The 288,358-nt window shown below is 42.7% G+C and overlaps 1 protein-coding gene and 1 long non-coding RNA gene across 8 annotated transcripts; one reads left to right on the top strand and one right to left on the bottom strand.

Moving 5' to 3' along the window:
• The first annotated feature begins 47,626 nt into the window (after positions 1 to 47,626).
• Positions 47,627 to 234,138, top strand: MAPRE2 (microtubule associated protein RP/EB family member 2). Of its 7 annotated transcripts, none has more exons than XM_012103351.5 (9): positions 47,627 to 47,674; positions 79,744 to 79,805; positions 137,633 to 137,697; positions 153,788 to 153,915; positions 188,411 to 188,556; positions 191,267 to 191,480; positions 216,553 to 216,692; positions 224,735 to 224,893; positions 231,132 to 234,138. In XM_012103351.5, exons 3-9 carry the CDS (start codon positions 137,690 to 137,692, stop codon positions 231,204 to 231,206), a joined length of 870 nt encoding a protein of 289 aa, XP_011958741.1. In that variant the 5' UTR covers positions 47,627 to 47,674; positions 79,744 to 79,805; positions 137,633 to 137,689; the 3' UTR covers positions 231,207 to 234,138. The 7 variants fall into 7 exon arrangements, with proteins under 7 accessions (XP_011958741.1, XP_042095332.1, XP_060261324.1 ...); XM_042239398.2 differs by lacking the exon at positions 137,633 to 137,697 and adding an exon at positions 87,988 to 88,059; XM_060405341.1 differs by having other exon boundaries at positions 47,627 to 49,193.
• Positions 234,139 to 272,140: 38,002 nt separating this feature from the next.
• LOC132658494 (uncharacterized) lies at positions 272,141 to 281,769 on the bottom strand. Its single transcript, XR_009598195.1, has 2 exons — positions 280,678 to 281,769; positions 272,141 to 277,623 (listed from the first exon to the last, which is right to left on the bottom strand). It is a non-coding gene; the product is annotated as an uncharacterized LOC132658494 (long non-coding RNA).
• Positions 281,770 to 288,358: the final 6,589 nt, after the last annotated feature.

Here is a 288,358-nt window from a genome sequence, read left to right as displayed (position 1 = left end):
CAGTTCAAAAGTATCAATTCTTCGGCACTCAGCCTTCTTTATGGTCCAACTCTCACATTCATACATGACTACTGGAAAAACCATAGCTTTTACTATATGGGCCTTTATCAGCAAAGTGATGTCTCTGCTTTTTAATACGTGTCTAGGTTTGTCATAGCTTTTCTTCCAAGGAGAAAGCATTTTTTTAAATTTCATGGCTGCAGTCACCATCTTTTCTTTTAATACTTATTTATTCATTTATGGGGCTTCATAGCTGAACACATTTTCTCTAGTTGCAGTGTCCAGGCTTCTCATTGTGGTAACTTCTCGTGTTGCAAAGTACAGGCTCTAGGGTGAATGGGCTTCAGTTGTTGTGGCTCATGGGAGTAGTTGCTGCAAGGCATGTAGAATCTTCCCAGACAAGGGATCAAACCAGTGTTTCCAGCATTGGCAGTCAGATTCTTAACCTCTGGACCATCAGGAAATCCCATAGCTTGTTTCAATGGAATATATTGATATTTGTCCTTCTCATATTAATCTAAACTCAAAAATATTTCACTAGTTCTAAAGAGGCTAAACGCACTTTAAAGAAGGCATTCTTTATAATTCTACCACTTCTTTCAGCATTTGTGGTAGAATCATAATAATTCATTTCACAAATGCAAAGAATGCTAGGCATCAAAATTACATTGAAATACTTGTTTAAAAAAACAGCATCTTGCCTAATTAAAACTCAGCTCACTAGATCCTTAAATGAAGGGTTTCATTAGGGAGATCACTTACTGTTAGAAATTCTTTATATCCATATATTAAGCTCATGAAGATAAAAAGAGAAATTAAAAGCTACTGTTATTAAAATATGTACATCCTCTGCCTACACATTCTATACTTTCTGTGTGCAAACCAAAACTAAACTCTGGATCTGATGGAATTAAAGGAAAGCTGTAGTTTCTACATGCATCTAATGAACTGTGGACCAGAGCTTCACTGAAAACCAAATTGCTCTTCTTTGTATAGTTTACAAATACTCTGTTAATTATTTCTCAGACAGTATTTTCTGAACAAAAGAAAGCCCAAGTCCCAAACCATAGCCATGAGCTAGGATTCCTCAGTTTTCATTGTCTTCAAAGGTCTGAGCAGGAAAAAATGATTACTTGTAGATAAAACTCTAGTTTTCTAAACAAAATGTCAGGAGAGGATGAGAAAACAAAATCTGAATATTTGCTATACTTGTCATCATTGGTAATACAAGTTTAATATGTATTTGGGCCTAGAAAACTTTAATAAGTAAACAAAATTTTCCTTCTGCATGGCCTATAATTAACAGGGTAGGGTAACAACTCAAAACTCCAGTCCTGACATCAACAGTCTAAAGAAGGAAAAAATTGATGAAATCTAAATTTTCTTTTGATTCGAATTCTTTGTTTTCTAAACACTTTCTTTTAGACTCAGCCTATATGACTTTTGCACTTACTAAAGAAAATATAACAGTGCAAACAGAGAATAGAGGATATTTTGAGGAGAAGAGCATTCATTTAGGAATGCAAGAAATATCACTGATGTATCATTTTGAGGTGAAAAAATACCCTCAAAAGTCAACATGTATTTCTTCCAAAATTGTTCCCACAGATCTAATGTGTAAATTCAGTTTGTGTTGTTTGTATGAACAGTGTTCATGCAAAAAGGGAAAATCAGAGCCCTATACAACTAACCTCTTTTTTGTCCCCACAATAACCTAATTTCTGATTAAATTCAACTTGATTTTAAATAGTTTCAAAAATCAAGGGAGAGGAATGTTGGTGATGAACACAAACTTCCCAAGTTCCCTGCTGGGCACTTGTATTTGATTCTGTGCTTCCAGCAGTTTCCCATAATCTTTCTTCTTTCTCTTCTTAGAAATTATCTTTTGAAATCCCTACAGGTTCCATCCTCTTCACACCCCCTTTGTCTATGAACCCAACCCATGGGTACCATCCTTACCATCATCCTTGAAGTGAGCCTTTGCTTTTGCTCTGGGTTGCTCTGTCAGGTACTATTGAATATTTTTTTACCGAAAAACCTGGGAGAAACAGATAGAGAGTTTGATTTTTTTTTTTCCTTTAGTTGAATAAGACAAAATGTTTCTCTCTGGTAGTCATATAAGAGAGTTAAAATGATTAAGACTATGATCTTTTAATTACATTTCCTTCCCTCAATACCACCCCCAGCAAAGCAATCTCAAATTTTAATCTCAAAATCTCTTGTCTTCCCTAACCTTGCGCTTTGTAGTCTTCTTCCTGGGGGGGTAGGTACTTGTCTCATTGCAGAAAGAATTCAGAGACAAGATGAGGAGGTCAAGAGAGTAAAGCCAGGATTCATTTAATCACTAAGACACTCTCAAGGGAGTTTCCCTAGTGGATCAGACAGTAGAGAATCTGCCTGCAATGCAGGAGACTGGGGCTCGAGCTCTGGGTCAGGAAGATCCTTTGGAGAAGGGAATGGCAACCCATTCTAATATTCTTGCTTGGAGAATTCCATGGACAGAGGAACCTAGCGTGCTATGGTCCACGGGGTCGCAAAGAGTCAGACATGACTGAGCAACTAGCACTCTCACACTCTCAAGGGAAGAGCTGGTGTCTCAGGTGAGTAGCTGCACTGGTTTCTTTGGCAAGCCAGTTATGTGGGGTGCAGAAAGGAAGGGGCAGAAAATTCACTGGAAAGGGAAGGTTTAGGGGTCATATTCCCTGATTTTCATATCAGCTCCAACTTCCATAGGGGAAGAGGGGCTTTCGTCGTTATTTAGTCTTTATTGGCAGTTCATGGCACAGCTGTATGATGGGAACTTATCTGCTAGGCTAATTTTACTGTGATATGAGCATAATGAGCAAAAGGTTGCATTCAGATGCCGGAGATTCCTGCCTTTCTCTTCCTTTCTTTGTCTGTCCCCAGGACACTTATCATCACAAAATGTGTGATTTCCTGTCTGCCTTAAGGTTCCTGATTTTCTTTGTCTGCTCAAGGACCCCTGCTGCTTACAAGCTGCATGGTCTCCCATGCCCACCTTTCTCTGCTCATATCTAGCTGTTTTTGTGTATGTGTGTGCTCAGCCATGTTTGACTTTATGCAACCTCATGGACTGTAGCCCACCCAGGCTCCCAAATCCATAGGATTTCCCAGGCAAGAACACTGTAATCTGTTGTCATTTCCTCCTCTAGGAGATCCTCCCATCCCAGGGGTCTAACCCACATCTACTATCTCTTGCATTGGCAGGCGGCTGTTTACCACCAAGCCACCAGGAAAGCCCCTTATCTAGCTACCTGCCTTCTTTAACCATCTCTCTGTTGCAGAGAGATTCCTCCACCTGTTTCCTAGGGCTTCCTCCCCTGCAGAAAGCATTCCTTTGATCAAAATTTGGGTTCAGCTACCAGCTGGATCCACATCCCCAAATCCCTGGTGTTTTGCTTTACAGCTTCCTAAGCTGGTCCCACTGCCTAGAGTAGAAAGAAAGGATGTTAGAGCAAATTCTGGCCCTGTTTGTGGCAAGGAGAGTGTTTTCTGGCATCTCACACTGGAATCCTGAAAGTGTCCCCCATCCACACACACAATAAACTAAGACTAGAAATGAACTCTGTTTGTTTTTTGTTTTGTTTTGTTTTGTTTTGTTTTTAAGAAATTCTGTTCCCTAAAATAGACACAGTTAAATTTGGGAATCAATCAATGGCTTAGACAATAGTTTACATCTTTTTTTTTTTTTTCGGCTATGCCAGGTCTTAGTTGGGGTACGTGGGATCTTCGATCTTCATCGCAGCATGCAGAATCTATAGTTGCAGCAGGGGGAACCTAGTTCCCTGACCAGGGATTGCACTCAGGCCCCCTGCATAGGGAGCACAAAGTCTTGGCCCCTGGACCACCAGAGACGTCCAATGGTCTAAATCTTGATCTCACTCTTTTTTCTGCATCTTCCTCTGAGCATTTGCTTTGTACTGTTAACTTCAATGCCCAGCTTTGATCTTAGCTTCATTCGAAGCTTTCTTGGATTCTCTGAGTTGACTTGTCCTTTCAGTCCTAACAAACTCTCCTGCACTGCATACTTTCATTTCTAACCTCACAGACATGGACACATGTCAGGATCCAATACAATCTGCCTTGGCCTCCCTCCATCCCCTGGGAGCTGTCATAATATTGCCCATCACTCAGAATCTTTCTGGACACAAGAAGACCTCACCTCATATAACAAAGAGAAGGTGAGTTTTGCACTTAAAAGAACCTATAACCACAGAGGAGTCAGTAGTACAGGAGGAACGGCAAGCATGTCCCTGGATGGGACTTATAAACTTAAAAAATATTCACAACCTAAAAGTTGAGAGTAATATTTTATTCGTTGGGAATTTTTAGCACTTATGTCTGGGAGGCAGCATCTCAAATAACCCTGAGAAAACTGCTTTGAGGATACAAGGGGGCAGCCAGGTTATATAGAAGTTTTGCAACAAAGGGCAAGTAGTCAGAACCTCAGGCGATTATTGTAAATTAAAGAAAACCAGATATCCCAAGTTAAAGAATTTAGTGCTTTTCTCTGTATAGGAAGACGCAAGAGTCTGGGCTCACTGAAATCATCCCTTTGATATGCACCTCCACTGTCTGGGGCCAGAACCCTGTGTTTTCACATCCTGAATTTCCTCAGGACTCACCATAGGGAGTGGCTGCAGTCTGATGGCTGCTAGGTGGCAGGTGTTTTTTTCTTTCCTGAGTTCCCTCTGAGTTCACCAGCTCACCATCTGTGGTGGCTGCAACTGCTGTTGACTGTGACATTCTTTGCTTACTAATATGGCAGGAAATATTCCATTTCTCAGACTGAGCAAGAGCATTTCTGGAAGCTGCCCCAGGCACTGCATTGCCTCACCCCATGCACCCACCCATGCTCTGTGCTACTAAGAACACTCCAAGTTACCACATCTACCCTGAAAAACTGCTGAGAGGTTTTTTTCAAGTTAAAAGGAAAAACTCCAACTTCATTTCCTGGGATTGGATTCAAGATAGGCATGGTTTTGTGCTGTGCACCAGAGAGCTGCAAACTGCCGATACAGACAGAGGACAGTCAACAGGAAAAGTATTTTAAAAAATGACAAGCCCCTTGTGGAAGTTTTGGCATCATTTCCTCCAATGACTGGTAATATTTAGAAGAAAATACTAGAAATAGTACTAACTGAAAGCCTGATAACAATAAATTCTTGATTATTATCCATGAATGGAATCATCAGCCCCTGGATAACAAAATCTCATACTTTTGTTAGAACAGGAATTTTTTACAGTGCTAATCACACTTTAGTCTAGAATGATTCTAGCCTTACAGTGCAGCTCTCGTCTTAGAGAAAAACACATGAATGTATTGTTACGGAAGGAGAACTTCGACCTGGAGAGGGTATTTAGGCATTCTCCCAGACAAGCTGTTGATTTCCACATAAAAATTGGCAAAAGAGAGAGCCATCTGGGACGAAATGTTATCCACATTGTTGGTGTCTCACTGTTAGAAGCGTATTTTAGATTTCTACCACAAAAAAAAATATATGATATTATGCAGCTAATAGAAACTATTTCTCGCTAAATCACAGATATGTAAGGAACACAGGATGGATATATTAGCTTTACCTATTTCAGAAATCTAAAATATTATTTTTTAAATGAGCATGTGGTGCAAATATCTACTTAGCAGCTATTCATCCTCCATGGTGCCTTTGCAATGGAGACCTTCAGAAAACATAACAAGGAGTTAAGAGGTCTGGATTCTAGGGATTTCCCTGGTGGTCCAGTGGCTAAGACCCCAAATTCCCAGTGCAGAGGGCCCGGGTTCAACCCTTGAATGGGGAACTAGATGCCACATGCCACATGCCACAAGTGAGTTTGCAAGCTGCAACTAAAAACCTCAAATGCCACAGTGAAGATCGAAGATCCCAAGTGATGCAAATAAGACCCAGCATAGCTAAATAAACAAATAAACAATAAGTTTTTAAAATAAAGCGAGAAATCAGGGTTCTAGTCATCACTCTACCATTACCTTATTATGGGATAGTGTGCAAGACAGTTACTATTCCCCAATATATTAGTACGATAACACTAGCTGTGTAACAAACACCAAAATGTCATTGCTGATAACAGATTGTCTCTTGCCTCAAGGACAGTTCTGTGCAGATATTCCTGGTCAGCAGGCAACTTTCCTTCCCATGATGATTCAGGGATCCAGAGTCTTCTTATTTTTTTGCTGTCCTCACTCACGAGGACAGCAAGAGCCTCTGCTTCATGCTAGTCAAAAGGGAATAAGGATATGGAGAAGTCCCACCCTCTTTGTAATAGTCTGGCTTACCAGTGATACATCTCACCTCCCTCAGTTTCCAACAGTAAGAACTCATTATTGGCCCACATCTGTCTGCAAGGACAGGAGCTAGACTGAGAAATATGGTGCAGCCAGGGAGAGCATGAATTTCACATCCATAGCTATAAACATTTCTGCTACACCAAACCTCTATTTATTCATCTGTGAAATGATAATAATAATAACTGAACTGCTACCCTCACAGGAATATGGTAAAGAATACAGTAGCAAATGTTAACATGCTTTGAAAATGGCTCAAGAGAAGGAGAACCCCACAAGATATTTTCCCTCCTTTCTACCAACTTACTTGTGCTTCCTATATTGGAATCCATCTTCAATCGATAGAGTTGTAAGAGCACATATCTCTGACTCATTGTGTCCACCATTCTCACCCTCTAGCAGCTTTTGACAAAGCCTTACCCCTGAGCCCATGAAATGATCTTTTTTCTTGGCTTCCACATCGTGGCATTCTCTGGACTTCCCACTTTCTCACTGCCCCTTCTCAGTTCTCTTTGCTGAGTATTCAACCTCTACCCAAACGTTTTTTACTGCAGCACCTTAGGACTATGTCCTAAACCTTATCTCTCATCATACTCACTCTCTAGACAATTTTATCCTTTCCTGTGGCTGTAGGCTGAGGATCCTAAAACCATATCTGGAGTCCAAGCTGCTCTTCTGAGCTTTATACTCCCACATACCACAAACCTCCTCGACAGTTCCATCTGAAAACTCCATACATAGCTCAGACTTCACATGGTCAAAACAGAACTCCTGATTTTCCCTCCCTACACCTGTTCCTTTGTGAATCTTCCTTTATATAACTTTGTCATCTAAGCAAATGGTATCACTTGCTCAAATTCAAAACTTTAGAATAATTGCTACTCCTTCCTTCCCCTCACTTCATATTGATAAATACTACTGACTTTACCACAGGCTCCCCAGAAAAAGTCTTCTTTCTGTCCACTTCTATCTACTTGCTGTTTCTCTAATGTCAACCACTATCTAGCTCACCTGGATTGCTATAGAAATTTCTTAACTAGGTTAGCTAATTTCACACTTGCCCCTTACAACCCATTTTCCCTGGAAAGGCAAGACTCATCTTTTTAAGATGTACTATACTTGACCATGGATAGAGGAGCCTGCTGCTAAGTCTCTTAAGTCATGTCCGACTCTGTGCAACCCCATAGACGGCAGCCCACCAAGCTCCCCTCTCCCTGGGATTCTCCAGGCAAGAACACTGGAGTGGGTTGCCATTTCCTTCTCCAATGCATGAAAGTGAAGAGTGAGAGTGAAGTCACTCAGTCATATCCAACTCTTAGCGACCCCATGGACTGCAGCCCACCAGGCTCCTCCGTCCATGGGATTTTCCAGGCAAGAGTGCTGGAGTGGGGTGCCTTCTCCAATAGAGGAGCCTAGTAGGTTGCAATCCATGGGGTTGCAAACAGTTGGACATGACTGAGCAACTAAGCACACCTCAGCATATTTTATCAAATGTCTGAAGCCCTCACTTTTTACATACAACTTACATATACAGGGAAAAAAACATACTGCTTGGACTATGACACAATCGTTTTTTATTACATCTGTTGTAAATATAGCTTTATATCAGAGATGTTAACATTTGAAAAAATAATAATAGCAACTGGCTGATTTTTTAATCTACTCACTCACCCTCCACCCTCTGATAAAACATAAAACATAAAACCAACAAAGGAAGCCAATAAAATTATAAATAATTCACTACTTTAGTAATACCATGTGGCAGAGAATATCATGGTACTAAAGTTATCTGGTAAGAAATAAACCAAATTCCACCTGAACTCTGCGTACCCAGGGTGCAGGGAATGGGGGAGGGGAGTTTAGTAGACTCCATGAAGACACTGAAGGGGTGCACTAGACTTATAGTATAGATGAAATTATCCCCAGGGAAAGAAAATTCAACAGTAAACACTGACCACAGATTAGAACTTGGTAGTTTATAGCACCAGCTACAGGGCTTATAGGTGGCTGGACTAGAAGCAGAAGTCTCTGAGAAATGTTGCTCATGGTAAGAAGGTGATATCCTCGGATATCCTTCTATCTATTTGCAATATCCTTCTATTTACTTGTGATATCCTTCCAAGGATTATATCCTTGGAAATGTAGCAGTGAAGGAAAAGAAGGAAGTGAAAAAGGAAGACTAAATACTTTATATTAAATCAAATAAAATAACCAAGGAAACAACAGAGAAACAATACACAACCATGCTCTTGCCTTTCTGACACTATCAACAGCACTCTAAGAGCAACACTCTTGTAAGAAGAACACTTAATATAACACTTCTTATAAGAAGAGGAGGGTAGAACTATCAGAATAGAGAATTATCAAGCTAGGAGCATGGACCACAAAATGCACAGAAATAGAAAAAGCAGACCACATCCAGGCAAAACTATTATAAAAATTCAGAAAATGTGAACTAAGTCATTCCAGTTGATAAAAATTCCCCCCCAAAATCAACCATAATGCCAAAGAAATTTTAAACAACACTCCAAACTGAGTTAAATATTTTCACATAAATATTTATGTGAAAAAATATCTTGAATCAGAAATACAAAAACTAAGAACAGAAACGAAAGGAGTGAGGGAATAGTGAATGAGTTGATTGAACTCAAGGGGAAAAAAAAAGAAGAAAAAAGATGAAAATCATATCAGAAATGAATATTAAATCACTAGGTACTTAAGAGAAGATTCAAATGCAAATTTAAGAAAAGAAAGAACACCATCAAGAGAAAAAACTGAGATTAAGAAAGAATTAAAAATAAGATCTAAACAAGATAAACACAAAGACATTGACAGTATAACACACCTTTGTTAAAAGAAAAATACAGAGAGAAAACATTGAAAGCAGAAGAGAAAAATGACTTGTCACATTCAAGGGACCCCAATAAGATTAACAGAAAACTTCTCATTAGAAAAGTAGAAACCAGAAGCAGTAGGATAATCAAAATACTGGAAGAAACTGTCAGTCAAGAGTCTTATATCTAGCAAAACTATCTTTCAAAAATAAAGATGAAATAAGGATGATCCCAGATAAGCAGAAACTGAGAATTCATTTATCTTTACAAAAGAAATAGAAATAGAATGGCATCAAACATCTCAAAAACAAAAGAAGACAATATACTAGCATTTTCAGAATGAAATGATGCCATTTGCAGCAACATGGATGGACCTAGAGATTATACTAAGCAAAGTAATTCAAAAAGAAAAAGACAAATACCACATGATATAATTTACATGTGGAATCTAAAATATGACACAAGGGAACATATCTACAAAAAAGAAACAGACTCACAGACATAAAGACCAGATCTGTGGTTACCAAGGGGTGAGGACAGAGGGATGGATTGGGAGCTTGGGGTTAACAGATGCAAGCTATTACACACAGAGAATGGATAAACAATAAGGTCCTACTGTGATAAACCATAATGGGGAGGAATACAAAAAAGAATGTGTAATTGAATCATTCTGCTGTACAGCAGAAATTAACACAATATTTTAAAATGACTATACTCCAATAAAATTACTTTTTTACAAAAAAAGAGAGAGAGACATGAAAACTAGACGCAATATCTGATCTTTACTGTGTCCTGGGGGAGAAATCTATAAAGGACATTATTAGGTCAATTGAAAAAGTTGAAATACAGATGTTAGATGAGGCGTATATTGATATCAAATGTACCTAAGTTGCCAACTGTACTGTTTTTTATGAGAATATTTTTAAGAAATACACATGAATGTTTTTAGAGGTAAAGCACCCCAATATGTGCAACTTGCTCTAAAACAGCTCAGAAATATTATATATACCATATGTTATATATGTAGATATGTGTGTGTGTTGTCTAAGTGGCTGAGGGGGAGGAGAGACAGACCCATATAGGAGGCCAAAAAAAAAAAAAAAAAAAGCATACCATACCAAATGTTAACATAGTTGAATCTGCAAAGTGGACCCATGGGTCTCCTATGTACTTACTCTTTTTTTCTCTTTATTTTCACAGTTTTATACAGCATAAAAAAATAAAATAATTGATACAGTTTGTGCTATTTTTATTCTTGCAACGTTTTTATAAATTGAAATTATTTTTAATCTAAAAGTGACTTATATACGAAGAAATAGCTTAGAAATTGTGAAATAAGATAAATTATACCACTTCCATTTCAAAACCATGAACAGCTTTCCCAGCTCTCTGAGAACGCAAGTCAAGCTGTTCTCCCTAACACCTGGGCGACGCATCCTTAGCTACCACCCCCGCCCAGTCCTGGTTTCTCCCACTGCCACCCGGCGTCGGCCACTCTCATCTTCTCTCTTTTCAGGATTCAAGGCTTTTCATGTTTATGCGTCCGCTGTTCATACTAACCCAGAATGCCTTTCCCCTCGGGTAAACCTCCCGCCGCCATCAGTCCACTGGGTTCAGAGGGATGAGCGCTGCTCCAGGCGGGCTGTGAGCGCCCGAGGAGGCGACTGAGAATGACGTCACACACGGAAAGCAAAGGTGCCAGGTGCAAGCAGGACCAAATCTTGAAGGCATCATTTAAGGCTTTGACTCCAGGGTGCCCTGAAATGAGATCTACTCCTGGACTTCCTGCTCATAGCCAAAAACTCCCTTCTGCTTGCACTAGGTTATGTTTGAGTTCTTGTATGTACTGTTCCCTTCGCCTAGAATGTGTTTCCCCTTTCTCTCCATAAGACTGGCTCCTGTCCCCCTTTTAGATCTCAGTTTAGATGCCACCTCCTCCGAGATGCTGTTCCTGAACATCCTACTTGAAGGTAATCACATTCAGATGTGTTTTTCCATTTCTTAGCCCTCTGGGTTTTTTGTTTCCTCATCACAGGTAACACAACGTGCACCATTTATTTGTATGTTTACTTCCTTTCAAATGATTTCTCCCATTTGAAGTGAACTCCGGGAGTTGGTCACGGACAGGGAGGCCTGGCATGCTGCGATTCATGGGGTCACAAAGAGTCGGACACAACTGAGCAACTGAGCTGAACTGAACTGAACTGCGGATCAGTAAGGTCGTCTCAGGCTGCATTGCATCCATGGGGCCTGGGATGTCACCTGATCATAATAGCCACCCACTGTTTATTAAATAAATGAATGTCTTTTTTTCCCTAGTTACACCGAGTCTTGAATACTGAAATATCTATATTAACTGCTAATGCTGTCACTTCAGTCGTGTCCAACTCTGTGCAACCCCTTAGATGGCAACCCTCCAGGCTCCCCTGTCCCTGGAGAGGAAAAACCATGAGCTTACACATGATTTTTAGGCCTAGAAACTGTTTTACTAGATTAAAAACTCCTTGAGGGGTGTTTTATTGCATTTTCTGCTCACCCCAAATATCTCACATAGGCCCTTACCTATAGCTTGTGTACAAGTATGTGATCTTTTTTGCTCCCAATTATAATGCCGATTAAGTCAGCAAAGAAGCCAGCAGTGCTGAACTCCTCCTTTCAAGAAGTGACTGTGAGACTCCAATGGGGCCGGGCAGACATCAGGGAGGAAAATTTTCTGGGGAAGTGGATGAGAGCACTGTAAATATTTACTGAATGAATCATATGTTTCTGTAGATAAACAAATTCCCAAAAGGAAGAGACAGAGAGAGACAAAGACAGAAAGAGAGAGAGAAATCTGAAACTCAGTCATTAGGCCAGATGAATAGAGCTTATCGACAACCACACCATAAGCTCTGATGTCAGTTCTGTTTCTGACACGTGAAGTTTCTAGGTCCCATGAGTAAACTTTAAATAATCTATGAGAACGTTTCTTAGCCCCCATCTCCACTTCCTCCTACTCTCCTCCAGATCCTAATGAGGCTGGTCGTGAAGCTGGATCAGTGGGAGAAGGAGGATCAAGTACTGTTAAGCTGGGACCATGAGATCTAAGTCAGAACATAAAATGTGAGTCATCTGTGTCTTGGCCGAGTTACGTAATCTACCAAGAGTCTGTTTCCTCTCATCTGTAAAATAAGAATTAATAATAAGAACACCCACTCAATGTACTTCAGGAACTGTTTCTATACACTGAATAAGTACTTTACACTAATAAAATTACTTTGTAGATTATATAAATATTATCAAAATTCAGTTACAAAACATAATCTACTATTTTTATGAGTATTGGTACAAATCAATTGGTACTCAGAGTTTCAGAGTTTCCTAATTACTTACATTTACCACAAAGATGAAATCTCTATAATGATATAGTTCTTTATGGACTCCTAAGAGCTGTTGAAAAAATATACCTATGACCCACCCACTTGTAGTGAAACACTCTCAGAAGTGAGTTCCAGATATTCCCTAAATCTAAAGAAAACCTTTAGCCACATTATTTGTTTCTTTTGGTAGTAATAATAAGATATATGGAATCTAGAAAAAATGGTATTGATGAACCTATTTGCAGGACAGGAATAGAAGGACACAGAGAATGGACTTGTGGGCACAGAGGGTGGGGACCAATTGAGAGAGTTGCATTGACATCTATACACTACCATGTGTGAAACAGATAACTAGTGAGGACCTGCTGTATAGCACGGGGAGCTCAGCCTGGTGCTCTGTGATGACCTAGAGGGTGCAATGGTGTTGGTGGGAGGGAGGCTCACACGGGAAGGGATATATGTATGCACATTGCTGATTCTCATTGTTAGACAGCAGAAACTAACACAACATTGTAAAACAATTATATTCCAATAAAAAAAAAACACTGTATAATAACAATGGAAACTAGTGATCCTAGAGAAGCACCAAGGAGTACTTTTGTTCTGCTGCTAGGTATTAAGTTTCTACATCCTTGCTTTCAAGTTACTTAAGAGATCCAACATCTCCTTCTTATGAAAAATTAGGTCCTTAGACCCTTGCTGAGAGCCATAGGTCATTTTATATCCATGTTCCAAGGGTCTGAAATAGCCCTTTCTAAGCATAAAAGAGAATTCTTCTTAAAAATAAATCTTTCAAAATGCTCATGTCATTCCCCTTTGGGTCACATCTCAGTAGCCAGGCCAAGGAAGACATATGATTAAAGTTGCATTGAAGGCAAAGCCCAGAATTATTTTAATAAAATTTTAGGGTTATCCTAAAGCTGTAAGGTCCGTCTCATCAAGGCTATGGTTTTTCCAGTGGTCATATATAGATGTGAGAGTTGGGCTGTGAAGAAGGCTGAGTGCCGAAGAATTGATGCTTTTGAACTGTGGTGTTGGAGAAGACTCTTGAGAGTCCCTTGGATTGCAAGGAGAGCCAACCAGTCCATTCTGAAGGAGATCAACCCTGGGATTTCTTTGGAAGAAGTGATGCTAAAGCTGAAACTCCAGTACTTTGGCCACCTCATGCGAAGAGTTGACTCATTGGAAAAGACTCTGATGCTGGGAGGGATTGGGGGCAGGAGGAGAAGGGGACGACAGAGGCTGAGATGGCTGGATGGCATCACGGACTCGATGGACGTGAGTCTGAGAGAACTCCGGGAGATGGTGATGGACAGGGAGGCCTGGCGCGCTGCAATTCATGGGGTCGCAAAGAGTCAGACATGACTGAGCGACTGAACTGAATTGAACTGAAAGCTGTAAAAAAAGTTTTATGTTTTAACTGTAAAACAAATTCTCTAGTCTCTTAATTAGCTATTTTCTCTTGATCATAAGAAACAAAAGCCTCATAAAATCCCATTCTGTTACTCATTCATTTGTTCATTTATTTATTCAACCATTCATCATACATTTATTGATGTCACAGACAATGTTTAAGCTTCAGGAACACAAAACTGAACAAGAAACTTCCTTTGTGAAGGATGTTTTGACCCAGACACAACAACAAATAATCATAATATAATGTTATCAGAGCTTTAATAAAGATATATGTAAAGAAGTAAGGAAACTCAGAAGAAAGAGTGACAATTTTTTTCTGCAGAAGCTGGGAGAGAGTTCACAAAGTGGTAAAATGAGATTGGTATTCACAGCAATTAGGGATAGGGAAAAAATCATTCCTTATAAATTAAATAACTAAATAATGTAATATATAGAAAGGATTTAGAGCACCGATTGGTACAGAGTGCCTTTGAGATATTAGCTGATGTTAGCATTACCTTCACCATCATTATCTAGAGAATAGGGGTTGTCAGCTCCAGTTTCTCTTGCATGCATGCTCAGTTGCCTCAGACATGTCTGGCCTTCCAGGCTCCTCTGTCCATGGGATTCTCCAGGCAAGAATACTGGAGTGGGTTGCCATGCCATCCTCCAGAGGATCCTCCCAACCCAGGGATCAAACCCAGTTCTGCCATGTCTCCTGCCTTGCAGGCAGATTCTTTACCAACTGAGCCACATGGGAAGCCCCCAGTTTGTTTTAGGTGTGATTATCTGTGCTGACATCACTGTCATCATCAATAGGTTCAAGGCTCTATTTAATAAAAATCTAGCAACACCAAAATAGAGCATGAATAATAATCACCTAGCTTACTCCAGTCGCACATGAAGTAGCTTTCTTTATACAGCTAAAAGCACTGGGTCATAAATACAAACTTTGTAATAAAGGAAGGGAAGAGATAGACGAGATTGTGGTCAAAGCTCTGTATTTAATTTACAAACAATTGGCATTGAAGAATAGAAGGTATAGGTTAGGGGACTCACATTCCTTTAGAACAAAGTCAATGGGCTTAAGAGTTTTATCCCAGGACATTGACTAGCACCAGCAATGGAATATGAGATATTGGCTATTGATTAGTCAGTATAGAGTAAGCTCTGCTGAAAAACCAACAAGGATGATCTCTCAGTGGGTTAACACCCAGCAAGTCTGCCATGAGTCTAGAGGCTCTTCAGGACAGCTCCCTTCAAGTGGTGATTTGGGAACCAGTCTAATTCCCCCGTATAGCTCTGCCATTTGGAACACATAGCTCCCAGGTCACCACGATAAGAAACAAAGAACCAAAGATTCACACCCCTGTTAATAAATGCTTTGATCTAGAAGTGACTCCCATCAATTCTGCTTCTACTCATAACTCATTCACCAAAACTAGTCACATGACTGTATTTAACAATCTGCAGTCTAATTCCCCCTTATAGCTCTGCCATTTGGAACACATAGCTCCCAGGTCACCACGATAAGAAACAAAGAACCAAAGATTCACACCCCTGTTAATAAATGCTTTGATCTAGAAGTGACTCCCATCAATTCTGCTTCTACTCATAACTCATTCACCATAACTAGTCACATGACTGTATTTAACAATCTGCTGCTGCTAAGTCGCTTCAGTCATGTCCGACTCTTAGCGACCCCATGGACTGCAGCCTACCAGGCTCCTCCATCCATGGGATTTTCCAGGCAAGAGTACTGGAGTGGGTTGCCATTGCCTTCTCCATTAAAAATCTGAGTGTTAGAGAATTTGAAGAAGTACATGGGTATTTGGAGAGTGATGTTTCTGTACAGTTGATCACAATGGCTCAGCTATCAATTCAGTTCAGTTCATTTCAGTCACTCAGTCACGTCCCCATGAACCGCAGCACGCCCTGCCTCCTTGTCCATCACCAACTCCTGGAGTTCACCCAAACCAATGTCCACTGAGTCGGTGATGCCATCCAGCTATCTCATCCTCTGTCTTCCCCTTCTCCTCCTGCCCTCAATCTTTCCCAGCATCAGGGTCTTTTCAAATGAGTCAGCTCTTCATATCAGGTGGCCAAAGTACTGGAGTTTCAGCTTCAACATGAGTCCTTCCAATGAACACCCAGGACTGATCTCCTTTAGGATGGAGTGGTTGGATCTTCTTCCAGTCCAAGGGACTCTCAAGAGTCTTCTCCAGCACCATAGTTCAAAAGCATCAATTCTTCGGTGCTCAGCTTTCTTTATAGTCCAACTCTCATATCCATACATGACCACTGGAAAAACCACAGCCTTGACTAGACAGACCTTTGTTGACAAAGTAATGTCTCTGCTTTTTAATATGCTGTCTAGGTTGGTCATAACTTTCCTTCCAAGGAGTAAGCATCTTTTAATTTCATGGCTGCAATCACCATCTGCAGTGATTTTGGAGCCCCAAAAAATAAAGTCAGCCACTGTTTCCCCATCTATTTCCTATGAAGTGATGGGACCAGATGCCATAATCTTAGACTCAACTATACTATAATGTAATTTTTATTTTTTGCAGAGGTAGTGATTGGGAAGAATGCTGTTGCTATTTTTCCCTGTATGAATAGTTTTCCACTATTTAAATTCACTCTTCTCAGTAAACTGGAAAAAAAAATAGATTAAAAAAAATTGTGCTCCCTAAGACTTACTATTGCTGACAATAGTAATAAGTATTGAATACATAGATAAATACATAAAAGACTCTTTAGATAAAGCCACTATAGATTATCCATGTTGCCGGAACTGCATCCAAAAGTAAGCTGCCAGAGCTTTATTCTGGTGATTAAGTTGATTTCATTATTAGAAACATAGAAAGTCATTTTATTGTTTGAGGAAATACCTGAGCGAACAGTTCAGTTCAGCCCCTCAGTCATGTCCGACTCTTTGTGACCCCATGGACTGCAGCACACCAGGCTTCCCTGTCCATCACCAACTCCTGGAGCTTACTCAAACTCATGTCCATCAAGTTGGTGATGCCATCCAACCATCTCATCCTCTATCATCCCCTTCTCCTCCTACCTTGGGGTATTTTCAAAAGAGTCAGTTCTTCCCATCAGGTGGCCAAAGTATTGGAATTTCAGCTTCAGCATCAGTCCTTCCAATGAATATTCAGGGCTGATTTCCTGACTGGTTGGATCTCCTTGCAGTCCAAGGGATTCTCAAGAGTCTTCTCCAACAACACAGTTCAAAAGCATCAATTCTTCGGCACTCAGCTTTCTTTATAGTCCAACTCTTACATCCATACGTGACTACTGGAAAAACCATAGCTTTGACTAGATGGACTTTTGTTGACAAAGTAATGTCTCTGCTTTTTAATATGCTATGTAGGTTGGTCATAGCTTTTCCTCCAAGGAGCAAGCATCTTTTAATTTCATGGATGCAGTCACCATCTGCAGTGACTTTGAAGCCCCTCAAAATAAAGTCTGTCTGTTTCCATTGTTTCCCCATCTATTTGCCATGAAGTAATGGGACCAGAAGCCATGATCTTAGTTTTTTGAATGCTGAGTTTTAAGCCAACTTTTTCACTCTCCTCTTTCATTTTCATCAAGATGCTCTCCAGTTCCTCTTCACTTTCTTCCATAAGGGTGGTGTCATCTGCACATCTGAGGTTTGATATTTCTCCCAGCAATCTTGATTCCAGCTTGTGCTTCATCCAGTCTGGCATTTCGAATGATGTACTCTGCATATAAGTTAAATAAGCAGGGTGACAATATACAGCCTTGACGTACTCCTTTCCCAATTTGGAACCAGTCTGTTTTTCCATGTCCAGTTCTAACTGTTGGTTCTTGACCTGAGGTAACAGTAGACAAAGTGACTCAAGTCTTGCACTGTTTACAAAATAAGCCAGCACTACATGTGTCTAAAGTACACATTTACCTAACCCATCCCTTGCCATTTTATCTACAGAAAGGCTTTTGTTTCTCTTTCTTAGGATCTCATTAAAGTCTTCTTGCTGCCCTCAAGATGTTTCATAAGGGGAAAAAAAGTGAAGCTTACATTATTTTTTCTATATATTACTCTGCTTGTGTAAAATTTTAATTCATATTAAAGGAAAATATTTAATTCAGCTGTTCTTAAGATAAAAACAGCATTCTTCCACTTCAAATATTTTCTTTGTCAAAATATTCTTTGTATATTTTGTTGTCATATAATTTCTTATCTCTCCACTGGAGAAAACCTTGAGAGCCCCTCTTCTCCATGTCTTCACCTTCTCTGTGTTTCAGACCCTGTAAATGATCTCACTGCCTGTACTTGTGCCTTTACAACCTTTAAACAGCATGTCACAGAAAAGCAACCTGGTTAATTTTAACAAAAACACATACAACCTGGCCAAGAACAACCCCAGGCATATAATATTTATTCAAATATGTCCAAGTTTTAATGCTCCAAATGAGACGGGCTGGGACCTGGGACCCTTTGCTGCAGTGCCGCAATGCCTGCACCTGGAATGAACCCCTCCTCAAGCAACAAAATGTAAAGAAACTATATGGGACTACACATAACTGCATGCATGCACAGTTAGGGCAAAATTATGGACAAAAGATATGAACAGAGCAACTGCCACTTTTGAGAAGCCTGGAGCAAAACTAGGGTGTTGAGAGGAGAAGCAGGGTACTGAACACACCCCCTGCACTCAACACCACCAGAGGGGTGGGCACACCCACCTAAGCCACCCCACCCGCCAACCCCTGGACACTTCCTACTCTCACCCCATTTAAGGAACACACTCACCCCACCTCAGGGACTGAGCAAGTAAGGGAATCTGTTATTTGTTCCCACTCTCCCCCGCTGCAGCAGGGGCCCCAGTAAAGCCTTGCCTGAATTTCTTGTCTGGCCTGTAGTCAATTTCTATTAATTGGAGAAGGCCAAGAACCCTGGTCAGTATCACAAGCCCTCCAGAAATGATACCCAGCCAGAGATTCTGAAAAATCATGATTGATGTAAATGAAGTGCATTCATTATTCTTATCCATAATTCATCAATTTTAATGCCCAGATGGGTCACCATCATCTCCATAAAAACAACAATTGATTTGAAGTCCTAATGGAAATACACATATGTATTGATTTCAAAATTCCATCAAAGCATTTCTCTTAGAAACATAATCAATACATACTGTTGGTGAACAGCTCCCTTCAATAAAATCAGTATGTCACAATTAATTCAGGTCTTGAAATCCTCTTTCCATCAGTAATAGTGAAATCTTGATAATTCATAATTCTCCATAGCCAGTGTCCTCTAGACGAGTAGTCACCAAACATGCTATCAAATAGACTTGTGTACAGTGTTCAAGCTTGAGGCATGCTGTAGTGTGCTTGCTGAAAACAATAAAGTATCAACATTTTAAATTATTTTCTTTTTTAAAATGTAATACAGGATGAACTCAAGCGTATCCTACGTCTTTCTCATTCATTTACTTTGAATATATGAGAACTGTGTATAACCACAACTTACCCTGACTGGCAGTCCACAGTTTACCACAATGTCAGTAAGTGTTAATAGATGTAGCAGTTATACACTATGATGTGTGAAAAAATACTGAGAATTCCTTCAACATCTGGATATTTCCAAGATCTATCACATATGTGAACGTCAAGGATATTTCAACAGAGAAAAGGTTGGGAATGATTGCTCCGGGTGAGCCTTGGTGAACATTCCTGAAACTCATTTTCTTACTACATGTGGTCTAAAGCAAATATAATTTTTCTTTTGGCTGTGATTCTGTGGTATAAACTTTCCATATTCAGACACTCAATTCACATCTAAAATCAAGTTGATAACTCAGTAATGTTTCTCTCTCCTCTACTGAAACCATTTTTTAAATAATTTATTTCACTAAAGAATATCCCACTCACCCCCCTTGAAACTAAGTAACTCTGCTCGCTACCAACAACTCAAACGTTTGCATCCACTTTAAAGAGCAAACAGGAATTGTGCACAAGCTGATCATGTATCCTGTGACCCGTCCCTCACCTGCCCTTTAAAAATGCTTTGCTGAAACCCTTCGGGGAGCTTGAGGCTTTTCAGGGCATGAGCCACCTCATCTCCTTGCGTGGCCCTGGAATAAACCTTTTTCTGCTCCAAAGACAAACAAAACAAACAGAGCAGAAAAAGAAACAGCATCTCAGTTCAGATATATCAGTTGAATGACTTTAAGAAATAGTATCCCAATGCTCATTTATCACTGTTACGTCATCCAACTGAAACCACAGAGACACTGTGAAAATGACTGACATAAATAACACATTTTTTTATGATTATGACATTCTTATGCAGAAGTTCTAGGCATTCAATGAGTTTGTCTTTTTAAAAAAATCTCACAATGAGCGCATCCTTAAACCAACAATAAACTCTCAAAGACAGCTAATATTATGTAAGATCCCTTAGCAAGCTCCTGTAACTGACAAATGTAGTTTGGGCATATACTTAAAATACTGTTCTCTATTTGTTCATAGCAGCGTACTTCCAGTCCACAGTCCAAGAAAATGGATAATTTAATATGAAATATATGACCTGCAACTGATGTACATTTCTCTAAAGAGCTCCAAACTGCTTCCAAACAATGAGTCTGTGTATATTTAGAAAGTTTTAAGCTATCCTCAAGCAAAAAAGGCTCTAGTTGTAAACAAGTATTTTATAGACAGTGTTTAAATAAGTCAGTTGAAGAATAAAAATAATTTCCATCACATCTGAAACTACTTATATCTCCTATTCAATAAACAAAAGACACATAAACCAATGTAAAATTTATTTCAGTTGAAATAAAGAACATTTCCAAGGAGGAGTATTCATCCAGAGTGAATATTTATAGAAAAGTTCTATTCCTCAAAAAATATATGTGTTTATAATGCCAAACTTGGCCAGAATACTTAAGTTGAAGGCTATTTTGTGAAAGTTTTCTAACAACTTTGCTTGGGACAAAAATATTGGCTTACAAAACAATGCCCAAGGATTATGAAAAATCGCTTTAGAAAAGTTACTAAAGACGTTAAATGAAAACTTTACCCCAAATCCTTTTCCTCTGACAAATTATATTCTTAAATCATCTTTGTGAGTTTTCAACATGTTTTCACAGTAGAAAAATGTCTCTGTTTTCCTGCCCAAAACATCCATAAGTTATAACAGCTTATTTATATTTTCAGTTCAGTTCAGTTCAGTCACTCAACCATTCAAAACTTAAATAGAATTTAATTGCAATCAAAAGGGAAACAGGTAATAATTTAGAAGGATGAATAACAAATGCAATTTATAGAAGTATAGACATTAAAATTTTTATTACAACTATGATGATTGTGCCATAAGGCTTCACACAGCCTTGACTGTAAGAGCAACCATACCAAGCACTGGTCTTGAAAATGCAAGACAACATAGGATAGAATAGATATTTTGACATTAATTGGCAAGCAATCTGGGCCTTTGCACCACCTAGAATACCCCTCCCAGTCTGCTCTTTCCAGGAATATTATGACAGTCAAGTTCTGTTATCCATGTAACCTCCAGAATTGGGTGTGAAACTCCTTATGTGAATCACTGCAGCCCTCATCACAATGAAATGTAATTTCCTCTTCGCTTGTCAGTATATCCCACTAGCTGAAAGGTTCTTGATGTCAATGACTGCATGTTATTGTGGTCAGTTATTATGTATTTAATGGTCCTGTCACCTAAAAAGTGCTCAATAAATAATTGTCAATTACTGCTAAATTGATGATTCCAAAAATACAATATAAGGCATGGTGCTTGAAAATCATATAAGCAATTTGTTTTAGTATCAGGAACCCACACTTTTTACCTGAAAATGATAGTTCTGCCACCACACATCCAATTTAGATGCTGGGCTAAGGGATTGGAGAAAACAATGTTACTTTGAGGCTATTCTCCCTTAAACAAGCTGTATAATAGTTCCCATGAAATATTCTTTTAAACCTCATTTTTCTATGTTGCCTTAGTTGAAAATGATCATAACCTAAAATTATGGTGCCTGTTCTTCCACTGTAAATTTGTTGTTGTTTAGTTGTTAAGTCATATCCTACACTTTTGCAACCCCATGGACTGTAGCCTGCCAGGCTTCTTTGTCTGTGGGATTTCCCAGGCAAGAATACTGGAGTGGGTTGCCATTTCCTTCTCCAGGATGTCTTCCCGTCCAGGGATCAAACCCACATCTCCTGCTTTGGTAGGCAGATTCTTTACTGCTGAGCCACCAGGTAAGCTCTACTCTTAACATGTGATCTAACAATTGCACTCCTTGGTATTAACTCAGGGAGTTGATAACTTTTGTCCACACACAAACCTGCACACAGTTGTTTACAGCAGCTTTATTCATAATTGCCAAAGCTTGGAAACAGCTAAGATGTCCTTCAGTAAGTAAACTGGTACATCCACACAATAGATATGATTCAGTGCTAAAAACAAATGAGCTATCAAGCCATGAAAAGACATAAAGGAAAAGTAAATGCATATTACTAAGTGAAGGAAGCCAATCTGGAAAAGGCTGCATACATATTACATGATTCCCACTATGTGACTGTAGTCCATGAAGTCGCAAAGAGTTGGACACAACTGAACAACTAACACTTTGACTCTCATTATATGACATTCTGGAAAAGGCAAACCTCTGGAGACAGTAAAAAGATCAGTGGTTTCCAAGGATTTTGTGGAGCAGGGAGGAGGAAGAGGGATAAATAGGTGAAGCACAGGGGATTTTTAGAGCAATGAAAATACTCTGTCTTTTGTGCAATACTCTGAATGATGCTATAATAAAGGATACTAGTCATTATATATTATCCAAACCCACAGAATGTATAACACCAAGGGTGAAGCCTAATGTAAAGTATGGATTTGGGGTGATTATGATGTGTAGATATAGGTTCATCAACTATAACACAGTACAAACCTCTAACTGCCCCTGCCCTCTGGTGAGGGATGTTGATAGTAGGGGGAGGCTACACATGCATGGGGGCCGAGGAAATCCCTGTGTGTTCTTAATTTTCTTGTGAGCCTAAAACTGTTCTTAAAAATTGTTTTTATTTTTTCAAATGAGAAAGGGAACTCATAAGGGTTTTTATTTATAAGCATGAAGACAAAAGGTAGCTTAAAGTTCATAAAGTCCAAACCCTTCATTCTAAAGCCAAGGAAGGGGAGATCCAGGAAGAGTAAGAGGCTTGTCCAAGGTGAGAAAAGATTCCAACATTAGAAAACTTTTCCGAGCAAAATATTGCTCTTATTTTTCCAAAGGAAAAATTAAAGCATTATCTGTAAAATTATGTGTTCAGGGACAGGCAAAGAAGCCCAGTTTGACATCATTTTGCATAGATATATACAGATTCAGTAACTTTCTGAATATTTTGTAGCAAAAATAAATTTACCCAGAACTATCTGGGTAACTGGAGACTTGTGATTTTTTTTTTTTTTGTCCTGAATCATCTAAATGATTGCCCTCTCTGTTTCACTTTAATACTTGGACACCACTACACAGTATGAATGAAAAATGCTACACCTTTTAGACAGACACCTCCATCTTTAGAACCTAGCTTCCTTGGTGGCTCAGATGGTAAAGAGTCTGCCTACAATGCGGGAGACCTGGGTTCGATCCCCGGGTCAGGAAGATCCCCTGGAGAAGGAAATAGCAACCCACTCCAATACTCTTGCCTGGAAAATCCCATGGACGGAAGAGCCTGGTAGGCTACAGACCATGGGGTCGCACAGAGTTGGACATGACTGAGCAACTTCACTTCAATGTTCAATATGAAGTCTCCAGAATCTAATCAGGTGGTTGATTAGGGCCAAAAAGGAACATATTCAAATGCAGCAGACCCATCAGCAAACTAAACCCAGAAAACCTATAAAACTTGCGACTTGTCTCTGAAGGGCAGTTCTGACCTGCTAAGCTAATAGCTTGCAGTCAGCTCACTTGCCTGTTCTTATTATCTTAACACATCAGGAAATTTCCCAAAATTGCCATACAGGTCATTTATTCATTCTGTCACATTTACCAAGAAATAGCAAGCCTATAAAGAGACCAAGAGAAAATCTCGTCCATTTCCCATCCATCATCTCCCCCAACATCCAGAATAGATTACACTCTCTTATTTTTCATGCCATTTAATAACAGTCCTGGCACATTTTAAATAGTAAAGAGCAGCATTCAGCCATCTGCAGGATGGTGGGAATGCTTTGCCTCTGACCTCTCGGTCAGTCCATTTTAATAATAAAAGTCATAGATGTTTAGTGTCTCTTAACCCAAAAGTAAATGCCTTGAGGGCTTTTATTCATTTTCATTTTAGTCCTCAAACATTTCAAGCCTGCAGGCCAGAATATCCCTACTACCAAGACTGAACACATCAGCTTTTATCATATTCACTTCAACTGGTACTCTTATTTTCTCTTCTTCTGCAGAAGCAGACACCATTGTAAATTCTATACAGGACTTCCCTGGTGATCCAGTGGTTAAGAATCTGCCTTCCCAATGCAGGGTACATGGGTTTTATCCCTGGTCTGGGAAGATTCCACATGTTATAGGGCAACTAAGCCCAAAAGTCGCAACTACTGAAACCCACACACCCTGGAACCCATGCTCTGCAACAAGAGAAGCCACCACAATGAGAAGCTTGTTCACCGCAACTAGAGAGAGCCCCACGTGCAGCAACAAATACCCAGAGCAGCCAAAACTAAATACATAATTTTAAAAAAACAATAAATAAAATCTATGCATATCATCCCCATGAATGAGGAGGAGAGAAATTAGAAGAGATGAAGCTGGAGAAGAAAAAAAAGGAGGACTAGGAAGAGATGGTAAGAAAAGAAGAAGTGTTTTAATTGTTTCCAGATGTATAATATTACAATGAACATATATTAATTTTGCAACAGGAAAATAATTTTGAAAGGAGAAATTGAAACTACAATATTGTCTTCTTATTTTCAAGAAATACAGATGAAAATATTCTGGAAAGATCATTTTCTACCACAGTTTGAAAAAGAATATGTGTGCTTTGGGACCTGGTTTCTTCTACCTGAGAGGGACATATACAGAGGCATGACTGCTCCCACCATCCCTGAACACATGTCACTCCTCCAACATTGTGGCTGGTAGACCAGCACTCCCTTCCATCCTCTCAATGACCAGGGGAGTGAATTCCTGGCTTCACTCTTATAAAGCATATCACCAACCAGTACTGCCTAGCTAAAATTTGTTACAGGCCACTGTTCCTTTGATTAGGAAAGTAAGAGGCCATTGGCAACAATGGTGAGGGCAGTTTTTAGAAATTAGTGGAGAGGAGAGATGGTCTTGTCAACAGATGGGGTTGGATCAATCAGACACTCATAAGCAAAAATAAGTAAGAAGGACCTTGGCCTCAATTCAAAATAGCTCATAGATCTAAACATGAAATGCAAAATCATAGAACTTTTAGATAAAAACATAAGAGGAAAACTTCATGACATGGAGTTAGGAGGAGAGTTCTTAGGCATGACACTAAGGACGTGATCCCTAAGAAAATAAAATCCACAAATTGAACTTCATCACAATTACAATTTTTGCTCTGATGAAAGCACAAGCCACAAACTGGGAGAGAATACTTGCAACTTACATACCTCACAGTGGACTTGTATTCAAAATGCATAAAGAAATCTCTAAACTCAACAGTAAATAAACAATCCAATTAGATAATTGACAAAAGATGAACGAATATTTTACCAGGCAGTATATGAATGGCAAGTAAGGATATGAAAAGAGCCTCAATATCTTTAGCCATCAGGGAAATGGAAATTAAAGCTACAGGGAGATACCTCTACGCACCTATTAGAATGACCGAAATAAAAAGTATTACTAAGACCAACAACTCTTGCACTATTTTTGCTACATTTTTATTTATTTCCTTATTTATTTTTGACTCTGCTGGGTCTTTGTTCCTGCGCACAGGCTTTCTCTAGTTGCCTCGAGCGGGGGCTACTCTGTAGCGGAGGTACTCAGGCTTCTCATTGCAGTGGGTTCTCTTGTTTCGGAGCATGGGCTCTAGGGCATGCTGGCTCAGCAGTTGTGGCGCACAGGGTCAGTTGCTATGCAGCACACGGAATCCTCCCAGACAAGGGATCGAACTTGTGTCCCTTGCATGGACTCTTAACCACTGGACTATGAGGGATGCTCCTGTTTTTGTTACTTCTTGTGAGTCTTAAACTCTTTCAAAATACAAAGTTGTTTTTATAAAAAGTGGTGAGACTGCTGAGTTGATCAGGGAAAGAAAGATGAGAAACTGAAGTCAATGAAGGAAGATCATTCTGGAAAATATCTAACCAGCTATCTCCTTGGAAAATAGCCCTGCAGAGTGGAATAACAGCAGGCAAACCCAGAGATAGGGGAGCAACAGCCCAAACAGCAAAGTGTTCAAAAACATGAACCCATCTTCTTCAGGCTGATACTGACTCAAAACCATAAAAGCTCTATGACCTTAAGAAACAAATACGTACCTCATCTGAAAAGAGGAAAAACCATAGCATTCATTCTGAGATCATTTTGCAAATAAAATGGGAAACATTGCACATATAACATGGTAAGTGTTCAATCCATTTTAACTTTTTGTGTCATTATAATTCACCCAAATTTTACCTAAAATGGGCAGTTCTCGAGGCTTCTCAATTCTTTTATCTTCTCCTACTCCTTATTGTCAAAAACGTTCTCACATTACCTTTCAAGCCCTGTTCCCAACTGCCTTCTCTGTATAGACTGCTCTTCTACATAATTTGCATGTTTTAATCATTTTTATGTTTATTTTTAATTTAAGTATTGTTAATTTTTTTCAAATGCAATGATCTAAAATGGATCTTTTAAAAATAAGTGCAGTTAGGTACTGATGAACCTACTTGCAGGGTAGGAATAGAGGTTCAGGCATAGGGAAATGACTTTAGACGCAGTAGGGTAAGGAGATGGGTGAATGGACTGAAAGAGTAGCATTGACATATATACCGCCCCCCCCCCCATGTGTAAAGCAGATAGCCAGCAGGAAGCTGCTGTTTAGCACAGGGAGCTCAGCTCAGTGCTCTGTGACGACCTAGAAGGGTGGGATCGGGGGCAGGGGGTGCAGGGGGGAGTGGGAGGGAAGCTCAGGAGGGAGAGGGTATAGCTGATTCATGGTGTTGTCCAGCAGAAACTAACACAACATCGTAAAGCAATTATATTCCAATTTAAAAAAATAAATGCACCTAAAAAATAATTTTAAACAAATATCACCTTATTATATATCTGTGGATGAGTCCACATAAAACTGTTATATTTAGAAATATCAAGCAATTATAAATGTAATAAAAGAAGAAATATTTACCTAAGATAATTATCCTATGAGGAAACAGATTTGATCATTGTGTGCTGACTTTTTCCATAGAAGGCGAAATTATTTTCTTGATCCTTCAAGGAATCACTCTTCTTAATAACAAAGAGCCTGCCCTTTTTTTCCCCACAGCCCCACATCCTTAGGAACCGATAAGCATGATATAAGTTGTCAGCAGATTAACTCAAATTTTTCACCAATAAATTATTCACATTTTTCCTCCACTAATGACTGATGGAATATGTAGGAAATGTGGACTGTATTCACATTTGATAGTCATTTTTATCAGAACACTGCAAGCACATGTTCTTAAACATTCATCACTGGACTGCATTAAATTGGTAGCAGACAAAGATACAAGAGGAGAACCATTATCTAAATTCCTGAAGTACAGAATGATGTGACTGTGACCTTTAACTAATATAATGCTTCACATCCAGGACAGTCTGACATATATGCCTTATGTTTTATAAATGTTTATTTTAAATCAACATTAAAAGCCGTGAGTATGTAAGACATTGAGTCACCCATACATAAACTGTTTGATCTTTCGAGTGGGGAAGACCACGTTCCAAATGCCAGATGCACTGAAATATGCATACACCGTGAACAAACAGCAGTGTGTTGTCACGCTGTACTTTTCCTCATACCTTGTAGACTTTTTCCATTGCCACTTTCTCTGAAGCAGACATAACAAGCTTTTCCAAAACATGGGCTGGTTTTATAAAATGACTCTCATCTCTTCAAAGAAGATTACCCATGATCTCAACTGACCTCAAAAAGGCTACCACAGAGCCACTCAAGCAGACCAGCTCTAGAGATTATTAAAAGGAGTTTGGATAAAGCCTTTTGTTTTCCGTAAGTGAATTCACTATCCTCCAAAGTTTGGAGCTCAGATAAGTAAGTCCAGGGGCTGATGCTAGTGCCTGGCAGGGAAACACAGTGTAGTAAACAATGTCTAATGTCTAACTACCAGGCTATCATGCAGATCAGATCACTTTCCAATATAATATGTAACAGTAACGTGTGCATGCCCAATCATGTGCGACTCTTTGCGACCCCATGGACTGTAGCCCACAAGGCTCCTCTGTCCATGGGATTTCCCAAGCAAGAATACTGGAGTGCATTGCCGTTTCCTCCTCCAGGGCATCTTCCCAACCCAGGGACTGAACCCACATCTCCTGTGGATCTTGCATTGGCAGGCAGATTCTTTACCACTGCACCGTCTGGGAAGCCTTTGCAATTTAAAAATGTGATATTGAACTTATAGAGCCTCATGTTTAAATAAAACGCTTTTTTCTTACCAAAAAGTTCACTTAAGACAAATTACTTTTAAAATATAAATAGTTAATGATTCTCTTTATCAGTGACTGTTGTCCTACATTCAGGCCTTTTTTTTTTTTTTTTCATTCCAACCAATTTATTCTGAATAAGAGACTCATCAGTTAAATAGTGGGTCTCTCCTGCCCTGACTGTGCTGATTGACCCATTTTATTCTAACTGTTAGTCAAGGCACAAATACACATGATGGTCTGGGTTTTGTTTTTGCCTTATAAAAATAAAAAATTACATACCCAGCTAGATAACCAAAAGAAATGTTAGCCTTTCCTTCAAATCAGCTTGAGCTTTGTGTATTGCTCTTTTTGAAGGCATATTCAACAGGACTCATTCGCTCCCTAATTTCTAAGCAGTTCTACTGGAGGTGACAACAAGGGTAAGCCTCAGACAGACTGAAGTGATTTAGCATGCACCCACGCATACATGTATATGTATGTGTATATATATACACATATATATGTGATAAAATAATAAAAATAAATTTTAAAAAGTAAAAATAAAACAGGTATATGAATGCCCAGTAGTGATAATTCCTCTCTAAACAAATCGCCGTCTGTCTCTGTACACATGACTCATATTCCTTCCTTCCTCTAGTGATCCAAGAAACATGTTTATTCTGTTCCTTCACATCTATATCTGAAAGCCTTATTAGCAGAAGTAAAAATAAATTAGCTTAACTAAATATTTCAATTTAGCAAATCTGTCTTCTCCTGCAAATCACACTTACTACCCAGCCCTCTGGAAATGCCTCATTGTTATTTGAAAAGCTTTGGCAATTCTGGAAATTTTAATTAGTTTTTAAAAAATCTTTAAATATTCTTATTTTATAAAAATGCTGCTGCTGCTGCTAAGTTGCTTCAGTCATGTCCGACTCTGTGCGACCCCATAGACAGCAGCCAACCAGGCTCCACCGTAAATACCTAATATCAGATTAGAGCAAAAATCTTAAGGAGTGGAAAACAGTGGTGTCAGGGATGTGGTGAGTGCCTTGTCAATACCACCTTGAGCTTACCACTTTGGTGCCTGTGGCCAGCACCTGTGTTCCTTTCCCCATGGGCTTTTTCTAGCCACTATGCAGCGGACTTCACTTTCACTTTTCACTTTCATGAATTGGAGAAGAAAATGGCAACCCACTCCAGTATTCTTGCCTAGAGAATCCCAGGGATGAGGAAGCCTGGTGGGCTGCCGTCTATGGGGTCGCAGAGTCGGACACGACTGAATCGACTTAGCAGCAGTAGCAGCAGCACGCAGCAGGTCAACAATACCAAGGAATTAGCAGCCCTCCGCAGGAGCTCTCCACTAATGTGAAAGGGAATTGGTAAACACCCCAAATCCCTTACCCTGGAGGGGAGCAGATAACACTGAAGTGTGAGTTAGAGCTCCCAAAGACCCCCTAGTGGGATTGCACCAGTAGCCCATAGTGGTATCTAGCCAGACAATGTACCTTTTTCTTCTCTCTTTGTCTTACTGCCCAGTTCTCCTACTGAGGTTTACTTCGTCTCCCAAATAAACTTTTTGCACTGCAGTCTTTTTCTAAGAATCTACTTCTGTGAAAGCTTTAATTAAGACAGTCAGTGAGAAAAGTGGGTCTAAGTAGCAGATCCTCAGGCTGGGATTCTAGAACTGAATGACTCACAGCAAACAGACAGTGAGGGCCTCATTACTGGTGGTGAGTAGAGTCAAAACAATCCCAGATATGCTGTGGCAACCCAATTAAGACACTCACCTAGGATAAACTGGGGCATGATACAGATGGAAGGGGATATATTGGTTAATGCAATTTTCTCCAGCATTTGGAAGATTCGAAGGTAACAGTAATTAAGAACGATGAAATTGGTTTATTGTTGTTAAAGTGCAATTGAAGCTCTGAAGGAAGAAGATGACAAGCAGACTCGTGCTCCCACCAACTCAGCTGCTATATTCTTTTGCCTGAGGGCACTCTTGACCGCTGAAGCCATTTTGCCCTTATGTGCAGTAGGCTGAAAGTGCTGGGAATTAATGACCCCCGGGAACAGCATTCAATCCATGAGCAACAGGAATCGGTGTACAAATACCCCAGCTCCCTCACCCTTGGAAGATGTGACTCTGAGATGCATGTTCTACACTGGCTCGCAGAGTTTCCTCATTGGCATTAAATTCCAGTGGCTAACAGTGATAACTGGATGAAAATACTCTCCTTGATAGTTAACTTCCTTCCCTGTCTCACTTCCTAGTTTGCTTTACATCCTACTTAAACTCCACTCCTGAGACTTTCCTAGTGGTCCAGTGGTTAAGAATCTGCCTTACAATGCAAGCAACTCAGGTTTGATCCCTGGTTGGGAAACGAAGATCCCACATGTTACCGGGCAGCTAAACACCACAACTGCAGAGGAGCCCACGTGCTACAACAAAAGATCCCGTGTATTGCAACGAAGACCCAAACAAGTTAATTAATTAATTAAAGAGAAAGCTCTGGTCCTGTCTCAGGCTCTGCTTTGGGGGACACACTCCCCTCAGCTCAGGGAAAACTTAGAGGAGAAAAGCGAAAAAGTAAATCAAATATGTAATATTCTTGTGTTTAATGTTAGAAAAAACATACACATAATTGGCATTGAATATAATAATGGAGAATAAAAGATCCATCAGATGAATCTTGTGATTCCTATTCTAAATATGCAATTAGGTAATTCATTTAGACTTGTGATTTTAAATGGAAATATATGAAAGAATTGTGGACTTAGTAACATTCAGAATAAGTGGTATATTTAGAATCCTCATGTTTCTAAATAAAATTTAATAGATTATAAAAGTAATTTAAATGCCTGGGAAGGTGTTTGTTCTGATAATATAATTGCTTTTTAAAAAATCAAATATGTCAAGTTTATATATCATCCTTAAAATTAATTTTTTAAATAGACTAGATTTACAAACAGAATAATTATAAGTTTAAATTTTCAAATGAAGGAAAGAACTAGAATTTGGATTTGTAACTTTCACAAATTGAATATTAATTTTTAAAAATCAAAAAAAAGTATAAATTGTCTTGCTTTCAAGGACAACCAAAAGACTCACCCTTTCAGGAGTGGGATGCAGTGAACTCTTGTTTATAACCACTAAGGACTTTGTATCTTTATGTTAGGACTTTGTATCTTAAAAGGGGTCAGTCTAAAAACCCCAAGTGTCCTTAATTACAAGTTCTTTCTCAATGATTTGCATTTTCAACCCTTTCACTGTCTTGTCTGAATTGCCTCTATCTACTGCCTGACTCTTTTTGGAATTATTTTCATAGTCTTTCTCTCAGGATCACAATCTCAGAGATAGTCAAAGGAACTTCAAGTGAAATCTGCAACTATGATCCACAGTTACAAATAGCCATGCTAATGACATTCTCTGCACCTCAGCCATCCATAGTTAAACCATACAGGATCTTTGTATTTTCTTTGCTGCTTTTCCTCCTCCTCAAAATAATCAGAATAATGATCTTGTCTATCTCTGTTGTCCCAATTAGCTGAATTTTCAGTACACAAATTGAAAGTATCAGTTCCTTTAAATATATAAAACTGCCTTATATTCAGGATTTGTGGTGTATGGGGGGATTTTTTGGTTTGTTTTCTTTATTTGCTTTAATGCCTACCTAAAACCTTTTCTTACCTTGTTAGATGGAATCTTCACTTCAATGAATTTCCTAGAAAGTTTACAGGCCTTCGTCCAAGTCAATAAAACAAGGTACTTCATTGCCCTGTTTTTCTAGGTACTTCTGAATAGTAATGTTTGTATTTGCTTTACATAATTGTCTTCTTTAAAAAAAAAAAAAAAGTAAAATGCTTAAACTTTTAAAAATATTGGATACTGTTCACTGCTATAAATCAATTAGAAATTGGTGCTGAACGACCCCAATATCCCATCTATCTATTTCACTACCACTCTTAGATAAAATAGAAGCAGCCGGCAGTCGAGAATTCCCCATCTGCCTCCCTGCAAATCCAAGCCCAAGTCCTGTGGCTGCCAACCTCATCTGGAATCTCTGTGTTGCTTGGAAATCATGTGCCTTAAACTGAGAAATTTTTCTTTCATGCTTTCCAGTTCCCAAATCTGATCCTACTCCTTAAGTCTCAGCACATGAGCCCACTTACTTCACCAAGAAAATAAAGGCCATCCCTAGTGGGCTGCCGTCTATGAGGTCGTGCAGAGTTGGACACGACTGAAGCGACTTAGCAGCAGCAGCAGCAGCAGCATGTTTGCTTACACAGGCATTCAGCTGACAGGTCTTGAAGTACTAGGCAAGTATGCTAGAAAGAATATACCTGGGAGAAAAGTTAAGATGCAGTATTCGCCTTCCAGAAATGCATTGCCTAGTGAAGAGGAGGATGTGAGAAAAAATAAATTTTAAAAAGATGGTAACTATAGCTGAATGAGATGAGACAGTAATTCACACGATCAGCAGTTTTGTAAAAAGCAACTGGAAGTAAAAAATTTAGTTACCAGGGGTTTTTCCCTGAATTCATTCTAACTACCTCCTAATTTCTAATTTAGGATCATTCTCCTATCTTCCTCCTAATCCCATTTAGAAAATGTAAATGTAAGACACATTCCAAATCATAATTCAAAATCAGTCTAATAAATTATAACAGTGCTTAGACCATAGTTCCTAGAATAGTTCATTATTGAATTATTTGCAACACAGTGTGAATTAGCACAAAATAAATAGGGCTTTTTAAAAAACTAGTGAATCACAATGGCCTTAGGTTACCAGTGACCATTTTTAGTGACAGGAATATATATGTGAACTGAAGATGGTCATGAATTGATAAACGTAACCTTGAGCCAGGGTTCAAAAACTCTAAAATTATGTTCTATCTTTGCTAATGACACAGACCATAACTTCATGCAATAAAACTTCATTTCCGTTCAGCCCTTTCTTTCTAGTTCAGTGGAAGTCCACTTCTACCACTAACTACCCTGTGACAGCGTGCAAGCCTCTTGAATACTAAAAGGATCACAACACCCTGCCTAACTCATGAAATATTATGGGAATCATATCACATAATAGATTCAAAAACATGTTTGAAAGTGTTTTTTAATTCTACATAGAGGAAATGTATTATATTATTATTATTAATACTCATGTGTGCAATAGCCTAGAATAGTTTAACTAGAGGGGACTGATTTTGAAACCATTTGAAACTAAAATATTTTTTTAAAAAAGATAGAGCACAAGAAAAAGAAAAATAGACATTGAAATGTCATCTGATTATTGCTAGGCCATTCCATGCAGTGATCTACAGACTCTTTGAAAGGAAAAGATTTGCTCTCATTTCCAAAATGGGGAACTAAGTGTTCTGTATCAGCCTGGTTTATATTCGTTTTAAGCAATACAACAAAATCAGGCTCTAGTTTTTAATTTCTTCTTGAACCATTCCAAAAATACAGAGACATCCAGGTCACCATATAGTAATATGAGTATAAGCCATACTCTTCCAACTATCCTAAGCATTTACATTCCATTTTTCTTAAAAATAACTTCCATCAAACATGAAACATCACATTTTTCATCAAGTCTAAATCATTATTGAGTATAAAATACACCATTTTTAATATATACTGCAAAAAATTTTTTTACTAAACTATGACCTGCCATAACACCTTCCAATTCCAGAGATTTTAAAATAAAAAAAAAGTTTGTCTTAGAATTAATGGATATAATCAACAGTCTTATTAAAAAAGAAATCCATATTTGTTGAAAAATTGCAAAAGGCTGTGTATTAGCAGACTGTAGTTGCAAGGAACAGAAAAACTAGATTAAATAAGAGTTTGCATGACAGAAAATCCAAAGAAAAGACAGAGGTTAGGGTTGGTTTAACTAGGGTCTGAAGTCTGTCTCAAGGGCAGTTTTTTTCCACCCCCAGATCCTCTGATCTGCCTTCCATAGTGTCATCCTTTCCGAAACAAGCTTCTTGGATGGTATGGGTTTCAGGTGGCTCATCTGCACCCCACTCTACACTGGAGGCAAGGCTTCTATTCTGGCACTCCAAGCAAGAATTCTAAAATTAACCTGGATTGCTGAGACCATCTCAGTCATCTCACCTCCCCTGAGCTGTAACTGTTGCTGGGAAAGTGCAAATATACATGAAAAGAACCCAGACAGCATGGGGAAGGGAGAAATACCCAACCAGAAAATCTGCCTATTACCAGGAAAAAAAAAAAGGAGAAGCAGGGGAATTTCTTGAAAGCTGTAATGGTTAGTTTTATGTGTCAGCTTGGCGCTGATGCCCAGTTGCTTGGCCAAACGCTAGTCTAGATGCTGTTGTGAGGGTATTTTTAAGATGTGACTAAAGTAGATTACCCTCCATAATATGAGTGAGCCTCAGAAATGACTGAGGTTTTCCAAAGGAAAGGAATTTCCAAACATCAACTTTACCTGTGTCTTCAGCCTCCTGGCTTCCCCTACACATTTTGGACTTGCCAGCTCCTACAATTATGCTACGATTATGGGAGCCAATTCCTTAATCTCTCTCTCTGCTCCACCCCACCCCGCCCACGCAGGAATACCATGTTAAAATATTTTCTCCAACTTTATTTTTTACTTTTCCTTGCATAGAAACATATGGAAACATTTTACTCAAACGACATCATACCGGATGTACAAAGTTCCGAGCTTTTGAATCTTGCTTTTGTCACTTTATTTGTCAAAATGGTCATTTTTCCATGGCCCTAAATATGTTAATGTGACTTTTCTTAGCAGTTACCAAATAATCCATCATGTAACTAAACTATAATCTGTTTAACTGTATGATTGTCTCTGGGATTTTGGATGATTTCATTTTATTCTTTAAATATACAGACTTCTCTCCTGATGTGCAATACCAGCTAGGAGCCACCTCTGGAATCTGAGGCCTTCAGAGGTCAGGAGCAAAAGCGTTACACTTGGCAGGTATACACCTCTCTCCTGACTCATTAAGTTTTGTAAATTAAATATATACAGTTTTTTGCATGTCAGTGAAAAGTGTTTCAACTGGGGCCAGCAAGAGCTTATTATGAATAAAGAGTGTGTTGCCAGTTCAGCCTTTAGCCAGAGTGATTGTGTGTGTGCAGTCACTTCAGTTGTGCCCGACTCCTTGCAACCCCATGGACTATAGCGCATCAGGCTCCTCTACCCATGGAATTCTCCAGGCAAGAATACTGGAGTGGGTTGCCATTCCCTCCAACAGGGGATCTTCCCAACCAAGGGATTGAACCAGGGATTGAAACCCACGTCTCTTTCTTCTGCTACATTGGCAGGTGGATTTTTTTACCACTAGCGCCACCTGGGAAGCCCAGAGTGATTCCGACCTGGCATCAAAAAATGCCACTTCCAGAGATTACCAGGAACGTCTGCACCCACCTTGAAGCTCTTAGAGGCAATGATGTGGTCCCCTGGTCCCTGCTTCTAAGTCATCATCATGGTTAAGGGCATGCATTTGTTTTCAAGTAACACAGTAATATTTGTGACTTGATTTGTTTCCTCTTGCAAGATCCTCATAAGAATGAAAAAGCAACAAAGAAAATAAGGGGAGGAAGAGGAGTTATGAATGGGCCGGTATGGAATCTCAGTAAGAACATATCCTGTATCATATAGTTACTCATTCACACTCCTAATTATGAGGGAAAACTGAAGGTGTGCTCATGAGCGGTGAACAGAATGGACGTTCTTGGAGAACAAAGGAACACATGGCCGCCTGGCAGACAGCGCCAGCATCTCTCCGAAGCACAATTGACTGGGGAGTTTCTGGGCCTGACTCCCCCTCCACCACACACTTCACTCTCCATCCATTACCCTCCTTGACAGAGGGCCTGGTCCAAGTCCCCAGGGCCAACATACAGCTCCCAGCAGCTGGATTCCTCTGAAACAGTTAAGTGGCATTTTTTTTCCAATTACTCTTCTCCGACTTTAGATGGAGGGGAAAAAACCATTTTGTGAAATGGTCAGAGTAATGACAACAATTAATTTGTGGCTGTGGTTAAGTGCAGTTTTAGCAAGGCTTTGAACTGTAGCGTATGCTGATAGAGTCTCTTTAAGAAACTGCTTTCTAGCTCTCCTGTTCTATTATTTTAATACATTTTATGAATTTCCTTCTAATTGATTCACTGATTTACTAGAGATAACTACTGTGTTTGTATGGTGGGTTTTACTTTTAAGACTATAATTAACCCTCCTACCTAAATATTGAGCCTGGAGACTCATGTAAAATGTGAGGTCTTTAGTATATCTGTCAGCTGACAGAAGATTCAAAAATACTCTCCTAGATGCTGAAAGATTAAGATTGTTGTATGTATGAAAAGTAATATAAGCTTAAGCTGAGTTTTTAAATATATAAATAGAGGGCTTCCCTGGTAGCCCAGTGATTAAGAGTCCACGTGCCAATACAGGTAACACCAGTTCGATTCCTGGTCCAGGAAGATCCCACATGCCACAGAGCAAAACCCAGCCCCACATCTACTGAAGCCCAAGAGCTTTAGAGCCTTCGGTCCACAAGAAAAGACACTGCAACAAGAAGCCCACGCACAGCAACAAAGACCCAGCACAGCCAAAAATAAATAAGTAAATATTTTTAAAATAAATAATAAGTGGAGTGGTTACATTACAAATAAGTAATACAGTATGATAAAGAAGATTTAGATTTTTTTAAGGAAGGGAAATAATTCAAATCAACAGATATCTATGAATCTATTCTGTTCCTTTATTTATATGTTCATTCATTCAAAAATATTTATTTATCATCCATCATATCCCAGACACAGTTCAATATGTTGGACATACATAGAACAGTAAACAGACAAAAATCCTCGCCCTCGTGGGGCCTCCATTCTAGTGAAGAGAGACATGTCCCTGGATTAAAATAAATTCCAATTTAATGAAGAAGAGAATACATAAGCACTTGAGATGTTGAATAATGAAAATGCTACAAAACCACAATATAAGAAATTTTGCATTTTAAATAAATGCTCATTTGCCATTATTTAATTACAGAATCTTATTTCTGAGGCTGAAAATATAATTGTATGACATTTGAAAATTAAAGTGGTCAATTATCCACAGATTCTTAGTAGGTATAAGGTAACAACTGGGGGAAATGTCATCGTATGGAAGGTATCCTCATAACCTAGCAAGAACACGCTTTGACAGTTTGATCAATGGCATGGAGATGACAGAGAACATGCCAAAGTTTCACAATGTTCAACATTCCTGAAGAAAGGACGTATACACTGTAGAATCGGATAACATTCACAATTTCTACAGTATAATAGAAGGAAAGAATCGCTGGCTTGAGCAACGAGGTTTTGGGTCTGAAAAGACAGAATCTGGTACAGACTAAAGGGAAATCAAGATGGTGGAGGAGGAAAGCTGGGGCTCACGTTCCGCCACAAAAATAAAATGAGTGTAAGAGAGAGTGCCTATCTTACAGTAAACTACAGCCTCGATAACACTTCAGAAGCAATAAAATAGTAAAACGAGTAAACACAGAAATTCAGCAAAGGAAGTATACTTTTAAAGAGATTAAGTCGAATGCAGAACTAGCCTAAATGTCAAACTTAAATTCTAAGACTGTCTGCTCAGTGATGACATCTTACCCGTATGCAATGGTATACAGATTCTTAGTCATTTTTATTTCATTATAAATAATTATGTGTTAAGCTGTTGTGTTACTTTGTCTCTAGGTGAAGGAATGTTTTTAAGACCAGCAGCAATAGCAAGGGCTATAGATTCAGAAATTGAAGGTACTCTAAAATCTATATAAGCTTTCCTGAGCTTCAGAACTATATTTAAAACCCCCACTGGTCATCTTCCAGGAATCCCTTGGGCACCTCTGACTTAATATGTCCTAAACTGAACTCTGTATCTTGTTCAATATCCCATTTCTTCATCTCAAGTAACAATTCCATCATCCACTCAGACTAGCAAGTTACAAACTCGGGAATGTCTCTCTCTGTCTCTCACACACACATACACACTTTTACCAAATAGCACATGCTCTGGTGATCTCTCCATCACCATCATCATCTTTCTTCTTGATCATCAGTGTTCCTCTGGATCACAATGCTAGCTTTCTGGTTGATCTTCTGAACACTGGTCCCTCATGCACCATTCCATGCTGTTGCCCAAGTCATTTTCCTAAGAACAAACATGAGCAGAGTCACCACTTTTTGTTTGTTTGTTTGTTTAGGTGTTTTTGGCTGTGCCACACATCATGTGGGATCTTAGTTCCCTGTCCAGGGATCGAACCTACACCCCCCAACCCTGAATTGAAAGTGCGGAGTCTTAACCACTGGGCCACCAGGGAAGTACCCATAGACACCTTTTGCTCTAAAACCTTAATTGTCTGCCCATTCCTACCAGTAAAACATTTCTTATCACACATTTATTTGTAAGTAATATAGATATACAACAATTCATTCGTATACGTGAAAGTGAAAGTCGTGTCCGACTCTTTGCGACCTCATGGACTATACAGTCCATGGAATTCTCCAAGCCAGAATACAGGAGTGGGTAGCCTTTCCCTCCTCCAGGGGATCTTCCCAACCCAGGGATCGAACTCAGGTCTCCCCCATTGCAGGAGGATTCTTTACCAGCTGAGCCACAAGGGAAACCCATTCAGGTACATATTCATTTGTAAATAATATAGATTTACATAAAAATAAGAAAATATTATATAAAAATTAGAATTTCAGAGGGCAAAAGATAAAATATACATTATTTTATATTCTATTTATTAATAGTAAATAAAATAATTTGCTATCACTAATGTTATTTAGTGAGAATAATGTGGTTGAATATGTTTCATAATTTCCATAATGTTTTATCACTTTATGGCTGTCAGAGCTGCCAAATATCTTTCACAAAGAACCCCATATATAAATGGAGGAAATGTATCATTGGGTGAGCTTCTGAGATTATGATACTCATTTTTCAAAATCATCCACCAATTTGCAAGGACTTCAGTGAGAATTCACTAATGCTTGTGTTACTCATGTTATCTTCAATCTTCTTAAGTCATTTATCCATTCCATGCAGGCAGATTCTTTACCAACTGAGCTACCAGGGAAGCTCACTAGATCAGTTAAGTTAGATAATATACATAAATCCATTTAACCAAGCACACATAAAATGCTAATCAATTGCAGCTGCTTTCAGAGTTAGGAAGAAGTGTAGGAACATCCATTTAAGATTGTGCATCTCAACCCTTCACTCAGTATTCTTTGCACCTCTGTCTGTATGACATTACAAACATGCAAGGACACCATGTTAACCCATATGTTACTAAGTCCTTTCTCATATTTTCAGATAGATACACAAGTTTTCATACTTCCTTCCCACACTTAGGTGTACCAGCTCACATAATCCTCATGTGTTCTCACCCCACTTTGGAGACAACTGTCCTAAGTATTGATCCAGATATCTCAGCTGGGCAACCCAGGCCTTTCCTAGTCTGCCCCACCAATGTCACCCTTTCACACATCCTGGCCTTCAGCCACATTGAACGACTGAAGCTATCATCATTCTCTGATCGCTCTCTGATCAGATCTTTGCTTTCGCATTCCATCTCTGCAATACTGTGTGCAGACAGTCTGCCTTAACCCCAAGCATCCTCACCTGGTGCTCTCTTCTTCATTCTTCAGGACACACCCCACATGTAAGCCCTTCTCTGATATTCCTCCTCACTGTCCAGTGTTCTCTTAGCATTCTATTCATACCTTTAACACTCCTCAACCCAGACTATGCACACTCCATGCTTCCCTAGGCAGCAAGTCCCTTGAGACTTACAGTAGACCATTTGGGTAACCACAGGCACCTAAATCAATGACTGCCCAGTAAAAGGCATCTCAAAACTGTTTGTTGGATAAATTACAACTTAGCGAGATTTAAGCAATTTTAAAATTAGAAAAGCCAAAGAAGAGCAAATCTCTTTCGAAGAATCGAAAACCATAGAAAGAAGATTCTGAGAAGACACAAGGAATCGGTTGCCTATTATTCTCACGCTGGTTGACCAACTCATAGACAGGACATGGGAGCATCAAAATGAAAATACAATCGGCAACATAGTCTTTAGTAAATCAACACTAAATTTCAAGTCAACAAAAACCAGCTGCATTGTCTTCCAAGGGATCCCGGAGTGATGATTCCACTGGCCCCCAGAAGTTCTACGGAGTAGTCATCAAAAATTAAGCAGATTTCATTTCTTGGCCTCAGACTTTATCCTTTAAGAGATCCTGTGTGTGTGTGCACAGTCACTGTGTCACGTCTGAGTCCGTGGCCCTATGGACCACAGCCCACCACGCTCTTCTGTCCATGGGATGCTCCACGCAAGAATTTTGGAGTGAATTGCCATTCACTAGGTGGTAAAGATCCCACCTAGGGGCTGAACCCACATCTCTTGCATCTCCTGCATTAGCAGGAGGATTCTTTACCTCTAGCACCACCTGGGAAGCCTTAAAAGATCATCAGTAATCAACAGACTAATTATATCTGCTGCTGTCAAACTGTGCTCTGATAAAGAACTAATTAGAGTTGATTCTTCTACAGTTGTTCTATATCTGCTCTAATTTGTTCTAAGCAGCATATAGAAATTTATACGTCCAGCTTATTGCTTTGCGTATGAGGTTTTTTTAGTGTGGTATAAAGAGACACCTCGTTATACCACAATGGCTTTGCATGAGCCAAGGTAACATTTTGTTCCTTTTGACGTACATTAAACATTAAACATTAAACATTACATTAAACGTACATTAAACACATCTTTATACTCCACAATGGCTTTGAATGAGCCAAGATAATGTTCCTTTTGACATACATTAGAAACGCTGAACTGGAAGAAACACAAGCTGGAATCAAGATTGCTGGGAGAAATATCAACCTCAGATATGCAGATGACACCACCCTTATGGCAGAAAGTGAAGAGGAACTAAAGAGCCTCTTGATGAAAGTGAAAGAGGAGAGTGAAAAAGTTGGCTTAAAGCTCAACATTCAGAAAACGAAGATCATGGCATCCGGTCCCATCACTTCATGGCAAATGGATGGGAAAACAATGGAAACAGTGACAGACTTTATTTTGTTGAGCTCCAAAATCACTGCAGATGGTGACTGCAGCCGTGAAATTATAAGACGCTTACTCCTTGGAAGAAAAGTTATGACCAACCTAGATAGTATATTCTGAAGCAGAGACATTACTTTGCTGACTAAGGTCTGTCTAGTCAAGGCTATGGTTTTTCCAGTGGTCATGTATGGATGTGAGAGTTGAACTGTGAAGAAAGCTGAACGCCGAAGAATTGATGCTTTTGAACTGTGGTGTTGGAGAAGACTCTTGAGAGTCCCTTGGACTGCAAGGAGATCCAACCAGTCCATTCTGCAGGAGATCAGTCCTAGGTGTTCTTTGGAAGGAATGATGCTAAAGCTGAAGCTCCAGTACTTTGGCCACCTCATGCGAAGAGTTGACTCATTGGAAAAGACTCTGATGCTGGAAGGGATTGGGGGCAGGAGGAGAAGGGGACAACCGAGGATGAGATGGCTGGATGGCATCACAGACTCGATGGACGTGAGTCTGAGTGAACTCCGGGAGATGGTGATGGACATGGAGGCCTGGCGTGCTGCGATTCATGGGTCGCAAAGAGTCAGACACGACTGAGCGACTGAACTGGACTGAGCGACTGAACTGAACTGAGGCATTAGTCTAGGGACCTCCCTGGTGGTTCAGGTGTTAAGACTCTGAGCTTCCACTGCAGCGGGCATGGGTTCAATCCCTGGTTGGGGACCTAAGACTCTACATGTTGCATGGTGAAGCCAAAACTAACTAAATAAATAAAAATTTAAGAAACAACATAGCTTATGATGTATACAACTATATGCATTATATAATAAGCATATTTTCTCCCTGCCATTCTCTATTGTCTTAAGGAGGCAGCAGGCTTTGCTAGCAGACATAGCTGGAAAATAGGACTTGGGTTGGTCATTCAAGTTCTTTACTTTCATATATAAATAATGACACCTTTTGGCTAACTCACAAATATTTACTCATAAGAGCTCAAACGATGCTTTGAAGGTAATATTGTTTTTTATTTCAACATTTACGCTGTATCTAGACACTAGAGTCTTCACAAGGCAGTGATCCCTGTGAGCTGCCGCCTTGTACCACCTTTACTGCTCATCTCGGTAAATGCTTTTATATCTTGGTAATGAACACGTCCATCTCCGTTTTACATGCCGTCGCTGAAACACGTATAACTAGTTTACTGCAGCATATCTCTTGAAGTTATGATATATACCTAAAGCAGTATACAGCTTAGCGAGGACTCAGCGCTAAAAATAAATAAGATAAAATGAAAAGAATTTGAGGAAACAATTTAAAATATTGATAAACTCTGTCCATTTTAATCTCCCACTTTAGATATTTGTGGAAATGTGTGACTGAAGCTTTCAGAATATAGCTCTAGAAAGATACCAGTGTTATATAAAAATATTTATTTGGGAACAGTTTTATGAGAGGTTTAAAAAGGGATATCACTGATGGATGTAGACAGAGATGATATAAAATTGCTGTGATTCAGTGCCCAACAACATATTACAATATCCTCCATCTGTATTGCATTTTAGATCCTACAGCATTCATCAGTGCTTTATCTTTTTTAAGCACATGACGTGTTGGGAGATGTAGGAGGTAGGTTTAGTTGACAGGATCTCTCCTCTGTAGAGAAAGCTTATCGAAAGCTTTGATTTTATTTTTTCACATTGATGAGTGATTTTTTTTCCCCCTGCATATGGACTGATTTTTACCATCAGGGCTACATTTCAACATTCCCTTGAAGATAAAAGCATTCTTTGTCAAGGTCTTAATTGAGTCACTCATAGGAGAAACAAGAGACAATTTGAAACTGCTAAAATATTTCCTTGAGATACATATTCATTGCTCAAGTAGAGAATAACCATTAAAGGCAACATAATTAGCAAATCTGCTTGTGTCAATGTAACCTTACTTTTAATGGCTGGTCTGTTCTCCCATGCATAATCAAGATGCGAGATATTTCCCAGCTCTTGCGTGACAGAACAGTTTGGATGATCAATGCGTGGAAAGACTGACCTTAACTAAATCATAAGGTGACCCTGGCCAGCAGAGAGAGAGAATTTCTCTACATAATATTACTGTATCGTAACAATAGTGATGTTTCTCCAAAGACTTCACATACAGCTGCCTCACACTGGCCATCTACGCTCACTCTCTACTATAACTAGACTGTTCAGTTTAATTTTATCCTTAACCCTCCTATGTAGAATGGACCCCTATGGTCGATGTCATTCATGCACACCAAAATTTCTACTTTCCCACTCCTCCTGAGTACATACTCCCTAGGGTTCTGCTCAGTGGCTTCAGTTGTGTCTGACTCTTTGTGACCCGAGGGACTGTAGCCCCACCCCACCCTCCAGGCTCCTCTGTCCATAGGATTCTCCGGACAAGAATACTGGAGTGGGTTGCCACGCCCTCCTCCAGGGGATCTTCCCGACCCAGGATTCGAATATGCATCTCCTGCATTGCAGGCAGATTCTTTACCCACTGAGCCACCTGGGAAGCCCACTCACTCCCTGAAAGTTGGGTAATGACCATGCCACTTCCTTTGACTGCACGAAATCACTTAAGGTTTGGTGCAGTTTTCCATATTCTCTTCCCGTGTCGTTGTGCTCATGAAGATGTCACAGGAATGAGGCACATGGATGATGAGTCATCATGAGAGCTGCCCTGGACACTTTGCATTGAGCAGGGAATTAATTTTTGTTGTAGGAAGCCACTGAGACTTTAGTGGTGTTTATTACAGCAGCATAATCTAGCCCACCCTAACAGATGGAGCCTCGGAGCCTCTCAAATCACCCTGATCACCATTTATGTAGCAGCTCACAGCTGCCTATGTGGCTGTCATACCAGTTATTGTTCAGTCACTCAGTCATGCCCGACTCTTTGTGATCCCATGGACTGCAGCATGCCAGGCTTCCTTGTCGTTCACCATCTCTCAGACCTTGCTCAGATTCATGTTCATTGAGTTGGTGATGCTATCTAACCATCTCATCCTCTGCTGCCCTCTTCTCCTTTTGCCTTCGATGTTTCCCAGCATCAGGGCCTTTTCCAATGAGTCAGCTCTTCACATCAGGTGGTCAAAGTATTGGAGCTTCTGCATCAGTCCTTCCAATGAATATTCAGGGTTGATTTCCTTTAAGGTTGACTGGTTTGACCTTCTTGCAGTAGTCCAAGGGACTCTCAAGCGTCTTAAGAGTCGTATCTGTAAATTGTGTTTATACATGAGCTGGTCCCAGTCCTTGTTGAAGGAAAGTCTCACAGAAACATCTGGGAGCAGCCAGAAGGGAGCTGGACAATCACGCTGTGTGAACCACACCCCAGCCACGTCCCTGAATTAGCACTGAGGGCTTTCCAACACAAATAATCATCTTGATTTATTACCAAGGAGGTATCGACTTTATGAGAGGAGAGAGGAGTTTAATTTAGAATACACTGAAACTTCTAGGTTAGCGGGAAATTTAGTGGAAATGCCTAGCAAATAATTGGTAATCCAGAAATGGAGCTTGGAAACTGGTCAAGAATGTGGGCATAGATTCAGAAGTAATCTCCACACATTTGGAAGTGGAACATAAGATAGGAATAAAATTTCCAAGGGAAATGGCAGAAAGTGAGAAAAATAAAAAGCCAAGAAGAGAGTCTCAGGAAACAATAATATTGGGAGGGGTGGCAGAGAGAGGAGAGAAGGGAAATATGAGAACTATGATGAAAATACCCATTCATTTTGAGAGCTAAGAATACATATCTTCATTAATAAATTCATTTCCATCTAAATTTCAAGGTTTTTAATGAGGATTAAAAATGTACTACTCTTTAACAATCCATTTACTCTCTTGGATATTAAAATAGATTATCCATCTGACAGGCAACTGGACATTATCTGTAATAAAAAGCAAAATGATTTTTTAATTCAATACCCCAGAACTCATTTATCAAGATTTAAAGTTCTACAGAAGAAACAGAACTTTTAAATGCATATAATTTGCTGTGCATTATAGTCGTTCATTTGTTTAACAACCTATTCTGCACCTCTGGGCCATGCTAGGTGCTCTGGCTACAGAGCACAGAATTTCAGGCAGGATGCCTTATCCTGAGCCCTCGGCACATGCTGCTCCCCTTGCCAGTTCGTTGGACTTTGTGCCAACTTTGCTCCTGCAAGGATCACCCCCAGAGCTAATTAGCTAACATTTGTCAAACCCTAGGTTTGTGTGTGGGGCTTCCCTGGTGGCTCAGCAGTAAAGAATCCACCTGCCTACGCAGGAGACGCAGGTTTGATCCCCGGGTCAGGAAGATCCCTGGGTCAGGAAGATCCCCTGGAGGAGGACATGGCCACCCACTCCAGTATTGCCTGGAGAATCCCATGGACAGAGGAGACTGGATGGCTACAGCCCATGGGGTCACAAATTGTCGGACATGACTAAGCATGCACGTACAGGTTTATGTGGCAGGACTATACTAGTACTTTAAATGGGTTTTCTCATTTAATCTCCAAGATTGATTTGTATCATGGCTCTTTTACAGTTGCGGAGGCTTAAATATATTGAGGAACGTGGCTGGAAATCAAAAATCAATGAATTGGTGCAGTTAGGACTGAAAATAGGCTGGTCAATGCCAAAAGGATGCTCTGAGCCTTGCTACTCAAAGTGTGGCCCTTACACCAGCAGCCCAGATGTTATCTGCCTACATGTGCTAAGTTGCTCAGTCATATATGACTCTTTGGGACCCTATGGGCTGTAGCCTGCCAGGCTCCTCTGTCCATGGGATTTCCTAGGCAAGAATACTGGAGTGGGTTGCCATGCCCTTCTCCAGGGGATCTTCCTGACCCAGGGATCAAACCCACATCTCTTATGTCTCCTGCACTGGCAGATGGGTTCTTTACCACTGGCACCACTTGGTAAGCCCCTGATGTTACCTAAGAGTTTGCAAAAATACAGGAACCCAGTTCCAACTTCAGACTCATGCAATCAGAATTTGGTTTTAACAAGGCCAGGTGGTGATCCCTCTGCGCATCACTTTGGGAAGCACAGCGCAAAGTCTTTGCAGACTTCACTTTAATGGATGCTGGGGATTTGGGGACAGGGTTTCCCAAGAGTTGCAATTTGGGGAGAACAAAGGTATATGTGTGTCCTCCAAGGGCAAAAGGAAGGATTCAGACAACAGGTTCCTGCAGTTTCAAGCACTGACCATCAGCAAGGGTGGGGACCACTTCCAAAAGCCGGAGAGACCCAGCTGGGTCTTGAGGCCAAAACATTTTCTCAATTCATTTCATTAAAACTTGGTGCTGTTCCAAATGGATGAGTGCCCACATCAATAATCTGGAGTTTGTGTCCGCTGCCTGGATTCCATTTTCCAAACAGAATCCAAATATTAAGCGGCACCAACAAGCAGCGGATTTGAAACCTCAGTAGAACTTGCTATTATTGATTATACTGTTTATCATGTGGTTCAGCTTAGAGTTGCCTAGTTTAATTAATAACGTCCAGGACAAACTAGTTTGCTCCGCAGTATCCATTGTTTGCCAGGTAGGAGTATAAACCTTTGGCGTAAGAAGTAGGTGCAAGGCGGCTGGCAGGCTCCCAGTTACAGGCACAGACTTCGGGGTGCGGCGTCGCCTCTTAAACCGCCCTTCGGAGCCGCGCCGGCCTCCGCCCTCTTGGGTGCGGCCCAAAGCTCTGCGCGTTTCACCCGCTGCCACTTTATTCCTTGTCACCAACTCACCCTGGCCCTAACCCGCGTGCCACCTTCCAACTGACAAGCCCGCGGGTGGTCTCCGACCTGCCCGGGGCCTCTCGGGGACGGTGGCCCCCAACTGCACTCCGGGAAGGGGTGGCCCAGGCGGGGTGCCCCGGGTGGCCCCGCAGGCGGCCGCAGTGGCAGACGGCGAGTCACGTGTGGCGGTGGGGGCGGAGCGCGGCCGCCGGGGTGGGTGGAGAAAACAAAGCCCCCAGCTGTCAGTAGAGGAAGGAGGCGACAGCGCCGGAGCAGGTGAGTCAAGTGCATTTAAAGCGGTACCGCCCTGGCGCACCCCGACACCCCCAGTCCTGGCTCAGTCCTTTCCAGGCCGGGTGCTGGCCGCGCATCCTTCCGCCTCCGGGGGGCTGCAGTCCGCCTGTCGCGCAGCCTGCGGGACCCGGGGTCTCTGAGCCCGGCAAGAAGTTGTGCCGGGGTCGGCGTCGCGCCCCCTAAGTGTGCACCCGCCGCTCTCCCGCGGGCCACATCCCTGCTTCGGGGCCCCAGAGCCGCGCACCCCGGGAAAGGGGGGTGAATCAGGGCTGCCACGCTGGCAGAGGCAAAGTGGACCGGCTCGAGGCTGAGGGCCGGGCTGGCTAGGACAGGGACACTTGGCGCTGGTGAAGGAGGGTGTCTTGGGACTGCGCGCCCGGAGCGCGCAGACCTCCAGGAGCCAGAGCTGGGGTGCAGGGACCGAGAACTAGGGGCGCTGGCGGGGACTGCGCGGTACGGGGCAGACCTGGAAGTGGAGCGCGCGGAGTCCCGCCCGCTGGGACCAAACACTGGACCCCCGGCCCAGCTGCCGCCGCCACCCCCACCCCGGGGCTTCTCCCGCGGAGACCAGCCCCATCTCTCTCCACTCCCGCTTCTGCTCCCGCTGGGGTTCCCGGGCCCCCAGGATGCGGGAACTGGATGGATGCGAAAGAGAGCGGGCTATTATGATCCCAAGAGGTTTTCTGCAAGGAGCACCCTGAGCGCAAGGCGGGGGGCTGCTCAGCGACTTCTCGCTCTGTTTGCTTAAGAAATTCTTCAGTTCACTCTTCGAAGGGCTTGGCCTTGACCAGAAATCCCACAAAGGGCGGGCAGGGTGGGATGGCACAGAAAGACCCTTCCCTCTGAAGCCGGAGCGCTCGGTCACGCAGACTTTCAGACCCCGAAAGGGCCAGTGGACTCGGTCACCCCCTTGAGTCACTTTGCCAGTCCTGTGCCCAAGAGCCGCCCAGTGCAGAGAGAAGGCAGAGCTGTAACCTCAGAGGCAGGGGAGCTGCAGCCGTTTGATCAGGAGGAGTCTTTGTCTTAACCCCCGGTCCCCTTCTGCTAGTCCTTGCCGGGTCAGCAGCGGGTAGAGTAATTAATATTCCGAGCATTAGCCGTCCCTTCACCCGGGCGCCAGCCAACGCTGCTGTCCCCTCCCTGCGGGCTTTCTCCATCACTTGCGCACGTCTTCTCCTTTTCCAAAAACATGGAACGTGGTCCAGACCCGCCAGGCAAGAGGCGGTCACTAAACGCACTATAGCGCAGTCACGTAAGACCAAGGGTTAAGTGTTCAAACCTGCACCCGCCCGCCCGCGAGGAGACGGAAGAACTTTCTTGATTAGCATAGTATCTGCCCTGCGGCCTCACTGAGAGGCGGCCGGTCCCAGCGAGGTGAAGCGTGCAGTCGCGTCTCTATTGAGGTTTGACTCAGCAGTACTAGCTTCTAATCCGAAGGACCCGAGCCTTCCAGCTTTGCCGAACAAGACACTGTGGAATGAAACAGAACAGAGATCAAAAGGTAACAGAAAGAACAACAGCGTTTGAGATACTTCAGGGAAGCGCCAAATGTAGCTTAAGTTTTTAGCAAGGAAAGGAGCGGGGAGGGGGTCGTCTAGCCAGCGTCCCTTCTGAAAATGCTCCTTGGTTTGCCAGCCTTCTTTGCTGCCAAATTGAGATACCGGTTAGGGGCTGTTAGTAGATCACCAAGATAGGAAGTTGGGGAGCACAGCCGGTGGTTGTTAGGTAAGCCTAACTGACAGGTTTCGCTTGCATAGGAAGAGCAAGGCTCCCAAAATTTGCACTTGAGGAGCTCTGAAAAATCCTCATGTAAGTATCTCATCCTAACCCACGTGAATTAGGCAAGTTTGGAGATGACAGAAAGGCATCGGTTTGGGGTTTGTTGATGTGGAGGGTGTGTGTGTCCGTGTCCACGTGTGTTTATCTCCAAGTGATTCCATTTTGCAGCCAAACCTGAGAACCAGTGAGGCAAGGGCAGAGTTCAGTGGCCGGCAGCTGGCAGCTGCCAGGCAAGATACCAGTTTAACCACCTGGGTGGGTGGGAGAAACCAAGCTGAAACTAGGGGGCTACTGACAAGGAGGAGGGCAGTCTGTCATTTGGCAGCTTGGCTAGCGTTGGTACCTGCCACATCAGTTTTCACCCTTTAGCCCAGAGTCTGGTTCTTACTGGAACGATTGAAGTTCACTGTCAGTGCCTGGTTTGTGCCTGGTTGTTAAGGATACGGTAGAAACTTCATTCCAGCGTGATTCACGTGTAGCAGGCAGTGGGAAAACCCAGCAGAAACCAACTCTGAGCAGCTTCGTGAGTCAGCAGGCTGTGCTCCAAGGCGGAGCCCAGAGTAGGAAATAGTTACATCCAGTAGCTTATTGACACGCACTATTCCACTCCTTTGAAATCTTATTTGAATGTCTGATCAGGATCTGTCTGCTTGTACCAGGCTCTCGCTTTTCCACCACCTTATTCCACCTGCTTCCTATAATGCTGTCTTTTGTTAGAAAAGGAAACATATAGCCAACTAGATAGACATCTTGTAATTTCCTTGGTTGGAGGCATAAAAAAAAATTGGCAAAGTGGTTTGGGTTATTTCAATTATGCAAAACAGAGAGGATGAATTTGCAGTACATACATTTTGAATACAAAAAAAATCAAATAACTGATGACACATTCAGGGATAAATTAAAGGGTCTGTTTAAATAGAAATGATTACATCTAACATATTATGTCATGTTAGATTATGTTAGCTTTTATGTTACTATCCAAAAGTTTGTTTTAAAAAAATCATCCTCAAGGCATGATCCTAGTAAGATAGCCTATTTAAAGGTGTACACAGTTTATGAAATACTTATTTTTATTACTATTAACTTCAATTTTTATACCTCTCTTTTCCTCATTATTCTTTATATCATATCATCATAACTCCCTTGCCTAAATGCTTTCTTCCCCATTCGCAGTTTCTTTATGGGGGAACAACCATGTCTAGTATGTAGCAGGCCTTCAATATCATCAGCTATTGAACTTTTTTTGACCCTTTGTACTCTGCTTGGTATTCTATTAACTGGAAGGGGCCTTTAATGTCTACAACTCCTATAGCACAGAACACAGACCTTTTGTAAATATTCATACTGAACATTATCAGAATCTGCAGAAGATATTTTTAAGCAAAGCATCCTGAGTACATTCATTTTTATTTTTCTAAGACATATTCTGGATATGTAGGAGCCAAAGTTCTGTTACAGTTCTTAAGAACCATAAGATGGTAGCGCTTGGTTCACTTACATCTTTACATAAAGCAACTTCACATCAGGACTTCACTAGTGGTCCAGTGGATAAGACTGTGCTTCCACTACAGCGGGCATGAGTTTGATCCCTGGTCAGGGAACTAAGATCCCTCATGCCCCATGGTGTGGCCAAAAACTGAAAAAAAAATTAGCGTCCTGAGTATAAGTAGTTGTCCTGTTACTTAACTATACTCTCATGGATCAAAGATTCACTTCACAAAAATTTCACTCTCTACCACTTATTATTAGAAACACACACAGACACACACACACACATACACACACACACACACACACACACACACACACACACACATATTTAACCATGTGGATGCCAAAAGGAACTAATTAAGTTAGGAGAGTTATTTCAGAGTAGGATAAATGGTAGGTTAATAGTTAGCTTTAACAAAACCTTCTAGGCTTCCACCTACATTAAAAATAGCACAAAAACATCTATATAGCCAGAATATTTCAAAGTGGAAATTTGGGTGTATTCCTTGCTGGATGCCAGCAAAATAAATGTTAATAAGAATTTCCAAAGGTCAGATGACATAAATGCACCCATTCTCATTCCAGTGTAGTGGAGAAAAGTCACTGAGAATACACTTCTGTTATTCCCCCAACTCCTTTGGGGGAAGCTGTAAGATACTGAAAGGCCGAAATACAATCTAGAAAAATGAAACTAATCCAGATTAATCAGAAACTGTTCATCAGAGGATGCTAAAAACCTAGCTCTGTGATAGTCACAATCAGGCCAAAGAGGGTGAGGTGCAAAGAAAGGGTGTCACTTCAGCTTTAGAAGCTCTAAAGTTTTTAAGAACAGATGAGAACCACCCAGTCTTATTATCTTCAATATACACACCCCATTGATCTTATTAACCTAAACACATTCGGGTAGATAGTTTTCCCATGTGCCATATAGCACAGGTTGTTAAATGATCTGGCAAAGTGGGGAGAAACCTGGAATCCTGACTTCTTTCCGAGGGTCTATTCTATCACCCTGCTGTTTCTTGACTAGGGATTTTTGTTTTGTTTTGTTTTAATATTTATTTATTTGGCTGTACCAGGTCTTAGTTGCAGCACACAGGATCTTTAGTTGTGGCTTGCAAACTCTTAATTGAGACCTGTGGGATCTAGTTCCCTGACCAGGGATTGAACTCGGACACCCCGCATTGGAAGCACAGAGTCTTCCACTGGACCACCGGGAAGTCCCTTGACTAGGTTTTGATGTAATCTTGCCTGGAGGTTCTGGGTAGGCAAGCTCAATTCTAATTATCTCCTTCCTCCTAGAAAAAGGAGAGACTCTCACATATATCATGCTCTCATTTATTCTCAAATTATCCACCTTTGGCCTAGGCCAACCTGAAACAGTTGGAGCCATCGTTAGCTTCTTATCCAGATAAGCAAAGTAAGGATTTTTAACTAGTATGGTGATGGTTGGGCTTCCCTGGTGGCTCAGATGGTAAAGCATCTGCCTGCAATGCAGGAGACCCAGGTTTGATTCCTGGGTTGGGAAGATCCCCTGAAGAAGGAAATGGCACCCCACTCAAGCACTCTTGCCTGGAAAATCCCATGGACGGAGGAGCCTGGTGGGCTGCAGTCCATAGGGTCACAAAGAGTCAGACACGACTTCACTTTCACTTTCACTTTCATGGTGATGGTGGTGGTTTAGCTGCTAAATTGTGTCCAGCTCTTTGCCACCCCATGGACTGTAGCCATCCAGGCTCTTCTGTCCATGGGATTTTCCAGGCAAGAATATGAGTGGGTTGCCATTTCCTTCTCTATTTAACGTGTATAAGGTCCCTTAAATGTTAGTCACATCAAGTGTTAAATGCACTGGGACTTCCCTGGTGGTCCAGTGGCTCCAAAATCACTGGTGGATGGTGATAACAGCCAGGAAACTAAAAGACACTTGCTCCTTGGAAGGAAAGCTATGACAAACCTAGAGAGCATATTGAAAAGCAGAGACATCACTTTGCTGACAAAGGTCCATGTGGTCAAAACTATGATTTTTCCAGTAGTCATGTACAGATGTGAGAGCTAGACCATAAAGAAGGCAGAGTGCCAAAGAACTGATGCTTTTGAATGGTGATGCTGGAGAAGACTCTTGAGAGTTTCTTGGGCTGCCAGGAGATCAAACCAGTCAATCCTAAAAGAAATCAACCCTGAATATTCTTTGGAAGGACTGTTGCTGAAGCTGAAGCTCCAGCTCCAATACTTTAACTACCTGACTTGAAAGCCTTCTCATTGGAAAAGCCCCTGATGCTGGAAAAGATTGAAGGCAAAAGGAGAAGAGGTGAAAAAAGATGAGATGATCAGATGGAATCACCAACTCAATGGACGTGAATTTAAGCAAACTCTGGGAGATAATGGAGGACAGAGGAGGCTAGAAGACAGAGGATCCCATCCATGGGGTCACAAAGAGTCAGACATGACTTACTGACTGACCAATGAACAGTTCCCCTATTGAGAGTATTTTCAGAAGCAGGAAACATTTTAAAAAAGGAATTTTAGTGACGTGGTAAACCGTAAAACTTCTGAACCTAAACCATCCAAATAGTGAAATGCTTAGACTGAGCTGTCACTGTTTCCGGAGGTCTAGAAAATGCAGACATACACCCTTGACAGCAAGTCCATGACCACACTTGCTTCAGCTCTCTTCAGCCGCAGAAACTTTGTTATGCCACCCTATGAGGGCATTTCCAGTCTTACTTGTTTTAGCATATGAATGCGTAATTTGAGGATCTATTCAGATTTTGACATTTTTCATTGGCTGTCACGTCACACGCTTAAAGCTTGATGTGGAAACTTGCTTCTTTGGGAAATTGTACTACTCTTCTAAAGTATACATTTAAGATATTGATAAATTGCTTGCTATTTACCAAGGCAGCGGTCATTAGATAATAAGCCAATATACATATAATCAGGCTTCCCCGGTGGCTCAGACAGTAAAGAATCTGCCAGCAATGCAGGAGATGCAGGTTCGATCCCTGGGTCAGGAAGACCCCCTAGAGAAGTGAATGGCTACTCCCTCCAGTACCCTTGCCTGGAGAATACCAGGGACAGAGAAGCCTGGTGGGCTACAATCCATGCGGTTGCAAAGGGTTGGACGTGACTGAGGGACTAACACTTTAGTTCCACTTCATACATATAATCACTTATATCACTTAAGACTGACAGTGTGCTGGGAACAATGTAGTTTGAAATTTCCAAATTGAAAAATAGGTCAGATTAGGATCCAGAAATTCAAATTATATGCCTTCTTCTCAAAGTTGAATAGATTACTCCTGAGTCCAGAAAAATTATTTGAGAGGACAGCTACATTGATAGGAACTTGTAATTTTTTACTGTAAATGTTGCCTCTTATAAAATTTCCTTCAGTTAAGAGAACTTCCTCTTTCTGATGACTTGTTCATCCCACAGACCATTTCCAAGTGAGTTTCACTTAGGTTACCGGAGCAACTTTAAAGGTTATATATAATAACTCGTGTCCTCTTCATCTCTTCCAGAATCAGTACACCTGAAAGTTAGAAATAAAAAGTCAAACACTGCACTATAAATAATGTGTACTTTGAAGTATCTGAAATCAGCTAAATCTTTTCTAAAAATGAAAACAAATTGTAAATGTATTTAATCCCATCCTAGGACTGGGTAGTAATGGCTTGTTGATAACTAACTTCCAAGATAACTTAACCCACTAGTGTTCCTGATGGAATAATTGGGAAAGAGGAGGAGGGGACAATGGAAGATATTAATAGATTGTATAACTCCTATGCTGACTGGATGAGAAACTAGTTCAAGTGAAATTAGCTTTCCTACCTTATCATAATTTAGCTTTCACTAATTTTTTTTTACTAAATACATTTTGTTTGATAAGTGTCTGCCATACACATATATATAAGGGCTTCCTAGGTGGCGCTAGCGGTGAAGAACCCACCTGCCAAAGCAGGAGACATTGGAGATTCGGATTCGATCCCTGGGTTGGGAAGATCCCCTGGAGGAGGGCACGGCGACCCACTCCAGTATTCTTGCTTGGAGAATCCCTTGGATAGAGGAGCCTGGCGGGCTGCAGTCCATGGGGTCACACAGAGTTGACTACGACTGAAGCGACTTAGCATGCATACATTTATCACTAGTAGTTCTCTCCAAAGTAATTCCTAAAATTAGGAATTAATTGGGTTTACTGTGTTTTTACCAGAATAGGGAATTCATAATTGTCAAATGCTTAAGCAGGGACAAAACTGATACCTTGCCAGGGCCCTGTGGGGCTCCTGAGCCCAAGGTCTTTCTGTGTCCCCCATCTCTTTGATTATAGGAAGCAACTTTCATTCAGCTTCCGTAACCTTCCCTGAGTTCAATGGGTAAATTCAAGTAGTTGTTAATTAGGGAAGGGAGGGGCTGTGATACCAGGGAGAAATAGTCAAGGGCAGCCTTAGGGCAAGATCTTGTTTCCCCATCAATGGATACACACAATATGTTTGAGCTGTTTTGCAGAGACTGAAACCCCTCCAGGTGGAGAAGTTAACAATTAACGATGGTATGCTGCTCACAGGCTGTAGACCCCAGACCAGTTGGACCTGAAGTTTGCCAACTTACCTCACCACCAACCCATTAGAAGAATGTCTACAAGCTGATCACACCCTCTTTGAGCAATTACTATAAAACCTCCCACTATCTTACCCAAGTTGGGACACATAGTTTTGAAGACATTAGCTCTCCATGGCCCCCTTTGCCTGACAAAGCAATAGAGCTATTCTTCTCTACTTCACTGAAACCTGTCTCCAAGATTCAGTTTGTCACCAGTGTACAGAGAAGCTGAGCTTTCAGCATCGAAACACTCAAAAATACTCTGGTGATGGGCAGACCTTGGTTCTGACTTAGAGTTGATTATAAACATCATGACAGGGATGACTGTTGGTATTTGAAGTCAGTAGAAGGGAAAATAAGCAAGAAAAGGCAACTGGAAAATGAGGCAATTCCTGGATTTTTTGCTAAAATTTTTGAGACTTTTTATTGGCTCGCATACATAAAAGTAAAATCAGAAGACTAAATTGCCCTCTTTAAAAGCTAGTCAAGTCAGCTTTCAGCAACCAATAAGCAAGAATGGTGAGAGTGCCTGCAACCACCTTACACCTCCTTCCTTCAAAGATAACCTTAAGTCCAATCAACCTGCCAAAATGTGGTGTATTAAGAATCACCTCTCATGAGTCTAAGGAACCACTATTTTCACTTTCCCACTGAACATCTCCAGAAGAAGAAAAGACAGGGAACTAGAAGAAAAACCTTCCTGCTTTGTGCCACCTCGTTCTTCTCCAGAAAGGAAGCTATTGATACGAGACTCCTGTTAGCTTTACTTCCAACTTACCCTATATCATAATTTTTTTTAAAGGGTGGTCTTCGGGGCACAAATCTCCCAAAAGAAGTTTCCATAAATCAAGGCAGTAATAGCCAAGTGCTCCATCTGGTACTGGCAAGTCCAGAAAGCAGTTTCCCTGTGCAGCTGGGATGTTTAAACAACACTGTCAGTGGGTCGGTTAATTCTCCACCCTAGCATCTGCTCTCCTAGCACTTACATGTAAGTTAGAATCTAGGGTATGTTTTCAGCAATGGTTGCCAGAGAAAATACAGGAACCCCAATTAGGTCTGATTTTCAGATTAACAAGGTTGTTTTTTGTTTTTAACCTAAGTATATATATTGCATGGGATATACTCATACTGAGAACATTAATCTTTTATGTAAAATTCAGATTTAACTGGGTATCCCATCTTTTTGATAGTGGTTGATCGAAGTTTTGTTTCTTTTCTTTTTTTTTTTTTTTGCTAAATCTTACAATCCTACTTTTATCCCATAATCTCAATATGATTAGCTTTCCTGGTCTGTAAAATATGTGATCTGCAACTATATTTCTGAGGATAATAAAATATCTGAGTTGCCTTCACCTACTAAAGGGAAAAATCAAGCCACTATCAGAAGTTTTGTGCACATTTTGCTTACTGAAGAAGGGAAATAAACAGTAAAGCCAGATCTAGAAAAGTAGAAACTTTTTAACAAGTTTATTCATTATTTTAATTTTTGGCTGCGCTGGATCTTCACTGCAGTCCCCGGGCTTCTCCTTGTGGCGGCTTGCCTTGCCGCAGTGCCCCAGCTCTCAGTGCTTGGGCTTTAGCGATTGCAGCATGCGGGGTAGAACGCAGGTTCGGTAGTTGCGGCTCCTGGGCTTCGTTGCTCCTTGGCTTGTGGGATCTTCCCAGACCAGGAATCCAACCAGTGTCCCCAGCGTTAGTAGGTGAACTCCTATTCACTTTGCCACCAGGAAAGTCAGCAACATTTTTTATCTGTAAAATATCTTACAGTACGTTCTATTCTTTCACAAACCTCTTAATAGGTACTTTAATACGTACATGGGGTAATGTGGAAAAAACCCATCAACCATGTCCACAGGACACTGCTGGTCAAAGTTCACCCTCAGGTGATTCCAATGATGCCTTGCTAAAGCGAAGGCCCAGGCCCTACTTCATCAGCATCACCTGGGATATCCTGAAAGGCAGAGTTTTGGGCTCCACCCCAGACCTTCTCAATCAGAATCTTCACTTTAACAAGAGCCATAGTGATTCATATACATAATAAGTTTGAGAAGTCCTGAACTAAAGGATCCACTCTTTCACCATAAATTGGTCTTTATGTTTAATATCATGTTGCAGTAATCCTTAACAAACTGTCTCTTTTAACACATTAGGAATAGTTTCCTTTGATCCAGTATCTTCAAGATAGGGAACTACTATATTTCTATTTTATTCATATGAAAATCCTAAATGACCATTTCTAATATTGTTTTATAATAAGCATATGTAACAAAATAAGATAAATGTAAGGCAATGGCAACCCACTCCAGTACTCTTGCCTGCCAAATCCCATGGACGGAGGAGCCTGGAAGGCTGCAATCCATGGGGTCACTAGGAGTCGGACACGACTGAGCGATTTCACTTTCATGCATTGGAGAAGGAAATGGCAACCCACTCCAGTGTTCTTGCCTAGAGAATCCCAGGGACGGCAGAGCCTGGTGGGCTGCCATCTATGGGGTCGCACAGAGTCGGACACAACTGAAGCGACTTAGCAGCAACAGCAAGTTTAAAAAAGTCTCTCACTAAAACTAATTCAACAACCTATTAAAACATTCTTGGTTGTCCTTAAGAACCTACAAATCACCAGCAAATCTTTTTGTGCCTTTTTACTTCATATACTACAACTTACATAAGAATATTTCAGTTCAGTTTGGTGCTCTGTGATGAACTAGGGGGGTGAAATGGGGATAAGATGGGAGGCAGGCTCGAGAGAGGGGGGGTATATGTATACATATTGCTGATTCACTTTCACTTTAGTGAAACTAACACAACAGTATAAAACAATTATACTGCAATTTAAAGAAAACTTAAGAACATTTATATGCCAACAGCATACATTCATCGTATTCCTTAGGTTCCTCTAAAACTGAACAAAGGACATGCAGTTTGGGCCTATGGCAAATTCCAAACTACTCTTATGAAAATCTAAGTTTTAAAAAGTAATTTAAAAGGTTTCATAGATCTTAATGCCTCTTGAGTTCAAAAACCTCCCTTTATAGTTGCCTGCTTGTTTTTTAGAAGTTACAGGGTTGTATGCTAGAAAGAATTCTGGAATTGGGGTGAGAACATCAGAAGGCCTGGTGTGCACAATCAGTTCTGCAGCTGACCCACTAGGTGATTCGGGAGACTTCGTCATCATCCCTGAAATTGAGTTTTCTCAGCTGTCAGATAGAGAGAGTGGAGTCTGAAATTGTCTCACAAGATTCTTATAAGAATCTTGAAAGGTATCTTATTTGTAAGATATCTTAATATACTTTCTATTCTTTCACAAACCTTTCAATAAAATAGATGCTTTAGCAGATAAATTGTTAGCTCAAGTATAGTAACAGGAGAAACCCATCATACATGTCCGCAGGACACTGATGGTTGAAGTTCAATCTCAGGTGGTTCCAGTGATGCCTTGTTGGTCAAGTGAGGGCCAAGACCTGTAGCATTAGCGTCACCTGGGATGTGTGTTTACCCCAGATAATATGTGGGGGGAGGGTCTCTGTGATGACTGTGTTGTGTACGGCGATGTGGTCTTAAGATTTGTTTTGCGTCCTGCTTCAGCAAGGGCTGGCAGTTGACTGAAGATCACATGATGTGGTTTCCCACAACATGCCTGGTTTGGAATAAAGTGAAAGTTGCTCAGTCTTGTCCGACTCTTTGTGACCCCATGGATTATGCAGTATGTGGACTTTTCCAGGCCAGCATACTGGAGTGGGTAGCCGTTCTCTTCTCCAGGGGATCTTCCCAACCTAGGGATCAAACCCAGGTCTCCCGCATTGCAGGCAGATTTACCCGCTGAGCCACAAGGGAAGCCCATTTGATTTGGAACAAAGATGATGGTAATTTTAACAGTCCTGTCTATGGAGCCATTGCACACGCACCTCATAGACATGCACCCTGAGGCTCTGTGACCTCGACAACCGTAACTCTGCCCTCTGCATCAGAAACTGAAAGTTTTCCTCCTGGCTGGGGTCAGCAATGTGTCCTGGGGGCACCAAACAATGAATTCCTCCTCAGGTTACCACTCAACGGCTCTGTGAAATCAAATGATCCAAGGCTTTTTCCTGCCTGAATTCTATACAATTTTCTTGCACTTTTTCCCAGGAAAAATTTATTAATGGGTTATAAAAGACATGCTTTAATATTTTAGTTTTTTAAATATTATTCCTTCAAAAACATGTTTTTATGTCACTATTAGTACATTCATTCTATATGTGGTCATCAGTTATTAAGTAGCTTTGTATCTGAAACAATCACATAATCCCAGATAGAAGGAAGCTTCACGGTCATTCTGTTAAGGCACCCCAGGGCAGAGTTCTCCCCTCTACCCAGCCCATGGAGGAGAAATTCAGTTGTTTTGCTATTTCAGTAAATTCATTACTGAGAGTCTGAAAAAGATGAGGGAGGGGCGTGAGGGGAAACACTCCTCACCTAACCACCTTCATGCAACTGTCACAAATCTATTTGTATGTTTGTGTGGAGCTCTTACTGTCTGTATTTGCATTCAACAATATTTCACATAAAAATTTCCCTTTGCATATTGAGTGCCACTTCCCACACTCAGCGGTGTTTCTAGCTTCAGTATCTTTGCACTGCCTTCTGACTAGGATGGCAGTTATTTATGCTTAGCCTTTGTCTTAGCTCAGCTGTTAATCCTTTTAGGGCCCCACCCCTGTGAGTGTGCTCCACAGACCAGTGAAACATCTTATAAGTGCCCAAGCTCAGGCTCCACCCCGGACGTTCTCCAGAATCTGTCCTTTAATGAGATCCACAGGTGTCGGTTGTTATGAGTGAGCATTGTTCAGGAAGGCCTTTCCTAATCTCCTAACCACCCCTTCCCACCGCCTCCCACTGGCCCACCCATCCAGGATAAGGTAGGATAGGTGGATCCTTGTGATTGCCTTTTTGTTCCCCACACCCCATCCCGTCTCTGGTTGGAGATGGTGGCGGACTTGTAGTCATCGCCAGTCCCTGGGTCCTCAAGCAGCTCTTGATACGTAGGAGCTTTCTATTTGGAATTTTCATCATTTTCCAGCCCCGCTACTTTCATAGATGAAGAAATGCAGAAGATAAGTTTTCTTCCTGCTGGGAAACGGGGTGCTCAGGTAGGACTCTCTCGTTCATTGGTTCAGGGGTTCCCGTTCTGTTCAGTTTTTTGTTTGTTTCTGTTGCAAATTTTTATGACAGAAAATTCATGGGGCAGGTGATGCTTCTCTGCAAGTACTTTCTAAAAGTCTACTGCTGGAACTTCATTTCTTTTGCCTAAGATATTGATATCTTTTAAACACCAACATCTCTGAGAGGAATCGTGCTTTACACTCGGTGTGAAGGTGGAGCAGCGAGCAGGTTTGGGTCAGTGTTTAGTGAGAGACAGGACTGGTGATTATCCGCTGGAAGGAGATACAAAACACGTGTAGGTGATGTGCTGTGTGTGTGTGTGAGCTAAGTCACTTCAGTCATGCTTGACTCTGTGTAAGCCTGTGGACCATAGCCCACCAGGCTCCTCTGTCCATGGGATTTTCTAGCAAGAATACTAGAGTGAGTTGCCATTTCCTTCTCCAGGGGACCTTCCCAACCCTGGGATCGAACCCGTATCTCTTATGTCTCCTGCATTGGCAAGCATGTTCTTTACCACTAGCGCCATCTGGGAAGCCTGCAGTAGGTGACAGAAAAGACAAATAGTGGAACGCTGCAAAGCTGCTTCTGGTTCTGACTGGTGTTACGATAGTTTTGTCTTGACTCATACCACGGTTCATTTTTCCATTTAGAAAACATTCACATTTTTTTTGGACCTGTAAGAATCTCAGGATGGGGCGTCCCTGGTGGCCCAGTGGTTAAGACTCTACGTTTCCACTGCAGGGGCGGGGGTTCTATCCCTGGTCAGGGAACTAGTTACGCATATTGCAAGGTGTGGCCAAAAAAAAAAAACTCAGGATGGACTTTTCTGCCCCATCCTGCATCTCATCTGTGACAAATTTCATCCACCTGCTATTGACTTTTCTTTCAAACATGTGTTTTTAAATTGTAGACAAAGTGCAGGTACATCAATACTGATGTTTTTAAACTCACCTTAAAACTAAGCAACATCTGAACCACGGGGAACTTTCACTGTATTCATGAACTACCAAGTCTTTTCACTGTGGAAGGAGTGTTTTGTGAATTTGGGGACAGACAATCTGCTGGAGGGAGGCTGAGCCCTGGAGGCTGCTGTTTTGAAGTCGTGGGAGACTGATTCAGGCTTTGGAATCAGATTGTACCCAGAAACAAGAAACATCTGTCCTGCAGGGCTATTGTTCCTCATATCTGAAAAGAACAAGAGGCTCCTGGTACTGCTTCCCAACAGCTCCTACAATTAGCTACACAGATCACAAGAGTATAATTATATTCAAGAGCGTGTGGCTCCCCGGCCCCGGGAGTCTACCACTATACTTCCCCGTCACCATGGACACCAACTCCAGAGGAATCCTAAGTCTAAGTCAGGTCTATCCCTTGGGGAAGCGTGTACAAGGCTGTCTGTCCTAAACTGCTTATCTGAGTGTCTGTGATACGATTCATGGTAGTTTGCCCAGACTTTGGACCTTGGGTGGAGTTTGCAAGACCTTTGACGCCTTCAGAGTGTACCCTGTTGAGCAACCTGACGCAGGTGAGCCGTGCAGGATGACAAGAACAATTGTGTGTTCTACATGCTGTGACATCAAGCTTAAGCCCATTTGAGTCATACTCTCCCTTGGGGTTGTGGCCCATCCCAGTGAAAAGAGATTTTTAACAATATATTCTTGGGAGGCTTAGGGGTGTTCTAAGAGTTGCTCTTAGAATCTGAAAGCATTTTTCTGGTTTGTTTTTCACATTTGGGGTGTTTGGTTTTTTTAAAAAAAAAAAAACCATGTTACTAGCCTTGGACATTTTTTTTTCTACCATATTAATAATTTTGTAGGAATTTGGTTGAGTTTTACGCCTTGATTTCTCCATCGGGAAGAACTACGCAGATGTTTGTTACTAATGCTCATGAGAAGAGGTTCTAGAGATGAAAATGTTAAAACAGCTAATTATTCCAGATGTGAAGAGTTGGAGAGATGATAAAGAGTCTGCAGCAACATCTCCCAAAACATTCAAAAGAAAAGTAAATGAGTTAAGACCAAAAAAAAAAAAAAAAAAAGTGAAAGTGTTAGTTGCTCAGTCATATCCAACTCTTTGCGACCCCATGGACTGTGCCCCACCAGGATCCTCTGTCCATGGGATTCTCCAGGCAAGAATACGGGAGTGGGTAACCATTCCTTTCTCTAGGGGACATTCCTGACTCAGGGATCAAAGCCGGGTCTTATGCATTGCAGGCAGATTCTTTACCATTACAGGCAAAAAATAATAATAATAACAAAAGGTTGTCTCTACTTAGCCTCCTATTCAAATAAGGATCTTCTCTTAAAACTTTGCAAGTTAGGCATAACTTCATCCTTATTGTTTTTATTAATAAAAAGTCATTTTATTTACTTTTAAATTTTCATTTATTTATCTACTTCTGGGCAAGCATTGGGTGTTCGTTGCTGCGTGCAGGCTCTCTAGTTTCAGTGAGCAGGAGTTGGAGTTACTCTCTAGTTGGGGCGCTCAGCCTTCTCTTGTTGTGGAGCACGGGCTCTGGGCACATGGGCTTGTTACTGTGGCTCCCGGGCTCAGTTGCCCTGTGGAATCCTCCCAAATCAGAAATCGAACCTGTGTCCCCTACATTAGCAGGCAAACACCCAACTAATGGACCACCCGAGAAGTCCCAATGGTCAGTCATCTGAAATATTATCCAGGGAGCCGGTTCTCATCCCAGTTCTGCTCAAAGAGCGATTGAAACGGTTCCACTCACCTGTGGCCCCTATTCATCAATAAAGAAGGGGTTTTTATTTTTAACTTCTCCTTTTCCCACAGGACATCCTAGTGCCCTGAAAAGTGATTGTTAATCCAGCTTTCTCAGAATAAAGCACAATGGCAAATGCACTGAGAACTGTATTTCTCCTCCTCTGGAGAATTCACACATTCTTTAAAACATGAGGAAAATATATAGTTTTGATAACCCGCTTGCACATCAAATTAATTGAGTTAGATTGTAACAGACAGAAGCAGCGGTAAGATTCACACTTCCATTTAATACGTGGAGAACGCCATTGCAGCTAGTCAAAATGGGAACGCAGAGGGATTCCTAGGAGAGCAGATGCATTTTATAAAGGGTGCACTCAGAAACCCTTCTCTGCTCACTGTCCCCTGTGCCTGAGGTTGGCGCTGAGTCATCTCGCCACCAATCAGCTTGGGCTGAGATGCAGAGATGTCATATACTGCGTCCTGTTAGACAGAAGTGAAGACACGGGAAAAGCAGAACCTCTGACCCAGTCCCCCAGTGAGCTGTACTGTGCTGCCCACACATACAGCACAGGCAAGACAAGAAAGCCTGCATCCCATGGTGCAAAGGGCATTCCCTTTTACAAGACTAGCTGAGTGCTAGAAAACGCGAAAAGGCCAAACATCAACACTTGTGACCAGGGCTAAGAATCATTGCCGTTTTTATCATGTGGCCCTGGTACCATCATTAATGCCAGATGGTGCTTCGGTAGGGGCCGTAGTGTCACTGCTTCTGAACTCTGGAGACACGCCCCTGGGATGCCTTCCCGCTCCTGGTGGGAGCAAACAGTTCAGTTCATTCGCTCAGTCGTGTCTGACTCTTTGCGACCCATGAATCGCAGCACGCCAGGCCTCCATGTCCATCACCATCTCCCGGAGTTCACTCAGACTCATGTCCATCAAGTCCGTGATGCCATCCAGCCATCTCATCCTCTGTCGTCCCCTTCTCCTCCTGCCCCCAATCCCTCCCAGCATCAGAGTCTTTTCCAATGAGTCAACTCTTCGCATGAGGTGGCCAAAGTACTGGAGCTTCAGCTTTAGCATCATTCTTTCCAAAGAAATCCTAGGGTTGATCTCCTGCAGAATGGACTGGTTGGATCTCCTTGCAGTCTAAGGGACTCTCAAGAGTCTTCTCCAACACAACACTTCAAAAGCATCAATTCTTTGGCCCTCAGCCTTCTTCACAGTCCAACTCTCACATCCATACATGACCACAGGAGAAACCATAGCCTTGACTAGATGGACCTTAGTCGGCAAAGTAATGTCTCTGCTTTTGAATATACTATCTAGGTTGGTAATAACTTTTCTTCCAAGGAGTAAGCATCTTTTAATTTCATGGCTACAGTCACCATCTGCAGTGATTTTGGAGCCCCAAAAAATAAAGTCTGACACTGTTTCTGCTGTTTCCCTGTTTATTTCCCTTGAAGTGATGGGACTGGATGCCATGATCTTCGTTTTCTGAATGTTGAGCTTTAAGCCAACTTTTTCACTCTCCTCTTTCACTTTCATCAAGAGGCTTTTTAGCTCCTCTTCACTTTCTACCATTAAGGGTGGTGTCATCTGCATATCTGAGGTTATTGATATTTCTCCCGGCAATCTTGATTCCAGCTTGTGTTTCTTCCAGTCCAGCATTTCTCATGATGTACTCTGCCTAGAAGTTAAATAAGCAGGGTGACAATATACACCCTTGACGTACTCCTTTTCCTATTTGGAACCAGTCTGTCGTTCCATGTCCAGTTCTAACTGTTGCTTCCTGACCTGCATACAGATTTCTCAAGAGGCAGGTCAGGTGGTCTGGTATTCCCATCTCTCTCAGAATTTTCCACAGTTTACTGTGATCCACACAGTCAAAGGCTTTGGCATAGTCAATAAAGCAGAAGTAGATGTTTTTCTGGAACTCTCTTTCTTTTTCAATGATCCAGCAGATGTTGGCAATTTGATCTCTGGTTCCTCTGCCTTTTCTAAAACCAGCTTGAACATCAGGGAGTTCACGGTTCACATATTACTGAAGCCTGGCTTGGAGAATTTTGAGCATTACTTTACTAGCATGTGAGATGAGTGCAATTGTGTGGTAGTTTGAGCATTCTTTGGCATTGCCTTTCTTTGGGATTGGAATGAAAACTGATCTTTTCCAGTCCTGTGGCCACTGCTGAGTTTTCCAAATTTGCTGGCATATTGAGTGCAGCACTTTCACAGCATCATCTTTCAGGATTTGAAACAGCTCAACTGGAATTCCATCACCTCCACTAGTTTTCTTTGTAGTGATGTTTCCTAAGGCCCACTTGACTTCATATTCCAAGATGTCTGGCTCTAGATTAGTGATCACATCATCATGATTATCTGGGTTGTGAAGATCTTTTTGTACAGTTCTTCCATGTATTCTTGCCAGCTCTTCTTAATATCTTCTGCTTCTGTTAGGTCCATACCATTTCTGTCCTTTATCGAGCCCATCTTTGCATGAAATGTTCCCTTAGTATCTCTAGTTTTCTTGAAGAGATCTCTAGTCTTTCCCATTCTGTTGTTTTCCTCTATTTCTTTGCATCGATCACTGAAGACGGCTTTCTTATCTCTTCTTGCTATTCTTTGGAACTCTGCATTCAGATGCTTATATCTTTCATTTTCTCCTTTGCTTTTCATCTCTCTTCTCTTCACAGCTATTTGTAAGGCCTCCTCAGACAGCCATTTTGCTTTTTTGCATTTCTTTTCCATGGGGATAGTCTTGATCCCTGTCTCCTGTACAATGTCACGAACCTCATTCCATAGTTCATTAGGCACTCTATCTATCAGATCTAGGCCCTTAAATCTATTTCTCAGGTCCACTGTATAATCATAAGGGATTTGATTTAGGTCATACCTGAATGGTCTAGTGGTTTTCCCTACTTTTTTCAATTTGTGTCTGAATTTGGTAATAAGGAGTTCATGATCTGAGCCACAGTCAGCTCCTGGTCTTGTTTTTGTTGACTGTATAGGGCTTCTCCATCTTTGGCTGCAAAGAATATAATCAATCTGATTTCAGTGTTGACCATCTGGTGATGTCCATGTGTACAGTCTTCTCTTGTGTTGTTGGAAGAGGGTGTTTGCTATGACCAGTGCATTTTCTTGGCAAAACTCTATTAGTCTTTGCCCTGGTTCATTCCGCATTCCAAGGCCAAATTTGCCTGTTACTCCAGGTGTTTCTTGACTTCCTGCTTTTGCATTCCAGTCCCCTATAATGAAAAAGGCATCTTTTTTGGGTGTTAGTTCTAAAAGGTGTGCTCTACACATCCTTCAGTCTGGCGTCATCAGTGTGTTCTAGCAAAGATCATCTCACAAAATCAGTGCCTGACTTACTGTATGCTTTTCTTTATGCCAAGTAGTATCATGGTGCCATTGATCCTCGATCAATGTAGGTTTGAACTATACAGGCCCACTTGCACTTGCAGATTTTTGCATAGTAAATACTACAGTACTGTATGGACCCTGGTTGGTTGAATCCTTGAATGCAGAAGAACCTTGGATGTGGAGGGCCAACTGTAAATTATACTTGGATTAACCCCCACCTTGTTCAAGGGTCAACTGTGTTTTTAAAGCAGCATGTAGCCTTAGAGGTCATCTCATTGAATCCCATTTTTTCTAGATGAAAAACTGAGGCCTGGAATCTTTTCCTACTAAAAACTTAGTAATTTTAGAGTCCTAAAGCGTTTTTTTTTTTCAGCTCATTGTTTGCATTTGGCAGTGCTTGTTGGGTCATCTAAGCAGCCTCCTGGTTTTCAAGCACACGGTGCTCCTCCTGTGTGCTCAGCTGACAGCTCAACCTTGGCTGTCCCCTCGAGGAGCAGAAAGGAAGGACTTTGTGGGATGGGGAAGAACAAGAAGGCAGAAAAGTAAGCGTCTCTAGGACTCAAACAACTTGAAAGACTTCAGACTGATAAACACTGCATTAAATGAAGCGATATCTACAAGCCTGAAATCCCTCCAGCAGTCCTATGACATGTGAGGGTTCTACTCTAGCTAGCAGGAAAAGTTCTACTTGTGGTCAGAAGATTAAGATTATCTTTTGCATTTTTCCCCTTGGCTGCCAACTTAAGGTGGTGGTCAAAATGTGGGGTTTCTTGAGATTACAGACTACAGCCCCTCCCCTAAAAGGCAGTGAAATAGTTTCAGAAGGGCCACCAAGTGTCCTGCTCAAAGAATTCCTTTGCATCCCTTTCATGGAGACCACGTCGACAAAATCCCTTTCATTCAGTCATGCTCCTCCATTCCATTTAAGCTATTGAGTTTCCCTAGAGTTGATTGTATTTTGATAATTCCTGGCTATCTAATTAATCCTCAGACCTAGTTGATGAGGGATATGTGTTCAAATTCAGTTATTTAATAATGATAATGATAAACATAAGTATTTTCCATTTACCTAGAAATTTACAGTTGGTAAAGAATTTTTACACATAGCAGCCACACTCCAAGTTGCTGCAGTTTACAGAAAACTGTAAAATTAGGGCCCAGAGTTTAAATGGCATGCCCAAAGCCACTCTACCAGGAAAACTTCAAGCTCAGAAGTGGAGAGAACACCTGCCTTGCAACTCAAAGCATGGTCCCCGGATTGGCAGCCTCAGCATCACCTAGTGTGTGTGTGTTTGTTTTGGCTGTGCTGGGTCTCCGTCGCTGCCCGTGGGATTGCTCTAGTTGCAGTGCGTGTGGGCTGTTCTTTGTTGCAGTGCATGGGCTTGTCGTTGCAAGTGGGTTCTCGTTGTGGAGCACGGGCGCTAGGGTGCAGGCTTCAGTAGTCGCAGCACGCCGGCTCAGAAGATGGGGCACACGGGCTTCATTGCTCCCCCGCCTGTGGACTCTTCCTGGACCTGGGATCGAATCCTGCATTGGCGGGAGGATTCGTATCCACTGAACCACCCGGGAAGACCATCTAGAAGTTTTAGAAAGATAGACTCTCAGACCTTACCCAAGATCTATCGAAGCATAGTCTGAATTTTAACAAGATTCCCAGGTGACTCTTGAAAAACTCTTTCAAACTCTACATAGTATCCAAGAGGACAGCAGTCATAAGATTTTCCCTTTTGCATTCACAGCTCTATGATATAATTAATTTGCATGTCTGTAAGCAGGGGGCTGTACTGTGTATTAGAGCCCCCTTGATGCCTGGGATTAAATAGATGTACAGTGGCACTCAAGAGGTCCAGCTTTGAAGTATAAACATCTGAATTTGAACTCCAGCCCTGCCCAAACCTCAGTTCATGTACCTATAAGATAGGAATAAAAATAGCCCTCCTCATTGGGTTATTGGGAGTAAATGACCTGATACATGTAATAAACGTGTCCCAGCACCTGATGCCTTAGCTGTGTGTAAGTGGTAGATGTTAGGTGCTCAATAAATGTTGAGCAAATGAATGAATAGAAACTTTAAAAAAAACCCTTTTACAAGTGTCAAAACTTGGTGCCCTATTGTTCCAAATATATGAAAATGAATTTTAAAATAATATGCAGAGGAAGCCTGACATAAGAGGAGAAAAAGGTAGAATGGATCATAATGGATCCACAGGAAAGCATACAACTCAGAATCAGGAGACTAGAGTTTGGATACCAGCTCTGTCCTTTGCTACCTGTGTGTTAGCACAGGGGCCTATAACATACAAGCTCCTAAGCCTCAGTTTCTTCACCTGGAGAATGGGATCAATGATCTTTTTTTTTTCCCCCTCAAGTTCTGAAAAAAAAAAAAAAAAAAGGTTTTGTAACTGACAGAGTATCCCTACCACTTAGCACAGCCCTGGCACCTAGGAGATACTCCATGATAGATGTTTCCTCAATTGAAGTAGAGTGTGCCATGTCAACAGGATGAAAACTGGATGTTAGAATGGTCTGTAGCCCTCCAAAACACAACCCCAACAAAATCCTGTTCCTTAGTATTTCATTTGACATCATTTTGCCGATGAAGGTCCGTATAGTCAAAGCTATGGTTTTTCCAGTAGTCATATACAGTTGTGAGAGCTGGACCATAAAGACGACTGGGCACCAAGGAATTGACGCTTTCGAATTGTGGTGCTATAGAAGACTCTTGAGAGTCCCTTGGACTTCAAGGAGATCAAACCAGTCAATCCTAAAGGAAATCAACCCTGAATATTCATTGGAAGGACTGATGCTAAAGCTGAAGCTCCAATCCTTTGGCCACCTGATGAGAAGAGCTGATTCATTAGAAAAGACCCTGATCCTGGGAAAGATTGAGGGCAGAGGGAGTAGAGGGTGACAGAGGATGAGATGGTTGGATGGCATCATTGACTCAATGGGCGTGAGTTTGAGCAAACTCTGGGAGACAGTGAAGGACATGGAAGCCTGGCGTGCTGCAGTCCATGGGGCTGCAAAGAGTCAGACACGACCTAGTGACTGAAGAACAAGTATTTAGTTTCTTGGGGGTAGGAAACATCTTTCAAAGCTCCCTGTGGGCAGGTGTTGAGGGAGGGAGGTGACCATGAAAAAACTGAATTAGAAGTTTGGCTCTGCAACTCAGCACCAGGTGGGAGTACCAGGGAAGGTATAAAGGAGAGAAAGGCAGCTAGCCAAAAGGCAAGCAGAGAGAACCTCTAGTTGTAACAGAACTATGTTCTAGGTGTGATGTCATATGTGAAAGAACATTACAAAATTAAGAGCTGTAGACACATATAATTATGGAAAGAAAAAACTCTAAGGAACAGTCCTCTAGATCAAATTCATTCCACAGATCATTGGATCCGTGGATGCCAAACTCTACGATACAGAAGGCTGATTGTGCCATTTTATATGAGGGACTTGAGCACATGTGGATTTTTTGGTACCCATGGATGGTCCTGGAACTATGTGGTAAATATTTTCAAGCTGGATATTTTACCTGGATTTATTTCCCATAATAGATTGATTAGGGGGAAAAAACAATTATGAAGAAAATTAGCTTCTTCTCTAGAATTTCGCTAGGTTATTTTCCAGGTGAGTGGAATTCAGCATGAATTTCACCATCAAGGAATCTCTTTACTAATACATCCCCAAAACTTTTTGTAAGTAGACTCCTTGGTAAATCAAACCCCATGAGCAGTGTTGGTTGGTGCCACATCACGTTCTAGAGGCCACATGACCCCAACAGAAAACTTACAGGCAGAGGCCATACAAACATACCTGCACTTCTTTTTTTTTTTTTTTCCCAGAAATCTAGTTTATTTTCCCCACCTCTTTCAGAAATATTCCTCTTACATCAAAAGCAGTGCAGTGATTTAAGAAGAAGTACTCATGGGGTTTGGAGTCAAAGAGAACTACATTCAAATCCTACCTCCCTTACTTATTAACCATGTGACTCAGAGTAACAGTGTTACTGAGTGTCTGTTTTCTCACTTGTAAAATGGAGGGGGTGGGGATCAGATAACAAAACTGGATCATTGTAAAACTGAAGATAATGCTTACAAGGTGCTTAATCTATTGGCTGGTTCAGTTCAGTTGCTCAGTCGTGTCCGACTCTTTGCAACCCCATGGACTGCAGCACGCCAGACCTCCCTGCCCATACCTTCACATTTTAAAAAGTTCTGTCCACTTACCAACACTTCTAACAGAGTCTGCTGGAAATGTCAGAGTTTGACAAGATTTCCACACAGGGCAAGTTGGACAATGGTTATTCATCTTTTGAGAGAGATCATAGCAACCCTCTTGCTATTGCCAAAGTCTTAGATTTCACATCATCTTTCTTACACTGTTAATATGTTAGTGGGTTCCTTCTTTGGGTGGTCGAAGGAATGACAAGCTATAGATAGGATACATGTAAAGCAGGGTTCTAGTTTTCACTATGATCTGAGCCATAAACGTGAACCCTGGACTGTAAGTGAACCTGACGCTGTTCTCTGTGCTTTTCTGCTTTGCAAACATTCTGCTACATTTCCTTATCAATCATACTTACGAGCAAAGAAGCTGTTCTATTCCAACCCCTCTATTTAAAGTGGATAAAAGGATGAGTGAAAAATAATTATTAAGAATATTTCACAGAAATACAGTGAATGTGCTATTTCTCATACTTAGTTTGTCTCATCATTTTTACAGATTTCTTGTATACACTAGTGGTTTAGTCGCTAAGTCATATCCAACTCTTGTGACCCCTTGGACTGTAGCCCACCAGGTTCCTCTGTCCATGGGATTTTTGGGGCAAGAATACTGGAGTGGGTAGCCTATCCCTCCTCCAGGGAATCTTCCCAACCCAGGAATTAAACCCAAGTCTCCTGCATTACAGGCAGATTCTTTACAGACTGAGCTACAAGGGAAGCCCCTTTTATATATTGGCACATGAATATTCTACAATAAAAAGGTCAATCTGTCTACTTCTAGGGCTAGTAGCAGATGGATAAAGGAGGATTCTAGAAGAGGGGATCAGCCTCAGTTTGTATAAAAGAACTGAATTTTTTATTTAATTATAAAATGGTCTCTTCAGATTATCTTTTATTTTTACAGCAACCCAGAGCACACGACCATAAGAAGTTTATAGCATCATTACCACACTTAATCCCTCCCACTCAAATCCCTTTATCAACCAGCTACAATTTTTCAAAAGCCTTCTAATATGCGATATGGGATATTTGCGGTCTGCTTTTCTTAAGGAGAAGAATGCATTGTACCATACTCAATACCAAAAATTCAGTGTAATTTGACTCTTTTTTGCCAGATAACCTCATTTGGGTTTGGTTTCCCTGGTGCGAGCTCAGCTCTCTGCTTCCCGGCAGTCATGCCTCTAGTCCCCTGAGAGAGCTGAATTGGGCAGTCTCTGGGCTTCTTTCTGGTGCCCTGGGAGGGCCCTGAGCCCAACTGGAGGCCACTAACTGAGGCAGTGGTCAGTGGAGGCACGGCGCTCAGGAAGGCTGACATCAAGGAGGCTCTGAGGATCTGTGACCTTTCGCTCATGCTTACAAACTGCATGATTCCTAGAAAGCCATGGGCCTCCCACACTAAAGAGTGTGATCTACAACCGCAGTATCTCCAAGCAGCTTCAGGGAATTTGGAATTCAGGATACAGCTCATTCTGAAGCTGCAGATAGCTGAGTCAAGTCCTGGGAAGAAAACCTAGGTTCAGGTCCCAGCAGTGTTTCCTTCTCGGAAAAGCTGGGAGCAGCTGGGGAGGCAGGAATAACTGCTTATTTGTAGGAGGAGGCTGCTTTAACTTTGCCTTGAGCAGAAGCCTCACCAGCTAGATATGTATTGTGTATGTAGTCACTTCAGTCATATCTGATTCTGCGACTCTGTGGACTGTAGCCCGCCAGACTCCTCTGTCCATGGGATTCTCCAGGCAAGAATACTGGAGTGGGTTGCCATGCCCTCCTCCAAGGAATCTTCCTGACCCAGGGTTTGAACCCAGTCACTTATGTCCCCTGCCTAACCCTAGGGGTTAGGTGGGCAGGTGGGTTCTTTACTGCTGAGCCACCAGGAAAGCCCCCACTGGTATGGGTAGCCATTCCCTTCTCCTGGGATCTTCCCGACTCAGAGATTGGGCACATACCTCTGTGTCTCCTGCATTGGTAGGCAGGTTCTTTACCACTAACACCACCTGAGAAGCCACAGGTATATTGGGTTAGCCAAAAAGTTCATTGGATTTTCCCATAACATCTTACGAAAAACTTGAAGTTTTTGGCCAACCCAATAGCACTGAAAAAAAAACCTCTTCCTTTCAATATGGCACAATTGGCAATATTTTTACAACCCTTTTTCATTCTGACACATCACTTATGTACCTGTGGTTTTATGGCTAAACAAGGAAGCAGTGTTTTGGACGGATTTGGAACAAGGATGGAAGTTGTGCTGTGCCCTACCCATGAGATGCCAGAATTCCTAGTTTGTTCAAAGAAAGATTTGAAATTTCCAGAGGTTGGGGGGAAACAAAACGTGCTTTGTTAAAAGACTTTGACCGTGTCATGACTCTCTTCCGAACAAAGACATTTGGTCTTTTCAAGTAAAACAAATCCAACAGTCAGACCAGGAGAAAGTAACTGGTTTACGGCCACTCGTTTCTGGGGTGGCGGACTAGTGCTCAAAACGAGAAGAGTCAACAGGGTCTCTCCTAAGGTGAAGAGAAAGCCCACCAGCTCCTCTCTGTGGGGTGATTACATGTGTGTGTGCTAAGTCACTTCAGTCATGTCCTACTGTTTGCGACCCTGTGGACTGTAGCCCTCCAGGCTCCTCTGCCCATGAGATTCTCCAGGCAAGAATACTGGAGTGGGTTGCCATGCCCTCCTCCAAGGGATCTTCCCAACCCAGGGATCGAACCCGCTTCTCTTATATCTCCTGCTTTAGCAGACATGCTGTTTACCACTAGTGCCATCTGGGAAGCCCAGGGTAATTACAGTTAGATCCTTATTTAGTGTGTGGCGCGGGTTAGAATACAGAACACCTGCCTTGTCATCAACAAACCACAAAGGATGAAATTCTATTCCTGTGCAAATAAGATGTGGGAAGTTTGGAACTAATGGAAATCATGAACTCGAAAGTATGAGAGATCATTTCTGAAATGCAGAGTGTATCACACTGCCATTTGGAAGTCATTGGTTTTATACATCAACTTCCCATTAGCTATCTATTTTACATATAGCAATGTATGATGTTTCAATGCTACTCTCTCAACTCCTCCCAACACAGAGGGGTGGGCTGGGGTGGAGGGTGGGAGGGAGGTCAAGAGGGAGGGGACATATGTAAACTTACGGTTGACTCACGTAGTTGTACGGCAGAAATCAGTACATCATAAAGCAATTATCCTCCAACTAAAAATACATTTTAAAAAAGTCATTTCTGGTTTGCGGTGTGTGTATTTGTGTCAGCATTTTGGCTGGGAAGGTAAATGTAAGAGAAAGAGGAGATAACAGCAGAGAAAATTCCAAGACAGGCAAGATTGGACAGCGAATGTTTGGCAGTGGGTTCTGAATGCTAAAACCGTGGGTGAAGATTATTTTTCTTGGATCTGTGCAACATGGAGCAAATTCCTGACCCCATCTGGCCCGCTGCCTCGGGGCTTTTGTTCTTCTCTGAAAAGGTGGGGGGTGGGGGGGGGAAGAGGTATCTTGCTCAATTCTAGTTGCTGTCCAAGCTCCTGATTTTTTTTAAGTTGAACTTTATTTTGAGACAATTGTACATTAACATGTAGTTGTAACAATATAGAGAAATCTGCTCAGTTTCCCCATCAGTGGTAACATCTTGCAGCTCTATGTACAAGGTTACAACCAGGTTATGGACATTGATACATGTTTAAGGTACATAATGTTTCTGTTCCCACAAAGGTACCCAATTTTGCCCTTTTATAATCATACCCTGTTCCCTCCAGCCCTCACTTTCTCCTCAACCCCTGGCAACTGCTAACCTGTGCTCTCTTTTTGTAGTCTTCTAATTTTAAAAATGTTAGATAAATGCAGTCATCCAGTATCTAACTTATGGATTGACTTCTTTCACTCAGCATAGTTCTCTGTAGATCCAACCAGGTTTTGCAGTCTTTTTTTTTTTTTCTTGATGTGTAGGAGAAGGCAATGGCACCCCACTCCAGTACTCTTGCCTGGAAAATCCCATGGGCAGAGGAGCCTGGTAGGCTGCCGTCCATGGGGTCGCAAAGAGTCGGACATGACTGAGCAATTTCACTTTCCCTTTTCACTTTCATGCATTAGAGAAGGAAATGGCAACCCACTCCAGTGTTCCTGCCTAGAGAATACTAGGGATGGGAAGCCTGGTGGGCTGCCGTCTATGGGGTCACACAGAGTTGGACCCGACTGAAGTGACTTAGCAGCAGAAGTATTCTATGGAATGAGTATATCAGTTTGTTTAACTGTTAACCTGTCAAAGGACATCTGGGTTGCCTTGATTCTGGCTACTATGAATAAATCCACTAATAAAAAGTTTTAACTTTCCTGGAAAAATGCCAGGAGTACCTTGGGTGGGTTGTGTGATAGCTACATGTTTCATTTTTGGTTTGGTTTTGTTCCTTATGACAGTCAAATATTTTCTAGAGTAGCGAGCCATTTTACATTCTCACGGGCAATATATGAATGATCTAGTTTCTTCTCATCTTCATCAGAATTTCAGTCATTTCAGTCACTCATTCGTGTCTCTCTGTGACTGCATGGACTGTACCATGCCAGGTTTCTCAGCTGCTAAGTCGCTTCAGTCGTGTCCGACTCTGTGTGACCCCAGAGATGGCAGCCCACCAGGCTCACCTGTCCTTGGGATTCTCCAGGCAAGAACGCTGGAGTGGGTTGCCATTTCCTTCTCCAACGCATGAAAGTGAAAAGTGAAAGTGAAGTCGCTCATTCGTATCCGACTCTTAGTGACCCCATGGACTGCAGCCTACCAGGCTCCTCCGTCCATGGGATTTTCCAGCAAGAGTACTGGAGTGGGTTGCCATTGCCTTCTCCGAAGGTTTCTGTATCTATCACCAATTCCTGCTCATGTCCATCGAGTTGGAGATGCCATCCAACCATCTCATCCTCTGTCGTACCCTTCTCCTCCTGCCTTCAATCTTTCCCAGCATCAGGGTCTTTTCCAGTGAGTCAGTTCTTCACGTCAGGTGGCCAAAGTATTGGAGCTTCAGCATCAATTCTTTCTAATGAATTTTCAGGACTGATTTCCTTTAGGATTGACTGGTTTGATCTCCTTGAAGTCCAAGGCAAGTTCAGTTCAGCTCAAGTCACTCAGTCATGTCCAACTCTTTGTGACCCCATGGACTGCAGCATACCAGGCTTCCCTGTCCATCACCAACTCCTGCTGCTGCTGCTAAGTCACTTCAGTCATGTTCAACTCTGTGCGACCCCAGAGACGGCAGCCCACCAGGCTCCCCCGTTCCTGGAATTCTCCAGGCAAGAGCACTGGAGTGACTTGCCATTTCCTTCTCCAATGCGTGAAAGTGAAAGTGAAGTCACTCAGTCTTCTCCGACTCCTAGTGACCCCATGGGCTGCAGCACACCAGGCTTCCCTGTCCATCACCAACTCCTGGAGCTTGCTAAAACTCATGTCTGTCAAATCAGTGATGCCATCCAACCATCTCATCCTCTGTTGTCCCCTTCTCCTTCTGCTTTCAATCTTTCCCTGGGAAATATTGAAGTCAAAGGCAAACCACTTTAGGATTCTTGCCTTGAGGACTCCATGAACAGTATCAGAATTTTAGATTGTTACTATTTCTTATTCTGATCATTCTGATAAGTGTCTAGTGATATCACATTACAGTTTTGTTTTGTTTTTTTTTTTTCACTAACCTAGTGGCTAATATGGAGAAGGCAATGGCACCCCACTCCAGTACTCTTGCCTAGAAAATCCCATGGACCGAGGAGCCTGGTAGGCTGCAGTCCGTGGGGTCGATAAGAGTTGGACACGTCTGAGCGACTTCACTTTCACTTTTCACTTTCATGCATTGGAGAAGGAAATGGCAACCCACTCCAGTGTTCTTGCCTGGAGAATCCCAAGAATGGGGGAGCCTGGTGGGCTGCCATCTCTGGGGTTGCACAGAGTTGGACACGACTGAAGCGACTTAGCAGCAGCAGCAGCAGTGGCTAACAATGTTGACTGTCATCTGTATATCCTCCTGAGTGAAATGTCTGTCAGTGCCTTTTGCCCTTTTCCCAGTTGTTTTCTGAGTCTTGAGAGTTCTTATTCTAGATACATGTCCTCTGTCAGATGTGTGGTCTGCAAATATTTTCTCCTGGTTTATACCTTATATTTGTATCTGCTTCACATGAGCAACAGTTCTTAATTTTGGTGAAGTCCGATTTGTCAGTTTTTCCCTTGTGAGGATCGTGTTTTCCGTTGTCAAGAACATAAAACTCTTTGTCAGGCCCTAGATCCCAAAGCTTTTATCTTATTTTAGAATTTGTCTGAAAGTTAGATAGTTCTGCATTTCACGTTTACACAGTGATCTATTTTGAGATCATCTTTTTTAAAATGTGAAATCTATAGACAATAACTTGTCTACATGTGCCAGACAGCCCAGAGGAAAACGTTCACCTGACCAGCCACGCCCACTTAGATCTCCACCCTCACAAGGCCATACCTCACTGAGCATCTTCTATATCCCAGGAGTATACCAGGCACTCTCCAGGAGTTTCAAATCAATGGCAAAGGCTGGCTTTTACAATGATGCCATGTGGACTTAACAGCAGAGTCTGTCAGACTCAATTAGGACTTGTTACTCTAGTTGCGTCATACTGAGAGACTGCTCCGCTGCTCCTAGCCTCAGTCTTTTCATTTTAATAAGATGGATTTGAGGTTTGAATTAGATAAAATATGTCAAATGACTTGTGCAGGGGTATTCAGTAAATGGTCTCATTCTTCCCCAAACTGATCCATTGCAGCTGTTGAAAAATTCGCAATAGGCTGTTGTAGTCAAAATAGAAAAAGGCCAATTGTGTACAGCTGACCTTGACTTTTCTAAGGGCTAATTATCTGGTTTATAGAAAATCTAGGAATCTTACACTCTTGCTTCCTAGCTTCATAGCCAGCATTTTGCCTAGTAACATAGCTACTGGTACTAGCTAAATAAAGACAGCAACTGAAAAATTTTTTCTGATTCAGTTAAAATATCTCAAAGATGGGAAGACTTAGGAAAAGGAACTGATGTGGATAGGAACAGATTTTTTTTTAAACCAGACTTTTTCAGTTTTATTAACTCTTGTTAAATTATGGGAAAGATATGAAACACTCATAATGAAGTATGTAAGGAATTTCTATTAAAGGGGAAAAAATTAGCTTACCTGATGTCAGTTCTTAAAACCATTCACGTTAAATTTTCTGATTTTTATACAAGCCAAATTATATAAATGACTTTTGAACTCTCTTACTGAATGGTATAACACTGACAATTCAGCTGTTGCCATTGCTTGTCATCTCAGCACCTACCATTTTGTTGTTTGCTTTATTTTTTTCCTTTTCACCATCTACTCTTTCCCTTATTAAAAAAAATTGCAAACTGCCAAATGCCTCTCTTTAAAAAAAATTTTTTTTGATTATTTATTTTTGGCTGTGCTGGGTCTCCATTGCTACAGATGGACTCTCTCTAGTTACAGTGAGTGTAGGCTACTCTCTAATTCCAGTGTGCGGGCTTCTCAGGATGGTGGCTTCTCTTGCTGTAGAGCTCAGGTTCGAAGGTGCACAGGCTTCAGTAGTTGTGGCTCATGGGCTCAGTAGCTGTGGTAGCATGCTCTGCGGCATGTGGAATCTTCCTGGACCAGAGATCAAACCCATGTCCCTTGCTTCTGCAGGCACATGCCCAACCACTGGCCATCAGGGAAGTCCCTCTTTTCTCTTGCTTAAAATCTTTCTCCCAGGAACATCTGCAGAACTATGTCTGGGATTAATCACACTGTGTTGGATCTGTCATAAATATTTTATTTTTGTACAGTTGATTTTAAACTAAACAAGCACCAAAGGCTTTTCCAAAATGGCCACATACAGAAAACATAGACAAGCAATGTGCGGGGCAAAGGCTTAGGTGGCAGGTGGAGAGGGATGATTTCTAATTGGGGGTGGTGGGAAGACCCCTGAGGCTCCCACGAATCTGCACCTCGGGTTCTTTTTAGTAGCATCTGCTTAAGCCACAAGCAGCCGCCCCAGGTCTCATTCAACCCCAACCTGGGACCCCCAAAACCCAGAGCTCACAAGCATTTCTCAGCCTCTGGAATCAGATCTATCCTTCATTAATTTACTTTTTCATTTAGTCAAAGCATGATTTGAATATAAATAGCAAATTCATATAAAAAAAAAAGTAATTCCTTGGTGGTGTGTATATACGTGTGTGTGGTGTATACATATATATATATACACACATAGAAGTTTGATCCTGGCGTTGTTTATAATGCTTATCCTGTTAAAATTAAACACATCTTTTAACTAGAAGAATAAGCCTATGTTGATACGAGATATAAAATCTGCAAATTAACCCAACTTTGGGAAAGTCAGTACTTTAATTGATGTTGGCATTTGATACCTCACTGAGGGCCCTGGTTCCCCAGATTATATACTAACACATAATTCCCATCACACCAGGCTATCAGGGTGGGGGAAGGTAAAAAAATTCCCTTTATAGGACTGTTATTATATAAATACTCAAACTATAATTGATCAACCCAAGGATTGATAGAATGTAGCTGAGAAACCTAGTGTTTGGCTGACTTTCTCTCATATGATACAATCAGTTGAATGTGGATAGTTTGTGCATTTTTTGATTTTTCTCTTTCATTGCTGGCCACCCCCAATGAACTAAATTATAACTCTCTGCTCCTATGTTTTCATCACATTAATTGCCTTTTTTTTTTTTTTCATTTGTTCTGTGCCAGTATCCCGTTTCTCAGAAGAACATTTCATCTCGACAGCCAGGGAGAGAGCCTGGATGCTCAAGGTAAGGTTTAAACATAAATTATGTTGCACGACTCCCTGTTTACAGATTAAACTGGAGTGCGTATTATTGATGCCTTTGTAACAAATTTATTTTCAAAATTCCATTATACAGTTAAAGCGAGTATTCCAGTAAACATGCTTCACTCGAACATTATTTTTCAAACAACATTCCATTTCCTATGTGTACCAAGAGCTGATTAGCTGTTATCAGCAATTCCTCTAAAAATGCTCAAGCCAGCTAAAGTTTAATTTTGGAGATTTTCCTGGTGAGAAGTGAAGTGAGGAAATACCAAGATACCTCAGGATATTTCTAATTATGAAGAAGGGATTATTTGTTAAAAATCCAGGCCACTGCTCCATTGACTTTAAAATAGAGATGGGTGTCTTAAAGGAGATGAAAGCTCAGAAAGCGTCATTTTTTTTTTTTTTCCCCAGTTTGGGATTTGTGTTTGAGACACAGTCATTTGACCTTCTGTTATTTCCCACTAGTGCTCTATCTAATATTCCAGGAGCTCACTAGAACAAAGGAACAATTAACTGAAATTCCACCAGATGGCAATATTTGGAAAGCCATTCTGAGAGATTTCAAAGCTGTTCACACAGGGAATAGTCTCACCAAGTGTAACATCCTGGGTTTCATTTGGGGTGCTCTAAAGATCTTTGGTTTTATTTATTTATTTATTTATTTTTGCCCATAGCATTGAAACTTTTACAGGGGTAGGGGACAGATGTGTGTGCTTGAGGGTGGGAGGGGTGGAGTATGTGCTGTTTTATTTTGTGTCATTCTGAAAGGACAAAATTAGTAACTTCATTCTTCAATAATTTTCCAAACAGTATTGGTGAGTATTAAAAGCTCAAATCAATGGGTAATATACCGTGTTTGTCTTGGGATCTCTTTGGGATAAAATGCTACAGTTGATGGTCATTTTAAAATAAATTATTTGATTAGAGAAACTGAAAATTCTTAGGAGTAGAATTTTAAGGAGTTGCCTAGATATTAAACCAAGTGATTACATGTACAAAATTCTTACTTGCAATGATTTGAAATGATTAAGATTTATTTAAATAGGATGAGTAAATTTGCCCCTTTTACTCTAATGAAAGTAGAGATGCTGTGTGTACCCTGAGTGGTGCCCAAACAGCTAGACTCTTCAAGAACCAGAGCTGAACCTAGGACAGAGCTGAGACACAGGGAAGGAAGTAGAAAGTCATCTGAGAGCAACTGAAATAGAAAAACCACTAAGAGGAGCTGCTTGAGCTTTCTGTATGCACGTAAAAGCAGCCCCTAACACAACCCTTCTCTACTGTTGGTGGGAATGTAAGTGGCTACACTATGGAAAACAGTAGGAAGGTTTCTCAGGAAACTAAAAATAGAATTACCATATGATCCAGCAATTCCATTTCTGGCATATATCCAGACAAAACTATAATTCAAAAAGATATATGCACCCCTTTGTTCGTAGCAGCACTGTTGACCAAAGCCAAGACATGGAAGCCACCTAAGTGACCATCAGCAGAGAAATGGATAAAGATGCTGGGGTAGTCAACGGAATAATACTCAGCCATGAAAAGAATGAAATAATGCCATTCGCAGTAACATGGATGCAACTAGAGATTACCAAACTAAGTGAAATAAGTCATAAGGACAAAGACAGATACCATGTGATATCACTTCTGTGTGGAATCTGAAATATGGCACAAATGAACATATCTGTGAGACGGAAACAGGCTCGTGGATATAGAGAGCAGACCCGTGGATGCCAAGGAGGAGGCGGGTGACGAGGACTGGGACGAGAGGCTGGGGTCAGCGGACGGAAGCTATTATACAGAGAATGGAGAAACAAGGTGCTGCTGGCTAGCACAAGGCACTACATCCAATACCCTATGACAAACCATAATCGAGAATAATACTTTTTAAAGAACATCTAGATAGGTGGAAAGCTGAATCACTTTGCTGTACAGCATTATAAATCAACTATCAGTTCAATTCAGGCACTCAGTTGTGCCCGACTCTTTGTGACCCCATGGTCTGTAGCATGCCAGGCTTCCCTGTCCATCATCAACTCCCAGAGCTTGCTCAAACTCATGTCCATCGAATCGGTGATGCCAACCATTTCATCCTCTGTCATCCCCTTCTGCACCTGCCTTCAATCTTTCCCAGCATCAGGGTCATTTCCAAAGAGTCAGTTCTTCCCATCAGGTGGCCAGAGTACTGGAGTTTCAGCTTCAGCATCAGTCCTTCCAGTGAATATTCAGGGCTGATTTCCTCTAGGATGGACTGGTTGGATCTCCTTGCAGTCCAAGGGACTCTCGAGTCTTCTCCAACTTTACAGTTCAAAAGCACTAGTTCTTCCGCACTCAGCTTTCTTTATGGTCCAACTCTCACATCCATACATGACTACTGGAAAAACCATAGCTTTGACTAGATGGACTTCTGTTGGCAAAGTAAATGTCTCTGCTTTTTAATATGCTGTCTAGGTGGGCCATAGCTTTCCTTCCAAGGAGCAAACGTCTTTTAATTTCATGGCTGCAGTCACCATCTGCAGTGATTTTGGAGCCCCCAAAATAAAGTCTCTCACTGTTGCCATTGTTTCCCCATCTATTTGCCATGAAGTGATGGGACCAGATGCCATGATCTTAGTTTTTTGAATGTTGAGTTTTAAGCCAGCTTTTTCACTCTCCTCTTTCACTTTCATCAAGAGGCTCTTCAGTTCCTCTTCACTTTCTACCATAAGGGTGGTATCATCTGCATATCTGAGGTTATTGATATTTCTCTCAGCAATCTTGATTCCAGCTTGTGCTTCATCCAGTCTGGCATTTCGCATGATGTACTCCAAATATAAGTTAAATAAGGGTGACAGTATACAGCCTTGACGTACTCCTTTCCCAGCTTGGAACCAGTCTGTTGTTCCACATCCAGTTCTAACTGTTGTTTCTTGACCTACATACAGATTTCTTAGGAGGCAGGTAAGGTGGTCTGGCTATACTTCATTCAAAAAAAGAAAAGTAGTCTCTGGACAGGCATTGAATACCCTTTGAAACCTGCTCCTGGCTCAGTGGATAAAGAATCCACCTGCAGTGCAGGAGGCATGGAGACTTGGGTTCAACCCCTGCATCAGGAAGATTCCCTGGAGAAAGAAAATGGCAATTCACTCCAGTACTTTGCTGGGAAAATCCCATGGACAGAGGAACCTGGCAGGCTATAGTCCAAAGTGTCACAAAAGAGTCGGATGACTAAGCACCTAAGCACACACATACACTTAGGCCCCGGGAGGGTGCCCATAGATCTGATGTCCAGGACTGTCCTACGTAACTTCTGTTGTCCTGGAATAGTATCTACTTAGCACTCCCTTTCACCCTCAAAATTCTGCTTGGTTAATAAGGTGATTGTGTAATTTATTTTCTATGCTGGCATGTTTGAAGAAAAAAAAAATAATAGAAAAAAATTGACCCTAAACTGGGCATCTGTGTATAAATCTCCTTATATAGCTTATATAACAAATTATTTTTCTGTAAAGAGCTACATTGTAAATACTTTCCTGCTTTGTGGGTTGATCATACAGTCTCTGTCACAAGTATCCAACTCGTCCTAGAATGAAAACATAATGAACGTAACTGAATGGACCTGGTTATTGCTGCTGCTGCTGCTGCTGCTGCTGCTACTGCTGCTAAATCGCTTCAGTTGTGTCCAACTTTTAGCAACCCCATGGACTGCAGCCCACCAGGCTCCTCCGTCCTTGGGATTCTCCAGGCAAGGACTCTGGAGTGGGTTGCCATTTCCTTCTTCAATGCATGAAAGTGAAAAGTGAAAGGGAAGTCGCTCAGTCATGTCTGACTCTTTGCAACCCCATGGACTGCAGCCCACCAGGTTCCTCCGTCCATGGGAGTTTCCAGGCAAGAGTACTGGAGTGGGTTGCCATTGCCTTCTCTGGGACCTAGTTGGGTTCCAATAGAATTTTGTTGGCAAATACAGGCAGCCAGTGGCATTAGGCTGGCAGGTTTACAGCTTTAATGTGAGATAATACATGGTCAGGGGACAGGAGATGGTAGTGATTCAAGCAGACAGCCATCCTTCACTCCTCTGCCTTCTCTTCATACTCCTGGCTGGGTGGCAGCCTCCTCATTTAACCCCATCAAAACCCAGTATGAATAGTTTCCTTCAGTGAGTGATCGCGTCCTCATTTGTGTGGTTCCTGAGATTCCCTTGCCGGATCTGATTTCTTGCTTCTCATCCAAACTTGTTTCTGTATCTGCACACCATGCCTGTGCTTTGTATTCATGACACAGAATAGCACCCTTAGTCAGTACCACTTGAGTGCTCAAGTTAAATATGGGAGTGACAGCTATTAGCAGACATTTTAATTTACGCTTGATGATGTCTGCTCATTCGCTCGGTCACGCTCTAGTCTTTGAGACCCCATGGACTGTAGCCTACCAGTCTCCACTGTGCATGAAATTCTCCCGGCAATAATACTGGAGTGGCTTGCCACTTTGACCCTCACTAAATAGCTGTCTATGGGAAATATAGCCACATTAGAGATGGGTTAATGTTGACTCTACCAAATTTTTTTTATTATAAAAACAATAAATTTAAGGGAAACTTTGAGGAAAAAATATATCTACTAACACTATTCTAAAATAATTATTTTTCTTTTTTGTGCATATTTGCTATTCCCATAAGTATTTCTGTTTTTCTAGAGTGGGTAGCAGTGGATGTGAACTCTGTGTTTTATTTAGCATTAGTCACAAGAATCTTTCATGAGTAATCGGAAAGATCATTGGGACAAAATAGTATTATATTGCATCAATGTCCCATAATAGGTGCTAATTTTTCACTAAAAAATGCTGTACTAACTTTTTTTTTGTACATTTTGTTATTGTTTTGGTTGGTTTGGTTTGTTTTTTTCCTTAGGACAATATCCCAGAAGTAATATTATCCAAGGATGTGACCAGTTTTATGACTTTTAGTCTAGTTTACCATATCTTTTCTTAAGAGGTTTGGAGTATTCTACAAGTGTTTGCAATTTGAGGATATTAGCCTTACCACAACTTTATAAGAAATAGTACTTAATTTAATAGTAATTAATGTCGTCTATATTTAAAGAACTGGGACAGTTACTTTGTGTGTGTGAATGTATGCTTGTATGTATATAGATGACATTCTACTTCCACAAGTATTTATTGAGTGCCTACTATGAACTATCACTGGGAAAGACTGAAGGCAGCTGGATGGCATCACTGATACAATGGACATGAAATTAGGCAAACTCCAGGAGATGGTGAGGGACAGGGAGGCCTGGCATGTGGCAGTCCATGGGGTCGCTAAGAGTCAGACATAACTAGGCAACTGCAAAACAGCAAGTACAAACTATGTATAATAGGGCTTTAATGGTGAGCAGAGGGTAGCTTCTGTGTGACTTTGCTCTTACTAGGGAGTTAAGATACATACATAAATAACTGTAATAAAATTTAGATGAGACACATCATGGAAAAAACACAGTAACAATATGATGGGCATTTGGGAGGGATGAGGGGAAATAGAGATGGTGTCTGAGCTGAACTTTGAACATAAGTTGCATTGGGATGCTTGGAGGTGGTAAGATTTGCCTTTCATTCCATAAGCATGTCTTGATTGCCAACTACATGCCAAGTCCCCTGCTACAAGCTAGGAATATAAAGGGGAAAAGACAGAGCTCTTAAAGTTTACTCTCTAGTGGGATAAACAGACTTAAAAAAAAAAAGTTGTATGCTCAGGGGGCATGGAGGGGTGGGATGAATTAGGAGATGGAATTGACATATATACACTATTGATGCTGTGTATAAAATACATATATATGCGTGTATATATATAAAATAGATACCTACGGAGAACCCACTGTGAGCACAGGGAACTCTACTCAGTGCTCTGTGGTGACCTAAATGAGAAGGAAATCCAAAAAGAGGGCATATATGAAAACATGTAGCCAACTTTGCTGTACAGCAGAAACTAACATAACATTGTAAAGCAAGAATATTTCAATAAAAATGAATAAAATTTTCTGTACCCCCCACCCCCAAAGGTATAAGTGTGATCAGTGGGATGGCTCAACTAGCAGAGGGTGCAAGCGGTAGGGATGAAACTAGGGCTTTTTTGAGCAGGTACTTTTCCCCGGCTCCTCTTCTGGCACCGTCTTCATCTGCAGTTATCATGTTAGAATCTGTGGGAGACATGCTTCTGGAAGTCTGAAGTTATTCTGCCTGTACTGACCAACATTCCAGTTGACACCGGCCTCCATTTACAGTTCATTGCCCCAGGGAGCACATTCACTGGTGCACAAAACCTAGGGCTGGGATCAGGAAGACCTCCATCCAACCCTTGCCAGCTGATGACTGAGGCAAAGCACTAAGAAGCACAGAGTTTCCTGTGTGTTTTGTTTTGTAACAGCTGGAAGAAACCTCAGTAATCATCCGGCTCGTTTGACAGGTGAACGTTGTTGGGTGCAGAGAGCTGGGTGACTAGCCTAGTGTCAGACATTTGGTGACAAAGCCAGGGCACCAGGTCCCTGGCTTCTGATCTCACGTGCTGCTTTTTCTGTATACACCGTTGTCACTTTCTCTGCCTCATCTATACCACGAAGGGGCGTGTATGTGTGTGCGCTCAGTCACAGCCAACTCTCTGCAACTGCATAAATGGTAGCCTGCCCGGCTCCTCTGTCCAGGGAATTTTCCAGGCAAGAATACTGGAGTAGCTTGCCATTTCCTCCTCCAGGGGATCTTCCTGACCCAGGAATCAAACCCGTGTCTCCTATGTCTCCTGTATGAGGGCAGATACTTTACCACTGAGCCACCTGGGAAGCCCACTATACCACAGGGCTAGAAAGAACTAAAAAGTTAGCCCAGGCATTCCTTGTGCCTGTAGAAGCAAGAATATGTGTTTTAGTCATCTTCAGTTCAGTTCAGTTCCATCACTCAGTCGTGTCCGACTCTTTGCGACCCCATGAATCACAGCACGCCAGGCCTCCCTCTCCATCACCAACTCCTGGAGTTCACTCAGAGTCACGTCCATCGAGTCAGTGATGCCATCCAGCCATCTCATCCTCTGTCGTCCCCTTCTCCTCCTGCCCCCAATCCCTCCCAGCATCAGAGTCTTTTCCAATGAATCAACTCTTCGCATGAGGTGGCCAAAGTACTGGAGTTTCAGCTTTAGCGTCAGTCCTTCCAAAGAAATCCCAGGGTTGATCTCCTTCAGAATGGACTGGTTGGATCTCCTTGCAGTCCAAGGGACTCTCAAGAGTCTTCTCCAACACCACAGTTCAAAAGCATCAATTTTTCAGCGCTCAGCCTTCTTCACAGTCCAACTCTCACATCCATACATGACCACTGGAAAAACCATAGCCTTGACTAGACGGACCTTAGTCGGCAAAGTAATGTCTCTGCTTTTCAATATGCTATCTAGGTTGATCATAACTTTTCTTCCAAGGAGTAAGCGTCTTTTAATTTCATGGCTGCAGTCACCATCTGCAGTGATTTTGGAGCCCAAAAAAATAAAGTCTGACACTGTTTCCACCGTTTCCCCATCTATTTCCCATGAAATGATGGGACCGGATGCCATAATCTTCGTTTTCTGAATGTTGAGCTTTAAGCCAACTTTTTCACTCTCCTCTTTCACTTTCATCAAGAGGCTTTTTAGTTCTTCACTTTCTGCCATAAGGGTGGTGTCATCTACATATCTGAGGTTATTGATATTTCTCCCAGCAATCTTGATTCCAGCTTGTGTTTCTTCCAGTCTAGCATTTCTCATGATATACTCTGCATAGAAGTTAAATAAGCAGGGTGACAATATACAGCCTTGACGTACTCCTTTTCCTATTTGGAATCAGTCTGTTGTTCCATGTCCAGTTCTAACTGTTGCTTCCTGGCCTGCATACAGATTTCTCAAGAGGCAGGTCAGGTGGTCTGGTATTCCCATCTCTCTCAGAATTTTCCACAGTTTATTGTGATCCACACAGTCAAAGACTTTGGCATAGTCAATAAAGCAGAAATAGATGTTTTCTGGAACTCTCTTGCTTTTTAGTCATCTTGGACCACAGCAAAAAAAAATTTATTTTCTATATTTTAAATTGTAATTTAGATAGTAATGAATAGTGGTGGAAAGAGAGGGAAACCTGGAACAAATTCCTACATCTGCCATTTTCCTCCCTTAGGTGCTGGGCCAATAACTTGACCTCACTGAGTTTTTACATCTTGAGTTTGTTGTGAGAGTAATTGGCAGTAACGTAAGTGTTGGATACATCATGGGCGCTCAGCAAATGTTTATTTTCTTTCTCCTTCCCTCCTAGAGCTACAGGTTCTTGACAAAGTTCCTTTTGTTTATTAATGAGTTGACCTTGTAAGGCTCATGAGAATTAAATGATGGAGTGAGACTACATTTATAAAAGTATCTGATGCACGGCTTAACATTCTCATTTCTGAATTACACTTAACTGCAGTTAGGTAGATATTTAAAGGTTTCTATTCCAATTTCTTTATCCTTTTCTTCAGTAGTTTATTTTCTATGGTCTGTGGACATGTTGGTAATACTGATGAATTCATTCATCTTCTCTATGATTTACTTTAAAATGATTTGTCAAATAGAGTAAGATGATTAGATGAAGAAAATATGGCTAAATGTTAACTACAGAATATAGCTTGTGAATACGGTGTATGTTATTGCTGTTATACAGTTTTTTTCTACTTTCCTGGATGTTTGAAATGTCCCAGGCTGAATTATTTTTGCAGGATTGCATGTTAAATATTAAACTTCTACCGTGGCCCCATCTCTGTGCAAGGTGCAGAGGGTATGTTTGTAAGAAAGAGTCTCAGCCCTGATGGAGCTATGGCTCACCATAGGGGACACTAATAAAACAGGCAGCTGCTTCTGTGGGGTGCTGAGTACTATGGTAGGGGCCCCCATGGCCTCCTGTGATCCCCCAGCAGTGACAGCAAAGCCACGACTGGGACAGGGAGGTTGGATGAGACTTCCAAGAGGCTGTGACATCTCATCTAAGACCTGAAGGAAAAGGAGGAGCTAGCAGCTGTTGATCAGAGGGGGACTGCAGAGAACGAGGGATTGTTTGGGCAGAAAGAGTAGCATCTTCAAAGACCTGGAAAGAAAATATGAGAAGCATATGGTGTATCAGTGAAATTGAAAGAAGCTCAGTAATGAGCTGCAGCATCAGAGTGATAGTGAGAAGGAGGGCTGGATGGACAAGCAGATCAGGAAGGGCCTTGGGAGGCCAGTGATGAACTTTGGGTTGTATCTTCAAAGGGATGGTTGAGGTGTTTAAGTAGAGAAGTAAAACTTCTATCATTTTTATCTGAGGATGGTCACTCTGTATGGAAAGTGATCAGGAGAGGATGAGATTAGAAGCAGAGGCACAAAGTGAAAGATGTTGACGAGCGTCTGGATTAGGTGATGGAGACAGTGGGTGGGGGGGGTTCCCAGGTGGCTCTAGCGGTAAAGAACCCACATGCCAATTCAGGAGACATAAGAGCCAAGGATTCGATCCCCAGGTCAGGAAGATGCCCTGGCAGAGGGCATAGAAGTCTGCTCCAGTATTCTTGCCTGGAGAATCCCCATGGAGAGAGGAGCCTGGGGGTTAGAGTCAGACACCACTGAAGCGACTTAGCACGCAGAGGGTAGAGAGAAGTTTGAGCACAGTTTAGAAAGCAAAATAGACAGGGTTGAGGTCTCATTCATTCATTCAGCACATCTATTGAGTGCTTTCCATGTAGTAACCCTATTTCAGTGTTGAGAAGAAAAGGTAAGGGCTATAGGGAATACATCTTATATAAGGTGTATCAAGAGGGGATTAATGGAGCAGCATTTTCTGCGGAAGCACAAATTGATCCTTGGGGACCCCTTCAGGGATGCCAAAGTAAAAAGCAGTCATCCAAGAGGATATATGTTCCTATATAGGGATCTGAATCCCAAAACAGAAAAACTGAACCACGGTATAGTTTTGGGAGTCACTAGCATGTAAACAATAAGCCATGAATATGGGTTAAACTGCCCAAGGAGGTTACAACCTTGAAGATCACCAATATTTAAGAGGTGGATTAAGGGGGAAAAAAAGAGTACACTCATGTTTATAATAGCATTATTCACAATACCCAAAGACAACCAAAGGGCCCATCAACAGGTGAATGGATAAACAAAATATGGTATATACATACAATGGAATGTTATTCAGCCTTATATAAGGAAGGTAATTCTATTGCATGCTCCAGTATAGATGAACCTTGAGGATGGTAAGTGAAATATCTGTCACAGAAAAGCTCCATTTACATGAGAATACAATTCCACTTACATGAGATACCTAGAGCGGCCGAATTCATACAGCGGAAGCAAGCATTGTGCTTGCCAAGGTCTGGGGAGGAGGAGACACTGAGAGTTACTGTTTTTTCGGTTTGTGAATGTTTATTGGAGTACAGTTGCCTTACAGTGTTGTGCTAGTTTCTGCTGTACCACAAAGTGAATCAGGTATGCGTATATACGGGCTTCCCTGGTGAAGACTCCGCCTGCCAGTGCGGGAGATGTGCGTTCAGTCCCTGGGTTGGGAAGATCCCCTGGAGGAGGGCATGGCAACCCACTCCATTGTTCTTGCCTGAGAATCCCATGGACAGAGGAGCCTGGCAGGCTACAGTTCGTGGGGTTGCAAAAGAGCTGAACGCAACTTAGCAACTAAACAACAGCAACTCGTATACATATATCCCTTCTCTTTTAGATTTCCTTCCTATTTAGGTCACCACAGAGCATTAAGTAGAGGTCCCTGTGCTATCCAGTAGGTTCTCATTAGTTACCTATTTTATGCATAATAGTGTATAAATGGCCCCCCACTCCAGTGCTCTTGCCTGGAAAATCCCATGGATGGAGGAGCCTGGTAGACTGTGGTCCATGGGGTCGCTAAGAATCAGACTCGACTGAGCAACCTCACTTTCACTTTTCACTTTCATCTATTGGAGAAGGAAATGGCAACCCACTCCAGTATTCTCGCCTGGAGAATCCCAGGGACAGCGGAGCCTGATGGGCTGCCGTCTGTGGGGTCACACAGAGTCGGACACGACTGACGTGACTTAGCAGCAGCAGTGTATATTTGTCAATCGCAATTTCCCAATTCATTCCACCCACTCTTTCCTCCTTGGTACCCATAAGTTTGTTCTCTACGTCTGTGTATCTATTTCTGCTTTGTAAATAAGTTCATCTGTATAATTTTTCCAGATTCTACATATAAGCAATATTACTATATTTGTTTTTTTGAAAGTTATTGTTTAATGGGCATAGCATTCTGGTTTTGTGAGATGAAAAGAGTTCTCGAGAAGGACGCTGATGATGGCTGCACAGCAGTGTGAATGTACTGCTGACTTATATGGTTAAAATGGTAAGTTCTCTGTGCGTTTCATTACAATGAGAGAGAGAGGTTGATAGTGATTAACCAGAAACATGGGAGAAAGACCAGCTGTGTATGCTCTCATGGAAGCCGGGGGAAAATAACATTTGAGACTGAGTAAGTCTACAGCCACCCCACCATGAATATGCGCGGTCTTGTCTGATCTCAGAAGCTAAGCAGGAGGCCTGGTTAGCCCTTGGATGGGAGACTAAGCAAAAAGCCAAGGATTGATAAACCCAAACGCCTCACAGAGGTTAAGGGAGATAATGCCTAAAAAGTGCCTACTGATTGAGCAGCGAAATGGTTGTTAGTAATCTTGATGATTTCAATCTCATGGTGGAAGTGGGATCCAGCATGGAAGTTGAGGAGAGAGGGGGACATGGAGAGGGCAGCTGTAGATAAGCCTTGAGATATTTGGCTCTAAGGATGAGGAGAGAAAGAGGGACCTATAGGGAAGAAGGGTTGATTGAGAGTGACTACATGAGACTTGACCACTTCAAATACCTCTGGGAAGGAGCCAGTAGAAAAGGCATATAAGGAAGGGTCTGGTAGAAGGTTACAGAGCAGGAGGCAGCTAGCCAGGACATGCCTCTTCATTGCAACAAGAAACAGGATAAGATGGCTGCCTTGCAGGTAAATGTGTAGGTTTGGGGGCAGGAAGTTAAATGCTGGTCTAGAGGCTTCAATTACCCTCTGAAGTCCCAGACAAGACCATCTGCTGAGGGAGGAAAGGTGGAAGGTCAGAGATCTAAAGAAACTGGCAAAGTATTGAGATGATTGGTTCACAAATAATGACAGACCGCCGACTAGGAAGCAGAGGGCGCTCTGGAAGCACTAACATCCACTGGGGTTTGGAGGCCATCAACTTACAGTTGTCTCATCTTCTAAGCAGAGCACCTTCCCCCCCCCCCCGCTCTCCACACCCCTAAAAGGGTTCAGAAGTTCAAATGAGGCGTATGTACATGGGTAGATGAAAACTTCATAAGGGCTCCTTTTGAGGGAAACATGAAATTGATCTCAAGGACAGTAGGGTTACGTTAAAGGGGGCAAATGCTGTATTCTTTTGAAAATGTGGCAGGCGCCTAGTGACTGGGTTAAGAGCTGCAGATACTGTTTGGTTTATGAGTTTGACGTTTGTACAGTGATTATAATTAACTCACGAGGGCCCCCTGTTGACAGAATAGGTTATTGGGGGCCACCCTTAATTAGCAATTGATTGATTCAGAATGAAACTTTGGACAGTGTACCAAGTCGGATGGTGTCTTATCTCCCATTCACAAACTTGTGTTGTCTGTCACAGGTACTTGTGGTGCTGGAGGCAAGTGTTGCCTTTGTGTGCCTTGAACAAATTGTATATCCCTATAGATTTCTGCCTTATGCACAGACTACCAGGATCTGGTTAAGAAGTGCTCATTTTTTTCTAGCACAAACGTCACTTAAATTACTGAAGTTGACATATCTTATCACAGATTTTTTGCAAGTGGCTTGTGGTATGTGGAGAGAATGCTATTGATGTCTCTCATGGGCTCGTGCCTAGAATGCTTGTGTATACTGAGTCCCTCTAATCAAGAAATGTGTTTTTCTTCTACCCTGCTTCACTATCTGAGTTTATCTTCTTGGGCTGAGCGTCGTGAAAAAACAAGGTGAAAAAACAACCAATGGGAGAAGATAGTAGCAAATGAAACAACTGACAAAGGATTCATTTCCAAAATATACAAGCCTATGACATTTCTTATTCCCATTGATACCCCCCAGAACCTAGAGTGGAGCTGTAATTGTTCTGCAGTGATCAAAATGTTCTGTCTATACCAGATAATTTGGTAGCCACTAGCCATATATGCCCATTGATTATTTGAGGTGTGTGATGGAGGAACATTTTTATGCATTTTTTTTTAGTTTTTTATTTTTTAAATTTTAATATCTTTAATTCTTACATGCGTTCCCAAACATGAACCCCCCTCCCACCTCCTTCCCCATAACATCTCTCTGGGTCAACTTTATTTCATTTTAATTCAGTGGAAGTAGCCACATGCAGCCAGTGGCTACTGTATTGGACAGCCAGTTCTAAAAGGCAGTTTAGGGACTTGCCTGCTGGCCCAGTGGTTAAGGCTGTGTGCTTCCAACACAGAGAACCCAACACAGAGGGTGTGGATTCTATCCCTGGCCAGGAAACTAAGATCCCACATACCTTGTGGCAAAACAAATAAATAAATAAAAGCCAGATTAGACAGGACCAAAGTTCTAAATACAGCTTACAAATAGAGCCAACCCAGGAAATTCACTCTGATCTTTAATGTCCAAACAAGTCTGGCCTGATCTCATCCTGCCATCAAGTCGGGATGCTAATGCATGGGAGAGGAAGCATGAGGGAGGGAGCAAGCTCAGCAAACAACCTACTGCTAAAGGGGAGTCACCTTCATTTCTGCCTGAATTTTGCCCCTGATACCTGAACACCAGAGTCCTGCGTACAAAGGAAAATAGGGGGGAGGGAACAAACTTAATGCCAAGTGGGTACAAATACTCTGCCAGCAGCTTCACACTCATTACCATCGTATTCATCTTTAGATGTCCGCTTTGAAACTTGCTTTTGCTTTTTTGGAAAGGAGGAAATGGAGTTTCAAACTGATGGCTCGCTTGTTCAAGGCACAGAGCTGGTCAGTGGTAGAGGCAAGATAAGAATCCTGACAGCTGTGAATCCAAAGTCACTTCCACAAGCAATACTCAGGGCTGGATGCCCATGCTTAGAACTACCCCAGCCGCAGAACACCTCAGAGTGGGATTGGAAGTAGAGTCGAGGCAATAGGAGGCAAATGACTTTAATTGTGTGTGTGCAATCCGATTATCTCAGAAGTTGTACCTGTGTTCCACCTCTCTTGCCCACCTTGCACCCTACCACTTCGGTTGTGTTGATTGTAGGTACCTCGCCATGGAAATACAACTATTAGTGTCATAGATGTGCGATCATTTGGATGAAAATGACAAGAAATAAAGACAGGTCCCAGCATCTTGGTCACCATCGTTGCAAAGTCTCAAACTTACTGATACTGGCATAACTTAAGATGTATCTTGGGCTTCCCTGGTGGCTCAGATGGTAAAGAAGCCACCTGCAATGTAGGAGACCTGGGTTCAATCCCTGGTTTGGGAACATCCCCTGGAGAAGGGAATGGCAACCCACTCCAGTATTCTGGCCTGAAGAATTCCATGGACAAGGAGCCTGGCAGGCTACAGTCCATGGTGTTGCGCAGAGTCAGACACAACTGAGGGACTTTCACTTTCTTTCATGATATGTTTTATGAGAGGTATGTTAGATCACTTGCTATCATCTAGTCAAATATTTCCTGGAGTTCAAATGCTGCCTGCCTGCTAACCTGTCTATTTGTATATTTTCTTCTATAGCATTTCTAAAATTTCCGCTATTGAAATAATAATAATAGTGGATATCATAAAAAGCAAACACCTGTAATCCTACCCATAGCCTACAAATGCCCTCCTTCGTGTAATCTGACATAGTTGTAAGCATACCTTGTGCAGTACTTTTGTTTGTTTCCGTTTAGTCACAAAATCATGTCTGACTCTTTTGAGATCCATGCACTGTAGCCCGCCAGGCTCCTCTGTCCATGGAATCCTCCAGGCAAGAATACTGGAGTAGGTTGCCATTTCCTCCTCCAGGGAATCTTCCTGATCCAGGGACTGAACCTGCGTCTCCTGCACTGGTCAGGTGGATTCTTGACAGCTGAGTCTCCAGGGAGCCCCTATGCATACTTTGGGATGCTGCCTTTTATTTCACTTTGTCATGAGCGGTTTCCATGCTGCCACACATCCTCATGATTGCAGTACTAATATCTGTGCAAGTCTTTAGAGTCAGCTTACCATTATTATTCCAACCCTCCTGTTTGATGTGTGGAGTCTGTTTCAAAACTAACTTTAGAAGGTTTTACACTTGGAGATCATAACTGGTTGGTTGATACCCCTAACTGGAAGTCTCATTCTTCTGTGTTTCCACATCCCTTGTGAATACTAGTTATAATACTATGAAATTTCTGATTGGATAGTATCTTGGATTTTAAATAAATGTTTCATATATGGGCTTCCCTTGTGGCTCAGCTGGTAAAGAATCTGCCTGCAGTGTGGGAGACCTGGGTTTGATCCCTGGTTTGGGAAGATCCCCTGGAGAAGGGCAAGGCTACCCACTCCAGTATTCTGGCCTGGAGAATTCCATGGACTGTATAGTCATTGGGGTCGCAGAGAGTCGGACATGACTGAGTGACTTTCACCTCACATATGTAATTTTTAACGTCCAAACATTATATTCTCAAGAGCAATAGACAATGCATTATATCTCAATATCTATCATCCCCTCCCCCAGACTTTGGGGGCTTCTCAGCTGGTGCAGTGGTAAAGAATCCGCCTGCCAATGCAGGTTTGATCCCTGGGTTGGGAAGATCCCCTGGAGTAGAAAGTGGCAACTTGCTCCAGTATTCTTGCCTGGAAAATTCCATGGATAGAGGAGCCTGGTGGATTAGAGTCCACAAGGTCACAAAGAGTCAAGACATGACTGAGCAGACTCCTAGACATTAGGTCCTTAATATATGCTTCTTGTGGAGAAGAGCACAGCAACCCACTCCAGTATTCTTGCCTGGAGAATCCCATGGACAGAGGAGCCTTGCGGGTTACAGTCCATAGGGTCACAAGGAGTTGGATATGACTGAAACGACTTAGCATGCATGCATATACTTCTTGAATTCTGTACATACTATAAAACTGGCTTGGGATCAGGTTGCCCAGTGACTTGCAGATTACAGATTTTCAGCATCTCTTACTTCAAATATCATTCTGCTTAAAATGCATGCACTGACGTGTTTGTCTCTGTTCTCAAGTTAGTCACGTTTGAGTCTTCAAGAAAGCCATTCAAATGAATCACAGATTATCAGGTTGATGTCAACCATATTAGGAAACATGAACAGCCAAGGTAGTAATAAGCCTCAGAGTGCCTGCCTAAAGGACTTAACCCTAGGACATGAGGATATTTTATTTTCCAATACTTCATACGGCTGCTTTGGGATATGGTGTCAAGCCTTAACTGGACCATGATGTTTCCAAATACTGACGTGTCATTCTGTTATTTCTCAAGGCAATGACTAGGCTATAGAATATCTGCCTGGTAGAGTTTCTCTCATGGGATCTGGTCGCTAATTTTATTTTCGCTCTTGGGGAGAGAGATCTTTCAGATCTGTGTGAGGTAATGCTACTCACGAAACATTACTTTGGCTTCTAAGTTGGACTGAACCATAAGCACATCTTTTTCCAGTGTCTGGCTTAGAAACTTTGCTTGGTCTGTCAAAAAATATGAATTGAGTACTTGGAACATTGTACAATGATACTGTTGCCTCCATCCAGGCATAACAATTCTACGCAGCTTTCTTGAAATAAGAATGTCTAACCACTCTTGCGTCCTGATCAAGAAAACAATCTATAATGAAAATCGCCTAACTCAGGCAGACTATTTTTTTAAGCTGCATCTCATCAACACTTTGATATGTTTACTGTTTAGTGGGGCTTCCCAGGTGGCACTAGTGGTAAAGAATCTACCTCCCAGTGCAGGAGACTTAAGAGATTACTCTGGTATTGTTGCTTAGAGAATCCCGTGGACAGAGGAGCCTGACAGGCTATGGTCCATAGGGTTGCAGAGGCGGACACAACTGAAGCTGCTTAGCATGCATTGTTTAGTAAGATATCAAAACATGAAACATCTGCCTTTAAAAGTTTATCCCACTTGAAAGTGAACATGAAAGTGAAAGTCACTCATTCATGTCCAACTCTTTGCAACCCCATGGAATTCTCCAGGCCAGAATACTTGGTGGGTAGCCTTTCCTTTCTCCAGGGGATCTTCCAAACCCAGGGATCAGACCCAGGTCTCCCACATTGTAGGCAGATTCTTTACCAGCTGAGCCACAAGGGAAGCCCAAGAATATTGGAGTGGGTAGCCTATCCTTTCTCCAGTGGATCTTCCTGACCCAGGAATTGAACTGGGATCTCCTGCATTGCAGGCGGATTCACTTAGGTAAAATTATTTTTGGTTTCAGAATAAATGTGGTAGATAAAATTTTGGTTGAAAAAAACTGACATTGTCAGCTCAAAAAACAATCATTTATACAGAACTCAAATGTTTTTAAGTAATGCAGATTTTTGACCATCTTAGGATGCTCATAAAGACTTCAGAAAGGTGACTTTGAGCCCAACCTACCTTTGTAAAATGTGAGTAGGTAAAAAAGAAGAAAAAGGACATTACAGGCATGAGTCAGAAGATGCAGGAAAACAGAGCATAACCCTGCTCAGTGGGATAGGGGGATGACTGATTCTTGAATATGATAAGGAGGATTAAGAAGAAAGACAAGCTGAGATCTAACTGCATCCAGTCCCAAATACCAGACTAAGTTATGTAAGCTTGACATTTTAGATAGTAGGAAATATTGAAGACAATGCAAATACTCTGTAGGAAAGTGAGTTTTTAAATTGTTTCTCCTCTCTCCACATCTTCAACTGAAATATTAAGTAGGCAAAAAAAGTTTGTTTGGGTTTTCCCATACCATCTTACAGAAAAACCCAAACAAATTTTTGGCTAACCAAATAAAATTTTAAAAGAATAAAGGCATGGCCATTCTGGAAACATGAATGAGGACCAGAAATTGATAAACATCTACAAGATGGAAAGAAATATGATTATATTGCTTACTAATTTTTTAATCTAAATAAAAATGAAAAAAGAATAGATGAAATGATTCACAGAATTATTGTAATCCAAATAAAATAATTCTGAGAATAGAAGAAGACAATGAAAAAATCTAATTACTCTTAGACAGTATGAAAAGTATTGCATCCATTAAACCACTACCCTCTTTTCAAAAGAAGAGCAGTTATGGACACAAAGCAGTTAGAAAACATGAGTTCCTACAAACTGAAAGTCAAGAGAAAGACTTCCTGAATGTAGCTAAAGACTATTCCAGAGTACAGAGCCGAACATGAGAAGATAGAAAAGGTAAAAAAAAGTATTGGTGATGTGGAAAGATGATCCTAAAGTTCCACCATTATTTAGAAAGAGTCCTTAAAGGAAAAATAAAGACATTGGAGAGGAGAAAAGACATAACAATTCAGATTAGGAGAGGCCACTGACTGTTGAGTACAATAAAAATCCCAAACCCACATTGGCGAAATTTCAGGATAAAAGAGACTTAGAGTGTCTGAGTTTAGACACTGAAGATGTCAGACCTTGAGAGGATTACCCACAGAAGAGTGATCGCCTGTATGGCACGAACTTTGGTACATGATACTACAGGCTGGGAGACAGTGGACCCATGCATTCAATGTTCAGAGGGGATTGAGTTGGGAACTATGGTTCTGTACTCAGCCCAACTACAAATAAAGTATGAAAACAAATAGACATTTTCTTACTTTAAAACTTCTCTTAGCCTCTCAACAAAACAACTTGAAGATGCAGTCTAGGAAAATAAAAGAGAATAAAATAAAGGATACATTAACAGCCAAAAAACTATGGAAGTAATATTGGAAGAGTCCAGTTACAAGAAATATCAAGATACCAGCAGTAATATCAAAGCAATTGGTGCAAATTAGATAGTAGATTCCGTGATGAATGTCTTGCAGAAAAAAAGGTCATTCTATTATATGTATTTAGGCTTAGAATCTGAGTATTTTTTTTATCATAAGATGATATATGTTTCTTCTGCCCCACCAAAATAGTTAAAATCTCTAGGAAAAAAAACTGTATAGGTATAGAAGTATAGAGATATAGAGAACATATCTACATATTTAACTTATCTGTTAAAAATTCAATTTCACTCTTAAAATGAGGTGTATTTTGGAATAATAGCCTGTAGGGAAAAAAAAGACTCATTTGATCTTGATATTATATTGTTATTGTGATTACAAGATATAATGACATATTTATTTCTGTATGAAAGGTAATACCACTTGAGTTTGGAGAGAATAAGAAATTGCATAATCATAAATGCCATTTCCTAGATTTCAAATTTAAAATCAATCTATAGTCAAAACAAGGAAGCCTTAACTACAGTCACAGAACATAATGCAAATATAAAGGAGGATAATGGTAAGATAAAGGAGGATAAAGGAGACATAATGGTAAAACTATGCAAATTAAAAAAGGAAAGTTGAGAAGAAACATAAAATGAAGAGTTAATAGGTGACATTCCTTAGAGAGAGTCAAGAAATTTTAAGACTAGGGCTTGAAGTTATAAAGGTAACCACTGGAATAACTAAGTATTAACAGTAATTGAGAGGAGAAAATTAATGGAAGTATGTTGAATTTCTTTTATAGTAGAAAATAAATACTATGTTGATATAATTGTGACCTTACAGGAATTAAGCATAGTTTAAAAAAAATTAACTGCATATTTAATATTATATATTCTGTAGTCCTCAGATTCTAAACATGTATATACTAATTTTATAAACTACAATTACCTACATATATATATATAAAGAGAGAGAGAGAATGGATTGGAAAGAAAGTGCTTAGCCAGGAAGACTCCCAGAAGCTATTACTTTTCTCTACCTCTCAGGTGATATGAATTTGGTGGAAACAAACCAAAAAAATCCCAAACAAACAAACAAAAAGTTGAGAAAATCTGAGAAGAATTGATAGGATCTGATGGTTGGGTAGTTATTTGAACAGGACAGGTTTTTAAAAAGGAGTGAAGCAAAGATATATAATATTTTCAGACTTCACAAGGTAATATTCACTGAAGCTACTGATAAAATGGTACCCAGGATAATATACTTATTTTAAACTTACTGTTACCTTGCTGTTTCTTACCCAGTTGTATGTCTCCAGGCTGGTTGAAAAGTGAAAATGTAGCATTTTATTTGGTGATATTTATAATATGGTGAAATATTTATCATAAGAATATAACTTAAATATTTTTATTTAATCATAAATGTCAAATATACTAAAGGGCCAATATAGGCTGCAGTAATGAATAAATAATAGCATCACTTTTTGGTCAGAACTTTTCTATGGACAACCACGAATCGATGCGTCAGGTGAACTGTGCGTACTGGCTCTATCACGTTTCTTTCAGTGATTTGATTTGTGGCAGAAAGAAAGTGCTCACATTTCGTTACATTAGAAGCTCTCAAAGTCCCAGGACTCAGAATATTTGTTCCGTTTTCAACAAGTTTCTAATCCTGCTCTGCTATCATGAACTGGGATTTTAGCATCTGCCTGGGCTTGGTCCTATTTACTAAAGGTTTTTAAATCCTTACTTAACATGAAGCTGGGAAGGACAGAGATCTTTTCAAACCGCTTTGTAAATTATGAACTCTCCAGGTCTCTCTCTCTTCATTCACATTCTGACCTCACCCCTCACTTGTGGAGTATCCACTGCAATTATTTACTGAAAGCTTTTGACTATAATTGCCACTTTTTTCAGACTGCAGTAGAACAAAGCATTTTATACAAATAGACATACTTCAGTTCTACTGATAACCATGTAACTTGCTTTTCTTTAGCAAATGGAAGCAAAAGTCTCGAGATTAATGAAATTTACTAAGTTAAGATCTGTGAGGCAGGATCCAAAAGTTCACTTAACCTCCATTTCCCAATTTGGAGAGAAAGAGTCTGATGCTGGGAGGGATTGGGGGCAGGAGGAGAAGGGGACGACAGAGGATGAGATGGCTGGATGGCATCACTGACTTGATGGATGTGAGTCTGAGTGAACTCCGGGAGTTGGTGATGGACAGGGAGGCCTGGCGTGCTGCGATTCATGGGGTCGCAAAGAGTCGGACACAACTGAGCGACTGAACTGAACTGATAATCATGTGCAAAGTCATGCAGAAAATCTGGCTCTTACATTTGCCTGATTGACACTCGAAAGGAATTAGGAAAAAGTCTCTTCAGTAAATTTCGTATCTTTATATTGTTGTTAGCCGCTAAGTCATATCTGACTCTTTTGCAACCCCATGGACTATAGCCTGTCAGGCTCCTCTGTCCATGGGTTTTCTCAGGCAAGAATACTGGAGTGGGTTGCCATTTCCTTCTCCAGGGAATCTTCCCAACCCAGGGAGCCAACCTGCATCTCTTGCATTGCAGGCAGACTCTTTACCACTGAGTCACCTGGGAAGGCCAAGGTGGCATATTGCTGTATAACACAGGCAATATTATGGACAACAGCATCACTTATCACTATCAGGTACTGTATTTTTCCAGATAAAATCAGTGTGAAGAAGATCTGAGTGTTTGGACAGCTTCTTTTTGTTCTGGGTTGCAGTTGGGTTTTTTTCTCTCCATCTTATAAATGGCTAAGGTGATGAATTTAAAGGATGGAAGGAAATGATTCTTTGGCTTGGAGGAGGGGAAATGGAGAAAATAAAAGTAATCCAGATTAATAATACATTTTAGAACCACATAATTAGGAGACATTGGAGGTTATTCTTAAAAGCCTTCTGAGTTGAAATCAAGCATCTTGCTTTAACACTAGCAAAGCCATATTTCTTCTCTTGATCTGAGTGTCCTTAATGTAGTATTTGTACAACGCATGACATAAGCATGGATTTGCAGCTGTTTCATAACCACTGTGAAGTTTACTGGCTCTGCTCCACAACTCTGTGTCCAAACTTCAGGAACTCTCCCCAAGTATTGCAAATGTGGGAGGAGGCCATTTGTGGAAGGACTGACTTCGCCCCGAGTTTAGTGTTTTGCGTGCAGAATATGAGACTGCTATTCAACAGGTTGTGTCCAAATGTAAGTGACCAGCCAGATAGACTTTTTTTGGACCTGTCATCTAGCCTCAGAATTTATCCTCCAAGGAACTGAAACTGTTCTCACCAGCGGTAGGAAACAGCAATGCTACGATTCTTTATTTCTTCTCAGCAATAATGGCCTCATGAATTTTTTAAGCTGATATTTTGATTTGCTGAAAGCCATGATTTGGATGTTAGTGATGTAATCTGAATAGTCAGAGCAGTTGTGAGGGTGAGATGGCGGTAGCTGAATGTTCCTGGCTCTCTCTCCTTGTCTTGGATGGATAGGGACTCTGCAGGGACAGCTCAGATATGGTTACACTGACATCATAATTCATCTGACCAAGCTTCTCTCCTCTTCTGAGCTCCGTGATGAAGCAAGCTGAATTGTTTTAAAGTGGTAGCTTAAAGGTCTCGCAGTCGCACTGAACCTAGTCCAATACGATAATCAGATGGAAAAATCTGTTTCTATAGGAACATTTGTAAAGGATTCACCATCAGAACATTTACATGCTTCTCTGCTAATTTCATGCAGAGGAAGTCTTATTTCTGCTGATACCAGAAGGCAGAACTGGCATTTCCAGTTAAAGTTAACCAGGTTAAATTCCACTCTCACCGTATGTGGTGGTGGACATATTTCCAAGGGTAACAGTCGGAGCCTTTATTACTTATAAAAGTGAAACGTGGAATTTTCATCCCGAAAGCGATAAGGAGCCACTGAAGGTTTTTGAAAAAGAAGGGCGGAAAGATAGATCTCATGGCGATTTGTCAGAAGCACTGAGAGGAGCATCAGGGAGCAAGACGACGCCTACAGAGCCTCTCGAGCCAGGCGTGATGTCTGCAGTAGGGTGTCAGGAGTGGGAGAGGAGAGGGAGGGGCGCATGCAGTATGTTGTGAAATGAACAGGTAAATGACTCCATCAGAGAGACGGGGCAAGAAGGTGGGCAGATGCTGAGGACTCAGAACTCAGTGTTAGATTTGGGTCCAGTTCCAGCAGAAGATGTGGAAAGAGAGGGAGCGCAGTAGGGGACAATCTTCCTGGTTAAACGCACTGTAAATTGTCCAAACCAATGGCACCAATCTAATTTCTGCTTCTGCCCTCTGGAGTAAGTGAGAGAATGCGGCGAGGACTGTAGACACCACACCACAGTTTTACGAGGTACTTCTGGAAACCTGAGGGGAGATTTGATGTTTTTTTGAGTTGCTCTCATGGCAGCTGTCCTCAGGAAAACTGGCTGGTCAGTACACAGGCCTGTTCTTTTCTGCTGATCTTTCCGTCCCTACCCGCATGGGGTCAGATATGTTCTCCCTCCTTCCCCAAAAATATTTGGCAGCCTTGCAGAAATATTGGTGCCACCCCAAACCCTTCAGCAGCATCTGTCCCCTCTTGTCCCTGTGTGGCAGTGAGTCAGGAACCTCTGTGTGGCTTTGTCATCCCTCAAGCCTCCAGGTGTGAAAAAGGACAGTTTGGGAACTTCCCTGGTGGTACAGTGGTTATAACTCCTCATGTCTGATGCAAGAGGCATGTGTCCAATCCCTGATCAGGGAAGTAAGATACCACATGCCTTCTTCAGTTCACTTCAGTTCAGTTGCTCAGTCATGTCTGACTCTTTCTCACCCCATGCACCGCAGCATGCCAGGCCTCCCTATCCATCACCAACTGCCAGAGTCTACCCAAACCCATGTCCATTGAGTTGGTGATGCCATCCAACCGTCTCATCCTCCGTTGTCCCCTTCTCCTCCTGCCTTCAATCTTTCCCAGCATCAGGGTCTTTTCAAATGAGTCAGCTCTTCGTATCAGGTGGCCAAAGTATTGGAGTTTCAGCTTTACCATCACTCCTTCCAATGAACACCCAGGACTGGTCTCCTTTAGGAGGGACTGGTTGGATCTCCTTGCGTCCAAGGGACTCTCAAGAGTCTTCTCCAACACCACAGTTCAAAAGCATCAATTCTTCGGTGCTCAGCTTTCTTTATAGTCCAACTTTCACATCCATACATGACCACTGGAAAAACCATAGCCTTGACTAGATGGACCTTTGAGGGCAAAGTAATGTCTCTGCTTTTTAATATGCTGTCTAGGTTGATCATAATTTTCCTTCCAAGGAGTAAGTGTCTTTTAATTTCATGGCTGCAGTCACCATCTGAAGTGATTTTTGAGCCCCAAAAAATAAAGTCAGCCACTGTTTCCACTGTTTCCTCATCTATTTGCCATGAAGTGATGGAACCAGATGCCATGATCTTAGTTTTCTGAATGTTGAGCTTTAAGCCAATTTTTTCGCTCTCCTCTTTCACTTTCATCAAGATGCTCTTTAGTGCTTCTTCACTTTCTACCATAAGGTTGGTGTCATCTGCATATCTGAGGTTATTTATATTTCTTCCAGCAATCTTGATTCCAGCTTGTGCTTCTTCCAGCCCAGTGTTTCTCATGATGTACTCTGCATATAAATTAAATAAGCAGGGTGACGATATGCAGCCTTGACGTACTCTTTTCCTATTTGGAACCAGTCTGTTGTTCCATGTCCAGTTCTAACTGTTGCTTCCTGACCTGCATACAGGTTTCTCAAGAGGCAGATGAGGTGGTCTGGTATTCCCATCTCTTTCAGAATTTTCCACAGTTTATTGTGATCCACACAGTCAAAGGCTTTGGCATAGTCAATAAAGCAGAAATAGATGTTTATCTGAAACTCTCATGCCTTGTGGTGTAGCCAAAAAAAAAAAATTTTTTTTTAAAGGAAAAGGACAATTTCTCTCTATTTGTAAATTCCCAACCTGGCTCGGGGTATGGCTAGGGAAAGGAGAGAGGACTGGATTTCTTTTAGGGATGCTCACCAGCCTCCACCTCGGATGTTTCCAACTAGTCACAGGGTCTGATGGCTGATGGCATGAACTTTAGGCTCTGAGTTATTCAAGGGTCTTGAAATTTTGATTGTTGAAAATCAGACTTTTGAGGTTCATGAACTTCTTCAGTTTGTGTTATCCTGTCTGCCATAGGATTAGAAGTCTATTTTGAAAGTGAATACTTGAGCCCTGATTCTTTTCTTCCATAGAATTTCTGCTGTAACAACCCCATGCTGAAGAAACAGGGGGTAAGAAAACGAAGCAGGGTCTGTGTGGCCGAATGCCTTTCCCAAAGCTGGCTGCCACACTATATCCACGTGTTTCCCTACATTTCTCCCGTTGAGTATATCAGTGAAGTCAACATCCCTTCCTCTGAATCTTGATTGACTTAACTGGTTGCCTTGACCAGAGAAGTATGACCAAGTTATGGTCTGTGACAAGACTAAAAGCTGCCATCACCTTCTGCCTTTCTGCCATGTTGTGAGGGAGCCCAGCCCACATGAAGAGTCTGTGTGGGTATTCAGCCAGAGCTCTAAAAGAAAGCTCCAGCTGAGGTCCCAACTGAAATATCAGCTTCCAATTTTGAGACCGAGAATGTACTGAGACGACTTCAGTAGTCAGCCACTTCTAATTACAACTGTGTGAGAGAGACTGAAAACCATCTAGCTGAGCCCAGTCCACCTCCAGAATAACAGGAGATAATAAAATGATTGCTGTTGTTTTAACCCACCGAGTTTTGGGGTGACTCCTTATGCAGAAATAGAGAATCAACAGGATGGTGTTTTCTGTTACTTTGTAACAGACTACCCACAAACTTCATTAACTTAACCATTCTTGTTACAGCTCATGGTTTTATGAATCAGGAATTAATGAAGGTCTTGGGTGGGCAACTTATCTCTGGTCCACATAGTGGATCGCGCTGAGCTGTGGTGGCTGGATCTGAAGGAGGCATGGGCCTCTGCAGATTCTCTGTCACTCCCCTCCCTCCTCCCTCCTCCCCGCCATGGTCTCCTCCTCTGGGGCCTCTCCACAGGGCTTGTCCTTCCCACAGCATGGTAGTCCCAGGGTGGCCAAACTTCCTGTCTGGCTTCCAAGAGACCAAGACAGCAGCTGCCTGTCATTATAAAGTCTAGACTATGAACTGGTTGGCATAATTTTTACCAAAATCTACTGCTCAAAGCCACCACAGGGTCTGTCCAGATTCAAGGGGAAAAGAAATAGAACCAACCTTTGGAAGGGAAGAGTGTCAAAACATATGGTCCCAGTGGACAAAGTGGGAACCTTCAGAGCTTTATATCTCAAAATATTGCTTTGTAAATCTTCATACCCCAATTTATAGATGAAGAAACTGAGGCTGGGAAAAGTGATTGTCCAAGGCTACTCGACTTGTAACTGGATCAACCTGATCTGATTTCAAATCCAAGTCTATATTAATCCAAACCATGACCACTTTTCACTTCTGTGCAAAATCTAGTAAATGTACAATTTATGCTACACTTTATTTTAAAATTGAGATATAGTTGACATAACATACTAGTTTCAAGTGTACAACATAGTGTTAGGGACCAAACGGCGGTCTCTAGGACCTGAGTCATGTTTACCAGAAAGAGACAGGATATGCGCTCATCCTGCCTGGCCAATCATGTAACGCCAGCTACTCCTGTAACTGAGACAAAGAACTGCCTGTACATAAGCCGCCATACTCCTTTGTTCGGGGCTCTTGTCAGATTCCCTTGTGTGGGATGAGACTTGGGCCCTAGCGCGCTAGGAATAAACAAACTCCCTTCTTGCGTTTGCAATACTGTGGTGGACTTGCTCTCTCGGTTGGTTCGGAGATACGGGCTCGGAGCATAACACATAGCAGTTCAATATTTGTACATATTATGACATGATTTAGTTAGCATTCATCACCACACAGTTGCAAATTTTTTTGTGTGATGAGAACTTTTAAGATCTACTCTCTTAGCAACTTTCAAATATACAATGCAGTATTATTACCTATGTGCATCATTATTACACATAAAATAAGTCCTATATTACATCCCCAGGACTTATTTATTTTGCAACTGAAAGTTTGTGCCTTTTGACACCCTACACCCATTTTACAGACCCCCTTACCCCCCACCTCTGGAAACCACTAATCTGTTCTTTGTGTCTATGAGTTTGGATTTGTGGTTATTACTTTTTGATTCCATAGATAATTGAGATTAAATGGCATTTGTCTTTCTCTGTCTGAGTTATTTCACTTAGCATAATGCCCACAAGGTCTATCCATGTTGTAGATGGCAAAGTTTCCTCCTCCTTTGTGGCTGATGTGTGTGTGTGCGTGTACCAGTTTTCTTTATCCATTCATCTGTTGATGAATACTTAGGTTACTTCCATATTTTGGCAACTGTAAATAATGCTGCAGTAAACATGGAGATGCACATATCTTTTGGGGTTAGTTTTTTTGTTTCCTTCAGATAAATACCCAGAGTGTAATTGCTAGATCACATGGTGGTTCTGGGGCTTTCCCAGTGGTTCAGCAGTAAAGAATCTGTCTGCGAGACAGGAGCGGAAAGAGATGTGGGTTCTATCCCTGCTTCAGGAAGATCCCCTGGAGGAGGGCATGGCAAACCACTCCAGTATTCTTACCTGGAGAGCCCCATGGACAGAGGATTTCAGTGGGCTATGGTTGAAGGGGTCACAAAGAGGAGGACACAACTGAAGCAACTTAGCATGCATGGAACGTGGTGGTTCTATTTTGAGTTTTTTGAGGAAACTCCATACTGTCTGTAATAGTGGCTGCACCAATTCTACTTTTCCCGCAATAGTGCACATGGGTTCCCGTTTCTCCAAACTCTCACCAACACTTTCTTATTTTTATGATAGCCATTCTAGCAAGAGTGAGGTGATATCTTATTGTGGTTTTGATTTGCACTCCCTAATGATTCGTGATGTTAAGCATTGTGTCGTGAACCTCTTGGTCATCTGTATGTCTTCTTTGGAAAAGTCTTTTCAGATTCTCTGCCCATGTTTTAAACCCATATTGCTTGTTTTTTCCCTGTTGAGTTGTGTGAGTTCTGTATACGTTTTGGATATTGATCTATAAGTATTTTCTCCCATTCGGTAGGTTGCCTTTCCATTTTGTTGATGATTTTGTCTCCTGTGCAGAAGTCTTTTAGGTTGATGCAGTCTCGCTTACTTGTACTTTTGTTGCCATTGTTTTTGGAGTCAAATTCGAAAAATCACCACCAAGAATAATGTCATGGAGCTTACTGCCTACGTTTTCTTCTAAGAGTTTTATAGTCTCAGGCCTTAGGTTCAAGTCTTTAATCCATTTTCAGTTAATTTTAATTTATAGCATAAGATAATGATGTAGTTCCGTTCTCTTGCATGTAGCTACTCAGTTTCCCCAAGACTGTTCACTGAAGAGAGTCTGTCTTTCCCTATTGTGTATTTTTGGCTCCTTTGTGTAAGTTAATTGACTGTATATGTATGTGTTTATTTCAGGGTTGTATGTTCTCTTCCACTGATCTGTGAATCTATTTTTATGCCAATAACTGCACTGTCTTGATTACTATTTGTGCTTGGTGTTCAGTCTCTAAGTCATGTCTGACTCTTGCAACCGCATGGACTGTAGCATGCCATGATTGCTATAGCTTTGGGATATTATTTGAAATTGGGAAGCATGCCTCAAGCTTTGTTCTTCTTTCTCAAGATTGCTTTGGTTATTTTGGATCTTTTGTGGTTTCATACAAATTTTAGGATTGTTTCTTTCTGTGAAAAATGTCACTGGAATTTTGACAGGGATTGCATTGCATCTGCAGATTGCTTTGGGTAGTATGGACATTTTAATAATATTCTTCCAATCCATGCCCCTGGAATATCTTTACATTTACTTGTGTATTCTTTAATTTTTTCCATTTCTTTTATCATACTTTTCGATGTACATATCTTTCACTTCCTTGACTAAATGTATTCCTTTATTTATTATTTTTGATGTAATCATAGTAGGCTTGTATTTTTAACCATTTGTTATTAATGTATAGAAATGCAACAGGCTTTTGTATATTGATTTTGCATCCTGCAACTTTACTGAATTTATTAGTTCTAACAGTTTTTTGGTGGAGTCAAGTATCATGCTATCATGCAGATAACAATATCATGCTATCTGCAAACAGTGACAATTTTACTTCTTTCCTTCTGATTTGGATGCCTGTTATTTTTATTGCCTAAAAATATACTGTATTAATTCTCAAGTGCTCTCTTCAGTAAGAAAGATACCATCTCTTAACTCCTCCTCAAACACATACACATTGCAGCTCTAATTTTTTTTAAATCCTAGAGATCTATTCAGTGACCTGGCTTGGGTCACAGACCTAACTCTGAACCAATCTTTAGGTCCAGGAGGATGGAATATTATAATTGGTAAGCTCTACTAGAATCACAAGGTTTGAAGGAGTAGTTCCCAGAAGAAGGAGGGGAAGACAGAAATAATAAAAATGCACTAGACGTGCTTTTTGCACGGCATACCATTATGTCTCATTCACATTGATTCCATTGCCGCCTCTTTGAAGGCTGATACTATCCTCACTGAAGAGACTGGAGGTTCAGCTTTGAGGGAGTGTGTGAAAAGTAGGCTATGTGAGCAATTAATCCCAAGAATCGATCTAGCTCTCTCAGCTGACTGTTAACTCATTGTGTCTCCCAGCATGTTAAGAGTAGGACCCATTTGGATTTGCTAAGCGTCTGGGTCCTTCACATAGAAATTAAATAGACTCTACTTGAAGGTGATCCTTTATGCTTTCATGTACTATCTTCTGTCGCTGGACCCCTCATGCTCGCATCCAATAGTGAGCGTGAATTGAGGATATGAAGATACTTGGCATTATGAGCTCTGGAGTAAGCAGAACATAAGTGCTAATTAAAACATTTCTGATGGAAACTTAAACCTTTTTTCATGATTTCCAGTTGCATTCTCTCTCTCTTTTAATGAAGCAAGCTTCTTTAATTTTCTTTTTAAAAATTTTACTTGGATGAGGTCAGAAATGGAATTTCTCTTCCATTACTCACACTGCTTCCCAGCTGTTGGCCTCATGTTCCCTTGACACACTGTTGAGGAGCCACCCGTAAGCCATGGTTCCGCCCCCATGTGCATCCGCCTTGACGGAGAAGCCCCAGACTCAGGAAGACCCTCCCTCCCCATGCCCCTGTCTTTGGTGGCCTGGGTCCCAAGTGGCTGTGAAACTCTGGAGGCCAAGAGTTTGAACTCCTGTCTTCCCATCCTTCCAGCTTGGCTTTGTATTTATATTAAGGAGTCTCTTTATTCTGTTGCTGCTTGTTAATATCAAAGTCAGAAATAAAGCCCTGTGGGTCCATTGACTTTTGAGAGCCCTAAGCAAATCATCTCTTGAAAGCTCGCAGAGCCTTCTGGAAGATAATTTACTTGCTAAATGATACTTAGCGCCTCTGCCTTTCCTTTGCCACTCAACTGAGCCCAAGAAGATCCTTTTTCAGTTGTGCTACCCAGTCAGTTCAACAAGATGTGTTTTGTTCAAACGTGGAAATAAAATAGGGGAAGGAAATAAAGGAATTGCAAGAACTTGAGCATGGACACATTTCAGTGAGAACATTCAAAGAGGCTTGTCTAGAGCTGGACCGTTGAATTATCACAGCCTTAGCCTAGTGAAAATGAAAACAGATTTTAGCTTTGGAAACAAAAGGAAAAAATGCCTACGGTCTCCTCTCCCATCCAAAGATATGAGAGAATTGTATATTGATAGCTGAGGCTTATTCAGATAAAAAAAGTTAGTTGCTATAAAAAAGGGGAAGAAAATTCATTTCCCCTATTAATCACACACACTGTTAACCCCTAATCTTCGGGTCTCTCTCCCTCCCCTTCCCTCTTCCTTTTCCTTAACCATAATTTACAACTCCTGTCCTTCCACGTGTCTCATCCCAAGAATACTGCTCTCCAGTCCTGTCTCTCATCCTGCCCCCACCGCCCGCGCTGATTTTTCTGCCTCTGCACTTTTCCACCATTACCTCCTTGCTCCCTAGACTGAACTGCCTTCAGCGCAGCTATCTGCCTTCTCTTGCTTCTACGTCCTTCTGCTGCCTCATCCCTAGAGTCTGCATTTTTGCACCCAGATTTTATCAAACCCTAGTGGAAGGCAAGATTTTATCAAACCCTAGTGGAAGGCAGCCTGAGTTCGTGAATAAGAATGCTGGCTTGGACACCTGGCAGGTGGGTCCACATCCAGCTTTGCCACTTCCTAGCTGATGATCTGGATAAGTTATTTAACTGGCTGCCTCCTCTGACAAACGAGATGTTAAATTACCCCTTCTTCATAAGTTTCTGTGAGGATTAAAACACCCACCCAATTAAAACATAGCACTTGGTCCTTAAAAAGTACCCGATAAACATTAGATATTGCTGTTTTTGTTGTGATTGTTGTTGGAGAGAATTCCAGATCTGTGTCAATAGACATTGTGAACCTTACTACTAAGTAATGGCTTCTAACTTTGGTTTTTAAGCCAAAGTCTTCACAATGGCTGTTCAAAGCTCTGTACATTCTGGTCCCTCTGTGATCTTTCTGACCTCATCTCCTACAGCTACCCTCCCACCCCACAAAATGCACTCAAGTATAAGATTCACGAGGGCAGAGAATTTTGCTAACTTTTGTTAATTTCTGTCTCTCAAGCACCTGTCGTTCCTAGCCCATAGTAGGTTCTCAGTAAATGTGTTAACTGATTGTTTGAGCCCCAATACCAATAGCACTACCTTGGTGAAGCTTGCCCTGTCTCTTTAGGCAAGGTTGCTTTCTTTTCTATATTCTGGTGATACTTAATACATTCTTCAATTATAACATTTCTCACATTGTATTTTTATAGAAAACATATTTAAAGCTCGTAAATTTAACCAGATGGTATAATTCAAAAGCACATTTTTATTTAATAGACTGAAACCTCACATTGCAGATTTGATTGATTGATTACAGAAATCATAATGTTCTGCAAGTTTGTAAATTGAATTCCCATCATGTTCTATGAGTTATTCCATAAAAATTAAGTCCAACCTTGAGAAAACCCAAGGAAAAGCAAATTAGAAAGCAATTCCAACACATAGAGAAATCTTCTCTTAAGCAGCAGCACTTTCTGTGTTTTGACATTACAGAAACCTCACTATTTTACTAGCAAAGAGGAAAGAGACTTGTAAAATTCTGCCTTGTGAGTATATCGGCATAGCTATCAGTGTGGCTGATAAATAATCTGCAAAGACACGTAACTTCCAAAGTCAGTCCTGGAGGAGCCCACCTGTTCAGGTTTGTTTTGAAGGAGAACTTTCTTCATCTGGGGGAAAAACAGTTACCAAATTTTCTTAAATAAAATGCTATGACTAAAAGTCAGAAGGCATAGGCATATTATAGCATTCTCATCAGATTTAAAGGAAGAATGAATAAAATCTTCCATGCTTCAAGGTTCAAGTAACAAGCAAGAACCACTCTCAAGTACACCTCTATGCCACCAGTGTAATTTCAGAGCCAGCACCACTGGCTAGCCAATCATGTATTTACTCACTGCTGTCATTTGGGTGTGGAATATATTTTAAGTTACCGATTGATAACCTGTCCTTACCATTCCCTACTGGAAAATCCCAAGACATACACACAGGAGAAATTACTTGTCCCAGGGCAGCAGTGGTGACTGCTAAGTGGAATCTTCTGTCTGTATTCAGGGGTGATAACAATCTAAGGAAGCCCCCCCATCGAAGGTGGTGTGACAGCTGTGAATGCCTTTGACAGCAGTGATTATCAGCTTCAGTGAACACGTTTTAACTTAGAAAAGGCATTTGTGATGAGTAGGTACTGTGGGGATGGAATTGGGATTCCTGGTTAATGATTTCATATCTTCTCTCCTGTTGGATTTCTCAAAACCAAGGCAATGCAAAGTCCCTGTTTTAGATGAATCTCACATGTTGGAGAAGTAGAGAGACAATGATTTCTGCCAAGATGCAATTATCGGGGCTTGCTGGCCTAACTCTCAAGAGAAATGGGGCTGTGCTATAACCCAGGAGCTCGGAAAATTAAAATCTGGGTCAGTGCCCAGCTCCATCTTCCTTGATTGGGCCTGTGGACTGGGACAGCGGCTGGTTTCCTTTTTTGCTCATTGCTCTGTGTCTGCTGGGTCTGCCTTAGTAATCCTGCTCTCCAAACATGCATCTGAAATATTTGTTTGCCTTTTGGAGGGGAGGGTGGGTCGGGGCAGGATCGGTTCATCTGGTGCCTAACAAGTGCTCATTAAGGAACACATCGGCCCCTCTAATATTTTTTTTTTGGCCCCTCTAATATTGATGAGAGCTTTTTAGTGCAAATACTTGCTGATGCTAGTTAGTTGCTGATATTATGATCCTTAATGCAACATCACCTCATTATCGATCTTGCTAACAATGAAGGTTTCTCTACTTGTTGAAGATTTCTTTATTTTCTTCACTCATCTTTGATGGGTCTGATTTGAAATTCAACCTCTTAAAAAAATTACCTTTGAGAACACCTTATCAGATGCAGTCAACACTTCTCTGCCCTCATCTGATTCAAACTTCCTGTGATGTTTGGCCCTAGAGTCACCTCCTTCCTCTCTGATACCCACTTCTCCCCTGGGCTCAGTGAAACCACTCCCTCTTAGGATTGGCTCCATCAGGCCAAACCCTTTCCCATCTCTTTGCAGGCTGCTTCTTCACCACTCAGCTTTTACAAAGTGCCATCCGAGGCCTTGTCTCTCTCCCTGAGTGAAGGGCATCCACATCTTCAGCTTCAGTGATCACCGATAAGATCATTTCCTGCAGGTCATCTGTATCTCCAAGTCGAACATATACATCAAAGGCCCACATGTTCCCTTATTCAAGAATATGTAGTGTACCCTGAGGAAACCAGGGTTGAAAAAGACACATGTATCCCATTGTTCATTGTAGCACTATTTACAATAGCTAGAACATGGAAGCAACCTAGATGGCCATCGACAGATGAATCGATAAAGAAGCTGTGGTACATATACACAATGGAATATTACTCAGCCATAAAAAGGAACACATTTGAGTCAGTTCTGATAGGTGGATGAACCTAGAACCTATTATACAGAGTGAAGTGAGTCAGAAAGAGGAAGATAAATATTGTATTATAATGCACATATATGGAATCTAGAAAAATGGTTCTGAAGAAATTATTTACAGGGCAGCAATGGAGAAACAGACATAGAGAATAGACTTATGGACATGGGGAAAGGGGAAGAGAGGGTAAGATGTATGGAAAGAGTAACATGGAAACTTCAATTACCATATGTAAAATAGAGAGCCAATGGGCATTTGCTGTATGGCTAAGGAAACTCAAACAGGGGCTCTGTATCAGCCTACAGGGGTGGGATGGGGAGGGAGATGAGAAGGAGGTTCAAAAGGGATGGGATATATGTATACCTATGGCTGATTCATGTTGAGGTGTGGCAGAAAACAACAAAATTCTGTAATGCAATTATCCTTCAATAAGAAAATAAATTTAAAAAAGAATACATAGTGAACACCTGCTGTGTGTGAAGCCAGGTGACTCCTCATTGTCACCACTCAGATGTCCTGTTGGCACTTCTCTAGGTCCAAAACACACTAGGAGACTCTTTCTTCCAGAGGACAGTTCAATCTGTTATTTCCCATCTTGGTGAATGGTAACCATTATCCACTTGGTCACCTAAGCCATAAGCGTAGGATTCACTTGAAAAATCTTTCTCCTTCACAGCCCACTCTTGATCCTCATCAACATCCATGCCCACAATCAGTTAGTCCGGCAAATCATGGCAGTTATTCCCTCTGAATATCTCAAATCTGGGCTTGCTTCTGCAGCCCCTTGGCTCCTAAGTTTAGGCCTTGGTCACTGTTTGATGCATTTTAATCTCCAACGTGTCTTCTGTGCTACTGTAATGTCAGACTTTGTTGATATGCAAATGTCACCATGAAGTTCCTTCCTCAAGCACTTCATGGTTCCAAAACATCTTCAAAGTGAAGGTCAAGCTTCTTAGCTTGGCCACAGCCCCTCCTGCATCCTACCCCAGCCCCTGCCACTGTGTACTCTGTTCTCCATTCCCACTAAACAACTTGCTGTCTCCCTGGGACGTCACACCCTTTCCTACCTGTGAATCTAAGCATATCTGCTTGAGGAGCCCTTAGTCCCCCCGTCTACACTGCCAGTCCTTTTTTAATTTTTAAAAATGAAAAAAGAAGGGTTTTTGTTGGCTGTGCTGGGTCTTCATTGCAGTGCATGGGCTGTTCTTGTGGCTCATGGGTTTAGTTGCCCTTAGGCATGTGGGATCTTAGTTCCTTGACCAGGGATTGAACCTGCATCCCCCGCATTGGAAGGTGGATTCTTAACCACTGGACCACCAGGGAAATCCTGCCATTCCTGTTTTAAATGACAGTACAGCCTAGTGGAGAAGCATGTCAACTTTGGGGCCAAGATATCCTGGATAAGTTGCATTTACTATTTGAGCCTCAACTTCATCTCTAGGGTTACTGTGAGAATCCAATCAGATGTTTGTTGAATAAATGAATTATGTATTCATGTAGTGGCTACTGCATGCTAGGCCTTATTCTAAGCACTGAAGATATAGTAGTGAACAAAACAGTTGAAGAACCCTCCCTAAGGGATCTTATATTCTGTTTTGGAGAAAGAAATGGCAACCCACTCCAGTATCCTTGCCTGGGAAATCCCATGGACAGAGGAGTCTGGCAGGCTACAGTCCTTGGGGTTGCAAAGAGTTGGACACAACTGAGTACATATACATATTCTGTCTAGCACAGAGAAAGTGAACAAAAAAGGTCATAATTATTACTCATCCAAGGCTTAGGCAATAGCTCCTCGGGGAAACTTTTCAGGCCTATTTCAGTTTCCATGCTGAATGGAATGGAATTCCATTCCCTCATCTTCTGTGGCCGTTTATCAGCCTGTCGGATACCATTATCAGGGCATCATGTTGTATCATAATTGCAAATATTTTTATCTTGCTCACCCACAACTCTGAGTTCCCTGAGTACAGAGCCTAGGACTTTTCTTTTTGTTTTACCAGCTTCCAGTATGCAAGAAATCCAGTTTTAAGTGTTAAGTGAATGAACATTTTAGAGTATGCTTAACTTATTGTTTAAAAATAGCATCTACCCCTAAAAAGCATTTGTTACAGGCCCCACACTGTGTCAGTTGCTTCAGATACAATGTATTATGTAATTTAACCTTCACAGCAACACTGTGAAACCAGTATTATTACACCTACTTCACAGATGAAGAAACTAAATCTTAGAGATGCAAAGTAACTTGCTAGTGTCAAATAACCAGGCTGGGGACCCAGGTCTGTCAGAGCCCCAACTTCAATCCACAGGGCTTGGTAAGAGGAGCCATTTCTCCATGGGGTAGCTGGAGATTTAGGTCAGCACATACTTTATTTTTGGTATACCTGTGTACCTAAGATAAAACCTCAACCACAGTCAGATGTACACAGACATTTTAGTTTAGTTTACTTTTTTCTATAATCTGTATGACTCTCTTTTCCCTGCTAAGGGAGACGGGAGATGAAAGGTTTTACTTAAAATTGCCAGTTCACTTTCCTGCAATGGAGAAGGAAATGGCAACCCACTGCAGTGTTCTTGCTTAGAGAATCCCAGGGACGGAGGAGCCTGGTGGGCTGCCGTCTATGGGGTCACACAGAGTCAGACACAACTGAAGCGACTTAGCAGCAGCAGCCAGTTCACAGTATAGCCTCTTCTGATTCAGGCCATCTTTGGAGCACTCCATCTCTTGGGTGGATATTCAGTCTTTTAGATGTCCTCCTCTTTCCTAGGTCCTACCTCACCAAACCAAACCACTGATTTTTCTAGTGTGATGAGACTGCAGCTTGATTGAGAAGGAAGGTGTTGGGGAGACACTCTTTAAAAGCCATCTTTTCCCAGAGTCCCAAATGGGACATTTCTCTCTTTAGGCGCAAGAAAGTCCCTTAGGCTGAGAACAAACCCGAAAGCACTCCAACGGCTCCCTTCAGGGAGCTGAAAATGGGAGATACTGCTTTTTCTCACTTTCACCTGCTTCTTTTCAGCCTTGGGGTGGGGGTACTCTCCCCTCCCTCTTCCTGCCGAGTCTGTGCTTCCCCTGTATCCTAGCATTCTCCCTCCCAAAGTGGAATGTGCCCTCCCCTTCTTCCCGGGGCTAAACAAGAGAATGGCTGCCAGGTAACCTGATTTATGGGGAGGGGAATGAAAACACATCTGTTCAATATTTTCAAATTATTACCCGTTACCCCTTCGTCTTGGAGGGTAATCACAAATCTCTGGGGCCGCTCTGGGGCCCTTTATAGTGCTGTGGTTCAGAGCTGCCCCGTGGAAGATTTACAAGGGTTCTTAGGTACCTCCTCCACCTGCCTCACTGCTCCTCCCCGTTCAGCCCACCCCCCCAAATTCCTGGTCATAGTCCTCTCCTTCAAAATCAGCCTCGGAACAGTGGGAGAGTTCTCTCCATGAAATTACCTGGTGGAATGAGTTATAATACATTCAAATTCTGACAAACATAGTCCCTATGATCATACCAGTTATGTGACCTGTTACTCAAACATGGGATCATAGAAAAGTAAGCTATCCTCTAGAGCCCCAAGTGAGAGGGCTGAAAACATTAAATATTTGATTTGTAGACTCTGCCTTTTAACTTCAGACTGTCCCCAAAGAAAGGGGAAGCTTTTGCAAGGGGGAATTAATTAGTAGGGAAATTGACAGCTGTGGGTCAAGTAACAGAAATAGGAGGAGGAAGTGTTTGTCTTTGTAGCAGTAACTACATTCTCATGCCCTTTTAGTTCATTGTGCAATGTGAGGCTTGCTGTGTATCTCTTGTACTTAGATATTTATCTGATGTACCTTGTTAAGACTTAGGTCAGAACTGGATCCTCATTATATATTAAAAAAATACTCATGTAAGCTGAGATATGGATGAAGGAATCAGCTTGTACACTGTGAATTCACTGGAAAAATTAGAAAATAAAATTATTAAAATATAGTTCAAAAGGAGACTATAAAATAGGAAAAAATGCCCCCCTTATTTGAGATTATCCTTACCATCTGTGTTGTGAACCATTTGATTCTAATTCTAGAAGCTTGATGCCAGAAATAACTTATTACCAGGGAAATATGCTAGAGAATTGTCAGGAATGACAGCGTTTTTACTTGTTTTAATATCTGTATCACAAAATAATAAAGCTGGTAAGCTGTACAATGATGTGAAGGCATGAGCCTGCTACTTTCTGCTACATATATTTATTTTGACTTTTACTCACCCCAGGAAATGTCAGAGACCACTTCTGATAAGCAGAGAACCACTTCTGATAAGAGTTGAAGGCAAACTCTTCTTTCTCTCTGAAGGAAAGCACTGGACACATCTGGAATCTGTTCAGAATTTATAATCTAATCCATAGGCTTTGCACCGTACTAGCAATTCTATTCACAGTTGTCCTTTCACTGTTTAGAGAGTATATAAGGTACTTGATTCTTACCTTGATCTATAACATTTATGAGTTCACATTAAACACACATCACCACTGTCCAATCACATTGAGAAAAAGCATGTCATCTTGAAGTTCCAGCTCACTGCTTCCTGACTGTGTGACCTTGAGCACCGCACCAGTTACCTCATCTCACTAGTATACTCATCTCTAAATTAGGGATGATAATAACAATAGGACCTGTCTCATAGTCAATGTATTTGAAAGATGCATAGCAATAATGCAGAGCAGCTTGATGTTGAGAGTTTCCATCCAAATACTAAATTGGATGTTCACTTGTTTAATTCAAAGAAAATACATGACAAGGATTTAATTATCTGTATCAGGAGGCACTGTAAGAATTTGAATTGAGAGGTCTTGGGTAACCATGATGTTCTAAAATGGTGGGTCTTTAAAAAAAAAAAAACTCCCTGTGGGGATTCTTTTGTGCAGAAAATCTTCATTTGCAATTCTTGATTTTCTCATTATTAATGTAGAGGTATATTGATTAGAAGGAAATGGAGCTTCCTATTCGTTTTTCAAGTTTGGGGTTGCTTTGGGGGAGGTGGTTGCTGCTGTTTGGAGAATGGGGGAGGAACCTGGAGATTTTAACCCCTTAGTTTGATAAATTTTCTTGAAGCAGGCTACCAGGTCGTCTTATGTATTTCTGAAACCAGACCGAGTTTAATCTTCATGGAACAAGAACTTGGTATGGAAGGAGTTAAAGGGTCTCCCACACCCCTCTGCCTGAATCGTTCTTTTGTGTACACAGCTGCAGTGGGAGCTCGGGCTGGAAAGGAAATGGTTAGAGGAAGAGCTGGTTTTCAGACCCAGGCGAGTCAGTGAGGGGGGCCAGGGGTGGCCTGGGGTTTTACATGCCAGATGTAGGCCGGCCCGGGTGCCTGCCTGGAGCCGCCGGCGTGGTCGCGCAGCGGCCCAGCGCGATTCCAGGCGAGGTGATGAGTTAGCGGGTTGCTATGGGGACAGGCCGGGCCACGTGACCAGGGTGCTGCTGCCGGCGCTTTGACGTCAGCAGCCGGGAGGGCGGGCCGCGAGAGGGCGGGGCGGGAGCCGAGCAGCGAGCGGCGAGCAGGCGGCAGGCGCGGTCTGCGCGAGGAGCGGGCGAGCGGGAAGGCGAGACACAGCCACCTTCCTACCCAGGCAGCCCACAGCGGTTTGTTCCCATCCTCGGGAGTGCGCCAATGCCTGGGCCGACCCAAACCCTGTCCCCAAATGGCGAGAACAACAACGACATCATCCAGGATAACGGGACCATCATTCCTTTCCGGAAGCACACAGTGCGCGGCGAGCGTTCCTACAGGTAATGGGGCTGGCCGGGGAGCGGCGGCGGACGGGCGGGCGCGCGGAAACCCGCCCGTTATATAATGGAGCAGACGCTGCCCCCGGCCCCGGCTGCAGACGGCCGTTTGTAAAGGCGGTTGTGGTTATTTGCTGTTTCCATGTGTCATGTTGGGTGTGCACGGAGGCTGCCCGATTGCAGATGGAAAGCATTTTGTGAATAGGTTTGCTGCCTGCAAGGGGTCTCCCTCCATCTCTTTGCTTCCACGTTGATTTCAAAATGCAAGCAAAATTTCCCCTCCTCTGCAAAGGGAGACAAGCCGGAGCACTTCCTTTTCTCCTTCCTTTTTAGATTTTAAAGGAACCATGAGGTAGGCTGTGCCTAAAGACCAGGAGGAGGGCGAGGAAAAGGTTTGCGCTTGCCCTGGTGTGTGTGTGTGTGCGTGTGTGTGTGTGCGCAGGAAAGATGGAATCCTCTAGATTAAGCTGCAGTCTGTGATGTTGAACCGCCAGATTGATGGAGCTTTGTAAGAATTCTGCTCGCTGATTGGTGCAAGGATTGACAGCAGAGGTCACGGTGTCAGACATTCACCAAAATTTTCTCCATAGAACCCAAGGTTTATTAGAAAGAGACTGGACTGCAATGGACCTGAAAGGAACTAGGTGTCCTTATGCATTTTCTTAGGAGTTTATGGCCTCCGCATGGGTGGGGGAGCCCGCCCTTCTTATTTACAGTAGGAAGGTAATTCCTGGTATTTTGCTGAGGTCTGATGTGGGGATGAGACTGATCTTGGTCATTGTATTGTGAGCTTTTTGATTAATGAGTCGGCCTGTACGGTTGGCATCCTTTTTATATTAGCATGTCTGGCAATATGTTCTAGGAGATAAGCTCATTAAAATTGTTTGCATTGTTTGATAAGGATAACAATGTAATGGAGAATGCAGCTCGAGTCTTAGGCAGCTCATGGGCAGACTTGAAGGGAGACTGATAGCTTCGCTCATATTTCCTCTGAAGTTCTTTTGTACTGGGGTAGTTATTTTTAAATGCTACCTTGATAACTGCTAACAATGCTTTTGCTCTGAGGCAGAGCACACATACCCCTAAAACGCATCCTTTCAGCTAGGGAGCAACAGGAAATAACTCTTTTTTTTTTTTTTATGCCTTCATCTAAACATTCAGATGGTGTTATGGGCAGAATGGTCTATGTATATAAATGTTGCATGTTTAAAAAACAGAGCCGAAAGTGCCCCCACTTCCTCTCTCTTTGACCAAAGAAACACTATTAGCTGGCTCAAAAAAAAAAAAATTATAAGCGATCTTTGCCCTGTCATCCCTGGCAGTTACATAAATACTGGGAGTTAATTTTGGCTGTGCCCATGAGGTCACTAAAATCTCATGCCTATGCTTCCAAGTAATATGTTGACATGACATCCTCAGAGATTCCAAGCGCTTGTTGTTCTCTTAATATAAACCAAAATTGGTCCACAACCTCTGGGACTCTGTTTTTGGAGACCCATGTGATTGGAACATTGGGTCTCTTCTCTCCCTTCCTCCTTCACCTTTCTCTGTGAACATTCCAAAGCTGAAAATAGAATTTAAAAACAAAAACCCGGACATGTTGCTTTGAAATCTTCACTATTTAAACTGCTCTTATAGGTAATACATTTGAAGCCCTTAGTTATTTTTTTCAGTGATTTCATCTCTGCGACGTAGGTAGCAGTTGCTTTTAAGCAGACTTCGAATTTTACCACATGGGCTGAAGGCAGTTGCCTGGTTAGGTTTTATTAGTCATGTGAACTAACTTGCAATGGCAATGGAAAGATCACTTGGGGGGAAAGGTTAAATGCTACCTTTTGTTGATGAATTATTGTTTTACAGTAAAAATTTATTCACCTTTTAAATTCAGTCCAGGTTGTTTTTTCCATTTCCTGAACTATTTCCAGTTTGCTGTCCGAGTCGCGGTATGGTACCCAAAATGATGTAAGAAACAAAATTGAATTTGAATAAAGATCTGATGGAGCAAAATCTTAAGTCACTAAGAGCATCGTGGCCTTTGTATTTTATATAATAGGATTATTGGTCCCTATAGTGAGAGATGCCATAGGTTAAATGAGGAAAGAAGACTCCAAAATTGCTTTTGAATCGTGTTATACAAAAGGTGCACAAGGAGACAGACACACTTGTTTTCCTTGGTCTGCTTTTGTTTCAAAGTGGATGACCAGTGTAGTATAACTGCCACTTATTTTGGGGGGAAAGGAAAGGAAGGAAAGGAAAAATGTGACACATTTTTCTATCCAGTAAGTGTTCCATAATTATTTTGGCATCCTGAGGCTGGAATAATATTGCCATTTAATTGCTGAGGAAACTTGGAAGGCAGTTTGAAAGCCAGAGTAGAGATTCAACCACATGAGTTTTACTTTGGCTGTAGGTTAAGTCTGGTCCCCATGAATGAGGTGTGTCAGAGAGTTCTGTTGGAGTGCCATGGAGGGGCCTGGGTAAGCCCAGAGCCCTGGGGTGATCTCTTTCTGGGAATTGCCAAGCGAATTCTCTTTCTGGTTCCTTTACTGACTTCTAGGTAGTCCCAGCAGGTCCTTCTGCTTTGGCTTTATTTTCTGCATTTGCCCATTGCATATAGACTCTTTTGTTGCTTTCTTATAAAAAATCTTTGTAAGGCTAACTGAAATATTTAAAACAAAAAGCACCTTCAAAGACGTATGTAAATATAAGAAGAATGCTATTGTGTAAGGGGCCTCTTCAGGCACTCCAGGATAAGAACACCCCTCACCTGGCTGGGAGCACAGGTGAGAAGAGAAGAACCCAGAGAACAAGGCCGTTCTTTCTAGCACCGTCAGGGGGCAAGTGGTCACTCTTCCCAGCAGGAGACATTACTGTCATAACGTTTGCACCAGATTGTTTATAAATAAGGATCAAATATGGTTCACGATCCAGATATCTTGATCCAGGTATCTCTTGGTATAAACAGAACCTGTTTTTACAGCCTGGACCAGAAGGAGTGGCAAATCATTATTGAAACAGAGTGCCCTTTGATTAGAAGAGCAAGTTTCCTTTAGAAAATTACCCTTCCATTAGCAGTTTCAGTTGAAAAGAGCAAGTGCAAAGATGGCTCAGCAGAGCCGTGTGGATGTGTTTCTGTGGCTCATGTCCACCACTCCTGTGTGATTGCCTTCTCAGCCCCAGCTTCCTCATTGCATTTATGAACACTAGAAATCCATATATTTTAACAGCGGCCTAAAAAATAAATGTGGTGTGGGCCATCTGAGGTGACACTGTTTAATTCACAGAGCGAATAGTCGTGCTCTGCCCTCCCTGGAGAGGCGACTCCCTATAGCGCTGTTTCATGCAGATGCTCATAGATGAGATTTATTAACTGGCCCTCTGCCCACCGCATCGTGTCTTTGTTTGCATACTCCAGGCTTTTAAGAATGAATGTATAAGTCCAGAGGACTAGTTCCACATGGGTATTTGAACATGCAACTACAGTAGCATATGTTTCTGAATTCTTAAAAAAGAAAAATCACTCGACTCGAGGCAATGGACTGTAAAGAAAAACAGCGAAAACTTAAACCTAAGACCTTGACTCTGACATCCAACTTTGCTAGTTTTGAAAAATGAGCTCGTGGCAGGGCACACAAAAAGAAATATATGTGTATGTGCCCACAAACACGTGTGCAAAAGATAGTTTCAAAAGCGTGTTCTGTTTAATAGAAGCTATTGTAACATGCCTCACTTTAATCAGAATGTAGATTTCAGATCACATTCCCCAAACAGCGACTGCAGAAGTCTCCTTCGTGTATCTCCATTAGGTATTTGTTAGCACCATCTGGGTTTACTTCTGTCTTAGGAGGTTTTTGAAAATACTGATTTTTGTCCCTAACGTTTTTCTTAGTATTTTTAAAGGGTTACTAGATACCTTGACTGTAGCCCACCAGGCTCCTCTGTCCATGGAATTTCCTAGGCAGGAATACTGGAGTGGTTTGCCATTTCCTTCTCCAGGGATCTTCCCAACCCAGGGACTGAACTCAGGTCTCTTGCTTTGCAGGCAGATTCTTTACTGACTGAGCCCCCAGGAAAACTGCCTTAATTGTTAGGTGCCCAGTGCACTTATTTGCTGTTTGGCTGTGTCGAGTCTTCGTTGCTGTGCACGTGCTTTCTCTAGTTGCAGCGAGTGAGGGGCTGTGGGGGGGCTACTCTCTAGTTGTAGCACATGGGCTCTCTTTGAGGTGCCTTGTCTTGTTGCGGAGCACGGGCTCTAGGGAACGAACACAGGCTTCAGTGGTTGTGGCACGCACAGACTCAGTTGCTTCGAGCCGTATAGGATCTTCCTGGACCAGGAATTGAACTGGTGTCCCTTGCATTTCAAGGGGGATTCTTAACCCCTGGGCCACCAGGGAAGCCCTAGGCGCCCAATTTTTGAACTTCTTTTCAGGGTCCTTTGTTGGAGAGTCTGTTAAAGGAGATGGTCCTCCAGGTGCCCTGGTCAGAGGCTCACCCCTGCTCAGCAGTGGTTGCCCATCTTAGTTGGGAGCATCGTCTTAACAGAACAATGGTTTGAGATGATCCTCTGAATTTCCATATTCAGTATCTTTCCTGTATATACAGAGACCTCTTGAAGCTGCAGTGAATAATCCCTCAGATTAGTGGAGGGGGAAATAGTGGGACTAATCTAAATATTCTGTGTGGTTTGGAGGATTAATTTGATAAATGCTTGAGAATCTCACTCTGGCCACACTCTGTGCCAGAGGCCCCTCGAAGGACCTTGAATTGTAGCAAAGTCAGATGTTTGAGCCGCTCATTCTGTAACAGGTTTACTTTGTTGTGAATATTTGGCTTGGTCTGATAGCAGAAGTGGTTTGCGCTTTCTGAGCCCACAGTGATTCAAAGTAGAAAAAGATACCCACAGGCCAGTATGTTGTAGGAAGCTAAAAGACCCTATTGGAGACCAGCTATTCGGGTGAAAGGAGTGGAGGCTGTAGAATCAGAATTTTCATTGGATAGAATTTTCCCGTGGGATAGGAGCATTGGAAGGCAGGCAGGGTGACCGGAACTTGAAAATTGAAAGCATGTTGATTGAAAGACAGCATAATAACGGAAGTGCATGCTGGAATCGAGCTCCTGTTTTGCAGTGAGAGTTGAAGGGAAAATGGAATCCTCCAGTGCCCCACCCTACAGTGTCCAGAATTCTTAGGGAACACTTCATTTGCTCTAATAGAGAGACCTCTCCGGCTCTGTTGTAGGGCTCAGGACAAGGGAGGTAGATGTTCCTGGCTCAAGGCATTTTCCCTCAGTAGAAGCAATCAGTGCAACTTCTTCCCATAACAGCGTTGGTACTTAGGTCAGATGGTGGCTTCTTGATATACAGATGCCAGCTTCACAGTTACCAGGCCAAAAGGGTAGCTACTGTATAGAATTTACACTCTTTCAATCCTCCCAAACTGAGAAGCAGAGTGTCTGGTATTTCACTGTGGAGGATCCTCAGGAGTCATTTAATGCCAGCTGATGACTGCTCAGAATGCCCCTCAGGGCTCCGGTGCCATTTTTCTTACAGCTGGAAAGTCATCCCTTCAATGGCAGGTTCTGGTGTGGACTGAGAGTTTAACCTAGATGGTGTGGATTGCTTTACTTTCAAACTTTGTCAATTTCACTTTAAAGGAATTGATTTACTCCTCTTCTGTGAACAGTGTCTTTTCCACAGTGAAATTTGTTAGGATATGTATGTTAGAATAATTCCATTCTTCTTGACTTCGGGCTATCTTTCAGATACCATGTGTCATACTCATCTAGTGTCCTTTTTTTATTGAAGTGTGTTTGCTGTACAATATTATATATGTTACAGGTAGATAACATAGTGATTCACAATTTTTTAAGGTTATACTCCATTTATAGTTATTATAAAACATGGGCTGTATTTCCTGTGTTGTACAATCTATCCTTGAGCATATTTTGTACCTAATAGATTGTGCCTCTCAGCCCCCTGCCCCTATATTGCCCCTCCTCCTCCCCTCTCCCCAGGGGTGACTACTGGTTTGTTTTTGGTATCTATTAATTTGCTTCTTTTTTATATTCACCGGCTTGTTTTTTTAGAGTGCACAGATACGTGATACCATACAGTATTTTGCACTTAGCATAATACTCTCCAAGGCCATCCATGTTGGTGCAGATGGCAAAATGTCATTGCTTTTCATGACTGAGTAGTGTTCCATTGTATGTGTGTACTTCATCTTCTCTATCCATTCCTCTGTCGGTGGACAAGCTGTTTCCAGGTCTTGGCAGTTGTGCATAATGCTGCTATGACACTAGGGTGCCTGTACCTTTTTGAATTAGTGTTCGCTTTTTCCTGATGTGTACCCAGGAGTGTTTATGTCTCTCATCTAGTATCTTAAGCACTCTTCCAGCAACTTTTTGTCTTGGAACACTCCACACCCCCACCCCCAATTGGTATCACAGGAACCTCATTTCATAGCACACTTTAAAATTCTGATTGTTCATCTCCTAGTGTTTGACCTTTGGAGTTTATATTATGTTGAGAGAATGCAGAATGGAAGCCTATAGTTCGCATAGGCAAAAACTGAATTTATGTGCTTTCGCCTTATAGCATGTATCAGAGACATGGCTCCTAAACATGTTTTTGTTACATGCATCCCCAAAGATAACTTATTTTAATGGAAATAACTCATTACTGAGGTAAAGATGAAACAGGGTTTTATAGGCCACCAAGAAATAATTTCTTAGTAGGTTACTGAGAAGAAAAAAAATACTTGTACATTTTCAGTGTCATATCTCCCCAGCCTAATTAGGCTCTTACTCATTTGAACCAGGACGCACTTATTTAAAGCATTATTTTTTTTTTTCTAAAGGATCCAAAGGTGGTAATAGGTGCATAGGATGGTCAACCTGATGACTGCTTTTCGTGATAGATGCTTTTGTGTAATTATCTCATAAAGGAAATGTAATGAGAGCTCAGTCTTTCTGAGACCTCATTTGCTTTGAGCAGGTAAATGTGCCAAAGAGCCAGGTTTGTGCCATGACTTGAAACAGAAGCGGAATAGGGTGAGAGGCTTGCAAATGAAGAGAACACGTTGTAAATATTTAGTGTACATTGGCAGAAGTCTGTGAAACGTAGGATCTCGGGCACAGAGTTGGTCCTGAGGTTTATGGCCAGTGCTTGGTGTTAAGTCATTCTTACACAGTGCTCTTCCTATGAGGCACACAGTGCTCTTCCTATGAGGCACACCTTAGGTTTCTGTGATCCGTTTTGTTTTTTCCTAGAAGTAGTGTTTGATTTTCTTTTTTAACATTAACTTTTCATTCTTAAGAGTTAGCCTGCCCTGGCAAAGCCCTGAGATAATTTGTCTAAAATCACAGTGGCAATGACATCTCAGGGAGGCGTTCTTAGTGTCACAGTTCTACTCTGGTTACAAATAGCAGTATCCCCTCATCCAGGAGCCCTCCCACGTGGTTCCCTGCAAGGTTCGAATTTGGTAGCTCTGCTGGTAAAGAATCTCCCTGCAATGCAAGAGACCTAGGGTCAGGAAGATCCTCTGGAGAAGGGAATGGCAACTCACTCCAGTATTCTTGCCTGGAGAAACCCATGGTCACAGGAGCCTGGTGGGCTACAGTCCATGGGGTCGCAGAGAATCACACACAACAGGACTTAGCGACTAACACTTTCACTTTCAAATCAGGAGAAAGTGCAGCCACTCACATGGGCTCCTCTCCCCCTCCGCAGGCTACTTCCTTTTTGTCAGTTTAGAAAGCCAGAGCATGTTTTCAGGTTGCTGATAATCTTTTAAATTTCCACTCTGTAAATATACAGTTGGAACTTTATTAAAATTTAAGCCAGAATTCCAGTCATCTAAGAATCTGTTCTTTCAGCAGACTCACCAGCTTCCTTCTATATGTCATACTCTGAGCTGAGCACTTGAATTCAAAAACAAGTCACACAGGGAACTTACCTGGTGGTCCAGTAGTCAAGACTCTGTGCTTCCAGTGAAGGGGGTGCAGGTTCAATTCCTGGTCAGGGAACTAAGATCCCACGTGGTGCGGCCAAAAATATATATATAAATAATGCATAGCCCTTTCTTGAAAAAAACCTCTATATCTTGGGACAGCAGGCAGGAAGGCAGTGTTTGACTGGAGGAATCTGAGGTGGAGCGGTACCGCCGACCCCAGGAAAGTAATTCTGTGACTCTTGTGCTGATAGCAAGGGCAAAATTACCCTTGTAGCTCATTTGGTTAAGAATCTGCCTGTAGTGCAGGAGACCTGGGTTTGATTTCTGGGTCAGGAAGATCCTCTGGAGAAGGAAATGGCAACCCACTCCAGTGTCCTTGCCTGGAGAATCCCATGGACAGAGGAGCCTGGGAGGCTACAGCCCATGGGGTCCCAAAGAGTCAGACACGACTTAGCAACTAAACCACTACCACAGCTTTCAGGAGCTTTCAGTAATGGCACCTGTAGATAAAAACCATGTTTGAGTGTGTGTTCCCTACTATGACCTCTGTGTATAAGTTTTAATACAGCCCCATGGCATAGGTTTGAGCATTGTTGAATGACATACGTGGTGGTAGTGGGGAGGTTACTTCTCTCTTACAGAAAGTCATTTGAGGAAAAATAAAATGCTTATCTCTTTTGATCCTCCAAATTTTGTGGTATTTTTATTGAGCATCACTATGTTAAAATTAGTGCAGTAGAAAGAAAATAAAGAAAATGTATATATTCATATTTCCTTAGTGGGCATGGAGAAACTGGAAGAATGTTAACACGTGGAACTGGACACGTGTCACAACGGGACTGGACAGATGATGGGTCCCTGGGTGCCTTACTATGTTTGAAAAAAAAAAAACCGGAAAACTATGTAAAATGCACTCCCTAATCAAACAGTGGTGTTTCACTTAACCCCTTAGTGGCAGTTTGAAACTTAAATGAGTTTTGATTTTTCACAGTGAGTTTTACGTGCGGAAAGGTGTTGGGAAGCATCTCAAAATATCCTTGCTGAAATCACATGGATGATGTTAAAGATTTGCCTGACCCAAGTACCGTTCTTACACGCGGCCGCCGCATCCGCCTCTTGAGGTTTCACACGGAGCGAATGCATAGTCCATATTTTGTTTCGTTTTCTCCAGAGTCCATCAGAGCTGCAGTCGGTGTTTTTTGTGATGCGGCCAGCCTGCTTAGTATGCTCCATGAATCTTGCTTTGACTGCAAAATAATCCTCTGTGAAGATCGTTGTCAGTATCCTCTCTGGATGTTTTCCTCATTTATTGAGCACCTGGTGTGTCTCAGGTATTGTGCAGGGGCCCTAGTGTGCAATTGCAGGTTTTGGCCATTTTTTTAGGCATTCTGCTGCTGTCCTCTGCACACCGCCCCCACCCTGCCCCCACTTCTGAGTCTGACTCCCCACCTTATGGAAGTTATTGAGTGATATCTGGCCTTGACGTCCGCCCCCCTCTCCAACCCGCGATGGTGCGTGATGGTGCTAGACGCCAGCCAGGAAGCGGGCCATCTGCATTCACAAGCCCTCCCTGCCCCCTGCCCCTCCCCCTCCCGTCTGGGTGAAGGCTGAGTGGATGCCAGGGAGACTGACCAATTAAGAATAAAACAAAAGGAGAGCTTTGAATACATTATCCCAGCTATCGGGACCTGCTGCTCACCGGCAGTAACCGTGAAACAGAAAGCTGGTGGAGCCTGTGCTTTGCTAGAGAAGGAGGAAGCGGAAGAGGGCGCGATTGGTGGGTGCTGGGTGAGGGGGGGGAGGGGAGCGCAGGATGAGGGCTTCTTGGAGGGGAACGTGTCGGCCCCTCCCCCGCCCCCGGCTCTTTCTGTTTCTGGGGACCTAGTACATCTGTCCCTCGATCACGTCTTCTCCAGGGAGAAGGAGAGAGATGAGCATCATCAGCCACCCAGGCAAGGAGGCTGAGGACAGGGGCAGTCAGCCTTTCCAACATCCCTCAGCGGGGCTGGCAACACAACAATAAATGCAAAAGCAGGTTTGGTGTTGGGAAAGCCGGTATCCCTCTCCCTGGAGTTTCTCACAGGCAGATAGCATTGTCGGATCACCGACTGTAAGAGGTCAGCGTGCGTAACAGTTGAACACACTTGCAGCCTGTGTGATGAGGGTCATGGCCTCCTCACCTCCCGTTCAGAACGTGGTCTACCTCCCATTAGGACCCACTGAGGCACTCAGAGTCCCAGACTGCTGCTCAGAGAAGCAGGAAGGGGTAGCAGGCAAAGCTTGGGCTCTGGCCTCAGACTTACTCTCTATCCCAGCTCCACCCTTTTCAAACTGTGTCATCCAGGGCAAATTTTTTAGCCTCCCTAAGCCTCATTTTCCTAATGCGCGAATGGAAATAATAATAGCATCAACTTCACAGTTTTTAATGAGGACTTAAATGAGATGCAGAATATAAAGTATACCAAGCAGTTGAATGGTGCAAGTAAAACGCCTTTCAGAATATTAGCTAGTATTGTCGCTTGTCATTTCAGTGTACTCTTTTACCCTGTCTTTATAATAAACTATGATCTTTGTGTCCTTACTACCTCTTACAATACCTGACACATAGCAGTTGTTCATTAAAAGTCCAATTTCAGTCCGGAAAAAATTCAAACAAATTATACTGTCGCTCTCCCCACCTTACCAACTTGATTAAGAATTAATTTTACATACAGTGAACTACATCTGTTTAAGGTATAATGATTCAGTGAGTATTGGTGGTATGTATGCCCTTGAATCCATCACTCCCAAAGGATTCCTGGTATCCTTTGCAGTTCATAGCTCCTCTGTCCACAGCACAGGTAACCACTGCTCTGCTTTCTGTCACGCTAAATTAGATTACCTTTTGTATAAATGGAATCATACGGATTGTACTCTTTAGTGTGCGACTTCTTTTACTTGGCATAATGGTTTTGAGGTTGACCCAGCATGGATGAATACAACTCGGCCACAAAGCTCATTGCTGTTTGTGGCCGAGTGGTATTCTGTTGAATGGTTTTGTTGTTGTTCGGTTGCTCAGGCATGTCTGACTGTTTTCGAGCCCATGGACTGCCTCACACCAGGCTTCCCTCTTTTACACTGTCTCCTGGAGTTTGCTCAAACTCTTGTCCATTGAGTCAGTGATACCATGCAACCGTCTCATCTTCTGTCGTCCCTTTCTCCTCCTGACTTCAATGTTTCCCAGCATCAGGGTCTTTTCCAACGAATTGGTTCTTTGCATCAGGTGGCCAGAGTATTGGAGCTTCAGCATCAGTCCTCCCAGTGAATATTCAGGGTTGATATCCTTTAGGATTGACTGGTTTGATCTCCTTGCTGTCCAAGAAACTTTCAAGAGTCTTCTCGAACACCACAGTTCGAAAGCATCAATTCTTCGGCGCTCAGCCTCTTTTATTGTCCAACTCTCATATCTGTACATGACTGCTGGAAAAACCATAGCTTTTGGACTATACAGACCTTTGTAGGCAAAGTAATATGGCTATAATCATATTTTATCAGTTACCAGCTTGTGAACATTCGGGTTAGTTTCAGTTCTTAGCAATTATGGATACAACTTCTATGAATATTCATGTATAAATCTTTGTGGAACAAATATTTTCATTTTTCTGAAATAAATATCTAGGAGTGGAATGGTTGGGCAGTATAATTGCTGTTTAAGAGACTTAAGGAATAGTTGTCCAAAGTGGTTGTACCATTTCACATTCCTCCCAGAAGTGTAGGAGAGTGCCAGTTGCTTCGCATCCTTGTCAACACTTGGTATTGTTAGTCTTTTAAACTTGGCCATCCTTACAGATGTGGACAAGTATCCTGCTGAGATTTTAATTTATATTTTGATTATTAATGATATTCAGTGTCTTTTATGTGTTTATTGGTCATTTGTGTACATTCTTTAGTGGCGTATGTGTTCAGATCTTTTGCCTATTTTAATAAAAAAGATTAGGTGGTTTATTTTACTATAATATGATCTTAACTTAGATTTCAATGAGTTTGAGTTCTGTGTTCTTAACCTGAATCTAAACCTCTTAAGAAAAGGTGAGTCAGTGTTTCTACCTGTCCTTTATCCACAACGCTTTTTCTGGAGATTAGGTCCAGTTTTCAGTAAGTACATACTAAATGATTATATTAAAATAAACTTCAAAATAATAACTGGATCATAATTTTTAACTCAGAGGAAAAGCTACTAAAGCCACTTTAAAAGTGTATATGAAAGAGTTAAATTTTGGAGCTATATGTTCTTTGAGATCTTGAGTACATATGAGATACTCTTTTAATTCTGTGAACACTATAGTTCTGTCGATAGTCTTTTCTTTGTACTTAACACCGTATCAGATTTTACACCATTGAATTTAAAAGGAAAATGTGGGTAGAAATGTCTTCCTCTTTAAAGGTAGCAAGGAACCATTTCCATATTTCAGAAATTTTGCCCAGGATAATCAAAGTGTTACATGCCGTTCCCTGCCCCCTCTTTTAAATTCTTAGGCTAACATTCCCCCAACTCTTGTTCACTCCTCATTCTATCTCATTTGACATTTTTTGTTCTTGTTGCCCAGACTGGCTCCTGACTTCTTAAAGCCCTTAAAGAGAAGTTGCCTCAAGTACCAATAGAATTTAGAAACTAGGAAGTTAAAGCTTAGTAAAGTCATTCAGTCATGTCTGATTCTTTTCGACCCCATAAACTATAGCCCACCAGGTTTCGCTGTCCATGGAATTCTCCAGGTAAGAATACTTGAGTGGATAATCATTCCCTTCTCCAGGGGATCTTCCCAGCTCAGGGATTGAACCAGGGTCTTTTTTCATTGCAGGTGGGTTCTTTACCATCCGAGTCACCAGGTAAGCCCCATAAGCTCAGTAAGGTCCTAGATTTACCTGAAAGGATCAGCTGAGGACCCTTATGATTTTTAAAAGGGAATGCTTGGCTTCCCGAATCTTTGCAGCCAAAAACCAAATTTCTTAACCACATATGTTTCAAAATCCAAATATACTATGAAATAAAGGTCACTTTATTATTTCACAAATGCCCTAGGTCTTCTAGTAAATTTTGAGTGCAACATCTTTCATCTATCACTTACTCATTTTATTGCAAAACCATGAGGGCAGATTTCACATGAGTTACAGCTTCCATAATGGCAGTAATCTCTTGGTCATAGATGACTGTTTTCTGAGTTCTGTTTAGGACTGAGCAAGTTACAAGCCACTGGAGTATCAGTTGAGAGTTTGAGAGTTTTCCTTTTTGCTTTCATTGAGGTTGTTCCATGAAAGGAAGCCAAATACCATTCGACAGGACATCCTGTGATTCCCTTAGTTTACGATGGCCAAGGACATGCCTTTTTTTTTTTTTTTTTTTAAAGAGATGATTGCTTGCTTCCTTTCCTGTTAACAAGGGAACCCAGAACTGATGCTATCCATTTGGCTTTAAGAACAATAACTAGCAAATAGCTAAAGCTCACTCCAGAATCACCCAAAGAATTTTTAGGACGTGGAAGAACTTCCAGGTCTTTTGACATGAGCCAACAATGATTTGATCATGGTTAGCATTTAACTGACCATCAGTTCTGTTGTCTTGAAATAATAATTAATTGAAGGAGAGAGGAAACGACGAAACTAGAAGTTCAGTAAATTAAATATATTAACAGAAAATCTGAACTCAGGTATATTATGAGATATCCGAACAATGACATCTAAGTGCGGATGCTACACACAGAGAAGACATGGAAAATGCTCACAACGTGTTAAGAGAAGCTGATGAGTACAAAAGTGTGTAAGTATTGTGTAGATGTCCTAGGGCTGCCCTAACAAATGGCCACACACTGGTGGCTTGAAATGCATTCCCTCACAGTTGTGGAGGCTGGAAGTCAGAAATGAAGGTGCTGGCCGAGCTGTGCTCCCTTCCGAGGGCCCTGAGGGGGGATCATTCTTCGCCTCTTCCTGCCAGGTTGCCTTCTGCCTTGTAGCCGCGTGGCTTCAGTTATCACACGACCTCCCTCCCAGTGTGTCTGTGTCTTTCTGTGTCTCCACACGATCTTCTCATAAGAATGCAAGTCGTTGCATGCCTTTGAAGGGAGTTCAGGGTCGAGAATGACACACTTTGTACTCCAGGGAAACTGGTGGAACAGGTCTTCAGAAAGTCAGATATTTTCAGGAATTGGTTTCATGTTCCCAATCCTTGCATCTCCTCATATCTAGAAAAGGACTCATTCCCTTCATGGTGACATCAGCTCCTCTTGACTGGCAGAAAATCTTTTGTAAGATAAGTGCTTGATTGCACTGAAGTCCCCCTTCACCAAAGTCACATATATTAACTTTCCTTCCCTACCTCTTTGGAGCAGATTTCAGAGCTATCTGAGGTGCTGTCTCCCAGGCTGAAGTCCTCATTTTGCCCCAGATAAAACTTAATTCGGAAAAAAAAAAAAAAAAAAAAAAGCAAGTCATTGAATTTGAGACTCTAACGTTATCTCAGCTAATTATATCTGCAAAGTTTATTTCCTAATAAGATCATGTTCTGAGGTTTCGAGTGGGCATGATTTCTAGGGGAGTGGGTGATGGTATTCACTCCATTGTATATATGTGTGCTCAGCCACTCAGTCGTGTCCAACTCTTCACAAGTCTGTAGACTGTAGCCTGCCAGGCTCCTCTGTCCATGGGATTTTCCAGGCAAAAATACTGGAGTGGATTACCATTTCCTCTTCCAGGGGATCTTCCCGACCCAGGGATCAAACCTGAGTCTCATGCATTACAGGTGAATTCTTTACTGCTGAGCATACACACCACACACGTGTGCCTGTGTAATCATTTTTATAAATGTACATGTATAAAATACACACTCACTTTTCTCATATAAAAGATCTTTAATTTTTATCTTAATTTTCTACTTTCTCTCTACTAAAAACGTGCTGATTTTCAATATAAAAATATTTTTTAAAATAACACTTTGACACCTACTTTTTAAAAAATAGGTTTTTTTAAATAAGCATTCTACCTTGAATGTGTTTTCTTTGTTTCATCAAACTATTATGATTTTTTTAAACCTTAATTTAAAATAGGGATTATTCCTTTGTAGTATATATACACACAGAAATATATGGAGTCAATATTTTTATGATATTATGTTTATTGTGCTTGTTACATTATAACAATAGCTGAGACTGAAGTAATGTAAAGTAAACCGGTCTTTGAGACATTGGGTCAACCAGGTCTTTGGTTTAAGTCTGCCCTCTGCCGTGCTCAGGTATGTCTGACTCTTTGGGACCCCATGGACTGTAGCCCACCAGCCTCTTCTGTCCATGGAATTTTTCAGGAAAGAGTACTGGAGTGCGTTGCCATTTCCTTCTCCAGGGGATCTTCCTGACCCTGTGTCTCCCATATGCAGGTGATTTCTTTACCATTGAGTTGCCTGGGAAACCCCCCGCCCCCTTCAGAAGTGATAATTATACTCAATTGCTGATTCAGATTAATTTTTAAAATATGTTTCAAAGTCTCTAAGTTCAATTAATCTTAGGAACCTAGAAACTAGGGTTTGGGACAAAATGGGGAGGCACTTTGCAAATCTCACATTGACTCATATACTGGGTAACTTTTAACACACATTCACTCTAGCACTCATGTCATCGACTTACCGAACGCCTTTAGACTTTCCTGTCTCCAGTAACATCTCTGGTTATTTCGACAAGTAGTTTATATGGTCTGGTAAGTAATTTCCTTTTCCTTAATTATTTCTGAATGCTCATTAATCAGCTGTTACTTTTCCATTTTTATCCCAGGTTTAACAAAACATTCCAAATTCAGCAGAGACCGTAATCCCACACATTGATTAAACTACAACAGTATGTTAAATTTTGTCCTTTGCTCCCATGAGTCCTCATAGCGTAGTACTGCAGTCAAAAAAGGAAGCTCCAGTTCAAGAAACTGCTATGCATCCTCTGTTCCCAGACCCAGAGGTCTGACCATGGCTGTCCCTCTGGTATCTCTACCTGATTCAGTTTGAACATGGCACACTTCTTGGCCACTTTTTACCCACATGCTCAGTGTTTTGTACTTCCTTTGAGAATTACAGTGTTTCTGCACTGATGCTGGAAATGTTTTCACCTTCAACCCGGGTCGAGACAGCAGACAGGAAGGCGGAGAGGTGTTGCAAATGAAGTGTGTGTGTGTGTGTGTGTGTGTGTGAACTGATTTTTGTCAGGGGCTTCTGGGTCTTTTGATGCAAGTCTATCAACCCTTTCTTCATTCCCATAAATAAATGGTAAATGACTTTATTGCCTTAAAAAAAAAAAAGGGAAAAAAAACCCTCTTTTACTGCAGTACAAGGCAGACGGGATTGGTGTCTGGTTGCCCAGACAAGAGTAAGCAGGAAACTGGGGCAGGAGGGGAAGAAGGATGAACTCTGACTCGGGTGGAATTGTGGACAGATAAGAGGGAAATCTATTCTCTGGCTTAAATGAATCATTTCACCTGGGAAGGGAAGTTTCGGGAATGATGGCTTGGGGAACTGGTGATGAAATAGTGTTCCTAGTTTTGATGGTATTTCCCCACCGCTACACCAGTTTGGCTGAACTTTACTAATCTTGGACCAAAATTTCCATTTCCTGTGCTCATGACCTGCAGCCGTCTTGGACGTAATTCACAGGGTGTCCTCTGGGGTTATGGAGTGGGTTTGAGGTAGAAGCCGATCATACCTTGTCAACCAAAGGTCATGTTTGAGAAACTTAAGGAAAGAATTAAGAGTTGGTGGCATGAAGAAGGCTGGGGCTATGTGAGTGTCCATCACCCATTTCAGAATTAAATGCACCAGGACGTATTGGAACAGTGGCCTGTACTTCCCTCCTTCTTTTAGGCTTAATTTTATTGGTACTTCACTTCCCATGTCAGAATGTTCTCATGAGTTTAAAAACAAATTCTGCCACAATGTAAGTACAGACCTTTGGATAGGCACCAATCTCTAGGAGTGAGATACCAAGAGCTTTGTCGTTTTTGTTGATTTTTAAGAGATTGACTTTTCTAAACACGTATCAGGACATCCGTCTGAAGTCTTTTATTGGTTGAAAAAAGTTGTAAGCAGCAATCATGTATGTGGCCTCTATCCATTTTATCTAAGCTACCACAGAAAGCAAATTGAGAGACGTGAGTCCAAGATGTGCAGTAAGTGGAAATGTAAAAGATGGTGATTCCTCAGGTATTAACATGCCTTCTGTGCTACAGCTGGTAGGCTTTTGAGCCAAAAACCATTCCCAGCATTAAACTGAGTAAAGCTAGTCACCAAATCTCTCCATTTCAAGCTCTTCTTTGGGGAAACCTATGTTAAGAAATCATCTTGGTTAAAGGGAAAATGTGGGCCTTGGTAACACTAAAAAAGGAAAAAAACGGTTTTATTCAAGGCCACAGTTGTATCTGGAGAAAAGGTACTGATGAACCTATTCGTAGGGCAGGAGTAGCGATGCAGACATAGAGAATGAACTTGTAGACACAGCGCGGGGAGGAAAGGGTGGGATGGCCCGAGAGAGGAGCACTGACTATGTATGCTGCCGTGTGTAAAATAGGCAGCTGCGGGGAAGCTGCTGCATAGCGCAGGGAGCTCAGCTCGGTGCCCTGTGATGACCCAGAGGGTTGGGATGGGGGAGTGCTGAGAGAGAGGCTCCAGAGGGAGAGGATACGTGTCTACTTACAGCTGATTCACGTTGTTATAAGCAGAAACCAGCACAACCTTGTAAAGCAGTTAACCTCCAATTAAAAATATACATAAAATCAGGAATGGCGGCGGGGAAAGCCCGCAATTGTGTTCTCATTTGGAGGTCTCATTTGGAGTTGGGTCTCACCTAACTCTCGTGACATAACAAAACCCGAGAGCAGAAAGGGACTTGGTTGAGGGCAGGAATCCTGGAATCAGCCCTCGTCCCGAATCCCAGCTGGTGCGTTTGATAATTGTGGCCAGCGGAGTGACTAATGCTCCCTCCCCGGTCTGTGTCCCTTGTAGGCATGGCATCATGGCGTAAGCTCTGTGCCTGTCACACAGCGCTGTTGTGAAGAGTAAATGAGAAGGTGAGTGTTAGCTGTGTGCTCCTGGGAAGGAAAGGTGAGCCGAAGAAGTGAGGCACCTGTGCCCAAGTTCACCTAGCTGGTCGGTGGTAGCTCTGGGGTTGGCAGCCGGTGCCCCTGATCAGGGCTCTCATGAAGCTGAAGTATGGACACCCAGGGAGTGTGCAGTTCATACTGGAGACGTGACGGATGGCACGCTCCTCTGTTGCCTTCTTCTTTTAGACGTCAGACACCAGAGTCCTTTAATCCACTCAACCCTGATTTCTCCTCTCCTGACCGTGTCACACAGCACTAGAGACATGTATGGACAATGGGTTTACCTGGTATGATATCAGGAACCCTGAAACTTTCTCCTCCCTCTCCACGAAATCCTCCTCACGTGCATCCACTCAGGTTTTACTTCCTGTGTACCCACTATGTGCTTGGCAACGCCTCGAGACGTAGGAGGCTATGGCTCAGATGGTGAAGAATCTGCCCACAGTGCAGGAGACGTGGGTTCAACCCCTGGGTCGGGAAGATCCCCTGGAGAAGGAAATGGCAACCCACTTCAATATTCTTGCCTGGAGAATCCCATGGACAGAGGAGCCTGGTGGGCTATGGTGCATGGGGTCACCAAGAGTTGGCCACAGCTGAGTGACAAATGCTTTCACACTTTTCACTATGTGCTGGGCACTCCTCTAGGCATAGAAGGCACGCAGTAACAAAATAGATTCTGTAAAGAACCTGCCTTCAGAGAGGTAACCTTATGGGGGCACGAGGTAGTGGAGAGACAGTAAGCCAACAAAAGAATCAACAGATTGTGTTAGTATCATGGAGGAAAGAGCAGTGTGGCGGAAGGGTCCCTGGAGGAGGCCACTTCAGAGGAGGTCAGGGAAGGCTCACTGAGGAGGGGACCTTTGAGCTGAACCTGAAGCGTGAGATGCAGCCCAGCGTGCCAAGTGCTGGGAATGGCCTCTTCTTTCAAGATCTTGAGCGCAGTTATCCCAGAGGATAAGGAACAATGTGAAGCTGTCGTCCTTCATTTTTTTTTTTTTTCTTTTTCATATGAGAAGACTTAGGGAAGTCGGGCACCAGAGAATGATAAGTACCCGAGGAGGAGCCAGTACCACCAAGAGCACAAAATAGTTCAGAACCAGGAGGTGGGGGTCAGTTCTAACTAAATTTTCCCCACACCTGACTTTGCTTGGCATTGATGGCGTGTTCACGTGGTCACTGCACATTCTTCTGCTACGTCTTTTTTAAAAAATTTATTTATTTTAACTGGAGACTAATTACAATATTGTAGCAGTGTTTGCCATACATTGACATGAATCAGCCATGGGTGTACATGTGTCCCCCATCCTGAACCCCCTCCCACCTCCCTCCCCATCCCATCCCTCAGGGTCATCCCAGTGCACCAGCCCTGAGTGCCCTGCCTCATGCATCGAACCTGGGCTGGCGATCTGTTTCACGTATGATAATATACATGTTTCAGTGCTATTCCTCAAATCATCCCACCCTCGCCTTCTCCTACAGAGTCCAAAAGTCTGTTCTTTACATCTGTGTCTCTTTGCTGTCTTGCATATAGGGTCATCGTTACCATCTTTCTAAATTCCATATATATGCGTTAATATACTGTATTGGTGGTTTTTTTCGGACTTACTTCACTCTGCTTCTAGGCCTTATGCACCCGGTTTTATGCGGGGGTAGTAGGGTAGTGTTAACAGATGAACATGACCGCCCCCTCTCCCCTGTGGTGGCAGCAACTCTGAATGGTGGACCCAGGGTTGTGCTGGGTGGGCAGGCCGGGACCTGAGTGGAAATGGTTAGGATCATGGGAGAGAGCTAAGGTCAGGGGGAGAGGGAACAGGGCCAAGCAGGGCTGGGAAAGTAAACAGAAGGCATATGGTCAAGACCGAGTGGATGTACCAAGAGCCAAGTTGAGGGGGAGGCGGGGGCACTGGGCAAAAGTTGGTGCCCTGCAGAGGCCAGCCAAGCCTGTGGCATGGGAATGAGCTGCAGGTCATGGAAGTTATTTTCAGAGCAGGGACCAAGCCACCCGCTGTTTGAAACAGATGGACATTTAGGCAAATGTAATCCCTTATAATCAGTTGCATTTCTGACCATATGAAGAAATATATGCCGCGTGTGTGTGTGTGCTTAAGGCCTTAGTCTGTTACAGTTACGTTTCATTCATGGCCATGAATATTATGAATGCCACGAAGAACTTTTTTAAGAATTCCCGAATTTCTTCATTCTTTGGGGAAGAGCCAAGTTTCCAAGTCATTTCAAGGCCATAGCTATTGACTGTTAATTATGAATTTAAAAACCGAAAACATGTATGTGCTTTTTAAAAAGAAAAAATCAAAATTTTAGTTAGCGTGCAATTTTCACACATTGACTGAATAAATGAACACGAATGCTTTCTGTCTTTCATCGTTCAGCCTGACCTCAAAGTCTCCATCAAGCTAAACAATCACTTTCTGGACTTCAGGGGCTGGAGCCAAGGAGGAGTGGGTTTGGGGTTTTTGTTTTAATTATTGAAGTATGGTTGATTTACAGTGATGTGTTAGTTTCAGATACACAGCACAGTGCTTCAGTTACGCAGATATGTATATGCTATTTTGAAAGTTGCATTTCTGTTTCGTTTTTTTGCAGTTATTGGGGGGTAGCCAAGCTAAGGACCCACTTACTGAATAGTACCTGACGGGGTTCACCCAGGTAAAGACAAGGCTGTTAAAATGGAGGTTGATTTTCAAGGCTCGTAGAAAATCTCATTTTGCAGATGATTAGAGAAATCTGTGTGTTTCAATCATATCCTGGTTTTTAAAAATTGACCTTGGAATACTTAGTGATATGGCAGGAAGGAGCTTAAATCTCTGTTTTAAAAAGGAATAGTTAGCGGTAAATGGGATGGACACCCTGAAAAAAGAATAGCATTCTCTGTTCCGTTGTTGCTGAGAGAGATGGCAGTTATTAGCTGGAGTAGGACTTCCGATTGTGTGATGACATGGAGCTTTGTGCCCACGTGAAAAGCATCATCCAGCAGTGAATGATAATGAAGGGCACGTTAATAATCACAGTGGTAGGGCGTCTAACAGAGCCTGACATAAAGAGCGGGCTCTTGGGCCTTCCGATAAAACTCATGTTTTTGCCAATGTTTCTCTAAGCAGCTTAGTATTAAAATTCTTTTACACTGGTTTTCTTCACTAGCTCTAAATTGTACTGAAATATACCGATTTTTCCTCAAAATTAGGCTATTCACAATTTAAAAAAAAAAAAGAAGCTCTAAATTGTGAATGGCCTGATTTTGAGGAAAAATCAGTATATTTCAGTCTCTGTGTTTTAATCCAATCTATGCATCATATAATTGTGGGCATACCTTGATGTTTCTCAGCCATCCTTGTCTGAAGTCAGAATTGCCCTCAGGCTTCTCCCCAGCTCGGAGGTTCCCAGGAGGAGGCTTGGTGCCAGAGGAGTTAGTTTTGCATTCTTTGTCTTATCCTGTAGACAGTCCTGTAAAAATAAAACATTTACATCCGGCCATGGTGGCTTCAGTGTGTTATTATTACCTGAAGACAATAAAATAAGAAGACAATACACGACCTCTCAAATTCCCCTCCCAGCCCTGGAATCCACGCAGCCATCAATTATTCCACAAATTAAATGGAAGCGTTAATACCCAATCTTCAATGAAACCCAGTGCAGTTTCCAGAATGCCTCTTACCTTGTCAAGGCTTGTCTTTCAGAGACCCTCTGTGACTCCAGCGTCCCTCCGTCCTGCTCTCCCTCCCCAGCCAAATACTGCCCCCCTACCCCCGCCCCCCGCGATGTTCTGGGTCACAAATAAAAAGCAAGAGATGAATCGAGAATTATCTGGAGATAGTCTTTCCTTGGTGAAATGTTTAAATCCTCCCCCACTGCCCCCCCCCCACCCCCCACCCCACCCTCCCACCATGGTATTGAATCTGGAGAATGAATTATGTGCAGCTCAAAGGCTGGGAAGTTTCTGGTTCAGGGGACACATTTACAAGTCACCCCCATGGACGCCCAGTTCATTGTCTGGGGCAGCCCAGGGTGGGGTGGGGTGGGGTGGGGTGGGGGATTCCACATCAGCCTTTTGTGAGGAGGGAGCCAGAAAGCAGGCACTCAGGCAGAGTCTAGGTCTGTTGTTGCAAGGCTTTTCCGAGGAAAACACATACATTTAATTGAATATCTGCTGCGGGCGCCAAGCTCTTCAGCCCCTCTGAGGTTGATGAACAGCTTTTGGAGGGTCTTGCTTTGTCTCGGTATTTGATCAGTGGATATAAATGTGCACTTCTTCTCTTCAGTGTATGTTTTCCACTTACAGTATGTCCCCTACACATGAAGGCATTCTGAGAGTGCATTTATAAGTCCAGTTTATTTGGAAGTCCAACAGCGTTAGCCCAGGTACCATGATGCAAAGAGCTGACTCATTGGAAAAGACCCCCGAGGCTGGGAAAGATTGAGGGCAAGAGAAGGAAGCAGGCGACAGAGGATGAGATGGTTGGATGGCTTCACCAAATCAGTGGGCATGAGTTTGAGCAAGCTCCGGGAGATGGTGAAGAAGGACAGGGAAGCCTGGTGTGCTGCACCCCATGGGGTGGCAAAGAGTCAGACACGACTGAACAAAACAACAAGTACGACAAAGTTAGCTTAGGTACCCAACTAACACAGCTGTCTGTACAGTACTGTACTGTAATAGGTTTATAATACTTCTCAATAGCATAAAAAGCAAACCAACACAAAAAGCATTTTTAATCTTACAGTACTTTGAAAATTACAGTCGTACCAGCTATATCACTGCTGCTTTTACGCTTGCTTCTGGACATCCTGGGCTTGCAATAAAGACACTGTACCACCCTACTCTATACCGCACTGTACTGTAAAGTACACAAAAGCACAACCGCTTGTAGAGGATGCCCGCACATGACAGTGTAAGCCAGACACGAGAACTGCCTTACGTGATTGGGCATGGGAGTGCGTGTTCGCATCTTTGAAAGTTCGCAGCTTGAAGGTGTGTATGTCGGGAACTTACTGTGTTTTAGAAACATGGTGCTTGTAGGAGGAGGAAATACTCACTTTCATATCAGCAATTGTCTCGATCTGCTTGTGGGTACGTAGAAGTGTTCGCAAAATGGCTATTTCTGTTAGGACGACGCCAAGAAGATTCTTAGAAAAAAGGCATGATTGATAAGTGTGTTTGAAATAATGCACCTCGCTTTACCTGGTATGTCGGAATAGGCCAACCTTGACCATCCTAAAGCTGTGAACTAGAGAACACCTTGTGGAATGGAAATTCAGGGTGAGATCTGGACCTTGACCAGGGTCTTAAGTCCAGTGATCAGTAAAGGAAATGTTCTTGAGACTCACAGGCACTTCTCCCACCTTGGCATATATGGAGACTTCAGAGCCGTTTTTGGTCAGTGTGACGTGGCTTCCTATGAAGCATTGGTACCTTATGACTTAAGAAACCACTTGGGTTGCAGATTACTATATGGACTTCAGAAGTCCTTATGTTCCCAAGATCGAAGAAATATTTCCCAGGTGAAAGGAAAATACCATTATTCTTCATTCATCTTTTCCAGTCTGTTCTTTGTCTTGTCAGGCTTCCCTGGTGGCTCAGACTGTAAAGCATCTGCCTGAAATGCAGGAGACCCAGGTTTGATCTGTGGGTCAGGAAGATCCCCTAGAGAAGGAAATGGCAACCCGCTCTAGTATTCTTGCCTGGAAAATCCCATGGACAGAGAAGCCTGGTTGGCTACAGTTCATAGCGTTGCAAAAAATCAGGCACAACTGAGCGATTAGCACTTTCACTTCCTTTGCTTTGTCGTGGGTGCGTGAAGGGTGGATTGCATGTGTTGGTCTTAGGCTGGTGGAGGTGGATTACTTCCCCCAGTGACAGAGAAGCATGTTGAAAATACAGATTGTTAGGAGAGAGTGAAGAAGGACGGTCACGAATATGAGTATAGTTTTCAGTGCAAAATTGTGTGAACAGAGTATATTGCCATGGCAACAGGGAGCTTAGTTTATAGAACATGTTATGTTGAACATGAAGTTTCCCGTTGGGTATAGACTCCCTCAGGGAATGAAATAAATAAAATAACTTAAGTCAGGGTGGGGGAGGTGGGTGGCTTTTAAAGGTTCAGCTTCAGAACACATTTGGGGTAAATCTCGGGGCTTCCCTGATGGTTCAGTTCGTAAAGAATTTGCCTGCAATGCTGGAGACCGCAGTTCAATTCCTGGGTCAGGAAGATCTGCTGGTGAAGGGATAGGCTACCCACTCCAGTATTCTTGGGCTTCCCTTGTGGCTCAGCTGGTAAAGAATCTGCCTGCAATGTGGGAGACCTGGGTTTGATCCTTGGGTTGGGAAGATCCCCTGGAGAAGGGAAAGGATACCCACTCCAGTACTCTGGGCTGGAGAATTCCATGGACTGTATAGTCCATGGGGTCACAAAGAGTTGGATATGACTGAGCAACTTTCACTTTCAAAGCCAAACTGGGCCTTCTTACAGAGCAGCAGACAGAAGTCAACCACTTAAGGAAGGCAGTTCTTCTGCAGATGGTCGTGTCTAAACTTGGGAAGCCTGGCATACTCAGATGGTAGATGTGAAAAAAAAAAAAAATCAAAATAGGTTCCACATGCCTCAATCCCAAAATTAATTTCTCAAGCCCCTCTCCCTACAGCCACACACCCACAGCAGCGCTAGAGCCAGAATCTTGAGACACCTGGTCTACTGTGAGCCTTGCTGGAAAAACATCACGTTTTCCTCCAACTGTACACAAGTGGTCTGTTTTGTACGTGCAGGGTGCAGAGACAGAATGAATTACGTAAGAAATAATTCCAGTTTTTGTTAGCTGTGACATTTTATATGTTTGTCACATTTTGAAGAGGCCCTCCTCTGCAGTAATTCACAAACCTTGCCCAGTTTGTTCTTGGACAAAATTGTGAACTACTTTGTCATTGGTTTGGGAGCCGATGACTGGTGAAGGGGTAGAATCCATGTTTTGGTTTCCATAGTTCAGGGCTTGCCAAATCTTTATCCAGGCTTTGTTCAGTAGGCAAACTCAAGTCCCACTTAGTCACATAAAATTCCTTTTGTTTCAGTAAGCAGACATGCAGTCTCTGATTTGTATGGTTGAGTGACTGCTGCAGAGCATAAAGTTGGCGCACTTGTCCCACCACCACCCCCAAATGCTGCATACACGGTGCGTGCATGCTAAATCGCTTCAATTGTGACCCACTCTTTGTAACCCTATGGACTGTAGCCTGCCAGCCTCCTCTGTCCATTGGATTCTCCATCAAGAATACTGCAGTGGGTTGCCATTTCCTTCTCCAGGGGATCTTCTGACTCAGGGATCAAACCCCCATCTCATTATGTGTCCTGCATTGGCAGGTGGGTTCTTTACCACTAGTGCCCCCTGACAAGCCCATGCATACAGGGTGAAGTGGGGCCAAATCAACATACTGGCCCTCAGGCTAAGGCTGGCCTTTTCCCAAAGTCACATGTGTCAGTGATCACTATCCACAGACAAGCCAGAAATGTGACTTCACCTGCTGGAAGGGATTTTCATTTTTCTGTGTGTTTTTCTTTCTCTTACTTGCAAAAAAAAAAAAAATTTATATATATATATATATGTATATATATGTGTGTGTATATATACATATATAATATGTGTATAATAGTGTGTACACAATATTATATATATAATAGCTATAATATAATATATAACATTATAGATTATATTTACACATATATATATATATAGTGCCAGTTTCCCAGAAAGGCATTTGGACATTCCCAGAAACAGTATCTAAACTATACACTGTGTATAAACTATGTGGTGATTATTGGTTTGTTTTCAAGAAGGAGCAGTGGATGCAGATTCATTTTTTAAAAGTTTATTTTATTGAGATATTGTTGGTTTACAATGTCGTGCTGATTTCTGCTGTGCAGGTTAACTCTAAAGTGAAACGTTTATGCCGTATCAAACCGTGTGGCCCGGAGACCGACATGCTAGGAGATCGTCTCTTGCTTACGACTTCAGTGCTGTTGTACTTACCAGGTTTTAAACACACAGTGATCTAGTTAAAGTACCAACTGAAAGCCGCAAATTAGAGGACAGGACTTGGACTTCCTTTTTTACGAGGGTGACACAGAGAGAAATGCTTGTCCTAGAGACCAGATGTCAGGTCATCGAAGAATAAACAGTAATTTCCCTGGAACAGGCATGCTGAAGAGCCAAACAGAATAAACCCTGCGCGGTATGATGGTTCTTTATTCTGTAGCACTCAGTGTTATCTTACCTTTCTTAGCCATTTACTTTGCTTGCCTGAGTCTTTGGAAATTACTCAGTAAAAATTTTAAAAATCAATATTTTGAATTGTCCTTCAAAAAGACTAGGAATCCACATTTGTCAGCCAAGAATACAATTCCTGCCCTGCTTCCCTCATTAGGATTTATTTTTTCGAGAGTCAAAATGGGAGCAGGGAGCCACTTTAACTATAAAATGATAGAAAAATTCCTTTGTGATCTATACTACATATGTGATGAATAAGTAGAGACCAGTACTTTCACCTTTATATTGTAATATGGATTGGCATCTAAGAAATTACAATGAAATCTTCAGATTTTATTGGATGTTTACCTAAGAGCTAAGACTGTTGAACTCCACCAACCTTGAGTTTAACATTTGGAGAAATATAAATTCTCATTTGTGGACTGTTGCGTCAGATGAATAATTTCAGCTTGAGTGTTTTGAAGTTGCACCTGTAGAGAGTTGTCTTTTTCTGAAGGAATTAGGGGGAGAAAAGAGTGACTGGCAGAGCAGAAATAGAATTCTTTTTGTACTTCAGCTGCCTTCCCTGCACAGAGGAAATCTGGACCTCAGGCTCTCCCTTGCAAAATCTGAAGGTGTCACACATTTGGATGGGGGACTAATAGAGGAGGTGAAAGATAACCACAAACTGAAATGAATTTAGAAGTATCCTTGTAAAATATGGAGGAACATAGATTATAAGAATATCCTCATCAGCATGGATGGTAAATAGAAGTGAACTATGCTGATTCCATTGGTATTAATTTGAAGTAGGTGTATTGTTGTTCAGTTGTTAAAGTTGAGTCTGACTCTTTGCAACCCCATGGACTGCAACCCCTATGTCAGGCTTTCCTGTCCTTCACTGTCTCCCTGAGTTTGCTCAAACTCATGTCCGTTGAGTTAGTAATGCTATCTAAACATCTCATCCTCTGTTGCCCCTGCCTCCTCCTGCCCTCAGTCTTTCCCAGCATCAGGATCTTTTCCAATGAGTCAGCTCTTTGCATCAGGTGACCAAAGTATTGGAGCCTCAGCTTCAGCATCAGTCCTTCCAGTGAATGTTCAGGATTGGTTGCCTTTAGGATTGACTGGTTTGATCTCCTTGCTGTCCAAGTGACTCTCAAGGGTTTTCTCCAGCACCACAGTTTGAAAGCATCCATTCTTCGGTATTCAGCCTTCTTAATGGTCTAGCTCTCACATCCGTACAAGACCACTGGAAAAACCGTAGCTTTGACCGTACAGACTTTTGTCGGTAAAGCGATGCATCGTTATTGTTTTATTTTAGAAAGTGTCAGAAAACATTCCCAACCCTGACTGCTCCGCCCTTGCTCTGTCCTCTATCTGTGTTTGCCCACAGCCCCCTCAACACATGTATGTTCTTACTTTGGGGTTTCTGGGGACTGCGGTTGTGTCCGGTGGAGATGGGATGTGGTTGAGTGTGAGTCTAGTGAATAAATAACTGAAGTTTTACTAAAGCAAAAATCAGCTGCTATTCTGTTGTTTACCTGGTCATCTTAATGAGCTCGTTGAAGGCAGATAATGCTTTACTTGCTCTTGTGCACCGACTGCCTCAGTATAGAGGAATTGTTGTCCTTTGGTGGACATTGTCAATAAAGACACAGAAAAGAGTGTGATTCATTGACGCAACCTGCAGCAAATGACTTGCTTCTCTGTTCTTATGGATTTTTTAAAAGCTGTCGTAACTCTTCAGCCTGTCCTTCTGTTCTGCATTTCTTTCTATTATGTAAGCACAGACCATCGTTACTCACTTACTTGTGGATAATCTTTCTAAAACACAGATCTGATTGTGTCTCCCCTGCTTTGCATTTAATTTTGTGTTTTAATCATCTAGAGCAAAAATTTCATCCCTTTTTGCCCTCTGGCACAATTCCGGGCCTTAGTGCCTCACCCTCTAGTAGTACATGGCTTCTTAAAGCAAAGCTTCTCCCTACTGCCTGCAGGCAAAGCCATTAGAAAAGTGCACGGACTGCCAAAAATTATGCTGGTGAATGGAATTATACCAGACACTCCAAGACATTTTAAATTTTGAATTATTTTTACTGAAGTTTTATATAATTTACATAGTTGATTTTTAAAATTAGTAATTAAAAGCAAATGGTTTGTATGCTAAATAATAAAACAATGGAAGTTATTAAGCAAAAAATTAAAAGCATTTTTAATAATGTTGTGGAAAGGCAGTAACTGTGGTCACATTTGTGGGGTTGCCAGTGTCTTAAGATTTTTCACATCTTCAGGGGAAGAAAATTTAGAGATGTGGGTGCTTCTGAGGATGGATATATGTTTATTTTTATACTTAACTATAAATAAATAAAATTGTCACTTAGCACTTTAAGTAGAAAGCTGATTTTTTGTTGCTTTAGAATTAATAAGAATTTCAAATACAACTGTTTAATAATATGTATATTTTTGTGTAAAATCTGTATGTCTGTATTTTTCTATTGTATATAGTTGTACTTAAAAATATTATCTCTAGTATTTGTGACCAGAGGAACTCTTGGAGAAATGACTGGTTTTAAGTCTAAGGCAGCAAATATACAAGTTAAGCCTGAAGCTTTTTCTCATACCAGAAAGCAGGGAAGTTAGCAAAGACTACTAGAACCTTGTCAGAAAAAACTCAAGCCAGTGATTTAAACTGTGTATCAAATGTGTTTAAATCTGTAAGTTCATAATTATACTTCAGAAATAAAAACCTCATTGGTCATGTTTGGAGACTATTAGGAAACTTACCTCTTTGTTGTGAAAATCTGAAGATATAGGGAAAGAATCAGGCATCTATCTTGCCTTTCTTATATGATCAGTATCTCAGAGAGGAAATTTCTCTTTGTAGAATTATTCAGCTAATAAATCAAGAATAAATAGAAGAAAAGGGAGAGAACTCAAATAAACAAAATAAGAAATGAAAGGGAGACATAACAACCAGTACCACAGAAATATAAAAAGTCACAATAGAATACTATGAACAGTTATATGCCAACAAATTGGACAAGCTAGAGGAAATGAATGAGTTTCTAGAAACATGCAGCTCACCAAAACTGAATCAAGAAGAAATAGATAATTTGAATGGATAGAATTCACTAGAAGTGAAATAGAATCTGTAACTACAAAACAAACAAACCTCCCTGCAAACACAAGTCCAGGACTAGGTGTCTTCACTGGGGAATTCTACCAAGCATACAAAGAAGAACTTAAACCAGTCCTTGACAAACTCTTCCAAGAGACTGAAGAGGAGGGAACATTCCTAAAGTCATTCTGTGAAGCCACCATCTCCCTGATACCAAAACCAAACAAAGATAGTACCAGAAAGGAAAATTATAGGCCAGTATCGTGGATGAATACAGATGCAAAAGTCCTCAACAAAGGGTCAGACACTGTGGTCAAGTTGGATTTACCCCAGGGCCGTAATAATGGTGAACGTATGCAAAACAATCAATATGATATATCACATCAACAAAAGAAAACACAGAAACCAAATAATCATTTCAGTAGATGCAGAAAAAGTATTTGGTAAAATTCAGCATCCATTCATGATAAATGCTTTCACTGAAATGAGTATAAAGAGAACAGATCTCAGCATAATAAAAACTGTCAGAAACCCACAGCCAACATAATACTCAACAGTGAAAAGCTGAAACCTTTCCTGCAGAATTTTAGAACACAACAAGGATGTCCACTCTCACTTCTATTCAACATAGTATGGGAAGCCCTAGCCACAGCAATTGGGTGAGAAAAAGAAATAAAAGATATCCAGGTTAGAAGGGAAGCAGTAAAATTGTCATTATGTGCAGATGATGTGATACTCTCTCTAGAAAACCCTAATGATGCCACACAAAAACTATTAGAACCAATAAACAAATTCAGCAAGGTACAAGATTAACATACAGAAATCTTGCATTTTTTACACTAGCAATAAAATATCAGAAGGGGAAAGTTAAAAAAAAAACAAAACCTTTTAAAATTGCATCAAAGAAAAAACTAAGAAATACACCTGACCAAGGAGGTGAACAAGTTACATGCTAAGAGCTATAAAACACTGATAAAGGAAATGGAAGGTGATTCAAAGAAATGGAAAGATAACTCAGGCTCTTGGATTAGAAATATTGATATCATTAAAATGACCGTACTACTCAAAGCAATTTACCAGTTTAATGCTATCCTTGTCAAATTACCTTTGAAATTTTTCACAGAACTGGAATAAATAATCCTAAAACTTACGTGGAACCAGAGAAGACCCAGAATTGCCAAAGCAATCCTGGAAGGGAAAGAGCAAAGCTGGAGACATAACCCTCTCAGACTTCAGACAATACTCCAAAGCTACAGTAATCAAAACAGCATGGCGTTGGCACAAAACCAGACATATGGATCAGTTGAACAGAATAGAGAGCCCAGAAATAAACCACACACCTGTGGCTAACTAGTCTTCAACAAAGGAGGCATGAGTACGCAATGGGGGAAAGACAGTCTCTTCAGCAAGTGGTGTTGGGAAACCTGAACAGCCACCTGTGAATCAATGAAGTTAGAACACTCTTTACACCGTACAGGAAAATAAATTCCAAATGGCTTGAAGACTTAAATATAAGACATGACACTTTAAAATTCCTAGAAGAGGGCATAGGCAAAACATTCTCCTAAATAATATTGTAGCAATACTTAGGTTAGTCTCCCGTAATAGAATACAAGCAAAAATAAACAGGACCTTCTCAAGCTTACAAGCTTTTGTATAGCAAAGGAAACTGTAAACAGTACGACCTACAGAATGGAAGAAAAGATTTGCACACAATGCAACCAACAGGAGCTTAATTTCCTAAATATACAAACAGTTCATACAGCTCAATATCAAAAAATAAACAGCCCAAGCAAAAAATAGGCAGAAAATCTAAATAGACATTTCTCCAGAGAAAATGTATAGCTGACCAGTAGACATATGAAAAGATACTCCACATCATTAATTATTAGAGAAATACAAGTAAAAACTACGATGAGTTATCACTTCACACCAGTCAGAATGGCCATCATCAAAAAATCTACAAATAATAAATGCTGGAGAGGCTGTGGAGAAAAGGGAACTGACTCTCCTGTACTGTTGCTGGGAGTGTAAATTGGTGTAGTCACTATGGAGAACAGTATGAAGGTTCCTTAAAAAGATAAAATAAAATAAGGACTTCTTGGTGGACCTGTGGTTAGGACCTGCTTCCATTGCAGGGGGCACAGATTTGGATCCCTGGTTGGGGGGCTAAGGTCCCACAAGCCACACAACCCAAAAAACCCCAACTAAACTGAAACTAGAGTTACCATGTGATCCAGCAGTACCACTCCAGGGCATATATACAGGAAAGATGAAAACTCTGATTTGATTCAAAAAGGTAACATGCACCTCATTGTTCATAGCAGCATTACTTGCAATAGCCAAGACATGGAAGCAACCTAAGTGTCCATTGACAAGATGAATGGGTAAAGAAGACATGGTAGATACATTATCAGCCATAAAAAAAAAAAGAAATATTGCCATTTGCAGCAAGGTGAATGAACCTAAAGATTGTCACACTAGGTGAAGTAAGTCAAACAGATAAAGACAAATATTACATAGTATCAGTTACATGTGGAATCTTAAAAAAAATGCAAATGAACTTATTTACAAAATAGAAACAGACTCACAGACATAGAAAACAACTTTATGGTTACCAAAGGAGAAAGTTGAGGGAGGGATAAATCAGAAGTCTGGGATTAATATATACACACTAAAGTATATATAATAAATAAAGACAAGGACCTATTGTATAGCACAGGAAACTACATTCTGTACCTTGCAATAACCTATAATGGAAAACAGTCTGGAAAAGAATATACATATCTCTGAATCACTTTATACAACATTGTAAACCAACTATACTTGAATTTAAAAAAAGAATAATAGAATATCACTTTGAAGTTTCTAAAGAGTTGGGATTTGTTGTTGTTTACTCACTAAGTCTTGTTTGATTCTTTTGTGACCCCCCATGGACTACATAGCCCACCAGGCTACTCTGTCCATGGGTCCCAGGCAAGAATACTGGAGTGGGTTGCCATTTCCTTCCCCAGTATTCACCTATTAGAATGGCCAAAATGCAAAATACTGACACCACCAAGTGTTGGTGGGGACATGGAGCAATAGGAAGTTTTATTCATTGCTGTTGGGAATGCAGGATGATACAGCCCTGTTGTGAGACAGTTTGGCAGTTTCTTATAAAATTGAGCACACTCTTACCATATGACCCAGATCAGTCGTGCTCTCTGGTATTTATCCTAATGAGTCAAAACTTACAAAAACCTGCACGTGAATATTGATAGTAGCTTTACTCATATTTGCCAGAACTTGGAGGCCACCAAGGTGTCTTTCAGTAGGTGAGTGATACATTCAGACAGTGCAGTATTATTCAGTGCAAAAAAAGAGTGAGCTCACAAGTCATACAAAGACATGGAAGAACCTTCACTGTGCATTAGTGAAAGAAGCCAGTCTGAAAAGACTATGTACCGTATGGTTCCAACTGTATGACCTTCTGGGAAAGGTAGAACTCTGGAGACAGTAAGAGGGATCAGTGGTTGCCAGAAATGGTAGGAGGGAAGGACAAATCGACAGAGCAGAGAGGATTTCTTTTTTTTTTTTTTTTTTTTTTAGGATTCTGTGTGATACTGCAGTGACGGATATATGTCATTGTATATTTGTCACAACCGAGAGAATATTCAACGCCAAGAGGGAACCTAATGTAGACTATAGAATTTGGGTGATGAGAGTGCATCAGTGTAGGTTCACTGATCGTTACAAATGTACCAGCTGGTAGGAGATTGTCGGACGAGGGGTTATATGGGAAAACTGTACTTACCACTCGGTTTTGCTGTGAACCTAAAACTGCTCTAAAAACATTCTTTATTAATTAAAAAGAGGAAACCAATCTTACCAAACTATAGCTGCTGCTGCTAAGTCGCTTCAGTCGTGTCCGACTCTGTGTGACCCCATAGACGGCAGCCCACCAGGATCCCCCGTCCCTGGGATTCTCCAGGCAAGAACACTGGAGTGGGTTGCCATTTCCTCCTCCAGTGCATGAAAGTGAAAAGTGAAAGTGAAGTCGCTCAGTCGTGTCCGACTCTTAGCGACCCCATGGACTGCAGCCTACCAGGCTCCTCCGTCCATAGTATTTTCCAGGCAAGAGTACTGGAGTGGGGTGCCATTGCCTTCTCCACCAAACTATAGCTATCCAAGCATTTTAAGCAAAACAAACCTTTTCTGTGGCCACTGTGTGCCCCTCCAGAAAAATGTTAGGGGAAGTAGTAGGTGTCATGATTGGTCAGAAGAATATTAACAGTCAGAAATGAAGGGAGGACTCATGCAGTCAGTTCCAAATACTTTCTGTATAATTTTTTTTTTCTTTATCCAAAGTTTTTAGGGATAAAGACTGTCTGGTGAAGATTTTTTTTTTTCTAATGAAACGTGTATGTATCCTGTTTCTGAAGGGAATTTCCTTTTCTCTAAAGCTGATTAAAAAAAAAAAATTGTTCCTAACTCATCTTCTAAGTGAGACACTGAATTACATGAGACAGTAGGAATCTCAGAGCCTGAGAAACATTTAAATCAAGTTTAAGGAGATATAAAATGATGATGCACGAACCATATATGAGTTTTAACTGTATTAGAGTTCTGCCAGGGTTGAATGGATATTTGTCATCTTTCTGAGTTCATTTTTTTCTTGTAGGTAAATAAATGTTGTTTGTTTGTTTTTTCTAGTTGGGGAATGGCGGTCAACGTGTATTCTACCTCGATAACCCAAGAGACTATGAGCAGACATGACATCATCGCTTGGGTTAATGACATAGTATCTTTAAACTACACGAAGGTGGAACAGCTTTGTTCAGGTAAGAGAATTCTTTTAAGTATTTACCTAAACGTTCACTCATGTGGAATGTGATTTTATAAACCACAGATGATGTAATTGGAATAGGAATAGGTATATATATATACAGCTTCAATAGATAATTTAAGGAGAAAACCTCAGGTATAATTAAAGAACATACAGGGGAAATGATGATGTTCACCAAAGAGCACTGAGCCTCCCCAAAACGTGTTATGAGTGATCTCGCTGAAGCTCTGTACCTGATCTCCCACCCTTTTCTCTGTCACCCCCCAGTAAGCCACCACACATCTCTTCCTAAAAATGCAGATTGGATCCTGCAAAACCCTTTCTTATAAACATTCCAGGCGCCACGTTGTCCTTCCTACAGGATAAAATTCACTGTTTTACGTGACAGGTAAGGTCCTTTCCCTCTGGCTGCTGTGCACCTTCTCGGTTTCATGGCCCACACCTCCCTGCCCTGCGCCTCGCCCCACGATACTCTTTCTTCCCTAAAGATTCCTTCCCTTTTGCATCACATGGATTTTTTTCATGCTCCCGTTGCCAAGAAGGTCTTTTCCCTTCTCTTCATTTGCAGTAAAATCTCATTCACACTTTAAAATCCAGCTCCATTGTCATCTCCTCTGAAGGGTTCCCCAGACCTCCCAGGCTTCATGGTGTTCCTGGAGCACTGTGCCCACTACCCTTCCAGAATAATGCTTACCACGTTGTGTTAGAAGGTCCAGCCCTTATTCCCCTGAAGGTACCCAGAGCCCTTGAGGATAGGGCTGTGTCTCATTCTTTGTCAAGTGTCTGAGGCAGCACCCTGCCTACTATGAAGGAGGTGTGTAAGGTGCATATAGAGCTAAATTTTTTTTAAAAATTTGATTTCAGTGATTAAGTGGGGGCTTGTTAAAGAACATGTCACTAGTGAAGTAATTCATTCTTAGGTTAGAGTATTTAGCAGAGACATCGTCTTCCTTTTGGAACAGGAAGTATTTTCTTCTCATGAACTAATAGATGAGAGATTTCCTCTCTGCCTCTGACCCAAAATGGTATTAGGGACTAGAAAATATTCCTGAGATGGATTTGTGTGAAAACCCATGAGACATGATCGATATAGAAACGTCTTCAGGTGTAGCCGGTGTGGCGATGCTGGGGCCGCAGCAGGACATCCTGTGAGTTGTGTGTAGACAGATTGCATGCAGGGCCGTCAGCCCCCACCAGTCCAGGCCCACCAGAGAGGACACTCTCGCTTCTCTGCATCTAGGCTGGATCAGAATGAACTAGCGGGCAAACTTCCCTTCTACTGACACCTCTTCTCCCATCGTCATTTTCTCATGAGCAAGACAGCAGGGTATCCAGAAGCTAGGCCTTGCCTGACCCACCCGCTCTGTGTCCAGGCTTCACAGTCCTCTGATTTGGGAGGTCAGTAGTGGATGCAAACCAAGGAGTTCATTACCCTTTAGTACGATCTAGAGAAAAGCCGACTTAGACCGTGATGACACCCAGGAATACTGTGTTGTTCGCCTATTGAAATGACTCTAGCAATTACTGTCGGAAATGGCCCCTGTTGCACCCTGCTCAGCTGCAGATCTCCACTCAGGTTTTCTGGTGCTGTTCTTGCTCTGCATTCTGGAGTGCCCTGCTATTCTATTTTATTTCTGAAAGAAAGTACGTATGTATGTATTTGGTGCGCTGGGTCTTTGTTGCTGTGCGTGGGCTTTCTCTAGTTGCAGGGAGCGGGGAGCTATCGTCGTGGTGCATGGGCTTCTCATTGCAGTGGCTTCTCTCATTGTAGAGCACGGGGTCTAAGTACTTGGACTCAGTAGTTGTGGCGTGGGGCTTAGTTGCCCGGCTGCCTGTGGACTCTTCCCAGACCAGAAAGCGAACCTGTGTCCCCTGCATTGGCAGACAGATTCCTATCCACTGTACCACCAGGGAAGTCTTAATATTTTATTTTTAATTTGCTGGAGAAAAAAAAAACCCAGAGTGTTTTCTGTTATCAGCCATCCCTTTTCTATTAATAACACATACCACTTTACATTGTAATTGTGGGTCTGTTTCTCCATGGGGCCTGACACACATTCTTCCCTCAGAAGTGCTCGTATTAGGATGAATGCAGATCAGTTTGAAACTGCTGGGGGGCAAAGACAAAACTGTGTATCTTTCCCATAAAGTGGCTGTGTGTACTTGTGGATAAGGACCATGGGGTTGGTTATCCAGAAAAAAAGAGACACAGAGAAGGAAGGAGATAAGAAAAAATAGTCATAGAGAAAATTGCCAGTCATGGGTCTAAAGTGTTGAAGGGGCCCATGAGGAGCTTCCTGTTTAACATATTTGTGGGAGTTTTTGCAGACAAATGAAATGAGAAGCAAATTAGAATTTTTAGATACAGTAGTAGTAAATGCTGGAGTGTCTGTGTGTGTGTATCTGTTCTTTGTATATGTATATATAATTTCTTTGCATGTCTTTTTAATTTCTCATAAGGCAAATTCAGTAAAATTTTAGCAGCATTTGTCAAGGGTTCTTGAATAGTTACCTCAAAGAAAGCATTGGTGTGCATTTTCCAATCATATGTACCTACGTTGCCATCCAGTGTGGTGTGATGAAACCTGTGGAAACCATTTTGATCATGAGAACAGATAATTTTCATTAGGGCAACTCACTGGCTACCAAATATGTTGTATTTTTTCCCTCAAAAAGCGAACAAACATGTTAATCCCCATAGTAAAGAAATGGGTGATTTATTTTAGGCAGTCATTTCATCAAAGTGTAAACTGGGGACTAAGTGCATTTCTAATCTTCTGAGAAGCTGCTTAAGAATGCCAGTTTTGGGGATCCTTGACTTTCTAAATCAGCATCTCTGGATGTGCGAAGACTCAAGTGTGCCAGCCAGCAAGCACCCCAAGTACTTCTGGGCTGCAGCCAAGAGCTTGCTGTGCATTTTAGAGACACCCCAATCCACCAACAGTAAAAATATCCAGAATTTACCTGGCACAGTTCCCTTATTCATAATTTAGTCTTTGACTTTTGTCTTCAACAGTGGCATTTGGCAAGAAATTCTATCATTTCATTTATTTATGAACTTATTTATTTATACCCTTCTTTGTTCTAGAAGACTTTGCAGGCAGCGAGGACAGTGCCATTAGGATAAGAACAAAACCAGATATTGGTGACCTTAGTGATTTGTCCTCAGCACATGTAGAATGAGTTGTTCAATTTCTTGGATAATATCTTTTTCTTTTACTTTCATTTTAATTCCTTTAGTTTACTGTGTATAATTTTATTTTAGTCGTAAGCTGTGGGAAAACACACAAAATACCTTCACATATTTGTGATGTTGTTTCTTGTTCAGTAAAATTGTTCCTTACTCTTTTTCCTAAAGACTTATGTTCCAATACTGTCAGTACCCCTTTGGCATTTTTCCCCATTTGCATTATTTGTTCCTATTTGTTTTTCTTATTTCCAGCTAAGAGCTCTCCCTCCAGCTATCATTAAAACTAACATCAGCTTTTTTTTAGCTCGTTGAATAGCTGAATACTGCTTCACATGTGTGGGTCTTTTTCTGCAGAATTTTCTACCTTTATATCATCTCATTTGTTTCCCTCTAAGCATTTTTAAAGCTTTATAAAGGAGAGATGGTGTGAGGTTTAACATTTTGAAACACAGTTGTAGTAAGTTGCAAAAAGATGACAGTGACTTGTTCTTTTCCTGTTATTTTAACTCAGGGATGTAACCTTATGAAATTGACTTTGAACATGAAATCTGGGTTATGCAGTCATATGCATCTTTAGTTTGGGTCCATGTCTTGTGAGCAACAGCCTTTAAGTTCCAAGTGAAAAGCTGGACTATATTAATGAAGGCCAGACTGTCAGTGAGTGTGAATATTGCCTAGTAATATGACAGTATATGGCTCATCTATGTTTGATTTGAAAACAAATATTTGTGGATTTCCCATGTTGGGATGGGGGATTGAACCACGTGAAATACCAGATTCATTTGGCCTAAAACTATTTTTTGTTTTAGTTCAACTGCTTTATAAAATTTCTAGGGCTTTTTGCAGAGTGACACGTTTTGGTTTTACTTTAGTACCAGCTCAAACCAGTTTGATAGAATTTTATAAGGGATTTAAGAGAGAGAATGGGCATATATTTAAGACAGAAAATAAATTTTTTTTCTTTCATTTAAAAAAGAGAAAGATGGACAGTATGGTGCTTAAGAAGCCATGAAATTCACTTTGAAAGTGACTAGAAATACCATTTTGGAGAGGATGGGGGTAGTGAGCTGTCTGGAGCAGAAAAGCAAAGAGAGATGAGGCAGGGAGGTGGTTGGGAGTGAAAAGAATGTACCTTTCCTTTTCCTCTTCACCCTCCCCATCCTCTGCTCTGATACATGAATTTCCTTTGAGGCTTTTTTTCTGACAGCCATCTCTCTGCACCCCAGTCCTGTCCCCTCAACTGGGATGCAGGCAGCCAAGCCGTTGGGTCCACGACTGAGTCGCTGGCAGAGCCTGGCCAGCCAGCAGCTGACCAGCGACACCCCCTCGCCCCAGAGGCTGTTGCAGACGGCCCTCTCTCCCCCATCTCCTGTCTCCTCCCCACTCCCTCCACAGGAGGAGCAAACTGCTGATGCTCAGATGCCACGCCTGTCCCCAGGCTGGTTATAACAGCTCAGTTATTTTCCTGAGCATTTTAGTATTTGAATATAGTTTGAATTAAATCATTTTTTAGAATAAAAAAATTTTAGGTCTTCCCTCTTGACTAGCAGTTGTTTTAAAAAAGAGAAAAAATGATCAGGATTTGATTCAGTTTCATTTCGTGCTCTCGCTCTAGATGGTTTCAAGCTTTGTCTTGGATCAAGTGTTTGGTGTTTACTTCTTCCAGGAAAGCTCCCGAGTCCAGCTGGTTGTGTCGTAGCCATACTGACCATTCCAAGCCCTTGATGGCTCCCGGAAAGGACTAGGCTGTACAGCAAGCAGCCCTGCAGGATTTAGAGGGGTGGTTGTCAGCCGTGCCCAGGACCTGTGCGCTTTGTGACCGTTTTTGGCTGCAGTCTGTGCCTATGAAATAAGTCGATCCCACCCCGGTGTTTCTCCCTCCTGTCCGCAGAGACCTCTGTCAGGAGGACAGGTTGCTGATGAAATCAGCTCAGAGTCTAAATTTAGTAGACCTCTCGTTGAACTGAAACCAAGTAAGGATATTTTGTCGGTGTCTGGTAGCTCCAGAGCTTACTTAGCTTTATAAAATATCATTGCTTGTTACTTGCTTTCAGAAAGTTACGTCATCTTGGGCTGTGTTACTGTTGTTGCAGATATCATTGTATTACAGTGGAATATTATCCATATTTGTGATGTAATTACATAGAAGTGGGGTTTTAGGGGTTTTGCCCATAGTTTTTCTCTGATTTTATTTGGCTGAAGATGGTTTTTAAAATCTATTTACTTGGTCTCAGCAAACTAATTGGAGAGCCAGGGGACAAAAAGTGAGTTGAAAAATCAGGGGACGGAGATTCAGAGTAGGGTTTAGCTGCTGCAGTGGGTAATACACTCCCGTGTCTCCACTAATGTGCCACTTGAAAGGAGTTTATTTTTTGAGTAGAGTATGGAAAATAGTATTTTTTCCTTCTGAATGTGTTTGTTTATATATATATTTGATCCTTGGTTACCAAAAATAAACATAAATTGCTGTTTTTGTTGGGCTTTTCTGTTCACTGCATTTTGTAATGCTAAACACCACGGTGGGAAAAAGTGTGTTTGCGCTCACCTTCGTTTATCCAGCAGCCCCATACGTAGATGGAGGATATATTTGTGTTTATGTGTGTACATACATACACACATACGTACGTATTGATATTGAAAGCAATCAGCCATCTCTTTGTCTCATTACTGTATTCAGTTCTGACAATCAATTTTTTTTCCAACATCTTTTTCTTACAGTTGCTTTACATTGTGTGAGTTTCTGTTCTACAGCAGAATCAATCAGCCATGCATATACATGCATCTCCTCCCTTTTGGACTTCCTTTCCCCTCAGGTCACCACAGTGCCTTAAGCAGAGTTCCCTGGGCTATTTGGTGTGTGCGCGCGTGCATGCGGTTGCTCAGTCGTATCCAACTCTTTGTGACCCCACTCCATGGACTGTAGCCTTCCAGGCTCCTCTATCCATGGAATGCTCCAAGCAAGAATACTGGAGTGGGTCACCATTTCCTACCCCCAGGGGATCTTCCCGACCCAGGGATCGAACTTGCGTCTCTTGTTTCTTCTGCATTGGCAGATGGATTCTTTACCACTGCACCACCTGAGAAGTCCTCATTAGGTATCTATTTTATATATAGTATTGGGCTTCCCTGATAGCTCAGCTGGTAAAGAATCCACCTGTAATGCAGGAGAGCCTGGTTCGATTCCTGGGTTGGGAAGATCCACTGGAAAAGGGATAGGCTACCCACTCTATATTCTTGGGCTTCCCTTGTGGCTCAGCTGGTAAAGAATCCGCCTGCAATGCGGGAGACCTAGGTTCAATCCCTGGGTTGAGAAGACCCCCCTGGAGAAGGGAAAGGCTACCCCACTCCAGTATTCTGGCCTGGAGAATTTCACGAACTGTATAGTCCATGGGGTCACAAAGAGTAGGACACGACTGAGCGACTTTCACTTTCACTTTTATATATAGTATCAGTAGTGTATGTATGTTAATCCCAGTCTCCCAATTCCTTCCACTCCCCTCGACCCCTTGGTATCCTTACATTTGTTCTTTACATCTGTCTCCATTTCTGCAAGTAAGATCACCACTACCATTTTTCTAGATTCCATATATGTGTTAATACACGGAATTTGTTTTTCTGTCTCTGAATTACTTCTCTCTGTATGACACTGTCTAGATCCACTCACATCTCCACACATGACCCAGTTTCTTTTATTTGACATGCACGTTGTGAGCCCTTCTTTGGTCTAGGCCCCAGGGACCTGGATTAATAAGACGAAGTTGTGGTCTGCTAAGAGCTCAGTACAGCAGAGCACAGTCCTGAAAAAACCCAGAGGGCACACACAGTCGTCCTGTTCTGGAAGCGCTTTGAGCCTGCCGAGGAAAGGTGGGCCACAGTGAGTCTGTAGAGATGCGCCTTCCTTCAGGTTCTTTGGGAGGAAGTGGGTGCTGCCTGGATGCCTTAGAATGGCCAAACATCTCAGAAATCCTTCTTCTTGAGTCACGTGGAGTGACCAGGACATATAATGTGTGTTTTATTAGGTCCAGCCCTTAAATACATGAAGGGTGTTGTTTCTCTAAGAGGAATGTAGAGTTTTTCCTGATGATGTCATATGAGTATGTGAAAGTTGTTTTTACTCTATTTCTTTGAAGAAACTGCGTACATCTGGGATTTTCTCAGGAAACTGTGGAATTGCTCATTTCTTTGGGAGAAATGCAACAAATATTTTCAGTTCCAGGAAGCCAGTGATAACTGCTCGGATCTTTAACTAGAGAGGTGTCAGGCAGCTCCATTAGTATTTTCCAGAGGGTCATAGGTACACATGTGTCCTCTTGGTTCTTATCCCTTTCTACTGGAGTCCCTCCCAGGTAGAGATGAACACTATAAACTAGGGAAGGTAAAGCAGGGCAGACAGGTCACCTGGGATGAAGGCTGGCAGTTTATATACTAACCAGAAAAATCAAGGAACATGTAATCACTATGAACTTAATATAGTGCCTTAACTGGAACAAAGCAAAGTGGTGACATGTTATTAGAAATTTTAGCTAATGATTGCCTTTGAGAATTCTCAATCGCATCACAAAATTTAATAACTGTAGGAATTTGTATAAAGCAGTACCCTCAGTTAAACCCTAGACTTTCATCTCTTAACTGTTTTCCCTTATCTGAGAAAATTCCCAGATGTCAATAGATGAATACAGTCTTCTGGGTTCTTAGTAAATGTATTGCTAATTCGCAAACTCTTTATCATGCATTCTCCCCTTGGGTCCATATCTTTTTCTTTAATCTACTGTAGTTAAAATTCTGCTAGGTTTCACCTGCTCAGAAACCATGAATGGGTTCATAGGTGTGAGTCTAGAGATGAGAATTGTTGTACTGTGGGCAGGTCATCAAAAGAGGTATAGGATGGGTCAGGTGATGAAGGTGATGCTGATGAGAGGAGAGTGCTTCAGCTGAGGAATGAACCTCCAAATCCCCAGCACTGACTTCATTAGCTTTAAGCCTGGAGCCCTCAGTATTGAGGCCCCAGAAATCTTGGTGAAGGCTGTGGGACTCAGAGCCCAAGGAGACAGTAAGTTTTTTGATTCATAACTGTGATTTCAGAAACCTTCCAGAGCCCCTTCTCTGATTTTTGTCTTTGCATTACGATAAGATGCTCAGCATAATGATATGTTTATTTTGAAATCATTCACCAAGATCTATAAAACAAGTATCTTAAGGAAAAATGTGTATGTTCTAACATATTATAAGTTATGTTGATTTTTCCTAAAGATGGTAGTTACTTATATGATAGATGTAGTCTTTATGAAACATTATTTTGTATTTATATTGCTTTTTTTTTTCCTCTCCCTTTTCTCTTCAGTTTAAATCATCTAAAGACTTAAACAGGAAGAGTAGAAAATTGGGGGAAAATAGTCATTTCCTTTTATAAATGAATTTGTGATTACTTAAGCACCTCATATGTTTATCTGGGGAAAGACTTAAGGACTGGAGAAGCCCTTGAATGTTTTTCAGTAGATAAACTTGAGGATCTTAGGAATGTGTTCATCTCCTTACTTTGCTAGGAGGAAGCCAAGGACCTCATTTTGTTCTTTGGTTCTTTGCCCTTTGAGTCTAAAACATGCATTTTGGAGATTCATATTTCATAGCTGAAACAACTCCTTTCCATCCTATTCATTTTTATAGCTCCGATTATTTATAACCAGCCACATAATGCATGGTTTCATACATTAGGGGCAAAATGATGTCATAAGGCCTCAACTTTTATGTATCATTCTTCAGCATTTTCATTGTGCTTTTATAGGTATTATCTGTTTTAATTTTTATAACAACTGTGTGTAGAAGAACAATGGGACTTTTTTATTCTTGTTTTATATAAGAGGATAAAAGCCCAAAGAAGCCAAGTGTTTACGGCGGATGCTAGTTGGAACCTCCCTAGCTCACCGGCTTCCTCTTTTCTTGTTCAGGTGTGCGGCCGCTGTAAACGCGAGAGAGGGGGTGTGTGTGTGTCTCTTTTTTTTTTACATATCGGCTGCTGTAGACGTGGGAGAGGGTGCGTGTGTGTATGTGTCTTTTTTTTTTTTTTTTACATATCCATTCATCAGATGCCCACTGAACGGCTCTAGGAACAGAGTAGTTAGAAGTCCGTATCCCCACCCTTGCAGTTACTGATTGAGGAAATGAGACACAGCTGGTATTCTGTGGGTATTACACTGTGGCCTGGCATCATTATCAAGAACTTTCTTAGCAAAGGTAGTGAGATGCTAGTAGAAACACAAGCTTTTGCTCTTGATCTTAGAATTTTTAAAAAATGGATTGGTTTTTTGTTGTTGTTGTTGTTGTTAATATTTATTTATTTGGCTGCACCTGAGCTTAGTTGTGGCATATGGGATCTAGTGCCCTGCCAGGGATTGAACCCGGGTTCCCTGCATTGGGAGTGCGGAGTCTTAGCCACTGGACCACCAGGGAAGTCCCTCAAATTCCTTTTACTCTGCCTGCTGAGAGTGGGTGGGGGAGGACCGTGCCCCTTTCCCCTACCTGGTCTCCTTTCTTCTCTCCTTCTCTAAACTCTCTTGCCCTCTAAGCAAGGCTAAAGGGATCTGACATGTTGCCGCCTGCTCTGATTCAGGTCTCTCGGGATAATCCCTGGTCAGTGGAGCGGTAACCAGAGTCTTGGCTCCTTAGAGACACACACATGCACATTTGAAGCCCAGGCATGTAGCCCTTTCCTTATGTGGACCCAGGCTTGTTTTAATAAACTTGGAGCTGCAAGGACACTTACTAATAACATCCTCAGTTCCTCAGTGAGAAAAAGAACATCTTCTAGAATAATGGTGTTATATAGATAATGGGTCCCCCAAAGGATGTGTGTGACTCAAGGAATCACTGTTTCCCATGCATTTCATTCTGTTCACTGAGCCTATGTTGCTGTAGCTGTGCTGGGCGCCTCTTTCAGTTCTTCTCCAGCTCCTTTCTTATGAAAAGCTGATGTTTGCTTAGCTCTGTACAAAACGGACATGCTGTGCAACATTTAGGAATCGTTGTCTGAAATTGTGCCATTTGCCGAGATGTAGATAGACCTAGAGACTGTCATCCAGGGTGAAATAAGTCAGAGGAAAGCAAATATATTAATGCATATATGCAGAATCTAGGGAAATAGACCATCCTGTTCACAAAGCAGAAATAGAGACACAGATGTTGAGAGCAAGCATACGGATACCGAGGGGGGTGGGAGGGAGCAGTGAGATGAATTGGAAGATTGGGATCGACACATACACACTAATATGTATAAAAGAAATAACTAATGAGAACCTGCACAGGGAGCTCTGGTCTGCGCTCTGTGGTGACCTAATTGAGAAGGAAATCCAAAAAAGGGGGGATATATAAAAACATACAGCTGATTCACTTCGGTGTACAGCTGAAACTTAATATAACTCTGTAAAGCAACTATACTCCGATAAAAATAAAGAAAAAAAAAAGACATCTGTCTCCACCCAGTTCTAGCCTCCATTCTTATCTGTTTCCCAGTTCCAGCCGGGTTGCAGTCCCTAAACCTCTTCTATAAAGGAAATTCTAGAGCTGCCGGCAGTTTACAGTCACAGCGGACCCTTTGGCAGCACAGTAGAAAGATGAATTGGACCCCAGCCCCCATTTTAAAGAGCTGGTAAAGAGTTACCCAGCAGTCGGCTGAGAGAGATGGCTAATTAAAATGCAAGTCCAACTTACAACTTGGCTTTTGTAGCCATTGTAGTGAAACAGCTAATTCCGTACTGGGAACAGAAAAGCTCCGTAGAGAAGACGATGCTTGGGCTAAACTTAATGAAAGAGGGATTTCTGCTCAAAGGTAAAAGGCGGCAAAAGGATATTTTGGCAGAAAATGTCTGACACACCTATCTCCTGCCCTCAGTCTTTCCCAGCATTAGGGTCTTTTCTAGTGAGTCGGCTCTTCGCATCAGATGGCCAAAGTATTGGAGCCCCAGCATCAGCATCTGTCCTTTCAGTGAATATTCAGGGTATGTCAGCCTAGAAGAGCTTCTTGAGTCTTTGGCCAAACAGCCATGTGGATTTAGTGGGTGACTAATATTTCTGAAATGGAGTTTAATTGAAACACTCTCTAAGCTAGGCTCAGGTTGAAAAGAGAAATTTGGGGGTTTTGAGTAAACGTACTATTGCTAATGCTGAAACTGAAGCTCCAGTACTTTGACCACCAGATGCGAAGAGTCAACTCATTGGAAAAGACCATGATGCTGGGAAAGATTGAGGGCAGGAGGAGAAGGGGGTGGCAGAGGATGAGATGGTTGGATGGCGTCACCGACTCAATGGACAGGCATTTGCGCAAACTCTGGAAGATGGTGAAGGACAGGGAAGTGTGACCTGCTGCAGTCCATGGGGTCACAAAGGGTCGGACACGACTTAGCGACTGAGCAACGATGACTATTGAGCTATTTTTTGATGTTCTAACATATCACTTTAGGTATTCCTAAAGTCAGCGGATATTTAGTAAGCGCCTATAGTGTGTCAGAAGGCAGGCTAGAATCTGGGGATACAGCCAGATACAAAAAGCAGTAGAGGGGCTTACTGTCCTAGTGGTCCAGTGGTTGAGAATCTGCCTTGTAATGCTGGGGATGGGAGGTGGGTTAGATCTCTGGTCTGAGAACTAAGGTCCCGTATGCTAAGGAGCACTTAGGCCCATGCGCTACAACTTCTGAACGTGTGTGCCGCAACTAGAGAGTCTGTGCGTCACAACGAAAGATCCCACGTGATACAACTAAGACTCAGTGCAACCGAAAAAGAAAAAAAGGCAATACAGATGATGCCTAGTAAGGACCCGTTCCTTTACTACCAAAGTTCTGCTTGACACATTTGTATCCAGAGCATTTAAGTTCCTTTTTTCTCAGCTTTTCCTGAGTACAAAGCAAAGGTTAAGCAAGGTCCCTGGGCAGAAGCGGTGGCCTTCCGGCCCTTGTCACCGTTGGACGGCCTTGCAACGTGAATGGGCAGTGTGTGCTCTGAATGTCTGAAGCAGGGGTAGACCATCCAGTTTCTCCACAGCTGCGATGATCAAGCTACACATCTTCAAGTTCTGCTGTTCTTCAAAGGAAAATATTTTTTCTAACCTAGTTTTTCCCTGAATTGTTTTTAAATTTACAGTTTATCAGCCACATAGACACTATTAAAAAAAAAAAAGGAGTGTCAGAAGTCATCATCAAATGTTTGGGCATGTTGGGCATGTTAGAATGGTATACCTGAAAACAGAAGAATTGCTTGGCAGTTCTTAAAATAACCATCACTCCACAGATTGAGTCAGGAGTTCCTTCTTATCCAAGTAAAACCATCACTGACTGCACACATAGGGTCAGGAGTTTGTTCTTATCCAAGAGTTTGGTCTTATCCTAGACCAGATTATTTAACAATAAGAAGCATATAAATGCAAAACTCGAGATGGTAAAATTTCCTACAGTTTCTCCTAGCACTCTCCAAAGGAAGACCACTTCTTCACTTTGATTTCTTTTAGATTATGTATTTGACGATTCATACTGTATGTCAACTTTAAAATTACACTTAATTACAGTTAAGTGTAGCATTTAAAAATTGAATGTTTTTAAAGAAAACGTCTTTCTTGCCTTTTTTGCTTTCTTTTTAAAATTAAATTTTATTCTTTCAGTTTCTTCTAGGATTGAATATCAGAAGTAAATACTTGTACATTCCTCATACTAATTTGGGATCCTCGTAATACTAGAATTGTGCTTAGAAAAGGGTTCAGTTGGATCACTCAGTAGTGTCCAACTCTTTCCAGCCCCATGGACTGTAGCACACTGGGCTTCCCTGTCCATCACCAACTCCCAGAGCTTGCTCAAACTCAATGTTCATCGAGTTGATGATGCCATCCAACCATCTCATCCTCTGTCATCCCTTTCTGCTGCCTTCAATCTTTCACAGCATCAGGGTCTTTTCCAGTGAGTCAGTTCTTTGCATCATGTAGCCAAAGTATTGGAGTTTCTGCATCAGTCCTTCCAGTGAACATTCAGGACTGATTTCCTTTAGGATGGACTTGTTGGATCACCTTGCAGTTCAAGGGACTCTCAAGATTCTTCTCCAACACCCCAGTTCAAAAGCATCAATTCTTCGGTGCTCAGCTTTCTTTATAGTCCAACTCTCACATCCATACTGGAAAAACTATAGCTTTGACTATGTGGACCTTCGTCAGCAAAGTAATGTTTCTGCTTTTCAATATGCTGTCTAGCTGTCTAGGTTGGTCATAGCTTTTCTTCCAAGGAGCAAGCATCTTTTAATTTCACGGCTGCAGTCACCTTCTGCAGTGATTTTGGAGCCCAAGAAAATAAAATCTGTCACTGTTTCCATTGTTTCCCCATCTATTTGCCATGAAGTGATGGGACAGGATGCCATGATCTTAGTTTTCTGAATGTTCAGTTTTAAGCCAACTTTGTCACTCTCCTCTTTCACTTTCATCAAGAGGCTCTTTAGTTTTTCTTTGCTTTCTGCCATAAGGGTGATGTCATCTCTATATCAGGTTATTGATATTTCTCCCAGCAATCTTGATTCTAGCTTATGCTTCATCCAGCCCGGCATTTCTACTCTGCATATAAGTTAAATAAGCAGGGTGACAATATACAGCCTTGACATACTCCTTTCCCAGTTTGGAACCAGTCTTTTGTTCCATGTCCGGTTCTACCTGTTGCTTCTTGACCTGCATACAGATTTCTTAGGAGGCAGGTCAAGTGGTCTGGTATTCCCATCTCTTGAAGAATTTTCCACAGTTTGTTGTGATCCACACAGTCAAAGGCTTTGGCACAGTCAATAAAGCAGAAGTAGATGTTTTTCTGGAACTCTCTTGCATTTTCTGTGATCCAGCAGATGTTGGCAATTTGATCTCTGGTTCCTCTGCCTAGAAAAGGATTAACCTGGGAAATATGCAGAAAGCAGTGTATTATAGAAAAATACTGTCTTGTGTATCACAGTCTGCATGACTGTGACATGGTAGTTCCTCTGCAGTCGCTGGACGCTTCCTTTGGTACCACCTTGGCCTTTTGGGCTCTCTCTAGCTTCCAGGCCTCTTCTCAGGGAGCTGTGGGGAAGAATGTCATCTCTGGAAAGGAGGGGGCGGTGTTGGTGTTAATGATGGTATCGGTGTTGGTGAGAGCTTGTGGACTGGATGAGGGGCAGGGGGAGCAGTAGGGAAGGAATCCTCAGCTGCACACCTTGGAGAGGAGGTAAAATGGCTTTGATCTGGGAAGAACCTTGCAGGTCCCAGTCCCAGGGACAGTGGCTTTAGCTGTTAAAAAGGCGACCTTTCTAACACTGATCCATAGTGCGTGGTCCCTAGGGTAGATATGGACTGTGGGTTTGTGCTGGTCTGTTCACACCTACTAAAAAGCCTCTTCATCGATGAGATGTGACACCTGGAGGTCACACAATGTCCTACATGTAGTACTGTTGATAGAACAATATGAGGAATAGTCTAATAGAAATTTCCTGAGAAATTGGGATGGTTTATAACCTTTAGGGATTAAAAAAAAATTTTATTGAAGCATAGTTGGTTTACAGTATTCTGTTGATTTCTGCAGTACAGCAGAGTGATTCAGCATATATATATATATTATTTTTCATATTCTTTTCCATTATGGCTTACCTCAGGATATTGAATATCGTTCTCTGTGCTGTACAGTAGGCTCCACACTCCCTTCCCCTTGGCAGCCACAAATCTGTTCTCTGTGTCTGTGAGTCTGTTTCTGTTTCATAAATAAGTTCATTTCTGTCGTATTTTAGATTCCACAATAAGCGATATCCTATTTATCTTTTTGTCACTTAGTATGATAATCTCATTCTTTTTAATGGCTGCATAATATTCCATTGTATGGATGTTGTATATACCACATTTTCTTTATCCATTCATCTGTCGATGGACAGCTTTAGGTCATTTATCCTTAATTTCATTTGCCTCTAAAATAGATACATTCTTAAAATTGAAGCTTGAAACTGGCACAGTTTAAGGGACTCTTCTCTAAAGAAACTTGGGCCTAGAAATATTGGTTCCCTCGCTACCTACCAAATTAACTTAAGCTGCTTCTTTTAAAGCCTTGAATAGTCTGTCTGCAGTCCATCTTCCCAGCATCTTTCACCTTTACTTCCCTCCCTGTAGCCTGCATTTGCCCAAACTCAGCTTTCACCAGCTGTTGTAATTCCCTATTTTTGCTTGAAATGCCTCTTTGAGGACCATCCCCAATGCTACCTTCCAGCCTATTCATTCAGCAAAATGTGTGTGTTCCCTCTTAAAGTCTTAAGGTCATTGAGAACCATTAACCTCAATATTGGGGCATCCCTGGTGGCTCAGAGGTTAAAGCATCTGTCTGCAGTACAGGAGACCTGGGTTCGATCCCTGGGTCGGGAAGATCCCATGGAGAAGGAAATGGCAACCCACTCCAGTATTCTTGCCTGGAGAATTCCAATCTCAATATTGGAGTCAAGGTCCTTGAGGTCTAGAAATGACTGTGCAAATTTGACTTGACTTTATCTGTCTGATAATATTGATGACTCTTTGGGAGAGTTTATTGAGCAGTTTATTTTCTTGGGCTCCAAAATCACTGTAGATGGTGACTGCAGCCATGAAATTAGAAGACGCTCCTTTGAAGAAAAGCTATGACCAACCTAGACAGCAGAGACATTATTACTTTGCCTACAGAGGTCTGTATAATCAAAGCTATGTTTTTTCCACTGGTCATGTATGGATGTGAGAGTTGGACCATAAAGAAGGCTGAGTGCTGAAGAATTTCACGCTTTTGAACTGTGGTGTTGGAGAAGGCTCCTGAGAGTCCCTTGGACTGCAAGAAGATCCAACCAGTCCATCCTAAAGGAGATCAGTCCTGAATATTCACTGGAGGGACTGATGCTGAGGGTAAAGCTCCAGTACTTTGGCCACCTGATGCGAAGAACTGACTCATTGGAAAAAACCCTGATGCTGGGAAAAATTGAAGGCAGGAGGAGAAGGGGATGACAGAGGACAAGATGGTTGGATGGCATCACTGACTCAATGGACATGAGTTTGAGTCAGCTCTGGCGATGGTGAAGGACAGGGACGCCTGGCGTGCTGCAGTCCATAGGGTTGCAAAGAGTCAAACACGACTGAGTGACTGAACAACGTCAATTGGGCAAAAGTTTTGAACTAACTCCTTTAATCCTTGTGTCTCTGTCATATAGTTTAACTCTTAGAGTTGTTTTGTACTTTTGCTAGAATTTCCATGTATGTTTCTCTGGTCTCCCAAAACTAAATTTCTTGGTCCTTTAAGAGTAAAATCAGTTTCCTCAATAAGTATTTGTTGGTTTTTCATTGATTAATAAATCAAGTGACATCCGTCTGTACCACCTTCCAGATGGGCATTTCTTTATAACCACAAAAACTAGATAAGAAATCCAGCTTTTTAGATTCTTACCTCCTAAAGCTTTTAAATCTTGCCTTTTGGACTTCCCTGGTGGGTAAGAATCCACCTGCCAGCGCACATGGACAGGTTTAATCCCTAGTCCAGGAAGATTCCATATGCTGTGGAGCACCCAAGCCCATGCATGACTGCTCCTGAGCCCGTGTTCCAGAGCCCACGCACTACAGCTATTGCTGCAGCTGCTGATGTCCCTGCTTCTGGAGCATGTGCTCTGCCACACGAGAAGCCACTGCTGTGAGAAGCCTGTGCGCCACAACCAGAGAGTGCCCCCCGCCCCCGCCGCTCTCCGCAACTGGAGAAAGACCCAGCACAACCCCCAAGATAAATTAATTAAAATATTCTATTAAAAAACTTGCCCTTCTACATAGTCACTCATGTAATTTCAGTACTTAAAAAAAAAGTGTTTTTTTCCATTAGAGGAGGTAATACAAACAAGTGTGTGAGAATATATGAGCGCGCAGTCATAGAGAAACTGTATCTTCTGATATTACAGCTTTACCAAGCTTTCTATTTTGATTACCCTGGTAAGAAAAGTGACCCCTTCAGAATGGGCTTCCCATGTATCTTTCTACCTTGTTTTTCATTTGTAGTAAAAGCTTTTCCTGCTGCCTCTCCTCCTCTGTCTGGAAAGCCAGATTCTAACTTCAGCTCTATTCTCGGACTTCGGCCTTGGGGACGTCTCGCTGCCAGTTTCAGTATCTGGGAGCCAGTGACATTTTGTCCTGCCACCACCATTCCTGCCTGCGCTCTGAGGGCCTCTCCCATTCCTGCATTCCTGATTCCCATGTAGAGGCCAGAGCTTATGGTATGAAGCTGCTTATGTCAGACAGCTTGTTTTGATAAAATTCAATGAGTGCATTACCCTAAAGGAAGTCACTGGTGTTAGAAATGAGAAGTGAAACCAAGCACCCAGCTCCGGTCCGGGTTGTTGTAAAAAGAAACCTTTCATACCACCACGATGATTCTTGACCTGCCATTTCTTTCTTGTGTCAGTCGACTGAATCTTTGCATCAGTAGGCAGATTTGCAGTTTTGTGTTTTTCCCTAAGGCATTCAAATGCAAGATGGTAAGTTGCAGGGTAATTATGATTTCATTGAACAAAACAACTGGAAATGGTCCAGTTAGACTTTAGCATTCTTTGCATCCAGTTTTCAACTCAGAGTTAATGTCCATGAAAATTATTGCCATGATTTTATTTTACCACTCTTAAAATGCCAGCTCTGTTCTGAGTATTACATGTTTCTATCTATCTGTCATAATCTAATAATTTCTCTAAAATATACTTTTAAATACAAATATTGGTACCTAAAGCTTAATCGAAGGCTATTTGGTGTGTAGATTTTTGTGCTGTGGTCAGTGATTCATTCATGCTGACTCTTTGGGACCCCATGGACTGTAGCCCACCAGGCTCCTCTGTCCATGGGATTTTCCAGGCAAGAATACTGGAGTGGGTAGCCATTTCCTACTCCGGGGGATCTTCCCAACCCAGGGATTGAACTCCAGTCTCCTAAATTGGCAGGTGGATTCTCTACCACTAGTGCCACCTGGGAAGCCCAATGTAGATTTTTACTGTATTGAAATTTCCTACTGTAAGAAGAAAATAGTCTTCATTCTCCATGATTTTTTGATGAAGAACTACTTTTAAATCAACTCATTGCATTGATCTTGGGGGGCTTCCCTGGTGGCTCAGATGGTCAGTCTGCCTGCAACACAGGAGACCCAGGTTTGATCCCTGGGTCAGGAAGATCCCCTGGAGAAGGGAACAGCTATCCACTCCAATATCCTTGCCCGGAGAATTCCATCGACAGAACAGCCTGATGGGCCACAGTCCATGGGGTGGCGAAGAGTTGAACAAGACTGAGCAACTAAATACGCACACACATTGATCTAATATCTGATCGATTATCTCTGTGAGAGTGTCGCTTTTAACATTGTTCTGTAAGTTTCTTAATAAAAGTCTGATTTAAAGGCAGCTTCACTTTTAAAGGGGCTCAAATGGTAAAGAATTCGCCTGCAATGCAGGAGACCCAGGTTTGATCCCTGGGTCAGCTACCCACTCCAGCATTCTTGACTGGAGAATCCCATGGTCAGAGGAACCTGGCAGGCTACCATCCATGTGGTCACAAAGACTTGGACACGACTGAGCGACTAATACAACACTTACTTTGTAAAAAGTACTCCTGGTTTTTGAAGGCAGGTTGTGAACAGAGAGCTTTCGTATCTTTAACTGCAATTTGCTGCAGCTTATAAGATTCTTAAAAAGGTTTTATATCATAGGAATCAGTAAAACTTCAGGACATGTATCAGATGAAAGCCCAATGACATGGTTTGACAAGGATTTTTAATATATCTGATGATACTCTTAAAAATCCATCTGTTGGCATAATGATTGCTGGCTTATTTCTTTTTCTGTAAAAGGAAGATGAAAATATCCTTTGACAGCTTCCTGAGTGGGAGAAGGGCATGGATGGAGAGCTTTTAGCATCCAGTATAAGTTACAGAAGCTCTCTCCATCTATGTCTGCAAGAGTTGAAGTCTTCCTGCTGGTTCCAACTCCTTTTCCTCTTCAAGGAGTCAGTTTGAAAGCTATCTGTCTTTGAGACTTCGTTTAAAATATGAATTAAAAGTTTCAGACATAACTCCAAGCAAAAGGAAGAAGCAGGAAGCTCAGTTGAGGACCCTGAGAATTCCAGGGAGCAAACTCAGTTGAAACCAAGTTTCTCAATTCCAGATCTCTGTTTGTGAATCTGTGACTCAGGGCAGGTGAAGTAGACAGTGTCCTAAGTTCACTTTCACAGAGTTAAATAAGACCGTGTAACTGAAGCTATGAAGCTGCTGCTCATGCCAGGAATGCGAAAGATGCCTATGAAAACAGCACGGGGCTACTACCAATTTCAGCACATTTTTGTTGGATTAGAAAAATGCAGTTGAAATTGGGAGCTTTACATTCCTTTAAAATATCCACGTTTCAAAGCTTTGTGTCATAGTTGCCATTAAAGTCTTCAAGCCTTGTGTTTATGTAGGTAGCATGGTTTCTGCTGATGTGATGGAAATCTGTAACCCTGTGTTTTGAAGCCTCACTTTGCTCATTAGGAAGCCCCGATTTCCCAAAGGGAATACTGCCTCCAGCATGAGGTTTGGGCTTTGGTAACCGATGCAGTTCTGCGGTGAGATCAGTTCAAGGAAAGATGGGCTGAATGCGAAAACAGAGTGGGAATGATTTCATGATTATTGTGTAAAAACAGTATTCTAATGGGAAAGATACTTAATAGTCAGCTGCAGAAGATGACAGAAAATATGATTATGTTTCTGAGTGTATCGATATCAAGAGCTCAAAGAAGGGTACCTGGATGGGAAGGACATGAGTGGGTGCTCCTGGGAGCATCCTGCAGACGCAGCTACATAATCCTGTCTCCTATAGCAACCAAGCAAAAGATGGCGATGGCTATAAGCAGGCACGCTGGCAAAAGTCTTAGTTATGTGATGAAACATACTGTTGTCTCCTAATTAGCAGAAATAGCAAGTGTCCCTTAAAAGACACATTGGTGATGGACTGCGAATTAGAGAATCATCTGATTTTAGGGCTTAGAGATCTGTCCAGACCAGACATTTTACAGCTAGGAATACTGTTGACTTCGAAGGGTGTGATGACATGTCACAGTCCATTCAAGATGATTGAGGCCAATAGTCTGGATTTCTATCCTTCCCACCCCCTCCTCTGTCTTCACTGATAGTAATTTGAGAAAATAAGCGTTTTTAAAACGTTGTATGATTTCTGTAATTAAAGGTGTATTTGCACAGATGTGTCCATTAAATAGGTGTCATTTTTTTTTGCTTCTGACCCTTCATCAGTACCAAGTAAGATTGTGGAAAGTGATAATTGAATACCTCAATGACATAGACTTTTCTATAGAAGGGTTCCCTGGCCTGGGAGAAAATCATATGGGCAATTTGAGTAGCTGTTCATGGCCAAACCAAATATAGCTTGATGTCTTCTCCACAGATTGTGTCCCATTTCTGGGAAAGTACTGTGAAATCTTGACAGCAGTAATGTATTATTTTTTTTCAAAGACTATAGAAATTTATTTATTTTAATTTTTGTTGGAGAATAGTTGACTTACAATGTTGTGTTACAGGTGTGCAGAAAAGTGAACAGTAATATATTATTGGAAGAGGATATGCTTTATATATATATATATATATATATACACACACATACATATATATACACTATATATGTAAAATAAAGTTATTAGGAGTATGTATACTAAAATATAAAATCACGACTTTGGGGCAGATTATTGAGCTCTCTGCCCAGCCCAATCCTCCAAGATTATGAGGAGCAAACAGCTGACACCCCTCCTATCAGTCTGAAAGGTTCGTATGTTCTCTTTCCTTTGTGACTCCTTATAAAATTATAATCTAGCAAGTTTTCTAAGCTCTCTTTGAACCTTTAAATTCTATAAATCTTAGAAGCAGCATAGAGAAGGAGGGAAAAAAAAACACACTTTTGAATTCCTCTTGTGTTACTTTTGTTAGCAGAATGACTTTCTGAGCCTGTTCCCAAATCTATAAAATAAGGTGATGATAATTTAAAATACTTACCTCCATGGGATTCAGAAGGTTTCAAATGGATAGGAAAGCTTTACAGATTTTACACAAATGTAGTTGTTTTCCTTTCGTCTATTTCTTGGCATAATACAACCCATAAACTTAGTGAGTAATATTTCCTTTCTCTTTTGTTATCTGAAATTTTCCTTTAAAAAAAATGTCAGTTTATTCTGATATTCTGCTGGGGTCCTGGGATGGGATCTGGTAAAAATTAGATCATTTGTCTTCTCATGCTCTTCATGATTTCATAGACTTAAATCATACATCCTCAGGTCTTTTGAGGCTGAATATTCATTGCTGAGTTCTGCCTTCATACCGTGCCCCAGCTCTTCATTTTGAATTCCTGTCCTCCAGTTTTTCAGCTCCATTATGTCACTTTTGATATATTGCAACTGAAATTATCCTCAGGGCTATAGGCGCAGGCATAGCATGGCACTGTACAAAGGCAGAATATTTTCCCTTTTTCTGCTCATTTCCTGATTATTTCCAGAGTCTCATTGACCTTCATAAAACTGCAGTAGCACCTTGAGCCAATGGGCTTAGAGCATAGTCCATCATAATTAATGTCTTGGTAAGCACAACATCCTACAATTTGTATTGCTTTTACCTTGGTGTGATAGCTAGTATTTAGCCTTTTAAAGCTTATTTTTCACTTTTCTGAAGACTGATTTCCAGAGTAGCTCTTGTTTTGGTTAGGTTTTTTATTGTCTTTAATGTATTTACCCTGTCAATTCTTAAAAAAACAGATAGCAACTCTTTCAGTAATGCCTCTTACCTGGGACTTTGGTGACATTAGAATTTTATTGTTTACCAGCCCTTGTTGTGGTTTAGCTGCCACAACCCGTAAAGCTTCATTCATTAACCAGGTGTTTATTGACGCTCACACTGTGCAAGTTACCGCATTAGCTTGGATACAGAGGGGACCCAGCCAGATTAATGTGCAGACTCTCTTGAAACCTGCATTCCACAAGCCAACATATGAGTTAACCATAAAATACCAGACCTAAAACTGAATGAGGTAGTCGAGTAACTCAGGGGTCACTTCAGATGGTGTGGTCAGGGACGGCCTTTGAGGAGGTGACCTCTAAGCCTTGCTGTGAGTAGCAGGAACGTGGCGTACCAAGGAAGCCAGTGTGAAAGGAGCTTCCGGGGAGCGGTAGACAGAGGCCTGGGCACTGGGCACTGTGGGTCAGGGAAGGAGTTTGGATTTTGTAATGGTTTCACAGGAACCACTGGTGTAGCCTTAACAAAGGGCGGCACATGAGTCATGGCAACTTTGGCATAATTTGATAAAAGTGGGATCTGTGTAAAATGTAGGCCACGTTATTGTGGGATGAATGAAATGGCCTCCAAATATCTACACCTGTCAGTGACGTGAGCAGTATCCTAAACTGTGGCTGGCTAGACTTCCTGCCTGGAGAATCCCAGGGACGGGGGAGCCTGGTGGGCTGCTGTCTGTGGGGTCACACAGAGTTGGACACGACTGAAGCGACCTAACAGCAGCAGCAGCAGCCTTTTAGGACAATGTGAGTGATTTTCAAGTTAGTTGAATTTTCAAGTTCGTTGGTACCTGTTTAGTCTAATTAAGGAACAAAATACACACTTTTAAGATGGAGGTACTGGTCACCAGAGCCCAATACTAGTCAGAGGTTGAGCTGGATGGAGAAAAAAAGGTGACTGTTAGACTCAGTAACAGAGACACTATTGATAACCTTGATAACCTCTATAGTAAGATTGGAAGACAATTGAATTGGTTTGAGTGGTAGAGTAAACATTGAAAATAAAGACAATTTTGTTAAGTTTTGCTGTGTATAGGAGGAAATAAATGGCAGAGTAGCAAGATTGGGGCTTCCCTGGTGGCTCAGTGGTAAAGAATCTGCCTGCAATGCAGGAGACACGGGTTTGATCCCTGAGTGGGGAAGATCCCATGGAGGTGGAAATGGCAATACACTTCAGTATTCTTGCCTGGGAAATCCCATGGACAGAGGAGCTCGGCAAGCTGCAGTTCATGGGATCGCAAAAGAGGTGGACGCAGCTTAGGGACTAAACAACAACAAACTAACAGATTGTATGGAGTTAAGGAGGTTTTTAAAATCTTATTTTGTCAAAATCATATGACACCAGAGCATGTTTGCACACGTTAAGAATAGTCAGGGTGGAGAAGGAAATGGCAACCCACTCCAGTATTCTTGCCTGGAGAATCCCATGGACGGAGGAGCTTGGGCTACAGTCCATGGGTTGCAAAGAGTCGGACACGACTGAGCGACTTAAAAAAAAAAAAAAAAAAGAATAGTCAGGGGACTTTGCTGGCGCTCTGGTGTTTAGGACTTCACCTTCCAGTGAAGGGGATGTGAATTCAATCCCTGCTTGGAGAGCTAAGAGCCCAGGTGCCTCCCGGCCAAAAAATCAGCACATACAATGGAAGCAATGTTGTAACGAATTCAATAAAGACAGAGCTCAGTTGGTAAAGAATCTGCCTGCAATGCAGGAGACCCGGGTTCGACTCCTGGGTCAGGAAGATGCACTGGAGAAGGGAATGGCAACCTACTCTAGTATTCTTGCCTGGAGAATCCCATGGAGGGAGGAGCCTGGTAGGCTATACAGTCCATGGGGTCAGAAGAGTTGGACATGACTTTAAAATGGTCCACATTTAAAAAAAAAAAAAAAAAACACCAAGACTGTATGGAGAGAAATTGACATTGCAGGAGAGTGAGGAAAGTTGCAGTAGTGACATCCATGAGAAGGTGAAGGGAGATGGGATCCAGAGCACGGATGGAGGGGTGACCTTTGATGAGACTCGGAACATGACAGCCTTGTTTAAGCTGTGCCTGCGTGTGGTTTCCTGCCCCACAAGAACCACTGCTGATCTTCTTAGTAGCAACAGTTACTGTCAAGGCATCCTTTTCATGATGTCTCTTTTAAGCACTAGAGATTTGAGGAATGGAAGTTGAAAATATCCAAATGGACATACCCAGAGACAGTAGCAACAATTCTTTAGTAACATTTTCAAAGTCAGGAAGATATTTTTAAAAAATTTTCAGGGCCTCCTTTGACTCTAGAAAATAACATACAATGTTATACCTAAATGATCATATAACATTACTTGAACTTACTGCAAATGCTAATGTAATCCACCCTTTAATTCATTGTTTATTGAAGAAATTAGTCAGCTTCTTTGCTGTTCACATGAAGTGAGTAGGGAAGGTGTGAAAAGCCCAGGACGTAGCTGTAGCTGATGTGCAGTAAGGATTCTGACCAGATCTTTTTTTTTTTTTTTAACTTTAGTACTCAAGCTTTTAGACCCTCAGAAATGTGGACAGTTTCCCATAGTTTAAGTTATTTTTTTAAACTTAAAAGAACCATAAGAAAAGAAGACAAAACCACACAAAAAATGTTGCACACAATCTCTTTTAAGAGTTTGTGAATCTAAGCCAGCAGTGTAATGAAAACTTTGTGAACACCACCAAGTAGGACTTAGTTCAGGGAATGCAAAGATGATTCAACATTAGGAAATCAATGATGATGATTGAAGAAATTTAATGTTAATCAAAAGAGGAAAACATTTTTGTTATCTCCATGGTAGTTGAAAAGGTAGTTGGTATATATTCTTTGTATACTTTATGTATATATATACACATACATGGCACAACAAATGCATTATTTTATGCATTGATTTCTCCCAATAAAACCACAGAGAACTAACTGAAAATTTATTAGAACTCAGGAACAATAACTATAGCAATAAAAGTAAATGTTTAAAATCAGTAATTTTCAATCTAGATAAAATGGACAAATAACCCAAAAAGACATAAACTACTAAAACTTAAAAAATAGAAATTGTGAATAGCCCTGTGTAACACGAGATTGCATTTGCAATTAAAAAAGAAACAATTTCCACAAATAAAAACCCAGACCCAAATAATTTAACATTGAATTCTACCAACATTTAAAGAAAATCTAACACCAATCCTCTAAAAACTCTTCCAAAAAATAAAAGAGAGGGGATACTTTACAGTTTGTTCTCTGAGATCAGTATCGCCCTGATACCAAAACCAAGAAAAAGATATCACACAAAAACTATAGATCAGTATCTCTTATAAATATAGACACAAAAATCCTCAACAAATACTAACAGAATAAATCCAGCAACATACAAAAAGGATTATATACTAGGATCAAATGGGGTTAATGCAAAGTTGTCTTAACATGAAAAGCAATGTTGTACCAGTATTAATAAAGGACAAAAGCCACATGATAGTCTCGGTGAATATTGAAAAAGGAATTTGACAAAATTTAATACCCTTTAAAACCACTAAAACTAGGAATAGAAAGGAACTTTTCAATCTGATAATATCATCTATGAAAAACCCATGGTTATTATCATATTTGGGCTTCCCAGGTGGTGCTCGTGGTTAAGAACCTGCCTGCCAATGCAGGAGACACAAGAGATGCAAGTTCAATCCCTGGGTCAGGAAGATTCCCTGGAGGAGGGCATGGCAACCCACTCCAGTACTCTTGCCTGGAATATCCCATAGGCAGAGGAGCCTGGCAGGCTGCAGCCCATATGGTTGCAAAGATTATCATACTTAGAATGAGTAACTAGATGCTTCCCCCAACACACAAAAACCAAGAATAAGACAGGAGGTCCACTCTTAGCACTTTTATCCAACATTTTTCTAGAGCTTCCAGCCAGGCCAGTTGGGAAAGAAAAAGAAATGAGGTATTCAGTTTGGAAAGAAAGAAGTAAAACTAGAGTGATGATCTTGTATGCAGAAAATCCTAAGGAACCAACAAAAAACTATTAAAACTAATAAGCAGGATTGAAGGATACAAGATCAGTATCCCCAAATCAACCTTATTAGTGTTTTCTGAAAATAAAATTAAGAGTACAGTTCCATGTAAAATAGCATTAAAGAGAATATAATAGGAAGAAATTTAATGAAGAATTATAATACACACACTAAAAACTTTGAAGCATCATTGGAGCAACTTAAGTGGAAAGACATCTCCTGTTTGTGGATTGGAAAACCTAATGTTGTTAAGATGGCATTGCTCCCCAAATTAATCTTTAGATTCAGTTAAGTCCCTGTCAAAATCTCAACTACCTTTTTTAGAGGAATTGAGCTGATTCTAAGATTAATGGGCAAACTCATGGAACCCAGAATAGCTGAAGGAATCTTGAAAAGGAAAAACAAAGTTTGAAGACTTCTACTTTTGATTTGAAAACTGATTATAAACCTGTAGTAATCAGGACAGCGTCACTGGCCCAAGGATAGGTATATAGATGGAATAGAATCGAAAGCTCAGGAATAAACCGTATATATATCATTAATTGATTTCAACAAGAGTGCCAAGATAATTAAATGGTGCTGGGACAGCTGAATGGTCATGTGCAAAATAATGATGTTTGAATCCAAACTGCACAGCGTATAGAAGAAATAATTGAAAATACATCATTGACCTAAATGTATGAACTAAAACTAAACAACTTTTAGAAGAAAAGTAAGTGAAATCATTAGCATTAGGATTAAGCGATGGTTTCTTAGATATGACAGAAGCCAAGTCATTACCAAAAGAAACAGTGGATGAATTGTGCTTCATCAAAGTTAAAAAGATTCTGTGCTTCAAAGGATATCATCAAGAAAAAGACTTATCACGGACTTCCCTTGACAGTTCAGTGACTAAGACTTTGCACTCCCAATACAGGGGCCCCAGGTTCGATCCCTGATCAGGGATCTAGATCCCACATGCTGCAACTAAAGATTCTCCATACCACGACTAAAGATCCTGCATGTTACAATGAGGATGGAAGATCCCACTGGATCCTGTGTGCCACAACTAAGACGTGGTGCAGCCTAAATAAATAAATATTTTTAAAAGAAAAGACAATCCACAGAAAAAAATATTTGCAAAGCAAATATCTAATAAAAGACTTGTTTCTGAAATGTAGAAAAAAAACTCTTAAATTCACCAATAAGAAGACATTTAACCTCATTTAAAAATGAGCGAGGGATTGGCGTTGGAGAAGGAAATGGCAACCTACTCCAGTATTCTTGCATGGAAAATTCCATGGACAGAGGAGTCCAGTGGGCTACAGTCTCACAGAGACCCATGGGGTCTCAAAGAGTTGGACATGACTGAGCATCTAACCCCACCCCCTGCAAAGGATTTGCATAAACATTTCTCCAAAGAAGATATACAGATAGTCAAAAAGCATTTGGAAGAGATGTTTAATGTCATTTGTCTTTAGGGAAATCAAAAATTTACATGCATTAGAATGGCTGGAATCAAAAAGACAGTAAATGTTGCTGAAGATCTGGAGAACCTGGAACCCTCATACATTGCTGGTGGGACTGTAAAATGGAGCACCTGCTTTGGAAAACAGTCTAGCTGTCCCTCAAAATGTTAAACACAAAGGTGCCATTTTCCTCTCGTAGGTATATCTCAGGAGAATTGAAAACTTATGTTCATGCAAAATCTTGTACATGAGTGTTTGTAGCAGCCTTGCTCATAATAACGCCAAAGTGAAAGCAACTCAAATGTTGATCAGCTGATGATTGAATCAATAAAATATGTTGTATTCATACAGTGGAGTATTATTCAGCCATAAAAAAAGAACATGACATTCCGACACATGCCACAACCTGGATGAACCTGGGAAAGATTTTGCTGAGTGAGTGAAACCAGATGCAAAGGCCACATAGTTGGTGATTCCATTCATATGAAATGTCTGGAGTAAGCAAGTCCATAGCAACCAATAACTGATTTAGTGCCTAATTACCATGGCCTTGGGGGAGGAGAGAGTCAGGAGTCTCAGCTAACATGACTGGGGTTTTTTTGGCGGATGAAAATCTTGAAAATCTTCTGGAATTAGAAAGTGGTTATAGAGGCATGATTCTGTAACTATATTAAAAACCTCTGGATTATAAACTTTAGAAGATTGAACTTCATGGTGTATGAATTACATTTCAGTAAAGCTCTCCCATTACATAGTAAATGACTACGTTTAAAAGAAAGTCTATTTTCTTCATGCTGTGAATGACAAATTCAAAATTATTATAGAAAGAATAAATGCACAACAGAATTTGAGAAATTTTTGAGGAAAGGGAGAGGAGAAATTATGCTGCATGTCGTGATACATGCGATTGTTGTTGCTTAGTCACCAAGTCATGTCTGACTCTTTTGTGACCCCACGGATGGTAACCGCCGGCTCTGTCCATGGGATTTCCCAGACAAGAATCCTGAGAATTTCCTTCTCCAGGGGATCTTCCCGACCCAAGGATCAAACTCAGGTCTCCTGCATTGGCAGGCAGATTGGCAGGACTCTTTACCACTGAGCCACCAGGAAGAGTGTGCAACTATCACAGGGACAGGCCCCCCCCCCCCCGCAAAAAAAAAAAACAAAACTAAGAAGAGACATTAAGAGCATGTATTAGAAAAGTCATAGAGAGTAAAAACAGTTATTCCTTGGTGGGAAGAGTATAGATTATTTATGAAATGATGGTGTTCAGCACCTCCCTAGCTTTATCAATCAGCATTTGGGGTTGGAACATAGCAGAAAATAATTGTGGCAAGTTGAAGCAGAGACAGATTTATAGAAACGATACTGGGCAGCTCAGAGTCATTGGGGAAACACGCTCAGAAGATGACAGCCAGCAAAAGATGCTAAGAAACTAGAAAGAGAGCCTCGTTCAAGCCACTGGCTTGGGACGGGGAGGATGATGCTGAGCTGCTCCAGCTTCTGCTAGATCCCACTGCGGCCATCATGACCAAATTCTAATGGTCCCTGCATGTTTACACTCACTCCCTCAAGATTTGGAAACCCAGGCAAGAGCATCCAAAGACAGAGCCTAAGTCACAGGCTGGGTGTGGGGAAAGGACTGTTGGCCCACCTTCGGTGCTGTGGTGGGAGGCAGGGCCCTGTTGCATCAAGTCAGATGGGAAGGTGTCCAGTTGCTGGGGAGCCAAAAATGCCATTTTCACTAACATTTGGAATAACTAAAATTAGAACCATCCTTTACATCATAGACCGAAATAAATTCCACATGGATTCAGAATGTAAATGTAAAAGTTGAGACCATAAAAGTACTTAAAGAAAATACACATGCTTATTTATGTAATATTGGCTTGGGAAAGTTGCTAAGCATGATATAAAAATCAGAAGGCCATTAAAAATGTCAGTAGAGAATATTTAATGATCCGGATAGGGAATCACGGTCTGTTAAATTAAAAAAAAAAAAAATAGAATGGCTTGTGCCAGAATATTAACAGTGGTTTTCTCTGGATGATGAGATGGAGATGATTTTTCGTTCCTTGCTTCACACACTGTATGCAAGATTTTCTTTTTTTCCTCAAACGTTGCTATTACTTTTCAAATTTGGAAAATGAGTGATTTGCTTGGTAGGTTTGTAAGAATGCATAGATGCTGGTGTCTCCATAAGTAAACTTTATGCTAAACACTACAGAAGTGAATATAACTCTTTAAATGGCAGGTAATGAGACACTTGTGTTTAGACATCCCCTTTTCTATAAAAATTATGTTGAGTGGCTATTGGTATTGGCTCCATCTGGTGGCATGTCAAAAGGAAGACCCGGATAATGGATGACAGCTGTAAGAACACCCCCCAGGGTCCTGATGCTTATTTCCTCCAGTGTATTTTGTTTTGGTTTGTTTTATGTTGTCTTGTTTTTAAGAGAATCCATCTGCTTGACTACAAAATCCCAGTTTTGTACTCAGGGTATTGGCGTCCAAAGGAGGCATCGCAGATATAAAGATTCTGGAGGTGATAACTTATTGTGGCCTTTATTTTATCACCTTATCAGTTCAGCTCAGTTGCTCAGTCATGTCCGACTCTTTGAGACCCCATGAACTAGGCCTCCCTGTCCATCACCAACTCCCGGATTTTATCCAAACTCATGTCCATTGAATCGGTGATGCCATCCAACCATCTCATCCTCTGTCGTCCCCTTCTCCTCCTGCCCTCAATCTTTCCCAGCATCAGGGTCTTTTCAAATGAGTCAGCTCTTCACATGAGGTGGCCAAAGTATTGGAGTTTCAGCTTCAATATCAGTCCTTCCATTGAATATTCAGGACTGATCTCCCTCAGGATGGACTGGTTGGATCTCCTTGTAGTCCAAGGGACTCTTAAGAGTCTTCTCCAACAACCACAGTTCAAGAGCATAAATTCTTCACTGCTCAGCCTTCTTTATAGTCCAACTTTCACATCCATACATGACCACTGGAAAAACCATAGCCTTGACTAGATGGACCTTTGTTGGCAAAGTAATGTCTCTGCTTTTTAATATGCTGTCTAGGTTGGTCATAACTTTCCTTACCAAGGAGTAAGCATCTTTTAATTTCATGGCTGAAGTCACCATCTGCAGTGATTTTGGAGCCCAAAAAAATAAAGTCAGCCAGTGTTTCCACTGTTTCCCTATCTATTTGCCATGAAGTGATGGGACCGGATGCCATGATCTTAGTTTTCTGAATGTTGGGCTTTAAGCCAACTTTTTCACTCTCCTTTTCACTTTCATCAAGAGGCTTTTTAGTTCCTCTTCACTTTCTGCCATAAGAGTGGTGTCATCTGCATATCTGAGTTAATTGGTTTTTCTCCTGGCAATCTTGATTCCAGCTTGTGCTTCATCCAGCCCGGCATTTCTACTCTATGTATAAGTTAAATAAGCAGAATGACAATATACAGCCTTGACGTACTCCTTTTCCTTTTTGGAACTAGTCTGTTCCATGTCCGGTTCTAACTGTTGCTTCCTGACCTGTATACAGGTTTCTCAAGAGGCAGGTCAGGTGGTCTGGTATTATCATCTCTTTCAGAATTTTCCACAGTTTGTTGTGATCCACACAGTCAAAGGCTTTGGCATAGTCAATAAAGCAGAAGTAGATGTTTTTCTGGAATTCTCTTGCTTTTTCCATGATCTAGCAGATGTTGGCAATTTGATCTGTGGTTCCTCTGCCTTTTCTAAAACCATCTTGAACATCTGGAAGTTCATGGTTCACATATTGCTGAAGCCTGGCTTGCAGAATTCTGAGCATTACTTTGCTAGCGAGTGTGATGAGTGCAATTGTGTGCTAGTTTGAGCATTCTTTGGCGTTGCCTTTCTTTGGGATTGGAATGAAAACTGACCTTTTCCAAGCCTGTGGCCACTGCTGAGTTTTCCAAATTTGCTGGCATATTGAGTGCAGCACTTTCACAGCATCATCTTTTAGGGTTTGAAATAGCTCAACTGGAATGCCATCACCTCCACTAGCTTTGTTCCTAGTGATGCTTCCTAAGGCCCATTTGACTTCACATTCCAGGATGTCTGGCTCTAGGTGAGTGATCACACCATTGTGATTATCTTGGTCGTGAAGATCTTTTTTGTACAGTTCCTCTGTGTATTCTTGCCACCTCTTCTTAATATCTTCTGCTTCTGTTAGGTCATACCATTTCTGTCCTTTATTGAGCCCATCTTTGCATGAACTGTTCCCTTGGTATCTCTAATTTTCTTGAAGAGATCTCTAGTCTTTCCCATTCTGTTGTTTTCCTCTCTTTCTTTGCAATTGATCGCTGAGGAAGGCTATCTTATCTGTCCTTGCTATTGTTTGGAACTCTGCATTCAGATGCTTATATCTTTCCTTTTCTCCTTTGCTTTTCGCTTCTCTTCTTTTCACAGTTATTTGTAAGGCCTCCTCAGACAGCCATTTTGCTTTTTTGCATTTCTTTTTCTTGGGGATGGTCTTGATCCCTGTCTCCTGTACAATGTCATGAGCCTCCGTCCCTAGTTCATCAGGCACTGTATCTATCAGATCTAGACCCTTAAATCTATTTCTCAGGTCCACTGTATAATCATAAGGGATTTGATTTAGGTCATACCTGAATGGTCTAGTGGTTTTCCCCACTTTCTTCAATTTCAGTCTGAATTTGGCAATAAGGAGTTCATGATCTGAGCCACAGTCAGCTCCCGGTCTTGTTTTTGCTGACTGTATAGAGCTTCTCCATCTTTGACTACAAAGAATATAATCAATCTGATTTTGGTGTTGACCATCTGGTGATGTCCATGTGTAGAGTCTTCTCTTGTGTTGTTGGAAGAGGGTGTTTGCTGGGACCAGTACTTTCTTCTGGCAAAACTCTATTAGCCTTTACCCTGCTTCATTCTGTACTCCAAGGCCAAATTTGCCTGTTACTCCAGGTGTTTCTTGACTTCGTACTTTTGCATTCCAGTCTCCTATAATGAAAAGGACATCTTTTTTGGGTGTTAGCTCTAAAAGGTCCTGTAGGTTTTCATAGAACCATTCAACCTTCTTCAGCATTACTGGTCAAGGCATAGACTTGGATTACTGTGATATTGAATGGTTTGCCTTGGAAACGAACAGAGATCATTCTGTCGTTTTGAGATTGCATCCAAGTACTGCATTTTGGACTCTTTTGTTGACTATGATGGCTACTCTGTAAGGCTACCCTACACTCTAAGGGGCTTCCCTGGTGGCTCAGAGGTTAAAGTGTCTGCCTCCAATGAGGGAGACCTGGGTTCAATCCCTGGGTCAGGAAGATCCCCTGGAGAAGGAGATGGTAACCCACTCCAGTATTCTTGCTTGGAGAATCCCATGGATGGAGGAGCCTGGTAGGCTACAGTCCACGGGGTCGCAAAGAGTTGGACACGACTGAGCAACTTCACTTTCACTATTCTCTAAGGGATTAGTGCCCACAAGAATAGATATAATGGTCATGTTAGTTCACTGATTCCTAGAATGTCAATGTTCACTCTTGCCATCTGTTTGACCACTTCCAGTTTGCCTTGATTCACTTTATAGTCTTACCTACAAATAATGGGCTGCCTCACCGTTTTGTATTTAGCAGCCCCTACTTCCTTGATAGGGCTTCCCTGGTGGCTCAGACAGTAAAGAATCTGCCTGCAATGCAGGAGACCCAGGTTCTATCCCTGGATTGGGAAGATCCCCAGGAGAAGAGAGTGGCAACCCACTCCAGTATCTAGCCTGGAAAATCCCATGGACAGAGGAGCTTGGTGGGCTAGTCCGTGGGACCACAAAGACCTGGACACAACTAAGCGACTAGCATTTTCTGCTTCCCTCTTTTCTTAGATTCCTATCTCAGTAAAGGATGCTCAGCCTCCATTTGATGTAAGAGACCACGTAGTCTCTTCTAGGTAAGGGAGAGTTTCTCAAACAGAATGAAAGGCTTCTTGCAAAACCGTGATACCAGTGGATGGAGGGGAGCTCTTTATGTTCAAAAAGGCATATTACTGGCATATTATAGAAACAGATGGAGAGATCTGGAGAAGTGCAGAAGCAAAGAGAACTCATAAATGGCCATTTATTCCCATTCTCACCACTCAATTTCTTTTCCTTTTTGTAAAAGAAAGATAATCTTTGTGACTTGGAAATGCCTTTAGCCTTTACTGTTAAGAAGATATGAATTAGTATGTGTGATCTTTCTGCAGTTTTCTAGTTGAAATTGTCATGATCTAAGAGTTCTTCATGAAAATGTACATACAGATGTATATGAAAGACTTCCTAATGAACCTATTTTCTGTGACTATTTCCTCAAGGGACTCATCGGACATGTCTGTTATTTTCATTTCTCAGTCATAAACAGCATGACTCTGAATTTCTGCAAGTTTCAGAGTCTCCATGTCTCCATCCTTCACGTTAATATAAGAATCCCATTTCTCTGGACTGGAATTAAATCGGTACACAACTATTTTTGGTATCAGATCGCTTAGTAAAACAGTTGCACCTCAGCCATTTTGCAGGGTGGATATAAAACAGCTTGGGCGTCGTATACATATTCTTATTCTGAGCTCCATATTTCCTGTAGTTTGCTCATGTAGACATTTTTGGCTGTTTTTCTCTTATATATGTTAATGATTTGGAGCTGGTAGCAGCTCGATGGAAGGAAAAATATGCTCCTTTTTTTTCATGAGAGAAGCGAAGAAGAGTTGTTCTCAGCCTGATTTCCTCACATGTTAAAGAATGAAGCTCTGTTCATTGCTCATGGAATCCGGTGATGCTGTCGTGAAGAGCGTCTGTACCACAGTGGTTAGGGGTGAGGAGGTGGAGGAGCTGCATCCAGACTCACCCCTGCCCTCCAGCACCCAGCCCTGGTGGACCAGGAGGTGTGGGTGCAGGGAGGAGAGGAGCACACAGCAGGAGGGCTGAGGACGTGGGGCTCCCTCCTGCCCAGCACCGCTCAGTCACACGTGGTACCTTCAGACTCAACCTGTCTGTCCTTGTCTCTTTTCAGGAGCAGCCTACTGCCAGTTCATGGACATGCTCTTCCCAGGCTGCATTAGTTTGAAGAAAGTAAAATTTCAGGCGAAGTTGGAGCATGAATACATTCACAATTTTAAGCTTCTGCAAGCATCATTCAAGCGAATGAATGTTGATAAGGTAGGAGACAGATTTGACCTCCGTAAAAGGCATCGTCTTTGCTTAACCTTCTTTTTGTGCAAAAATCCAAAAACATTTCAAGGGGCTATATCTTGATATCATTAGGCTGAGTTCTGTATGTACAGCATAAAGCACAACCCTCACTTCTCATACCTGGTTGAGGTTTTTATCTAAGGAGATTCCTAAACTTGTAGCCATTCAACTGAAAACTCTAACAGAAATCGTGAATGCTAGAATGTTGTTATTCTGTATTAGCAATGCAGGTGAGAAATTTTCATGTTTGCCAGGTGCCACTGTGGCTCTTCGTAGGTTTTTTTCTTTGAAGAAATCACGAAATCCCATAGAAATGGCATGGCTTTTAATCTTGACTTGACCAAGTTATTTAAATTCTTTGAGTATACCCATCTGTAAAATGGGATTGGAACCCCAGTCCCTGTGGTTATGAAGTTAAAGTGAGGGACTGCCTGTCCCAAGTGTCCCGTGTATGTACTCAGATTCTCACTCATTGTCCGTAAAATGTTCTTTTACCCCCTTTGAACTTTAAAGTTTTGTCCTGGTGTGATACAAATGAAGTTAGGCTGGAGTCCTTTTTCCTCCCATAAGGACTATTGCTGAAGCCCATTCAGTTCATATACGTATTAAATTCATAGTCTTTATTTAGGATATAGCTCTTGGAGGGAATAAGTTAGAAATGAAGTTTAAATAAGGAAAAAAAGCAAGGGAGAAATAGAAAACTTTTCTTTGCATAGTAATAAACAGGCTATGAAAATAAAAAAATTAAATACTAGGTTATAAGAGAGGTTAAAAGAAAACAGAAAAGTTTGCTGAACTGTATATATTTTTAATTTAATGCAGTTAGTGTCTTCAAAGTATATAATTAAAGCATTCTTATCAAAATATTAAGAAAATTTTGGCTTCTTATTATTTGTATTGCAAAACATATATTGTCTTACACATTTCCACCTCTTGAATCATTTTCAAGTTTATGACCTTTGCTGAGGTTAATTTGCAACTTGGCTCCTGGTGTATTTATTCAAAACTAAAGCGTAGAGTGCACCTAGAACTATCACAACCTTGTTAATCAAGTATAATCCAATATAAAATAGCAAGTTAAGTAAAGAGTTGTGCAGGGTCTCCTTCCTCATTAGCATCATTTCTCTGTACATTTCTGTACTATTTCTGTGTACGTGTTTCTAGATCGAAAAGAAAAGAGATACCCATTCGTGGGTTTATTGACGGAACTTGTATGTAACAAACTTGCGGCTTCATATCCGTAGAAGTGTTCACACAGAGAGCGGGTTAGCCATTGGTAAGAATGTTGAAGATTAAAAAGAAAAGAATGTTGAAGATAAAATTCTGGTACTGTCACTGGAGGGACAGTAACCTTGATGACCTTTAAGCCTCTCCAGCTTAATATGCTACGATTCTACCCAAAGGTCCTGGTGTAGAGACTGTCCCTGTCCGTGTTGGTTCTAGCTTATGGCAGCACAGAAGAAGTACCTGTACTGATATTTGCTTGTCACCTCTGATTTTGGACTTCTGACCTCGGGACTTTCATTTTGATAGGAAATGCAAAATTAAGTCAACAGAACTAAGTGCCTGCTTTGACTGGCTAATGCAGCAACAGCATCTAAAATTGTTGATATGTGTTCATGTTTGGCAGAAAGAAAAATACTGTAGCATGTTAATGAAAGGCCCTTATACTCCAAGAAGGCTCTTTCTAAAATAATCACAGTATTAGCATGAACAAAAGTTACAAAATATTTATAAATAGTACAATATTTATTTTTAATAGTACAATATTTATTTTTAATAGAAAATATTTATAAATAGTACCATGAAAAGACCTCTGAAGGTAATACTGATTGGCTTTTTAGGTTACCAGTAGGAAAGTACTCCGTGAAAAGCTAGCTTCATCTCAAAAATTGACATAAATGCTGAGTGTCTCCTCCTCCAGGAGGCCTTCTGTGACTCCCCTCGCCTGAATCGTTTCTCTTTTCCTCCGCACCCCCATCCACGCGTGCCACATTAACTGTGTTCTTGTGTAGCCCATGAATTACTGTGCCCTGTATTGTGGTTAGTTGCTTTTATTTTATGCTTGTGTCTCTACATTGTAAATAAGTTTCATGAAAGCTCATTTTGTTTCAGAAGAACCATTAGATTAGTGTGTGTTTTCACTGACTTGAGTTCCTATCCATTGGTACTCTAATAGTTACAGTTGGTTTAAGAGCTTATTCCAACACAACTGGACCAGGTGTTACAAAGAAATAAGGAAAACCCATCGAGCTGTGTCTGTTGGAACAGCACAACATCCCAGACGCAGATGTTTTTAGGGGGAGATGCTCTGGCAATAAACACTCTATGAAGAGGCTCCGCCCTTCTTGACAGCTCGGGGTATTCCTTAGTTTGGAAGGTTTGTTCAGATGCGTTAAATATTCCAGGCAAATTAGCTGCAACCTTTTAATGTTCCTTATGGTTTGTTCAGAGGTATTAAACATCCCAGGAGAATCAGCTACACCATTTTAATTTTTCTTTAGTATAATGAAGAATTCTATGGATTTGGGGATACCACTGGCTAAGACACTAGGGGAGAGGCCAGGAGGTGTGAATTGCAGACACGGGGAAATAGTTCTGTTTTGGGAGCTCTTCAGTTGTGTTAAATACAAACTGGCCTGGGGCTTGTGACTCACCCGGTGCTTTTATGTTGCAGGTAATTCCCGTGGAGAAGCTAGTGAAAGGGCGTTTCCAGGACAACCTGGATTTTATCCAGTGGTTTAAGAAGTTCTACGATGCTAACTACGATGGGAAGGAGTATGACCCAGTAGAGGCACGACAAGGGCAAGACGCAATCCCTCCTCCCGACCCGGGTGAACAGATCTTCAACCTGCCCAAGAAGTCCCACCATGCCAACTCTCCCACAGCAGGTACTGGAACAGTGTCATTCTGGAGTCACTTCCGTGTTGGAAGATGCCTCCGGCCCTCCTGTGCTGTCCTATGTTTGCTTGGTTCTTCCCAGCAGTCAGTATTTTCACACCTCTGGATGATTTTTATTGTTGTCTGACCACATTTATCTTCCTAGTTAGTAAGTCTAACAATCAGGATTTAAACTATTAAAAAGGCAGAACTTGATGTCACTGAAGCTATACAACCAGGGATAGATTGCATTTTCCTTTTTTTGAGAAATTTCAAGTAATGTGATTAGATTTTGACATATTTTTATTGTTTAATTGCTGCCAGTAGAGTCTAGAATATGAACTTGTTAACACTTTTAAATATGGATCATATTCTATAATCCTTCAGAGGAAATTCATGAAAAATCTATCCTATTTCCTGTGTGGGCAGTGCCAGTTTTTATGGGACCACGTTCAGCAAGACCTCACTTAGCCAACTTTGTCCAAAAGTGAAGTCACTAATGATAAATACCTGGAACTTTAAAAAATGTTTTAACTTTTCTAGAGAAAAATCTTCGTAAGATATGTTACAAATATTCTTTCCTAAAAAAAAAAAAAAAACAGACTTTTTACCAAGCAGAATGTGTTACAGTTAAATGAGGGTCATTATTATAAACACCAGCTGTGGTACTGGACAGTTAAACAATGAAATCCTCAGAAACCATGTGTTTCCATTTGAAAACCAGCATTTACACTTGTTAATTCTGTAACCTTCAGTTTATCAGAATACAAATTCCTTATTTATGCCCAATCTCTAACCAGAATGATTAAAAATGGTTATAATAAAACTTCCCAGATGGCCCAGTGGTGAAGAATCCGCCTGCCAATTCAGGAGACAGAGGAGACACAGGTTCAACCCCTGGGTCGGGAAGATCTCTTAGAGAAGAAAATAGCAACCCACTCCAATATTCTTGCCTGGAAAATCCCATGGACAGAGGAACCTGGCGGGCTGTAGTCCGTGACATCACAAAGAGGTTAACACAACTTACAACTGGGCATGCGTGCGTGCGGTAGTAAACAATGAGTACAGGTATCTGGAACTCAAGGAAGTGTCAGCTAGAGATAAACATTTGGTGAGTCTCCCACATCCAGGTAATTGAGGCTGGAAGTTAGTCCTGAGTGAGAAAGGGGGAGTCCCCGAGGAACTTGAACATTTAATGTTTGGGTAGGAAAGGAGGGACTCACCTGGGAGCAGGGAAGATGCCAGAAATATGGAAAGAAATGAGGGGATAACGTGTCAGGGGGAGCAGAACAGTTATCAGTGTCTAAACCTGCTGAGGAGTCCAGTACACTGAGGATGGGGAGGGTCCGTTGGATGTTCCAACTTGGTGGTCTCTTAGTAGAGTGATGGGTCCAGGAATGGGTTAAAGGAGTTGGAGGAAGGAAACTGAGACAGCATAAAAATCCCAACTTTGAAGCCATAGAATTAAATAAGCTTAAAAAAAAGACAAGAGACTTCCCTGGTGGTCCAGTGGTTAAGAATCCACCTGCCAGGGCAGGAGACATGCATTCAGTCCCTAGTCCAGGAAGACCCCACATGCCTCCAAGCACCTAAGCCTGAGCTCCACAGCTGCAGAGCCCATAGGCCTGCAGGCTCTGCAGCAAGAGAAAAGTGAAAGTGAAGTCGCTCGGTCGTGTCCGACTCTTTTCGGCCCCATGGACTGTAGCCTACCACGCTCCTCCATCCATGGGATTTTCCAGGCAAGAATAGTGGAGTGGGTTGCCATTTCCTTCTCCAGAGGATCTTCCTGACCCAGGGATCAAAGCCGGGTCTCCCACATTGTAGGCAGACGCTTTACTGCCTGAGCCCGCAATGGGAAACCCGAGCACCGCAACAAAGAGTAACCCTTGCTCACCACACCAACGAAGACCCAGTACAGCCGTAAATAAATAAACTAAGCACAGATCTTTGGGAACACATACACTTAAGGGCAAGAAGAAAACCCTTGCTAAACTGAGAAAAGGAGGAACATCAGGGGGAAAAACAGCTCAATAGCAGAGAGGACATTTCTAGCAAGAGGGCCCACCAATAGCAGCACCAACTATTAATTGTGGAGAGCTCAGATAGGATGAAGCCTGAAAATAGGCTGAGGATATCTGGCTCCTGGGAGGTGATTAATTGTCCTTGAGCAAAATTGGTCTGTTGAAATGCTGAATCCATCCACCTCAATGGCAGCGGCTTAACAAGGGTGTTATACATAGCTGTGAAAGTGATGTGGGGAGAGGAGATTCTACCTTCACCAAAAAGTCAGGAAAAAGGTGGAGGAAAATAAAAACATTTTGTTGGTATGTTTTCCCATTTTGATGGGGAAGAGCTGACAGATGCTTTAGAAAGTTAGCATCTGGGCGACAATGGTATTGTCCTGGATTTGATTTTGTTTGCTTTTCGGACAAGGCACAAGGAGCCGGTTTGTAAGATGCGAGAAAGATTCTGTGAGAAGGATATAGCAGGACTCAAGAGGGGAAACTGGTGGAGCGTGACCCTGAGGCTGGAGGGAAAAAACGGGGTCAGGGCCATCAAAAGAGGTTTGGAGAGGAAAGGGAATGTGTTTACCTTTGGGGGGGACAGAGGTGCTGGAAGAGGCTGTGTAAAAATGAAGCCACAGGGAAACTGGGGAACCAAAATGTACGGCGGTTTAAATTGGCCTTCAGCTTTGGTCAGGGGCTGTCATTCTTTTCGGACCAGAATCGAGAAGGGGAGTGCTGTGCCTCCTCTGGAGCCGAGGGGATACAGGCAGATGGAGGTGGGGGGGACAAGGAGGTGCGAAAACCAAGATTGGCTGGTAGCACTGGCCTCTGGACTGCTCATGATGTCCCGATTCATCTTGAATTGCAGCTGCCACTGTTTCAAGTTTTCAGCAGTAGACCTGGACAGGCCTCAGAACATTTTTCTTCTGCAATCATAACGTGTCCTTAAACTGGTACCAACCCCCACACACACAGACACACAGACCACACACAGACACACAGACTACACACAGACACACACACAGACACACACACACACGCACACACACAGACACACACGCACAGACACACACACACACACTCACACACACACACACACGAACTGTCCTTGTACCCCTTTGGCCTTGCTTTCCAGGAACTCCCTCATCTGTCTTTCACAAAAGCCACAAAGAACCTTGTGCCATTTTGACAGAAAGAATGTCCATGAACCTGGAAGAGAAATAATATTGTTTCCAGAGCTTAACTTCTCAGGTGACAAAGCTCAGGAAACAGATGATACATTTGGTTTCTCGTGTTTGGGAAGGCAGTATTTCTCAGGCTTGTGTTCCTGATGCCTTGACCGCGTTCACCTCACTGGTCCTAATCAAGGAGAAAGGATATTTCCAGGAGTCAGACCAGCCGTCCCCTTTTCTATGAACCATGTCCTGACTCTTGGACATGGTGGGGTAGTAAAACTACACTGAAAAAATGATAACCCAGGTATGCACCACAGGTATACATCACCAAACAGGTAGAACATTGTTTCAAAAGCTATCATAGGAGAAAGACTCCTATAAATATAGTGAGAACGCACTTTTTCCCCTAGGGGTCATGTATCCAACTCTTGGGAAAGCAGCCAAGAAAATGTGAGCCAGAATATTCCAAAAGTCAGAATAGGTATAGAATCTGTGCTATCAAATTCATATAAGAGAGAGTTCCTAGAATACTTATCCAGAGCCTATTTGGTCTTTCTTTTACATTATTTTTTTGATTTTTGTTTTTTTTAATTGACATACACCACTATATTAGTTCCAGGCGTATAACATAGAGACTTGCCGTTTGCATGCATTGCAAGTGACCACCACAGTGATTCTCACTGCCATCTGAACCGTGCAAAGGTAACATTCACAACTGTATTCCTCACGCTGTGTTTTATGACCTCATGCCTTATTTACTTTATAACCGGAAATGCGTGTTTCTTGATCCACTTTATTTGCTCTTTCTTAATTTGGATAGAATTCTAACAAACATGGGGGTATGGTTTCTCAGCATGTACCTTATTAGGGCAAGGGGTACAGTGATAGCAATAGAAAGTATGAGTATCGGTAAAAGCAAAGACAAAAAACCCACAATGTTATCAGTGGTCCAGCAGCCTGAGGTATTTATTGCTGGATCACAGAGTGCCATGTGTCTCCGTCGTCCTCAGGATCTGCACAATACCAGCATGTACTGGTTGATACACTCAGAGTTCCCTTCTCATTCTTAAGATTTTAATTTTCTCCTGATAATCATCTCTTCCATAAACTGTTTTACAGTCTCTAAACTGGCCTCTCCACCTCTTGCCTAAAACCATTCAAAGCCATCCTCGTACGCAAGTCTGATTTTGTCCATCCAAAATGTAAGACAAGGAGTTACCTGGTGGCCTAGTGGCTGGGATTCTGGGCTTTCACTACCATGGCCCATGTTCAGTCCCTGGTCAGAGAGCTGAGATCCCGCAAGCTGTGCTGCATCCCAGAAGGAAAAAAAAAAAATTAAGACAAATTAAACCGCTTGGTGAGGTCAGGGCCCCCAGCTGTCTGGGAAGTTCACCTACCTACGTCAGTTATTTTACAGCAATGCCAGGTTAGTAACACTCGGAAGTAATTTGTTTCCACCTCTGCTACTACTACTACTAAGTCGCTTCAGTCGTGTCCGACTCTGGGGGACCCCATAGACGGCAGCCCACCAGGCTCCCCCGTCCCTGGGATTCTCTAGGCAAGAACACTGGAGTGGGTTGCCATTCCTTCTCCAGTGCATAAAAGTGAAAAGTGAAAGTGAAGTCGCTCAGTCGTGTCCGACTCTTAGCGACCCCATGGACTGCAGCCTACCAGGCTCCTCCGTCCATGGGATTTCCCAAGCAAGAGTACTGGTTCCACCTCTAAGCCTTGGTCATTTCTTAATTATCTGCATTAGTGAAAACAAGCAACGTCTGGTACAATTGAAAATAGGAGATGGTCTTTTATTTTTTTTTTTTCACTTTGGCTTTGAAATATTTGGTCCATTTTGCAGTGGCTTTCTCTCTCTCTCAATACTTCCGTAAGCTAATATTAAAGCTAACGTGCAGGTCCTGGCAATCATACCTGAAGAGCAGTATGCAGGAGCCACAGTGTGCCTTGTGGCAAAGAGGCCATGTTAGAATTGGGAAAAGAGATCATGGGATGGATTACCCACACTGATAATTAAGAAAGGACTGTCTACATGGGAAGAAAAAAATTGTGTTTTTACATCATGCAGAGTACTTATACAGCCATGCACCATAGGTTATTTGCCTGTGTACAAAATAGATGCACTACAGATGCTCGGTGGGTTCTGTCTCTGTGAGAATGTGCCAGATTTTTTGCCATTTCAGTGCAGACAACAGGATATTCTGTGGATTCAGAGAAGCGATAGAGCTTGTTGGTGTCTGTGTGTATTTGGGTGACTTAGCTAGGCTATAGAAAGCTTCAGCATGGCACAGGCTTTTGCTAAGGATGAATGGCTGCCTGGCAAAGTCTTATTCTATCTCCATCCTGAGAAATTGCATCTTGAATTGCTTTTGATTTACCAACTAGAAACATGTATTAAAATGCACATTTTCATAATGATAGATATCTATTAAGTGCATATATCATAGTGAGTCATGTTTATAAATTTATTGCTGCCAGCCATATCTGCAACTTGAGATATCTGTCAGAGGGATCAGTTTTTATGTGTGAGCATTTACTAAACTTAAAAGGAAATTTGAGGTTGCGGTTCCTATAGCAACCACAGCTTAGACATGTTGCAAATCCATATATATTAATGTACTTAAATCAAACTCCCATATACAAATATAGTGTGGTGGATTTAGAGTTGCTATGGAAATTGATTCTGAGCTTTCTCTTTTCCTTAGGGACTTTAGCATTCCAGCCTCAAAATAAGATTAAACAGAAATACTAGAAAAATGATTTCAAAAAGGAAGCAACCTAAGACGTAGAATAGAATAAAGCATTTGAATGATCATAATTAAATTCCTAAATGGAGATTTAAATAAATCCAAACAACATTTTTCAGAAACTGTATTGAGTATATGAATACTCTTACTCGCAATTATTTTTAATTTGGGGTTCTTGAAGGCTGTTGATACAACCTTAACAAAGTGATTGTGTTTATTTACCAGTGTTTGCATATTTTTTGAGTACCTACAACCTAAGTAAGCATCACTGATCACCACTGGGTAAAGAAGAGTTGCTTTTACTTTCCCACAAAGTTTAATTTGTTTTATGTCTTTTAGGAGGAGCAGTGAAATGTAGCAGTTTACAGTGGTTTTTTAAAATCCTTGTTCTGATCTTGATTTTCTGGCCCAGATTGTGGTCTGTCTTGGTCATTGTCCCTTGAAAAGAATATGCCTTCTGCAGTTGTTGGTTGTATGGTGTTTTAGAAATATCAATATCAAGGTAGTAGATGGTGTTATTCAGATCATCTGTGTTTTTACTGCTTTTTTCTTTTTAGTAGTTACCAAGTTCTAACAGTCACTGCAGAGAGCATTAACATTAATTATGGAATTATCGATGTGTCCTTTTAATTCTGGGCTTCCCAGGTGGCTCAGTGGTAAAGAATTCAGCTACCAGTGCAGGAGACACAGGTTCAATCCCTGGATTGGAAGATCCCCTGAAAGAGGAAATGGAAAGCCACTCCAGTGTTCTTGCCTGGGAAATCCCATGGACAGAAGAGCCTAGAGGGCTACAGTCCATGGGTTCACAGTTAGACACAACTTAGCTACTAAACAGCAGCAGCTCTTTAATTCTAGCAGTTTTTGTTTCCTGTGTTTAGGGCTCTGTGGTTAGGTTCATAGAAAATTTCTGATTGTTGAGTCATCCTGATGAATTGACCTTTCTATTTTAAGAGGTGCCCCTCTTTATCTTTGGTAAAAGGTATCTCTGTCTTAAAGTCTGTTTTATCTGATATTAATGTAGCCACTCCAACTTTCTTATGCTTACTGTTTGCATGGTGTATCTTACTCCATATAGGTAAATTTCCACCTATCTTTGTCTTGCTATTTAAAGTATGTTTCTTATAAACAGCATGTATTTGGGTCTTGCATTTTCTATTCATTCTCGTAGTCTGTGGACATTGGAATGTCAGTTCATTATTAATTTACTTATTGATTCGACTGGAGTTAGAGCTACCATATTATCATTTGTTTTCTGCTTGTGCCCTCTGTTTTTTTATATTTCTCTTTTCCTATTGTCTTCTGAATTAGAAGAAATTTTTTTAGTATTTCATCTTATTTTATCTATTGCCTTTTTAACAGTATCTCTTTGCATTAATTTTTTTTCAGTAGTTGCTTTAAGGATTACTGTATATATTATATTCTTGCCTTTTCACAGTGTACTTTATACCATTTCATATAAAATGTGGAACCCTGACAACCCTTCCCTCCAGTGTTCTTTGTTTTGCCTATCATACGTATTGTACTATAAACATACATACGTTATAAATGCCACAAGACGATGTTATAACTTTTGTTTTGAATCAGTGCTGTATTATACAGTGGCTTTTGAGCACTTGCAGTGTGCTTATTCCACACTGAAATGTGCTGTATGTATAAAATGCATGCTGAGTTTAGAAGATTTGGTATGGGAAAAATATAAAACTAGCTTAATAATTTTTATATTGATTACATGTAGAAATGATAATTTGCATATATTGTGTATATTTGACATGTATTAAAAATTAATTTCAAGATTTTTTTAATGTGGCTACTAGAAGCAGTTTATTTACATGGCTCCTATTCTATTCCTATTAGGCAGTGCTGCTTTAAATAGTCATATGAATTTTAAAGACATTAAGAGAAAATTTTATTTTTTCATATTTTTTCCTATTTCCAGTGTTCTTCATTCATTCCTGAACATCTGAGTTCCCTACTGATCTCATTGCTCTTCAGACCCAATAACTTTAACAGAGAAAAAGAAGTTATCTCGTGTAAAGCAGGTGCAACGACAGCAGATTCTTTTCGTTTCCTTTTTCTGTGAATGGCTTTAGTTCACCCTCATTCTTGAAGGCTATTTGCTAGATAAAGAATTCAAACGGATCTTGTATTCTTCCCTCCCTCCCGTTAGGGCTTCCCCGGTACCGGTACCTCCGTAGCAGTCTGCCTGCAATGCAGGAGATGTGGGTTCAGTCCCTGGGTGGGGAAGACCCCCTGGAGCAGGAAACGGCCACCCACTCCAGTCGTCTTGCCTGGAGAATCCCATGGACAGAGGAGCCTGGAGGGCTTTGGTTTATTGGGTCTCGAAGAGTCAGACACAACTGTAGTGACTGCGCACGCCCTCCCATTAAAGACATCTTCCCACTCCCTGTGGCCAGAAATGCGTCCTCACGCTAATCACCTTCCCCTGTAAGTCATAGGCTGCTTTCTCCGGATGCAGTCAAGATTTCTTCCTCTGTGGGTTTCAGTAGTGTGACTGTGATGTGCCTAATCAAAGTTCTCTTTAAATTTATCTTATTTTGGAGTTCATTAAGCTTCTTAAGTCTCTAAGCAAATGTCTTTTACCATATTGGGGAGATTTTCAGCATTTTTTGAGTATTTTTTCAGCTTCATTCTCTGTAACCTATATTTCTGGAACTTCATTTTTCCATATATCAGAGCTTTAGATATTATCTCTCAGGTCCCTGAGCCTCTGTTCATTTTTTCCCAGTATTCTCTCTATTCTTTAGATGGTTTCTATTAATGTATCTTCAGGTTGACTCTCTTCTTTCTCTGTCATCTCTATCTACTGCTGAGCGTTTTTTATATTTCAACTATTTCTTTCAGTTTTTTTATTTTAATTTCCCTGTTGAGAGTGCCTATCTTTCATTTATTATAAGCGTACTTTACTTGACGGGAATGCTCATGATGGCTGCTGTAAAGTTCTTGTCTGCTATATCCACCGTTTCTTGACTCTTCATATGCTGAGTAATTTTGGATTTTATCTTAGACATTGTGATGTTATGTCATGGAGACTCTGGATTTTGTTTCATTGCTCTGTTGAGTGTTGGTGTTTCTTATTTAACAGGCTTTAATTCAAGAGTCCAAGTAAAAAGTACTCAAGAAGCTAAATTCCACTCAGGAGTTCTAACCTTGACCTCAGGGCTGTACCTTTATACAAGACCTTTGTCTTCATTATTGTCACGATGTAAGGCTTCATTTAGCTTTTGAGAAACTCCACTCTTTAAATACAAATGTTGGTCTCAACCCCAAAGTCATCATTTACTCCAAGAAATGCATATTTTTCATATCTTCTCTTTAGACTAAAATAGCCCATAATGACATTTACTCCCGAGAACCCCATTAGCATGAGCACAGGCAGCCATCACCTTTCTTGTCCCTTCATAGTCGCTCCATCAAAAGGAGTCATGCCTGTTCGTTCTTACAACTTCCCTGCGTGTATCTGCCTGGCACTGCTGTCCCACAGTCCCCAGTCACTAACCACATACTCTCTTATCCACATACCTACTTCAAGAATTAAATGTTGATTTTAAAAAATCATGCACTATCAACTCATAACAAGGAAGAAATGCATTTTTCTTACCAGTCCCATAATTAGCAAGACTCCTTTTTAAATGGGTGTTAGCACTTCTTATTATACGAACAATGTATCTTTCACTCCATCCCTGCCCTCCATCAGTGTGGCACACCCTTGGCCTGTTTGTATTGAGGAATCATCCCCTAAGATGCACACCAGTGGCTGCTCCTTTAGCTACATTTAGGCCTGGAGAAAATGGGGGCGGGGGTGGATTATAGTGGTCCAGTTACTTAGGTTCTTAAAGGAGATTCCCTACTCCTTGGAAGGAGAGTGGGGGTAATGGTGGCTTTGCTCCTCCAGTTACACATCTATCATATGTGAAATATATAAGCTAGATGTCAGGATACTTTTCTTCTCAAAGTATAGTTAAAACTGTGTTCCTCTATCTATAACGATAAAACCACAGCGTAAAATACGAGCAGCACTCTGCCTTGCAGGATACTGAATATCTGTGAGTCTGGATTATTGGGCACAAAGGGAAACAGAGAGATGTGAAGAATTGGGGAGCCTCAGAAAGGACTCTTCTTCTGGCAGTGTCTGTGGAAGAGGCCGGGGCTTCTTCCTAGGAAGAGATGTGTATCTTCCATTTCTATCCTGATGTGTTTGTTTCAGGAGACAGCACCTTTGACAGATGACCTACTAATTCAGTTTATAAGTTTTAATTATTTTGGCTTCTTGGAATCAAAGTGTATCACAGGTTGGGGTTTTTGAAATCTACTATGAATTTTTCATGGAAGGTAGGGAAAGGGAAAACATGTAAAATTCTGTTGTTGTTAGATCACCAAGTCTGACTCTTTGTGACCCCATGGACTGCAGCGTACCAGGCTCCCCTGTCTTTCTCTATCTCTTGGAGTTTGATCAAATTGAGGTCCATTGAGTCAGTCACAATATCTAACCATCTCACCCTCTGCCTCCCCCTCCCCCTCTTGCCTTCACTCTTTCCCCGCATCAGAGTGTTTTCCAGTGAATTGGCTCTTTGCATCAGATATAGAGGGAGTAAGTATTGAATACATACTGAATGCCCGCTGTTCTAAACACAACCTGTTTGAGCTCAGTTGAGCTTCACAGCAGTCCTAAATGGTGGACAGTCCCCATCCCACCCGTATTTTAGAGTCACAGAAACGGAGGCACAGAGATGTTCAATAACTTGTCAGCGTCACACACTGGAAACTGGGAGCCCTGTGGTTCCAGAGTCTAGTGCTCTTTAACTACTGTGTTGTTATATTGCCTCTCAAATATCCTGCTCTGATGGCTCAGATGGTAAAGAATCTGCCTGCAGTGTAGGAGACCCGCATTCAGTCCTTGGGTTGGGAAGATCCCCTGGAGAAGGGAATGGCTACCCACTCCAATATTCTTAGTGGCTTCCCAGTTGGCGCTAGTGGTAAAGAACCCGCCTGACAATGTAGGAGACATAAGAGATGTGAGTTCAGTCCCTGGGTCAGGAAGTTAGTGAAGGAAATAAAAGGCCCTCCAGTGTTGTAACGGCTTGAAACAGAGCACATGCTGTTCTGTTTGAATGGTGTTTATGTTTTTAAACAGCATTCACGTTTATCCTTGGAATAGGCTCTGGGGTGAGAGTCACTGTATTTTATATATGTTTGTAAATGCAGGAAACAAACATTCAGCTACTTGTTCCTCCTATCAACTCCAAAGCAGAAATGTGTATAAAGTCCAGAAAACCAAGCCCTAGGTTCGTGGGATTACAAATCTCTGATTTTTTAATCCTTCAATTGAGATCATTCTCTGAGTAGATGATCTGGGTGATTTCAAAGTGAAGAGTAAGCCCCTTGGACAAAACTGGCACGGATTTCAGCATGCCACACGCTGTGCCCTTACATGGGACTTGGCAGGAGGAGGTGAGGGCCTCCATTGTCACCCTGTCTTCATCTGGGAAGCAGATCATCCTGGCTTTTTTCTGTTTTTGGCTGTGCAACACGGCATGTCGGATCTTAGTTCCCCGACCAGGAATCAAACCTATGCCCCCTGCAGTGGAGGCGCAGAGTCTTAACCACTGGACCACCAGGGAGGTCTGTCCTGGCCCCATTTTAAACAGTACTGGGTCTTTTCATCACCAGCATTGGGTCATTCTTACACAGCTGCTCCCTGTATGTGTTGAAATATTCATCAGTTCTGGAACTCAGACCCATGCGTTTCCGTGATGGATCGTCCCTTTTCTCTCCTCAGGTATAATAACTTGGCGCTTGGCCTCTTAGCCTCACAGGAAAGCTTTTAAACCTCAAAAGGCAGTGCCTTAGCATTTATTTGTTTCCATGAGCAGACTGTCACAAGTCACCAGTGAGCCTATTTTTCTTCGTCACCGGTGCCTTTCTTTGTCCTTTGGTACGTTGGGTGGGAACTGAAGACAGTTTCGACCTGAAGAATTCTCTCGATCCCCCTGGAATTGAGTGAACCAAACTGTCAACCAGTTCTGTCTTGTTCAATCTTTGTTTCCACGTTGCTTGACACATAGAGGGTTCTCACATAGTATTTGTTGAATTGATTTAAACTGAATCACTGCAGTGTCCCTGTGGATCAAGGAGAATGCAGCATTTACGCCAGCACGTGGCTGTTTGGATGTTTTCGCCAATCGTCTCCATCACTTGAGGAGCCCCTGACGCTGTAGCTCAGAAAATGGCATAGTGTACTGCACAGGAGCTCAGAAAATAGTTCTTAAACAACAGTTTCTTTTTGTTGGCTTCCTTGCCCTTTTGTGAAAGCTTTACTTGAGTTCTCGTTCAGTCTCTCAACAGCTCTTTAAGGCACTGTGAGAGGTTCTGGAAATAGACAGGGAATCAGGAAGTTACAGCCTGTGAGGAAGTCTGGCACTAAATAGACAACAGGATTAAAGTGAGGTAAGTGCAGTGAGGTTGTGTAGGAAGAAGACCACGTGAGCTGACCTAGCGTACTCTAGGAAAGCTTCTTGGGCGACACGAGGTTTGACTAAGACTTAGCAAAGGAGTAGGAGTTAGCCAGGTGAAGGGTTTGGAAAAGAGCCTTGCAAACAGAGTAGAATGTTGCAATCAAAAGAGAGCATGCTCAAACTTCCCTGTTGGCTCAGTGGTTAAGAATCCGCCTGCTAGTGCAGGGGACGTGGGTTCGGTCCCTGATCCAGGAAGATCCCACAGGCTGCAGGGCAGCTAAAGACCCTGTGCCACGACTACTGAGCCAGCGCTCCAGAACCCAGGAGCCACAGCTACTGAGCCTGTGCAGCCTAGAGCTTCCCACCAGGAGAAGCCCCTGCAGTGAGAAGCTGGAGCGCCGCACCTAGAGAGTAGCCCACGGGCAGCCAGTACTGAAGACACAGCACAGCCAAAAATAAATAATAATTTTTTTTTTTAAGAAAGAACATGCAGTATTCAGTGAAGTGCCTGTCGTTCCATATGGACATTGAGGTGTAAGGCTGGCTGCAGAGGTGAGCCAGGGCCCTTGTATCATGTGTGAAGAGGCAGTATTCATGTCCTGTTGCTGCAGAACTGCTAGAGACTTAGCAGCCTAAAACAACACTTGTGTGTTGTGTCACAGCCTCTAAAGTCCAGGCACAGCTTCATTTTGTTCTCTGCCTTCGGTTCTCACCAGGCTGCAATCCAGGCATCTGCTGGGGGTGTGGTCTAATCATTGGCTTGACTGGGGAAAACTCCCTTGTGTTGTTGGCAGCTTCTTTGAGGCTGCAGGACTGAGGCTTCAGTTCCTTGCTGGCAGCTACTCCTAGTTCCCATAGGCCACCTGCGATCCCTTACCCCAGGGGCTTCTCCAACATGGGTGCTTGCGGTGGAAGTCGACTTCTTCGAGGCCAGGAGGGTGAGTCTCTAGTGTGCCTGCCAGCAAACAGAGTCAGAGAGAGAATCCTACAGGATTCCATGTGATGGGAGTGACATTCCATCACCTTTCCCATATTCTGTTTGGTTGGAAGCAAGCCACAGGTCCTGCCCATGCTCTTGGGGAGAGTGGGTACGCCAAGAGGTAAAGAGCACAGAGGGGCAGTCGCCTGAAGTTCTGTAGTCACAAATGTTTACAATTTGTCATGAGGATTTGGGGGAGTCATTGAAAGGTTTTAAGTGCAACAGCCTAGCAGCTGGTGCAGCCTACCATGTAGGAGAGGAGGGTGGCCTGAACAGAAGTCACAGCCATGTGAGTTATAGAGACTTTAAGGGGGTTTTATCAACAAAACTTGATGGTGATACGATATGAGATAGAAAGGACAGGGGAAGCCAAGGATAAATGATGCACAGGTTTCTGGCTTGGCCATTGGGTGGTGGAAGCAGAAACCTGGTTGTTCTCATTGTTCATTCACGTCCAACTCTTTCGACCCCATGGACTGCAGCCCACCAGGCTTCCCTGTCCTTCACTGTCTCTTGGAGTTTGCTCAAACTCATGTCCATCGAATCAGGGATGTCATCCAACCATCTCATCCTCTGTCACCCCCTTCTCCTCTTGCCCTCAATCTTTCCCAGCATCAGGATCTTTTCCAATGAGTTGGCTCTTCACATCAGGTGGCCAAAGTGTTGGAGCTTCAGCTTCAGCATCAGCCCTTCCGATGAAAATTCAGGCTTGATTTCCTTTAGGATTGACCTGGAGCACGGGAGTCAACTGGAATGGAGGAGAGTGGGTGATTAGAGTGGGGCTCAGCTCTAGTTCTCACCTCCCGGAGCTCCTGCAGCTCTGTGGCTTCAGCCTGTTTCTGTCTTTGCAAGGGAGTCCCAGTAAGATAGTGTTAATGGAGCACAGTGAACTTAACCACCATCATCAAGACAACCTGAAACGCTTGGTCTTGTCAGTGGAGCCAGGAGGTCTCTGACTGGACATCATAAAGGATGAATGTAAGTGTTCCCCAGAATGGCCATCTTAGTCTGTAAGCCTCTGGCTTAAATGACGGCTGTATGCCAGGAGTGCACATGACACTGATGTTGTCATGGTGATGCCCGTGTCTTTACTCTCAGTGGGCTGACTCGGGTTGCTGGGCTCGTTCAGCTACCAGCGTTCCTTATTGCTGCAGTAAACAGGCAAGGGAGTGTTCCCCTCAATTATTATCGGAATGCTGGTGCATGTTATTTTCACAGGGGTAAGGGAGCTTCTCTACTTCTAGAGAGAAATTGCTCTGAGAACAATTACAAAACAAGAATTTGAACTTGTTAGAATAAGATAGTAATTGGTTGACACCTTATGCGTTGCAAAGCACACTTAATTCTCTACCAGGATGTGAGGGATGTGAAAAGTCAGCTTATCAAAAGAAATACATACCATGCTCAAATAACCACGTAAAGTCAGAATCTTTACTATTGAAGCTGTTTCAAGAAGAGGCGTTCCTGCATTTCCCCCCCGCTCTGAAAATTTCTCCGAAACCGGAGTGACTCAAGCAGAGCCTGGAAAACACTGGAGAGTCACATGATGGCTAAAAATAAGCACATCCTCTCCAGCAGGGACAGTAACCAGGGCAGAAGTAACTCGGTTTGTGAATGCTCACACCGGCTGGACATGCCCGGCCAAGTCAGGCTACTCACCCCTCTTGGTGACCACTGGTTGGAGAGGCCTCAGGCATGGGGGCTCGGGCCCGGACTGTCGGCATTGTCCCCTGGCACGTTCCCCCAGGGCAGAGGCGGTTAGCACACTGTGGGATGGCTCCAAGCAGCGGGCCGGGAGGGACCCCGGCTGACTCATGGCTCTTGTCTCCGCCGCCTCATCCTTCTACCCTCCCCATGAAACCCATAGCAGATGCTGTTGATCCCAGAAGACCTTTTAGTTGTTGTTAACGATGAAGGCGGGAGGAGAAGGGGACGACAGAGGATGGGGTGGTTGGATGGCATGACCGACTCAATGGGCGTGCGTTTGAGTAGACTCCAGGAGTTGGTGATGGACAGGGAGGCCTGGTGTGCTGCAGTCCATGGGGTCGCAAAGAGTCAGACACGACTGAGCGACTGAACTGAACGACGCAAAACCCAAGTTGTGATCAATGGTCGGATGTTTGGTGCTTTGGGATGTATCATAGGGTTTTCTAAACTGTCGCATTGTGAATGCTTTCCCAAACCGACACTCATCTTGGGCACTCACCGCTCACACCAGGGGTGGCCGCAGTAGCCGCCCAGCTGGCCTCTGCACCCTCAGCGCCGCTAGTCTTGTCCACACGGCAGGCGGAGAGAGCCGCCTGCAACCCACATCAGGCCCAGGACCCTGCCATGGCTGCCCTTCTCCCTCAGAACAAAAGCCGGACTCCTGCTGGTAACCTCCGAGGTCCGTGGCGGCCACCCTCCAGTCCCTCTCGAGCTCCCTCCTCCCACGGCACCCCCAACTCCCTCCATTCCAGGTGAGGCCGGGTCTTTCCTCTGCCTGGAATGTTCTGTTGCTGGCTGTCCGAAAGGCCAACTTCGCCTGTCTCGGGTCTTTGCTCAGCTTGCACTTTCCCACTGGGGCTTTGAAGAAGTCAGGGTGACTCCTGCAAGTGGCATGTCCCTTCCAGGGATCCTGGAAGCTGGAACCAAGGGGCTGTTCCAGACACGTCGGCTTTGGTGAGGAGGGAGGCTTTGAGGCCGGGTGAGCCCCACGCATGCCCAGGGTGAATCCCACCTCGTGGCGTCCCTACTGGGCTGCCACCCAGGGGGCTGGAGTTGTGACCCCTGTCCTTCTGGAGGGACTCAGGGAGGTCCTCTGGGTCTGAGCAAGGACTTGAGACTGGAGGGGACTACACGATGGATAGTCCTGAACTTCAGGCCTTCTCAGAAGTTTCTGTTCAGAACTGCCACACTCCCAGCCCCACCCGGCACTCCCTCCTCTTGCCTGGCCCTGCCTCTGCCGTGGCGTTTACTTTCTGGTTTATCATGTCACTTACTAATTTATTAACATTATCGTCTGTTATCAAATTCCCCCCGTTAGAACGTGAATTCCACACGGACCGGCATCTTTGTGTTTCATTCCCTGTTTTATCCCAAGTGCCTGTAGCTTGCCAGATACGCAGTCAGGGTTCAGTAAATATTTGTGACAGGAATGCATGAATTGGGGTGATTTCAGAAGGAGCACAGAGACTTGGGCTCTGGTCTACTGATTCTTAAGACAGAGTACCGAATGGGGGAACCTAGGCCTGGGAGCCCACTGGTGGGTTATGGGTTAAACCTGTTTTCATAAAGATTTCCTTTAGATAGAATGAGTCTCATTTCCTTATCGTGTCAGCAGTTTAGTTTTTATCTTGCTGGCATCTAGAAGTGGGAAGCCTGTGTGCTTTCTTGTCATTAGTTGAATCAGGCCTCAATTGCTGAGTGATAATAATAGCAGGGTGTGCTGATTCACCGTGTGCCAGGCTCCTGGGTAGGAACTTTCCACGGCTTAACCCAGGTACTCTTCCCAGCTCTGGGAAGGAGGGACTACTGACTGTGTGGGACAGAAAGAAGTCCAGGTGGCAGCGAAAGTCCTGCCCGTGAGCTGGCAGCGGGGCCAGGGCTGTTCCGAAGGCTGCAGGGCCCCCGGCCCTGCTCCTCACCACCGCCTCCCTGGGCAAGAGGAAGGACACGGTGTTCCTAGCAGGTCTTCCTTCTGCAGGACTGACGTGGTTCAGGCTCAGCTCTGTGGAGCCCCGCCCCGAGCTGCTTAGAGGTGGAGCCACCCAACTTTCAGAAGCTGACACCAAAGTGGCAAAAAGGAAAAGCCCAGTTTTGCCACTGGCTGCCCTGATGGGGCAGAAGCCAGTAAGGCCTCTGAACTCCTCGTTGGAGAGTAACAGAACCAACCTGTCAGTGATCTCGTGAATCAGGGCACCCCAGAACCCCTGATAAGGTTCCATTTGGACAAAACGTTGGCCACTGAGGTGCCTTTTTTTTTTTTCTCACCCTCAGGGCTGAGCAGATTACAGAACATACAAAGTGGAGGTGTAGAGGCATTGTCGAAGGAAAGTCTTAGATCGTGTGTGTGCGGTGGTCAGGGTTGCATGGGAGCTTGTTGTCGTTCCGCAGTGTGACAGCTCTGGTGTCGGTCAGTCACTTGGGAGATCCTCTTCCTGTGGGAATTCTCTCTTTTCAGTCAGTCCCACCCCATGCCATCTCCCCCAGCAGTGGCCCAATTATTTATTTTAACCAGGTTCATTATCTCAGTTAAACAATAACACCTGTTTGCCAAAGTTAACAGGGATAAGGAAGTGCTGTCAGGTTGATCCACAAACAATTAATCAGCATAGGTACGAGATAGCTCCAGTCATATTTGAGTTGTTCTGTGGGGTTTGGGCTTGTTTTTATTGTGGTGTATTTGACATATAACATTTTATTAGTTTCACATGTACATGTGAATGTACATGGACATGTGAATGACTCAGTGTTTGTGTATATTGTGAAATGGTCATCACAGTAGGCCTAGCTAACAACCATCACTGCACAGAGTTACAAGTTGTTTCTCTCTTTAAGTTCGATTCCCTTGTCATCTTTCAAATATGCAATACAGTACTATTAACTGTAGTATTAATAACTGTAGTTAATGCTGTACATCACATCCCAGGGACTTATTTATTTTATAACTGGAACCTTGTACCTTTTGACTCCCTGCACCCATTGCGTCCCCACCCCTCCTCTGTGGGCTTTTTAATTAAGTGAGAAGGAAGCGGGTGTGTGTGCGTGCGTGCGTGCATGCGTGCGTGCGTGTTGGGGGGTGCTCACAAAGTAGGGAAGAAGTTGGGGACAACCAGGAGAGAGGTTGCTTCCTGATCTTTACTGTCTCTGCAGTTCTTGTCAACAGTATTAATGTCATATTTTTAGCTCCTCTGTTTAGGATTTTGGCAGAAAGAATATGGCAGATTATGTGAGAAGAATTTCTAAATTCCGCCAGAGCCCCGGCCGCAGAGGATAAAGCCAAGTATAAAGAAGGATAAAGTGCTTTTATTTGCTTCTTAGTTATGAATTCATTGGGCCTCACAGGCCTAAAATGGGGGCGCATTTTTCTGTAAACGTTAAGCAAGCTACTAATTACTGACATTTAGACAGAGCAATGCTCTGGCTTCACTAAGAGTGAATCAGGCCACTCTTTGTTTTTTACAACGATGGTTTAAAATGTCTTAGAATCATATTTATACCCCCAACTCCTGAAGGCGTTAATTAAGACACAACTGCTCAAAGGCTAGCATTGTAAATCATGTCCCTATCCAGTGGGTCAAATCAGAGAATTATAGGGACTTGTACAGAATTTATGTCTAGTTTCCTCCACTCTGAAACTCCTTTTTATTTTGAAGGGGGAAGTTAGGGGGAGAGAGGAAAACTTGAGGGAAAAATGATTCTTGTAAGACAGGGCTACTGCTCATTATATTTTCAGGACGTCATCAAATGCAGCCTCACAAAAAAAATTGAAATGTCTGATAGCTGCAAGAAAAAAAAAAATCTGTATCTGTGTTCTTGCCGGAGTAGCTGTACTCTCTTTAAAAGCTATTATGTAAATGTTTTCCATATAAGCATCACTGAGCAGAGGGGCATGGGAAGGAACAGAAGTGAAGTCAGCAGTGGACTTGGGGGCATTTGAGGAAGCATGAAGGCAGCGTTTGAGAACCCCTGTGTCTAAAGCCATGATTGGATGCTATCAAGGACACCCTTGTGTCACTTCACAAAAATGGAATACGAATGTTAGCTTACATAAAAGTATTATATCAGTGTTAAATTTAGTATCAATGATGGCAGTACAGTTTTCTGCTAGCATCCTGATTGCAGCCCAGGAAAAGAGTATCTGTCACCCCCCAAGCTGGGTACACCCCAGAAGACGATAGAAGGTAGCAAGACTTTAAAACAAACAAAAACCTAGTTCTTAACTGTCTAATGAGTACGATATAACACCGGATATTGTCTACTATTATTCTAAAAAGTTAAACCATGAAAGCATTAAACACAGGAAACACAAGGTTTGGTTTTAATCTTTATAAACTTAAGCATTTTAGCCTTTAGTGTCTCTTGGTGTGTGTGGATCACACGGTAGCCATGAGGGGTCAGTTACATCCATATCAGATTGCAGCCTGCGAGGATTTAAAGAGCTCAGTTTACATTCTTTTGAAAATGAGCTTTAATTGTGTGGTTTTTTAAGAAAACTTTTAACCTCTGCAGATACTAAGATCTTCCCGATGTCCTTCCCGTTCTTTCATGTCTTTGCCTTTATTGACTGGAAGGTAGAAATGTACAGTCAACTGGTGCCGACCTCGTGGATGTATCCTCATCCATCAGACGTTTATTTCTATTAAGTTTCTTTCCAAACAACTTAAATCAGAATTCAAAACCCCTCTAATTTTAAATTTCAAGTATTAATTACTTAATTGAGCTTTTTACATTTTTCGAATTTGTTTTCCCTTCTTTGCTTTGTCCTACCTGTGGAGGGAGAAGTTTTGCTCCCATCCCCCGTGTAGCACGTATAGCGAGTGGGGCGTGGACCAAGCCCCCTCTTCACCACTGTCCCCTCCCCACCCAGCAGCAGGGGGATGCCAAGTCTGACTCTCACTGCCTTCATCTTTCTCATCTCAGAGACCTCCAGGCAGCATGCATGGTGCCAGTTTATAGGGTCTGTGAATCACTGCTGGCACTTGAGTGCCAAGACCTGTGAACCACAGTCTAGCTGGACTCTGTCAGCAGCAAGGGATGTGTTTCCTCAGGAAAAAGCTGGAACTGGGACAGCGCCAGTGACGGCAGCCGCTCTGGCCTCTGCCGTGAGCCGCCCGCATCTCCCATGACCCCATTTCCCTCCCAGCCTGCTCCCTCTGCTTATTTTTAGTTTTTCTTCCCTGATAACTTGTTCTTCCACGGAGCTCTGGCTTACCCTGACGTCTTCTACTTTAACTTCTTATCAGACACTTCAGGTTTTTTTTTTTTTGCAAGCTGCATTTGATGATGTCCCGAAAATATATTCTTGCTGGGAAATCCCATGAATAGAGGAGCCTGGCCGGCTACAGTCCAATAGGGCTGCAGAGTCAGACATGACTGAGCAACTAAGCACGCAAGTACACACAACCTTGTTTTACAAGCAACCGACTTCTTTTCCTTTCATGCTTTTCTTTTAAAATACATGAGACTGGGTAAGGTGGAGTAGAAGAATGTGTGTCCGATGGATCTCACTCGGCTCCTGCAACCAGCCCCATCCCAGGTACTGACCTGCTGAGGAGCGCCTGCCTGGCAGGAGAGGGGTGGGGGGTGGTCAGTCGCCCTCTAGGGAAACCCCTTCCGCAGGGCTGTTCCCTTCAGGGGAGGCATGGACGAGAACAAGGCAGACTCGGACAGCCCAGCACAAACCACCTTGCTCCCCGCTACTCAGAGTTAACTGTTTACCGACTGAGTTTACCCAGGTGAACTGCTGTCCTGATTCCATCTCTAAAGGGCCTAAGTGATGATGGAAGGTGACCTTGAAGCCCAGTCAGAGATTCTCTCTCTGGGAGGCTGGTGGGTTTTGTTTGGTTTCCTTCAGAATAGTGCCGGCTCTTGCTGTCAGTGATTTTGAAGTTGCCGTCAGCTCCTCGAGCTTCCCCTGGGACCTGTCCCCTGGATACCTGCCTCTCCCAGGAGTTCTGTCATGAGTCACAAAAGCGTAACTATCAAGTGTCTCCTCCGGATCAGGCATTGTGGTTGGCCCTGAGAACACAAACCAGATACAACGCCTGCCTTGTTGGAGTTTAAGTCTAATGGGAGTGCTCAGTTGCTTAGAGTCGTATCCGACTCTTTGCAGCTCCATGGACTGTAGCCCACTGGGCTACTCTGTCCATGAAATTTTCTAGGCAAGAATACCAGAGTGGGGTACCACTTCCTATTCCTGGGGAATCTTCCCATCCCAGGGATCTCCTGCATAGGCAGGCAGATTCTTTACCACTAGTGCCACCTGGGAAGCCCTCTAATGGGAGAAAGAAAGAAAGTGAAGTCGCTCAGTTGTGTCCGACTCTTTGTGACCCTGTGGGCTATAGCCCACCAGGCTCCTCCGTCCATGGGATTCTCCAGGCAAGAATACTGGAGTGGGTTGCCATTTCCTTCTCCAGGGGATCTTCCTGACCCAGGGATCGAACCCAGGTCTCCCGCATTGCAGGCAGACACTTTACCCTCTGAGCCACCAGGGAAGCCCTGGTCTAATGGGAGAAGCAGTCATTAAATAAATCACTCTATACTGCTCCAGTTGATGGGTGCTGTGTGGAGGGTGTTTGGGTCCTGTCGCCTCCCTGCACGGGCACATTTAAGCTGAGACCTGAAGAATGTTAGACTCGGTCACTCAAAGGAGAAGGGGGAGGAGTTTCAGCAGAGGGAGTGCAGCCCAGTCATGCTCTGTGGTCACGTCTAGAACACTACCTTGTTCCTAAGAATGTTGAGAGGGGCCCTGCCTGGGCAGATTTTTGGGGTTTTTTTAATACATTTATACAGTCACTTGCTTTACTTTTTAGATTCCACGTGTCAGTGATGACATAGACTATTTGTCTTTCTGCCTGTGAGCATTCTTAAATGATCACTCCCATGCGATCATGAGCTCCTCTAAAGCAGAGACCTCCAATACAGGGCTTATCACTCTGGTGTTCCGTCGCCTAGTCGTGTCTGACTCTTTGCGACCCCATGGACTGTAGCCCGCCAGGCTCCTCTGTTCATGGGATTCTCCAGGCAGGAACACTGGAATGGGTTGCCATTTCCTCCTCCAGGGATCTTCCCGACCCAGGGATCGAACCCAGGTCTCCTGTGTCTTCTGAATTGCAGGTGAATTCTCCACCCACTGAGATTTTGAGGACGCACAGGGCTCATGGTAGGCACTTAGTAAGTCTGCATCTAGTAATAAAAGAGGTTGGTCCTGGACAGTCTTTGAGCTACATTCTGTTAGACCTTCTTTATATTAAAATATGACACACAGCTCATGAAAATATCTGCAGTGACTTGATTTGTCGACAGCAGCTTCCCCAGTGAGGCTGGCTGGTGGCCGCCCTTGGAGAAGGCTCTTTGCCAGGCCCACACATCCTCGCCCTGCCTTCCCTGCTGTTCTCTGCGCTGTGCTCCTTACCCTGTTGGCTTGGCCTGGAGTTAGAGAACCTGGTCAGTGGGACATGGAAGCCGTGTCCAGGAGTGTTTTCTCTAGGCTTCTACAAAGATGAAGGCTCCTCGCAGCTTTGGTGAATCACAAAACAGGCCATCCACTGTCTATACTTGGGAGGGTCTTGTGCATAAGTGAGGTTTCCAGGTAACTAAAGGTGTGCATACTCAAACTTCTTCAGTCATACCTAATTTAAGCATTCTGATTTTCAGCATATTAGGCATTTCCCTGTATTTCTAGAAGAAAATTCTTTTTTTTCTCCTTTATAATAGGCATGTATATTAAAGGGTATGTTGCCATCAATGCTTCTTGAGGGTGTGTATGACTTGGCACCTCTCGCTAATGACTTCCGGCACCTGAAGACAGAGAAATTTTATAGTCTTCCCTGTTTGCTACTTTGTAATTAGGAGATTGGTTGAAACTTGTTGCTGTTAGCTTGCCTGTATAACCCCTTGCCTTTTTCTCACCTCTTGGTCCCAATAAACTGTAAAGTTGGAAATAAAATGTAAAGTTGGAAACCACATAACCAGGTTTTATTTACTTGTTCCTGTGTTTATTTAAACAGTTGTTCCTTCACCATATATATGTTCTGCCAAGTATTGTGCTAAGCGCAAAGCTTACAGAGCAGAGAGTGATGAGTTCTTAAACCCCCAAGAGCCAGGGGGTGGGGGGACTGCGGTGGAGAATGGGGCCAGTGGGAGCACCTGCACCAGACTGAGCTGTTCAGAGGAAGAGGGTGTGGCTGGGCCTCAGCAGTGGCTCTGAATTTCTAAACCCGCGAAGTGTGTAAACTTCATTGCTTACACCTTGTGCCTTCTGTTTTGGCTGCAGAAGCCCTTTTCTATGTCTGTCAAGTTCTAGATAGGGAGAGCCTGTGTTAAGCTGGGCTTCAGGTAGATGAGGTCTTGCCGGACATCTGTGGTCTTTTAGTTTGGCCGGTTTCTGTCATTATTAGCGATGCTGCTGAATAACTTGGTTACTGTCTTAATCCCCAGGCTTCCCTGTTGTAAAGGCATATCTTCTCCCATTATAAGCAACTTACAGGATAATGACTTGACATGTGCCGCTATCTGCTTCTCCAAAAACCTCTCAATGTCTTAGAGTCAGAGGATGAAACTTCCCTGGATCAGTTGAGTGTACTGCAAAACGGTGATTTTTTTCTATAGCATTTCTTTAGCAATTTCCTAGCTGTCAGTGTTCTGTAAAGATCTTTAGATCCTTTCTCTCTGTTCCCCTCATTGTGGACTAGATTTTTGTTTATTCAGTGCATTGTAATACAATTACAGCCATTATTCTTTTTGGTTTGCAAAACGGTCTGAGTGTGGCTAGTTGGGAGCCCCTTCAGTCTGACCCCTGTCTCCTTGACCTTACTTCTTGAGCACATCCTTGCTCTTTGACATTAGATGTTCCAGGTCCACCCCTGGAGTCAGCCATATCTCAAGAAGCCCTTTTATTGCAGAATAACATTTAGAAGCCAGGACTTGGGTACCAGGAGTGCCTATTGCTACAGAGATGTCATGGCTGCGGCTGCTGCTGCTAAGTCGCTTCAGTTGTGTCCAACTCTGTGGGACCCCATAGACGGCAGCCCACCAGGCTCCCCCGTCCCTGGGATTCTCCAGGCAAGAACACTAGAGTGGGTTGCCATTTCCTTCTCCAGTGAATGAAAGTGAAAAGTGAAAGTGAAGTTGTTCAGTTGTGTCTGACTCTTAGCGACCCCATGGACTGCAGCCTACCAGGCTCCTCCATCCATGGGATTTTCCAGGCAAGAGTACTGGAGTGGGGTACCATTGCCTTCTCCGGTCATGGCTGCTAGAGTCTTTTAATGGCTGAAACTAGGGTATACATTAAAAGAAAAAATAGACATTTGCATCAATATTTCTCCTAAAGTATTACTTTGTTATAGGATTGGTATTAGAAATTCAATTATGGTGATGCTTGGAGCTTATCAGAGAACCTTTCCTTCTTAAAAAAAAAAAAAAGAAAGAAAGAAACAAGTTAAAATCCCTTTGTGTCTGCTATTCTCATCTCTCTGGAGGGAGAAAGGACAACTGCATTAATCTCCTGTCACTTGAGGGAATAACTGCTCAAAGGGTTAAGCTGCCCAGGATTAAGGGTTAAGGGTTAAGTTGCTCTCATTTCATCGCGTACACTCTTCCTCAGTGTGTTTGTGCTACTTCTGTGCTGGGAGGGATGTCCCAGGTGGCACGAGTGGTAAAGAACCCACCTGCCAATGCAGAAGATGTAAGAGTCAAGGGTTCAATCCCTGGGTCAGGAAGATCCCCTGGAGGAGGAAGTGGCAACCCATTCCAGTATTCTTACCTGGAAAATCCCATGGACAGAGGAGCCTGGGGGGCTACCATCCATGGGGTCGCACAGAGTCAGACACGACCAGTGCAACTAACTCCACACACGGTGCTGGGAAAGGGTAGCTGGCAGTTACCTCTTACATGTTTTAGTAAATTCCTTTTGTTATCATAGTTTTGCTGTCAACCGAAAAAGCATTTCTCATGTTGCCAGTGCTCGTAATTTATTCTGGTTACTTTCAGGTGCGGCTAAATCAAGTCCAGCATCTAAACCAGGATCCACACCTTCTCGTCCCTCATCAGCCAAAAGGGCTTCGTCCAGCGGCTCAGCATCCAAATCTGATAAAGACTTAGAAACGCAGGTCATACAGCTTAATGAACAGGTAACTCAGCATCCCCTGCCCAGTCTGTGGCAGCAGTGACGGGTGTGAGGGCAAGATGAGCAGACCCGTCTGGGCCTGGGAGGGGGGGGGGAGGGAACCAGTGGCTTCATTCGGGTCAGAAGGAAAGGAACTACTGGGGGGATAAAGTCAGTGGCCCGTTGTCAATAAAGGATGTTAAGTCACCCATCTCACAGCTGCCTGTTGAGAGAATGGCTTCCCAGGTGGCTCAGTGGTAAAGAGTCCACCTGCCAAGCCGGGGATGTGGATTCAGTCCTTGGGTCGGGAAGATTCCCTGAAGAAGGAAATGGCAACCCCCTCCAGTATTCTTGCTTGGGAATTCCTATGGACAGAGGATCCTGGCGGGCTACAGTCTACAGGGTCGCAGAGTCAGACACAACTGAGCGACTGCCAACACCAGAAATACATTGAGACAGGAGGACAGATGAGGCAGCCTCAGGTAAATGCAAGCGGGCAGGCTAACCACCCCCTCATCTGCACCCCACAAACACACACCTCAGTGCTCTTAGGAGTTCCAGGCTAGACCACGGCCACTTTGAGCCAGTCTAGATTGTGTTATAGGCATCAAGGGTTAGTCTCCCTTCCTTCCTCCTTTCTTTCAGCAACTGTCGGTTAAGCCTGTTGGATGTGACCGACACTGTATTTGATGCTGATCGTATAGTGGCAGCAAGACAGAGACCTTTCCTTCCCTCGCTGAACCTACAGACAGACAGACACACACCACCAGCTGTTGCACCAGCAAAAGCCAAACACCAAGCCCTTCCCCAAAGAGTGAAAGTACACAGGAGCACTGAAGCCAGGAGTGGGGGCATCAGAAAGGCCGCCATGAATTAGGACTTTTCTTTTTTACCTAATATCCCTAGAATTGCAGTAATGTATCTCTGCTGTCTTTGAAATATTCAATGTGAAAGCTTACATATGCTTCCTAACCAACAATGGCTAACTTTGCCTAAGTGTATACATAGCTTAAGGGGCTTTCCAGATGGCGCTAGTGGTAAAGAACCCGCCTGCCAACGCAAGAGAGACACTGTTTCAATCCCTCGGTCAGGAAGATCCCATGGAGGAGGGCATGGCAACCCACTCCAGTATTCTTGCCCCGATGATCCCACAGACAGAGGAGCCTGGCAGGCTTCAGTCCATAGGGTCGCAAGTAGTTGGACATGACTGAAGCGACTCAGCACAGCACAGCATGCAAAGTTTAAAAGTTATGACGTACATCAAACTCTCACTGAGGGCACCCAAAGCCAGTGCTCTTAATCGTCTGGAGATGCGGGGTTGGGAGGGACGTGGTGGGGGGAGGGTTGGGACACAGGGATGCCTGTGGCTGATTCATGTTGATGTAGGACAGAAATCATCACAGTACTGTAAAGTATATCCTCCAATTTAAAGAAAGAAAGAAAAAAAAATAGCTTACTCCAATCGCAGACTTCAAAACAAAAAAGTAATATGACAACTGGGAGCTCAGGAACCCGTGTAGAAAACACCCATCCTCGCCCTGAGTTGGGAGGAGAGTCTTTTATCCCGGCAACCCCGACCCCTGGGCTTCCCTAGTTGTTCAGCTGGTAAATAATCTGCCTGCAATGCTGGAGACCCTAGTTTGATTCCTGGGTGGGGAAGAGCCCCTGGAGAAGGGATAGGCTCCCCACTCCAGTATTCTAGCCTAGAGAAGCCCCATGGACAGAGAAGCCTGGTGGGCTACAGTTCATGGGATCGCAAAGAGTTGGACACGACTGAGCGACTAAGCACACAAGCACACCCCCACCGCTGGGACTGGAACCTGTATTCCAGGTCCTCAGGCTGTTCCCAGCCACTCACTGGGCCAATCCCGGTGATTAATCTGATTCTTGATGAGCCAGCAAGAGTCTGGAAACAGTTTTTGAGATAATTGTATATTTGCAAACAAGGATCTGGTTAAACAGCCAGCAGTTGCCTAACAAGGGTGTTTCTTTACAATTCTGAACACTTTAATGAAAAAGGTAAAACCTTAAGTCATCCGGTGGGTAGGACTTTGGTTTTGAAAGTGTGGAAAGTTCTAATTACCTGCTGATTCTCAGTTTGAGCCCTTACACAATGTCTCTAATGAGTTCTTCCAGGATAGGAGGTGGTTAGGCCAGCAATAATTAGCCTGGGGCCACGTGCCTGAGGCTCTACCGAAGAGGGTCAGGCATGGGTCTGTAATACCTTGGATTTATACCCCTTTCTCCTTCAGTTCAGTTCAGTCACTCAGTTGTGTCCAACTTTCTGCGACCCCATGAATCACAGCACGCCAGGCCTCCCTGTCCATCACCAACTCCAGTTCACTCAAATTCATGTCCATCGAGTTGGTGATGCCATCCAGCCATCTCATCCTCTGTCGTCCCCTTCTCCTCCTGCCCCCAATCCCTCCCAGCATCAGAGTCTTTTCCAATGAGTCAACTCTTCGCATGAGGTGGCCAAAGTACTGGAGTTTCAGCTTTAGCATCATTCCTTCCAAAGAACACCCAGGACTGATCTCCAGAATGGACTGGTTGGATCTCCTTGCAGTCCAAGGGACTCTCAAAAGAGTCTTCTCCAACACCACAGTTCAAAAGCATCAATTCTTTGGCGCTCAGCTTTCTTCACAGTCCAACTCTCACATCCATCCATGACCACTGGAAAAACCATAGCCTTGACTAGATGGACCTTTGTTGGCAAAGTAATGTCTCTGCTTTTGAATATGCTATCTAGGTTGGTCATAACTTTCCTTCCAAGGAGTAAGCATCTTTTAATTTCATGGCTGCAGTCACCATCTGCAGTGATTTTGGAGCCCCAAAACATAAAGTCTGACACTGTTTCCACTGTTTCCCATCTATTTCCCATGAAGTGATGGGACCAGTTGCCATGATCTTCGTTTTCTGAATGTTGAGCTTTAAGCCAACTTTTTCACTCTCCTCTTTCACTTTCATCAAGAGGCTTTTTAGTTTCTCTTCACTTTCTGCCCTATAAGGGTGTTGTCATCTGCATATCTGAGGTGATTGATATTTCTCCCGGCAATCTTGATTCCAGCTTGTGCTTCTTCCAAGCCAGCATTTCACATGAAGTACTCTGCATAGAAGTTAAATAAGCAGGGTGACAATATACAGCTTTGATTAACTCCTTTTCCTATTTGGAACCACTCTGTTGTTCCATGTCCAGTTCTAATTGTTGCTTCCTGACCTGCATATAGGTTTCTTAAGAGGCAGGTTAGGTAGTCTGGTATTCCCATCTCTTTCAGAATTTTCCACAGTTTATTGTGGTCCACACAGTCAAAGGCTTTGGCATAGTCAATAAAGCAGAAATAGATGTTTTTCTGGAACTCCCTTGCTTTTTCCATGATCCAGCAGATGTTGGCAATTTGATTTCTGGTTCCTCTGCCTTTTCTAAAACCAGCTTGAACATCAGGGAGTTCACGGTTCACGTATTGCTGAAGCCTGGCTTGGAGAATTTTGAGCATTACTTTACTAGCATGTGAGATGAGTGCAATTGTGCGGTAATTTGAGCATTCTTTGGCATTGCCTTTCTTTGGGATTGGAATGAAAACCGACCTTGTCCAATCCTGAGGCCACTGCTGAGTTTTCCAAATTTGCTGGCATATTGAGTGCAGCACTTTCACAGCATCATCTTTCAGGATTTGAAATAGCTCAACTGGAATTCCATTGCCTCCACTAGCTTTGTTCGTAGTGATGCTTCCTAAGGCCCACTTGACTTCACATTCCAGGATGTCTGGCTCTAGGTGAGTGATCATACCATCGCGATTATCTGGGTCCTGAAGATCTTTATTGTACAGTTCTTCTGTGTATTCTTGCCACCTCTTCTTAATATCTTCTGCTTCTGTTAGGTCATACCATTTCTGTCCTTTATTGAGCCCATCTTTGCATGAACTGTTCCCTTGGTATCTCTAATTTTCTTGAAGAGATCTCTAGTCTTTCCCATTCTGTTGTTTTCCTCTATTTCTTTGCATTGATCACTGAGGAAGGCTTTCTTATCTCTCCTTGCTATTCTTTGGAACTCTGCATTCAGACGCTTATATCTTTCCTTTTCTCCTTTGCTTTTCGCTTCTCTTCTTTTCACAGCTACTTGTAAGGCCTCCCCAGACAGCCATTTTGCTTTTTTGCATTTCTTTTCCATGGGGATGGTCTTGATTCCCGTCTCCTGTACAATGTCACGAACCTCTGTTCATAGTTCATCAGGCACTCTGTCAGATCTAGTCCCTTAAATCTATTTCTCAGGTCCACTGTATAATCATAAGGGATTTGATTTAGGTCATACCTGAATGGTCTAGCGGTTTTCCCCACTTTCTTCAATTTCAGTCTGAATTTGGCAATAAGGAGTTCATGATCTGAGCCACAGTCAGCTCCCGGTCTTGTTTTTGCTGACTGTATAGAGCTTCTCCATCTTTGACTGCAAAGAATATAATCAGTCTGATTTTGATGTTGACCATCTGGTGATGTCCATGTGTAGAGTCTTCTCTTGTGCTTTTGGAAGATGGTGTTTGCTATGACCAGTGCGTTCTCTTGGCAAAACTCTTTATTAGCCTTTGCCCTGCTTCATTCCGTATTCCAAGGCCAAATTTGCCTGTTACCCCAGGTGTTTCTTGACTTCCTACTTTTGCATTCCAGTCCCCTATAATGAAAAGGACATCTTTTTTGGGTGTTAGTTCTAAAAGGTCTTGTAGGTCTTCATAGGACCATTCAACCTTTCTCCTTAGAAACTCAGATTCTCTTAATAGCTTTATTATCTCATGGTTCTTCATCATCATCTACCTCTACCACACCTAGGTTCCCAACCCTCTAACCCAAAGTAGAACCGCCTGGAAACCTTGGATCCTACCTGCCCCTCTGGCTGTACAGCCTGCGTCTACCAGCCCCACTTCCTCTCCTGGGGCTGGTTCTAGGCTCCCAAGAGCTCACCCAGAGCCCCAGAGCCCTGAGGGCCCATGTTCTCTGCAATGCTTCAGCTAAACCATGCATGCTCAGTCACTAAGTCGTGTCTAGCTCTTTTGCAACTCCATAGACTATAGCCCACCAGCCTCCTCTGTCCATGAGATTTCCCAAGCAAGAATACTGGAGTGGGTAGCCATTTCCTACTCTGGGGGATCTTCCTGACCCAGAGATCAAACCCACATCTCCTGCACTGGCAGGTAGATTCTTCACCACTGAGCCACCAGGGAAACTAAACTGTCCTATTCATAAGACCACTCTCAAGAAGACGGAACAGAGAGAAGTACGTTTCAGTGGTCTTCCTCCCCCTGGCTGTAATTCCTCCATTCAAAGGCCTCACCCCCGGGCTGCCCCCAGTGCCCACACATGGAGGAGCATTGTGCCCATACCTCCTTCTGTCCCTGTACCTCCGTCTGTCCCCCGGTGGGAAGGTTGGATACCTCCTACCTTGTGAGCCTTCATTCACCAACTGCTTACTGAGCACCTCCTCCAGCTGTACTTCCAAGGCTGTGTTAGTGCTCCCTCCATTTTCTGTCCCCAAAGCCTACAAGGTGCCCCCGTGAAGCTGGTGGGGAGCCTCACACAGGTATCGCTGTGCTGGAACTGAGGACAGGAAGACAAGGAAGGGCCGAGTGACAGTGCCCAAGCCAAAGAGCGAATAGCAGTGGTAACAGACAAGGTGACAAGTGCCTTGGACTTTAAGAATTCTCACGTTCTTGGTCTCGTGCCTTGATGCAGGCAGTCTCCCATGACATGCTCTGCAGGCACCGCTGTGCCAGACAGTGTCAGTGGTAGAAATGAATCAGGGCAGGAAAAGACTTGACTGAAATAATCAGGGGCTGTGGGGTGGGGTCCCTGCCATGCTTGGGGACCACGGGGCGAGGAGAGTGGGCCTGGTTAGCCCTCGCAGACCCTGTCTGTGGCTCAGACAGGAAGGCTGGGCAGATCTGCAGTGTGTGGACACCAGGGTGGTGGAGAATCGGGAGAAGATAACTTGACTCTCCTCCAGGCTGCACCGCTAGCGTTTGCCCCTGTACCGTTCAGGCTCCTGCTCTGACACATGGGAGTGGGACTGTGAAAATGGGGTCCCCTTTGCCAACTGATCTTTCACCGGGTAATTTAGCTCCTGTTGTTTTTACCAGGAAATGTTTATAGCTGCACATATTACCTGATGCACCTGGAATAGCCACACAGGCCAACCTGGGCTGGGTTTTCTACTGAGCCTCAGCTCTTGGTTCACTGCACAGACCACACCAGGGAAGAGGCAGATGAGCCTGTGGTTTCCATGGGATAGAGGCATCCAGAGACCTTTCTTGCCTGGTCCAGGGAAGGGGACCTGGCAGTCAGCAGGTTCCTGAACTCCACAGACCCATCCTCTGACACCAGTGCAGGCTTGAGATGGACCTGTGGTCACGTCTGGAGAGGAGGATGCCAAAGTCAAGAGGGTTTTCTCTTTTTTCCCTGGAATTTAGGCAACTGGGTTACCTTCAGTTTTTACGAATGTCTATGGACAGAGGAGCCTGGCAGGCTACAGTCCATGGGCTCATAAAGAATCGGACGCAACTGAGCACAAGCCACATGCCATAGTATTATCAGAAAGAAGAGTTATGGTCAGAAGCTGGTGATCCTCCGTTGCCTTTTTGTTTTTCATTATTTGTTTTATTTGGCTGCACTGGGTGTTCGTTGCCGCATGCAGGATCTTTAGTTACAGCATTTAAACTCTTAGTTGCAGCCTGTGCAATCTAGTTCCCTGACCAGGGATTGAACTCTGGCCCCCTGCATTGGGAGCATGGAGTGTTAGTCACTGGACCCACCAAGGAAGTCCCTCCTCCTCTGCTTTGTGAGCAGCTACATGAGGGCGTCAGTGGGCTTAACTCTGAGGAAGACACCTACCCTTGAGTCTTGCTGGATGGATTCAGGTTTGCCAAGTGCGTGAGGAGAGGGCCACTGCATGTGCTGAGTATCTGTTTGAATAAATCAGTAACTCCAGACAGCTAAATAGCACATGCAAAGGCCTGGCGTTACTAGAAACAGAGAGAGTTTCCACTCCAAGTATTATCTTTGGAAACCTGTTAAGGGTGATTTTTCATATACTGAGAGGGAGGTTACACCTGAGGAGGACCGTGAAAGACCTAGTTTACTTCCACAGATGTTCTTTGCACAAATGTATAACTGCTCAAAGGGTTTAAAAAAAATTGAGGGGTTCTCCAAGAATAGGAAGGGGTGATGCTTTGGGCCTGTGTGGGGTTGCTGGCCCTGCAACCTAGAATTTGAGACCAGGTCTGTCTACACGCCCTTGCAGGTTTCTTCAGCCCAGGTGATGGCTCTGTCGGACTCAGCCTGATAACTTGCCCCCTTCCCTTTACCACTGTGAGAAGCTGGGAGGCCCCTGAACCAGCACCAAGGGAGAAAAAAGGAAATGGGGACTGTTCTGCTGAGGGAATGAGGCTTCCACACTATCACCTTTTCTGTGATGAGCTCGAAGCGAGACCTAGAGGAACTGAGGCAGCTCCACTCAGCCTGCTTTCTCACCCAGTTTTCCCTGTGCAGCCAAGCCCCTGGCTCCCCGCAGAAGCATTTGTCCAGTTTGGGTGAGGAACTGGGGCTCCAAAGCTGAGGGCAGCTCTCCATGCAAGTGACGTGAAGAAAGAAAGGAGGGTCCACAGCCACCCCCCGTTGCTGCCCCCTCCCCGTGCCCTCTCATCCCCCTTCCCTGTAGAGGACCAGTGAGTTGGGGGGGACGATGTGCCCCAGCCCATGTCAGTGGGAAAGGAAAGCTGACTCGGAGCCCAGGTGGAACTGTCTCCTGTCGAAGGATCCCCAGGCTTGAGGTTATTATAAATGCTCAGCTGACAGGAGCGACAGACGTGCTGCCGCAGTTGGGTTCCCGGCCCCAGGCTCGGGCTCCGAAAGCAGCCTTTTGTCTCCCTCCCCGGACTTGCCCACCCGTTATTGTGGCACATCTGTCATTTCTGCACGTCTGTCTGTTCACGTCTCACATCCTTATACGCAGGCAGGCTTGGTCACATATTTCTTAATGCTGTATTTTTTGAGGGTTTTCTTTTCCACCTTCCCCACCCTTGCCAGGTACATTCGTTAAAACTTGCCCTCGAAGGCGTGGAAAAAGAAAGGGATTTCTACTTCGGAAAGTTGAGAGAGATTGAGCTCCTGTGCCAGGAACACGGGCAGGAAAACGACGATCTCGTGCAGCGACTAATGGAAGTCCTCTACGCTTCGGACGAACACGTGAGTGTGAGCGGAGCGCAGATGCTCGTGGTCTAGAGTGATGCTCTTGGTCACGGTGCAGTGATGGCTGTACCTTCAGAGACTGCCCCGGGGGCTCAGTGAGCTCGGCCGGGGCCCTCGATGTTCTCAGAGGGTTCAGCACCACCCTCACCCGCTGACCCTGCCGAGGGGACTTGCATTCCTAAATCCCAGAAGAGAGGAGTGGACATCACCAGTCGTGGGGGGCAGAGCCGAGGGGCCTTGGGTTGAGAGAAACAGGCTTGTGCAGCCTCAAGTGGTTTTCAGCTCCCCGAGCAAATGAGCAGTAAGAGTGTGTGTGGAGATTCTTCTTTCTTCATGACGGAGCAGGGCGTGGTGAAAGGAAACAGTAATGTCGATGCTCTTCCCATCCCCGTCAGCCCCACGGCCGTCTGGTTTTGCCTTCCTGGCTGGTTGTCTTGGTTACTCATCACCAGCACAGAGTAGCATCGTGGGACGGCCTTCTGTGGGCAGATACTCCTGGATGGCCTCCTTCGCGGGGAGGCCCAGGGTTGTTCCCCATGAGTGAATGTGAGGGGGACCCACATGGTGGCTCCATCTGGAGGGATGGGAAGCAGGCGTGGGAAGCACCAGAGGAGCGGGAGTCTTGGGAACAAGGCAGGGAAGGGGCAGGATGAACGGCAGAGCCCAGGGCTGGTCACCCCACGCCCGCCTCCACAGGGCGAGAGAAGCCCCCCAGCAGCGGGACTGGGAGCCCAGTGGGGCTTCGCCTTCTGGAGGGTGGTGCCGTGGACAGGAGGGGAGCCAGGCCCTCCGGGGCGGTGTGGACGGCAGGGGAGCTGGGCCCCCCGGGCACTGTGGACGGCAGGGGAGCTGGGCCCCCCAGGCACTGTGGACGGCAGGGGAGCTGGGCCCCCTGGGTGCCGTGGATGGCAGGGGAGCCAGGCGGGTGGTAAGGGTCCTTCTGCCAGTGTTTCTGCACCACCCAGGGCAGCGTTTCCATGACGTTCTGTGTGTACAGACTGCTTTGTCATCTGTCAGGCACTCGATGAATTGTGGTTATTGTCTTCACAAGCTTGTTTGAGGCAGAACCTGATGAGGTCTGTGTGGTTCCGTGAGCCAGAGTGAACCGTGCTGCTGCCGTCCAGGCTAGTGCCTGCTCACGGGAGCAGGGCATCTTGCAGGATGGAACCTCCTACCACGCTGCCAGCAGGAGGGAAAGCCTTCTGCTCCTAACCTCCAGCCAGATCTTGTCCCAGGAAGGAGTCCTTGTGTAAGAGCACCAACAAGCAAACTCCAAATGAAGGGTTGGCCGGGCCTCCCGACTTCCTGGCTAATGACGTGAGGGCTGGCCGTGGGCAAGCGCTCTTGGCTCGGGGGAGAGAGTTCAGGGGTGTCTTCCTCCATGACTACACACTCAGCTTCTGTTTGACCGTTTCTACCACCACCAACCCCCCAGCACACACACCAGCACCAGCTTGCTGAGGTCTGGCTTCAGCGAGCCATTCTGCAGAGTATAGGCAATGAACACACACCCTGCCTCCCCGCAAAGAAGTAATATTTCAGCACATCATCAGTCACTGGGACTAATGGGTTTATTAGCAGGGCCTTTCCACAGACTCTTGGGATGGGATATGAGGGGGAGGAGCCTACATGTGTCAGCTCCTTTAATTCTCCAGAGAATTAAGTAGATGCGGGTGTTATCCCATTTTACAGATGAGAGAAAGTAAGGCGTCAGAGAAATTAAAGAACATGCCCAAGTGAATAAGCATCATCATTTGCTTTTGAACTCGAGTGCTGGGTTCATGCCCTCCCTTCTGCAAGCCTGAGCCACCTTTTAAACAGGGAATATTTTAGATAGGAACGCCTTTTAAATAGGAACAGTTGTGATAGCTGACATTGCACATTTAGCACGTGCTAGATACTACATTCGTGTTCTAAATACACTTCTCACCACATCCTTTTTCGTCGTGTGAGTACTATTACTTACCTCTGCATCACAGATATAAAATTACTTGTCCAGCGATCCACCCTTAATATGCTCCATCACTACCCAGGTTTCTCTAACTCAAAGCCCCCAAATCTTAAGGATTGTGTTCCCACTTCTCAGTATATTGGGTGCCGTGGGCAAGGGCAAAAGTAAAGGCAACACCACGTAGGGAAACTACAGGAGAGACTTTGTCTAATGGACAGTATTGAGTTGCCCGTGTTCTGTATGTGAAGCAGGAATTAGTTGAAGTCCTCCCTGGGTTTTCTCAGACAACTCCCATCATCTCATTTTGTCGTTTGGCACCTTCGAAAGTATCATTCCGGCCGCTGGGCTTCCTGTTAATTCAGCATCCATCGAGAACGTCCGTTTTCTTCGGGCTGGCAGCATCGCCAGACCCGCCTTTGTTGTTCTGGCTGAGACGACACTGATGTCGTCAGAGAGAAAGAAACGTGGTCGGAAGGAGAGAGAGACGGTGGCCTTGCTGCCGGGTGTGTGCTGGGGATCATCTGAAGTCCAGGAAGAGATTTAGAGGCAGTAACCAGGCCGCTGGAATCTAGAAGATAGACAACACAAACTGCCTGTGTGGGTGACCAGAGCAAAACCTTCAAACCCAGTTGCTGCCTTCATGTTTCTCATTCCAGGATAACTTCTCATGCAACTCGGGGTCTGGACAGCTCCAAAAGAAACACTAAGGGCTATGCTGAGTTTTCCATAGAGGGTCAGCAGCAATATGCCAGGTGTCCTTGTTTAAAATGTGACAGGATCCATTTTTTTAAAAACTTGGTTTCTATATAGAAAGATGGGGGTGACTGCTGTGTGCCCGGACACTGCAGGGTATTTTCCTTACTGCACACACGTGTACACGTGACACTTCCTAGCAGTGGACGGTGAAGGGCTCAGGAGTGGTCATCCTGCTCTGCTCCCTGCTTGTCTCCCTAGAGGTTCACAGAACCATCCTAGACACCTGAGACCCACCAAGGTTTGCCTCCCTCCCTGAGCATAACGGATCCTGTTTCTGTGGCCGCCTCCCAGCTTATCCAGGCTCTACCATTAAGGGAGTGAGCCTTTAAAAAGCATCCACTTGGGCTTCCCTGGTTGCTCACTGGTAAAGAAATCCACCTGTCAATGCAGTTGACATGGGTTCGACCCCTGATCTGGGAAGACCCCGCATGTCTCAGAGCAGCTAAGCCTGTGCATCGCAACTGTTGAGCCTACGCTCTAGAGCCCCTGCTCCACAGCGAGAGAAGTCGCCGCTACGAGCAGCCGGTGCACCTCACCTAGGGAGCCTGCGCATAGCAGCCAAGTCCCAGTGCAGCCAGAAACAAAATTGAAAAAAAAAAAAAGCTTCCACCCTTGCCCAGGAAAGGTGTCAGTTGGGGAACAATGTGCTCAGCAACTTCAAACGCAGTTGCTGCCTTAATATTTCTCATTCCAGGATAACTTCTCATGCAACTCTGGGTCTGGACAGCTCCAAAAGAAGCATTTCAGGCTATGCTGAGTGTTCTATAGAGGATCCACTGGAATGTTCCAGGTGTCCTTGCTTAGAACGTGACAGTATGCTGCACCCGCCCCGAAAGCTCCAGAAGCCTCCTTTTCCCCTCTCTGTGCTTCACCCTGACAGTGCGTCCTGTTTTCAGGCCATTCGCACACTTCAGTCCTGGCTGGACATGCAGCCATGATGCATATGGTGTTCGGGAAAAAATGCCAGCACTTCATTCCTGTCGCCGCTGGCCTGACTCGTGTGCACCTCCGAGAGGCGGAGGTTTCTGGTTGCCTCCCTCCTGGAAGTGGGAGAGGTGCTGAGGAATCTGAGGCCACGCCGAGGGTCTGCTCGGCAGCTAACCACAGACGGACCCTGCGTCAGCACTGCAGACGGAGAGGTCTCCTCCCTCAGTCTTTATTTCACCTTGGCTGGCCTTTGACTCATAGTCAGCCGATCCTAGAATAGCATGTTTGGAAGATGTAGACATGCAGATGAGTTTGGAGTGTAGAAGTCAACAGAGTCCACTTTGCAGTCGTAGAAACCTCAGGGAAGTTTCCAGAGCAGATGGCCAGCTCGCTGTCCAGTTGCTGTCTTGATGATTCTCATCGTCTTTAATACTTGGCTTGGGGCCACAGGTGTCGGCTTAGGCCTTGGGTAGCTGCTGCCCTGCGCTTGTCAGCAGGGTCACCTGCTCATACAGAGGCGCGTGTTTCCTGCGATCCTGTCCCGGAAGCCACTTTGGGTGGAACGGCTTAAGCTACCTCCCCAGCTCCACCCACGTCTTTTGGATTCAGCCTGCATTTCTGTCACTGGACGCAGCATTGGGTATATAGAAGGCAGACACTGCCCCTGCCTTCGCAGAGCTTGCCGCCCTGGCGAGAGCAAGAGAACACGGACACCACCGACTGGAATATGTCAGGCTGTGATAAATGCGGTAATGGAGACATAAATAAACTTGTGTGGGGCGCACATAAAGACAGCCTGGAGGGATAGGCCGGGACTTCACAGAGAAGATGACATTTGTGTTGGATGTTGAAAGATGACGAGGAATGTGACCAGTTGCAGAGCTCAGGACGGGGGAGTGTTTTCTTCTGCAGAGGAAACAGCACTAACAAAGCAGAGGAAAGAACAGCCGGATGTGCCTCTATCTAGGAAGGTGGGCGGCGCCCCCTCTCTCCGCCCACAGTAGCCCAGAGCCCCCTCCAGGGCTGACTTGCGGCTTGCTTCTCCTTCTGCTGATCATTGAAAGAATAAGGAACTCCAAAGCAGCCGCTGACAGCTAATCATTTAGGAAGCAGTGATGGACTGACATGCAAATGTTAGGCTTAATTAAGCAGGTGGCGCCCCAGTGCTTGAGTCATGTATTTGACCTTGGTTTCGCCTGGCTGCCTCCTCGCCTGTGTGTTTGAGTTCCTCCCTCTTGCGTGGGGCAGAAGAGAAAAATCATCTCTGAGTGTGAGCGCCTCCATGGCACAGCGGGCTGGGAGCTCCCCATGGTGACGTGTGATGGGTGTGTCCTGCCAGGCCTTCAGGGCACCTTCATTTGCACCCCAGGCATTAGCAATCCTTTGGTAGCGCAGGATGTTTGCTCTTTACACCCGCATTACCCAGTAAGAAGAGTGCTCTGGGGTCCGAGGCTCCTGCCAAAGAGATGTGTGACGTCACAGGGGCACCCCGTGAGTGAGGGGTGGAGACCCGAGGCCTAGGCTGGGACACTGCGCCTACCCCCTTGCTCAGCAAGTGTGGAAAGCAGGCCTGGGGAGGGGCCTAACCCGGTGAGTGGGTTTCTGGGCCCACCACTGGTGTGACAGGCCCACAGTTCCTTGAATCCACCTCTTCTGACTTCCAGTGCGGGATTAAAGAAGTGTGCAAAGTGTGAGAACACGAGTGTGTCTGTGTCCCAGTGGGTGCTCCTGACTGCATTGCAAGGGGTTGTGCATTCTGGAGACAGCAGTTGGTCCTGTTGATCAGTAACAAAGAGCTGACTATTATTTGAGAGGTGAAAAAATTAAAAGATTTACAGGTATGATTGACCAAGGTTGCTATTCCCCCGTGTTGGTGTTCACAATGTATTTCCCTGGGTTAAAGGCAAGTAGTAAATAGGTCCTTTGGAACCAAGTAGAGGAACACTTCAGCCATCAAAAGTAAGCAAAAAACGCCTCACGTACCCAAAATAGATAGCCGGAAGGAGCTCAACTCCTGCGCTCCCTTCATGGAGAAACCGCCTGGCTGGGGGCAGCCTGGAACCGTGCCTGTCACCCTTTTCTTTACTAACCACTCTTGACAAGCTGCTTCTCCACATCAGAGGAGTAACAGGTTATAACAAAGAGTCTGCTTCAAGCAGACACGCTACCAGGTGAGGAGGAGATAGGAAGCCCTCGGTCACCCTCGGGGTCCTGGGGCTCAGTGCCCTGACACAGCAGGCTCACCCCTGGTTATCATAACACTCCTGGGTCCTTTGGTTTACTGTCTTACGGAGGGTGGGAAAGTATATCATACACTGTGAGGCTGTGCTTCCAAAGTGGATAGAAGGAAAACGTGCTGCACAAAGCCTGCTGGCCGTGTTCTAGAAGGATCCGACCTTTGAAGGGGCGGGGGACGGGAAGGCGTCCCGGGAAGGCGTCCCTCTCTGTGCCTCGGCTCCCAGGAGCAGGGAGGCTCTGCACGGCTCGCGCCATGGAGACGCCCTGCCGCGCAGTCGCTGCGGGGCCGGGGACACGGCGGGGCCGGCTGTGAGCTCCATCAGTTGAAACCCACCCCTGGCCCCTCTCCCCCCGCTCCCACAGGAGGGCCACCCAGAGGAGCCGGAAGCAGAGGAGCAAGCCCACGAACAGCAACCCCAGCAGCAGGAAGAGTACTGAACCGCGCCGGCAGCTCTCCACACTTCCGCTGTGGTGGGAACTTCTCTTCCGGAGAATTGGAACACGTGTGGCCTCAAGCTCATCAGAAACCAGTTGTTCCCAGTCTGCTGTTACATCATCGCGCCAGCGCCCATGCCAGCACCGCCCTCGGTTCCCATTTCCTTTGCCAAGACACACTAGCAGCGGCCATGGGTGGCCTCCCCAAGACATCCCGGGGGCCACACACCTTCAACTTCCCCACTTGGCTGCTTGAGATTGGTTCTGCTCTTTGCATTTCTTTCCAGAACAACTTCTCCCCAACCCTACCACCACCACCACCACTCCCTTTTTATCCTGGTGTGAAACAATGGTAATTTGATATATGGTATTTATATTGGCATTTCTCAACCCAGTGTCACTAGATGTCACACACATTTGTGGTGCTTTGATGTTTGCAAGTCTAACCTCTGTGAACATAAATTTGGTCAAATAATAAATTGGAACAAAGGGAAAGAGATAACTTGATACGAAAGCCATATGACAGTGACTTGTTTCATGGGGAAAAACACAGAGTCAGTTTCTCCCTCCACTCACAAACAAAAGGGAAGAAAAAAGGAATCAAAACTAGGACTTCAGGGCCTAGCAGTGTTCATCCATCCGCATGTTAGACAACCACACAGTATGTTGTTAGTTTTGAAAGACATTCACTCGAGGAGAACACCATCTCGACTTGGCCCTCCAACCGCTTGCCCCTCCCCGCTGCCCCCACCCAGGTTCTCCTGCTGTTTTCTTTCTCAGGGTCCTCTTTGGTGGGCAGCCACTCTCCCCAAAAGCTGTCATCGGGCGTCTGCAGTCAGAGGGGGTCTGCACAGGCACAGGTCCTTCCTGCCTCTTCATGTGGGTTTTAGCCCCAACCCTGTCATCCACGCTAGGGGGTTCCTCCTAAAGAGTGACTTCAGGGTGTGCAGCCCTGGGCATGCCACACACTTGCTGGAAGGCCTGGAGTGATGACCTTATGATAGGAGTGTAAGCCCAAGGGAGAACCCTGCTTCTGAAGTCTGGTGTTGACACTGGAAAGACAGCACAGAAAAATCTGACTCCCAATGCCTTCTGGAAAAAGGAATTCCCCCTCTTCAGTACGATGGTCCTCGTTATTGACCTTCGCTAAACCATGGCAGTTCATAAATAGAGGAAACATGAATGAATTAAAAGCATTCCTTATTTTTTTTAAACTAATATTTGCACATTTTCTTAGTATCTTTCCAAATCTTTGCCTCCCCCCACCCCCCGAACCACCCCTTTGAAAGATGGTTGGATCATTCATTTCACTGTTTCTAACTTTAGATTTTCTTTCACGTGTTATTTGACTTAGCAGGTGCAACAAAAAACAAACAAGTGTGCCCCCCCACTTTCCTCTTAACTGAAAAAGCTTCAAATAAATTTCTGAATTATGTCTCATAAAGCTTTGACATTTCTTTATTAACTGATGAAACACGAATTCTAAATTCTAGCCTTGAAGCTTTCCACCAAAAGGAGTCTTCTCAGATCTTTGGTGGTGGCAGAGTGGTATTTATCGAGTTACACGTGAAAAGGATTGCTTGTATTTTTGAGGTTGTTACAGGACACTGCAGAAGTGGACAGCTGTTCCGTGGGGCTTGGTTTCCCTTTCTTCTCTCTCCTGCTTGCTCTGCACCTCGGCGACAGCTCGTTTCTCCCAGGCTGGAATCCGGCCTGGCTCTCTGCGGTGACGTCCTCCCACACCTGGTCGCAGGGCGTGGTCGTGCTATACGCAGCATCGTGCTTCACGGCGTGTCCCCTCCCAAGCCTGTCGCACTCGCTGAGTTTCCTTCTTTTTAAACAGCTCTGGTGAAGAGGCACAATAAGTAGTTCCGTGCAGGTGACACTTCAGTAGTTCCCGGCCAGTTCTTTGCTTGCCCTGGACACGTCGGTACACCCAGTGCCAGGCAGGGCAGGACCCATGCTCCCATCATGAGGGTGTGACTACTGGGTAGTGTGCTTAAGCCTCCCCAGTGACCCTCAGCCACTCTGTTCCTCCCTAGACCCCCGACTTTCTTGGCTATTAACATACTGGCCAGATACCTGGCAAAGATAACTTTGGCCAGTCATCCTATTCCCGCTTCCTTCCTGGTGTCTTGGGGCAGACTCTTGGTTTATTTAGAGAGGAGCTATGTACTTCCCTTTCTGTCTCCATCTGGGGCGTCTTCCACCGCACGGGACATCACTGGTGCCTCGGGGAATCTTTGACAGCTAAGTTTCTCCGTCCTCTTTGGCTGTACCCCAGCCTCTAGTGCAGCTCACCTCTCATTTCCCAGGACTGCTCCTTTCTCCCTGATGACTGTACCCTATCATTCATCTCAGCAGCTAGCGTGGGCTTTCCTCCATGTCCCCCACCCTCGTCATACATCCTCATGCTGGGCTGAGAAGCATCCGCTGGACGTGGGTCTTAGTGTCCCTTTCACACCCGCCACAGCTGATTATAGTATGTCCACCGCTCATATCAGGTAGGAAGTGATTGAAGCAGGGGGTAAAGAGAAAACAGCAGAAAAGCAGAAAAAAGACAAAAGACACACCCCGAGAGAAGTAAACTCCAGAAGGGAACCAGGAACTCCTCCCTTCCCTGGTGAGTATTTCCATTATTCCGTTAAGGTTTAATATGCATTCAGATTACTTTTACTAAATAGTACACCATAAAGCTTTTGTTATATATTAAATGTAAACTGAAAGGAATGTAAACAAATGTATTGTTAATTATAAATATAGATAAGTAATGACATAATAGATGAAAAGGTCTTATTCAGATGTATCACATTCATTTTACGTTACCCATCTATTGTCGCATGGTAGAATAGTTTTTTGTCTCTGAATATGTGAATAACTTGACTTGCGTTTATCTTTTTACATATTTAATAAAAAAAAGTATATGTTAAAATCAGCCTGGTTCCATAGAGTCTTAAATTTTTATGCCATAGGTTTCCTTTTGAGTGAGCATGTTTATACTAATAGGTTCTTTATGTAAATTTCACACAAAGTCCACATGGTTTACATGGGGAGAGGGTGGCTTGTTTTTATTGATGGCAGATGTTTTAGCAGGAATTACAGGTTAATATTTAAATCAAATGTAGCAGCTATACCACCGTTTTAAAATTCTACAACTAAAAAAAAAAGAAAGAAACAGGCTTTTCTGGTGGCTTAGATGGTAAAGAATCTGCCTGCAATGTGGGAGACCTGGGTTCAGTCCCTGGGGTGGGAAGATCCCCTGGAGGAGAGCATGGCAACCCACTCCAGTTTGCTTGCTTGGAGAATCCCCATGGACAGAGGAACCTGGCAGGCTACAGTCCATGGGGTCTCAAAGAGTTGGGACACGACTGAGCGACTTTCACTAAGAATCCCCCTTTAGGAAACATTCCACTTGCAAGCCAACGAAGTCTTCGCTCCCATCTCGACAACACAGGGGCTGAGCAAAAGCAGGTAGATGTTTTGAAGTAAAGCTTTGTGGTAAAATGACCTGCAGTTGGCAAAAGCTATTTGATTGAGTGTATTTCCTCCAGTTTGCTGACTCTCACAGTGATAATTGACAGACATAAATGGAATACACACCTTGCAGGAATAACTGAAGAAATGTGTTTATTCAAACCGACCAGGTGCCCCCCTGGACACCCTGTAGAACAGCTGACGGTCTGTAGAAGACTTTGCCCAGGAGCCTGCAGATTACTGGAGTTCATCCCAAAGGATGCCAGCCTTCCTGAACCTGCTTTCAAGCACCACCTAGAGGCCAGTTTTGTGTCTGTACTGCCCTTGGCAACTCTTTCCCATTCATTTGCCCTTAGGTCCTTGAAGCAGGAAAATCACCGAGCCATCACCACTGCTCTCCACTCACACATTACTCCACAGGGTACTTCCGTGATGGAAGTCTGAGCCATAGTTACCTGGGTTGGGAAATGGGTTTTGTCTGTGTTCAGTCACTCAGTTGTGTCTAATGCTATGGACAAGTAACCTGCCAGGCTCCTCTGTCCATCGGATTTTTCAGGCAAGAATACTGCAGTGGGTTGCCATTTCCTCCTCCAAGGGATCTTCCTGACCCCAGGAATTGAACCCGTGTCTCCTGCCTTGCAGGCGGCTTTACCCACAGAGTCAAGCACACGCTTAGAGCACGTGTGAAAAGTGAAAGTGAAAGTCGCTCAGTTGTGTCCAGCTCTGTGACCTCATGGACTATACGGTCCATGGAATTCTCCAGGCCAGGATACTGGAGTGGGTAGCCTTTCCCTTCTCCAGGGGATCTTCCCAACCCAGAGGTCCAACCCAGGTCTCCCTCATTGCAGGCAGGATTCTTTACCAGCTGAGCCACCAGGGAATATTTGCTCCGTTTTATTAAATCTGAGATCATGGATAAAAATTTGAGGTGTTCCTACTTGGTATGATGGGTAAGCCAGTGAGTCCAGAGGGAAGGGAAAAGAGTTAATGCACTCCACTAAGTTCGAGTTACAAGATGCTGGTTCTCTAAAATTAAACACACCTTCACATCTGGCCCTTCTCATTCTTCCTCTGAATGGCTAGAACAGAGCCACCATGACTGTTGAGGCTGCTGTTACAAATAAAGATTCACTGACCCAACTTCTCAGCACTGACAGTATCACCACACAGTACCAAGTGTAAGAACACCTTCTCCCTGGATGTCTAACAGCTCCTGTCTGGCTAAACTAGGAACTCATAAGAGACTATTCTCCATTCATTGGAAGAGCTCTGGCTTCACTGCCTAACATGGCAAAGTGTAAAGTCCACTGAACCCCTGGGGACCCTCAGATGACGCCCAGGCTTCCGGTCATGAGACTGCTCAAGGGCAGATCCCTCCCCCAAGCTGTGACCTGGACCCCACAGTGATCAGTGGAGTTCACACGGAAGGTGCTTTTGCTAAGGCCTTGTCTTCTGTGTTGGGCTTATGATTGGAACAAAAACGGAAGGCCCAGCTGGAGCCAATTTGTTGAATGCCTTTTTCTCTTCACTGACAGAAAAAGTTCAACACATTTTAAATTTCTTAAACAGGTTTCTCTTTGTATTTTGTAACTGTTTTATCAAGACGGGCTGTAAATTGACCTTAAAGGGCAATAGCATGTTAATATGTGCTTCCCAGGTGGCACAGCAGTAAAAACTCTGTGCCAATGCCGGGTTCGATCCCTGGGTCAGGAAGATCTCCTGGAGGAGGAAATGGCAACCCAGTCCAGTACTCTTGCCTGGAAAATCCCATGGACAGAGGAGCCTGCCAGGCTGTAGTCCTTGGGGTCGCAAAGAGTCGGACACGACAGAGCACGCACATGTACACACAGCATTATTAACGTACCTTTGAATGTATGCTGTTCATTAGAAACTAGCTAAATGTATTCTTTTTCAGAAAATAAAAAGGTAGGCGTTTCTTTCCATGTAGCAAGAATCCTTCATATTTTACACTACAGTATTCCTTTCAGTCTTAAAGGTTACCTGTAATAACTTTTTAAAAATTTTTGTAAGATTATGTTATTCAGTAAATGTTTTGGTCAGATCTGATCATTTAAATGAACCTTTAGAAATTACAGGAGTAATGAAAAGTTTCCATACCATGTATACAGAATTTTAACCTAACCTCAGTTCACAGCTTACTACTAGAACACTCTCTTCCAATCTGATACATATATGGACGAAATGTGACCTCCTACCAATGGAACAGTTTTTTCTACCAGCATGAAAGTTATGTCAGAGAAAAACCACAGAAAATGAGTTTCAGTTTTGTCTCTTACAGGCTAAGCTCTCTCAAAGGCAGTTCAGGGACCTTCCTGTCCTGTAGACACAGACACCATCAGAAAGCCTTTGGTCATTTGAAGACCTTTGGTCATTTGACCTTCTAATGTTGGTCCTCTGGAGAAACCATGCCCTGGAAACCAGAGAAGGAAGTGACTGCTGCTACACAGAAAGGTTGTTTATTCCTGGTCCCATTTTTTAAATGGAAAGATGTATATGTTCAAAGACTCACTCAGCTGTCTCCTCAGGGGAAGAAAAATGTACCAAACACATCCTCTCTCTAAATGTAAAACATAAATCCAACAAAGCTGCTAATTCTACCTCAGAATTACCCAAAAGAAAATTTTAAGCCAAAAGAAGGCAGTGGGGAGGGAAGAGTTTTTCGTTTTCGCCTCCAATTTAATTGTTCGAAAAAACAGCACTAACCATGGGCAAAATGCGGCAGCCAGTAGTGACCTTTTACTGCTACAGCATCGGGCCACTGTCCCGCAGTTACTCTAAAGAGGCATTCTGAATCCACACCTGCCTCAGTCCTAAACAATAAACTGAATCCATTTACATATTTTTAAAAGCAGTATACTACGCCCAAGGAAGACAGCATGGGGAAGGAGGGAACGATGAAGCCAGAAGGATGTCAGTAGCCTCACACATGCCCCAAGGTCTCCTGGACTTTACTAGGGCCAAGGGGGTAAAATACCTCCGATCTTCCTTCTTGCCAACACAGAGAGGAAGTAATCATTACTCAGAAGTATCCATATCACTGCGGGGAAAGGAGCGGGTGGGATGAACCGAGAGAGGAGCATTGACATGCATACACTACCATGCGGAAAACTCACAGTGGAAAGCTGCTGTGTAGCTCAGGGAGCTCAGCTCGGTGCTGACGACCTAGCAGGGCGGGATGGGGGAGGCTCCAGAGGGAGGGGATATATGTGTACATATGGCTGATCCGGGTTGTAAACTAATCCAATATGGTAAACCAATTACCCTCCAATTTAAAAAAAAAGTGTCCATAAGCTGAAAACAAATCAGTTGCTTAGGAGGACAGCTATGTAGCCCTGAGAGAAATTTCTCCATAGCTCCTCCTAAGAAATTAACGATGCAGGTAACCTGATCTTCACAGCATCTCCCAGCCAGTACAGTAATAGTCTTACTGGTCTGTTCCTGTTAGTCATCAGGACTATCCCTAATGACGTAAAGCTGAGACTCGGTTCAGTAAAAACTAGTTTACCAAGGACCAAAAACTAGTTTACTGTCTGTGTGTGGAAATAGCTCCCGAAGTTTTGGGCTTCATCCCAGGATGCAGAGTATCAAGGAACAGGTTGCGGGTGGAGGGTGGAAGGCTATAGGTTCAACTCTTTGCCACGGAGGTTGAGGCAAACACTGCAGGGCAGAGATCATGACCTTGTGTGACTGACCAGCACTAGACAGGTGGACACTATCAGGACCCAGTCCCTTTCCTAACAGGACACTTGGGTGTCACGGTTCCCCCCAGAAGCACTGTGAGATCTGACACGTGAGTTTCTGTTTTTTCGATTATCCTTGACAAATTACTGGCAAGGCAGTTTTCAGTGTAGACTGCAAATATGAAACGGTTGGCTGTCCCACACTCACATAACCCTCAGAATGATCCTGGAGACAGGAAACATACCATCTGTCTGTGGACTAAGTCCAAACATAAGTCTGCAGGGAAAAGGGGATAACATTTTAATAAAAATCTTAACTGGATCTATAAAACCTTTCACAGGTTGCAAAACAGTTTCACAAATAACCATGTAGAGGAGAAAGAGAACAAGTTTTGAAAATGCTGTGACCTGGAGTCATGTATAAAGTACCTTACACATAGCAGAGTTAATCGATAGTGTTACTGATTTTGGCTTTGATAGTCCTGTAACACAGACCCTGTAGCTGCACTGCCCTGGTTCTAGACATTTCACTACTGCTCACTGCTCCCACCACCCATGCAGAGGCAACCCCAGCAGCTGTATGTTAGACCACAGAATCCTGCCCCATCCCAACCTCAGCTGAGGGTTCCCAGAAGACAGCTAACCCAGGGGCAGTCAGCCTATGGTTGCCAGTGACCCATGGCCTGACTATGAGCTAGACCAATCTGGTTCTTAAAAATTCTGATTCCCGGGACTTCCCAGCGGCTCAGACTCTGCACTCCCAATCCAGGGGGCCTGGGTTCAACCCCTGGTCAAGGAACTAGATCCCATGTGCCATCACTAAGAGTTCACATGCCACAATTAAAGATCCTACATGATGCAACTAAGACCAGGCGCAGCCAAATAAATCAGAAAATGAATATTTTTTAAAATTCTGATTCCCCCCAAATAAGCAAAAATCCATGTCCCTGAAGGGATAGTTCCTGGAGCTAGGTGTATCTTTACTACCTTGGAGGCAAGTGGGGAGAAGTCAAACATGAAATAAAACTCTATTTTTAGAGGCTGCTACCCTCGACTGCTAGTTAGTGTCCAAAATATGTTGCTGGCATTGAAATGTCACTTTCATGCATATTCAGACTTAATTTGCTTTTTTCTCACTTGCTGATTTGCTCTGAAGTCACTTCCTAAGCAACGACATAAGGAAGAATAAAGAGTCAATGCTTTAATAGAGCATATTAAAAAGCAGAGACATCACTTTGCTGACAAAGGTCCATATAGTCAAAGCTATGGTTTTTTCAGTAGCCATTTATGGATATGAGAGTTGGACCATAAAGAAGGCTAAGTGCTGAAGAATTGATGCTTTTGAACTGTGGTGTTGGAGAAGACTGTTGAGAGTGCCTTGAACTGCAAGGAGATCAAACCAGTCAATCCTAAAGGAAATTAGTCCTAAATATTCATTGGAAGGACTGATACTGAAGCTGAAACTCCAATACTTTGGCCACCTGATGCAAAGAACTGACTCATTAGAAAAGACCCTGATGCTGGGAAAGATTGCAGGCAGGTGGAGAAGGAAGCAATAGAGAATGAGATGGTGGGATGGCATCACCGACTCAATGGACATGAGTTTGAACAAGCTCTGGGAGATAGTGAAGGACAGGGAAGCCTGCCGTGCTGCAGTCCATGGGATTGCAGGGAATTGGACATGACTTAGCGACTGAACAACAACAAAATGCATACGGATTCAAACTGAATTTTCAACACAAGCTAAACAATGATCTCTGTTTCCCTCCTGCACTCTCCTTTATTAGTTTTCCAGCCAATGGGCATGTCTACCCACCCTGCCACCACTTAGGGTCTCCCTCCAAGGGCAAGTGAGCAAGTAGAGGCCATACAACACCCAACTTTCATAAAAACCCCCTCTCAACAATAATGGCATGGCCTCACCACCTCCACCTCACTACTGGCATCTCTTTTCACTCCTAAGAAGAAAGAAATGATCAAATACTCACCCCACCTTCTGCAGTGGACATATTCACCACTTTTTGTTTGTTTAATAGGAATTTATTTCTTTGGCTGCGCCTGGTCTTAGTTGAGGCACTCAGGATCTTTGATCTTAGTTGTGGCATGAGGAATCTTTAGTTGTAGCATGCAAACCCTTAATTGTGGCATGCAGGATCCAGTTCCCTGACTAGGGATCAAACCCAGGCCTCCTGCATTGGGAGTGCACAGTCTTAGCCCTGGACCCTCAAGGAAGTCCCATGACAGTTTCTGACATCGTGAACAGGACAAGTGTCAATTCCTATGGGCTTTCTGGAAGCCCTGTAATGCACAGAGGACCATGGGGTCAGGAGAAAGAGAGCCAGAGGAAGGCGCACTATCACAGAGACATGATGGTCACTCTCCACTGTCGAAATTAACAAATGAGCACGTGTCCAGGTAAGCAGGCAGGCAGCGGTTAAAAGTCACCATTATCTCTAAAAGTTTCCTATTCTTCTTGTGCTGCTCTCTCCCCCAAACTTCCTTTTCCTGAAATTGCCTTCCTTACACTGAGAAAACCTGGGCTATTTCCAAAGGAAGGTTTATGGGAAATGCTTCAGATACAGTTTTAAAAATAGCTCAGAGATAATTTTAAAAACATATCTCACTGGACTCACTTTTGCCTTTCAACATAGAAATCATACTATCTACCTTTCTCCATGTTCCCAACTTCTGTATGTCCAGGGAGAAACCCTAGCCTTGCCACGTTCCTCAGGATCTTGGCTTCCAACTGCCTGGTGAGACCCACCAGCACATTCTACCTTAGCCCCCGTGATGACACCATAGCAAAGATGGGGAGCCCGCTGGTGGTCCATTCCCTGACACCCCTACATGCGCTCAGTGCCTCAGCTACCAGTGCAGTGTGCAAGAACCCATCTTTGAAGTCTGGTAAGTTCCCCAGCTATTAATATTTACTGAAACTTACTCAGTTTGCTCAGGGTCTTTTCCAATGACTCATTGGAAAAAGACCCTGATGCTGAGAAAGATTGAAGGCAGGAGGAGAAGGGAACAGAGGATGAGATGGTTGGATGGCATCACCAACTTGATGGACATGAGTTTGAGCAAGCTCCAAGAGTTGGTGATGGACAGGGAAGCCTGGCATACTGCAGTCCATGGGTTCGCAAAGAGTTGGACACAGCTGAGTGACTGAACTGTCTCGGTTTGCTCATCTAGAACAGGGATAATGATGGTAGCCCTGTCGTATGCCCACAGCCTAGCACACCATAGCTGCTCAATAAATAATAGTTACATACGTAAGCATTCAGCACAGTGTATAACCACCTCTGTATATCTATTAGTGAAATTATTTGGCTAATTTCTAACCTGTCACTACTAAATTCCATGTACCATGACCGTATAGGCTTACATCTGTATGACTCAACATTTCAGCCCTAACATCTAGCCCCCTGAACTATACATAGAAGGTATATAGTACACTTATTGGTGAGGGAAAATTGCCTCTACAGAGGGTTGTTAGAAAGATTTAATAAAATAATGCATGACGATGAGGTACCACCTCACACCAGCCAGAATGGCCATCATTAAAAAGTCTACAGATAATAAATACTGGAGAGGGTAGAGAGAAAAGGGAACTCACCTACACTATTGGTGGGAATGTAAGTTGGTGTAGCCACTGTGGAAAATAGCATTGAGGTTCCTCAAAACACTAAAAACATGATCCAGCAATCCCATTCCTCAGCATATACAAAAATATAATTAAGAAAAATACACATACCTCTGTGTTCATAGCAGCACTACTCACAAGTACCAAGTAATGGAAACAACCTAACTGTCCATTGATTGAATGGATAAAGCAGATATACACAATGATATATACGTAAACATACAGACAATGGAACATTACTCAACTGTGAAAAAGAATGAAATAATTCCATTTAGTGCAACACAGATGGATCTAGAGATTATCATACAAAGTGAAGTTGGACAAAGACAAAAACTGGATGATGTCACGTATATGTGGGGTCTAAAACATGACCCAAAAGAACCTACTTACAAAACAGAAACAGACTCACAGGCTCACAGTCTGATCTATATCAGACTTGCGGTTGCAAAGGGGGGAAAGGTGTAGGGGAGGGATGGATTGGGAGTTAGGGATTAGCCTACATAGAGTGGGTAAATGACAAGGTCCTACTGCGTAGCACAGGAAACTATATTCAGCATTCTATGGTAAATCATAATGGGAAAAAATAACAAAGAATAATGCATACACATAACTGAATCACTTTGCTGTAGAGCAGAAATTAATACAACATTGTATATAAACTATACTTCAATCAATCAATCACTAAAATAATGCATGCAAATAGCCTAGCATTGTGCCTGCCACATAATCAGTACAGGCATACCTCATTTTATTGTGCTTCAAGTTATTGCACTTCACAGAGAATTGAGTTTTTAACAAATTGAAGGTTTGTGGCAACCTTGTCAGATGATGGTAAGCATTTTTTAGCAATAAAATATTTTTAATTAAAGCATGTACATTACTTAAGACATACTTCTATTGCACACTTAATAGACTACAGTGTTAGTATAAACTTAACTTTTACATACATTGAGAAGCCAAAAAATGTGTGTGATTCACCTTATTGCTGTAGCTACTTTATTGTGATGGTCTGGAAGCAAACCCAAAATACGTATAAGGTATGCCCGTACTCCATACATTGTTGACTACTGCAATCTGTAGTAGTGGTAACAGCCATTGGAGAAGGCAACGGCACCCCACTCCAGTACTCTTGCCTGGAAAATCCCATGGACGGAGGACCCTGGTGGGCTGCAGTCCATGGGGTCACCAAGAGTCAGACATGACTGAGCGACTTCCCTTTCACTTTTCACTTTCATGCATTGGAGAAGGAAATGGCAACCCACTCCAGTGTTCTTGCCTGGAGAATCCCAGGGACGGGGGAGCCTGGTGGGCTGCCGTCTATGGGGTCACACAGAGTCGGACACGACTGAAGGGACTTAGCAGCAGCAGCAGCAGTAACAGCCATGGTGGTGGGGGTTGGGGGGGGGGGTACTTCTCAATCCATGCCTGAATTGTGGTGTGAAAAGGAGATACTCTCTGTTCTCCCGAGAAGGAGGCAGTCTTCAAGAGACAGTACCTACACTACTGCTTTTTTCCAGATCCCCTTCATCACCATTTTTGCTTCTAGATCTAAATTCCTTCCTCTTCTGTCCACAGTCCACCCACAACTATATACTGTTCTGGCTTATGTTCAGCCTCCAGAAGAGTAGACGTTTCCACAGTCAGCTGATAGCTGATAAGCTTTCTGCTCAACACCAAACACTGGAAACCTTTGGATCTATGTGTTCCAAATGGTCTCTTTTGACAGAAAAGGGACTGGAGATCATTGCTCACCTAGCAATGATGAGCAATGCTCACCTCTCTTAAAAGAAAGACCTTGCTCTGTATCCCCACAGGTTTCTCTTGAAGGAGTTAGGTCTGTTCTTTTAATACATTACACTGTGATCACTGGTGTTTAAGCTTGTGTTCATATCATATGAATTCAGGGATGGGACCTTTGTGTCTATAACTTTAATATCCCAGCATCTAACAGTCTGAGCACAGAGCAAAATTCAAGTCATGGTTGGTTACCAAATAAAGAAGGAAAGGCGCAATAGTACAGTTTAGAGTAATTTCCTGTATACCCATTTTGATCTCTGTTAACACAAATAACAAAAATTTAGCTTTATATTAAAATTACAATCCAGGTGGTCATAAGGACTAGAGAGATGAGAACACAGAATTGGAGAAGACAATGAAATGTGACCTCTTGGTCACGAGCATGGAAATTTAACGTCATGAGTTTTAAAAATCTACCACTTTATAATATAATGTGTTTTCAAGCTTTCAGAGATTGACTTTCTCAATGTATATTAGATGCTAGTTATGTGATTGTGTTTGACTTTGAATTTTTTTATATAAACCTCAAAAGCAAAATGGAAATGTCATGAAAAGAACAAGAAAATGTTGAGTCAGAAAAAGACTTAGCAACCCTCTAGGCCAGTGATTCTCCAAATGTGGTCGTGAGACACTCGGAGATCTCCAAGACCATTTCAGGGAGTCCTTGAGATCAAAATCATTTCCATCATGAGATTAAGACATTATCTGCCTTTCTCACCCCCACCCTTTCACCAGTCAGTGTACAGTGAGCAGGGTGTTACAGAATGTATGATATCATAGAAGAAGCAGGTTTAACAGTCCAATTGTCTTCTACTAAGTCAGACCTTAAGATTTGGGGAAAAAAAATGTAAAATACCACTTTTCTCACTGTTTTTGTTCTGAAAAAAAATAGGTGTTTTTTTTTTTTTAAAGAAAATATTCCACATACATATGTAATGCTTATTATTGCTTTTTTAGAAGAATTGGGATTTTTAACTTCCCAATTTTAAGTTTCTAATATGATAATTATCGATCACTATGAAATTAAAAGACGCTTACTCCTTGGAAGAAAAGGTATGACCAACCTAGATAGCATATTCAAAAGCAGAGACATTACTTTGCCGACTAAGGTCCATCTAGTCAAGGCTATGGTTTTTCCAGTGGTCATGTATGGATGTGAGAGTTGGACTGTGAAGAAAGCTGAGCGCCAAAGAACTGATGCTTTTGAACTGTGGTGTTGGAGAAGACTCTTGAGAGTCCCTTGGACTGCAAGGAGATCCAACCAGTCCATTCAGAAGGAGATCAGCCCTGGGATTTCTTTGGAAGGAATGATGCTAAAGCTGAAACTCCAGTACTTTGGCCACCTCATGCGAAGAGTTGATTCATTGGAAAAGACTCTGATGCTGGGAGGGATTGGGGGCAGGAGGAGAAGGGGACGACAGAGGATGAGATGGCTGGATGGCATCACCGACTCGATGGACGTGAGTCTGAGTGAACTCCGGGAGTCGGTGATGGACAGGGAGGCCTGGCATGCTGCGATTCTTGGGGTCGCAAAGAGTTGGACACGACTGAGTGACTGAACAGAACTGAACTGATAACCCATATAAATAAAAGTGTTTTGGAGTCTTCAATATTTTTGAGTCTAGTGAGGGTCTGAAACCATTAAGTGTGAGGACCACTGTTCTAGACCCTTGGTTTCCAACCAGGGATTTGTACTTGAATCAGAAAGTCAGGTCTCAGCTTTTCTATGTGGTCACTGATGAAGAGGGAAAGTACTCTAAGCTCCATGGCCTCACCTATAATATTAGAAGGTGACAGTAAAAATAGAACCTGGGATCAGAAACATATTGTTAAGTAGTTAGCAGTGGTAATTCATATGAAACTGAATATAGGAAATGAAAAAGACTAAAGATTTAAAGGCTTTAGGCTTGGCAACTGGCAGGAGAGTAGTGCCTCTGGTAGTTGAGAGTAGCCATGTTGGAACTGGGGGAGAAGGTATGAACCCAGTGTGAGATGGCAGGTCCTGAAAGTGGAGAAGTCTTGCACTGTCTCCGTTGCTCTTTGGAAACAGAGAACTGCAGTGGAGGTGAGCAGTCCAAACCAGTGATATGGATTTGAGGGTCAGTGCTCTCTAGTAACAGGTGGCATCCAGAGGGTTAATAAGCCCACCCAGGAAGTGAATGTGACACCTGGAGCTGCTCATCCAGGAAGTGAATATGGAACCTGGAGCTGTTCACCCAGGAAGTGAATGTGGTATCCAGAACTGTTCACCCAGGAGGTGAATATGGAACTTGGAGCTGTTCAAGGCAGACCCTGGGATGAGGGGCTCCTTTTGGAGCAGAAACTAAAGAAGAGCTTAGGAGATGTTGGGAAAGGCCCAACCAGATATCAGAACAATGCATGACCCTGCATGATATCTAGGCATGACATAGGTACTGGATGCATAGGAAAATGGAAGGACAAAAAAGAGAAAGAAAAAAAAAAGAAAGAAAACAGAGTGGACAGCTTCAAGGAGGAATGACTGGTCAACATTATCAAAGCAACAGAAAAGATACGTATAGTAAATTCGGAGAAGCTAATGGATTAGATAAGAATCGGGTCATTGCCTGTTTCAAACAAGATTTTCTAATAGAAAAAATTTAGTGGAATCAAAACAATACATGAAAACTGAATGGAAAAAAATCTGAAAGCATAAGGAAGGAAATAAAAACAATGGGAGAAAGAAAAGGGAACAAAATCCAGCAAATATTTTTGGTATTTAACCAGGACCACTTGTGTACAGCCATGGTCAGAATACCCAATGGCTTCAGAGCCACTGAAGATGCTAAAAGCAAAGGGAAGAATGGTGGGTCCCACGACTCACAGCCTTTCATAGTCTTCAAAGCACCCTATCCATGGGACTATTTTTTGCTCCATCATAAGAGAATCCTAAGAAATCCTATAATTCAGAGGTCAAAAGACATTAAGGATAATGACGTGAAGGTTAAAAGATCTATTCTGATTATTTAAAAGAAAATATTTAGATTACACTGCTATAGATCTTGGCTTGCTATGAGGTACAAATAATAAAAATCATAATGTCAGTTTCATATAGAAAAAAGGAATTGCTATGACAACCACAAATTGGCCTTCACAGAAAATATAAATAGGAATCAGAATGAAAAAAAGTATAGAGAATTATGACTTTTTCTGATCAGGAAACCATTTGAACTAGTGGTATTTTTTAATGTTTTGGTCATTTGGCTCTGATATGAGAACATGAAAACATTCCTCTGCTTCAATAGCTCCTTTGTATTACAAATTAAAATGAGCAGACCATCATTTAATGAAATGAGACTGGAAACCAAGACCACCTAGTGACTTATTCCACTAAAATGCCCCTGTCCTCTTCGCTGGTAACTTCTAATATTTAGAGGCCCTCACCAAAATTCAAGAGTAGACATGCATTAAATGCATTATATTGCAGGCCAAATAGTAAAAGCAGACAACAGGGAATGTAGATTCAATGCTTCTTTAGCTGCCAGATTGTAAAGCTTCAAACCAGTTGTAAAGGACCAAAGTTTCCTATATCTTTTCCAGCATTTTCCATTAACCATGACAATCCCTGAGACCTGCTATGAGGTATGCTATTTATTTGGGCGGTGAAGGAAGGCAGAGTCGAGAAGGGTCAGATTTTCCCAGCTTCTTTGGGGCTAAGCCAGGGCAACCCACTCCAGTGTTCTTGCCTGGAGAATCCCAGGGACAAGGAAGCCTGGTGGGCTGCCATCTATGGGGTCGCACAGTGTCGGACACAACTGAAGCGACTTAGCAGCAGCAGCAGGTCTTATCACTTTTCAGGGCTCATTCTCCCCAAATCAGAATAGTCAGATCTGGAGTCCAGGGACCCCAAGGATTCGAGGTTAGGGTATCCAGTGATTCGACCTTCTGCACAGCGCATTTGCCTTGTTGTTGTTCAGTCGCTAAGTTGTGTCCAACTCCCCACGTCCCCATGGACTGCAGCACGCCAGGCTTCCCTGTCCTTCACTGTCTCCCGGAGTTTGCTCAAGCTCATGTCCATTGGGTCAGTGGTACCATCCAAACATCTCATCCTCTGTAGCCCCCTTCTCCTCTTGCCCTCAATCTTTCCCAGCATTAGGGTCTTTTCCAGTGAGTTGGCTCTTCGTATAAGGTGTCCAAAGAAGTGGAGCTTCAGCTTCAGCATCAGTCCTTCCAATGAATATTCAGGGTTGATTTCTTTTAGGATTGACTGGTTTGATCTCCTTGCAGTCCAAGGGATTCTCAAGAGTCTTCTCCATCACAATTCAAAAGCATCAATTCTCTGGCATTTGCCTTAAGACATGTTCATTGTCAAGAGGGTAAGCTGGCTACACACAGCTGTCCAATTAGCTCAGTTGTCAGACCCCGACCAGGGTCCTTGTGATCCATGCTGTGCCTCCTGCCTGCCTTGTATCCCCACTTTTGGGTTCAGTGGCCTCAGGTAGATACCTTGCTGTAGCCGCATGCCGTTTTCCTCTCTCTCCTCTGGTTTACTCCTTCACCTAGTCTGGCACCCCACCTGAACTCTGGTCTAGATGCTGCCCTTCAATCTCCTAAGGCTCTGTGCACTTCAGCCCAAGGGCCAGGCCAGCCCTGCCCTTCCTCTGAATCCACCTCCAGCCCCAGGATCCTTTGGGAGTCTTTGCAACTCCGAGCCACTTGCCCATCAAGTGGAATGGTTTGAATACAGATCAGTTTTAACCACAGGCCTTCTCTAACAGCACTGAGCTTCCCACTGTGTCACCAAATAATTCACTAGCTCAGTGTGTCTGACAAAAAACAAGCACATACAAAAGGATCCTTCTGATGCTGCCAGTAAATTATATGACTTATGGGCTTCCTTGGTGGCTCAGATGGTAAAGAATCTGCCTGCATTGTAGACGACCTGAGTTCAATCCCTGGGTTGGGAAGATCCTCTGGAGGAAGGCATGGCAACCCACTCCAGTATTCTTGCCTGAAGAATCTCCATGGACAGAGAAGCCTGGCCAGCTATAGTCCGTGGGGTCACAAAGAGTCAGACACAACTGAGCAACTAACACTTTCACTTTCATATTATACCATGATAAACTAATTATAAATTAGAACAGCAACATCACATGATTCAGAGTATATTTTTCTAGGTCCTCCATAAGTAAACGTACACAACAATTTGTGATCATTAGTAGGGATGAATGTCAAAACATACAAGCCACATGATTTAAAATCAAGCTCCTTGCATCCAGGAGCTTTTGAGAATTTTCTATATACAAATCCATAGCAACTCCAAGTCTTAACACAGTATTATCAAATATGGGAAGGGCATCCTGAAAAAACTTTGGCCATTCCCAGCACCTGAAGCCTGAAGTTATTTTTTCGAAAGATGGGCAGTTACTAAATGTGCAGTATACGTATAACTGACTTGGTCAGAACAAGCTTGGTTCAAGAACTCACACCTCCACCTTGGAAGAGCCCTTGCAGGGAAACACACTAGTGAGGCCTTGAGATGCTACAGACACAATGGAGAAGGCAACACCAGATGTGAATGTAAGGAGTCTGGGCTGCCTGGTCAAAATGTCACATGGGGTAAGGCTGCCCTTGGAGTAAGGAAGAAGGCAGGAGACATCCAAAGGAGCAAAGCTTCAAAAAAAAAAAAACAAAAACAAAAACTCCTTTCTTAGGGGTTTTCTTGAGATATAAAGAAAAACAAACAAATGTCTATGAGAAAACTTTCTGGTCATCACAAAAATTCTCAGAATTCTAATATGCTTTCATCTTTGCCACACAGAAGTATCTGAGCTAAATACTATTTTTAAAGAATGTCAGGATCTGTGTTGTTGAGCACACCCTGGTTTCTCTTCCATCTTTGATCTCTTACCAAACACTGAACAAGGGACAGGACAATAACACAGATGCCAAAGGGTGTGTGGCCTCTCAAAGACTCTGCTGAGCCTTGCTCTCGCTAATGACCCCCAGGCCCAGCTGGGAACATCAGTCCCTCTTATGAAAGATGTCTCTCTGGATGTACATCAAGCAAAATCTCACAAAGCCCAGAGTCTTTTCCTAAATAATCTAAGACGACACTGGAAACCATGTACATAGCTGATGAGTGTCACAGCAGAGTTTCAGACTCAGAACCGTCTGAGTCAACAATCCTGGACTCTCTTCTCTAGCGCCTTCTAGTTCCCCTTTTAAGGCTTAAATTTACATATAAATGTTATGCAAAGTCTATGAAAAGCAAGGAACACATGGCAGGATCAGGAGGAGGCAAAAAATAAAGATATAATTCCACAATGATAAGGTGTACCAGAGTGACAATAATAAAAATATTGTACTGTCTTATTAGAAGGTAATGTAGTTCTTGACCAGATACACCAAACTGTATTCTGCCACGGGAGTGGTACTGCTGACATGACCATTGGTTTTATTATTGTAGTCATATATTGGGTGGGCCCAAAAGTCCACTCGGGTTTGTTTGTTTCCATAACATCTTATGGAAAACCCCAAATGGGGACCTCCCTGGTGGCCCAGTGGTTAAGACTCGGAACTCCAATGCAGGGGGCCCAGGTTGGATCCCTAGTCAGGGAATTAGATCCCACCTGCAGCAACTAAGACCCGGTGCAGTCAAATACATACTTTTTAAAAGAAAGAAAACCCCGAATGAACTTTTTGGCTAACCCAATATTTATAAACTTCTATTACTTTAGAAGTGCCAGCTAACACAGCTTGTTTCAGGACTTTTTCTAAACCAGATGCCCGGCATTTCTAATGAGTGCATGATAGAAAATTTAAATCTCAAAGAAAATGTCAGTGCCAAACCAAAAAGTGATTTTAAATATTCCTCCCACAGAAGACTGATTCTGCACACCAAGTGCACACATGTAACTATTAGCGGGTTCACTGGCTCTTAAAGGGCCAGATGTAAACATGATCCCAAAGTGTTCATTTAATAACCAGATATTGTCAATCCTAAAAGGGCTAAATCAAATACACTGATCAAAGCACCCAAGAGTGAGAGGGAACATAGAAGCCATCTAGACCAACTGCTCCTTTAGTCATGAGTCTCTTTCTAAGACCTCTGCCATGAGGTCACCAGGCTGCATGCCAAAGTCACATCTGTCACCTGGCTACACCAACCCAGAGCTCACTATCTCCTAGGAAAGACCACCATTCTGTCTTTGGATAGCTCTGTTTCATGATTCATTGTAACTGTCAGAGTAATAAACCAGCAATTGGTCTGAGGATGTTGGCTACATGCTTATTTTCCTCTGTAATACAAGTCAACAAGAAAGCCTGTAATTGAGTACATCCAAATTGAGTATAAGCATAATTGTGACACGTGTTTAGACTAGATGAGGCAGCTCAGGTCACTGGGCCATTGAAGAAATCATTCCTAAACCATATAAATGAGCTCACATTACACATCCACACTACGATGTTTTATTTATTTTTTTCTTCTTAAATACATTTGCCACCCAGAACCCACTTGCCAATGCGGGAGATGTAGGTTTGATCCCTGGGTCAGGAAGACCCCTCTGGAGAAGGAAATGGCAACCCACTCCAGTATTCTTGCCTGGGAAATCTCACGGACAGAGGAGCCTGATGGGCTACAATCCATGGCATCACAAAAGAGTTGGACAGGACTTTGCAACTGAACAACGAAGTGATTTTTCCCTCTTAAATACCTTTGCCACCAACCTGAAAAAAAATTCAGCTTGTTGGATCAGTACTATAGATAAGTGTAGTACTATGGCCAAAGGAACAGGGTTTCATGTCCATATTACAGTCACTGGATATGTTTGGCTCTTCTCTGCCCAGCTGACTTACAGAGGATATATGCTGCAGAGAGCTGAGGTGGCGAACTCAAAGTTGCTGAAATATTCGGACAGTCTGCAATTTTCCGGAAGAGCGTAATTTGGGAGAGCTAACTTTGCAGACAGAAAATACAGGCATTGTTACCCTAGAATGTAGAGTGTTCAAAAAGGCATTTCATCACATGACAGGCTGTCCAGGTACTGAACGGACACTCATTCAAGCCAAAGGAGAGTATTTTGGAGGGCCACTCTTTCAGTTCTTAAATGAATACTTTTTCAGCCTTTAACATTTTTCTTTGTTTCTCAGTGTCTTTTTCTTGGATGGGAGATTTTTTCCTCAAATAGTGAGGCAGCTTAAGGCTTTATAATCTAAGTAAATAACCTAAATGTATCTTCTCTCCATGTATATTCTCAAGATTACAACTTGGATTCTCTGAGTTTAATGAGGGCTGGAGTTAGACTGTTTCCCATTAGAAAGAGAAAGGAGTAAGGCAGAAATTCAATAAGTGTTCACGTAAAATGCAGCCATCCTCACATCTGTATTATATTAGAGGAGACACAAGACAAAACATTGCCTCTTGAGGTTAAATCTAAATTTCCTGCTTCAGTTCTGAAAGAGTTTGAGAGTTTAGATCAAAAAAGCAACAGAGAAATAGGACCAAAAAATATCTAAAAACAAGTTGCAAAGGCTATTAAATGCCAGCACTTAGTTACTTCTTTGATGCACCAATGTAGTCAGCAATTACCCAAGTGAAGTGTTAGTCGCTCAGTCATGTCTGAGTCTTTTCAACCCCACGGACTGGGGCTCACCAGGCTTATCTGTGCATGGGATTCTACAGGCAGGAATTCTTGTGTCGGTTGCCATTTCCTTCTGCAAATTATCCAAGAGCCACAAACAAAAACCAGTGAAAGTTCTACTCTAGGCTCGGGTCTTTTTCCAAGTTCAGGATAACCCACCTGAGATCTGTGTGCCAAAGGAGATGCCAAACCACCACCTCTGAGTCTTCATCTCTCTTGAGGGACGTTGTTGAATTTCCATGTCTTCCTCACACTTGAATTTCCAAAGATATTTCAGTCTCCTTGGGAATCCTCTGGCCTTTAATTTCGTACTGCAAACTGAAAACCCAATGTCCTGAGTCAAAGGTCAACAAACAACACAAAGTATCTCAACAAAGAACAAAAAGCATGAGATTAGGAACAGTATTCAGGGAATTCTTTCCTTAAGTCTGGCTTTCAAGTCTGCAGCCATTCCTTTATCAAGCTGATGAGTAAAACTATGTTTGAAGAAAGTGATACTGACCTGTTATCTTTGGTGGCTCTGTGGAAGTTTTTCTAAAATGCCATTGATCAGAAACACACACACATATAACAGATGAAGAATCTGTTATTCTGAACTACTCAGGATGGAATCTCTGCTACCAGATTCCATGGTAGAGTGAGACGCATCTCTCTAAACCTTGCACATTATGAAATTTTTCTCAACCATGAAGATTCTGATTGAATCAAGGGACTGGGATTAGCAGGAGATATTTACCATGAAGTCATTTTAGACAAATCTTTTATCAAGCTATGCCTCAGTTTCAGCATCTAAAAAAAATCCAGGTTCTGGGCTTGGTCTTCAACACCTTTGATCACTTTATCCATTGTTCTGTCTCCACAGGTTATTTATTAACCCTCAGATAGTCAAACAAATCCTATCGCTGTTCCTCCTACCTCACTGGTTGCTTGTCCTCATGTTGGGAGCCGTGTTAGGCATTACCGACACAGCCTTTTTTTCTACTTTCTCCCTTTAACTTTGGAAGGTCCCAGGACTGAGTCCTTGGATGTGTTTTTCATCATTGTCCATATCCTTGGAGAGCTCATCCAATCTATATATTCCAGTGACTCTCGAATTTATGATTTGCAGCTCTGCCTTCTCTGCTGAATTCCAGACTTCTATACACCACTGTCTATTCGATATCTCCATTTGGATGCCTATAGACATCTCAGGCTTCTGTGTCCCAGATGGAAGCCCCAGTTTCTCCCAACCTCACCCCCACAAACATCCTGCCCCTACAAGGCTTCCTGTTAGCTAATGACAACTCCATCCTTCCAGTTGCTCAACACAAGTCTCAGGGTCACACTTGTCTCTCACTCACCACATTCAGCCTGTCAGAAAATCCTGCTGGCTGTGAGAAAGCCATCAAGAAACAGCATATCCAGAAACCAGTCTGCTTCCTCATCACTTTAGAGCTACTAATCCAGGCTCCATTGTTTCTTACCTGGGTTACCTCAAAGTGAAAGTGAAGTCGCTCAGTTGTGTCCAACTCTTTGCGACCCCATGGACTGTAGCCCACCAGGCTCCTCCGTCCATGGGATTCTCCAGGCAAGAATACTGGAGTGGGTTGCCATTTCCTTCTCCAGGGGATCTTCCCGACCCAGGGATTGAACCCAGGTCTTCCACATTGCGGGCAGATGCTTTAACCTCTGAGCCACCAGGGAAGCCCTATGGCCTCCTAAATCCTCTCTCTGCTTCTAACCTTGCCTCCTGGAGGGCCAAGGGGGTCCTCCATAAACATTAGTCATATCATTTCATTCCTCCACTTTAACTCTGTAAGGACTACCCAGACTTCCCACGTCAATCAGATAAAAACAGAAGCCCTCACAATGGACTGGTTTCCTTCTTCTCCCCCTTTGCACAACCTGCTCCAATCACTGTGGCCACCTGGCTGTTCCTTAAATATCTCAGGCACGTTCCTCCCCGAGGTCCTTTGCACCGGTACTTCTCTCTTTCAAGAATGTTCCTCCCTCAGAGAGCCACAGGGTTCCCTCATGTGGTTCAAGTCTTTGCTCAACAGTTCCCTTCTTAGTGAGGCCTGAATGCCTGCTTAAAATTGCAACCACCTCCTCCCCAAACTCCCAGTCCGCTTTCCCCTTTCATGCATTTTTTTCTTTCTCTAAAGTACTTATCACCTTCTAATATTTACTCATTTGTCTACTTTGTGTCCTCCCACACCACACACATGCACGCACAAACACACACCCAAGAATATAAACTCCATGAGGGCAGTGATTTCCGTATTTTATTCACTGAGATATTCTAAGTGCCTAGATTATAGACACACAGGGCAAATATTTACTAACTAAAATCCACTACATGGTTCCCTTTTTTAGACTGATTTTCCCCAATCTCTCTAACAATGCAAATACCTCTTTTCCTCACGTCAAGCTCCAATTTAAATCCTCCTCCTCTTAAATCTTTTCTACATTAGCTCTGCTCTATTGACCACAGATTTTTATGAACTTAGTCAACAAAAAAAAAAATTGCATTAGCATCTTCACATTTGCCAGCTTCATGAATTTTAAGTCATGCATCACTTTAGTTGTGTGACTCTTTGCAACCCCACGGATTGGAGCCCGCCAGTCTCTGCCCCAGAGAAGGCAACAGCAACCCACTCCAGTACTCTTGCCTGGAAAATCCCATGGGCGGAGGAGCCTGGTAGGCTGCAGCCCATGGGGTCACGAAGAGTCAGACATGACTGAGTGACTTCACTTTCACTTTTCACTTTCATGCATTGGAGAACAAAATGGCAACCCACTCCAGTGGTCTTGCCTCGAGAATCCCAGGGACAGGGAAGCCTGGTGGGCTGCTGTCCATGGGGTCACACAGAGTCGGACATGACTGAAGCAACTTAGCAGCAGTCTCTATCCATGGGATTCTCCAGGCAAGAATACTGGAGTGGGTTGCCATGCTCTCCCTCTAGGGGATCTTCTCAACCCAGGGATTAAACCGACGGTTCCTGCGTTGGCAGGCAGATTCTTTATTGGTGAGCCATCAGGGAAGCCCAAATTTTAAGTCATATATGCATACATACAACTAAACTCTCTGTTATCTTACAAAAAATTCTGCAAGAACCATAGCCTGTGGAATCTGTGAGTGTTTCATGCCTTCAAAAGATGCATCTGATGAAGAGGGAGAGATTATTAGAGAGCGTCTTAGTTACAGGATAAACAGTGAAAAGTTCATGAGCTTTCTTTGGTAAGAAACCTAAGCCCATTGTTAAGGGTTGAACCGTGTCTCCCAAAAAAGAGATGTCAAAGTCTTTACCCCCAGTATCTCAGAATGTGGCTTTTTCTTTCCCCCACCCAAAAATAGGGTCTTTCCCAGGGCTAATCAAATTAAAATAAAGGCATTAGGGTGGGCCCTAATCCAACATGCATGGCGCTGTTATATAAAGGGGAAATTTGGACACAGAAAGAGACGTACACAGAGGAGAATGTGAAGACACACAGGGTAAACACCACAAGAGGACAGAGGACTGGAGTGATGATCCAGGAGCCAACAGACGCCCGAGGCTGCAAGAAGGGAAGAGACAGGCCTTGAACAACCCCTTCCCCAGGGCCTTCAGACAGAACAGGATCCCACCAACACTGTAATTTGTGTCCTCCTGAACTGTGAGGCAGTAAGTCTCTGTTTTTGAATTGAGGCTTTTGAACTGTGGTGCTAGAGAAGACTGTTGAGAGTCTCTTGGACTGCAAGGAGATCAACCAGTCAATCCTAAAGGAAATCAGTCCAGAATATTCATCGGAAAGACTGATGCTGAAGCTGAAGCTCCAATACTTTGGCCACCTGATGGGAAGAACTGACTCACTGGAAAAGACCCTGATGCTGGGAAAGATTGAAGGCAGGAGGAGAAGGGGATGACAGAGGATGAGATGGTTGGATGGTATCACCAACTTGGTGGACATGAGTTTGAGCAAGCTCCAGGAGTTGGTGATGGGCAGGGAAGCTGGGCATCCTGCAGTCCACGGGGTTGCAAAGAGCTGGACACGACTGAGCAACTGAACTGAACTGAAGCCTCTGTTATTTTAAGCCACCTGGTTTATGGTATGTTGTGACAGCAACCCTAAGAAACAAATGACCCATTACTTGGGTGCAGTAAGTTGAGCTGAGGTTTTGTTAAATATTCACATGTTCAAATAATTTAGGTTGCAAGGATGTGTCCTGAAACTTAGAGTTTTTAACTGATTGTCTTGATTCCAGAGGAACTTTGTAATTATCACTTTACAATCATTGCACTGATAAGATAGTCAGTTGGGGACAAGAGAAGTGTCTTTCTACTCAGGTATCAGAAAGATCCTCCGTTATGAGTACAAGGGAGGGTCACACGGTGGCCTTATATTGAGTAATTTCCACAGGCAAACTGGCCTACGAAGCTGAAAGTCAGAAAACATTCTGCACTATTAACTGGCAATTATATGTTTGAATTGGATCTCCACAGGGAGAAAAACAGTTTGGAAAACCATTAAAATTATATGACTAAGTTCAATCTTATTGGCTCAGATTTCAGACAAATGTCTGGTTTGAGTTACCTGGACCAACTGTCTAGCTTTCTGGCTCAATACACAATTAATCTTTTCTTTAAGCCACGCCACATAGCTTTTGGGATCTTAGTTCCCAACCAGGGATCAAACCCAAGCCCTCGGCAGTGAAAGTGCAGAGTCCTAACCACTGGACCACCAGGGAATTCCCCCAAACCATATTCTAAAAGGGAACAAATAAGAGACACTCTTTTGAAGCTTATACTTCAGATATCCATCCTCACTCACTTCAGTTGTATCTGACTCTTTGCGACCCTATGAACCATAGCCTGCCAAGCTCCTCTGTCCATGGGATTTCCCAGTAAAGAATACTGGAGTAGGCTGCCATTTCCTTTTCTAGAAGATCTTCCCAATCAAGAGATCAAACCTCATCTCTTAGGTCTCCTGCACTGGCAGGCGGGTTCTTTACCACTAATGCCACCTGGGAAGCCCCACACTTCAAATATAAACTCAGCTTAATTCCCCCTAGGTTATTGGACCTTTCTTAGACGTGAGGGTGAGGACAGAGCCCACTGTCACATGAGCCTGAAAACCTTTGAGCTGTTCCCCCACCGACTGCACCCCCAGATTAGAGGCCATCTCCTGGCCTCTTGAGCTAAATGTCAAGAGCTCGCTTTTTCCATTGCTGCAGTGCTCACAGGTCCAGAAAGAGAAGAGTTAAAGTTTAGACTTTCTTGTCAGTTACTGGATATTTTCCAGCAAAAGAAGAATCCCAATTAGCAAACCAGACCCCAGTGATTTCCTTATACTGCATATAACAGTAATAATCCTAGCATCGACTGAGCAATTTTACCGAAGTGCCAGGCATTTTCTATACATTATCTCTAATCGTCACAAAAACTATGCTGGGAAGATGTTATCTCCATTTCTCTAAGAGGAAAATATAGTTCAAATGGGCTAAGTGGCAGAATTAAAGTTTAAACCCAGGTTCTTCAGGCTGCAAACTCAGCCACTGAACTAGTAGAATTACACAGCCAGTTCCCACCACTTCCCAGAACTTTAATTTCATTATCTGTAATTTTCAGAATAACCCTGGTAGAAGGAATTGCTGGGATCCCCTTGTCACATCTGAGTGGACTGGTACTCAGGAAGGTTAAACGACTTGCCCACTAGCCCACAGCTGGATTCAAACTCCAAAGCCTTTCCTCTTAATAACAATGATAAAATAACATTCCTATACTGAGTACTGTCCTAAGCTATTCATACCCATTATGAACCACCCTAAAAAGCAAAAGGGTATTATCCTCACTTCCCATGTGAGGAAGCTGAGGTTCAGAGAGGTCACCTGACTTTTCATGTCACAAAGCTATCAAGGGGCAGAGCCAGGATTCAAAGCCAGGTCTGATGACTCCAAACCCGTGCTCCTGCCACTGTGCCAGTGTCAACTACAAATTGGCATTTGCCATTGGCACTTGCCATCCACTTCTATAAGGATTAAATCATGTGCTGTTTCAGCTGCTGACCTTCAACATCCTCTGAAAGGAGTTCAGGGTGGAGAGCAGAAATGAGGCCCTCTGTGCTCAGGGAAAAACTAGCAGAGTAAGTCTTCAGGTAGTTAGATATTTTCATGAGCTGATTTTATGAGCCCAATTCTTGTTTCTCTTCATATCTAGAAAAACACTAAAATTTTTCATGTTGACAACTATTGCTCATGACTAGCAGAAAGCTTCGATAGACTAGCAGAAAATTTCTGGAAAAGAATGTGCTTGATCGCATGTATTCTCCCTTCACCAAAATCGTATACATACTGACCTTTCCCTCCTGCCTCTTTGGAGCAGTTTCTCAGAGCTATCTGAGGTGCTGTCTCCTGGTCTGCAGTCCTCATTTTGCCCCAAATAAAACTTAACTCGCAGCTCTCACATTGTGCATTTTTTTTTATAAGTCAACACCAGGTCACCTTTCCCAGGTCTTTTTAGTAATTAAGTCAAATTGGGCTTCCTAGGTGGTGCTAATGGTAAAGAACCTGCCTGCCAATGCAGGAGACATAAGAGATGCCAGCTTCATCCCTGGGTCAAGAAGATTCCCTGGAGGGGGTCATGGCAACCCACTCCAGTATTCTAGTCTGGAGCATTCCACGGATGGAGAAGCCTGGCAGGCTAGACTCCATAGGGTTGCAAAGAGTTGGACACGACTGAAGTGACCTAGCATGCACAGTGTCAATGAAACTCTAAGCTACCTTTCCAAGAGCTTATTATAACAAGCCCTTAGAACAAAATACTTTGACAACATAATACAGGAAGAAAAAACTATGATCTGGGCATACAATAGCCAAATTTGCCCACTCAGTGCACAGAGCAACAAGCATTCTCTATTTTCCAAACAAGGACACTCTTAATTTGATTTATATAAACGGAAATTTAGGAAATCAGTCCTGAATATTCATTGGAAGGACTGATGCTGAAGCTGAAACTCCAACACTTTGGCCACCTGATGCGAAGAACTGACTCATTGGAAAAGACCCTGATGCTGGGAAAGATTGAAGGCGGGAGAAGGAGACGACAGAGGATGAGATGATTGGATGGAATCACCGATTCGATAGACAAGAGTTTGAGTAAACTCCGGAAGTTGGTGATGGACAGGGAGGCCTGGCATGCTGCAGTCCCTGGGGTCGCAAAGAGTTGGACGTGACTGAGCTGAACTGAAATGAAAATTTTAAAATTTACGTAAATGAAATCCCTAGCAGGTGGAGGGAAGTAGGTATACTCTGCGAGGAATGAGCTAGGTCTTAACTGAGAAAGGGAAAAATAGGGTATTTCTGTGTGCTTTATTCATTTCACTTTGTTTTTAAAGGCCCCTCCCTGCCTATTGTCTCCCCGCTACTTCCAGTGATAGTATTCCCTTGCCTCTAACCAAAAAGCTGCTTTGGTAGGATGAGGAGGAGTCTCCTATGGAATGCAGGCTATTACCCTGTGATTAACTCTTTTCCCTTGGATCAAAACCCCAGGTTCTCTTTGCCAAAAAGACAAAGAGAAGACACTTCTGTGACATATTAAGAGTGTTACAAAATGCTTCCACATAAATTCCCTCATTTGATCTTCATACCAGTCCTGGGAGATAGACAAAGTCTACATCATAATCCTCATTTTACTGACAATAAAAATAAATCTGATTAAGTGACTTGTTCAAGACCGTACAACTAGTAAAACTCGGGCTGGAAGCCAGGTATTCTGTTACTGAGCCTCAGGCTCTTTCCACAGCAGCATCATGTTCTAAATTATTTGAGAAATAATCTGTTTTACCATACAAAGCTGACTATCTCTATAGCTGCTATTGCAGTTACAACTTCATCATATTTTTCTTTTTACTTTTTTATAGACTTTAGTTTTTTTAAGAGCAGTTTTAGGTTCACAGCAAAATTGAGCAGAAAGTCTAGAGACTGCCCTTACACCCTCTCTCCCCACAGACGCATAGCCGTTGCCATTACCAAAATCCCCCACCAGAGCAATATATTTGTTACAATTCATCATCATTTTTTAACCTATAAGAAGCTTCAAATGATCATTCTATTAGCATGTTCTTATCCAGCCCACCCACCTAGAGCTGATGCTCTGCAACAAGAGAAACCACTGCAATGAGAAGAGAGAGTAGCCTCTGCTTGCTGCAACTATAGAAAGCCCAGGCGCAGCAATGAAGACCTAGCAGAGCATTAAAAAAAAAAAAACTTTAATAAATAAAAATTTTCTTAAAAAAGGAAGTATACAGATAATATAGCTCCTTTTTAGAGGGCATATGCTATGCAGTGGCGAGTATACTAGTGTTTGCACATTTTTGGACAATTAACCCTCACAACTCTAAGGAAGCTGGTTTGTTTGGTTTTTTAATTATTTATTTATTTCGTCTCTTTAGGTCTTAGTTGCAGATCTTCAATGTGGCAGGCGGGTTCTTTAGTTGTGGCATGTAGGATCTAATTCCCTGACCAGGGATCAAACCTGGGGCCCCAGCATTGGTAGCCACTGGACCAGCAGGGAAGTCCCTGTTGTTCTTTTCATCTTTGTGTCTCATGAAACTGAGGCTCAGAGAGGTGAAATGACTTGCCCACACTTAACAAATGAGGAGACAGGATTCAAAATACTCCAAAGTCTATGACATTTCCAAGGCACTGGTTATCAGAGGAAAGACTTCAAAAACCATCTTACCCTCAATCAAGGCAAGATGACTCCTAGAATAATAGCAAATCTACTGGTTTCCTTAGGAACCTACCTTAACCTAGCAACCCCTACATCGGTCAGTTGTTCATCACCTAAACCCAGGAAAGAAAAGTAAAACAAAGTTCTACAGAATCAATAAATGACTGAAATGTAACTGGAAAGCTGTGTTAGCATCAACACGCTGAACCAGTTTGTCTCCCCTTCCCCAGGACAGGTTCTAATGAATGCTCTCTTTACTCAGCGGATCAAAAACCCTCTGTTCAAGGCTTCTACCTCCCACCTATGAACCTTAACCTCTAGCCCATGGTTGAAGCAACTTCCTTTGTCTATGAGATGACAGTCACAAGACTGAGTCAATGAAGGAGAAGGGGAAAGAGAAGGAGAAGAAGGAAGAGGAGGAGGAAAAAGACAGTTTCCAGTGTTGGTGGAACCAATGCTACCTAGGGCTCAACTCACCCCTACTTCTTGCACTTATCACCAGCCTCTCTGTTTCATCCCCCAGTGAATGTATGAAAGACCTCAAAGAATGGGCCTCCCAGTCCCCTTGTTTCTATTTAAACCATCCCTAAAACATCATCTACAGTTTTAATCAGACCTGAGGGATCAGGGAAATTGGGTAATGTTTCTAACAGGCCTTGACTTTTACAGTCTTGAAATAATTACTACTACTATCCTACTGCAACATTATCCTACTAATAATATTGATGCAATAAATATCAATGGTGTTAATAATTGGGGGCTTCCCTGGTGGCTCAGATGGTAAAGAATCTGCCTGCACTGCAAGAGACCCAGGATCCAATCCTGGGTTGGGAAGATCCCCTGGATAAGGAAATGGCAACCCACTCAAGTATTCTTGCCTAGGAGAATCCCATGGACAAAGGAGCCTGGCAGGCTACAGTCCATAGGGTCGCAGCGTTGGACACAAATTGAGTTCCTATTTCAGGTGCTTTATACACTTAATCCTCATCCAAATTTTAAGATGAAAGGTCCACAATTCTAAAATTATAAAGATCTGAAAACCCAAATGCATTTTCCTAAGTTAACAGGAAACTCTTTTGGTGGCAAAACTTAATCTAAACCAAAACTGGGTTTTTGGTTTTTTGGGTTTTTTTTTAACAATCTTTATTTGTCCACTTGGTGTGAGCATTCATACATTCTGCTGCAAAATAAGTTAATGTGTTTGATTTGAGGGCACTACCCCAGGCTCCACTGGGATGTAAAATACTATGTGTTATAAAAGATATATGCAACTTTTTCTTTCTAAAATCTAAAAATAACTGAATTCTAAAACATACCTGGACACCAAAATCTCAGATATCTCCAGTTTTCTGATAAGAAACCGAGAGTCACAAAGAACACAATTTTATTGCCTACTTCCTTTAGGTCACCAGAGCTCCTTTACTAATTTAATAGTCCATTTTTTAAATTCAAAAAAGGATAGCTATTACATCTGCGTGTAATCTAATAGTGTATTTAAGTGGATCATTCCAGTGCACACCTGATGTACTGGCTTGTGGTTGACCTGAGACAGCTGAGCTTGCATTTATCATTTCCTGTTACCTGTCCAATTTCTAGTGGGAACTATTCCATAACATCTCTAAGAACAATGACTGACTATACTCCATGCGCTGTTCTGAATGCCATACATAACACACTTAATCCTCTGAACAACACATGGAGCTAGGCACTATTTTCCCCATTTTATATGGATATGAAGTAGAGAAAGGCTAAGTATATTGTCCAGCTAGAAAAAGTGGCAAAGCAAGAATCTGACTCTCAGCAGAAACCAGACAAAACTCCTTTCCAGCATTTGTTGGGAGGGGGAAGGACAGAAACAAATAAAACAAATACAAATTATATAGTATATCAGAAGGTGGCTACGTCCCATAAAAAGAAATAAAATCTGAGCTCTTAACTACAATACTCCACTATCTTAGTGAAAGCAATGTCAGGTCTGGTGTCTGAAGGGGGAAAGAGAAGATAAATTTTAGGATAAGTAAACTGAATACTGAACTCCACAATCAAAGGCCTGTCAATGAATTTTTTATAATGTTATTTTTGGTTGTTTTTGGTTGTGCTGGGTCTTCGTTGCTGGGCGGGCTTTCTCTAGCTGAGCGATGGAGGCTGCTCTCCCGCTCTCTAGCTGCGGTGCCTGGCCTCTCACTGCGGTGGCTTCCTTCGTTGTGGGGTGCAGGCTCCAGGGCACAGTCTCAGTAGTTGTGGCTCATGGGCTCAGTTGCTCTATGGCATGTGGGAATCTTCCTGGATCAGGGACTGAACCTGTGCCTCCTGCATGGGCAGGTGGATTCTTTACCGCTGAGCCAGAAGGGAAGCCCTGAAAATGATTTTTTTACATATGAGAACATCCATATCAAGTCATCATGGAGTAACAGGGATCAGATTTACCCTTCCACCTAAAAGGTTCAAAAATAAAAGCAAAAAACAGAATACATGACAAAATGGTTTTCAAGATACTGGATATCAGACAGTTGGAGGACAGTGATTCCTGACAAACAGGAAATGAATGAAGTGAGCCCTGTTATTCACCTCACTTACTGACTTGGAAATCCTAGGCCATGGCACAGGGGGAGGGGGAGGAGGGGGAACTGAAGGAGAAGCCATCTATGGGATACCCCAGGGGATTCTGGTCAGGTTAATAGAGCAAGAAGAGAAATAAAAGGCATCTGGCTTAATAAGGAAAAAGTGAAAGTGTCTTTATTTGCATATGACAGAATTTTCCATGTACAAAATCCCAGAAATTTTTTTTTTGAGCTACTAAAATTAATGAGGTTAAAGCATCTGCCTCCAATGCGGAAGACCCGGGTTCAGTCCCTGGGTCGGGAAGATCCCCTGGAGAAGGAAATGGCAACCCACTGCAGTACTCTTGCCTGGAGAATCCCATGGGCAGAGAAGCCTAGTAGGTTACAGTCCATGGGGTCGCAAAGAGTTGGGACACGACTGAGCGACTTCACCTTACTAGAATTAATAAGTGAATTTAACAATATGAAGGATATAAACGATATACAAAATCAGTTGTATTTCTATGTGCCTATAAGACTAGTGATGAATCACTGAAAGTCAAAATATAATTTACAGAGCATCAAAAATATGAAAAAATCTAGAAAAAGATGGGCAAGATATGTACACTGAAACTATAAAACATTGCTGGAAAAATTTAAAGACTGCCTAAATGACTGGTGGTCTGCTCATTGTTTATAGGTCAAAATAGTCAACTATTCAGAAGGCAGTTCTCTCCACATTGATCTAAAGATTCAGCACAATTCCTATCAAAACCCCAGCTGGATTTCTACAGATAAGGACAGGATGATTGTAAAATTCATACGGAACTGAAAAGGATCTAGAATAACAACAGAAAAAGTGTTTTTACACAGCAAAGTTAGAGGACTAACACTACTTGATTTTAAGAGTTCTAAATTTACAGTGAAAAAGATTGTGTGGGGAATTCTCTGGTGGTCCAGTGGTTAGGACCCCACACTTTCACTGTCAAGGTCCAGGGTTCAAGCCCTGGTCAGGGAACTAAGATCCCACGAGCCTCATGGCATAGCTAAAAAAAAAAAGATGGTACACAAATGTTCATAGCAGTTCTATTGCTATGAACTAGAAACGACACAGATGCCCACTCACAGGTGAATGGTCAAACAAATTGTGACATATCCATACAATGGAATATTCCTGAGCGATAAAAAAGAATGAAGCAATGATACACATAACAAAAGGGAGAATCTTAATTATGTTAAATAAAAAGAGACAAATATATACGTGATTCCATTTATATGAAATGCTAGAAGATGCAAACTAAACTCCAGGGACAGAAAGCAGATCAATATGGCTGCCTCGTCTCTCAGGAGGGAGAGACTACAAAATGTAATGAGGAAACTTCTGGGAGGAGATGAATATGTTCGTTATCTTGATTGTAATGATGATGTCACCGGTGTGGACATATGTCAAAATGTATCAATACTACCTGCACATGCAGTACTTTAAACATGTACAGTTTATTGAATGTCAATTATACCTCAAAAAGCTATTACAAAAAAATAACATGTAAGAAACTAGAGACTCCTTATGGTCAAACCTACTGAAATTATGTCACTTTTACAGAGAGGTATGACTAACTGCAAATAGACAAGTCAGTTCTATACAAAAGTTGAGAGGGCTTGGTTCTTCAAAAGAATGTTATACAAAGTGAGAGAGTAGTATTGAAACATACACATCATCCCATATAAAATGGATTGCTGGGGGAAGCTGCTCTATAATACAGGGAGCTCAACCTGGTGCTCCATGGCAACCTAGAGGGGTGGGTGGGGTTGGGAGCAAGGTTCAAGAGGGAGGGGACACAGTATACTCATGGTGATTGACACTGCTGTATGCAGAGGCCAACGCAACACTGCAAAGCAATTTTCCTCCAACTAAAAATAAATTTTTAAAGAAAGCAAAAAATGGTAACTAAATAATAAGAAAATAAATAAAATTTTAAGTAATAAAAACAAACCAAGGATTGTTACAAATGTGTGCCATTCATAGATGATCAACCAATTCTAGTCCAAGAAGCAACAGTTTTGCTTTCTTCGCCTTCTTTATGCAAAATGAAAGTTTCAGATATCTTACAAATAACAAGGTCTGTAATTTTGTCTATTATGGGTTTTGATAATCTACTTTTTAGTAGTTTATTTTTATTTATTTTTAACAGTGCTGGTTCTCTGTCGCTGCATGCACGCTCTTCATTGCCGAGTGTGGGCTTTCTCTAATTGCGGCAAGTTGGGACAATTCTGGGTTCCAGAGTGTGTGGCACAGGAGCTCAGTAGATGCAGCTCATGGACTTAGCTGCCCCGCGGCATGTGGGGTCTAAGCTCCTGGACCACGGATCAAACCTGTGTTCCCTGCATTGGCAGGTGGATTGTTAACCACTGGGCCTCCAGGGAAGTCCCCTGATGATCTACTGCTACACCAAAAACCACTGCAAAAGCTAGTGTCTTAAATACAATTTGATCAGGACTCAACAGGAACAGCTCATTTCTGCTTCACTCAGAGCCTTCTCAGATGGCACAAAGGCTGAGAGATGCAAGCCTTTGAAGGCTCATTGATCTCAAGTCCAGTGGCTGGAGTTAGTTGTCCCTGTGTGGCCTGGGCTTCCTCACAGCATGGCATCTGGATCCTAAAACACCAACATCCTAAGAAAGAGCCAGTGATAGGCTATGTCACCTCTTCTAACCGAGCCTCTTAAGCCACACTGCCACTCTATCCCATTCTGTTCTCTAAAATCAAATGAGAAATGGCAGGGGATTAGATTCCATCTTTTGATGGGATGAATGTCAAAGAATTTGCAGATGTTTTTTTAAAATCACCATACTGTGTTTATTAAAAATGCAGGTTCCTCATCATCCTTTCAAATATGTGGCCAGATGCTTTCATGGAAGGAGCTCTTATGCAGGGACTCCAGGACACTGGATGCAAATCCTGATAGAGATCTGAGACTCTTTGTTGCTGTTCTTGTTCAGTCACCCAGTCACGTCCGACTCTGTGGCCCCGTGGACTGCAGCATGCCAGGCCTCCCTGCCCCTCCTTATTGCTCAAAGTTTTCCCAAGTTGATGTCCATTGCATCGGTGATGCCATCCAGCCGTCTCGTCCTCTGTTGCCCTCTTCTCCTTCTGTCCTCAATCTTCGCGAGCATCAGGGACTTTTCCAGTCAGTCAGCTTCTTGCATCAGGTGACCAAACTATTGGAGCTTCAGCTTCAGCATCAGTCCTTCCAACAAGTATTCAGGGTTGATTTCCCTTACGATTGACTGGTTTGATCTCCTTGCTGTCCAAGGGACTTTCAGGAGTCTTCTCCAGCACCACAGTTTGAAGGCATCAAATCTTTGGTGTTCTGCCTTCTTTATAGTCCAGCTCTCACAACCGTATGTGACCACTGGGAAGACCATAGCCTTGACTCTTACATGGGCTAATTTTCCATGTTAAGAATGGGGACTAGGAAGTAGTGTACAGATGAGGTCAGAGTGAGATGAGAGGGCACAGAGGGAAGGGATGCAGGCTGCACAGTTTAAATCCTCAGCAGAGAAAGGCAGTGGAGGCACTAGACAAAACCCAGAGCCAGACTCCCAAAAGAATACTTAGGGCCACTGATGGGTCAGTCCTGTAAAAGCAAGAGTGAGGAATAGTGGTGGGCAGGCCAGCAGCTCAAGGGAGAAATCTTGCAGCAGGTACAGGTGGTTTTGAGTCCAGAAATGGGTTTTGGTACCCTTGTTCATGGCCTCCAGTCCCATCACTTCACAGCAAATAGATGGGGAAACAGTGGCTGATTATTTTTTTCAGCTCCAAAATCACTGCAGATGGTGACTGTAGCCATGAAATTAAAAGATGCTTACTCCTTGGAAGGAAAGTTATGACCAGCCTGCTGTTGCTACTGCTGCTGCTGCTAAGTCACTTCAGTCGTGTCCGACTCTGTGTGACCCCAGAGATGGCAGCCCACCAGGCTCCCCCATCCTTGGGATTCTCCAGGCAAGAATACTGGAGTAGGTTGCCATTTCCTTCTCCAATGCATGAAAGTGAAAAGTGAAAGTGAAGTCGCTCAGTAGTGTCTGACTCCTAGCGACCCCATGGACTGCAGCCTACCAGGCTCCTCCATCCATGGGATTTTCCAGGCAAGAGTACTGGAGTGGGTTGCTATTGCATTCTCCGTGACCAGCCTAGACAGCATATTAAAATGCAGAGACATTACTTTGCCAACAAAAGTCCATCTAGTCAAGGCTATGGTTTTTCCAGTAGTCATGTATGTATGTGAGAGTTGGACTATAAAGAAAGCTGAGTGCAGAAGAATCGATGCTTTTGAACTGTGGTGTTGGAGAAGACTCTTGAGAGTCCCTTGGACTGAAAGGAGATCCAACCAGTTCATCCTAAAGGAGATCAGTCTTGAGTGTTCGTTGGAAGGACTGATGCTGAAGCTGAAACTCCAATACTTTGGCTACCTGATGGGAAGAGCAGACTCATTTGAAAAGACCCTGATGCTGGGAAAGATTGAAGGCAGGAGGAGAAGGGGACGACAGAGGATAAGATGGTTGATTGCATCACTGACTCAATGGACATGAGTTTGGGTCAACCGCGGGAGTTGGTGATGGACAGGGAGGCCTGGAGTGCTGCAGTCCATGGGGTTGCAAAGAGTTGAACATGACTGAGTGATTGAACTGAACCCCTGTTTCTGGGCAGAACCCTGCTTCTTCTAGACAGCAAACAGTCTGCTATTACTGCACCAAATCATACAGAATCCTCATTTCAGGTTCATATGACCCACTGTCCTACCAGACTAAATGCTCCATCAGGGAAGGCAACATGTTTAATTGTTGGGGGGGGTGGGGGGTGGGGGATGGGATGCCACACCATGTGGCAGGCATATGGGATCTTAATTTCCCCACCAGGGATTGAACCCATACCCTTTGCATTAGAAGTTCTGAGTCATAACCACTGGACTGCCAGGGAAGTTTCTTTTTCCTTTTTTGTTTGTTTTGTGTTTTTTTGCTGTTGTCTGCTGAATTCATTTTTGAATCTCAGCACCTTGCATGGTTCCTTTGGCGCCCGATACTTAGCAAGTGCTCAGGAATAAATGGAACTGAACTATCAAGGTCAAAGGAGGGAGACTATCTTAAGGGAGTAGGAGTCTAAGGCTGGATATCAGGACAGGATTTAGAATCCAGGAAAATCAAGGCTCAGTTATTAAACTGTATAGTGGTGGAGGTCCTAGGCAGATGATCTGTGCTGAGGTTCTGAGTATAACTGGCTATGAGGCTGAACTGCCTGAGCTCTTAAACAAAGGTTCCTTCATTTCCCCCCAAAGATTAATCCTAAAGCATGAGTGTAGGATCACAGAATGGGAACAAGTGGCAGGAACAGAAAAATCTGTGGCCCATATAAAGAATGTACCAGGAAGCCTGTGAGACCCCTTTCTGCTTCTAAGTCAACCTGCACAGAAAGGAGCTGTGCCTATGAGAGGATGTGTTTTGAACAACATGCCAGGAATCCCCCACTGCACCATGTGGCTTCTCCAGGCCAGACTACTCTGCTGTGAGCTCATCTATCCGACTGCCCCAGATTCCCACAGGCATCAAACAAAGCTCATCACCAGGCCCAGACCTCAATGTTCCTCCTTCATTCCCTGACTCCACAGGACAGAACCACCACCACCCAGTTGGCCACACTGGAATGGGGCCTTGTCCTGGTCACCTCGCCTCAGTCATCCCCAACTTGCAATTATGTCCTATCAATTCCAACTCTTTATTATCACTCAATCCTGACTCCTCAAAATACAGATCAAAACTATAGCGAGATACCACCCCACACAAGTCAGAATGGCCATCACCAAAAGTCTACAAATTAACAAATGCTGAAGAGGATGTGGAGAAGAGGGAACCCTCCTGTTGGTGGGAATGTAAATTGGTATAACCTCTATGGAGAACAGTATGGAGGTTCCTTCAAAAATTAACAATAGAATTATTATATGATACAGCAATCCAAATCCTAGGCATATATCCCTAAAGGGCAAAAATTCTAATTCAAAAAGATACATGCGCCTCAATGTTCAGAGCAGTACAATTTTCAATAATCAAGACATGGAAACAGCCTAAATGTTCTTCAACAGATGACTGAATAAAGAAGATGTGGTACGTGTGTGTGTGTGTGTGTGTGTGTGTGTGTGTGTGTGTGTCTGTGTCTGTGTAACTGTGCGTGTGTGTGTAGGACACAGCAACCCACTTCAGTACCCTTGCCTGGAGAATCCCATGGACAGAGAAGCCTGGTGGGCTACAGTCCATAGGGTCGCAAAGAGTGGGACATGACTGAAGCAACTAAGCATGCATGTATATATATATAATGATATATTACTCAGCCATTAAAAAAAATGAAATCATGCCATTTGCAACAATATGGATAGAACTATAAATTATCGTACTCAGTGAGGTGAAAGTGAAAGTCACTCAGTCATGTCCAACTCTTTGCAACCCCACAGAATTCTCCAGACCAGAATACTGGAGTGGGTAGCCTTTCCCTTCTCCAGGTCATCTTCCCAACCCAGGGATCAAACCCAGGTTTCCTGCATTGCAGGCAGATTCTTTACTAGCTGAGCCACAAGGGAAGCCCAAGAATACTGGAGAGGGTAGCCTATCCCTTCTTCAGTGGATCTTCCCGACCCAGGAATCAAACTGGAGTCTCCTGCATTGCAGGCAGATTCTTTACCAACTGAGCTATCAGGGAAGCCCACTCAGTGAAGTTAGACAAAGACAAATATTATATGATATCACTTATATGTGAAATCTAAAAAAATGATAAAAATGAATTTATATATAAAATGGAAATAGATGCACAGACATAGAAAACAAACTTATGGTTACCAAAAGGGAAAGAAGAAAGGGATATATTGGGAATTTTGGATTAACAGATACGTGCTACTATACATAAACTAGATAACCAACAAGGATCTACTGTATAGCACAGGGATCTGTATTTAATACTTTATAATAACTTATAATGGAAAAGAATCTGAAAATGAATCACTTTGCTATACACCTGAATCACTGTAAATCAACTATACTTCAATTTAAAAAAAAAAAAGGAAAAAAAAAAACCACACAACAAAACTGTCTCCTCTCCAAGAAATCCCCTCAACCCTAAAAAGTTGAAATGCCTTAAGTAACTTCAGATCCTGAACTACAGGATCAGTACTTACACTGATCAGCAGCTACACTACTCCGATGGCCCAGATGACTTGGCTGTTCAACAGATGTTTATTGAATAAATGGACAAACAAATAAAGCCATAGCCATTGTAAACTGTGCCCCCACCTAGCACTTCCTAACCTCTTCCCTCCTTTCTTTTTCCCCTCCATAACACCTATTGCCTCCTATTGCTATGCCTGTTGCTATACATTTACTTGTTTCTTTTACTCACGATCTCTTCATCTCCACACACCCTTTGAGAGTAACCTCCACGACAAAGGAATTTTTGACTTAGTTCACCCCTGAACCCCAAGTTCATAGATGAGCACCTGGCACTCAGTAGGCACTTAATGAACACAAATGGATAACAGGCTTCCACTGCTTAGCTGGGTCCACACAGCCTGGGCATTCTCTCAGCAGGAATCCTCCAGGGTCCCTGGCAATCATGCCTCACTGATGTGCCATCCTCTCCTGCCCTGGGGCATTCTTTCCTCATCTGCCTGCCCTCATTGTAGGGCAGCAGCTGCTGCAGAACAACCAGGAAACACTTCTCATCCCCACACCTGGAGAACTCACTGAGAAAGTCTTTTAACATTCATGTGCCAGGAAAAATCACTTTGTCACTCTTTACAAAGTAGGCAAGTGACCACAAAGTATTAGTGTTAAAAATGCATTTAATGAGGAACTAGTTGGTATTTTAAATTTTAAATATTTGTGAAATTTTAACATTAAAAAAACTTAGACTCAGGAAATACTAAATAAGGGATTGTTTTTCTAAACCAGTGACAGAGAAAATCAGCTTTATTTTTATAGTAACAAAATCAAGGTTAAGGACTACCTGTTACTGTTGTTGTTTAGTCACTAAGTCTGACTCTTTTTGCAACCCCCCTGGACTGTAGCCCACCAGGCTCCTCTGTCTATGGGATTTTCCTGGCAAGAATACTAGAGTAGGTTGCCATTTCCTTCTCTAGGGTATCTTCCCAACCCAGGGATCGAACCAAAGTCTCCTGTATTGGGCAGGCGAATTCTTTACCACTAAGCAATAAGTAAAGCCCTAGGGACTGCGTAGAGTTAGCAAAATTATGTTGTCGTTAAAAAAAATTCATATTAAGTTTCTAAAAAGCCACTAAAATGATTTATGATTGTCAACATAAGAACGCTAATATTTTTAAGCGCATAAAATATGGCAGACACTTTAGGTATGTCATGCTGTTTAAATCTCACAACTCTGTGACAGAATTAGACTCATTTCAGAGCAAAAGAAACCCCAAATCAGAGCAACTACGTAATTGCTATAACATTTTATTTCCTAACAAAAAGGAAGGGAAATTAATACCGTATGGCACAATGATACAATCTGACAAAGTTACAATGGTGGCCAAACATGTCATTGTATACACAGCTTTCTGAACTTCAAATACTTCATAATTAAAAAAAATAATGCTGGTAATAATTTGCCCATGTTACAGTGCTAATTAAGGACAGAACCAAAATTTAAATTCACATCTCTGAAGTCCATGCTTTTCCCATAATATTGTGCTGCCTTGCCTCTCCAGAATAGAAACTATGACATTTGCTTGAACTAGTATATACCCAAGTTGGAAGATTGAAAGTAGGTGTAACTCATCATCACACAGTTGTTATTAGCAGAAATTATAATACAAGTGTGGCCAATATGTTGGATGCATACCACATTTTTTGGGCTGTCTTTGAGATGGTTTAGTAATCCTAGACCAAGAGATTGTGAAAATTATCCCTATTCTCAAATGGCCTCTTAGGATAGAGCCCACAAGCTAGAACCAGCATCTCTTTCTTAGAGTACAAGGCATAATTAAAAATAAGGAGCACTCTTATGGACAAAGAAAGGCAAAGGAGTAAACCAAAGACAGTAGGTGAGCAGGGCCAACTGTGAGTGAGTTCTGGAGAAGGAATGGGAAAGAATCCTGAGGTTTAAAGAATAAGAAGAGGAGAGAGTGGGAGAGGAAGGATTATATATAAAGGAGGCATAAAGAAAACTCGGAGATGAGGTGAAGTCTGAAGACAGAGAAAGGTAAGAGTTAGAGAAAGTAAAAGGAATATAGAACAGGAAAAAATTAAAAATTGGAGGAAAACAGTGGGACAGAGAAGCAGGGGGTATAAAATGAATGACATTAAGGAGAAGGCAGAGGCAGCCCTCCATCAGTTCATAAATTAGTTCCACGTCCTGCCATGTGGGTTTTCCCCTCCCTTTCCTGACATTAACAGGATCAGCAATTTTGAGCGCTACATTTTGCAAGAGGAGGGTGATAAATTGAAAGCATCAGTGAGCAAACAGACCCTCGCAATGAAAATTAAGCACTGAGGAATGCAGATTAAATTCCGACATGACATAATACTTAGAAATGCACTGAAACATGATGTTGTTCTGGAACCATTTCTAGGCCTGCAGTAAGCCTCCAGACCACAAGCTGCTGTTACAGATTTTATTTCTCCCCCCCAACCCAGTCCACCACTGTAGACTGGAATCTGACGCCATCATTACTACTGAACAAGCAGGACGAAGCTTCACAAACATCCCCCCAACCACACCCACACCTGCCAACACCTTTATTTATCCAGCAGGCTGAAGGGTGAGTGGCAAGCAGCCAAAACACACACCAGGGGAAACACACTCTCTTTCTAATGCTTTTTTTTTTCTCTCTCTCCCCCTTTCAAGGAACTTTAAAAATTACATCCAGAATGTCCAAAAATGTCAGAGTTTTTAAAAACCTGTAGCTGCAATCAATTTTCTTCCAGGTTCATCAGGGTTTTTTTATAGGTAAATATTTCTTTCTAAAAAGGTAGAGGCTAAAAATCCATAAAGCTGCAGAGGGGGCTTAGTAAACATGTTATTTCATATTGCCCAAATGAGCACTTGTTCTTTAAGGGAGATTAGTTTTAGGTGGTTTTATTTTTTATTTTTTTAAAGCATTTTGTAGCCATTTCATCTGTTTATAAACAAGTTTTATGTTAATTCCAGTTAGGTTAATTCAATAAGGATTTACATTAAATCCTTACCAAGTGCCTACTTATATCAAGGTCCTATGCCCTAATCCACACAACCTGAAAAAAATCAAACTGTCAGCTGGATGATATATTAAAGGTCGGGCTTACCCAGGTGGCACTCGTGGTAAAGAACCCACCTGCCAATGCAGGAGATGTTAAGAGGCGTGGGTTCAATCCCTGGATCAGGATGATCCCCTGGAGGAAGGCATGGCAACCCAATCCAGTGTTCTGACCTGGAGAATCCCCATGGACAGAGGAGCCTGGTGGGCTACAGTGCATAGGGTCACAAAGAGGCAGACACGACTGAAGCAACCTAGCATGCACGCACACACATTAATGGTCATCTTTACATACAGGCAGTTCCTAAGGGAAAGCAAGCAGATCAGCAAGCACAACTCGGCCACTCATTTCAACCTCCAGCCACCAAGGACTACCATGGCACTGGGAACCACCCTGAGCTACACAACTACCACATGTGGTCACATGTAGATGTGAGGGCTGGACCATAGAGAGAGCTGAGCGCCGAAGAATTGATGCTTTTGAACTGTGGTGTTGGAGAAGACTCTTGAGAGTCCTTTGGACAGCAAGGAAATCGAACCAGTCCATCCTAAAGGAGATCAGTCGAACATTCACTGGAAAAACTGATGCTGAAGCTGAAACTCCAACACTTTAGCCACCTGATACAAAGAACTGACTCATTGAAAAGACCCTGATGCTGAGAAAGATTGAGGGCAGGCGGAGAAGGAGACGACAGAGGATGAGATGGTTGGATAGCATCATCGACTTGATAGACACGAGTTTGAGCAAGCTCCAAGAGTAGTGATGGACAGGGAAGCCTGGCGTGCTGCAGTCCATGGGGTTTCAAAGAGTTAGACACAACTGAGCAACTGAACTGAACTGATAAAACCACGAGAGCCCTTGGCCTCCCTTCCCATTCCCTTTCCTCCTCTCTGCTGCTGTATCAACCCTGCAGCCTCCCCGGCAGGTGCCCCTCAGCTCCAGGACATTCCCTGCCCAGGACAACTTTTGGACAAGCAAACCCTGGGCCAAATTCCTGCCACAACATCAATGGAGGAACAGACACTGGCCTCAGACTCAGAAAACTTTGATTGCCAAGTCCTCCACTTGCTAATCGTGTGTCAAAAGACGATTTATTTCACCTGTTTGAGGCTTCCATGTCTTTACCCTTAAAATGGGAAGACGATCTGCTCTACCATCTTCACAGGATTGTGGTGAAGATTTTGTGAGCCTACGGTGAGGGAGAGCACTTTCTAAGTGCTCTAGTGATATATATTTATTCAGAAGTAACCTGTTTAGAGCTATACGGAGGTAAGTAGTAGCCTAATTTTATAAATTATAGGATACTGGAAGGTCACAGGTTGGAAGTCAGATGTGGATCCAGTCCTGACTGTTGCATAAACCCAAACAAGCCACTTTCCTCCTCCCACCCTTTGTATGATTTCATGTTTTCATTCAACTTGACAATCTCTGAAGACCCTTCAGGTGCTGATAATCTGGAAGTCTAGAGCTGCACTGTTTAACCACACACGTGTTGCATAAGCTTTCAGGAATCAGCCTGGGAACGGAACTAACAGGATAATATTGCTTATATGGAAAAATGAGTTCTGAGCCATGACAACTGCCTTTCAAGTGGACTTTTGGAATAAAAGCAATTTGCAATTTGGAGACTGTATTAATCACTACTGTAGATTTCCATTACCAAAAAAAAAAAAAAACAAAACCCTTTGGTGAAGTTACGAACTATCTGCCATGCTCTCCTGGAGTTGATTTTCCACAGCATTTCAGTTTTGCTGCTGTATGTACTTGAGAACTGAGACATACTTGGGTTTTTAGTTACCCAAACCACCACCATTTCTAAGGACAATGACTGGTCTTCCTTTTGGCACATGAGCTATATGTATGTATGTGTGTATGTATGTGTGTATGTGTGTGTGTGTGTGTGTGTGTGTGTGTGGAGTGAGGGAAGGGGACTAATCTGGATTTCACTTTAAACCTGATATTATATGAAATTATTACACATTATGAAAGGCATTTTGAATTCTTAGAAGAATATGCAATATTGACATACACTTTCATTTTTCACCTTTACTTTCTTCCTTATATCACTCTGCCATTAACTGTCTAAAGTGAAAAAGGAAAGGGCAGTGTATCCCTCAGCAGTTCTAACAAAGGCAGTGGGATAACTGGTACTCTGTCAAATTAAAAAATGAAATGAAAAGACTTTCTTCTCAATTGACCTTCCTAAAGCAGGGAAGTCTTGGACATATATTACCCCCAGGTTCCCAGGTGCACCATGTTATAGTAAACTCCTGATGCTGTGAGGGAACAGGGAGAGATCATGGGATGCTGCTACTATAGAAGCTTGGGGTTATGTAACAAGAACTTGAGTTGCCAACCTCTGAATGGAGGACAGCTCAGTTGGAGGCTCAGAAACCTGATTTTTCACTGGCTCACCTCACATGGTCCAAGACCAAGGTTTCAATATATGGCTGTTATGATAAAAGCAACCACAATCCAAGAAATCATAATTATGAAAACACATTGTTCTAAAAAATTCTCACATACCTTCCTTCTGTGATGACTTAAGCTCTACTCACTGTCAAGAAGGTAATGTTTTCCCATTACATGAAATGTACATGTTCTTCTCACTTCACGCTTTATTGTGAGATGCACAGACACCTTTTCTAAAGACGAGTTTAAAAATCACACTTTTAAACAAAAATAAAGTGACTTGCACAACAGGCTCCACAAAAAATGTTCACACAGTTTTTCAGAAACTATTCCAAGAACTGTGGTAGTTAATGTGTTAAAGTGATCATCCTTTTCTCAACTATGGGGACATTTTGCATCTGATGGACTTGTCAAATTTATTACCAGACAGTAGACGTTATCACACTCTGAAACATTATGTGTTTGTGTAAGAAAAATTAAAAAACAAAAAGAGGAGTTAAGGGGGCGTCAAGAGATATAAACTTCCAGTTATAAAATAAACAAGTCTCAGGGGTGACTTGTAATGTACAGCACAACAACTATAGTCAACACCACATTGTATATTTGAAAACTGCTAAGAGAATAGATCTTACAGGTTCTTGTCACAAGAAAAAAATTAGCTTTTTATATCTAAAACATCAGATCATCTTGACAATGAATCTGTTGCCCTAGCTTGAGAGGAAATAAAAATCTTTTTTGTGAAAGGCTTTTATGTACTCTGCTGAGAGTCTTAGAAATCCTGCCACCAAGCTGCTAAGTTGTTTCAGTTGTGTCCGACTCTGTGCGACCCCACAGACAGAAGCCCACCAGGCTCCCCCGTCCCTGGGATTCTCCAGGCAAGAACACTGGAGTAGGTTGCCATTTCCTTCTCCAATGCATGAAAGTGAAAAGTGAAAGTGAAGTTGCTCAGTCATGTCCGACTCCTAGCAACCCCATGGACTGCAGCCCACCAGGCTCCTCCGTCCATGGGATTTGCCAAGCAAGAATGCTTGTTCTCCTCCAATTTTTTAAAAAAATACGAGCAATATCATTTTGTGATAGGATCATTGTGATAGATTCCTGATAGGAATCAAATTGGGGTTCCCAAATCTCGCTGACTGGGACAATGCGAGGCCATATGACAACACAAGATGCGGCTTTTCCTCTGCAAGAGATCGGAGCAGCTCCTAAGGGATCCTTGTGTCAGTCGATAGATCCTTGAAATCAAACCCGGCGTGGTCGTGCATCATGCTCTCTGGAGAAGGATGACAATGATGATATGGTGATGACAATGAAATAGCTGGCATTTATTGTCCGCTTCTACAAGTCAAGCATCACACAAAGAGCATTATGCAAATTAGCTCATTTAAACCTGACAACAACTCCGGGATAGCTTATTTACACATGCTGCTGCTGCCACTGCTAAGTCACATCAGTCGTGTCCGACTCTGTGCGACCTCATAGACGGCAGCCCACCAGGCTCCCGTCCCTGGGATTCTCCAGGTAAGAATACTGGAGTGGGTTGTTTATGTTGACTGAATAACTTACCCAAAGGTACACAGCTCAGAAACAGCAAGGCCTCCATCCAAACTCAGATGGGTCTGTGTGCTGAACCACTTCATCTGCCCCTCCAGGTTGTCTTTCCACCCTAATCTCTGCATCAATTTTATAAACTGTGCCAATTTTACACCCAGGTGGTTGACCTCTATGAGTTGCATCAGTGGGCTTCCCTGCCTTCTGGATGGTAGTTGTTTTGGCCCATGGAACCAAGGCAGGAGGTCAGTGGGGGGAAAGAGGCGAAGGCTGAGCTGCTTATTCCCTGGGCTTCCTCCCTGTGGAGTCACCTCAAGCTGGGGCTTATTTCTGAAGCCCTATTCCTAGAGTACCATTTCCCAGTCAATACTGTGGAATGCTCTGACACATGTAATGATGGTCTTGGGGTTTCATGAGACCCAGGAGCCAATTTTTGACTAGGCATATTAGTGTGCAGGTAATTATATTCTCCTAGACCAAGAGAGAATTGAAAAGAGCCTGTGCAAGTGTCCTTGTGTGTGTGTTTACAAACACAAGCAGTCCTAAAAGAGGCCGTGGCCCCTGTGTCAATGCAAGAAGTACAGTCACTACCCTCAAGGGACTGCATCGTGCCTCTAACACTGCATCTTGGAATGCAATTCTCCTCGAAAATAATCCTAAAGAACCACAATGTTACAGCTACCAGAGACCCTAGAGATAAAAAAAAGGAAGAGTTCCAACCCCTTCATTTTTCAGATGAGTCAGTGCATCAGAGCAAGAAGTGACCTCCGTAGATTTCCAGTTCAAAAGTCTGATTCCATTCATCAAACTCTCAGAGTGCTGGGGGCTTTTCTCTTGTTCCTCCACGAACTGCCTCCTCCATCCACTTAGTTCGCAAAACCACCAAGATACTGACAATGACACAATATCTCAAAGTGTTTACTTATTAAGCCTGCTATATTGTTAGGAGTTTTGTGTATGTGTTAGTTGCTAAGTCGTGCTCAACTTTTTGCAACCCCATGGACTGTAGCTGGCCAGACCCCTATGTCCATGGAATTCTCTGTGCAAGAATACTGGAGTGCATTGCCATTCCCTTCTCCAGGGGATCTTTCCAACTCAGGGATCCAACGTGGGTCTTCTGCATTGCAGGCAGATTCTTTACCATCTGAGCCACCAGGGAAGCCCAATATACTATAAGCAATTTTACATATTATTAAGGAGGGCTTCCCTGATAGCTCATGGAATACTGAATACTGGGCTCCAGTATTCTTGGGCTTCCCTGGTGGCTCAGATGGTAAAAAATCTGCCTGCAGTGCAGAAGACCTGGGTTCGATTCCTGAGTTGGGAAGATCCCCTGGAGAAGGGAAAAGGCTACCCACTCCAGTATTCTGCCCTGGAGAATTCCATGGACTGTATAGTCCATGGGGTCGCAAAGAGTTGGACACAACTGAGCAACTTTTACTTTCAAGTATTTTACAAGATTTTTAAAGACTGTATAGCCTTTTGGCTTTGGGGTGGAGTGTCCTTTGTTTCATCAGTCCTCTGTTTTATTCGCCTCCTCTTCGCTCCACTGATGAGGGAAGGATTCCTGCCTTAGGTGACAGGGATGGCGGGATACATGATGCCGGACACTGGACAGATGAGACGGACAGCAATTTTACAGCCCCATACACTCACAGCCTCAGGGAACACGGTGCACACCATGCAGAACTGCCTGGGGGCTACCCCCAGAAACAGAGGGAATAAGCAGGGTCTGTGGGATGCAAGCTCCATAGAAACAAGAGGGTGAGGTGACCCCTGGCTTCTGTAGGGGGGTGTCGCTGACTTGTCTGAATAATTCTGCACACTGGCAAGGAACTGAAGAAGCCCACTATTTAGGGATAAGCAGCACTGTGCCTGGCCCTGTGATAAGGAAGGGCTTGGGCCAGATAATATTCATATTCTAGGCAGAATGCTGTTTTGCTTTTAACTAGATGCTTTATTCTTATAAAACCTATAAGCTCTTTTAAAAATATTCACAGTTGAAAATGGTATATAATGAAAGCTAAAAGCCTCTCTCACCAAGCCCCACTAGGAGGCCTTTCCCCCAAAACAACTACAAAAAGCTTATGGATATACAAGCATATAATGTATGTGTGTGTTAGTCACTCAGTCATGTCTGACTCTTTGCAACCACGTGGATTGTAGCTGCCCAGGCTGCTCTGTCCATGGAATTCTCAGAGAATCCTGGAGCGGGTTGCCATTCCCTTCTCCAGACAAGCATACCATAGTGTATCTTTTCTTAAAAAAATTTTGAATCCAATAAATGGAAGGGTAATATGCTTTATGTTGAAACTGCATAGTACTTCATTAGATGGATGCTGCATTCATTTGCACAGAGAAGGCAATGGCACCCCATCTCCAGTACTCTTGCCTGGAAAATCCCATGGATGGAGGAGCCTGGTGGGCTACAGTCCATGGGGTTGCTAAGAGTCGACACGACTGAGTGGCTTCACTTTCACTTTTCACTTTAATGCACTGGAGAAGGAAATGGCAATCCACTCCAGTGTTCTTGCCTGGAGAATCCCAGGGATGGGGGAGCCTGGTTGGCTGCCGTCTATGGGGTCGCACAGAGTCGGACACGACTGAAGTGACTTAGCAGCAGCAGCAGCATTCATTTGCAAGGATTGCCATTAAAAAATAACACTGACTGGGTGGCTTAAAACAACAGAAATTTATTTCCTCACAGTTCTGGAGGCTAGAAGTCCAAGATCAAGGTGCCAGCAAGTCTGGTTTCTCCTGAGGCTTCTCTCCTTACCTTGCAGACAGCTGCCTTCTCACACGGCCCTTCCTCTCTGTGCATGCCCCTGGTTCTTTCTCGTCTTCCGAGGACATCAGTCATGAATTAGGGCTCCCCAACCCGTATGATCTGTTAAGGAACTGCATTCAATATGTCAGCAAAATTGGAAAACTCAGTAGTGGCCACAGGACTGGAAAAGGTCAGTTTTCTTTCCAATCCCAAAGAAGGATGATGTCAAAGAATATTCAAACCACTGTACAGTTGCGTTCATTTCACATACCAGTAAGGTTAAGCTCAAAATCCTTCAAGCTAGGCTTCAGCAGTACGTGAACTTCTAAATGTACAAGCTGGATTTTAGAAAAGGCAGAGGAACCAGAGACCAAATTGCCAACATTCATTGGATCATAGAGAAAGCAAGGGAATTCCAGAAAAACACCTACTTCTGCTTCATTGACTATGCTAAAGCCACTGACTGTGTGGATCACAATAAACTGTGAAAAATTCTTAAAGAGATGGGAATACCAGACCACCTTACTTGTCTCCTGAGAAACCTATATGTGGGTCAAAAAGCAATGGTTAGAACCGGACATGGAACAACAGACTGGTTCCAAATTGGGAAAGTAAACAAATCTATATATTGTCACCCTGCTTATTTAACTTATTAACTTGTTACTATAACAATAATATATGCAGAGTACATCATGTGAAATGATGGATGAATCACAAGCTGGGATCAAGATTGCTGGGGAAAATATCAACAAACTCAGATATGCAGCTGATATACCACTCCAATGGCAGAAAGTAAAGAGGAACTAAAGAGCCTCCTGATGAAGATGAAAGAGGAAAGTGAAAAAGCTGTCTTGAAACTCAATATTAAAAAAAACTAAGATCATGGCATCTGATTCCATCAGTTCAGTCGCTCAGTCATGTCTGACTCTTTGCGACCCCATGAATCACAGCACGCCAGGCCTCCCTGTCCATCACCAACTCCCGGAGTTCACTCAGACTCGCATCCATCGAGTCCGTGATGCCATCCAGCCATCTCATCCTGGGTCGTCCCCTTCTTCTCCTGCCCCCAATCTCTCCCAGCATCAGAGTCTTTTCCAATGAGTCAACTCTTTGCATGAGGTGGCCAAAGTACTGGAGCTTCAGCTTTAGCATCATTCCTTCCAAAGAAATCCCAGGGTTGATCTCCTTCAGAATGGACTGGTTGGATCTCCTTGCAGTCCAAGGGACTCTCAAGAGTCTTCTCCAACACCACAGTTCAAACGCATCAATTCTTTGGCGCTCAGCCTTCTTCACAGTCCAACTCTCACATCCATACATGACCACAGGAAAAACCATAACCTTGACTAGGCGGTCCTTAGTTGGCAAAGTAATGTCTCTGCTTTTGAATATGCTATCTAGTTTGGTCATAACTTTTCTTCCAAGGAGTAAGCATCTTTTAATTTCATGGCTGCAATCACCATCCACAGTGATTTTGGAGCCCCAAAAAATAAAGTCTGACACTGTTTCCACTGTTTCCCCATCTATTTCCCATGAAGTGATGGGACCAGTTGCCATGATCTTAGTTTTCTGAATGTTGAGCTTTAAGCCAACTTTTTCATTCTCCTCTTTCACTTTCATCAAGAGGCTTTTTAGCTCCTCTTCACTTTCTGCCATAAGGGTGGTGTCATCTGCATATCTGAGGTTATTGATATTTCTCCTGGCAATCTTGATTCCAGCTTGTGTTTCTTCCAGTCCAGCATTTCTCATGATGTACTCTGCATATTAGTTAATTAAATAAGCAGGGTGACAATATACAGCCTTGACGTACTCCTTTTCCTATTTGGAACCAGTCTGTTGTTCCATGTCCAGTTCTAACTGTTGCTTCCTGACCTGCATACAGAGCAAATAGATGGGGAAAAAGAGGAAACTGTGACAGATTTTACTTTCTTGGGCTCCAAAATTACTGTGGATGGTGACTGCAGCCACAAAATTAAAAGGCGCTTGCTCCTTGGAAGGAAAGTTATAACATAGACCAAATATTAAAAAGCAAAGACATCACTTTGCTGACAAAGGTCCATCTACTCAAAGCTATGGTTCTTCCAATAGTCACGTACATATGTGAAAGTTAAACCATAAAGAAGGCTGTGCGTCGAAGAACTGATGCTTTCAAACTGGTGCTGGAGAAGATTCTTGAGAGTTTTTTGGACTGCAAGGAGATCAAACCAGTCAATCCTAAAGAAAATCAACCCTGAATATTCATTGGAAGGCCTGATGCTGATGCTGAAGGTCCAATACTCTGGCCACTAGATGTGAAGAGCCAACTCACTGGAAAAAGACCCTGAAGCTGGGAAAGACTGAAGGCAAAATGAGAAGGGGGTAGCAGAAGGTGAAATGGTTAGATAGCATCAACGACTCAGTGGACACGAATTTGAACAAACTCCAGGAGATAGTGAAGGCCAGGGAAGCCTGGCATGCTGTAGTTCATGGGGTCACAAAGAGTCAGACATGACTTAGCAACTGAATAACAACAACTTATAATCTCATTTCAACTTAATCCGTTCTTTAAAGGCCCTTTTTCCAAATAGAGTCACATTCTAAGATACTGGGGGTTAGAACTTCAACACAGGAATTTGGGGGGATCATAATTCAGTCCAGAAGCTGGAGTGAATATCATTGTCCATATTTTTGAACATGTAGGTATATCTGTAGAAAAAACTCCTGGAATCAGAACTGCTGAGTCAAAGGAATAAATTTTTGTACCTGTTGCCAAACTGCCCTCCATAAAGGTCTGTCAAATTTAAACTCCCACCAACAGTGTGTGTGAGTAGTCATTTCCCCTCACACCCAACACATGGGATATGATCAGACTTTTTTCATCTTTGCCAAACTGTCAGTTGAAAAAAAAAAAAAGATATCTTATTTTGGTCTGGTTCTTTTAATTATCAGTGAGGTTTTATACAGTATGCATTTTTCGTAAGACGACTATTATCCTTTTTTCATATATGCTATTACATTTACAGTGATTAAGTGCTTTTATATATATGTATATATAACTTTAAAATCAAAGCTGTTAAAATGTCTTTATTCAAACCCATAGTCAGGTCATTGAAACACTGGTTCCAATATAACAGATTTAAACAAGTATGGGACTTCAGTGGTGATCCAGTGGTTAAGAGTACCCCTTCCAATGTGGAGAACGTGGGTTCAATCCCTAGTCTGGGACAATTCCACATGCCACAGGACAACCAGGCCCACACACTGTAGCTACTGAGTCTGTGAGCTCTGGAACCCATGCCACAACTAGAGAGAAGCCCCTTGCCACAAGGAAGGATCCAGCATGCCACAACTAAGACCCACTGCCGCCAAAAATAAATAAATAACAAAATATCTTTAAAAAGAAGTATGGCCACACAAGCTTTGCATAGAATCTGTTCTAAACAAGCACTTGCTGAATGAAACTGATCACTGGTAGAATTTGCTGTATATCAACAAAGGTAATAAACCCAGCCCCTTTAAAAAAAAAAAAAAATGAACCTAGCTCCTAATCACCAGTGCATTGCTGAGTGAGTGTACATCTGTAAATAACTTTGAATTAATTCAAACACATTTTCCTCTACCAGTTCTTCTCCCATTGACAAATAGGCATGACTCAGCCTGGTGTTTTCAGATTGGATTGAAAGGAAAAATAGGTTGTTTTTAATTTGAAAGTTACCTGAAAATCTTGGTAAATAAACCGAATCTAATTTTTAACCCAGTACCAGTACAAACTTGAATTTTCTTGTATATTGCTGTGCTTCCGGAGCCTCTGGAAGACACAGCACCAGGGCAGCCTCAAGTTCAGGACTTCCCTGGTGATCCAGTGGTTGGGAATCCACCTGCCAAAATAACAACAACAACAAAAAGAAGACAGGATTTCCTATCAGAATGAGCAGACGGTATAAGTAAGATTAGGTACAAATGAATAGGCAAGATGCTGAGAAAAGACGAGTATACTTGCTATGGAATGTAAAAATTTTAAACAGAAAAATTGCCTGCAGGGTTTTGGTATGAGTGTATTTATGGGGAGGGGGCCCCCCAGGGAGGGAGGAAATCATGTTCATATTGACTAGAACTATCCAGGTTTCCCAAGTGCCTCCCAATAGCAGCAGGAATATTTATGAACAGATACACTACTCAATTCTGGTTGCCACATGTAAATCTAAAAGTGCACATTAAGTTTGCCATGTTTCAGGATTTCATCATGTTTTTGGCAAGAGTACGTACACATAAGGAGACCTTTTGTTAAACCACATAACTCTGATCTTGTTTATGAGCTCTAAAATTAAATTATCTCACATAAATACTCAGAAGGTAATTGTCATATTAGTCTCAATGGTCCACAGTACCACCACAAAAGAGCCAGTCACAATTCATTCTGTGACATGGGCGGCCTGGCGGCTTGGTATAATGTGCTGCTTCGTGGGAGTTTCATGACCTACAGACTCTCACGCATTTGGAGAGGGAAAGAGTGGCTGGAAGCACTTTTGCTGGATCTGTGGCTAAAGCATTTACTATGAATAAGGGAAATGGACTAATGTGAAAGAATGAAGACTGCAGTTCAGAGCCCGTACACTTTCTCTGTGAAGGGACAAATAGTAAATATTTTAGATTTTGCAGGCCATTAAGTCTCTGTCACAACTACTAGGCTCTGCTGTTGTATCATGAAAACCGCCATAGACAATACATAAACAAACAGCTATAGCAGTGTTCCAATAAAACTTTATTGACCAAAAAAGGTAGACAGGCCAGATTTGGCCTATGGGTCATAATTTACCACCTCTTGCTCTAGACTACATTGATCTTCCCCTTCTCTGGTATTTTCTTTTCTAAACATGCACCATTACTATGTCCCAGGTCCTATTCGACTTTCTAAAAATTGTTTTATTTAATCCTGGAAACAACTCTGCTTTTATCACCTTCCCATTCTATAGGTAGGCTTGCCAGGTGGCACAGTGATAAGGAATCTGCCTGCCAACGCAGAAGACACAAGAGATGCAGGTTCAATTCCTGGGTCAGGAAGATCCCCTGGAGTAGGAAATGGCAACCCACTCTAGTATTCTTGGCCCAGAAACTTCCATGGACAGAGCAGCCTGGAGGGTTACAGTCCGTGGGGTCACAAAGAGTCAGACACAACTGGGCACACATACACACACATTTTATAGATGAGGAAACAAGGCCCAGAGATGCTGAGCGACTTTCCCAGAGTTGTACAACCAGAGAGCTAGAACTTGAACCCAGGCAGTCTGACCACAGAGACCACAGCTTGCCACCCACTCCTGTGAGGTTTTAACTGTACTAAGAACTCTTAAAAAAAAGAATCCATCCACCCTTCCAGGGACTCCCGAAGCTCTACAAGTCTGCCTGGTACCCAGAGCAGATTATTTTTGCTAGTCTTCATCCAAGTGGATCTTAGGTTCATTCTAGTCCTATGTGAGACTTCTAACAAGGGAAACACAAGGAGACGCTGAGGGTCCCAACTCCATGCTGGCGTTGGATGTTCTCAGACACCTTATGAAGTTTTCTGGATATTTATCCAGCATCTTTTCCCAATTTGCTATAAGCCTAGAAGTTACTGTGTCCCCTAAGGGATAATTTGTGACAATACTGTGCTACCAAAATTTGCTGTTTAAAAAAAAAAAAAAAAAAAAAAACAAGAGAAAACACTAGAAAATTATCATATTTCATATAAAATTAATGACTACAGAAATAAAAATTTACCCCAAAGTTCTCTTAGGACACAAAATTACAGGTTCACTGGATGAAAAGTGATGATGTTTGTCACTATAAGTAACAGGATACTACTATGCGGTTTGGAATTTACCTCTTTAAATCTGAATGAAGTAAACACATCCTGGCTGTTGGGGTTCTGATACCACCAAAGACGGGAGGGCAAGTTTAACTTGCTGCTTGCCAAAAAGTCCTTAGGATTTGCTTCTCCCTCACCCTCCCATCATATTTTCTAGATTTCCTTTCAATCAAAACTTACCTCTTTTGATAGGGTTAAAACCACATAATTAAAGAAGAAAGTAAACTGAACATTCCCTTTCAGAACATGGAAACTTCCTGTGGTTGCCAAAAAGAACTTGAAATGCTTTAAGACTGAGATTATACATTCAGCCAAATCAGCAAATATAAATTAATAGCTTTGTGTAAGGATTTAGAACGTTTAAGTATTGTAGAATGAGAAAAGAGGTTTTCTCTGAAACGGCCTCTGGGAAAGGGAAGAGGGTATTTTCACATCCCATTCATAAAAGCCAAGGACAAGCCCATAAACTTTTCTATGGCCTTTACTGCAGAGGAAAAAAAATCCTATTTCTATTTGTTGAAAGACTTCATACCCGGGGAGAACAAAGAATATTTAGTTCTGAAGAGGACACACAAATCTTAGGCAGAATATATTTGTGAGTTTAAAAAAAAGATATTTTATCACATAAAACACCACTGGTATTGTGACTCGGGTCCTTAACAGCTTTGAAGTTTTCATTGAACAGGAAAGATATGAAAAGGCAGAGGAGAAGAAAAACATGTGAAGCCTACTATATACCAAGCTCCATGCTAGGAAGTGTAATATAAATTACTGTATCAAGGAAATAACTCATTTAAAATATTAATTGCTGCTTAGTTGCTAAGTCGTATCTGACTCTTTTGCAACCCCATGGACTGCAGCCCACCAGGCTCCTCTGTCCAAGGGATTCTCCAGGTGAGAATTCTGGAGTGAGTTGCCATTTCCTTCTCCAGGGGATCTTCCCCACCCAGGGATCGAACCCACGGCTCCTGCCGCCCTCCTGCTTTGCAGGCAGGTTCTTTATCGCTGAGTCACAGGGGAAGCAAAATCTTAATTACATCTTCAAGTTTTGCAGATTCCTAATTGTCATGAAAAATATTTTCTTATTTCAATTTCTGTTGGGAAATTTAAATTTTATTGTGCAGGCACTTTTCTTTTAAACTAACACCTTCTTTTAAAAGCAGGCTGAGGAAAACTGACCTGTGAAGGAGCCTAGTTCCTGCTTGCAGGATTGTGCCTGCCTGTCTTAAAACTGTTGCAAGAGCAATGGAACCTCTGGAGCATTTTCAGCTACCAAGGCCTTCGTTTGCATCGCCCACCCCACCTCCCAATTATAAACTAATATATTTTTCAACATGAGGACTCGTGTGTATTCATGACTATAATAAATGAGGCATGGCTTTGCAAGCAGTTGGGATATCCCCTCGAGAAGTTGTCTACATAATTAAACCCTGAAGCAGCTGAACATGGTCACTGTGGTGTGCAACCCATTCTTGCATCTGAAGTAACTGCAAAGCTGCATCACGTATGTCCAGCAACTACTCAATCAGATGACTCCTAAATCCTCCACCCAGCCTTCCCATGGTAACCTGGAGATTTGCTTCAAGCACAGCAACCTGGCTGCCTTCTCTCACACCTCCTGCCTCAGTTTTGCTGAAAACTCACTTCCCTTGACTTAAACTAAGTTACTCTTATTGTTCTGTTTTCTGTGTTCTGGACACTGTCTAGATTCACTAAACTGTTTTAAGTTTTAAAATAAAAGCTGTGGTGCTCTGACTATAATCATTTACTGTATATCTATGAACCTGTGTAGAACCTGTTTGCTCTATTTAGGTAATTTATACTTTTCTTTGCATAGATAATCCAAATTTCCTCATGCAATACCCA

This window comes from Ovis aries, chromosome 23 (genome assembly GCF_016772045.2).
Source record: "Ovis aries strain OAR_USU_Benz2616 breed Rambouillet chromosome 23, ARS-UI_Ramb_v3.0, whole genome shotgun sequence".
Lineage (NCBI taxonomy): Eukaryota > Metazoa > Chordata > Mammalia > Artiodactyla > Bovidae > Ovis > Ovis aries.
Note: the sequence above shows the minus strand (reverse complement) of the source record. Positions and strands in the feature narration are given on the sequence as shown.

Excerpts from the sequence above, each read along its gene's own strand:
- MAPRE2 (XM_004020434.6), top strand. The coding sequence starts at position 119,562 with ATGCCTGGGCCGACCCAAACCCTGTCCCCAAATGGCGAGAACAACAAC. Across the intron at positions 119,681-153,787 it reads CGCGGCGAGCGTTCCTACAG|TTGGGGAATGGCGGTCAACG; the intron begins GTAATGGGGCTG and ends TGTTTTTTCTAG. Across the intron at positions 188,557-191,266 it reads AGCGAATGAATGTTGATAAG|GTAATTCCCGTGGAGAAGCT; the intron begins GTAGGAGACAGA and ends TTTATGTTGCAG.